The sequence below is a fragment of the Equus przewalskii genome, chromosome 7, assembly GCF_037783145.1.
Source record: "Equus przewalskii isolate Varuska chromosome 7, EquPr2, whole genome shotgun sequence".
Lineage (NCBI taxonomy): Eukaryota > Metazoa > Chordata > Mammalia > Perissodactyla > Equidae > Equus > Equus przewalskii.
The window spans coordinates 29,494,395-29,782,752 of record NC_091837.1 but is presented as its reverse complement, the minus strand read 5'-3'; the positions used below and the strand labels follow the sequence as shown (position 1 = coordinate 29,782,752).

Below are 288,358 nucleotides of genomic sequence, written 5' to 3'. Positions count from 1 at the left end.
AGAGCCTCCTGGATTACCCAGGTGAGTGAATCTAATCACATGAGTCCTTAAAATAGGGTAACTTTTCCCAGCTGGGTTAGAGAGCGAAACAGAAGGAGGAAGAGGAGAGATGTGAAACATGAGAGGGTCTCAACCACCATTGCTGGCTCTGAAGATGGAGCAAGGAGCTGTGAGCCATGGCAGACACGTGGCCCCTAGAAGGTGGGAAGGCCCTCAGCTCCCAGCCAGAAGGAAGCAGGGATCTCAGTCCTACAGCCGCCAGGAGCTGAATTCTGCCCAGAGCCCACATGAGCGAGGAAGCAGACCCTCCTCTGGAGCCCCCAGAGAGAGACGCAGCCTGCAGACACCCCGAATTTAGCCCAAGGAGCCCCATGTCCGACTTCTGGCCTGCAGAGCTGTGAGATGAGGAGTCTGTGTTGTCTAAGCCACTGAGTTCATGGTAATTTTAGACCAGCAGTAGGTTTCGAACACAGACGGCTATGTTTCTGGAAGTAAGAAGCAGCTGACCTCCAGCTTGCACAGACCGGAAGGCTGCTCCCCGAGGCCAGGCGTGTGCTTGAGGTGTTGGGCTGGGACTGACTTGGTTGGTGAATAGAAATAAGACGTGTGAGAGGGTGAGGGCAGCTGCCCAGCAGAGAGCGTGGGCAGCGCTCACCAGTGTCCTGAGAGTTGGGACAGGGGGAGTCGGCCCCAGGCCATCCCCACTGCAAACCAGAATCTCGAGAATTAATCAGCTGCCATCAGAGCCCAATGCTGCCCTTTGCTTAGCAAACTTGTAGAAGAATCAGCAGATCAACCTCCTTGAAATGGTGAGGGAGGGAAATAGGTTTGGAAACTGTGTGATGTGCTGGAGTCCTTTTATTCCTAAAGGGTTGTCATGTTTGTGCTTTTTATGTCCTGTGAAAATGATACCTCTGAAGATTTGTTTCGTTAAGAAACCTAGCCTTTATGTTCTGTGCTTTGCTCACACTGTCTAATGGCTCTCAGAGAGGGGTCATTTTTTCTTTCGCTGGCAAGTCTGAACCACACACCATTACTTATCTTGTAGTCAGGGAATTTCTCTCAGCTTCCGTGTCATCACCAGCTGCACCAGCTCTGCCATTGATCCCAGAACGTCCTCTGTGACTGTGGCAATGACGGCTTCCTCTAAAGACCCACAGTGAATTCTCGGGATGAGGCTAAGCACTCTCCTGTGGGCCGGAGGAGATGGACCTTCCTGAGAGAGCCGTGGTCTGAGAGTGCAGGGGGGCTGGATGATGGGAGGTGAGAGGGTAAGTGTGAGGTGCACCCAGAGACTGCTGAGGGAGACGCCCTGCTGTGAGGTTGCTGGAGGATTCCTGGAGGGATGTGCCATCACATTTGGGGGCAGTCAAGTTTGCCTTGTGTGAGAGAGTGTGATAAAGAGATGACACTGGCTGACACAGGAGGCCAAGTGAACACTGGGACAGGCTGAGCAATTTCAATGCTCCCTCAGGTATAACTTAAAACTCATCTCAAGTGTGTTGACTGTAAACTCAGACTCTCTCCTTCTGGAGGAGAAAGAAAGGACAGACGAAGAAATGAAAGGGATGCTCTGACTAAGTGTTAGTAAGCCACAGGCTTGTGTGAAAGGCAAGATTGTAGGGAATCAGAACATGAGTTTTAATCTGAAAGAAAAAATAAAACAAGGGTAGTTCAGTTCCTGATATCCTCCTGAAGTCGAGGCTGAAGCAGTAGGACCGAGGTGATATGAAATGTGGGTTGAGGCAGCCAGGAGAGGAACAGAACTGCATTTAACGTGAACAAATATTTGAGCCCAGGGTCCTAGTTATGAGAAAGATGAGAAAGTATTTGATAAAAGTGTTAAATCTAGTACCTCATTCACAAATGTCCTGAAACATTTGGCATGACAAATTTCAAAATTATGGCTTCACCCTTTACTGCAAAGTCTGTCTTGTGAATGTGAAGTTAACCACCCCAGCATTTACTGAGCACCTGCTGAGTGACAGGCCCTGTGCAAGGGCCTTGGGTGGATGCTCTCATTCAGTCCTCTCTCAGTGAGGTAGGTCCTGTGACCATCCACACTAATCAGTGAAGAAACTGAGGCACAGAGAGGTGAGAGGTGGCAAAATGCTACATATCCAGCAAGGGGTGGAGTCAAGGTTCCCACTCAACTGTGTTCAGCTCTGAGCTGGGACCTTAGCATCCAGGACGGTGTGGTTCTGCACCATACATAGGGGCCATGAAAATAATAGTAAATTGAGTTCCTTAAAAATCACTTAAATTGCCCATTATTGAAAGAGATCACTGTTTTTGTTTTTCTGTTGAGCATCAGACAAAGTAGACACCTTGTTTACAAGACCGTGTTGAATGAAAAGCAGTTTCAAATGCAGGGATCACCTCACAATGGTGAACTGTTGACCCCTGGGAAAGACAAATCCCCAGCGGATCCCTATGTCCCATTCCCTCGGCATTTGACGCCTGGAGTCCTTGACTAGAATGACCCACGTGGTTTGGAAATTGCCCTCCCTCTCTCTCCACACACCTCCTCTCCCCCGCCTCGTTGGTGAGTGTACACATTTAGAATTAGTAATTGAATCAGGGTGTGTGGGAATCCCACTGTTGTACCTTATCACTAGTAGAAGGTTCTTCGATCAACATAGTGAATTCCCCACATTGACTTCCCACTCCTGCACCCACTGACTGGAGCCTGACCACGTGCCAGCTCAGCCCTTCTCAGGTTCCTGGCCACCTCTGCTCCCATCTAGGGCGGTGCTGGCTGACCAGGAGTCATGGGTCTGGTCCCAAACCTGCGTACTCCTGTTGCGTTAGTGCATTTAGGTACTTGAATAAACCCTCAGAAGACAATGAGGTAAGAGTGCGAAGGTAGCCTTGTAATTTTTGTGAAACCTAATGGAAGCCTCAGAGTCCCTTAACAAAGAGAAGGAGAGCCTGGCTTTAGAGGCTGAGATTTCTCCTTTATGCTTTGATGAGCAGCTCCCTCAGTCAACACTGGGTTACCTCTGACTTCTGCCTCATCCCCACAGCTCTGCCCTCAGCTTCTCCCGTTCCTGATCCCTGGCTTCCATCCTTCTGCTCCCACCTGATTCCAGACTCACCTTCCATTCACCTGGGTGAGCTGTGGCCTCTGCTCTGCCCTCCCACCTCTCCCCCTCCCCACCTGTTTCATCCTCCATGCCCTGAGACATGGCCATCACGTTTAGTGTCCCCAGTGAGAGAGCAAGTGGCGGAGTGGACAAATGCAGGGAGCACTTGGAGCCCCTGGGATGGGCACTGCCCCAGGCGTTCACAGGGGCACCTTTTCGTCTCTCTCTAGCTCTCCACACCAGTCCCCTTATCCCACATGAGGGAGGGAGGGAGCTGCCTCCACGCCCACTGCAAATGTCCTGCCAGAGTCCCAGTATCCTTCCTGGGGACAAACCAGCTCAGGCATCCCCAGTGCACCCAGCAGACTCCAGAGGATGGCTCTCCCGTCCCCGAGAGAGGCCAGGTGCTGGCCTCCACTCTGCCCAGCCCTGATCCCCTCGGGCTCCTCATCTGACCAACGGGCTGCAGCAGGGGGACTGCACCGGGCTGGGCTGTGCCTTCCTTCCCTAAGAGCGGGCGGGTCCTGGAACATGGGGAACTGAGTCGTGGGAAAACAGAACAGCCTTTCCCTCACCCTCCTGTGGGCCTCCCCGGGGTTCATCCAGAAAACGGCCCATCTTCTCAACTTCTGACCTGAGGGAGACACATCCCCATCCTGGGGCGTCCTCCCCACTCTCGGCACCTGCCTCGCCTCCAGCGTCCGTGTTGGCCCAGGGTCGGGCCCTTTAATTTAAAGATGCCATTCGTGTGAGAGTTGAGCGTTGTGCCCTCGACAGCGATGCCTTTTACAAGCTGGGTCACGGAGAACTGTGAGCGGCTAGCAGAAAGCACTGGAGCTAGACCTTGTGAGGAACCCGCGCACACAGGCGCTCACACCACAAACAGCCTCACCAGCCGGATCAGCTTCATCCCAGAACGTTCCTTCCGGGGGAGCCCTGGGTCTACTCTGAAGATGCCCTGGAGTGTCTGGCCGGATGGGCCGGGTCACGCGGTCTGGGTGAGTGAAGAGTTGTCTGCCAACGCTGAAGACATTTCATAACCGTGTGCGGAAAGCGGGAGGCAGTGGTGAGCCGTCCCCGCGGTGGTGTCAGTGATCCTGGTCCTGGGTTTGGGCGAGACCTTCTGGAATGACTGGGGTGGGAGGGGCCGTCTTAGGGGGTGGTCAGCGAACGCCCCTCTGAGGAGGTGGCGTTTGGGCCCAGGCCTGGCTGGAGATTGGCAGAGAATGTTCCAGAGCCCGAGTTGGGGCTGAGCCTGGTGTGTGAGAGGATAGAAGGCCCCAGTGGGGCTGGGGCAGGGAAGGGACTGTGTGGGAGGAGGTGCGGGGGGGGGCGGCGCCAGCACAGATTGGGGGGTGTGCATGCAGGCATGCTTGCACACACACACGGTCACATGTACAACCAGAAGCTTTGTGTAGACACAGAGAACACAGAACTGCAGACACTCAGAGGTGGGTGACTTCCAAGCTTCTCTGGGTGTCCCTAGAACTACAGGAAGGAGCCACACCTGCTGGACTTTGGCTTCTCCCCTCCTCTGACTCGACAACTGAAGCTGAGCTTCCTCAATGGGGGCCCCCTTCCATGGGGGCCAGGGTGGGGAGAAGGGATCCTATAATGAGCAATCTCAGCTCCAGGCCAGAGGAAACGCCTGTTCCTCCTCTGTCTGGGGAGTTGCTTGGCTCAGCTCCACACGGCTGCAAATCAATATGGATCAAATGCTGGTGGCTTTTGAGCTGGGGCCGGTGGGGACCCGCATGAACCCTGGGCAGGGTGCTGGCGGGGCACGCCTTTGCCCTGCACATGCTGTGACCCCAGGTTGGTGACGCGGCTGTGCCATTTGTGCATCAGCAGGGGGCTCGGACATAGAGAGGATGGGTACATCAGCTTCTGCCCACGATCAGCCGTAAACACCATTTAGACCCAGGCAAGTCTGTCCTACTAATCGATTACAGGGGAGAAAATCAGGTTTGAGAGAGAGTCATTGTGCAGTATATTGTACTTCCATGTATAATTCTATGAAGTCTCATTAAGTCTAGACTGAAAGAGATTGAATTTTGATTATTTAACTGCATTTGCTGCTCTCTCAGGAGGCTGGCTGTGTTTCTAAAGGCCCTCTGCCTCCTGCATTGAGAGTGGTGTTTTCAGAGCAGCACCATCAGGGCTTCCAGGAGTCTCAGGGTTTGCCCTGGAGGGTCATTCTGGAAGGATGCTCTGCCCACCCTGGGCCTCTTTGCCCTCAGACCCTTTCCTTCCCCCTCGTGTCCTCTGTTCCCCAGGCTGACCCCATGCACTGCGTTTCCCAGGCCCTGCCGCAGCTGGGCTCCGCCTCGGTCAGCCCCTGGGAGGCAGTGGTGGAGGGTGGGCAAACGGAGAGCCCACAGTACCCCCTGCCTGGATCCACCTCTGCAGTGGCTGCATCTCCCCCATGGCTCCAGCTCCCCCAGTGCCCAAGCTCAGGGAGCCCTACCTCTCTCTCAGTCACTCTGACCCCTGGGGTGGTGGCAGGTGTCTGTGCTGGCTGATCTTTGCCTCAGAAGCCCCTGTTGCCTTCTCAGCTTTTCCACACTGACCCCTGCATTAACCCTTCCTGGGTTTGTGCACTTGCCCTGACTCCTGTTTCCCTGGTTGGACCGTGGTGTAGACATGCTCCTCACCAGGACTCAGGCCTCGACCTCCTCCCGCTTTATCCCCCCATCCCCACACACCCACAGGCTCCCTGCCATCCTCCACACAGGCCCCAGGGCATTTGCTCATGCTGTTGGCTGGCCTGGAGTCCTCACTGCAAACCCAGCCCTTCTGTGAAGTCCCAGCTCTACATGTCACCAGTCCTGCAGTGACGAGATCTGCTAGGTCCTCCCAGAGCCCTTGTCTGTCTCCTCTTGGGTGCTCAGCAAGAGTACATCATGGGATTGTCACATATGTTCACTTTCATTCATTCTTTTATTCCTCAATTATCCACCAAGTGTTCATTGGTGCCGACTGGGTGTCAATCACCTGCCATGATACAGCTGGACAGTCAGGACTTTCTCAGTTGTAAGTGGCAGAAATCCAAACTCAAACTGGCTTAAGAAGGAAAGTTTGTTGACTCACATAAGATAATGGTCCTCATATATGTTGGCTTCAGGCATAGCTTGATCTAGGAAATCAACTCATCAGAATGCTGTTTCTTTCCTCCCCTTGGCTTTACTGTCCTCCATGCAAGTGCTGGAGATACAACAGTGTAATGAGAATTTATTTTCAATTATAAGTGACAGAAACCCTAAACTTGCTTAAACACAGAAATGTTTGTTGATGCAAATAACTTGGATGGTTAATTAAAATAATGGATGGTTAATCTATGGGTAATTAGCTTCAGGCATGGCTGGATCTAGGAGGTCTTCAGGATTCTCTCTCTTCACATAGTACTCTGCTTTTCTCTGTATTAGCTGCATTCTCAGACAGACATTCCTCACTGTGGTGTCACCGTAGCCTCTCAGGAACCCCAGTGGAAGTGTTTGGCTCTTCCACTAGTTCCTACAGAAGTTTCAAAATTGAGGTTCCTTGTCGCCCAGTGGGCTGGCTTCAGTCACATGTCCATCTGTGAAGCAATGCTTATTACAGGGGTGTGCAACATTCTGGTTGTGCCTGAGACAGGCCCGAAGAGACAAGGCACGTATTTGAGGCAACGAAGCTTCTCTCTCTCTGTCTGGTGAGAGTTTGATTTTGAGATGCCTGTAGAGTTGTGAGCTGCTGTAATAGAGAGGGCTCCTGTGCGCCTGTGACCCGGCTTTCCCCAGTGGTGACATCTGGCAAGACTGCAGCACAAGGTCACAGCCAGGGAGGTGACTTTGAGGCCTCGTCAGGGGGAAGAAGTGGTGGTGGTCCTGGATCAAAACGTCCAGCAGGTTGACCTCAGTTGTGTATTTCACGTGCCGTGTGTGTCTGTGGGTGCGTCTGTGTGTGTTTGTGAGCACAGCACAGATCAGCAAAGCCCTCCCTCCAGGTGCAGGTGATGGGTCACGAGAGTTGACAGGGAGATTGTCAAAGCTGTGTTAGTTAGGCATTAGATTCACAAGGAGAAGGTGCTTACACGCAGCTGTGTAACTAAAAAGTAACATATCGATTCCCACTGGAGCTTCCCGGAGGTGGTAGACAAGGAATGTGTTCATGTATCACTTGTGCTATTAAGTTAATTTTTAAGGGGCTGGCCTGGTGGCATAGTGGTTAAGTTTGCACGCTTTGCTTTGGTGGCCCAGGATTCGTGGGTTCATTTCCCAGGTGTGGACCTACACACTGCTCATCATCCATGCTGTGCCGGCATCCCATGTATAAAATAGAGGAATATTGGCATGAATGTTAGCTCAGGGCTAATCTTCCTCACCAAAAAATAAAATAAATAAATAAATAAAATTAATTTTTAACATGGAAACAAAGCAAGATAATCAACACTTGTCTGAAGGCAGAATGTCTCTTATCTACTGCGATGTTTGTTACAAGAGTGGCAGAGAGTGAGGGAGCTGGCCGGTGGCGTAGTGGTTAAGTTAGCGCACTCTGCTTTGGCAGCCTGGGGTTCACAGGTTCAAATCACAGGTGTAGACCTAGCACTGCTCATCAAGGCATGCTATGGTGCTGTCCCACATAGAATAGAGGAAGATGGGCACAGACGTTAGCACACTGACAATGTTCCTCACAAAAAAACCCAGACTGACAGACAGTGTACGATCTTCTCTCACCTCCTCACTCCATCCCTGGAAATAATATTCCAACTCATACAACATGACATCCTACCGATCCACCAGCCCACAAACGGAATGCGTGTCCACCAAGGGTCTGGATGTGGGTGTCTCTGTGTCGTGTTGTCCCCACATGTGGAGGGGCAGTGTCCGCACAGGGACCTAGTGAATATCTATTGACTGACAGGTGCCAGTTAACTGTTCACGTCGCTCCTGTTTGGTCTCTGGGTGCTTCCTTTCTCCTGTGACGTCTCCCTCGCTGCTTGCCCTCCTGGCTCCAGCCTGAAGCGCCCGGTGAGGCTCCAGCAGCTGGTCGGGAGCTGGCGAGGAGGAGCCCCAGCTCGGCCTGCTGAGCCATGGAGAGGAGTCTCGTTTCCATCAGTTCTTCTCGGGCCTCTGAGCTTGGAGTGAGATGAGATCTGCCCTGGATCCAGTAGCCAGGGCCCTTGCCTCACACGGACACAGGAAGGAAACAAATGCCCACGACCAGCTTTCATGTTTTTTCTCTACTCTTCTGGAAAAGATAGGGTCCTGGCTTCCAGAACGTTCCCTGAAGCCAGGAAGGGCCAGGGCTCCAGTTTCGCCTTTGTCAGCTGCAGACCCGTTTGCAGTTCCATCAGAAGGAGGCATCGCCCCCAGAACACCCCTCCTCACTCCCACAGGACGTGGTCCCTGTGAAGGAAGGACTGTGTTGTCAGAGCTGCTGCCACTCAGCCTGTAAAGCACCTCCCGACTCGGCGTGGCCTGTTTCCATCTACCTGCTCTACGGTGCCTTCGATTCTGGAAACCAGTTCAGTAAATACGTCCGTACCTGTGCTATACATACATATATCGATATATATGAATAAACGCTCATTGGACTATCGTTTACGACAGGTTAAGACCAGCAACCACAGAGTGTGCCTGGACAGGGGCAGGTAAATGCTGTGTGTTAATCTGATCACGGGGACCTCACTGGCTGTTTGTAGAAATGAGGCTCCTCCACGCCTTGTCCCCCGGGGTTGGGAAGATGCTCTGGGCTTGGCCAACCGGGTCTTGCTGTGGGATTTAGGAGCTCAAGTGAGAGAGACAGAGCTGGAGGTGTCACGTGGCAGTCAGTGTGGTGCATGGGGAGGGCTGCCTGGGTGTGACCTCTGTGGGGTCCCTGCTGCTGGCCTCCTGGGAGTGACCTGGTTCCTAGGTTCCCAGCAGGTCTGTGAACCCTGAGAGCTGCGGATAGTTTCCTTTGTCCTTAAGACGGTGTCGGTGTCTGTGGTGGCCCCGAGGGCCCTGGGCACTGGATCTGCTCCGGCCCACATTACTCTGAACTGCAAGGTCACACGTGTGGGTCCCTGGCTCTGCAGCCAGACCACAGGCTCTCAGATGGCAGGGCCACTTCTCACATGTCCTTTATCCCCATGTCACCTCCTACAGGATGTGGGAGCCCCACAAACACCAAGAACCAGCTGCAGGGCTGATGGCATGGATCACCTCCCTCTGTCCACATTGTTGGTCTCACGTGGCAGATGGCAGGAATGACCATGACAGCAGGGACACACATTGCTGGAGCCCTGCCTTTGCCCAGAGCTCGCACTGAGAACAACCCTTGCAAAGAGCAGAATGGGTTTGACCTGGCCGACGTGGTGGTCACTCATTAACACGGACAGAAGGGACCTGACGGTAGACGTGGGGGACGGGGAGCCCTCCTCCTGCTCAGAGCCGGTCCCGCTCCAGTACACCTGCCTGTGTCCAGATCTGGGCAGTGGTGGGGTGATGCACGAGAAGTGCAAATGGGGGCATCTTGGGGAGCTGCTGCTGACAAGGATGGTTCCTGCAGAGAGGAGCCTTTGGGAGGTGATGGCAGCTGAATTACTCTGGGTTTGACTCTCTGTCTATTTAAAATTGACTAAACCGTGAATCATGCCTGCCACATCCCGTGCATGTTGGTTTCAGTGGATTTGCTGTTAATTTCTGCCTTAGGAAGAGCTGGGCCTCAGGAGAAACTCGATAAGCAAAAGTGAGCAGGTGCATCTTCTGAGAACCGACTGGAGTCATCTTCACCATGTGTTCAGGTGTCTGCTAATTTTGTAAAAACAATTTGTCCCTTGACAGTCCATGAGTGGAGGAAGGAGTGAGTTCAGGTGGGAGGAGGATGAAATAATGTACAAACAAGACGACTTTATGATGACAGTTCCCGCCCGAGGCCTCCTGACATTTCACAGGTGTGACAGGAGGTCCAGCATGCCCACGCTCCTCAAGTCCCAAAGAGACGCTCTCCTGTGCTCAGGCCACGCGGTGACAAAGCTCGGCACGGCCTCCTTTCCATCTAAGCCCTGGCCAGCTTCCTCCCTAAACCCATCTTGGTGTGTCTGCGCCACCTTCTGGGTCTCCATCCTGTCAAAGCCCAGAGCCTCTGGGGGCTGTTCCAAAGATGTAAAAATATTCCAAATATTTACAAACTGGTACAGAAGGAGCTCCAGCTGGAAACAGCGAGAGGCCCACGCAGCCGGTGCTGGCCCTGCACCCTGCCACCTCCCCCGTCAGATGTGCCTCCCTTGCCCCTGGCTTCGTCCAGCACCTTAAACACACTCGAGCAGTTCCCATCCTAAAGGAAAGTCTTGCCTAAACCTGTTTTCTCTCCTTCTCCTCTAATTGTCAGCTAAACTTTGGACTATTTTAGAATTTTGATGTTAAATTTGTTTTTACTAGGAAGACTTGTGCTATGAGTTGAAATGAATGTGACTCTTCCTCTGACAGCTGCCACTCGCGTGTGGATTTCCCAGTTCTCCTCCCCATAGGCAAGTCTGCTTTTTAAGAAGCTTCCAGCGGCATTTTAAACATATCCAGGAAGATGTGTGTGTGTGTGTGCTTTTCACAAAATTGTCGCACCTTACATTCTTGTCTCCTGGAGAATCTTCAGTCGTGTTCCTCCTCTCCTCGTGTGTGGGATGTGCATTCTGTGTGTCTCCTTTTACTCGTCACCCACACTTTTAACCTGTGTGTTTTCTTTATTAAACTAAATCAATTAATATCTCCACCTCCTTTCTAAATTGTTAATTATTAATTCCACTCCTTGCCCTCTGGCTCCTTGGCTCTTCATGTACAGCCCTTGGTGCTGGTTCGTTTGTGTTTCCTCCTCGGGTATCACTATCATTACACAGTCATTATCCAGCGTCACATCTAGTGTTCATTTCCGTTACTCACCATACTTGCAGTATTTCAAACTCTGCCTCTCCACCCAGGACCCTTCTTCTGTGTGTACTTCCCTTAGAAATTCCAGCAGGGAAAAGCTCCCGGTGTTAATTTCTCTTTTTTTTTTTCTTTCTCTCTAAAAATCTGTGGAAGCTCCCATTCTGCCCCTTGAGCATCACCTGCCCTCATTTTCTCTGTTTCCCGTCTGGCCCTTTACAGGAAAGTGTGGCTGGTGCTGGGTCAGATAATGTTGGTAAGGGAGGAAGACTTATCCTCTCCCACCTCAGGTCCTTCTGGCCGGGCTACAAATTAAATTGACATGAGACAGAACAGCAGGAGAGAATCAAACAAGGCTTTATAACATGTATGCATGGGAGAGACCCAGGAAAACTGAGCAACTCGCCAAAATGACAGAGGCTCTCATCTTGAATACCATCCTCAGCTAAAGACAGAGGAGGATGTCGGGGTGCTGGTTTGGGGCTTCAAAGGGAAGGAGGCAGTCCACACAGAGATGGAAAAGCAACTGTTTGGTAGACCAGAGTGGGCTTAGCAAGGACCCTCCCAGTCTACCGTGCCCAGAGTTACCTATGCTGATGGCCTGTCCTGGGGACGGGCCTTTATCTTAAATTTCTTTTATGCAGTTAGTGGGGGAGGTCAAAGTTTCTTTCAGAGTCTTCTGTTCTTAAAATTAATCAAGCCAAAGAGATACATTTTGGAGCGGCCAATTCTGATCCCCAACGTGGTCCTCCAAGAGGTTTGCTAGAGTCATCCCTACTGGTGCCCCTACCTCCCACTGCGCCCCAGGGCAGGCCCTGCACCTTCCCCAACAGGGACGCCGCCCCTCTGTGAGGCCTGGGGGGCCCCGAGCTCAGGCAGTGCTTCACCTCTCCTGCCGGAGTCCCTGCCCTTTGGCCTTCCCTTTGGGTTGGAGCCTGGGACTGGCTCTGGCCAGGAGAAAGGGGAGGGAGTGGTGGGCCACCAGATCTTCCTGTGTCTCTGTTGCCAGCTCCTCCCATTCTGGACGTCGGAATCCTGACAGTGGTCAAGGGAGCCTGGTCTCTGTTGGGTTCTCTGAAGACTCCAAGCTGCTGTGAGCTGAAGCACTTTACACACTTGACAGGTGATGTACAACTCATTACACGCACAGGATTACTACTTACGGGTGTTTTATGGCTGCAAGATGAGGAAATCTATCTTTGGTCAGAGGATTCTAACAGAAAAATTGTCCCTCCACACACCCCTCCTGAACAGTGACGCTCAAAGCGTTCACTCAGAACGAGTGATCAGATCGCGATCAGCTTTCGTGTGGGACACAGGGCGCGTCTGGAGGACCGTCCTCAGCGGGATGGTCTGACGGAGCTGGTGAAGCATGGGCCGGGTGGGAAGTCGTCGCGTTCCCGGAGAAGAGGTTTCTGATCGTCAAAAGCAGCCTGGGCTCCGAGGTCTGGGGCCCCGAGGTGGCAGAGACTGCGGCGTGTTGAGAGGAACCGACAACAATGCTTTGTGCTCTTTGTTCATCGTGGGAGGGCAGAGACGAGACGGGGTGGGTCAGGAATCGCCACGTCTGCCCCTGGATGGGGCGGGGGGAGCCGTGACACGGCGTCCAGCGAGGACAAAGGCGATTCGACGACTTTTCAGAAGTGTTCTTTCCTTCCCGTGCCTGTACTGGTTTACCCTTGAACCTTGGGCTTGGTCATCTAAGGTGCTTTGGCCAATGAATATTAGTGGACAGAGGCCACCGCAGGCTTGGGAGAGCTGGCACAATCAGCTCTCTGCCTCTGCTGTCACCATGAGAAGAACTCACTGGTCCAGGAGGACGGGTGACGCGTGGGGCAGAGCTGACCACACACCTGCAGGCTGAGGCGCAGCTGCCCCGCTGAGCCTCCTGGACGTGAGCAAACAGCAGCAGCCCTCAGGTCCCTGAGCGGGCCCCGCTGGGCTGAGCTGAGCTGAGCTGAGCGTCCCGGCCGCCTGCAGACCCGTGAGAAATCAGTCCTGATTGTTTGCTGCCGCTCAGATTGTGGCTGGTACGCAGTGTGAGCTGGCTGCTACAGCTTCCTGCTGCTCATTCTGCTCCCTGCACTGGGGTGGCCTCTTTCTCTCCGGGGGCCACGTGGCACCATCAACAGCCAAAAGCCTATCACTGTTTTTGTTCATTGTTTTGTATTTAATAAGTTTAGAGAAGAAAACTTGCTGTGCGTTCAACACAGCCCTTCTCGTCACGATGACCCGATGATCTTTGGTCGTTTTGGCTGATATCCAGAAGACATGCTCCAAACTTCACCGGGGCCTTGAGGTCTCCACTTCAGTGGGTTCTGCTAGGCCTTGAGGGCATGCTTTAGCCCACTGCCTGGGGGCTCTGCAAATCAAATCAAAGTCATGAAAAAAGTCTCAATAACAAGGCTACTTAAACACACCCTTTTCCCTGGGCTTTGGTATCCAAGAAGTCCTTTTGTGTTTGTTTTTTTTTGGTTAGAGAAACAAGAGCATAACTAGGGGTACCTCTGGATCCCCTCCCTCCAAGTCTCAGCAGGATGGGGCAGAGCCATGGTGCCCACCAGATGCTCCATCTGTCCCCACATGTCCCGCCTCTTTGCCAACGGGCTGGGCCACATGACTAGTCCTGGCCAACAGGGTAAGGCAGGAGGGACATGGTGACGCCCGGGGCTGAGGTAGAGAAGAGCCAGCACGTGCCTCTCCCCCCGCATCTGCCTTGCTGCCACCACCTGGGAGGCCACGTGCTCCTGCGAGTGCAGCTGTGAGGGGCAAGCCTGTCAGCCTGGACCTGAGCGACAGCCCGGAGATGATGTCCACGTGCCTGCCCTGTGGATGTGAGTGAGAAACTAACTCAGGCCACGTGACGCTCTGAGAGTTTGGAGATGTTTGCTACTGCCACAGACGCTGACGGTCACAGGGCCACAGACCTGGGCTCCTCCAGCTCAGTGTGCCTCGTACACTCTCTGTGTCATATTATCCTCTTCTCTAAAGTGAGAGTGACGGTGACGGTGATGACGATCCCTGCCTCACTGGCTTGTTGTGAAGGTCAAATGAGTTAACATACGTGAAGTTTTAAGAACAGTGTGTGTCAAACGCAGTCACTGTGTCAGTGTTGGCTGTTATGATGGGAGTCAAACTTTTGAAGGCTGCATTTTGCAGACCTGCTTTTTTCACCATGTCTTCTGCAAACACTCATTCTGCAGGATATCAATACTTGTTGCATGAAATCAGTATTCTGTGATTTTTCTTTTTGAGAAACACTAGATTTAACAAAGTGAATGCAGAACTTGTCAGTGCCTTTAATATTAGGGGTGGGCTCTCCAGGAGGGGCTGGGTGACAGGGATTTAACACTCATTTTCGTCAAAGTATTCATCTGGGCAAATACTTTGGGAGAAGGGGGGATGCACTTGGCAGACCCTGCTCTAGTCTCTGTCTGCCCCCGATCTTAGGAACTCCCACTCCCCCATTAGCAGCCATTCTGCTGACCCCACACAGCCCTGGAGGTTTTCTCCTGTGTTGGTGTCTGCATTCTTCAGGAGCTATATGAGGGACAGGCACATCACACCCTAGGACAGGCTCCTAACTGGACGCCATGATGATGAGTGTCGTTCAACAAAATAATACAGAGAAGTTGGAAACGTCAGCCATCTGAAGGACCCCCACCATCTCCCCACAGCGGGAAGGAGGAAGCAGAGGGAAGTGTCCCCACGATGAGACATGCGCCACCCCTGACCCTGGTCCCAGGGCGGGGCCGCGGGAGCCCTCCCAGGACGGTGGGTGCGTGTGTCCACTCCTCAGGGTGGCCGCGCAGATGGGTCGTGGAGCTGCTGGGCCAGCTGCACCGCTGTGTGACTCCAGGACAGACTCGCGGGCGGACACCGCAGAGGCCACTGTGCACTGTCTGCGACCTGGGGAAGAGCAGCCTTCCTGGCCTCGAGCGAGCCCCTGGCTGAGCAACTTCCACAGCCCAGGGAGCCCTGGCAGAGGAGAGGGTTTTCTGAGCAGAGGATGTTCCCGAGGACCCGGGGCTCAGCTCACAGGCATCCCTCGAGGGAACGACTCAGATGTGTGTTCGTTCATTCATTCCTTCCATCAGTCAGTCAGTCAGCCAGTCAGCCAGTCATTTAATTCCTTATTCATCCATGTGTTTATTTCCAGCTGAAGCCACAGATAGGCACCATGAAGCGGGATCTCGGAGGGAACCGCACATGAGTAGGGACGGGTCAGAGCAGGACCCTGAGGCCAAACCTCATGGTCTGAGCCCTGCTCACCACTCAGCTGTGTTACCTGGGACAGGTCGCTTGCCTTCTCCGTATCCGGGTCTGTCAGCCGAGGACAGTGATAAGCCCGCCCCGTGGGGTGTGAGCTGATGAGTCTGTGTGGACGGTGCCCAGGACAAGGCCTGGCCCCCGCGACCCAGGGCCCTGGGCTCTCTCCACAGAACTGCCGGGTCAGGGGACAATTTCCATCTCCTGTGGGGACGTGACCTGTGCACCCGCCGGGCAGAGGGTGCGACAGTGTTGGGTGGGGCCTGCTCTCTGCGAACGACTTGCATTCTCCCCATACCCACGTTTAATTCATAAGGATTCAAATACATGCATTTTGCCAGAAAAAATGAGAAAGCTAATTCAAATTAAACTGTAAAATTAAATTTAACACGTACTATTTATTGTATGCTGTTCATTTCAGTGTGTATTTTATGTCTCAATATATTTGCATCTGTTGTGCCTGCATTTGGCAAAGCCACTGGCTATTGTGGTTTACGGGTGATTTAAGAGACTTTTGCTTGTGAAGGCAATTTTGACCAAGCACCCTTCTGTGCCGCGTTAGGACACAGCACACATGTGATGTGTGAATTCACCACACAAATGAGGATCCCCTGGTGTCTCAGTGTGAACACGAAGATGTGAATCAGTCTCGGGCAGCGCTCCCTCACCTGTGTGGCGGGATCCCCACCAGCTCTTGATTCCCCCTGCGTGACTGACTCTTGGTTTCTTCCTAGGCGAGTGCGCGTATCTGAATTCGTAGCTTAAACGTGGGTGTGTGACCATCTCGCACGGCAACAGCAAGGCCCCTGCAGTCGTCCAGGGAACCTGGGGAGATCAGGCTGGTGTGGATCAGACCTCACTGATGGGATGGGGGGGGACGATCCCTCCGGGCCCATCATTGTGCCCTCCCAGCCAGGAGTGATGGAATGTACCCGATGGATAGCCCCCTTCCATCCTCTGTCCTCTGGGGACCAGACGTTTCCCGCCACCAGCTCCTGTCCCCCTACTTCCCTGGCAGCCCCAGGCTCGTTAGCAAGAGAAGCGTCCACCTTCCCACTGGCCAGGATGGAGTCCCCCGTGGCCACGAGTGCTGTGCGGGATTGCTCACAGTTGGGACACCTCTGGCCTGGAGCTCTAGCCGGGGCTCCTGTGGCGTCTTGGATCCTGAGCAGAACCCGCCCCCTCTGGCTGTTCCTTTCTTAGGAATATGCTCTTCTCTGCGCAACCAGGGCTGGCTTGCTGCAGGAAACCTCCCGGATGGATGGTCCAGTCGGACGCAGACCCCTCTGCCAGGCTGGGAGGCCACTTCCAGCTCCAAGGTCCCATTGGTCCACCACCCATTCACCCCAAAAGTATTTAATGAGCACCTACTGTATACGAGGCAGTGGGATGAGTGGTCCCAGGGCCCCCAACTACCTGTGTCTCGAGGGGAGAATATTAACCAGACATTGCCTTGTCAGCTGGGCTGAGTGGGAGGAAGGAGGGGACAGCCCAGGGGAGGTGGCCTGGGGGACACCAGGTGAGGAGTACTTCCCTGGGGAGGAGGCTGGAGCTGAGACAGGGGCATGAGTAGGAGCCGACCAGTGGGGAGCTTTATGGGCAGAGGGGCAGGAGGTCGGGGCCTGGGCGGGGGCATGGTGTCCTGGGGACTAACAAGGTCCAGTGAGGCCCAACCGCAGCCAGCCCTGGGGAAGTGGGGGAGATGCGTCCCAGGGTGGAGGACAGACCCCCAGGACCCTGTTGGAGTGTCCCTCCAGCTCCCTCAGCTTCTTTGCAGAGCCCTGTTCTCGGGGGTCCAGCCCTGGGTGGATGCCCTTCCCCCACAGCCCAAGCCCCCCAGAGGGTCCTTCTATGGTGGGCGGTGATCCAGCCCAGCCCAGTGCCCAGTGTGCTTCTGGGCTCTGCTCACCCTCATGGCTGCCAGCGACCCGGGAGGGGCTGCAGCTGCTCCTCTCTGCCCATCAGCCTCCTGTTTGCTCCTCCGGACCCCTGTCGTCCCTTCTGTCCCTCTGTCCCTCCAGCTATGCCACCATCGGCGTGACCACGTCTCCACCCTTCTGTGTAGACGCTGCCCTCACCACATTTGAGGCTGGGTGCAGCGGAAGCACAGAAGGGATTTTAAGTGAGGAAATGACTTTATTCAATTCAGAGTTTTAAAGCCAACTCAGGCAGGAGCAGAGAATGAGGTGGGGGTGGGGCAGAGGCAGGAACAGACACTGCAGCTCTTCCTTCGTCACCCGACAAGGATGACGGTGGCTTGGGGAGGGGCAGATGGACAAAAGCAGACACACTCAGGGGAGGTTAGGACGTGACACCCAGAGCCCTGGGAGGGGAGTTCCATGAGGCCCCTCACACAGAAGGAGAGACCGAGGCCAGAGGACGCTCACCCCCTCAGCATCAGGCCCTGGTACTGGGGAGGTGGACCTGCCTCCAGTCCAGCCTGCACCTGCCGACCCCAAGCCTTCTCTCAAGGCCACCTCCACAGACGGTGCCTCCTTATCTTGACTCTTCTGTTTGAGACAAAATGAAACAAAAATGAGAACTGCAGAAAGAAATTGCTGACCCCACTGGCCTGGCTCCGTCATTTTTACTATTTCCACAGAATTGTCTTTGTGCACAGGATGCCGATGTCCTGATGTTCAGGAAAGCTTCCCTGTGTGAAGTCCTGGGCAGGGCTGGGGGGCGATGGAGAGGGAACCCTGGGGACCCCCATCCCTGCAGGCTGCTCCCCAGGGAGGGGACAGGAGGACTCTGCTCTTCTGCAGGTTCCACACAGGTGGACAGGAGGCAGGACAGCCTGGGGAGGTGGAAATAGGGAGCAAATGCCGGGGTCCCGGAGCTGCCTACCCACCCACCTCCAGAGGGTCTGGGTTTGCATCAGTGAAGGGGCTTCAGACCCCCGGCCCAGGCCTGTGCAGACCCTGTGGAAGCTCTGGACTGCACCCCAACAGACAGAAGGGCATCACACCCATTGCCAGGCTATTTGTGCTCACTACAGGTGTGCTGTGTGGTAAGGTGGGAGCCTGGGGGCGGGGCCAGGATGGAGGGGTGGGGCTAAATCCAAGAGGAAAGAGCAAGTTGGAGGGGCGGGTCCAGGCCAGAGAGGTGGAGTCAGGCCAGGGGGGCGGGGCCACACCCAAGGGGCAGGGCCCACATTGTCCTTTAGTAGGAGTGGGACAGACAACGTGATGTCCACTTTGGATGGGTGTCCGTGGGTCTCAGCCCCTCTTTCACTGCTTCCATCTCCACCATCTTCTTTATTGGCCTCAAGAGAAATGGGGTGAATTCATCAAATGCACAGTGCATGACACCTTGTGTATATCGTTTGTCTGCACGTGAATTCCATCTGCTTTTTTTTGTTCCCCTTTAATCCCATTCCTCATCCCATTCCCCTCCTGCTCTTAGGAAATCATAAAGCTGTGTATAATAGTGTCTGTTTTATTTTTATTGAATTTTCATCTCATTTATTTGAGTGTTTATTGAGACTCTTTCCTAAGATTTCATTCTTAGGAAATCTTTGAACTGTGTTTAATGACTGTCTTTTTATTTGAATGTGTTCTTGCAAAATGTCCATTGCTGTCTTGTGGGCATATAATGTAAATATGCATCGATGGCACTGTGTTATATGTTTCATTCTGTTTATGACAGTTTTTATTTTTACAGATGATTGTGTGTTGTGCATACAATCAGCTCATGTTGCTGAGAACACGGTAGCTCCGTTGTGTCTCATGGCTGCATCATGCTCCGAGGCTGCATCCTCCACATTTTTCCTCTCCAGCCTCCCAGGATGGTCCCCACACCCACGCTCAGAGAGCAGCCTCTTCTGTGTCCCTTATGGACCCGTGAGAGTATCTCCCGGGGCATGTGCTCAGGGTGGGACCCCTGGTCAGACACATGTGTGTCCTTGATTGGACTAAACGGTGCCAGGTTCCCCCCCAGGATGGCGACTCTATCTGCCCTCCCACCTGCCGGGCACGAAGTCCCTGTGTCCCCGTCTCCCTGGCAACGCTGGCAGCAGCCGGCTCCCTAATCGCTGCCCGACCGTTAGGTGTAAACGGCTCTCACTGTGTTGTTTCATTTGCGTGCCTCATTTCCAACAGTTTTGAGCATCTGGGCTCACGTGTGCTCATATTGTGAGGTTTCCTTCCCTGAAGACTGTCTGTTAATATTCCTTTGCCCATTGTTGGGAATTCTGTCTCTTTCTTGTTGATAACAGAGTTACACTGTATATTCTAGGTGTTGATTGTTGGCCAGCTTTAAGCATTACAAACGTATTCTCCCATCTGTCAGCTGTCTGTTAACTTTGCCCGTGATCTCCTTCATTAACAGACATCCTTGGTTCTGATGACATAAAGTTAATCATTTTTATGGTCTGGTTTATATTTTTAAATTTGTTTAAAAAATAACTCCCAGCCACAAGTTCACAAATATCCTACATATTCTCCTATTTTATTTCCTTTCCAATTTGGTTTTTAACCATCTGGATCCCACCTTCTTTGTGGTCTCGGTGGGGATTCAGTGTCACTCGCCCGCGGATTCAGCCGTTTGGCCCAACCCCACCTTCCACACGGCCCCTCCTCTGCCTGCTGTCTGTGGCCCGATTTCATCATAGTCTTGACGCCATCGTGTGAACAGTTACTTAGTTTGTTGGTTCTACTGAAATGTTCTGTTTTTGTTGACTGTCTCCTCTAGGGGAAACAAACCCAAACCCCGCAGAATGATGGAAACACGTTATCACCGCAGCCCTGATGCTCCTGCTTTCACTCGGGCTGTGCTGGGCTGGGGCAGGCTTTGGGAGTCCAGCAGGCCTGCTGCGTAGACCTGGTCACAGAGGGGACGGTCAGGAGGCTCTCCGGAAACTGGGGAGGGCCCGGGAGCCAGGGCCTGAGGGGATCCAGCCTGGCAGAGTGGTCTCCCCGTGGTCCTCCGTCACAGCCTTGGTGCGACTGTGTGGAGCGTGGAGGGCCATCACATCTCTGTTGTCCTGAGGCAGGCTGGGGACCTGGGGCCAGACCCCACACCTGTCCTGGGTTATGGGGCGCCGGGTGGGGGGTCAGGGTCCTGCTGCGGAGCGTTTAATGCTGGCTCTGGGGGAGTTCATGGTGTGTGCCGGTGTCTGCGGTGGAGATATTTTCACTGTGACTCATGTGAGCTACCACCTGGCTCCTAGAATTCCTGAAAATTCACCACGTAGAAATCAGCTCTGACAGCGGGTAGGGGTGGCTCCAGGGCCCCGGGCCAAGCACCCCCAGCTCCCAGGATGCAGGCAGAGTGCAGGGGCTGGTGAGGAAGGGGAGCCCAGAGGAGGAGGGCCCGGGACCACAGGGGACCCAGGGCTCTGAGCGCCAGCTCCTCCTCCCCGGGCCAGCGTTCACTGGAGAGCGGGTGGTTCCACATCTGCAGGTCCTCACCGCAGTTCCCTCTTCCTGAGCGTCAGTTTCCCCTTCTGTCCAGGGGAAAGAGGACTGGACCCCGCCCAGGGGACCGAGGGGAATTAAATGGGGTCACACCACAAGCTCCCAGCTCAGTACCAGCGAACTGCCTGTAAGTGAGTGTTCATCCGTGATGACCCCATCCTGCCTGGTGCTCAGATGTCCCAGCACAGCCCGCGGCCTGGGGAGAGTGGAGAGACAGTCCACGTCCACAGGGACCATCAGGGCCGAGCAGGATTCAAACCCAGCCCTCTCTGGGTCTGAAGCAGCCACGCATCTCGCTGCCTTCGGGGTCCAGGCTGCTGAGGCCCAGGGTGAGATGGGTGGTGTCCCCGCAGAGCCTGCTCCCTCTGCACAGGGGGACGTGGGGAGGCCACTCGTGCCCTGCAGAAAGGGTGGCTGCTCCTCACCCCGAGGTAAAGGGCCCCTCTTCCTGGAGCCATAGTAAGGGCGCAGGGCAAGAGCAGGATGGAAACAGGCCACGGGCTCTGCCTCACCTTCAGGGATCCAGCCGTGCTCCAGCCCGGGCCCCCACCCGCCACCTGCTCCCCACAGACCCCAGGGTCCCACACACCTGCCAGCAGAGACCCCCGGCTGTGAAGAGGCCCCACCCCCGGCAGCCAGGGAGGGATAGTGCAGCCTCACCTTTAAAGGGGAAACCCCCCCACACACGCAGGTCTGGTCCAGAGTCACATCTAAACAGGCAGCTGACACTGCGGAGGACAGGAAGGGACAGCTCAGGTCGCTCCAGGTAGAGTTACCAGTAAATAAAGATACAGGATGCCAGTTCAGTTTTAATTCCAGGTAAATAACAAATCATGTTTAGCCTCTATAGGCCCCATGCTGGTGTGTCCTAAACACTTGGGGGCCTGTGAGGAGGGAGATGGCCCAGGGGCCGCCCCTTGTGATGCTCCCTGAGCCCTGAACGCAGACCACCTGGGTGGGGTGGGGGTGACCCAGTGCCAGGAGACCCTGGGAAGGAAAAGCACTTAGCTGACGCGTTAAAACATGCCGGTGCTGCACTCCCCTCCCTGGAAGCTGCTCTGCGGGTGGAGAACAAAGAGGAGCTTGCAGTGAAGGGGTGAGTGAGGCAGAGAAATCCTGTCTTTCAGCTGGAAGTGCCTGGGGCAGGTGTCCCTGCTGAGAAGAGGGAGAGAGGAGTAGGGGGAGGGGAGGGGAAGCGCAGGTCTCTGCAGGGCAGGAGTCGGGGGAGGAAGGGAAGGAAGCACATTGAGCAGTCAGTCCACAGTCTCTCATGGGAAAACCTGTCACTTCATCGGGTGCACAATAAGCCGCAGGCATTAGACAGAGCCAACAGCTGAGCTGCCTAAATTCCCTGAAAATGAGTTTTCTTGGCTTCCTTTTCTTGGGAATGAGTGAATCAAACTCTGTGTTTTTCAGAATGTCTCAAGTCTCCGGTCCACCCAGCTGAGATCCAGACAAGTGAAGGAGAGAGGGAGACGCGGGCTGGAGATTCGAGAAGGTTAATTAAAGTCTCAGATTCAAGGTCAGGGTGACCCGTCGCCTGAGGTCCTGGCTGCCCAAACTTCCAGGGGTAACAGCCCCCAGTCCCGTGGACCAGAACCATCCCTCAGAACAGGAATCTACATTTGACAGCCTTCGCTCATCTGATGGATTCTTCTCCCGAATTCTCCTCTTAGAAATGAAATGGATTTCCATGGCAACGTGGGCCTTGATGGTGCAGGACACTGTTTTCAGTGGTGCCAAAGCAGTGTGGCCGGTGCATAGACACCCAGGCTGAGCTCATCCATGAGGTTCCACACTCAGGAACCTCAGCACCCGTGGCAGTCAAGGGGCCGGCAGGACCGTGGTGCTGTTATGCTCCGCAGACGAGCAGGAAAGTGTGTGAAACCTGCCGGGAGCACCCGAGAAACATGGGAGGTTGTTTTTGCTGAGGCGACTTGACAGGAGGAAGTGGAAGAGGATTGGAGCTACTCTTCCCAGGTGAGCACCATGCTGCACTCCCAGGAGACAAGGAAGGTCAGTCACTGCAGGGGCCCATGTGTCTTCTCCAGGGCATCAGCCACACTTGGTCCCAGCCCAGTGCGACTGCCCACACACTGCATTCTGTCGCCCTCAGGTTCCTGACTCGGCCCAGACAGTGTCCTTGCTGCCTGCAGGGCCCTGGAGTGGTCACAGGCCCAGCCTCAGGCTGCGTGAGCTCCCAAGGCACTGCCACGCTAGGAGGCAGAGGCAGGCTGAGGCTGGGGGACTTCTGTGGTCGCCTGCCCTCCCTTTGTTGGGTCTCAGCATGGGGTTCTGCTTGGAGCCCACACCTTCCTCATTAGATGCAGTTTTTTTTAAAAAGTTCACTAAATTTTGCCACAGCAATAGTTATATTGTTTTTGCTCATTTTTCTTCCAAAAGGAACATCTTTTTGTTGTTGAGTTATGCTTTTTGGCGAGGAAGATTTGCCCTGAGCTAACAGCTGTTGCCAATCTTCCTCTTTTCTTTTTTCCCCTCCCCAAAGCGCGAGTACGTGGTCGTATATCCTACTTGTATGTCATTCTAGTTCTTCTATGTGGGATCCTGCCACAACATGGCTTGATGAGTGGTGTGCAGGTCTGTGCCCAGGATCCAAACCAGCCAACCCCAGGTTGCTGAAGCAGTGCACGCAAACTTAACCGCTATGCCACCGGGCCAGCCCCTAGATGCAGTTTTGATGAAGCCGCTCCTGCGTGTCTAGCCCTTCCTGACCAAGGGGCAGGCAGGTGACAAGCTGCCCAGTCAGTGCTCTCTCACTTGACTTTGACACTGGTAGTGTGGTAGAGTCTCCAGAGGTGGCCACCCAAACTCCCTGTCCCCCTGTGTACACATGCCACCCCTCCCCCTATCCAGAGGTGGAGTCTGTCTCCTTCCCGTGGGTTGACCTGGTGACTTTCTGTGGCCAACAGAATGCAGAGGAAGAGATATACAGGGACGTTCATGCCCGGAACTTAGGGCAACGGGAGCCTCCCCTTTCCGCCTCCTGGAAGCTCGCTGCCATGTCACAGGGCAACGGTGAGACCTCCGTGCCTGAGGAGCCCAAGGAGTGCGTGAAGAAGCCACATGGAGAGGCAGGCGGAGGGGGCACACGGGAGCCTTCCTGAACCTCCCAGCTCAGCCCGCCAGCAGCTGGCTGCTGCTGAGGGAGTGACCCCAGCCAAGGCCATGGGGAGCTGAGGAGCCCCAGCTGGGCCCTGCCTGAAATACCACCCCAGGACTGCGGGAAATAATGAATCCCTGGTGTTTTCAGCCACGGCACTTTTGGATGGGTTGTTGTGCAACAAGAGATAACTGAGTCAGGGAGAGTGGCACGGACTGGAGAGGCTGCAGTCTGACCAGCCAGGAGAGCCCCCGACACGGCTGTCCACGGTCCCTGGACCCGGATCCCTGCCCCTGCAGTTCTAAGTCACAGGTCCTGTTATTTAGTGCAGCCCGACCCCGTGCACCCGCCTCCTCTGCGTTAGGCTCCTGATCCCCTCTGGCAGGTCACTCTTTGATTCCTATTCAGCTTTCATGAGTCCCTCTAACCATGCTGGTGACAAGTACAGATTAATTTCTCGGCCTGACTTGGATGGTTTTCGTCTTCGATTCCTCCGTATCCCCAGGGCAGCTCCAGGCATGTTGGTGTCTTAATTCATCATCTGTGATTTTACAAAGTGATCGCCCAGCGTGGGGACACTTCCACGTCACACATCTCACTGCACAGGCCACACCCAGGCCAGGCAGGACCAGAGTTCAGAGCTGCTTTCTAGGGGCCATCGTCACGGACACCAAGGGGCAGGCCCATGTCTCCTCACAGACGTGCAGTCGGTCTGTCTGCAGTCAAATGGAAGTGGCTGCACTCACTGTGGGCACAGGGGCCTGTAGGTGCACATCTTCTGTGTTGACTGTGTCTCATTCCCTCTGCTTCCAAACCAAAAGGCCGATTTTGCTTTGGGAAACCACATCTTCCCCCCTTTAGTTCTCACAAACCTCAGGAATTGGTTCCTCCGTGACCCAGGCATTTTACAAAGGGCTGAGCCAGTCAGATCTTCATACTCCCCTGGAGAAAGGCAGAGGGAGTGACGTGCAGGGTGAGAGCATTTCCAAAGTCAGAGCAACTGCAGCCAGCGAAACACAGCCCTGAGTCACTGTGCTGGGCCATCTGGGGGCAGATAAAATACACCCAGTGTATGTGACTTTCCCAAATTCAGATAACCCCCACGTGACCTGGGTTGGGGAAGCCCGTCCCTCCCAGGCTGACTCTCCTCTCAGCTAGAAGCCGGGCGCAGGTGTGCTCCGGAACCTCCATTTCCCGGCTCAGAGCGCTGGCCTCCTGGCTGGGGGCCCCTTCTCACCTGGGCTGAGTGCTCTCAGCTGTTCCTGAGCATCTCTCTGGCTCGGCAGCCTGAGGCCTCAGAAAATGTCCCCAGAGAGGATGGATGGAACTTTCCACGGAGTGCTGAGTTAAACCCACCCTGGTGCAGACTTCCTTGTGTTCACAGGGGCTGCCGACTCTCTGGGAGAGACCAGGGGAAAGAGCGCAAGTGGACGGAGCCTGTGTAAGGGACTAACTTGGGAACTAATTCATCCTGTGAGCACACTCCGTCTCGCCTGCTCATCCTGCATCCTGCTCTTCTCCCATCTCTCTCACACCAGCCTCCCCTCTGGTCTCCTTGGTGAGAGCCACCAGGAGGGTCCCCCCCAGTACTGGTGGGATGCCCCGCTGTCTGTACCCACACAATCTGTGCCTGGACAGGGGTGGGGTTGGGTGTGAGACACACTGGAGGGAGCACCGTGGGGTGGGGGCTCTCCGAGGTGGAGGAATCCCAGGCAAACACCCGCATCGTCCTCCACAGGGTCTGATGATTCTCCGCCCACACGGTCAGGAACGCAGGCACGTATCAACCTCCAGGTGATGTTCCCTGTTATCCCTCAGCACTGATGAGGGAGGAATGACTTCGTCCGTTCGTTATTCAAGCGCTGTAAAAGTTTGACCCCGCACCGGAAGAGCAGCAACAAGACACCAGCAGCAAAGACGGTCACGTGGAAGGGTTTGTATCACGCCTCATGCACTATTCTGCCCAACAGAACAACAGATTCACACCCCCCACCCCCAGCTCAGCTCTGAGCACTGGGGGTGGGACGCAGGACCCTGGATGTGTCCCCATGCCCACACACTGAGGGGGAGGCTGGCTTCCTCAGTGAGTCATTCTTGCCCAGCATGTCAAGCGCAGCAGGACAGCTGAGAGACCAACCAGGGACTTGACAAAAAGCAAGGCCACTTCAGCCCCACCTCCCTGTTCTTCTCAGGCTTCCTCCGGGCTCCGAATCCCAGGCCTCGTGTACAAGTAATCAGCCTCAGGTTAGTCACTGAGTTTAAATCATGACATTTTGAGGATTCAGACCACAGCAGCATTCGCTCACTGCCCGTGTGTATAATCCTAACCCTACGGCAAGGCCAACCTCACTAAGCTAGTTTCTTGAGAAATGCCAAAACGCAACCTCTCCTTCAATTTACTTCTTAACTTTTTTTATTGTTTTGTTTTTTGCTTGTTTTATACAGGCTTTCTCCCTCAAGGGGGGTTGACATAGAAAGACATGTCACCACTCAGGTGTTATCATTGTTAAAATCGGAGGACATTTTTTCTCTTCTATTCCAGCTCATCACGGGTCCATGTTCTCTGTGCACATCCACCTCAGCCTCCCTGGATTCGCCTTTTAAACAACTGTGGACTCCCCTGGGAGGGATCATCACGTTGTGGAGAGCTGTGCAGGGCCTGGAGTCAGACAGCCGGGGTGGAGCCCTGTCCACACCCTCACATCTGTGTGGCCTTATAAAGTCACTTCATCTCTCTTAGCTTCAGTCTCCTCATCTCTGAACTTGGAACCGTGAAAGCACACACCACCCAGAGCAGATGAGATGAGTCAGTAGATGTACGGAGTCAGCACTGAGCCTAGAAGACAGGAAGCACTCAGTACGTTACCTCTCATTATTGTCACTTTTATAATTGCCAAACCTTTTAGCTTTATATGTTTCTTTGCTCCTTCAGGCGACATTGTTCCCCAAGACGACGGCTGTGGTGGCTCCTGATTATTTACAAAGATCTAACATGACTGATGTTTAGTCAGACCTGAAAGAAAGGGGGACAGACGGGGCAATTCCTGCTGAGCAATGATAGTCTCCACATCTCAGGAACCTCCTGTGCGCCAAGCTCTGTGTTAGCTGCAGTTGTGATCGGTCACTTAATCCTCGCAGTAGCCCACTAGACATGGACTACGATCGTCCCCATTTTACAGAGGATGGAAACGAGGCTCAGAAGGCGTAAAGCTCTTGCCCAAGGCCGTGGCTGGGAAGTGGCGGAGCCAGTATTGGCATCAAGGACAGGAGGAATCTGAAGTCCTCGCTCTTCTTCTCCATGCCATGTTTTCTCTGTTTCATTCATAATTAAAGAGAAAAAGTCAATCCTCAACTCTCTGTAGCACAGTACAAACAGCACAGCAGGAAGCTTTTCCCTTTAACCCAGAGTTTGCTGAACTAGGCTGGGTCAAAGCTACTTTTTAGTTCCTTTTTCCCTTTGTTTTCCAGTTTAATGTCTATTGACCTACTCGTAATTACTTATTCTGTTCTTAGCTGTGTGTCAGGTTTACAGATGAATCTGTGACAAGTTTCTGCATCTGTTACTATGATTCGTTTTCTTTTACATTAGCATTACAGTTCCCATCTTTCTGTTGAAATTTGTTATTTGTTCATGCATATTCTCCAGATTTTCCATTAGAGGCTTTAGCATATTAGAGTTTTTTTTTTTTTTTTGAGGAAGATTAGCCCTGAGCTAACATCTGCTGCCAATCCTCCTCTTTTTGCTGAGGAAGACTGGCCCTGAGCTAACATTCGTGCCCATCTTCCTCTACGTTATATGTGGGACGCCTACCACAGCATGGCTTGCCAAGTGGTGCCATGTCCACACCTGGGATCCCAACTGGCAAACCCCAGGCTGATGAAGCAGAACGTGTGAACTTAATCACTGCGCCACCAGGCCAGCCCCTAGTCAGAGTTGTTTTAATTTCAGTGGCTGGTAGTTCTGTTTGTTGTCTGTTGTCATATCTGAGTCTCATTGTGTTGTTTGTCTTGTCTCTTGAATTTTTTCCCTTGTATTTTCTTGTGTCTTGTACTTTTTGGTTGAAAGTTGGACGTGGGAATGGACAATAGAAGTTGAGATAGGGGCCGGCCCCGTGGCCAAGTGGTTAGGGTTGCGTGCTCTGCTTCAGTGGCCCAGGGTTTCACCAGTTCCGATCCTGGGCACAGACATGGCACCACTCATCAGGCCATGCTGAGGTGGCATCCCACATGCCACAACTAGAAGGACCCACAGCTAAAATATACCACTATGTATGTACTGGGGGTATTTGGGGGGAAAAAGCAGAAAAAAAAAAAAGAAGATTAGCAACAGTTGTTAGCTCAGAAGCCAATCTTTTAAAAAAAAAAGTTGAGATAATAGTACTTATATCTGGAAATGTGTATGCCTCTTGTCTTACGACGCCTTGATTTAGAAGAAATGCTCTTGCCCACATTTATGGAAGCCCTGGGTTGCTCTCACTCTGACCCAGATAAGCCAGCATTCCATCTCCATCTCTCCCTGAAGGCTCCTGTCTCCCTTAGATTTCAGGTTAGTTGGTTTCCTGCAACCTCACCCCTCTAATGTGCTCAAGGAAAGTTATGATTTTGTAGATCCTCTGGTCTTTTCTTGTCACTAGGGTGTGGATGACGTTCTTTACAGCATTCTACAACCTAAGCAGCAACCAAACAGGACCCTTCTCTTTAAAGGTGTATTACTTTTCCTCAGAGCCTATTGGTCAGCAGTTGGTCACATGGCACACAGCTGGAGAGGATACTGGAAAATGTGGTTTGGATTCTAGATGGCAATGTATCCAGATAAATACTTTATGACCATGGAGGATGTGGAGAATGGTTATTGGGGGCGACTAGCAGGCTCTGCCACACCCTATCATCTTCCCAGTCTTCACGTGACTTCCTCCATTTTGGAAGCAGGAATACTGAAGTTCAGTGAAGTGATGTCCTTTGTTCTAGTCACGTGGTTCCAGATCACCCGTGCTCAGGCATGGACTCTGCATTCTGGGTACAAACCCAGTCAGTGGGAACACTGGTGAGGACAGGCACCGGGGTGCACTGCAGCTCCTCCCAGGCCCCTGCCAGGCCCACCAAGCCCAGGTCTCCCGTCTGAGCTGCCGTCTGGTCTGCATTTCTCCACCAGGCTCCACTGGTATCCAGAGGACCTTGTCAACTTCCTGCAAGCCCCCAGGTCACGCAGAGACCTGGAAGTGCCCCAACACAGTGGATGGGCACCTTGAGAGGGCAGCCGGTCCCAGAGAGGAAGGCCATTCTCCAGAGAAAGACCACTGAGGCAGGAGGATGGGGGATGCACCAGAAGATGGTAGAAGACAGCTTCTGGAGAAGACCGTGGGGTCTGGGTCTGACGGAGGCCAACTTCTCAATTGCCTTCCCCCGCCTTGAGGAGGGGTCCAAACTCTTCACCATGACCTGTGAAGCTGAACCTGACCTGGCCCCACCGCCCTCTCCAAGCTGACCTCATGGGGACGTGCCATCACTCACACCCTTCAGTCCAGCTGCACTCAGATCCTTCAGTTTGTCAAATGCTCCCAACTTTGTCCCATCTTATGGAACTTTGCATTTGCTCTTCCCTCTGCCTAGAATGTTCTTCCTGAGACATATGTATGGCTGGCTCCTTCTCTCCTTCCATTCTCAGCAGAAAAGTCACTTTGCAGAGAACGCCTCCAACTCTGTGGAAGTGGCCTCCCTGTGAATCTCCTCTCATCGCTGAGTTACTTCTGTTGTAGCAAACATCACTGTCTACAGTCGTCCTGCTCTGCTACTCATTTTATCGTGTGTTGTCTGTTTCCTAAGAGGGCAGGGAGCACGTCAGCCTTGACCCCCAGTGACCAGCAGTGTCAGGAACGTGGGACGTGACTGATTCAATCTCTGGAGTGAAGGAAGGAACAGTGAATCAGAAAACCTTTGAGTCTGGGGAAGGAGCCCTGCTGGGTTTCCTCCTCCCGTCCGTTGCCGCCCTCCCCTCCCCAGACCTTGGGCGCCGCTGCTGCCCAGTCCCGCCGCTGAGGAGAGGGCCAGCGCCTCCCCTGCAGTTCCCGGCCCAGCACCCTTCCCCCAGCCCGGCTCTGCCTCTCTTCCTCCTTTCTCTCTTCCTCCTCATTCCCCAATCTGTCCTCTGCTTCTCCCATCTCCTCCCAGCTCAGCGACTCCCAGACCTTGGGTGAGGAGCCCCTTTGCCAACTTGAAGTCACTGAATGCCCCCTGAACCCACCCTCCAGACTCAAGATGCTGTCAGACCCAGACCAGCCTCCTCAGCCCTGGGGAAGCCCTACTTTCCGGTGAAGAAAAAAAGGTCTTTGTTCCTCCTGGGCCCTGAAGCAAGCTGGACATTTGTTACGCTGCAGGAAACCATGTCCCCCACTGCACGCTCCTAAGTGGAGAGGCACAGATTTCCAGGCCGTCAACTCAAGTGTGTAAAATAACTGGATTCTTTTATAACTAAATATAGTCTGTCTCTAGAGCCCTCACTCTGCCTAATGGCAGAACAAAATAGACTCAATTCCAGGTGAACGGCGCCAATTCAGGGAGGGAGATGCTTTTTCTAGACAATTGAGGATCTTCCCCTCCCCTGTTAGGTGCCTGTGTGTTGTGGGTTCACACGGGGCAGGTGGGACCCTCAGCCGCCCCTCCTGTGCTGACATCTGCTGACCAGGCACAGCAGGGTCTGGTCCTGTAACCCTCAGTGTGCCTGGTGTCACGCCCCCTGACCCAGCACAGCTCTCTCTCCTGGCGCCTGGCCCTCCCTCCACTGTAGGACTTTGTCCTTTGTGGGACCCGGGGCACACCGCACTCTCCCCCAGTATACGGATGTGAGAACCCAAAGGTCTCTCCTGGGTCCTCTCTGCCCTGAGGCCCCACCAGCCTTCTCCTCTCTCCCTGCCCTCACTCTGGCTGTGTGGGTCCCCTGTGGGGTCACTGCTTCCAGAATCCCAGGTGGGAAGCAAACCCAAGTCCCCTCTGCTTTCGGAGCCCTAACTCATCAGGGGCGGCTGTCGCTCTCCCTCGGGTTCAGAGCTGACGCGGGGGAGGGTGTGGGGCGCAAGGCCCCTCCTCACAGACCCTCCTCCAGTCTCTCCTCCTCCTTTTGGGTTCCTTCTCTTGCCCGACCCTGACCTCCCTGGGGGCGGGAAACAAGCGACTGTGAAGCTGTGCTCCCAGGTCTCTGCCTTACAGCAGGAGGCGTCCGAGACGTCACCCCGCGGAACGGCCACGCGGCTCCTGTCCCTCTGTTCCGGCGGCCGGACTTCCCACCGTGTCACCCGCCGCGGTATCGGTGACCCAGCCCAGAGGAACGCCCACCGCGGAGGGAAGCTGCTCGGCCGACCCATCGCCGACCGGGGGCTGAGCTGTCCCTCTAGGGCCGCTTGTCCCTCATGCCCGGCTCAGGGGGCACCTGACGTGCACAGACGAGGAGCTGCCCGAGCGCCGGACGTCATCCTGAGCCGCGTCACAGCTTAAACAACCAGGGGCTCCGTGTGACCAACTCCAGGCGTGGCCGTAGGGGGTCACCCCTATGGACCCCACCGGGCCCAGGGGGACCCTCCGCCCTCCTCGTCACCCAAGATGGTGCTAGCCATCCACTTCCGTCCACGTCTGGAGGGGAAGGGACCGCGGGCTTTAGCAGCATAGCCAGAAGTAGTACGCATCATTTCCTCCCGCATCCCATTGGCCAGCCCTTGGTCATGTGACCACTCCTTGCTGCAAGGGAGGCTGGGAATTGCAGTCCTTATTCTGGAAGAGCAGATGTCCGGCTGTGCACCGTGGGCTCTGTTGCTACAGCAGGAGGAAGACGAATGGACTTTGGGGGCAGAGTCACTGCCCAAGGCTGGTCCAGGGCTTGTTTCCAAGCCTTGAGGCCACTTCCATTTATAGCTAAATAATTCAAGATGAATGAAGGGAATATGAGAGAGTGACTTGAGCTGGTTCAGGTGATCACGGACCAAGTTAGGAAGGGAAACAGTTGGTTTCAGACAAGCTGGAATTTTAGGTCCATGAGATCCACACCTAACCTAGTCGGATGATACACATTTAAAATTTGAAAACAAAAAGACAAGCCAGTTCCAACTAGAAGGGAGATGGAAATTGCTTGTCAAAACATGTATGCCACGGCAGCCAGGAGAGCCCACCAGGAATGCCTGATGACATTTTAAGTAGCTTTTGTGCTGCTGCACTCTCTCTAACTGTCACGGCTTTTATTATCTGTCGCTATGACAGCCACTTAATGCATTTCATGATGGCCATGTGTCAACTGTCCTCCCTTGGCAATGTCACTCCAAACACATTGTTCTTCAAACAACCCTGCCCTTCCGTGCTCTCTGATACCGCCTGGGGAAGCCCACCATGGGGCAGACTGGCCACTCTGTGCATCTATCCCTGGAGATGTAATCGGCCAGACGCCCCATCTCAACGTGCACACAGACCCAGACTCCACGAGGACAAGTGCCCTCTGGAGGGAGACTTGGAATGCATAGCTAGTCTGACTCGTCCTGCTGAGACATTCAAAAATGAGCCTTCGCCATGTCTGCACACACAGAAGTCAGTGCTGACTACTGTGGGAGGACCAAGCTTTCTCTCTCTATTTATGAGCGATTTTTCTGCACAACAGCCTCAAACTTGCCTTTCACTTCTAGGAGCAATTGTTCACTGAGTCTCAGATAAAGACAGAATTGTCTCAAAGATACAGTCTGGGGATACAGTAACGTGTTTCCAGCACTCAGACATCTGCTTCTTCTTTCTGAAAGAGGATCAGCATTTGTGCAGCCAGACACCTAAGTCTGTCCTGGAGAGGCAGCCCCTGAAAGGGCCCCAGGAGGCACAGACACACACAGAGCCCTGGGCCCACATCTGGGGTGACGATCAGAAGGTAAATGCCCAGGTCAGTTTCCAATGATATTTCTGGAATGTTGCCCACCTAGTACATCACTCTTTGATTTGAAATGAGGAGATAAATTGCAGAGAGAGAGTCAGCAACACCTGATCTTTTCTCCAGAAAGGTGAGAGGACATCAGAGAAGCAGTGGTGACAAGCCAACTGACACGTGGACCCTGACGAGTGCTCAGTGATCTCTATATGCTTCCTCATCAGACTCTCCTTCAAGGTGAAGGTTCCTAAGCAGAGACTGTCAACCAAATGTTGACATGAATGCTGTGACCAGAGGAATCCTTTGTCTCTCCATAGGGGATGCTAGAGCTTGCAGTACCGTCTCCACGAAGGCATGCCTGTAGACCCGAACCTTATGAAGGGAATGCAGGAGCACATTCAGGAAGGGTCACTCCCCAGCTGATGGCCGTGTGAGGAACCTGCTCTCCAGGGGTCAGCTGCTCTCCTGGACTGCGTGCCCTGGTGCTCCAGCCCAGCATAGCACAGTTGCCCATGTCCTGTTTAAAGAACTCTGGGGCTCTGCAAGGACAGCCAGGTCTCCATCATGTGGCCTTCTGCAGGTCAGTCAGTCAGGCATGGGAACTGCAGAGTCCACTCCCTCCCGCTGTCCAGGCCAGGCCCTCAGGTGTCCCAAACAGGAGTGCCCACATCCCATCCTGGGAACCTTCCCTTCCCAGGGAGAGGCTCCAGCTTGACTGGGAGGCACCTTCAGAAAGTCCTGGGGGATATGGAGAAGCAGCAGCCATCTGATCCCAAGGCCTTGTCCATGGAATCCAGGGAGGCTGGAGTGGGGGATGCTCAGCACAACCTCAGCCCATTGCCATCATCTTCTTGTCCATGCCCAAGTGAGTTTCCCAAGGTCTTAATCATAATAAGTGTCAGATCAGACCCTGGGCTCATGCCCAGGCAGGCAGGCGTCCATGCTGTTAGGCTCAGTGCTGTGAGGATGCTGCCCTGACCTTGTCTGGGGGATTGTCCCCAAGTCCCATCACTATCCCCTTGGAAACAAGGCCAGTGCTCCATTTCCCCTCTAGGGTCCATCCCCAGACCCTGGCATTGACAGAGCCCACTGACAGGTCAACGTCTCCCCTCTTCTCTCCTTACAAGAGAAAGCCCTCACTCATCAGTGCATTTTACATGTGGCTTCTTCATCCTTGTGAGCTTTATTTTCTATCTTTGCCACAAAATCCCTTCATTTTTCAGCAAAGCTTAACTCCCTCCATTTTTCTCTGGCTCTACACTCCTTCTCTTCTCTCCCCTTCCTCACCAAATCCCTTAGGCAGCCTGGCTAACCCCTACTTATCTTTCAGACTCAATTCAGGCATCATCTACTGAGTGGAGCCTCTGCCCAGCTGGGTTAGAAGCCCTTTCTCTGTCACCACGTGCTTCTCCTCATCATTCATTCAGTAAACATGTACTGGGCCCTCCCTGTGCCGGGCACAGAGGATACAAAGGTGACTGTGGTGTGGTCCTTTGTGAGGAGTTCCTTGTCATGCACTTTGCCACATTCATGAGCATCTCACAGTGGACACATGAGCCCACCCTCATGGCCACCATTCATTTATCCATAAAAGTGGTCACCTGACCAAGGCTGAGCCAATCATAGTCCTTCTCTGAGACCTTCCAAATTGGAACTAATATGGCGTATCTTTCTCCAATGGCCGAGGCTCCATGACATGAGGCTCAGGGGCTGTGAACCTCCATGTTTCCTGCCACCTGGAGAAGCTGGTCCACCGTGGGAGAGAATAGAGTCAGTGCAGGGAGTGACGAGGACACGATGCTGCTCCTGAAGCTCACACCCATCTGCCTCTGGCAGTGTGTGGGCACACCTGAGTCAGGTGGGGTCCTGATGTGACCAGATGGCACGCCCAATGTGGATAACTGAAGATAGCTTTTCTATTTATCCTTAGAGGTGTAGGCAGGTGCAGAGGACCCACAGCAATGCTGAAGCACCCCAGGGACTAGCAAGAATGAGGAGTCTTATCCCTGGGCCCGTATAGCTCCCAGCTTTCCCTTGGGAGTCTCATGACACAGTGGCACCTCACTTTGTGATCCCACCCCATCATGAAGCAAACTCAATCTCTAGATGTGAGCCAACTTCAGGCCCTAGACATCAGTTACCTATTTGGATACTGGACAAACCTACCCCTTTGAACACAAGCCCAGCCTGGCCATGTTGCTCCTAAAGCTGTAGAGCTTGGCGCCTGTGCTTGCTGGAGAAGCGCTGCTGGGGGGCTGGAAAAAGAGTGACAAATCAAAGCAGTTTCAGGGTAAAAGCTGGGAGACATTCCAAGAGGCCATGAACAGGGGGCCCTGATTCGGGGGAAGTTTACAACTCTGTCATGGAGGGAGTATTCATCATTCTCAGATTGAGTCTCAGCCCATCAAGGTGTCTGGAGATCCTGGCCCGGTCCTCCCAGACTGTTCCTCTGATAGAGTGGTTGTGTTTGCTATGGGAAATTCTCCGAGCCTGGACAGTCTCACACCCACTGAGCGGGGACACCAATGCACCTGACCCGGTTCCCTCCAGCCCTGCTCTGTGTCAGGAAGGTCGCTTCTCCTGCAGAGGAAGAAACATGGTTTATTCAGTCCCAGCGTATTTCAGTGGGAACTTGCATGGGACGCTCTACCTTTTGTGTGTTAAGCAAGATGGTTTGAGCTCATCACAGAACCTAAAGCTGAGCTCGGCTCAGGACTGACTCCACGAGCTGCTGAACGCTGGGCGTCCCTTTGAGGACAGGTGGTCAACCTGGCAATGCTCCTAAAGCCCCAAATCCTGGGACAGCTCTCCCACCACGCTTTCCTCTAGACTGTGAGCTGGCCCAGGGTGGCCTCAGGGTGCCTGGTTCAGGGATGGGCACAGGAGGAAGTGTGCCCCACAGAGCTCCATCCTGAGTTGGTTTTGTGACTGTGAGGAGACAAGCTGCTCTTACAGGGTGAGAACGAGAGAGACAGAGACAGAGAAATGAATACAGAGCTTGCGGACCAGCCAAGCCTCTACTTCTCAGATGCGGTGGCACATAAATCACTTCTCATCCTGACTACAGTCCCCTGTGCTCTGTCCCTTGGGATGCATCCCACTGTGCCCTCTCAGAGAGCCAGTGCCCTGGGTTCTGGTCTGGGTTCCACCTCTGCCAGAGTGGTTTTAGGGAACCACATCTCCCACCAGCCTCATTTTTCTCATGTGTCCCCGAGGGGCTTGGGAGTGATTCTCTCAGGGTCAGAGTCCTGCCCCTCACCCTCTGTCCCGAGCAGCCCAAGAAAGGTGATACTGGAGCCCCGTCAGCCCAGACACAGGATGAGGTGCTTCTTCACTGGAGTCCTCTTCTGTCGGGGCTCCGTCTGGGGAGTGAAGCACGGGTTCCTTTGCCTGGTTCCCATGAACACACCTTCAGGCCCCATTTCCCTGTTCAGCTAATCCCAGGGTGGAGAGGATGTGGGGCCCCAGCTACATCTCAGCACACCTGGATCTCAGCTCTGTGCCATCCCTCGGATGCTCCCGCTCCGTCCTCCAGCCTGGGGAACCTGGGCTGAGGGAGGCGAGCACGGGCAGAACATCCTGCTCGTCTACACTGTTGATCCTTTCTCTTGCCCTCAGACACTGAGTTCTGATGCTCAGTCATAGTGAAGCAGAAGGAAGGAGCTGACTGTGTGGGGATGGCTGGGGCAGGAACACAGCCTCAGTGGTCGAGATGCAGAAGTGCTGCCCTGTCTCAGCTAGAAGAGCCATAGCTTTAATATCCAGCGCTCAGGGATCAGGGTGAAGCCCAGCTCTGAGCCTGGGGGCCAGTGCAGTGATGGGGCTCATGTGGATGATAACAGGCTGAGAACCCAGGGGTGGGTGTGAGTTCTGCATGGGAAGCAACATCTTGGTAGAAAACTCCCTCCAGGGCACAAGGGGTGCAGGGCACCGGGACAAAGGGGACCATCCCAGGACACCAGCCCAGCCCACCTCTTTCCACAGGCCATGGCCATTCTGTTCTGATCACAAGGATGGAGCACCCACTCCCAGGACGACATCATCGTGACAAGACTAAGGTTAAGTGATCGCTTACAAGGTGCCAGGACAGGTCTGTGAGCCTTACGCGCACTGACTCCTGTAACCCTCGCGGCTCCTTCACGGGGCAGCTCCTGCGCTGACTGTTCTCAGTTACAGGTGGGGAAGTCAGAGGTGCCCAGGCTTCAGTGTGCGGCCTGCCCCCCACCAAGTCCCCGGGGCCAGCACTGCGCCGTCCCTGGGTGGAGCGCGATGATGGCAGGGGCCTCTGTAAAAGGGACCCTTGTTCCCTGAGGAGGGGTCACTCAGTAACTTGTACCAATGGCCAGGCGCAGGTCTGCATCACAGATGCAGGAATGAGCAGGGCTCCAGAGACAGGGTCAGTTGGGGAAGCTTTGGAGGGAGAATCTGGAAGTCCTGGAATCCTGGACGTGGCTGGGGAGCAAGGCTGGCCCTGGGCGAGTAGAGCCCTGCCTGTTGGGGCATTTGGGAAGGAGAGGATGCACCAGGCAGAGGCCACTGGAGATGCACATGACAGGAAAAGTACTGGCAGTGCACATGGCAGGGTGGGCCCAGAGAGGCTTAACTTGGCCCAATCCATTCACTGTTGGTCTCTGGGCTGGGGACCCTCCGCACCAGCCCAGTGTGGCCTCCACAGCATGCTGGGAGGTAACTGAGCCTCTGCCTGCATGGTGGTCCAAAGATGTCTGAGCCTCCAGGCCCAACCCCACACTTGCTGTAGCAGTGACAGCCAACCCAGTTCCCAGGGGAGGCCGGCTTGGCTGTAAAGTTGCTCTGACTCAGGTCTCCTGGGCCTTGGATGCAAGAGTAATGCCAGAGTGATGGTGCTGGGATGAGCAGGTGTCCCTAAGCCTGTGTGGACATGAGGAACAGTACCTGAGGATGCATTTAATAGAGCCCCACCTCGTCCGGATGGAACGAGAGCTCACCCTGCAGCTGCACCTGACCCACGTCCATTCTCACGGACACTCGGGGGCAGGGACTGGCTGCTGTGGCCAAGCCTGCATCCTGGCCTTCCTGGACCACAGCCAGACCACACGCCCCAGGTCCCAGCTGTTATGTGAGGCCGTGTGACAAGAGCGAGGTCCGGGAAGGTAGGCAGGAAAGATGCTTGTCCTGCTGGGGTGACCCTTAAAACCTCCCATGAACCTTGGTGCTCTTGACCTTCCACCAGCTTGACACAGATGACCACAGAACTTGGAGACCAAACACTGGAATGGTGGAACCACATGAAGGAAGTGAGTCCTGAGAATTCCCTTGGAGGGGACCCACCTTCAAGCAGAGGCTCATATTTTGGACTTTGTGTGCGTGATACATAACTAGTTTCCTGTTGACCGTTATACATGTCGCGGTTGATTAGTGGCTTGATTGCCTCAGCTCATTCATCCCCCCCGCCTCTGTGACCCACACAGCAGGATGGCTTTGTGGGTGTCGGGGCATTACCATGTCCACTCCAGGTAAGACCCGGAGCCAGCGACCTGGCCTGTGTCCTGTCCCATAAGGGAGTGAGTGTCCAAAATCGTGTCACAGTAGAGTATCTTAAGCAGGTCTGAGCAGGAGGTCGCAGGGAGCTTACATTTTACAGGGAAAAGGGTTTCCCTGCAAAAATGGGTTTGCCAGTGGCCCCAAGGGTCTTAAAATGTCTCTGGACTCCACCTCTCTGAGCATGGGTGGTCCAGCCAGGTTCTGAGTGTGGGTCCTCTCTTCCCAGTCCCTGCCTGTTGTTCTCTGATGGAGACACAGCACCTGCTGGATCACAGGACGAGGTGCCACCTGTGGGCTGTAGACGAAGACCACCCACTGCAGTAGGACCTGGGACGTGCGGATCCAGGAGGTGACATGACACGTGCGGATCCAGGGGGTGACGAGACACATGCGGATCCAGGGGGTGACATGACATGTGTGGATCCAGGAGATGTGAGACACGTGCGGATCCAGGGGGTGACGAGACACGTGCAGATCCAGGAGATGTGAGACACGTGCGGATCCAGGGGGTGACGAGACACATGCGGATCCAGGAGACAAAGTGAGACGTGCAGATCTGACAGTCAGTGTGGGCTGCGCTGATCCAGGATATGGAGTGAGACATGCAGATCTGACAGTCAAAAAGGGCTGCGCTGATCCAGGGTATGGAGTGAGACATGCAGATCTGACAGTCAGTGTGGGCTGCGCTGATCCAGGGTATGGAGTGAGACGTGCAGATCTGACAGATGACAGGATGTGAGGCTCTGACAGACAACCTCGGACGCGTGTCCAGGAGGTGACTTGGGGTGGGGAGCTCAAGAGATAACGTGTGGCCTCCAGTCTGGACAACCTCTCGGTCTTGCCCTCTTGGGACAGAGCGGGGAGGGTCTGCGTCACTGGCACTCCAGAGTGCCCCCAGAAAGAGTCATTTATCACCCAGGTTGTTATGAGGAGGTAGTATCCTTTGGAATCAATAATAGCACTTAAGGACAAGGCAAAATTGTTGTCCAAATAACTTCACATCTCAGTGGCCACGGTTCATTTCTCCGTCCTGTCCTTGAAAGCATTGAAATCAATTTCTAGGCCCAATTTCTAGGCTCCCACCTGGTGTGCCACGTCAGCAAACCCAACTTTCCTGTTCTGTCAAAGCTCCACTTGATCAGAAATGCAGTATATCAGTCAGCCCATCCCCGGGCGCCAGGCCAGCCCTGGGCTCTCTGCTCACTTCCTTTTCCTTGACCTTTCTAAACCAGGTCAGACACGCACCCCAGCCACCCAGGCCCTGCTCCCACAGTGCCCCTTTTGACGCTCTATAAAACCTGCTTTCGCCCCAAATCCCCCACGAGGCTGCTCTGCTGTGATGAGGCTCTGTACTCCCCAACACATGGAGAGTCTGCCCTTGAATAAAGGACGTCCAACTTGTCACTAAGTTGTTTCAGTTTCATAATTTGACAAAAGGGATGTCCTGGTTGTCATCCAACCTCAAGCAAATTCCATAGAATTTTGAAAACTTCCATCACACATGTGCACACGGTTCACACCCCTGTGTGCTGAGCGTCTGGTGGCGCCAGCGTCTCACGGCGGAATTGATAGGTGGCAGAGCAGCCACAAGCACAGTGATTGTCCTCACACTGTCCTATTAGCCTGGAGCGTTAAACAGCCTGTCACAGGCACTGCTCTCAGTGGGAAGGACGGTCCCTGACTGCAGAAGGCTTCAGAGTCACAGCACAACAGGGTCCGCTGGTGAAGGAGCCCGTGCGTCCCCTCTGTTATAAATGACCAGGCCTGACAGGGAGCCGAGTTTGGGATTATTAACCCAGAGGTGCCAACAAGGAGACTGTCGCACACTCTTGAGAGGAGTTCCTGTAACCCCGAGGGGAAGAGAAGGTCACCCAGGAACCTGGCACAGAAACCAGTGTCCAGACGCCAGAGGAGGGAGAGGGGAGGCGAGCACCCGCCCGGGGCGCCCAGAGTGGGAAAGTCGGATCCCCACTGCCTGTGCCCCGTGGTCCCCGCCCTCAGGACCAGGGCAAGATCCTGCAGGACCCCCATCCCACCAGAGCTGTGGGAAGGTTCCGGAGCCCATGCCCAGCGCTCCCACAGGACCGGGCACCCGCCCGCAGCCTGCTGGCAGGTGTGATCTGTTCCCCATGACCATCCTCGGGCAAGTGTCCCGCTCACCACAGCGAAATGCCAAATACAGCCACACCGGCTCCCCTGAACGTTCCACCTGCGTTCTCCTTCCAGGCCCCTGGTCGTGGAGATAGTCGCAAAGGCAGATCTCCAGGTCTGTCCAGGACCCTTCTCCTACCGGGGAGCCCATTTCAGACCAAGTCTCATCCATCAGTGAGGACAGCAGCACAGACCCCCAAATAGGTCGCCTGGGCACGTTCATCACCTGGAGCTGAAGGCACTTGACATGCAGCAAACGCGGGAGAGGCTTTCTCTGAGCTCCCTCTTCTGCCTGCAGACAGACCCTCCTGAGGGAGCTCATTGTCAGCCGTCCCCCTGGAAGTTTCCTCAGCCAGGAAGGTCCGTGCCTGTCCCAGGGGAGGAGACTGGAAGTGGACCCCACACCCAGTCAAGACTCATCACAAACACCCCTCCCACCTGTTCCTCCCAGGGCCCGGCCATCTGTCCTCAAGATCATTCCTCTGCCTGAGCCCACGCCCCCTCCCCTCTCCTAGAGGATGGTATTTAGTCTGAGATTCTCATCTTCCTGGTGTCTCCCGTGTGTACTTGAGGGAGACATGTTAATAAACATCTGTGTGTTTCTCTCTTGTTAATCTGTCTCTCACGGCAGGTGTCTCACCAAGAACTCAGCAGGGAGAGGGGAGAGGATTTGTCCCCCCACATCAGCAGCATAATGAGCTGCCCCTGCTCCCACATCAAGCCCTTCAGATGACATTGACTCTGCCGTTCAGCCTGTGGAGGGAGCGCAAGGCTGCCTGGGCCTGGAACACGGCCGGTGGGGGCACTGAGCTGAGGGAGGAGACCGAGCTCTTCTTCTAGGACCTGGAGAATGACCCCCTTTCTCCATGAAGGAACCTCAGAGCCCACGTCCAGGTAAACCCTGGAGACCGGCCTGGATTGAAGAGGAGTGAGTGGGACCAAGGGTCACAGAGAAAGGCCTGCCCGAGTCTCAGACACCCCGCCCTGCATCTCAGGCCACAGCCAGGAGGGGTTCAGGCACCTCCCACAGTCAAGGCCTCTGAGGCCCCCAGGTGAGGCCCCCCATGAGCTGCCCAAGGGGGTCAGAGCCCAAGGACTTGGCGCGGGGGCAGGCCTGGGCCGTGGGGCCAGCTGGCAGGGAGGCTGCAGTGTCCCCTGCTCTCCCTTCAGCCTGCTCTCTGCCTGTGGGAGGGGGCTGCACCTGCTCCTGCACCAGCAGTCAGAACCTGTCCTCTGTCCCCTGGGGAACTCAGGGCTGATGTGGGGTGGGGAGCACGCTCCGTCCACGGTTCACACTGCACAACTCACCAGGGGAGCGGCTTTGCAGTAAGTGCACCTGAGTGTGGCAGAGCCGCCCAGGGCCGCCCACACCTGCTGTGTGTCACCTGCAGCTCAGCCCCAGGAGGAAGGAGGGTGGGTTTGCTCTGCTCTGTGGCTGTAACTTCAGGTCTGAGCTACAGAAAGAGGAGAGTGGACATCACACCTGCTGCTGCCCAGGGCTGCCCCAAGAGCCTCTGCCTGGGTGGCGAGCTGCACCTGCTGTTTGTGGACAGGACCCCAGGGGGCTGCTCTGGCCTGACTAGGAGCCAGGACTCAGCCCCAAACAGTCCTCCTGGCACTTCAGTAAGCTCCGGGTGCTCCAAGGGCAGACATCCTCAGAGACCCCGGCTGGGCCCACGTGGAGTCCCCGTGGACCCTCCAGTTGGGAAAGCCGCTGTGACTTATGTCAGAACTTTGCTGAATCATCCCAAAGTTGCTCAAAAATATGATCTTCCCAGAGTTTGCTGAATTTCAGCAAAACAGGAAGATCGTGGGTTTTGCATAAAAATTTAATATGAATAAAAAGGTTGCTAGAATTGTTAAAATTAAGAATATTTAGAATACTAACAACTGAGCAATCTTAATTTAAATGATTCAGTAGGAAGGTGGAAATCAAGCTGGAGATGTTCTGCTTGAGGACAACACATTTAAAGGCCCATGGATTATTTATTCCCTTAATTTCCCCTCGAATGCAACCCTCAGTCTGTATTATTAGATTTTTAATGAATATTAATTTCTAACATGAAATACCTGGGTTTCCGAGTTTTCACTGAAAGGCCAGGGGCCGGAGGGAGGCCGCACTCCTCCGGCACTAAAGGCCAGATTCTCCCAGAGCCCCCTGCGCAGGAGGACCTGCTCCCTCATTGTCGGCAGGCCTTCCGTCCCCTCACCCAGGAGGAGCAGGAGGCAGGACCCGGCGGGGCTGAGGCTGACAGATGGCCCCACTGGGCGCGGGCTCCACGGGGCTGGGCTGCGCAGGACGAGCGGGCGGAGGGTCCAACCCTTCCGCGTGGGACTGAGCTTCCTTCCCTTTGGCTCCCATGTCCCCCTGCGCTGTGCTGAGAAGCTGACCTCCACGGACAGGGTCCGCCACCCTCCTCCTCTGGCTGCTGTCCGGTTTGGACATTGGGGCGCCAGCAGGACATCAGAGGGAGTGAGGAGAGGGAGGTGGGCGTTTATTCCGGCCCTCCCTGCTCAGGGCTCTGGGCTCAGGCAGGCCCCCTCCACCGGCCCCGCTGTCCCCACAGGGCCAGGCTCTGCTGATGTGAAGTCCTAGGACCTGGGGACCCAGAAGTGAGACGGGCTCAGTAGAGACTGCAGGGGGAGGGGTGACGGGAAGGGAGGGGCCACTTTAGACCCAGGAGGGGGGTCAAGAGGCCGTGTTACTTCAGCTCAAACCAGTAACGGGGAGGCTGGGAGAGGCCCCTCCGCCCACAGCCACGTCCTGGAGAAGAAAGCGGTGGTGCGGAGCCTCAGGGTCAGCGTTTCCTCTGGGCTGCCAGGTGGTGATTTGTGGAGGCGGGACCACGGGGTCCCCATGCTGGGGAGGCTGCTTCAGTCCCCGATTAAAGAGCAGTCCCAGCTGGGGGCTGGCTTGATTGAGGGCTCGCTCTGACATTTGCTGATCCTCCTTTAAACAAGGAGAGAGGGGTCTGAGCCTCAGCCCTTGGCCAGTGTTTGACCAGCATTTGATAAAGTGGAGGTATTTCCATGCATTTAGCTAAGTGAAAAAATGTCATTATTTTAAAATACTTTGTGCTTTTAGAGCAGTTTTAGGTCCACAGCAAAACTGAGGGGGAAGGTAGAGAGATTTCCCCTGTACCCCCTGCCCCAGCACATGCACAGCCTCCCCCATCATTGGCCTCCCCACCAGATGGGGCATTTGATACGACTGATGAACCGGCAGGGACTGTCATCATCACCCAGAGTCCACAGCCGACATCAGGGTTTGCTCTCATGTTGGACGTGCTGTGAGCTTGGACAAATGCGTAATGACGTGTATGCATCGTTATGGGATCACACAGAGTAGGTTCACTGCCCTAAAAATCCTCAGTGCTCCTGCCATCCCTCCTTCCCCACCCCCTGGCAGCCACTGATCTTACTGTCTCCATAGTTGTGCTTTTCTGGAATGTCACAGATTTGAGATCGTATAGTATGCAGCCTTTTCAGATTTGGGTTGGCTTCTTTCACGTGGTGATATGCATTTAAGCTTCCTCCATGTTTTCATGGTGTGGTAACTCGTTTCTTATTTTTCCAGCTTTATTGAGATATAATTGACATAACATTGTGCAGGTTTAAGGTGTAAACGTGTTGATTTGAAACACATTTGCAAAAGCTATCACCTCCACCACATCACATCGTTACCATTTTTTTTCCTGGTGAGAACATTTACGATCCACTCCCTTCGTAATCTTCGAGTATGCAATACAGTACCGTTAACTATGGTCACCCTGCTGTATGTTAGACCCCAGAACTTATTTGTTTCATAACTGGAAGTCTGTGTCCTTTGACAACATCTCCCCATTTCCCTCGCTCCCCCGCAGCCTCTGCTAACCGCCATTCTACTCTCTGGTCCTATGAGTTTGTTATTTTCGTATTCCGTGTATAAGTGAGATCATACAGTACTTGTCTTTCTCTCTCTGATTTATCTCACTTGGCATGATGCCCTCGAGGTCCATCCATGTTGTCACAAATGACAGGACTTCCTTCTTTCTCATGGCTGAATACTGTTCCGTTGTACATACATACCACTTCTTCATCCATTCATCTGTTGATGGACACTTAGGTTGTTTCCATATCTTGGCTATTGTGAACAGTGCTGCAAGGTACCTGGGAGTGCCGACATCTCTTTGAGAACTTGTCTTCATTTCTTTTGGATCTATACCCGTAAGTGGGCTTGCTGGATCATACGGTAGTTCTAATCTTAATTCTTTGAGGAGCTGCCATACTGTTTTCCATAGCAGCTGCACCAATTTACATTCCTGCCAACAGTGCACAAGCGTTCCCTTTTCTCCACGTCCTCGCCAACACTTATCTCTTGTCTTTTTTCTGACAGCTGTTCAAACAGGTGTGAGGTGATATCTTGTGGTTTTCATTTGTATTTCCCTGATGATTAGTGATGTCGAGCATCTTTTCATGTGCCTGTTGACCATTTGAATGTTGTCTTTGGAAAAATGTCTGTTCAGTTCCTCTGCCCATTTTTTAGTCAGATTGCTTTGTTGTTGTTGTTATCGAGTTGTATGTTCTGATGTATTTTGGATATTAACCCCTTATGAGATAGATGATTTGCAAATATCTCCCATTCTATAGGTTGCCTTGTCATTTGTTGGTTGTTTCCTTTGCTGTGCAGAAATGTTTTAGTTTGATGTAGTTCCACTTGTTGATTTTGCTTTTGTTACTTGTGTTTTTGGTGTCATGCAAAATCATTGCCAAGATCTATGTCAGGGAGCTTTTTCCCTATGTTTTCTTCTAGGAATCTTATGGTTTTAGGTCTTATGTTGAAGTCTTTAGTCCATTTCAAGTTAATTTTTGTGAGTGGTATAAGGTAGGGTCGAATTCCAGAAACTGGTGTTGTCAGTGTTCTGGATTTTGGCCATTCTAATGTGTGTGTAGTAGTATCTAATTGTTGTTTTAATTCCCTGATGACACATATCGTGGAACATCTTTTCTTATGCTTATTTGCACAGTGAGTATGTCTGATTAATCCCTCTGAAACATAATTTGCACTCTGTTGCCTCAAAAAGCAGAAAGTGGCATCAAGAATGGAGCAGTAATGCCAGCCCTGTGGCTGAATGGTTAAGTTCACGCACTCCACTTTGGTGGCCCAGGGTTATAGGGTTTGGATCCTGGGCACGGAGCTAGCACCGCTCATAAGGCCACGCTGTGGTGGCGTCCCACATGGCAGAACTTAGAATGACTTACAACTAGGATATACAACCACGCACTGTGACTTTGGGGAGAAAAAAAAGAGGAAGATTGGCAACAGATGTTAGCTCAGGGCCAATCTACCTCAAAATATATACATATATATATACAATCATTAAGAGAAATAGAAAGAGAATGGGGCCATACTCAGCAGACTGTGTGAGAGCAGGGGAGCTCATGTGGGGTCCTGCAGGAGGGCAGTCCTGGGCTCCCAGCTCAGTGAGGGCAGCACAGGTCAGCCTAGGGGAAGGAGCTAGTTACACTGGTGCCTGTGATCGTGAGAGAGTCAGACGATGGGTCCATCACAGGAAAGCTTTGGGGACTCAGTCGCAAAGTGTGAGCATGTCATGCTGGCCTGATAAAGTGAAGTGTACCGGAGGGAGTAACCCTCCTACAGCGCAGGGACTGGAATTTCTGGGGCCAGCCGCGTAAATTAACGGCGCACCTCGGGGCACTGCAGTGGTGAGCGGACTTCTCAACTGCAGCAGACTTCCAAAAATAAAAGGCACCCCTGGCAAAGTTGGAGGGGGTGGCCATTGGAAAGGGTGTCTCTGAGGACCTGGGGATGCAGACACTCAGGGGTGGACCTGCTGCCACATGCCCACAGTCCGACCCCACCCTGCAGGGCACAGCTGAATCCATCTTCAGGGACACCCGATGCAGCCAGCCCAGCCAGCCCCGAGCATCTGGCCTTGCAGTCCAGAGATTCCCGTCTGGGGCTGAGCCCATCTCTTAGATGGGGACGGTGTCACATCATGGGGGCTGGGGGTTTCTTCTGCTTTGCGGAGGGAGGTGCAAAGAGAGCCGGTCGTTGTCGCCAGAAGGAAGCCAACTCCTGCCACAGAGTAGAGGCGAGCGGCCCTTCTTACTGAAACCTCCTGTTTCTTGACTTTTCTATCGTTAGGCTTTCCTGGTTTTCCTCCCATCCCCTGGACACTCCTTCTGGACCCTTTGCCAGCCCCTCCTCCTCCTCTGAGTGACATCTAAATGCTGGAGTCCCTCAGGTCTTAGACCCGCTCCTCTTCTCACCTCTGTGTACTGTCTTGCTTGGTATTATAATCCAGCTGTTGGTGAGCTTTGTTCTGTGAAGGGCTAGATAGTAGCTATTTGAGGCCTGTAGGTAATACAGTCTCTGCTGCGCTCATTCCACTTCACCGTGTGAAATGAAAGTGGCCGCAGACAGTACGTAAGTGAACAGGTGTGACTGTGCCAATAAAACCTCATTCAAAAAATCGGGCAACCAGCCAGATTTACTCAGTGGGACATAGCTTGCCGACCCCTGATCCACGTCCATGGCGTAAATATCATGTGGGTCATAAACATCCATCTCTACTGTGGAGCCCCATGGCCGTATGTCCAGTGGCCTCCTTGGCATCCCCCCCAGGATGTCTCACATAATCATGATGACATTACTGAGCACTTACTGGGTCCTAAGCACACTGCAGAAGTGATCTCATTTAGTTTTCTGATACACAGACTCTACACCTTTATCCACTATTCTACACCGCCTCAAATTGATCCAGACTGAAACCTTCTCTACCGCTGGCTCCTCCAAAGCATTCCTGGGTCATTCAGTGGTGCCAAGTCTCTCATGCCTGCGATCTGAGGGTCGCCCTGATTCCTCCTCTCACTCTCACCCCTAATGCAGCATCAGGTGCCATCGGATCTGCTTCTGGGACATTTCTTACCTCTTTGCACCTTTCCATCTCACTGCCATCCGTGACCCGAGCCACCAGACCTCTCCCGGAGACGGCCTGGCCGCCTCCCGATACTTCTCTCCAGCCCCTTGTTCATCTAACAGCCCACATGTGGGTCTCCCAGTGCCAAGCGGGGGTGATTAGCAAGACTGATAGATTGTTGAGAGAGTAGCGGGACCCAGCCATCCACAGTGAAACTGAAGGACTGGCATTGTTTTTGCTTTGGCAATGAATATCACAATTTTATGTAACAACTCTATTTCTAGTTATTTACTAGAAAACTCCTCACAGGTAATAAAAACCATAGTTAATACTTATCATGCATTTACTATGAGACAGGCATTGTTTTAAAATGCTTGATGTACATTATTAATTTAATCTCATAATACCCCCACTATGTAAGTACTATTACTAATCGTCCCCATTGTGTCTCTCTGAGACACAGAGAAGTTAAGTCATTTGTCCACGGTTACACAGCTATTAAGTATTTGAGTCGGGATCTGAACCCATGCATCTAATTCTCAAGCCTGCTCTCAACCAATACAGACAGTGTCTCTCTTATAACTACACAAATGTGTGTTTTTAGGATTATTCATGGCAAAATTATAAGAGAAACAAAGTGAAACAAATATATAAGAACATCAATTTTACCAACAGGGAACCTGTTAAATGACAGCACAGTGTTACCATGAATGCTGAGTACTGGTTACTGCTGTGTGCACTGAACGACTGTGTGTGCGTGTACATGTATCTGATGCACGTGCATGCAGACACAGCACACACGCAGACCCACCTTCATATGATTCTGTCTGATGTGAATATAGAGTAACTCTGAAAAACTAGGCACTGATCTCATTTTTTCCAATTTTTTAAATCGTAAAATACATGCAACATAAAAATTCCTCTCTCAATCATTTTTGAGAGTATAGTTCAGCGGTATAAAGTACATTCATATTGTTTTGCAACCATCACCACCATCCATGTGCAAATTGAAAGTGTCCCCGCTAAACAGTGACTCCCCATGGCCCCACCCCCAGCCCCTGCTAACCACCCTTCCATGTCACTACTCGTGCGTCTTCTTTCTTTAGTCCCACGTGTAAGTGAGATCACGCGGTGTCTGACTGTGTCCAGCTTATTTCACTTAGCACATATCTCGACTATTGAAAATAATGTTGCAGTAAACATGAGAGTGAAGATGTCTCTTCAAGATACTGATTTCATTTCCTTTCAATATATACCCAGGAAGGGATTACTGGATCACATGGTAGTTCTATTTTTTATTTTTTTAGGACCCTCCATGCTATTTTCCAGAGCGGCTGCACCAGTTTCCAGTCCCGCCAACCGTGCACAGGGCTCCCTTTCCTCCACCTCCTCCGACACTTGTCATCTTTGGACTTTTTGATGGTAGCCCGGTGTTTTCATTGGGATGCTAATTTCAAGAATGGAGACAAGGGTTAATGATGGCTGCTCAGCAGATCTTGTGAATGTGATTTCGGAAAGAATGTCGCTCATTTCGAGCAGTCAGTTGTGTCTCGGCTCCCAGCCAGCCGTTCTTGTTATCCCTAGCAACTGAGCTCCTGTGCAGAACCGGAAGGGAGTCTGCAGGACTCGGAGCTTGCACACCGCTCCAGGGTGCACCAGCAGCAAACGACACGCAGGAGGAAGGCTGGCACCCTGACCCGGCCTCTGCGTCTGTGCAGCCCCCTCTCCCGGACCTGCTGCAGTATCCGTTAGCGCGGCTCGGGAAGTGGATTGTGAAGGACGCGTGTCTGCTCTTGCTTTGATTGAAGAGTTCCAGCACCATCTAGGGGGCTGTCTTCTAAAGCAGCTTCCCAGAATTTCTGCACAGTAAGAATCGGGACGTGTGATTTAGGCCACCCCAGACCTCCTCAATCACTGTCTCCAGGGGTGGAGGCTCAGGGGCTGTGTGTTTAAGGTTGAACTCGGCTGTAAAGCAGTCTGAGATGTCAGTGGAACCGTCCCCTGGGGCTTGTTCAAATACAGATCCCAGGGCCCTGCACCTGGAGTCTGATTCAGGGGAGGCGCTGCCCTGGGGATCTACATTTTTAAAGCATCGGAGCGATCCTGAGTGGGGTCAGAGGTCACCAGAATGCTTTGAGAAGGGCTGTTCAAAGCACAGGGCAAGTCTGCCTGACTTCCTATTCAGAGCTGGCGGAGATGCACGGGTGTGTGGGTCCTTTGATTTTTGCCCTCAGACCCCTTCCCTGACTTTCTTCGCTGTCCTTTGTCCCCCAGGAACTTTTCTCTGGCTGCCTTGTCCTGCGCTTCCAGGCAGCTTTGTCCAACGGGAAGCATTCTCAGGACATGGGAAGGAGGGAAAGAGAGCAGCCAGACCCGCCCCCTCGCCCCAATTTTGCACGTCGGGCCGGCTTCCCTGCTGGTGTCTTTATCTTTCCTGAGGTTCCAGCTTTGCCTGCATCTTTCTCCCTCCAACCCTAGATGGTCACAAGCGTAACGGCTTCCTCTATTGCCACACTCTGGCTTCCTCCCCTGTTTGGTTTCTAGGTTCTTCCACCACCAACTTCCTGGATGACGCTTCCTCTCCGTGAAATATCTTGAGGCAGGTCCCTTACCCTGACTGGAGCATGACGGTGCAGCGTTTGTCTTATTCAGCCAGGAGGTCCAAACATGACAGAAGGCCTGTGCTACACACCTGTGGGGCGCTGGTGCTCACAGGTGGGATGCCAGACTAGGGTCCCCAACAGCCTTCTCCAGATACAGTGGAATACTCCACAAGCGGCTCTTTGCCCCCTTCAGCTTGGCTACCCTTCCCACCTTAAGGATTTAGCAGCTGAGGTCCCTGGGAGATGCCATGCTCCCCGGATCCTGACACTGAAGCTGTGGTCGCTGACTACAGGTCATTGCCTGTCACTTAGGGTCTCCTACATTCCTCCAGGGAGCCCCGTCTTCTCTCCCACCCTCAGCACCCCTTTAAATTCTGTGCTCCAGCTCTGTCTGAATCATGGGGTTATGGCCCCATGAGGTACAATCCTGGGAAAACTGGGAGCAGATTTAGAGGGAGAAACACACTGAAGAGTTGTGTCGCACGGACATGTGACTTACAAATGCTTGGCCAGATAAATACAACCTGGATAGCACGGGTTCTTCTCACTGCCATTCTTTGCAAGGAGGGCATGCCCTGGAGTGAGGGGGAGATGCAGAAATGAGCCTGCTCACCCTGCTCCGTCTCTGGTCCTCGTAGTGCGGGTGGCTCACAGAGTGGATACTGCACTCTGCTGAGCGTGCTGGTAGCATGGAGCCTCGCCAAGGAGACTGCTTCCTAAGCAAAGTGACCTCCACTGAGACTCTGAGACTCCAGTACCTGCCCTCTCTGAATCCGTGGGGGGAGGAGATTCTACTTAGGTCGGCCAAGGTGACCACCTGGTTTGGTCAGCAGTTGTGTTTCACACTGTAAGTTAGCAATTGGGGCCCTGCTCCGACAGGCAGGACGTGTAGTGGTCAAGGGCACGGATCCTGGAGGCCCTTGTCTTTCATACAACACGGCCCCTAAGTGCAGCTGCCTCCCTCGTCTGCTGCTCAGCTGGAGAAACAGGGATCTGGTCCATCGCTGCAGGACAAACCGCCCATGGGGGTGGGGGGGGGGGGTGCACCAAGAATGCCACGTCCTTACGCTGCAACTCAGGGGCCAGGAAAGGTCTGCCATCAAGGGCGATTTTGGCTATTCATAATTTCATCCTAGGTACTGACTGTAGAACTTCGCTTCGGAAGAAGATGTGACTGACCTGTTGCGTTAAAAGAGTGTGAAGTGTTTTTCAGGGACCCACTGCCTGAGGGAACCCTCCGTAGTTCTGGGGTCGCGCGTGGAAGCTCACGCCAAGGGGTTAGGCATAGGAAGAGCTTCTCGGCAGAAATGATGCATTTGTGAAGGAGACGTCTGTGAGCTCCGTGTTCAAGGATGGAAACGTGATAATAACACGGGGCACACACTGTGCCAGCACTGTTTGCACTGAGTCCACACAAACGCCCGCTCTGCAGGTGAGGAAGTCGAGACCCAGAGTCAGCAGCTTCCCCACTGCCCACGGACGTAGACCACAGAGCGGGGGTAGGACCCAGCTGCTGCCTCCAGGATCCGTTCCCTTGACCACTACACGTCCTGCCTGTCGGAGCAGAGCCCCCGATTGCTAACTTACAGTGTGAAACACAACTGCCGACCAAACCAGGTGGTCACCTTGGCCGACCTGAGTAGAATCTCCTCCCCCCACGGATTCAGAGAGGGCGGGTACTGGAGTCTCAGAGTCTCAGCAGAGGTCACTTTGCTTAGGAAGCAGTCTCCTGGGCGAGGCTCCGTCTTCCCACATCTACTTCTGGGACCCTGGGTGGCTGAGGGCCCACTCAGGCGCCCCTGGAGGTACAGAGATTTCACTCACAGCACTGTTTCTGTTGGGTGAGGTGCACCCTTCAGAGCCACACTGGACCCTGGCGCCCACGTCTGCCTCCATCTGCGCATCCCCAGGCCTCTCGTTCTTACAGTGAAGGAGGCATCTGAGCCCAGGATGGTTCCCTACCTAATTCCCTCGGCGTGTCTACACTGACGGAGGGTGTCTCCTTCTATCTCCAGGTTTGTTTCCTTTTACCTGGATTGCCTCCTTAAGAACCCAGGTGTATCCCCCAACCTGGAATGTCTCTCTAATTTCCCAGATGTGTCCTTCTTCACCTGTAATCTCGTCTTCATTCCCAAGTATGTATATCTTGACCTTATATGTCTCCCTAAATTCCCAGGTGTACTTTTCTGATGTGGGATGACTCCCTAACTCCCAGTTGTGTCAACACTGACCTAGGATGTCTCTCAAAAATACCCTGGCGTGTCTACACTGACCAGGGATACCTCAGTTATTCCCCCGGTATGTCTAAACTGGCATTTTCCCCTAATTCCCCCTGTGTGTCTTCTCTAACCTTAGCAGCCTCCCTGGATCCCCAGATGTGTGGACTCTGACCTGGGATGTTTTACTAAAGCTCCAGGTGTGTCAGTATTAACTTGTGATGTCTCCCTCTCTCCCATGTGTCTACTCTGACTTTGGATGTTGCCCTGTTTCCCCAGGTGTGTCTATATTGATATGGGGTGTTTCCTCGATTCCCTTTGTGTCTACCCTGACTGGCATGTCTTCTTAATTCCCAAGGTGTATCTTCCCTGACGTGGGATGTCTTCCTTCTCCCCGGGCATGTCTACTCAGACCTGGGAAACGTCTCTAATTCCAAGGTATGTCTGCCCTGCCTTTGCACGTCTCTCTAGTTCTCCAGTTGTGTCTAACCTGACCTGGGACATCCCCTAGCTACCCCGCTGTGTTTCCACTGAAGGGAGCATCTCCCTACTCCCCTAGATGTCTCTGCTATGATCTTGGATGGCTAACCTGGGATGGCTCCCTGTATCCCCAGATGTGTGTATTCCGACATGAGATGCTACACTAGTTCTCCAGGTGTGTCTGCACTGATGTTGGATGTTCCTAATTCCCCTTGTGTGTCTACACTGACCTCGGTTCTTTCCATAATTACCCAGGTGTGTCTATCTTAGCCTCGTATATCTGCCTAATTCTGTACATGTGTTTACACTGACCTGGGATGTCTCAATTCCCCAGGTGTGTCTACTCATACCCGGGCTAACTTCCTAGTTCCCTTGTATTATTCCCTAACCAGTGATGGCTCTCTAATCCACAGGTGTGTACTCTGACATGGAATGGCTACCTCATTCACCCAGTGTTTCTACACTGATCTAGGCTGTATATCTAATTCCCCAGGTGTATCTACCCTGACCTAGGATGTCGCCTTAATCCCCAAAGTACATATATGCTAGCATGGGATGTTTCCCTCATTTCTGAGTTGTGTCTACCCTGACATGAGATGTCCCCCTAATTCCTCAGGCGTGTCCACACTAATCTTGGATGTCTCCCCATTTCCGCAAGGATACTTATCCTGACCTGTGATGTAGCTCTAATTCCCCAGGTGTATCTACTCTGGCCTTGAATGTCTTCCTCATTCCTGGGGGTGTCTAACCTGATACAGGATGCCCGCTAATTCCCCAGGTGTGTCTACTCTTCCCTGGGCTGTCACTAATTCCAATTGTGTCTACCCTGACCTCGGATGCATTCCTAGTATCCCAAGTTTGTCTACTCTGATCTAGGCTCTCCTTCCTCCCCAAGAGGATATGGAGTGAGATAGTGATCTGCTTTCATTCCTTTGCATGTGGCTGTCCAGTTTTCCCAGCACTACTTATTGAAGAGACTTTCCTTTTTCTGTTGCATGCTGTTGGCTCCTTTGTCAAAGATTAGGTGTTCATAGATGTTCGGTTTTATTTCTGGGCCTTCAGTTCTGTTCCATTGACCTTGTGTCTGTTTTTCTGCCAGCACCATGCTGTTTTAATTGCAATAGCTTTGTAGTATAATTTGAATTCAGGGAGTGTGATACCTCCAAATTTGTTCTTTTTTCTCAGGATTCTTTTGGCTATTCTGGGCCTTTTGTTGTTCCGTATGAATTTTAGGATTCTTTGTTCTGTTTCCATGAAGAATGTCATTGGGGTTCTAACTGGGATTGCACTGAATCTGTAGATTGCTTAGGTAATATGGACATTTTAACTATGTTTATTCTTCCTATCCATGAGCATGGAATGTCTTTCCATTCCTTTATGTCTTCTTTGATTTCTTTCAATAATGTCTTAAAGTTTTTACTCTGTAGGTCTTTCATCTCCTCGGTTAAATTTATTCCTAGGTATTTTTGTGATTGTAAGTAGGATTATATTCTTCACTTCACTTTCTGCTAGTTCATTTTTAGTGTATAGAAATGCAACTGATTTTTGTATATTGATTTTGTGTCCTGAAACTTTACTGTATTTGTTGATTATTTCTTTCTTTCTTTTTTTCTTAAAGATTGGCACCTGGGCTAACAACTGTTGCCAATATTTTTTTTTCTGCTTTATCTCCCCAACCCACCCCCCCCCCCCCGTACATAGCCGTATATCTTAGTTGCAGGTCCTTCTAGTTGTGGGATGTGGGACACCACCTCAACGTGGCCTGACGAGCAGTGCCATGTCCACACCCGGGATCCAAACCCTGGGCCGCCACAGTGGAGTGCGCGAACTTAACCACTCGGCCAGTAGTTAAGTTGATTCACGGAGCCAGCCCCTGTTGATTATTTCTGGTAGATTTTTGGTAGATTCTTTAGAGTTTTCTATATATAGAATCATGTCATATACAAATAGTGAGAATTTCACTTCTTCATTTCCAATTTGGATCCTTTTTATTTCTTTCTCTTGCCTAATTGCTTTGTCTAAAACTTCCAGTACTACGTTGAATAAGAGTGTCAAGAGTGGGCATCATTATCTTGTTCCTGTTCTCAGAAGAATGGCTTTCAGTTTTTTTCTGTTGAATATGATGTTGAATGTGGGTTTGTCATATATGGCCTTTGTTATGTTGAAGTACTTTCTTTCTATACCCATTTTTTGAGCATTTTAATCATAAATGGATGTTGGATTTTGTCAAATGCTTTCTATGCATCTATTAAGATGATCATATGATTTTTATTCATTTTGTTAATGTGGTGTTGAACCATCCCTGCATCCCTGGAATAAATCTCACTTGATCCTGGTGTATGATCCTTTTAGTATATTGTTGTGTTCAATTTGCTAATTTCTTTTAGTATTTTTGTGTCTATGTTCATCAGTGATATTGGACCATAATTTTCCTTTTTTGTGTTGTCCTGGTCTGGTTTTCATATCAGGGTAATATTGGCGTCATAGAATGAGTTAGGAAGCTTCCCTTCCTCTTCAATTTTTTGGAAGGGTTTGAAAAACATAGATATTAAGTCTTCTTTGAATGTTTGGTAGAATTCACCAGGGAAGCCGTCTGGTCCTGGACTTTTGTTTTTTGAGAGGTTTTTGATTACAGTTTCAATCTCTTTCCTTGTGATTGGTCTAGTCAGATTCTCTATTTCTTCTTGATTCCATTTTGGGAGGCTGTATGATTCTAGGAATTTATCCATTTCTTCTAGGTTATCCAGTTTGTTGGCATATCGCTTTTCATGTTCTCTTATAATCCTTTGTATTTCTTTAGTTTCTGTTGTAATTTCTCCTCTCTCATTTCTGATTTTATTTATTTGAGTTTTCTCTCTTTTTTTCTTAGTGAGTCTGACTAAGAGTTTGTCAATTATATCTTCTCAAAGAAACAGCTCTTAGTTTCATTGACCCATTTTATTGTTTTTTTGTCTCTATTTCATTTATTTCTGCTCTGACTTTTATTATTTCCTTCCTTTTACTGACTTTGGGCTTTGTGTGTTATGCTTTTTCTACTTCTTTTAGGTATAAGATAAGATGTTTATTTGAGATTTTTCTTGTTTGTTGAGATAGGCCTGTATTGCTATAAATTTCCCTCTTAGTATCACTTTTGCTGCATCCCATAATTTTTGGTACATTGTGTTTTCATTTTCATTTGTCCCTAGATAGTTTTTGATTTCTCCTTTTATTTCTTCATTGATATAACAGTTGTTCAATATGTTGTTTAGTTTCCATGTATTTGTGACTTTCCCAGCTTTTTTCTTATACTGATTTCTAGTTTCATAGCAATGTGGTCAGAAAAGATGCTTGATATGATTTCAATTTCTTAAATTTATTTAGGCTTGCTTTGTTTCTCAGCATATGGTCTCTTTTTGAAAATGTTCCATGGGCACTTGAGAAGAATGTGTATTCTGCTGGTTTTGGATGGAATGTTCTATATGTATTTATTAAGTCCTTTGGTCTAGTGTTTCATTTAAGGCCATTGTTTCCTTGTGGACATTTCATCTGGCTGATCTATCCACTGATGTAAGTCAGGTGTTAAGGTCCCCTACTATTATTGTGATGCTGTCATTTTCTCCCTTTAGGTTGGTTAATAGTTGCTTTGTATACTTTGGTGCTCCTGTGTTAGGTGCATATATATTAAGAAGTGTTCTATCTTCTTAGTGGAATGTCCCTTTTATCATTGTATACTGCCCATCTTTGTCTCTTATTATCTTTTTTATCTTGAAGTCTGCTTTGTCTGATATGAGTATGGCAACACTTGCTTTCTTTTGTTTGCCATTTGTTTGGAGTATCATCTTCCATCCCTTCACTCTGAGCCTATGTTTGTCTTTAGAGCTGAGATGTGTTTGCTGGAAGCAGCATATTGTTGGGTCTTGTTTTTTAATCCATCCAGCTACTTTATGTCTTTTGATTGAATTCAATCCATTTACATTTAGAGTGATTATTGATATATGAGGGTTTAGTACTGCCATTTTATCACTTGTTTTCTGGTTCTATATTTCCATTGTTTCTTTTCCCTTGTATTTTTTCTTTTTTCTTTTTTTTTTTTAAGAAGAGGACTCTTGTGCTTCTTTCTGGTTTTTTTTAGATTTTTTTTTTCCCTTTTGGTCCCCAAAGCCCCCCAGTACATAGTAGTATATTCTTAGTTGTGGGTGCTTCTAGTTGTGGCATGTGGGACGCCACCTCAGCATGGCTTGATGAGTGGTGCCATGTCCGCCCCCAGGATTTGAACTGACGAAACACTGGGCTGCCTGCAGCGGAGCGCATGCATTTAACCACTGGGCCACGGGGCTGGCCCCTCCCTTATATTTCTGTCTACCATTTCCATTTGGTGGTTTTCTGCAATGGTTTTCTCTTTATTTATGATTTGCGACTCTGCTCTGATGTTTTGTTTAGTGGTTACAATGAGGTTTGTATAAAAGATCTCATAGATGAGATAGCCCGTTTTCTGATAGCCTCTTATCTCCACTAGCCTAAGCAGATTCCATTCCTTTCCTCTTCCTCTTCTATGTTTTGGTTGTCACAAATTATTCTTCTTTGTGTTGTGAGTTTGTGACCAAATTGAAGTGTTTGTAGTTATTTTTTAAGCTTTATTTCCCTTTATCTTTTATGTTATAATTAAGTGTTTGCTAACCTATTCTGATATGGAGCTGCAATTTTCTGATTTTGTCTGTTCATCTCCTTGCTCAAAGCTTTGTAAATATTTGCCTTTTTGTTTCAGGTAGAAAGGCTCCCTTCATCATTTCTTCTAAGGCAGGTCTAGTGGCAATGAACTTCCTCAGTTTTTGTTTGCCTGGGAAAGATTTTATTTCTCATATCTGAAGGATAATTTCACTGGATAGAGTATTCATGGCTGATTAGTTTTTGTCTTTCAATATTTTGAATATATTATTCCACTCTCTCCTAGCCTATAAACTTTCTGCTGAGAAATCTATTGAAAACCTGATGGGGGTTCCTTTGTAGGTTATTTTCTTCTCTCTTGCTGCCCTTAATATTTTATCTTTGACATTGACTTTAACAGATTTAATATTATATGCCTTGGAGAACATCTTTTTTCATTGATATAAATAGGAATTCTATGGACTTCATGTACTTGCATGTCCCGTGCTTTCCCCAGGTTGAGAAAGTCCTCAGATATTATTTCTTTGAATAAACTCTACTCCTTTCTCCCTCTCTTCTTTCTCTGGGATACCTAAAACCCTTATGTTACTTTTCCTAATTGAGTTGGATATTTCTCAGAGAATTTCTTCATCTTTTGAAAAATCTTAATTCTCCCTCCTCCTCCTCCACCTGAAGCATTTCTAGGTTTCTATCTTTGAGGTCACTAATTCTTCTATAATGTCTGCTCTATTTTTTATGCTTTCTACAATATTTTTTATCTCATTAATTGTGTTCTTCATATCCAGAATTTCTGTTTTTTTTTTTTTATAGAGTTTCAGTCTCTTTGGTGAAGTATTCCTTCTGTTCATTAATTTTATTCCTCAGCTCTTTGAACTGTCTTTCTGGGTTTTCTTGTAGCTTGTTGAGTTTCTCTATGACAGCTATTTTGAATTCTCTGTCAGTGAGATTGTAATCTTTTGTGACTTCAGCTTTGGTTTCTGGAGAGTTGTCATTTTCCTTCTGTTCTTCCATGTTACTGTAGTTCTTTGTGGTGCCTGATGAATTGATCCTTTGCTAGTGCATTTGTGGTAGTAATAACTTTTCTTATTTGGGTATGGCTTTGTTTCTTTGGCTCTGCTCACCTGGGTCTCGCGTTCCTCTACTGGCTCTCTGTAGGCTCAGATGCTGCTTTCCCATGTACCACCTGTGCTGCTGTTCAAAGGTTGTGTTGCAGTTCTGCCAGTGGTGCTGGGTTCATGGGTGTTGCTGACGGGGCCCGGGGGCCTGGGGCCCTGTGCACTTGTATGCAGCTCCTGCTGCTGGTGGAGCTGGTGTCAGGGTTGCTGCCACTGGGGGCTGGGTCACCAGTTCTGCTGTGGTTCCTAATGCTTCTGGTCACAGATTCCACCTGCCTCCTGGGGGGGAGGGGCTGTTTTTTCTGTCCCTGCCTGTCTACTCATAGCTGTGCCAGTCAGGCTGCTCCTCATTCATGCGGGTGGGGCCACCACCCCTCAATAGGTACATTTGCACAGGCCGGCCTGCTGCTGCTTGGTGGAGCAGAATCCACCATCGTTTGGCAGAGTGTGTTCACCTGGGCTGGGCTGCCACCACTTTGCAGGATGCATTTGCACAGGCAGGGCCACTGCCACTCAGGTGCTTTCGTGGGCTGGGCTGCCTCCACTCTATGGGCATTTGCACATGGGCTGGGCTTCCCCCACCTCCACTCACAGTTGCACTGGCTGCTGCATGAGTATCCATGTCCTGGATTGCTGCCACCAGGGAGGGGGAGGGAGCTGCACACCTAGTTCCACTGCTTCCTTGGGGTCCAGTCCACCCACCTTCCAAGGTGCAGCTGCATGGATCTCTCAGGTATCCTGCTGTGCTGTGTAGGGAATCCTTTGTTGGTCAATAAATGTCCATTTGGTTGTCACTTAGGAGGGAGAGACAAAGGGAACAACTCACTCCACCATGAGGCTGATGTCAGTCCTCTCAGGTGTGTCTACTCTTACTAGAGATGTCTTGTCAGTTCTCCATGTGTACCTTGACTGGGGATCTCCATAGTTTCTCAGTTGTGTCTACTTTGAACTGTTCTGTCTCCCTAAAGCCACAGCAGTGTCTGCTCTACCAGGAATGCCTCCCTAATTCCCAGCTGCATCTACCCTGAGCCTCCATGTCTCTCTAGTTCCCCATGTGTGTCTATTCTGACAGGAGGTGTCCGCCTATCTCCATGTGCCACTATTCTTCCCTGGGATGTCTGTCTCATTCCTCAGATGTGTCTACCCTGACTTGGGAGACCTCCCAAATTCCCCGAAATGTGTTTACTCCTTCCTAGCAAGTCATCCAGATTTCCCAGGCATGTATTTTGACCTGGGATGTCTTTCTTGTTTCCCCAGTAAATCTACTCCTACCTGAGATGTTGCCTCAATTCTTCTGTGGTATCTACACAGACTGGGGTATTTTCTCTAATTACCTAGGTCTGTCTAGACTTACTAAGGATGTCTCTCTAATTCCCTAGGTGTGTCTACCTTGACCTAGGATATCTCCTTAATTACCCAGATTTGTCTGCATTTACCTGGAGTGTGTTCTTTATTCCTCACGTCTGTCTACACTACCTGGAATGTCTCCTTAATTCCCCAGTTGTGTTTACACTGGCATAGGATGACTCCCAATCACCCAGTTGTGTCCACTGTGACCTGAGAAGTCGTTCTAATTTCCCAGGTGTGTCTAATCTGACCTGGAATTTCTCCCTAGTCCCCCAGTTGTGTCAACATGAACCTGGTATGTTTGTCTAACACCCCAGGGCTGTATATACTAACCTGTGGTGTTTCCCTAATTTCCCAGATGTGTACACCCTCATTTGTGATGTGTCTCTAGCTCCTCAGGTGTATCTACTATGAACTGGGATGTCTTCTTAGTTCTTCAGATATGTCTACCGCTGATGTCTCTCAAATTCCCTAGGTGTGTATACGCTGGCCTCAGATTTCTCTGTAATTCCACAGTTGTGTCTACACTGACCTAGGATGTCTAATTCCTCATTCGTTTCTACTGTATCCTGGGATGTATCTCTCCCTCCCCAGGTGTCTACCTTCACCTTGGGTATCTCCCTGTTACTGCAGATGTGTCTACATTGACCTGGGATGTATTTGGTTACTACCCCAAGTATATTAACCAAAAACTATTATGTCTGTCTAATGCCCCGGGTACACTTACATAGAATTAGGAGGTCTCTCTAAATTACCAGCTTATATCTACAGTGCCCTTGGGATGTCTCCGTAATTCCCCAGGTGTGTGCTCTGATCTGTTGTGTCCCTACTTCTTCCTGTGTCTACTCTGATGGGGGTTGTCTCCCTAATTTCTCATGTGTGTCTACAGTGATGTGGGTTACCTCCCTAAGTCCTCAGGTGTGTCTGCACAACCTGGGACCCTCCCTAATTCCCAGTTGTGTCAACACTGCCCTTGGATATCTCAATATTTCTCTAAATGTCTCTGCTATGACTTGGAATGTATCACTAATTCCCAAGGTATATCTACGTGGATTTGAGATGTGTCCCTAACAACCCAGGTATGTCCACACTGACTGATAATGTCTGCCTAACTCCCCAGGTGTGTCTATTATTACCTATGATGTCTACCTTATACCACAGGTGAGTCCTCACTGACCCAGGATGTCTCCCTAATTCCCCTGGACATGTCAACTCTGACTTAGACTGTCTCCCTAACTGCTTGATAAAGTAAATTTGGAAGTGTTTCCTCCTCTACAATTTTTGGAAGATTTTGAGGAGAATTGGCATTGATTCCTCTTTAAATGTTTGATAGAATTCAGCAGCGAAGCCACCTGGTCCTGGAGTTTTCTATGATGGGAGGTTTGTGATTACTGATTCAATCTCCTTACTCGTTATTTGCCTGTTCAGATTTCCTACTTCTCCCTGACCCAGAATTGGTAGGTTGTATGTTTCTAGGAATTTATCCATTTCTTCTAGGTTATCCAAGTTGTTTGCATATAATTGTTCATAGTAGTCTCTTATCCCATGTATTTCTCTAGTATCAGTTATAATGTCTCCTCTTTCTTTTCTGATTTTATTTAGTTGTCCTCTCTCTTCTTCTTAGTCTAGCTAAAGTTTTGTCAATTTTGTTTATCTTTTCAAAAAACCAGCTAATATTGTTGATCTTTTCAATTGATTTTCTGGTCTCTATTTCATTTATTTCTTCTCTGATCTTTGTTATTTCCTTCCTTTTGCTAACTTTGGGCTTAGTTTGTTGTTTTTGTAGTTCCTCGAGGTGTAAAGTTAGATTATTTATTTGAGGCCATTTTATTTTCTTAATATTTGCATTTATTGCTATAAACAACTCTCTCAGAACTGCTTTTACAGCGACCCCTAGGTTTTGGTGTGTTGTGTTTCCATTGTTATCTGTTTTGAGATAGTTTCTCCATGCTTGTAGACTTTTCCAGCTTTCCTCTTATTGTTGATTTCCAGTTTCATACCATTTCAGTGATAAAAGATATTTGGTATGACTTCAGTCTTCTTAAATTTGTTAAGACTTGTTTTGTAGGCTATTGTATGATATATCTTGAAGAAAGTTCCATATGCACTTGAGAAAAATGTGTATTCTGCTGCTGTGGATGGAATGTTCCATAAGTGTCTGTTAGGTCCACTTGGTCTTATTTATGGTTCAAGTCCAGTGTTTCCTTCTTGACTTTCTGTCTGATCTATCTATTGCTGAAAGTGGGAGATTGAAGTCTCCTACTATTATTGTTTGTTGTGTATTTCTTCCTTCAAATCTGTTAGTGTTTGTTTAATATATTTAGATGTCTCAGTGTTGGGTGCATATATATTTATGATTGTTATATTCTTGATGAACTGACCCCTTTATCATTATGTAATGACCTTCTTTGTCACTTGTTATTGTTTTTGGCTTAAAGCCCATTTTGTCTGATGTCAGTATAGCTACCCCTGCTCTCTTTTGGTTTTCACTTGCATAGAATATCTTTTCCCATCCCTTCACTCTGAGCCTGTGTGTAACTTTAAAGCTGAACTGAGTCTCTCGTAGGCAGCATATAGTTGGGTCTTTTTTATTTAATCCGTTCAACCACTCTATGTGTTTTGATTGGAGAATTTAGTCAATTTATACTTAATGTGAACACTGATAGTTAAGGGCTTACTATTGCCATTGTGTTGTTTTCTGATTGCCTTGTATTTCCATTCTTTCTTTTTCCCTCTGTTTCTGCCTACCTTTGTAAATTGGTGATTTTCCATGGTGATATGCTCTGTTGCCCCTTTTTTTATCTTTTGTGCACCCATCTAGGTTTTTGTTTTGTGGTTACCATGAGGCTTACAACAGACATCTCATAGATAAGCTGACAGCAACTTAACTTTGATCACCCACAAAATCTTTACCCCTTTTTATATTTTTGATGTCACCCTTTACCTCTTTTTATATTGTATATTCTCTAATAAATTATAATAGCTATAACTATTTTTAATACTCTTTCCCCTTAACCTTTATACTATGGTTAAATGGTTAACACACCACCCTATTGCAGAACTAGAGTTTCCTTAGTCTGACTGTATTTACCAGCATGTTGTATACTTTTAAATGTTTTTATGTCACTTATTAGCATCTCTTCATTTCAGCTTGAATAACTCCTTTCAGCATTTCTTGCAAGGAAGGTCGAGTGGTGGTGAACTCCCTTAGCTTTTGTCTGGGAAAGTCTTTATTTCTCACTCATATCTGAAGGATAACTTTGCCAGATAAGAGTATCCTTGGCTGGCAATTTCTTTCTTTCAACATTTTCAATATGTCATTCCACTCTGTCCTGGCCTGTAGAGTTTCTGCTGAGAAATCCACTGATAGCCCAGTGAGGGTGGGTTTTAGGTTACAATCTTTTTTTCTCTGGCAGCTTTTAGGATTTTTTCTTTAAAATGAAACTCTCAAAGATAATGTGTCTTGGAGAAGGTCCTTTGTCATTGAGATAATAGGGTGGTCTATTAGCTTCTTGAACTTGGATGTCCAAGTCTCTCTGCAGGTTTGGGAAGTTTCAGCTACTGTTTCTGTAAGTAAACTTTCTGCCCCTTCTTCTCTTCTCTTTCTGGAACTGCAGCTTTCCTAATATTTGCACTTTTGATGGAATCCCATAGATCATGTAGCCTTTCTTCACTGTTTTCCATTCTTTTTTTCTCCTCTGATTGTGTTATCTCAAATTCCTATCCTCTAGCTCATTGGGTCCATCTTCCATTTTATCTACTCTGCCATAGATGCTCTCTCCTGCATCTTTCATTTCATTCATTGAATTCTTCACTTCCAGAATTTATTTTTTTAAATGATTCCAACTCTGTTAAATTTCTCATTTTGTTCATGTATGTTTTCCTGATTTTTGTTGAATTGTCTTTGTATGTTTTCTTGTAGCTCATTGAGAGTCTCAAGACAGCTATTTTAGATTCTTTATCAGCTAGATCACAAATTCCATGCCTTTGTGTTTTGTTATCAGAGGATGATTATCATTTGGTGACAACACATTTCCTGAATTCCTATGTTCCCTGTAATTTGGTGTTGCTCCTCTCACATGTGGAGGAGAAGACAGTTCTTCAAATCTTTGCCAGTTGCCCACAGGTGGAAGATACTGTCCATTGGCTGTGTTATATCTGGGGTTCTCTCTTCCCTGTATGGATACATCTGTGCCACACTTCTTTCTCCCTCTTGTGGCAGAATTCTTAAGCTTTTATGTCTTCTCAGGTCCGTACAACCCCCTAGGCTGGCTGTTGGAAACCTATCTTTTGTTTTCCAGAAATTGGTGCTACCGCTCACGTTTGTGGCTTCTCCCTTGCCTGCAGACCCTGATCTATTTTTTTGAGAGCACTCCATTTACTGGCGTGCTCACAGGAGCCAGCTGCACAGTGTGTGTGTGGAGGGGTGTCCTCAGGTGAGGTTCTTCCAGAGGCTCATGGGTGGGCTTCTCGCTGAAGTCCTGAGTGCAGTCAGCAGGGACTGCATCCTGATAATGCCCTTTGATATTCCTATTGGCCTCTTTCCTTATCTCCTCCCTCCCCCCAGTCATGGAGTTCCCTCCTCAGTACTCTGGGCACTATGGAGAGAAAACTGTTCCTCTCCAGCAGCATCCTGCACAGCTGAGGAAGTTGACCACTCACTCACTGTTCTCCCTTCCCCCGTAGGAGAGCTTGCCTCCAGCTAGCCCACTCAGTGTCACCTTGGGGAGGGTGGTGCTGGCCAAGTTCCTCTTACCCTTTCCATTCTGTGGATTGTCTTTTAACTCCCTTGATGCCCAAAAGTTTTTAATTTTGTTGAAGTCCAATTTATCCATTTTTTCTTTAGTTGCCTCTGCTTTTGGTGTTATATCCAATAAGTCATCGACAGATGCAATGGCATGAATCTTTTCTCCTATGTTTTCCTCTAAGAGTCTTATAGTCTAGCTCTTACATTTAGGAATTTGATCCAATTTTAGTTCATTTTTGTGTGTGGTGTGAGGTAGGGGTCCAACTTCCTTCTTTTGTATGTGGACATCAGTTTTCCCAGCACCATTTCTTGAAAAGACTATCTCTTCCTCATTGAATGGTCTTGGCTCCCTTGTTGAAGATCACTTGACCACATACGTGAGGGTTATTTCTGGGCTCTCCCTTCCATCCCATTGGTCTGTACCTTTGTTTTTATGCCAGTGCAACATGATTTTGGTTACTGTATCTTTGCAGTAAATTTTGAAATAAAAAAGTTTGAGTCCTCCAACTTTCTTCTTCTTTTTCAAGATTGCTTCAGATATTCTGGGTCCCTTGAAATTCTGTATGAAATTTTGGATGTGTTTCTCTATTTCTACAAAAAAAATGTCTTTGGGATTTTGAGAGTCATCACACTGAATCTGCAGATCACCTTGGGTAGTACTGACATCTTAGAAATATAAGGTCGTCCGATCCACGAACACAGGATGTCTTTCCACGTACTGACACCTTCTTTATTTCCTATCAGCAACATTTCGTAGTTTTCAGCATACAAGACTTTTGCCCCCTTGGTTAAGTTTATTCCAAAATGTTCTATTCTTTTTGATGCCATTGTAAATGGAATTATTTTCTTCATCTCCTTGTTGGATTGCTTATTGTTAGCACATGGAAACGTATTTTTGTACGTTGATTTTGTATCCCGCCACTTTCCTGAGTTCATTAGCTCTAACAGTTGTTTTTTGTTTTCAGAGTCCTTAGTTTTCTACATAGAAGATCATGTCTGTGAACAGAAGTAACATTACTTGCTCCTTTCCAGTTTCTACACCTATTATTTCGTTCTCTTCTCTGCTGGCTCTGGCTGGAACTCGCACATTGTGTTGAATAGAAGCAGCTAGAGCAGGCGTCTTGTCTTGCTCCTGATCTTAGAGGAAAGCTTTCTCTTTTCACCACTGAGTGTGATGTTGGTTGTGGGTCTTTGATATACGACCTTTATTATATTGAGAAGTTTCCTTCCATTCCAAGTTTCTTAAGTGTTTTTATCATGAAACAGTGTTGCATTTTGTCAAAGGCTTTTCTGCACCAGTTGAGATTATCATGGTTTTCTTTTTCCTTCATTCCATTAATGTAATGTATTACACTGATTTTTGTATGTTGAAGCATCCTTGAATTCTCTTTACCGACTCCTCCTCTTTGGGGAGTGCTCCCGACACAAGGCCTCTGATAAAGGCTAGAGCGGAGTCCTGTCCCCAGGGCTGACCTACATCTCTTAGTTAACCCCCTTAGATGTGCCATTGGCTCCCTCCGGATAGTGGGAAGGGTCCTGGTGAATGTCCTGTTACACACCCTTCTGAGGATAAAATATCAGACAGCATGTTTGAGTTTTGTAGTTTCCAAAGAAGTGACAGTCATGTTTAATGCAGTGGGGCTAGGACGGCAATCCACACCGTCTAACCCTGAGCCTCCCGTCTCTGTCCCTTTACAGGAGCAATGACACATGTGAAGCGATTTCTCCAGGTCTCCATTCCTTCTCTGAGGCTCTTAGGATCCAGGCCCTGGGTCTGGTGCTAATGTGCTCGCTGGCTGAGCTGTGCTCACCTGTCCAGCTGCCACTGAGTTCAAGGTCAGATGTAGTGAAGATGAAAAAGGGGCCCCACGAAGTCATTCTATGGACAGATGGAAGGAGTGTGCACAGCACCTAATATTTCTGTTCTTACCGTGTGCCCAGGCAGCTTCTCTGGGCCTGACTTCAGGACAGTGCTTCTCCCCTCCCCTCCTCCCTTTGCCAGAACCCAAAGCTGAAAACTCGGGTGGGAGGGTGGATGGGATGATCTGCCCCCGCCCCACCTTCAATCACGGGCTCCAAACGCGAATATAAACTTTGACGGAACCTTCGCACAGATGCCTAAACAACTCACCAGCCCCTAGAATGTTCCCATGGATAACCCTGATTTCCTGTCACTTGCTCAGCTGTTCATTAAACGTCCAGATGTCTTCAGGGCCAAGGAATCGGTCAGGAGGAAGGCAAATTGCCCATTTTCCAGGCCCTGCCTCCCTTTGACCATCAGTTTGTCTACTGGATGCCGGGCAGCAAACCAACAGGCCATCAAACAGCAGTGTCCATCATAGCAGTACCCATCACCCCTGTGCCCACCACAGCAGTGCCCACCACAGCAGTGCCCACTACAGCAGTGCCCACTACAGCAGTGCCCACCATACCAGTGCCCACTACAGCGGGGCTCGATTGTCACTGGTCATGGAAACTGAATTAATGAGGATAAGTTAGGGACTAACCTCCTGATCTGTGTGAGACGACATGACATGGCAGAGGAGAGAGAGGGCAGGGACCCCAGGGAGACAGGAGAGAGCAGCGTTGGGAACCATCCTGGGCTCAGATGCCTCCTTCACTGTAAGAACGAGAGGCCTGGGGATGCGCAGATGGAGGCAGACGTGGGCGCCAGGGTCCAGTGTGGCTCTGAAGGGTGCACCTCACCCAACAGAAACAGTGCTGTGAGTGAAATCTCTGTACCTCCAGGGGCGCCTGAGTGGGCCCTCAGCCACCCAGGGTCCCAGAAGTAGATGTGGGAAGACGGAGCCTCGCCCAGGAGACTGCTTCCTAAGCAAAGTGACCTCTGCTGAGACTCTGAGACTCCAGTACCCGCCCTCTCTGAATCCGTGGGGGGAGGAGATTCTACTCAGGTCGGCCAAGGTGACCACCTGGTTTGGTCGGCAGTTGTGTTTCACACTGTAAGTTAGCAATCGGGGGCTCTGCTCCGACAGGCAGGACGTGTAGTGGTCAAGGGAACGGATCCTGGAGGCAGCAGCTGGGTCCTACCCCCGCTCTGTGGTCTACGTCCGTGGGCAGTGGGGAAGCTGCTGACTCTGGGTCTCGACTTCCTCACCTGCAGAGCGGGCGTTTGTGTGGACTCAGTGCAAACAGTGCTGGCACAGTGTGTGCCCCGTGTTATTATCACGTTTCCATCCTTGAACACGGAGCTCACAGACGTCTCCTTCACAAATGCGTCATTTCTGCCGAGAAGCTCTTCCTATGCCTAACCCCTTGGCGTGAGCTTCCACGCACGACCCCAGAACTACGGAGGGTTCCCTCAGGCAGTGGGACCCTGAAAAACACTTCACACTCTTTTAACGGAACAGGGCAGTCACATCTTCTTCCGAAGCGAAGTTCTACAGTCAGTACCTAGGATGAAATTATGAATAGCCAAAATCGCCCTTGACGGCAGACCTTTCCTGGCCCCTGAGTTACAGCGTAAGGACGTGGCATTCTCGGTGCACCCCCCCCCCACCCCCATGGGCGGTTTGTCCTGCAGCGATGGACCAGATCCCTGCTTCTCCAGCTGAGCAGCAGACGAGGGAGGCAGCTGCACTCAGGGGCCGCGTTGTATGAAAGACACAGATCTCCATGCCACCAGCACGCTCAGCAGAGCGCAGTATCCACACTGTGAGCCACCCGCACTGCGAGGACCAGAGACGGAGCAGGGTGAGCAGGCTCATTTCTGCATCTCACACACTTTGCTGCCGAGTCTCCCAGCGCTTCCCTGTGATGGACCGATCGTCTGGCTCTCTCATGATCACCAGCGTAATCACCTCCCTTCCCGCGTGACCTGTGCTGCCCTCACTGAGCTGGGGGCCCGGGACTGCCCTCCCGCAGGACCCCACACGAGCTCCCGTCCTCACACAGTCTGCTGAGCACGGCCACGGGCCTGATACCACTTTCCACTTTTTGAGGCAACAGAGTGCAATTTGTGTTCCAGAGGTTTTCCTTAGACGTACTCACTGTGCTCAAAAATGGACTGTGGTTTGCATTTTTCTTTCCAGGCTTTCTGGTCGCAAACTGTCCGAGCTCACCACTGTCCACTGGAATTCAGGGCTTTCCTTGCGGATTGAGTGTGAACTGGGACAGACCCTGAATTCCCTGAGGAGGCCACTGAAACGTCTGTTCGTATTCTCTGCAAAGATGCAAAACGATGCACCCGCAGGAATCTGGGACACACTGTCCTGTCCCCACAGAGATTCAGCGCACGAGTCATGAGGCAACACTTCGGTTTACCTCCCACGAAACACGCCTTAGACGACGCGCCCGAGACCATGCAAGTCCTGCACCAGGACAAACCCCCCGAAGGGGGACCTGATGGAGCGGAAGCACCCAGCGCTGGGACAAAAGGACAGCAACCGAGGAGGGGGCTGCATTTAGCATAAGTGCTGCGTGTTTCCACGGAAACAACACAAAATCTGACCCAGGAAATGGATGCTGAATGTAAAGTGTTTGTTTAATTTTAATGTGAGCAGACGTTAAGCTGTTTATTCCCAACGCTATTGAAATGTAACAGTAAATGCCTTTAATCTCTTTTAGTTTTTAATTGGTTTTTCTGGTGGGCTGATTCCTTGTGAATAAAGGGGAGACATGAAGCAACGGAGACAAAGCCCAAATCACAAAGAATGAAGGGCCGATGGAGACAGGGCTCCAGTGGGTTTGTAATTAGCACCAACCGCCTCAGGCGCGGACTCACAGATGCCCTGCAACAGGTCGAAGCTGTCACTTTCCGTTGTATGTGTCCGATTGACCAGTAGTTTCTCCAGTTAACCTGCCATCAGCTGGATGTCAGAGAGAGGAGCGAGGGCAGGAGGGTCCTCTGCTCCCCTGGCCAGGCCGTCTCCTGGTTGAGCGCACGTTACCCGGGTGTGTTCACCTCGTGAAATCTGCTGGGCTGTGCACCCGCAATTTGTAAATTAAACTTAAGAAAAGGAAAAAATAGGGTGTCCCTTGAGGTCATCAGGGACACTCTCCTTTAAGAAAGGGACTGTGCTGGGTCCCACTGTCTTCAGTAGCTTCTCATCCCTGGGAGAGGACCACGCATTCCCCACCCGCCCAACCCAGGAGTGCTCAAGGGCAAGTGAACTGGCTTTGGCCAAATAAGTGTGGGAGGGAGTTCTGTGTGTCACTTCTGACCAGAGCTTTAGGGGCCCTCTCTCCCTCCATTTCTCTCCCTCCTCACTCCCTCCCTGTCTCTTCCTCCTCCTCTGGCTGGTCCTTTGGTTGGTGGTGTCTTTGACCTGTGCCACTGGATGGCATCCCATGGGGAAGGGGCAAAGGGGAGAGACAACAGCAACGGGGTGTGTTAGAGAGGGCCCGGACCAACAGGGCGGGGGGAGGAGGAGGGGGAGGGAGGAGGGGGAGGGAGGAGGGGGAGGAGGGGAGAAGGACAAGGAGGAGGAGGAGGAGGGAGATGGGAGAAGTAGGGGTGAAGGGGGGAGGAGGAGGGGGGAGGAGGAGGGGAGAACGACAAGGAGGAGGAGGAGGGAAGAGGAGGGAGATGGGAGAAGTAGGGGTGAAGAGGGAGGAGGGAGGCAGGAGGAGAAGGGAGGAGGAGGGGGAGGAGGGAAGAGGAGGAGGGAAGTGGGAAGAGGGAGGGAGGCAGAGCCACACAGTGAGGAGCTGGGGCTCCTGCTGGGAGGGAGAGCCTGGGAGTGAGGGAGTCGGGAGAAGGCGGGTCAGTGAGGTGATGGACTAGTTAGGGATGTGCTCACCACATGGATGTGTCCAGAGCACTCGACAGGTGGCTGGGGTGGGATGCGACGATCACACATCTGCATCCTCCTCAAAGTCAGACCAGCCTCCCCCTTGCATACCATCCCTCATGACTGCCTTTGCTAATACTTTCTTTTCACTTTTCATAGAAATGACTCACTTTTAACAAGTGGAATTTGAAACACAATATCATTTACATTAGCAACCAAAAAGTGGAATATTTGGGTATAAATCTAACAAAATATGTACAACATATATATGAAGAAAACTATAAAACTCTGACGAATGAAATCAAAGAAGAACTAAATAAATGGAGAGATGTTCCATGTTCATGAACAGGGAGACTCAACATGGTCAAGATGTCAGTTCTTCCCAGACTGATCTATAGATTCAGTGCAATCCCAGTGAAAACCCCAGAAAGTTACTTCGTGGATATTTACAAACTGACTCTAGAGTTTGTATGGAGAGGCAAAATAGCCAACACAATGTTGAAGGAGAAGAACAGAGTTGAAGGACTGATGCTATCTAACCTCAAGACTTACTATAAAGCTACCGCATTAAGACAGTGTGACCTTGGTGAAAGAACAGACGAGTAGGTCAGTGGAACAGAGCAGAGAGCCCAGACACAGGTCCACATAAATACAGTCAACTGACCTTCGACACAGGAGCAAAGGTGATACAATGGAGCAAAGATGGTCTGTTCAGCAAATGGTGCTGGAACAACTGGCCATCCACATGAAAAAAACTGAATCTAACACAGACCTTACACATTTCGCAAAGATTAACTCAAAAAGGATCATAGGCCTAAATATAAAATGAAAAACTCTAAAACTCCTAGAATACAACTTAGGAGAAAACCTAGATGAACTTGGGTATGGCAATGACTTTTTAGATATGACACCAAAGTCATGATCCATGAAGGAAATAATAGATGTGCTGAACTTGATTAAATTTTAAACTTCTGTTCTGTGAAAGACACTGTCAAGTGATTAAAAAGACAAGCCACATCTGATACAGGACTGTTATCCAAAATATACAAAGAACTCTTAAAACTCAACAACAATAACAATTAAAAAATTGGCCAGAGACCTTAAAAGACATCTCATCAAAGAAGATATACAGATGGCAAACAAGCATATGAAGAGATGCTCCCCATCATGTGTCTTCAGAGATGTGCAGATTAAAACAATGAAATACCACTACACACCTGTTAGCATAGCCGAAGTCCAGAACACTGACAACACCAGTTTCTGGAGAGAATGTGGAGCAACGTAAACTCTCGTCCATTGCTGGTGGGAATTTTAGAAGACAGTTTGTTCATTTCTTAGAAAACTAAATATACTCTCACCATAAGATCCAGTAATCAAGCTCCTTAGTATTTACCCAAAGGAATTGAAAACTTATGTCCACACAAAAACCTGCACAAGGTGTTAATAGCAGCTGTATTAGTAATTGCCAAGACTTGGAAGTGATCAAGATGTCCTTCAGTAAGTGAATGGATAAGTGGACTGTGGTACATCTAGAAATATTTTTCAGAGCTAAAGAGAAATGAGCTGGAGGGTGATATCAGCATTGTGGTGGCCTAAGATGTCCCCCATTTTTGTCCCCCTCCAACACTAAAAATTAACAGAGATAAACAAAAATCACAAATCTTTAGTTAGACTAAGAAAAAAGAGAGAAGAGTCAAATAAATAAAATCAGAAATGAAAGAGGAGACATTACCACAGATATACAAAAGATCATAAGAGACTACTCTGAATAATTGTAAGCCAATGAATTGGATACCCTAGAAGAAATGGATAAATTCCTAGAAACATACAAACTACAAAGAGTGAATCAGGAATAAACAGAAAATCTGAACAGACTAGTAATGAGTAAAGAGTTTGAATCCGTAATCACAAACCTCCCAACACAGGAAAGCCCTGGCCCTGAGGCTTCACTGATGAATTTCACCAAACATCTAAAGAAGAAATAACGCAAGTCTTTCTCAAACTCGTCCAAAAGGTTGAAGAGGAGGCAACACTTCCAAACTCATTTGACAAGGTCAGCAGTACTCTGATACCAAAGCCAGATCATCTCTGGGATGCAAGGATGGTTCAGCATCGCAAATCAATCAATGTGACACCACATCAATAGAATGAAAGACAAAAATGAGATGATCTTCTCAACAGATGCAGAAAATGCACTTGGTAAGATACAGCATCCTTTCGTGATAAAAACTCTCAACAAATTAGACATAGAACAGACCTCAACATCATAAAGGCAATAAACGACAAGCCCACAGCTAACATCATACTCAGTGGTAAAAGGTTGAAAGCTTTTCCTCTAAGATCAGGAACAAGACAAGGGTGCCCGCTCTCACCACTCTTATTCAACGCAGTCCTGGAGGTTCTATCCAGAGCAATCAGTCAAGAAAAGGAAATAAAAGGCATTCAAATTGGAAAAAGGATGGACCACAGACCCCGTTGACCAGGTCAGGTTTTCTCCCCTGTAATTATCCCATCAGGGGGGAGCCTGGGGGTCAGGTTCCTTCTGAGGTGAGATTCCCAGAACCCTCGGTGCCTGACTGAACCCCAGGCAGGCGATGACCTTGACCCCTCAGGTGCACTTGAGCTGGGCGTCCCAGGAGCTGACTCTCCCAGGGGTGACAGCCACCCCACCTGCTGCTGCCCTGGGAGCCTCTGCCTGGGAGCGGGGCTGGGGCTGTACCTGTAGTTTAAGCTAATTTTAAATAAGGAGAGAGGGCCTGAGTCTTAGAGCCCTTGGTGGGCTGACGTATTTACTTAGCTTTTAATAGCAGGGCTCCTTGGGGGGCATGTCCATATACTTATCGAAGGAAAAAATATATCATTATTTTGAAATACTTAATCTTTTTAGAGCAGTTTTAGGTCCACAGCAAAACTGAGGGGAAGGTACAGAGATTTCCCATATACCCTCTCCCCTACACATCTGGAGGGCTCGATACAGGAGCAGGGGTGGCTCCTTATATTGCTGATGTGGGGGGACAAATCCTCTCCCCTCTCCCCACTGAGTTCTTGGTGAGACACCTGCCGTGAAGACAGATTAACAAGAGAGAAACACACAGATGTTTATTAACATGTCTCCCTCAAGTACACACGGGAGACACCAGGAAGATGAGAATCTCAGACTAAATACCATCCTCTAGGAGAGGGGAGGGGGCGTGGGCTCAGGCAGAGGAATGATCTTGAGGACAGATGGCCGGGCCCTGGGAGGAACAGGTGGGAGGGGTGTTTGCGACCAGTCTTGACTGGCTGTGGGGTCCACTTCCAGTCTCCTCCCCTGGGACAGGCACGGACCTTCCTGGCTGAGGAAACTTCCAGGGGGACGGCTGACAATGAGCTCCCTCAGGAGGGTCTGTCTGCAGGCAGAAGAGGGAGCTCAGAGAAAGCCTCTCCCGCGTTTGCTGCATGTCAAGTGCCTTCAGCTCCAGGTGATGAACGTGCCCAGGCGACCTATTTGGGGGTCTGTGCTGCTGTCCTCACTGATGGATGAGACTTGGTCTGAAATGGGCTCCCCGGTAGGAGAAGGGTCCTGGACAGACCTGGAGATCTGCCTTTGCGACTATCTCCACGACCAGGGGCCTGGAAGGAGAACGCAGGTGGAACGTTCAGGGGAGCCGGTGTGGCTGTATTTGGCATTTCGCTGTGGTGAGCGGGACACTTGCCCGAGGATGGTCATGGGGAACAGATCACACCTGCCAGCAGGCTGCGGGCGGGTGCCCGGTCCTGTGGGAGCGCTGGGCATGGGCTCCGGAACCTTCCCACAGCTCTGGTGGGATGGGGGTCCTGCAGGATCTTGCCCTGGTCCTGAGGGCGGGGACCACGGGGCACAGGCAGTGGGGATCCGACTTTCCCACTCTGGGCGCCCCGGGCGGGTGCTCGCCTCCCCTCTCCCTCCTCTGGCGTCTGGACACTGGTTTCTGTGCCAGGTTCCTGGGTGACCTTCTCTTCCCCTCGGGGTTACAGGAACTCCTCTCAAGCGTGTGCGACAGTCTCCTTGCTGGCACCTCTGGGTTAATAATCCCAAACTCGGCTCCCTGTCAGGCCTGGTCATTTATAACAGAGGGGACGCACGGGCTCCTTCACCAGCGGACCCTGTTGTGCTGTGACTCTGAAGCCTTCTGCAGTCAGGGACCGTCCTTCCCACTGAGGGCAGTGCCTGTGACAGGCTGTTTAACGCTCCAGGCTAATAGGACAGTGTGAGGACAATCACTGTGCTTGTGGCTGCTCTGCCACCTATCAATTCCGCCGTGAGATGCTGGCGCCACCAGACGCTCAGCACACAGGGGTGTGAACCGTGTGCACATGTGTGATGGAAGTTTTCAAAATTCTATGGAATTTGCTTGAGGTTGGATGACAACCAGGACATCCCTTTTGTCAAATTATGAAACTGAAACAACTTAGTGACAAGTTGGACGTCCTTTATTCAAGGGCAGACTCTCCATGTGTTGGGGAGTACAGAGCCTCATCACAGCAGAGCCACCTCGTGGGGGTTTTGGGGCCAAAGTGGGTTTTATAGTTTTATAGCTTTATAATTTTCTTTTCCAAGACCATTTCAAGGAGTTTGATGTGCTGATTCTTCTACAAGTTTGCTAAGCAAAGGGCAGCATTGGGCTCTGATGGTGGCTGATTAATTCTTGAGATTCTGGTTTGCAGTGGGGATGGCCTGGGGCCGACTCCCCCTGTCCCACCTCTCAGGACACTGGTGAGTGCTGCCCACGCTCTCCACTGGGCAGCTGCCCTCACCCTCTCACACATCTTATTTCTATTCACCAACCAAGTCAGTCCCAGCCCAACACCTCAAGCACATGCCTGGCCTCAGGGAGCAGCCTTCCGGTCTGTGCAAGCTGGAGGTCAGCTGCTTCTTACTTCCAGAAACATAGCCGTCTGTGTTCGAAACCTACTGCTGGTCTAAAATTACCATGAACTCAGTGGCTTAGACAACACAGACTCCTCATCTCACAGCTCTGCAGGCCAGAAGTCGGACATGGGGCTCCTTGGGCTAAATTCGGGGTGTCTGCAGGCTGCGTCTCTCTCTCTGGAGGCTCCAGAGGAGGGTCTGCTTCCTGGATCACGTGGGCTCTGGGCAGAATTCAGCTCCTGGCAGCTGTAGGACTGAGATCCCTGCTTCCTTCTGGCTGGGAGCTGAGGGCCTTCCCACCTTCTAGGGGCCACGTGTCTGCCATGGCTCACAGCTCCTTGCTCCATCTTCAGAGCCAGCAATGGTGGTCGAGACCCTCTCATGTTTCACATCTCTCCTCTTCCTTCTTCTGTTTCTCTCTCTGACCCAGCTGGGAAGGGTTATCCTATTTTAAGGAGCCATGTGATTAGATTGACTCACCTGGGTAATCCAGGATGCTCTCCCCATCTCAAGGTCCATAATTTAATCACATCTGCAAAGCCCCTTTTCCATGTAGGGTAACACAGTCACAGGTTCTGGGATTAGCGGGTGGAGATCTTTGGGGCCATTATTCTGCCAGCCACACTGTCATAGACTTGAATCCAGGTTCTCCCACTCCGTGTCCCTGACCGGATGTTGTGCTGTGATTTGCTGAACTGCTTGTCTGTCCACCTCGTCTGACTTGAGGGTCAAACCTTCTCAAGGTCAAGAATGGTCTCCAATTTCCAAAGGTCCATTCAGTGAACATGACTTGATGCCAAGTCCAATCTTCAGGACACCCCTGGGCAGGTGGTTACAGGACACAATGGACCAGGAGAAGGGGCACTAGCGAGACGTGCCCCCGTGAGGGGTGTCCACTGCTCCACACAGTCATGGCTGCCATGGGGGATGGGGCCCAGGGCTGCCTGAGAGCTGACTGCTCAAGAACGTCCAAGAATTTCAGGCAAAACTTTTCCATTTTTAAAGAATTTTAAAGCCCATGAATCCAAATGCTTTTAAGCACTGACCAGGTTAAGCAGACAACTTAGGCCTTCCCAGCAGGCGGCCCTCCAGTTTACAATCTCTGCCCCGGGAAATTGCTTGTTTAGCAAACCAGCCCAGAACCCCGTCACTGGGGCCACATTTCGAAGGTCAGATGTGTTCTGGCCACTCATTTCAGTGGTAAGCGTGGAGTGGCTCTGGGTAAAGTCTGAATGTGATTCTGAATGTTTGCTTTATTTAATCTCTCCTAAATTTATCTCTGCAGTGTTGTCCTTAAACATGTGTGTCATCTCTTAAATGCATTCAGTGCCAACAACTGCTAAAGATGTACATGTTTCTGAGCATTTACTGAATCAAGCAGCCGTGTGCCCCCCGCCCAGTCTACTGACCTGAGCTCAGGTCTACCGTGTTGAGCAGCACACTCTCTGAGCCTCAGATCCCCTGTTTAGAGATGGTGAACTCTCCACTCAGAGGTGAGAACACTCTGCAGAAATGCTCTAGACTACGTTCATTAGTTTTGGAAAACCACAGAAGAAATGCCCCTGAGAGCCCAGGGGAGAGAGAAATGGACGACGAAGCTAGAATGAAATTCCACGTCTCTCAGATGAAGAGAAGACACTGAAGCACAAATAAATATATAAATAAGCGTTATGATCACTAAGATTGGAAATGATGTGAAGAGTAAACACATCAGGACCATTAAAGAGATGTGCCAGATGAAAATAAGAAAGAAGCCCCAACCTTGGCAGAAGAGGAAGTTCGAGGAAACGTGGGCTCCGGCTCTGAGCCCGGGAACGCAGGATCACGGGGCGGCAGCTGAACCTGTGCAGGAGGCGAGCTCAGCGCGGTCGTGAAGGCACCTTCGCCTGCTGTCCCGACTCCTGTCCTATGACAAGAGCTGCTCTGACTAACGCACACACAGGCCTGCAGCCGTCACACACCACCCCGCGTCTCAGTGGCTTAAAACCACTGTGCGTTTCTCACCCGCGCCTCACGTCCCTCCTGGACTGACAGCGGTGCTCCGCTCAGCACGGGCTCCAGGACGCAGGCTGCTGCGGCCAGTCACCACGCCACTGGGAGGGGGTGCGGAGGAGCTCGACGAGGAAGTCAGAAGTGCCTTGGGCCGCCTCGAGTCAGCAACCCCATCGTCCCAGGCGGTGAGACCAACTCCAAGACCCGGGCTCGCCCTGCACTGTGAGGCCCAGAGGAGGGGGCCTCAGGGGCAGACAGGGTCTGGGAGGGCTCCCCAGGGGTCTCAGGGGTGGACCGCCTTGCAGGTGAAGGGGAGCTGGGGGAAGGCCCAGCCTCCGACGTTTCTGGAGGTGCGGAGGTCTCAGTGCCCCGCAGGGCTCAGCCTGTGCCTTGGGTTCCTGCTTCTCCGCTGCTGGTGTGGATTCTCCCCAGCAGCACCGAGGGGGGAACCGCAGGGTCGTGGGGTCGAGGGGGTGACAGGACGGACCTGTCACCACGGGAGTGCGCTCGCCTCCTCTGGACCCAGGACCGTGGGGTGGTTGTGAGCCCATCTCAGGCCTTCCTTCTGGAAGACGTCCTGCCAGTCTCTCATCTCCCAGTGTCGGCTAAGCTGCGGGCAGACGGGCCCAGACTTGCCCTGACATGCGGTGTTCACTGGTCCCTTCGGTCTGGAGTGTGGGTGACAGTACAGATCAGCACATGACAAATGGTGGCTACCTGTGACCAGTTTCCAGAATTCATCCACGTCGATGTTTGCAAAAATACATCCTCAAATATTTGATGTCCTTATAATGGCAATTATCCCCATATATACTCATAACGGCAAAAATCTCCCAAGTTCCTGACAACCTGGACTTGATTAAATAGGAACTTGGGCGTCCTGGGCACCGTCTGCTCCCTGTGCGGCTAAGCAAGAGGACACCCTCGTGCATGCGTCAGCCTGGCTCAGTCAGCCTCCTGGGTGCACCTGGGGACCACGGCCCCTCCTCAGGCCCCTCAGGGGACTCCTTCAGCCAGTGGACCACTCACGCTAGAGGTGAATGACTGACATCACTCAAATACAGTTACACTCAATTGGTACATTGTGCTGTTAAGAAAAAAACCACAAGAACAACAAAGTGAGTGTAGTATGAACCCATTTTCATGAAGACAGAACTCGAGCCCACGTAGGTGTGAACACACACCTCTCACACACAGGGAGGGGCCACGAAACGTTCCCCACACTTCTCCCAGGGCCACAAAGATGGGTGATTCTTTTCCTTCCTTTGACTCATAAATAATTAACACATTTTCTACAATAATTATGTATTTTTATAATAAAAAAGGGTAACATATTAAAAAATGCTTCTAATCTTCCAAGCACAGTTGTGGGCACTCGAACACTTGGGGATGGATATACGAGATGATGGTGATAAATAATAGTAATAAATATCACAAAGGAGAAAATTGCAGACCCCAAAGAGCAATTTTAACCCTGAAGTTGATGAGAGTTGGAAATTAATTTAAATAAATTTGTATACCTGGAGTCTAATATTCACTGGCTAATTTTTTCCCCTGTAAAGTTGCTAAAGAAATTGCTGTTTAAAAATTAATAAATGTACACTTAAATAAATAGATGAGCTCCCTAAAACTTGATTCACTGTTAAAAAAAAATGCCGTGTGACATTCCACTCACGAAGCAGAAGAAACCTTTGAGCCAGGAAGACGGCACAGGCAAGGCCGAGGGTCTGAGGAGTCACCACACGGCCAAGTGGCCCCAGGTGGCTCCGTGCAGGGCAGCGGGGTGACAAGGACTGAGGACTGCAGACCCCCGGAGAGAGGCTGCGGTGACAGCTCCTCCAGTCCAGCCCCCTGAGCCAGGACCTGCACCGCCCCTGTCAGCATTGACAGTGAGTGTCTGCGTGGGACGCAGAGGGAGGATGGGAGGGGGTAGAGGGGAGGGACCCTCTGATGTCGCTCAGCCTGCTCCGTGAAGGGGGCTCACGTCCTCAGGACAAGTGGTCAGTTGGGCTCCCGGGCTGCAGCTGCCAGTTTCTGATCAGTCTTTGGACGAGAGAAGGGATCTGAAAACCCAGCAGATGGCTGATAAAACCTACCTCACAGGCTAACAAAGCATGAATGGAAACTTTACTCGTCCTCTGGATCCTTCCTGAGCCTCTGATAGCACAAAGATGCCCTGATTTCCTGCTGTGGAATGAAGCTTGCAGGGCAGCCAGGTGAAGAGTAGCCCAGCGGCCCCCAGGCCCCTTGAGCATTAAGAGCCCTCACTTCCCACCTGGCCCATCCTCCTTCAGGCCTCTCTGCTGACGGCTTCTCTCCAGGGGCTCCTCTTGTGGGCAGGAGCGGAGGAGGAACTGCCCTGGGGGGACCCCAGCAGGCAGGTGAGTTCTAAGCTCCTGCTACCCCAGCTGTGGTCGGGGGACCTGCAGCCTGGCATCCCCTGGGAGCCTGTTGGAAATGCAGAATCCCAGGTCCCAGCCAGGCCTAGGAATCAGCATCTGCCATGTAACCAGCCCCAGGAGACTCATGAGCACGGTGCACTCTGAGGCACTCAGGGCTCAGCCACAGCCAGCGGGCAGCTGTCTCTCCAGTCAGCACAGCACAGAGGGGGAGAAATGCCCCTGTTGTGACTGCATTGAATAGGGTGAGAGTCAGCTGTGAGCAACTGGAAACCACAATCCACAGGAACTTGGAGAAGACAGAGGTTTACTTCTCTCTCAAAAACAGAGCACAGAGAAGTGTAGTGCAGGGCTGGCTTGATGGTTCAGTCATAAGGGAAGGAGGCTCCTCTATCTTGTTTCTAGGACGTCCTCAATATCTGATCCTTCCTTATGTTCCAAAATGGCCGCTTGAGCTCCAGCCCTCACATCTACATTCCAGCTGCACAGGGCAGGCAAGCCACCATCCTTACCCAACTCTACTCTCCTGACCTTCTCCAGTCACCTCCAAGCTTGGGGACCAGCTTCGCACAAAGCCATGGCAGCTTCGCCTGCATCCCGGGATGAGCCCTGGGGAAGTCAAAGTAATCCTCCCAGCAGGGCCAGGGATGAGCATTCTGGCTGCCCTGCGCTCCTCACCCGCCCCCCCATGGAAAGAGCCTGTCCAGCATCCATCTATAGGACCCACCAGGGAGAGGAGAGAGAAAGTCGGTACTCTTAGGAAAAAAAATCTCTCAAAACCCAGGAGATCTGTCAAACCAGGAATCAAACAGAGGGACAGATCTGTTTGCAATCTGACTGACAAGCTCAGCTTGTTCACCTGATAGAAGGTGAGCAGATGCCAAGATATGCGAACGTCAGAAAAAGAAGAGAGAGACTGGGCCAGAAGGAACATTGAAATAATATTGGCTGAGAACTTTCCGAGATTAATGACAAACACCAAACCACAGATTCAGGAAGCTCAGAGGGTAAAAACAAAAAAGAAAGATAACCAAGAAATATCACATTAAAGTTGCACAAACCAGAGACAAAAAGAAAAGGTTGAAATTAGCCAGAGAAAAAACCACCTCGCCTAAGAAGCAAGAGCAAGAATTACAGCAGACTTCTCATCCCAACCACACAGCGGAGTCAAACATTCAAATTGTTGAAAGAAAAATCTCATCAACCTAAAGTTTATATAATATCCTTTACAGGTGAAGGAGAATAAAGACACATCAGAGAAACAAAGCTGAGGGATGTCATGACCAACAGATCTGCCGCAAGAACCGTTAAAGAAATTCTTCAGAGAGGAAGAAAGCGACACGGGCATAACCCTGCATATACCTGAAGAATGGAAGAGGCTCAGAGAAGAAATAGTGAAGGTGGAATAAAATCTTTTCTTTTTTTGTTCTTAGTTGTTCTAAAAAAATGGCTGTTTAATTCCAGCAACAATGCATGAGATGACTCTACCATATGGACGAGTGCAATGAATGACAACGAGGCCGTAACGACGGAACTAGGATTCAAGGTCATGGGCGCCTGCAGAGCCCGTGCTATGCCCTATGTGAAGGTGCATTGCGATTAAACTCTATATTGCAAACTCTAGGGCAATCACTTAAAAAAAATCAGTTAACACAACACATATTGAAATCTGAAAGCCAATCAGTCTGAATTCTACCAACCATTTAAAGAAGAAATTACACCTGTTCTAAAGATCTAAATAAATGGATAGATACTCCATATTCATGAGTTGAAAGATTCAATATTGTTAAGAAATCAACTGTTCTAGATTGATCTATAGATTCATCGCAAATATCAATCAATATCCCAGCAAACTATTTGTAGATATTGACAAGTTGATTCTAAAATTTATATGGAAAGGCAAAATATCTAGAATAGTCTACACAACACTGAAGGAGAAGAGCAAAGTCTGGGGACTCCCACGTCCCAATTTCAAGACTTACTATAAAGCCATAGGAGTCAAGATAGTGTGGTGTTGGAAGAAAAAAACAGACATGTAGATCACTGGAACAGGACAGATCCCAGAATGAGAACCTGCAAATACAGTCAACTGAACTTTGACGAAGGAGCCACCACAATTCAACAGTGAAAGGATAGCCCCTCAATAAATGTGGCTGAGGCAATGGGGACATCCATAAGAACAGCCACAGGCAAAAAGAATGAGTCTTGACTTAAACCTGAAACATTATACAAAATTTAATTTTAAAAGGATCATATATTTAAATTTAAAGCTAAAACTATAACATCTTTAGAAGAAAATATATGGGGAAATCTTTTCAATGTAGAATTCATTGCAGATTTCTTAGACATGACACCAACAGTATGACTGACAACAGAAGAAATACACTGAATTTCCCGAAAGTGAGACATTTGCTCTGGAGTGACATCATCATCATGGCTGACTGAGGTTTCTACCGTCTTCCCTCCAAAGACACCAATGTAGACAATGAGCTCTGGATGAGAGGGCCTGTGCAGGAGTCCAGCAGAGAAGCTCCAACACACCGTGGGAGCAAAACAACCTGAAGTTGGGTGCACTGAGAAGGGTGAGAGGCCAGTCTCACCTTCCCCAGAGAGGCACAGCTCAGGGCCAGGAGAGACCTTCCCGGCCTGAGGTTCCTCCCATGGGGCAAAGTGAGAGCATGTGAGGCTCGCCTGGCTTCCCCAGTGGGGTGGATGCTGCCAGAGACTGAGATCTTTCTCGTCCCATCCAGGATACTGAGGGTGCTGCATGACCAGTGCGGGAGCAGCTGGGAGAATAGCAGCCAGGGCTCTCTGAGGACAACACAAGGTCACAGATCCTACTAACTGGGGTGCAGACTCCATCAGGAAGCTGGACCATGATCTTGCAAACTGGCCCACAGGAGCCCCCAAGACTCTGTGCATCTCACCCACACACACACAGCCTCCCCTCCCCGTGGCCAGTCCCCTGTGTGTGCTCCTGAGGGCAGTGGGAGCGAGCCTTGAAAGATGACCAGTGAGCATATGCACAAAGCTGGCCGACTCCAGGCGTAGGAGAAACCACATACATCCGAGCGATAGGCACCACCTTGGGAAAGCTGGGGGAGGCTGTCTGTACTCGGTCCACTGCTTTGCAGGATCCAGGGAAGGTGGATGAGCTTAAGGATTCTGCCACAACACGGAAGAGGAAGTGTGGAGCAGGTGCACCCATAGAAAGGCCTGAGGAAGCCTCGGAATCCTGAGCAGGCCTGAGAGAAGGCATTCACACACAAAGATAAAGGAGTCAAGGAAATAATCAGAAATGAAAGAGGAGACACTACCACTGACACCACGGAAAGACTAGAATCTTAAGAGAGTATGTCATATAATTACATGACATTCCAACAAATTGGAAAACCTGGAGGAAATGCATACATTCCTAGAAACATACAACCTGCCAAGACTGAATCATGAAGGGACAGAAAATCTGAAGAGACCAACAGAGAGTAATGGGACCAAATCAGGATCACATGGCTCACTGGTGAGTTTTATCAAACATAAAAAAAAACTGACACCAATCCTTCAAACTCTTCTAACACACTGAAAAGGAGGGAACCCTCCCAAACTCACCTTACAAACTAGCATTACCCCGACACCAGAGCCAGACAAGGACACCACAGGAAAAGAAAACTACAGGCCAATACGCCTGATGAACACAGATGCAAAAATCCTCAACAAAATACTAGCAAACCGCCTCCAACAACACATTAAAAGGATCATACACCACGATGAAGTGGGATTCATTCCTGGGATGCACGGATGGTTCAACATCTGCAAATCAGTCAATGTGATGCACCACGTTAACAGAATGAAAGACAAAACCATATGATCGTCTCAGTAGATGCAGAAAAAACATTTCACAAAATTCAATATCCTCTCGTGATTTAAAAAAAAACCTCTCAATATAATAAAGGTCATATATGACAAGCCCACAGCTAACATCATACTCAATGGAGGAAAACTGAAAGCTTTTCCTCCAAGATCAAGAACAAGACAAGGATGCCCACTCTCACCACTCCTATTCAACATGGTACTGGAAGTCCTAGCAAGAACAATCAGGCAAGAAAAGGCATTCAAATCAGAAAGGAAGAAGTGAAATTATCTCTATTTGCAGATGCCATGATCTTGTATGGAGAAAACCCTAAAGATTCCACCAAAAAACTGTTAGAACTAATAAAGGAATTCAGCAAAGTTGCAGGATACAAAATCTGCATTGGTGAATGAATGGATGAAGAAAAGGTGGTAAATACACACAGCAGATACATGTACACTCTACAATGGGATATTATTTAGCCGTGAGAAAGAAGGAAAGCCCGCCATTTCAGACAATATGGATGAACCTCGAGGGAATTATGCTACGTGAAATAAGTCAGGCAGAGAAAGACAAATACTGTATGATCTCACTTGTATGAAGAATCTAAAAAGGCCAAACTCAGGAACAGACAGCAGAGTGGCGGTCGCCAGAGGCGGGGCTGGGGTGGGGGGGGGGTGAAAAGGGTGAAGGGGGTGAAAAGGTACCAACTCCCAGTTATAAAATAAGTAAGTATCACAAGAAAATAAATTCTGTAACTATATGTGGCGATGGATGTTAACCAGACATTTGGGTGACCACTTGGCAATATATACAAATATCGGATCACTATGTTGTACACCTAAAACTACTATAATGCTGTGAGTCAATTATACCTTAATAAAAATAAATAAATAAAATTTTAAAAAAAGAAAGTAGAGAACTGGCCAACGACATGAACTGAACACCAGCTCTATCTCCCCTCAGCCCAGCGCTCACACCCAAACTCCCTGAACATGGTGAGAAATATTTAAGAGGCCTAATCAAGCCCAGAAAAAGAATGACCTCCACGTGTGGACCCCAAGTTCTGAGGACTCTCTGCAGGAAAGAAGGCACTAGAAGACTCCCTGACAGGTGGGGCTGCAGCTGGGGCTCTGACAGGAGGCAGCGGGGACCAGGCAGGCATCTGGGGATCCACCGTGGAGTGGCCTGTCAGTGGCCCCCAGGTCCTGGCCCCACAACCAGGCTCAGGCCTCGTAGATGACGGAAGAGGGACAGCCCTGCACCCCACCTCCTCTGACATCGCAGGAGTGAGCAGGATCCAGGGCCCAGGGGCTGACCGAGCTCTCCAAGTCACACCGGACACCTGGGAGTGACCGAGGCTTTTCCACAGAGCAACCGCAGCAGTGATGACGCGCAGGCTGTGCTAGCGGTCTGTGGGAAGGGGGTCCCGGCCCGTCACTGCGGGCTCGGGAGGACAGCCTCCTGACTCACCGAAGTCCGTTCCTCATCAACCGAGGGGAACGTGCGTGAGACGAACTCAAAGCGCAGGAAGTGAGAAAACGCCGTAAATAAATGCTTCCCCTATCTATTCAGAATTTTCAGCCCCCTTCTGAGAGAAAGAAGAGAAAAAGTAAAGATGCGTATGAAAAACCGCTCAATCTCAGTACCGATCAAAGAAGTGCAAATTATGACAGTTTCACATATATTAAATAGGTAATAAAAATACTAATAACACTCTTTGCTGGTAAAATTTTTGAAAAGCAAGACTATCAGTGAGTTCTCACTGGCAGTGGGAATGGACCCAGTAGCCATTTTGGCAGCAATTTGGCAAAATGTTTCAACAGTCATGGAATTATTTACACTTTCTAGATGCAGAAACCCAGTTTTCAAATTTTAACTGGGAAAATAATCAATGCAAGCAAAAAAGCCAAAAGCAGGAAGACAAAAAAGACATCAATACCTATTGATTGATCATCCCATATTGGATAGAGCCCAGATTAGATAGATAGATAGACAGACAGACAGATAGACAGATAGGTGATTGATAGAGATGAAAATAAGAATAAGAAGTTTTCACATATTGAGGTATATGGGGAAGCGATTCTGGTTTAAATCTGATTCGGCCTGGAACTTGTTTTTCCCGCAGCAGCCTGACTTATGGCCCCCAGACCGTGCATCGTACATGTGCTTCAAACGTTCTCCCAGAGCACGGAGTGCACGCTTTAAAGATAAGGATGAATAGCTTCCTTTCTCTGACGCGGATACCAGTGCCTCTTTGAAGATTAGCTTTTCTTCCCAGAGAACCAAGGTCAAGCTGACCTGCTGTGCATGTGCTAAACTGCTGCAAAGCCTCTCCCTCGACTTTGGGAAACAGGTGCATTCCCGTCACGCTTGCTCTATGTTCTCTGCTCTGAAATGGTGTATAACCGTACTGTTGACCACACTTCTCCAGACCGCTTTCTTCCCTGGGGGAGGGCGCGCTTCCAGGCTAGTCCTCAAATTAGCTCATTAAATATCTTTCTTATCTGTAGATTGTTGTTATTTGTGTTGACAATAGTATAGATATAAAATATTAAAATATGTATACAGTATGTATATCAATAAAATATATATTATATATGCTGTATATAACACAGAAGCATAGAAATCATCTAATTGCAAAATTGTGGAAGGTTTCAGTAAAATACACGTAACTGCATGTTTTACGTATACACATTATAGTTACAATTATGAGCAATAGATGCAACACGGAAATGGCTTAGGCGCGTGCACTAGGTTTCCCAGCAGACGGCTGCACAGCAGGGATGGGGTAGGAGCACGTCAGTCACGGCCGCCCGTGTACAGGATGCAGGAGCAAATGAACGAATACAGCTGGGGCAGGGCGTGTGAGTGAACCTCCTGTCACCTCCTGGGAACAAGCTTCAGTGTAGACAGATGTAGACAAATCCTCTTCCTGTCCCTTCTCCACATGCCTGCGGGCCCAGGCCCCCACCCCCAGCCCCAAGAGGGAGGCTCCTGCCAGGGTGGGGCTCGTCCACCAGGTGTCCCCAGGCGAGACCGTGCTGGGAGCAGAGCAGGCACCAGTAAATGTGTGTGGAGGAATCCAGGCTGGGATTCCTTCAGGAATTCTTTAGGTTTGATCAGGAGACTCGTGGTCCTGCTTGCCTCCCACTAGCAGAAGACTTTAAAGACTACACTTTATTTTAAGGACATTAAGATTTTATTTCATAAAAATCACAACAATTTTCACTACTTAGTGGCATTCATCATCTCTCCTGGGCCAGAAACTCCTTTAAACACACAATCCTTTCCAATTTCTCATCTTTGGGCAATTTTGTGTCAATAATCAAGTACTGCAGAAGCCAAAATACACAGCCCATAAATAAAGTGCGCGACGGGCATTCACAAGAAATACAGAGTTCGTCCCTCACTTCCTGTGATGTATCAGCTATTACCGTGAGTATGCTGAGAGTTAAAGAGGAAGAATTCCGTCTAAACTAAAGATAGTTCCTTCCTCGATTTGCTTCACCAGAAACTAAATAAGAAAAACATCCAAGTGTAACTGTTAGGGATACAGTGTTCTCACTTCTACCAGCTCGTGGGCAGGACAAGGGTCTGGGCTGTGTGACGAGTGGTCTGATTTCTGGGATCACAAGGACAAGCCTGGGCAGGCTGGGCACACACGCACTGTCCACTACGCAGGGTCTGTGCAGTGGTCTCCGCTCACATCAGCCAGTTTACCCCACAGCACGTCCGGGGGCCGCACGGCAGGCAAACGGCCTCGTCACCCGTGCTGAGTCGCCCGGTGCACTTGGGACCTCGCCTCGGTGGAGGAACAAGGTGATCCCCTGGGCATGCTGCTCGGTCGGACCCCTCCCCACAGTGGGGGTCGCCTGTGGTGACCATTACACTCATTGCCATCGGGGGTGGGTTGCATTAAGCAGGTACCCGATGAAGAAGCAAAAGGCCCACAGAGCTAGGCAAACAACTCTCTGAAACAGCAGGTGCGTGGAGGGGGCGGGGGTGCTTAATGCTACGTGGTCACAGTGTTAAAGGAGGATTTTCCAGTATCAAAAACAGGTTTGAGTTGACCCACACATCTCACATCACACCATCACAGTACGATCTCTCTCGGCCTGTTTCCCAAATTTCCACGGCGTTCAGCTCACATCCACGATCACAAACCTTGTGTTCCACAGGATCCTGCCAGACGTGGAGCCGAAACAGTGAATCCATTTCCTAAGGGCTGAGTCCGAGTCCATAAATTAGCTCAGAAGACACAGCCATTGCCAGGCTTCCCCGTCAGGCAGGACGTGAGTCCCATCCCTCCCTCAGGGCTGTTGGCCACACGGGACGCAGGCAGCCTCCGTTCAGTGTGGTCAGAGGCCGGGCCCTCTGCGGCGACATGAGCTGCCGTGCTGGCGCCCATCCCTGTGATCCGCTTGTCAGAAACCCAGCAGAGGCTGCAGGTGACGAGGAAAGGACTCTGGGGGAAGTCAGGCCTCGGGCACTGAGACGTCTGGGCAGGGAAACCCAGCTGCGGGCGGCAGTCAGCTCCGGGGCTGCTGGGAACACAGGAGGAGGCTCAGGTGCCAGAAAAGGGGGTATCTGAAGGCCAACTGAGTCTGAGGAGTCAAGACTTGAGGACCGGCCACGAGGCCCCCCCAGGCAGTGGCACCGTCAGGTGGCCTCCAGGCCCAGCTGCTGCATGTGGCCCCACCACCTCTCCTCCTGGGCGAGGCATCCGCCACCACAGGGCCAGAGCAGCCAGTGTCTGCAGCCCAGCATCACGGAGGCACCACAGAGACCACAGAACCAGACCGCGGGGTTGGCCACGTGGCCTCACCCTGTGCAGAGACCCGCACAGCAGCTGGCGCCTGGTTGCCGGGGACTTGTTGTTCGGTGAAGTCAGCAGGTTGAAAACATGCCCCAGCTCTTCCCCACGCGCCCCCATCTGCCTCTGCTGACCCTGCAGGGTGCAGAGGACCGTGACCTCCCCTGCAGGGCCCGCCTCTTTGGTCCTGAGGCCCCAGTGTGGTGCAGAGGCTGAGCTGCAGCCCCGGGGCCCGTGAGCTCAGGTGTCGTGAGTCTGAGGCTCTGCAAGTGCAGGATGAAGGGAGGCTCAAGTGCACATCACAGGGGCCACTGAGCATTCAGGGTGCCTGGAGGGCAGGCACTCAGCCCACAGGAGGACTCAAGCCAGGAGGTCTGCCCATCGCTGTGTGTCAGGCTGCAGGCTGAGCAGTGGGCACTGTCACACAGGGAGGGTCACAGGCGAGGACGCTGGCGGGGGGTCGGGACACCCATGTCCAGACAGCCATGAGGAGAGGGTCCCACTGGGGAAGGCAGATTGCTCCTTGTGTTTTGTTTGTGGGGTGGGGGTGTTCCGAGGGCAGGCGGGTCAGCGGCTCTCTGCTCACACGGCGGACAGGTCCACACGGTGGGTGGACTGGCTGCTCTTGTCCCAGGGGCTGAGCTTGGTGGAGGCCGTGCCTGGCCGGGTCCCGTTCATCTGCAACCACAGAGCAGTGAGGACCCCGCCCCGAGATCAGAGTCCCAAACCCTACATGGGTGCGGAAAGCATGGGGCCAGAAAGCTGTGTGGGGACACTCCCCTGAGAAACGAGGATCCTGGACCCGAGCAGGCACTGCCCTCCCCTGCTCTGCGCTGAGCCCCCTCCACCGTCTCTTCCAGGCTCTGGGCACTCACTCATTCATCCATCTATCCTTCTATTCATCCATCCACTCACTCGTTCACCTGTCACTCTGCACATTCCCACATTCCCTCCACGCCTGTCACTGAGCACACTGTGCACTGGGTACTGGTCACGCAGGCTCATGCAGTGAACAAAGCCAACAGCTCCTTGGCCCCAGGGCCCTCTTGTCCCTGTGATGGAAACAGTGTTTCCATCCCAGGGGGACGGCAGACAGTGGTCACTGCAGAGAGTGGCAGGAGCATGACTCTGAAGTGGCAGGGTCCAGGGGGACACGGAGAACTGCTGTCCAGGAAGGACTTCCTGAGGATGCAACATCTGCGTGAGGACCTAAATGATGGGAGGAGGCAGCGGTGCGGGGAGAGCACAGGCACCGTCTGCGCCAGGCTGCTGGGGGCCTGCTTGGGGGTCTGAGGGACAGACTGATGACCACGCCCCACAGGAGGAAGGTGAATCAAGTCGGGCACTAAGACGACAGGCCTGTTTAGACCCCAAGCACGGAGCGTGGAGACCCGATTTCTCAGGTGCCCATAGAAGGAGACCCGGCATGGAGGACAAGTTGGAGGCAGGGCTGGGCCTGGTGACTGTGCCTCCATGGGACCCATCAGCAGGTCCAGCGTCTGCCTCGCTGTCAACTGATCTGTATGTCCTTCCGTCTCCCTAAGTCAACAAAGAAGTGTTGCCCCTGGAAACGGGGCAGGAGAGAGGGCTGTGGATTTTATCAGGACAGAGGACCCTGCTGAGCAGACAGCCTGTAGCCTCCATCAGGCATGAAAGGGCTGGACAGGAAGCCAGCATGCAGCCTCGCCTTCCCCACCCAAGCTGGGCAGCTGCCTGCACGACACTGAGCTGCAGGGGCTGCAGCTTGGGGAGGAAGGGGGGGCCAAGGCTCGGGGTTCAGAGACCGGGCCCCAGCACCGCGGGCACCACGTCCTTGCTGAGGCAGAGGCTGCGGGCCGCTCAGCAAGGCCGGAAGGCAACTCCACGGCCATGGGCTGACGAGGGCTGGCTCTCCAGGTAACAACTGACAACAGAGACCCCGAGCGCTCGAGCGCTCGGGCCAAGGATGCAAGGCATTCAGAACAGGATCAGCCGGCGCAGACAGGGGAACCTAGACAGCACACCACACTCACGATGTCAGAGCTGAAGGGCTTCACGTTGGCGCTGCGGGAGGAGCTGCTCGTGAGGGACCAGACCTTGGTTTTGTGCTTGAAGGCAGCTCTCACCTTCGGAGGCAGAACAGAGGGCTCATTAGAAGCAATTTCAGAGGTTGAAATGTTAACAATCAGAGGTCATTCTAAAAGGTGTCTAGGAATCTGTGCTGATAGAAGGCCCCAGAACACTGGGCGCAGGGCAAGGACAAGATTTGGACACATCAGATTCAAACAGGGTCATGATTCATTTGGCAGACAGACTGCGTCCCCGCCACCGTCCCGGCCCCGGCTGGGGAGAGAGAGGGATCTGGAGGATGGGCTTTGTTGGCTTCCCCACAGTTCTGGATGGGAGACGGGACACAGTCGGCAGTGAAGGGTGCAGAGGGAGAGTGTGTGACAGCGGCGGGGCCAATATGGAGGAGTAAACCAACTAACGCACAGGTGGGGCAGGCCACGCGCGGGCTGAGGCCCATCCCCTCTCCACCGTGGACATCAGGCTCGGGCCCTGCCTGGGCTGCTCCGGGGTCTTTGCCATCATGTGACCCCTCCTCCCCTGGCCACCCCACCTCCTTCCTCCCTGCCTACCTCTCCTTGTGCAAAGGGACGGCTCTAATCAAAAGCTCCTGCCTGTTCCCATCTCTACTGTGGAGGCATTTCCCCTCAACCGCAGCCTGGCAGGGCTCAAACGTCAACCCCCAACTCCAGGGAGCACTTCCTCCCACAGGACGGCAGGTGCTGAGGGGCAGGGCTGTGTCCAGAGCAGCCTCCACCCTCCCCATGGTCAAGCACATGGCAGGTACATCGCCCCAGGCTGCACGGAGGGGAACAAGCCGGCCCCAGCTGCCCCAGTGCCCCGGAGGGCCAAGTTACAATAGTCCCCTCTGCAACCCCTGCAGCAGGAGATCTTTCTTATAGTGCAAGATGGATTCCCTAAGCCCTCTGGGGGGACCGCTGGGAGCACACCCACATCTTACTCTCCCTAACATGCCAGACACCAGAAAGGTCCTGCTCTCCATCTCTCCTTGTCCTCTGCGCAGACAGCAGTGCCCACAAGACATCAGAGAGGGAAGATGCTTGGAGGTTGCCTAGCAACCAGGAAGAGTGAGAAAGGGCTGCAGGGGAGCATCCCCCCCGGGCGCAGCTTGTCCCCAGTACCAAGGCTTATCTGGGGCCACGCTCCTGACACCAGCCTGACAGGGCAGCACCGCTCCTGTTTCTGCCCTTTCAGAAATGGAAAACCAGCTTCGTGTGGTCAGGAAGGAGAGCAGCCGTACCTCAGAATTCAGGAGACAATGGAAGAGGAAGATGAAAAATCCCTGGGAAGGAAGGGGAGGAAAACACAGAATTAGAGCCACTTGCATTTCGTGACACAAACTTTCTAAGGGTCCTCTCCAACGCCACACATGGGCTCTGAGAGTGGACGGTGTGGTGCACTGCCAGGGAGCTTGCGAGTGAGCTGAGGATGAGGACGGAGAGGTGTCCGGCAACCCCCCCTCTAGTCCGACTACATGCAGGCAGCCACTGCTGCCAGGGTGCGGAGGTGGCGGGGCTGCGGGAAAACATACAAAGACAAGTGGGCTCCCAGCCGGCTAACCCAGGAGAGGAGCAAAGTGCTGGGGATGGACAGAGGGGAGGACACTAGCCTGTCACCTAATTTGAGCCGTGGTGTCCTCATCTGCAGACTGAGAATGAGGACAACAATAAGAGACACGAGAATGAGGATGTCGCCAAACATGCGCCAGGCACTAGGCAAACTTCGCATGAGTTATCTCATTTAGTGCTAAAAGTAGCCCCGTGAAGTGGGGCCTGTGACTGCTCCCACGTTATGGACGAGGAAACTGGGACACAGAACAAACGAGGAGCCCCAGGGTCTGCAGCGTGTGAGGGCTGCAGCCAGGACAACTACCACACCTCACGATAAACCACCAGAGGGAAACTGTGCAGAAGCTTTTGACAAACCAGAAGCCTGGCCCACCCCGTAAGACCCGGTCCCCCGTCACGAAGACCCACAGGCAGCAAGGACAGCACGGCAGGGCTGGGGTGGGCTGTGGTGACATTTGCCAGGATTCAGCCTTAGGCTTGGCTATGTGGGCTGTCTACAGTGATGGGTACCCACCTCTGCCCTCCCTTTGGGGGGCTTGTGGGTCTGGGGACCCAGACTCTGGGCACCTCACATCTCCGGTTTCCAGGCTGGCAACCCTTCTGGGCCCCTCCCCACAGAGGGCATACACCAGCTCAGAACCTCAGGCACCCCCATCACCACCTCTCCACACCCGGCACCCTCAGGAGCTGCCCACATACTGACCACCTTCCCTCTCAGGCCTGGACGTGCCTCCTGCAGACACAGGCCAGGAGGACGAGGCAGCCCTGCTGTGAACGGGGTCACCATCCCGAGGCCCTGTCTGCCCAGAGACCTGGTGTGGCTGGATCCATGGATCCATGCCTCTGTCCTCGGGCCTTGGCGACACCCCCATGCTATGGGCTCACCAGGTGTGTGCTGGTAACAGAGAGGGGGGTCTCCCTCCAGCCCTTGTGTGTCAATCTGCTCCTTGCACATCCACTCACAAGCTCACAGCCCACCTCACAACTCGCCCACGTGCCAGCGCCATGGCTCTCACCTGGAAGGAGTTGAGAATGGCAAACACGTACTGGAAGGCCACGGCCTGCTGGTTGACAGCAAGCACGCCAAAGACCCACGAGGTCCCCAGGATGGGCAGCAGCACGGCCACAGCTTTTGCTGTCAACCTGAAAGAGACATGCGGATGGCCACTCTGGGTGGAGGGAGGACAAGGGTGGGTCCAGAGACCCGGGCTCTGGATGCGAGGCTTCTGATGGGAGCAGACATAGGCCCTGCTGGGAGCGAGTCAGGGCTCCCCACTGCAGGTGACCTCGGGTGAGAAGTTAACACCTGGGATGTATGAGACAGGGTCGCCACCGGGCTGGCTCTGGGACAAGTCAATGGTGCTGCTTCTGCTCTGCTGTGGCCGGCACAGGGCACCCAGGAGCCAGCAAGCCCTCTGCACACACTCAGGCTCACCACCCCACCCAGCCGGTAGTGATGCTGGATGGACACGCCAATCCCAAGTGCCCAGAGAGGAGAGCAGAGCTGAGGAGCCCAGTGGGGTGGGAGAGTCACCCAGCACAGGGACAGCTGCACTAGCCTCGTGGGCTCACCCTGAACCCCAAGCTGCTGAGCCCCCAAAGAACGATTAGACTGAAACCAAGAGATGAGGAGAAAAAGGAGCCACAGAAGTTTTCCGAGGACGCTGTAATGCTGTCCTCCTCCCTGGCTCCCGGAGCTCCTGGGTCGGCAGCACCAGCCCAGGCAGGCGAGGGTTACACAAATGACACCAAGAGGAGAGCGAGGAGTGTCCTGGGGGTCAGGCTCGGCCACTTAAAGAGCAGGAGCTGCAGGGTAGGGGTTGCTGGGTTCTGTGACGGAGTCAGGGTGTCTGTCCAGAGAGATGCGGCCTGAACTCCCCCAGGAAGGTCACTCCCTGCTGTCACGTGCAGCACCCGGGAGGGCACCGTGGGCAGTGCCACCAGCTGTGGTTCTGCAGAGACTCGGAAATGCGCTCCCAATGCATGGTCCCTACCTCCCCCCTGTCAGCCTTTCCCTCAGAAGATGAGAGACAAGGTGGTGGAGGAAGGCTGCTTCCTGGGGGCTGAGGAATGAGGAGAGCACAGGGGTGGGGTGAGCACCCGGATGTTTGGGGACCAGAGAGCAGTGGTCTCGCTGGTGCCAGGCTGCAGGGGAGTAGAGAAGGGCTGGAGACAGACTGGCGGCCCTGAGCCCAGGGGGGCCTTGGGGAGCTGAGGGTGGAGGGAGGGATGACGGAGACGGGCCAGCCTCACAGGACAGCACTGCCTGTTCCCACTGATGGAAGAGGAAAGGAAGTGATCCCTGACCCTGAGCATCTCTTCTCCCCCAGGGCACAGCCCTCCACGGTTTCCAGAGCCCCAAAGAGCCCAGGAGGGCCGGAACCTCTTGTCAGTTTAATTTACAGTGTTTGGAATTCATTACAGAATAACTGTCTTATCGATCAGCTGCTGGCATATTTACTGTTTTCCCTTTCAGATCAGAAATGATATAGTGTAACTAAAGTAACTTACAGAATCCCCACTCCCCAGAGTCCATGGCCTGTTTTACATAACCGAGCGAAATTCCCTGTGAGGAGCCGGCTCCCACTCACTTCCTGGCCCTGTGGTTTTGGGGTGCTGACTGCACCCCACAGGCAGAGTGGACCGTGTGACTCAGGTCCAGGTTAACTGGTGACTTCCATTCCTCTGTGACTGGTTCAGGGTGGCCCAGCCTGTGTCTCAGCCCTGGACTCAGGACCTCTGTCTGAACACGTTGGGTAGAGGTTCGTCCCCGTGTCACCAGGAGACAGCATCAGCTTGAAGCCGACACAGAGGATGCGGAGCTGAGAGATGCAAAGAGGAATTGGGTCCTGGTGATTTTATTGTCAAATAGGGTCTGAACTTTTCAGTGACCCGTGTCAGTAAGTCCCCCTTTGCTTTAGCCAGTTTGTGTTGGGTTTCCTGTCCCTTGCGCTCAGCAGAGCCCTAACTGATATGGGGTCAGGAAACCCCAGAGGACAGCCGCTGTGTGGGAGGAGTCCCTGCCCAGAAACACCTGCTCCTCCTGTGGATGGACCAGCCCCAGAGCCACCGGGATGTTCTCCAATGACAGCCCTGTGGGCCAGTCCTGCTCTCAGCCCCACATCACAGATGAGGAAAACAAGGAATTGAGGGGTTAAATAACCTGCAAGGCCCTAGCAGATGGCAGGGGCCGAGGCAGGACTGACCCCGGCAGGGCAGTCGGGCTCTAGAATCTTCCTCTTCACTCTGCTTCATGTTGCCTCCCACCCTGGGGGTCAGCAGTCCCCAGATGACATCTATTAAACCCCCTCTTACACAATCAAGGGCGTTGAGGCTGAGAAAGGACAGGTCCTGGTCATAGGGAGTGAATACAGAGCCAAGTGAGGATGCGAGCCCAGGGCTCCCCCTGGGAGATGGTTGGGACACCAAAAGAGGTGGGGTACATGATGACAGCCCCTCCTGCTCCCTGAGCAGCCCTCTGTGGGCAGGGGCCCTGCTCACAGCCCCTGTGCCACCTTACTTGAAGGCGCTGGGATCTCCATGGACCTTGTAGTTGTCGGCGCTGATCTGTGAAATGACCCTGGTCACCGCGACAAGGATGACAACGTTGACCTGCACGAGGAGAAACAATGGAGGGAAGATGAGAGGCCTGGAGCTGCACTTCCAGGAAGTCTGAGTCCACCTGGCAGCCACCCACTCCCCACATGCCACCCACAAGACTGCCCCCCAGGAGCTCACACAGAGCTATGGGGTCTGGTCCCCAGCACATCAAAGAAAGCCCATGGGTCAGACCTCATCTCAGCTTTTTCTCACTGTGTGTGACCCTGGTAACTCACTTCAGTCTCTGAACCTCAGTTTCCTCATTTGACGAGAAAGAGCAATATCCACCGTGCAAAGTGATCAATGACAGGATAAGAAATCCTATCGGAAGCCCTGGCACACGTCCAGGCTCTCACTTCCCACCCTCACCCCAGGCCGATGGCTGTGCGATCCGTGGAGGCCACCGCAGAGGGTTCTTCATCCTCTGTCCAACCCTCCCTCCTTGCTAGGAACCTATTGGAAGGCTTCCCTTGGGGTCTGTGGGGCTGGGCAGGGGCACGAGGGGTCTCTGGCAGAGGCTCCAGCACAACCTGTCCCCCACTGTGAGCAGCTCTCCAGGGTCCTGAACAGGAACCTGACAAGGTCCCCCAGTTGGTTTCCTTCTGCTACAGGGTCCACAGCTGGATTCAGGGGCTATGCTGTGGCCAGTGACATTTCCCTTGGTTTTTTTTCCTTTGGTGAGGAAGACTGGCCCTGAGCTGACATCTGTTGCCAATCTTCCTCTATTTCTTCTATGTGGGATGCCGCCACAGTGTGACTTGATGAGTGGTGTGTAGGTCCATGCCCAGGATCTGAGCCTGCAAACCCCAGGCAGCGGAAGTGGAGCTCGCAAACGTAATCACTACACCACTGGACTGGCCCCCCTCTTCCCTCATTTTTGAGAAACTCTGAGGTCATTTAGAGAGTTGGTGAGGAGTCCAGCTCCAGGCCCAAATCCTATGTGTGGACTTTCAGGCTCGACTCCAGGCAATGACACAGGCTTTACCTGAGGCCTCCCCACACCAGAGATCACCGCAGGCTCTGAAGAGACTACAGGCAGGGACCCAGGACCCTCCCAGCACTCCCATCGGGCTGGACATGCCACGCACACAGCTGCATTCCCAGCCTAGGCACCTGCCTTCCGAGGCCTCCTTATGGGGACCCCAGGCTGAGGCCTTCCCAAAGCCGCTCTGCCGACACCACTGACCCGGGGCCTCCACCTCAGTGCTCAGAGCTCTCCACACTCAGCCCTTCTCCCTCCTTCTCTCCCTGGGAAGTCAGCAGGAGCCATCTGTCCAGGGCCGGTCCCGGGATGGAGCCCTGGGGGAGGCGGGACCTCGTCCTGTGAGCCTTATGCTGTTGTAATAAGGGGATACAGGCTCGACTGCTGCTTCCAGGTCAGCTTCTTGTCTTAACTGATCACCTGGCAGCACAGCTCCTGGCAGGCAGACCCGCCTTACTTGCCCTCATTCTCTCACCTGTAAACTCAGGGCAACAATGGACGTCTCCCAAGGTCAGGAAGATGGAAAAAGGCAACAGCATGAATGTTCAGTCACACAAGTGACTCCCCCCTCCCCCCAGCTCACTGACAAACTGGGTGACAGCCACGAGAACCCGATCAGATCAAGAGAGAGCCGGGCCAGTGCAGATGATGGGTTATCGGTCTTAGAATGCAGTGACATTCCATTCAATCTGGACAGTGACAGGAGGGAAATGTAAGTGCAGTTACTGCTTCAGGGGTGGAATGTCAACCCCAGACAGTCGAGGTCATGGAAGTCTGGGAAGAGCGACTTCCCTGAAGTCAGGCTGGCATCGCACACTCGCCTGGAGCCGTTCCTGCCTCCAGCGGCGCATCCGCGTCCCAGAGCCAGGGGCGGGGGCAGGGAGAAGCCCAGCAGAGTGCCACTGACCCTGCCACCCTTACGGAGATTCACTAGTTTTTCTTGAATAAATGCTTTCAGTTTTTATACCTTTGGGTCACTTCTCAAGTTCTGAGATGCTGTGTTTCTCACCCACAGGACTGCAGGATTCTTCCCGCGGTCCCCTGCAGTGGGGAGAAGCTTTCCTGAGGCCCTCTGTCTGCCATGCTGCCAGTCCCACCTCCTCCACTCTGGGAATTTATGTGCTGGCAAAAGCTGAGGCCTTGTTTGCAACAAGAGATTGGAAACCACCTGAAAATCCACCGACAGGCAGTGGTCTGGGGGCTACAGTGGCCCCCACTCCATGGATGTAGCATGGACCCAGGCAGGTCTCAGGTGCTGACAAAGCTAGAGGTGCCATGTAGGCTGAGTGGAAAAGGCATGGGGTGAATATACGCCTATAGTTCCCTGTATCTGCATAAAGCCCCAGGACACACAAGAAACAAGCACCAGGGGTTGCCTGTTTCGGGGGAAATCACGGAATTGAGAGAGAGATGTGGGAAGAGACTCTTCATATATATTCGTTTTTTTTTTTTTTAAAGATTGGCACCTGGGCTAACAACTGTGCAACTGTGGCCATTTTTTTTTTCTGCCTTATCTCCACAAATCCCCCCTGGTACACAGTTGTATATCTTAGTTGCAGGTCCTTCTAGTTGTGGCATATGGGACGGCACCTCAACGTGGGCTGATGAGTGGTGCCATGTCTGCGCTCAGGATCTGAACCAGCGAAACCCTGGGCCACCGCAGCCGAGCGCACAAGTGCAAACTTAACCACTCGGCCACGGGGCCAGCCCCTTCATGTATATTCTTAAGTGTTTCTTTCAAATGTTTAACCACGTGTGTTAAAATTCTAAAATTAAATTAATTAACTAAATTTCAGTTTACAAGAATTATCAATTAAAAGGGAAATAACGTAATTCCCTTTTCCTGTGAATGTCTCAGCAGTGTCCTTGGGGTCAGGAAGAAAAGAGACATAACCGTGCAGTGTTCTAGTGGTCCAGGGAAGGAGACGCAGAGACCATGGAGCCTGCCACCTGGGAGAGGGATCCAGGGAGCCTCAGGGGAGGAGCTCAAACAGCCCATGTGAGCCCAGGAGACTCAAGGAACACCCTGCATGAGCCCAGAGGACCCATCATGACCAACAGCCCGCGTGAGCCCGGGGACTCATCATGGCCAACAGCCCGGGTCAGCCCAGGGGACTCTTCATAACCACCCCCCTTCGCTGCTGGGAGGCTGAAAAGTGCTTTTCCACATCAGCCCGCTCAGCGGGGAAGCTGAGAGGCACACAGACTGCTGTCCACAGACGTCCATGACAGGGCCACCGAATGGAAGACGGAATTACTGCAAAGTGCTTCACAGACACAAAAACGCTACGAGTGATTGATTTGATTTCAGATCCTTGGTTCTCCTAGCCTCTGTACTTAGAACCCAGAAGGAAGTGTCTCAATACGGTTAAGCTCCTCACATTACTGGCTGTTACGATTCATCATCATTCCCATTTCTCCAGGGATTTTGCTGGGATTACTTACTTCTCCCTCGCTCCCCTTCAGCCTGGGCCTGTCTGGTGGCATCTGGTGCTCATACTCCCTCCACCCCAGTAGGACAATGGCGTTTGCTGCGGCATGATGGGTGGAGGTGCAGCTGACCTCCGACCCCGCAGCAGTGGGCAATTAGTGGGGAGACAGCAGCCACGAGTGAAACACATGCAGCATCTCCTGAAAATACAAAACAGAAGCAGGCCTGCCCCTCACTCTGGCCCCTTGTCCTCTTTTATGTCTGGCTGCAGCCTGGGCAAGGCCCTGGCCAAGGCACATGTCACATGGACACCAGGTACTTCACCACCCAGACACCTCCGCTCAGAACAGCCGAGAAGCTACTTAGGACACTTGTCACAGGGATGTCTCAGGGGCCAAATTTCTGCAAAAAACAGGGGGGATACACACTGAAGATCACGGCGACCTCTGGCAGGAGGGGGAGTGACTGTACGGGGCTTCCGGGGTTTGGCCATTTCTTGACCTGGTCAGGGCCATACAGGTGTTTGTTTGTGAAAACTCACTGTGACTACACCACTATTTTACAGTGAGAGGGTTACACATGCACACACACGTATGTGTGCAGTGACACTGTAGTGTGCCTCTGCGGCCATCTCTACATCTGTGTCCTCCCTGTATCTCTCTGTATCGATGGAGCAGTGTCTGTATCTGTGTCTGTGACTCTGGGCCTGTGTCTACATACCTGTGTCCTCTCTGTGTCTGCATCTCTCTGTATCTATGGAGCGGTGTCTGTAACTGTAACTGCATCTGTGCCTCTGTCTGTGACTCTGGGTCTGTATCTACGTACCTGTGTCCATGTACCTGTATCTATATCGACACAGCCGCAGTGAGAGAAGGATTTAAATCTCTTAGAGACTCTTTCTCTTCCCCAACCTGGAGGCCCTCTCCCCAGTGGGGCCATCATAGAACAAGTCCCTTTGGGGGGCTCAGGCTAAGGTGACACTGCCACCCACAGGGTCCCCACTCTTGGGGATCCAGACTCTGTGGCTTCTGTACCATCCGCTGGTCCCATAGCGTGTCTGCATTTAGCCCACCTGGAGTCACCTGGAGAATGGCGTCCTCTTCCCCTCACAATCGGAGAGAACCATTTGTGAGGGGACAGTCGGCGGGGGTGCATTTGGTGGTGAGGTGACAGGGTGGGTATGACTGGAAAGGGCTTGGATCGACCCTCTTCTCCCCAGCACTGGGCCCCACAGGCCCCACAGTGACCCTTCACTGTCCCCAGATTCCTGCACCTGCAGGACAAACCTCACCAGGATACACAGAAACCACACGTCCCGACACAAACATGCACCTTTCTAATGCATCTTACTGTAAAATTTGCAAGCGACACTGGGCGTTCTCAAAGCCGCACCCTGCTGAAGCAGATACGCGCCAGGCCCAGCCCTCTCTGGGGAACCACCATTCCGCCGGCACTGTCTAGGCATTTCTTTCCCATGTACGAGACCGTACTGAGCTCTCGACACTTTACACAAACGTGTCAGGCCGTGCTTGTTACTCTGAAACTTGCTTTCTCCAGCTGCAAACTGGGCAGAGGTCCTCTGGGAGGACAGGGGCATGACTTGATGGCAGAACCATGGGTTCCCAGAGGAGATAAAAGGCCCAAGGCCCCCTGCCCGACCAGGCCAGAGTGAGGCCTGACAAGGTCAGAGAGGCATGGGGCCAGTAGGACCCCACTGCTGAGTTCCCTGGCCCTGCGCCCCATGCTTTTCTCTGTCAAGGGCTAAGCCATAAATATCTTTGGCTTTGTGGGCATATAGTCTGTACTGCAACGATTCAACTCGGCTGCCGTAGATGAAAGCCACCACAGCTGACACACAATAAATGGCTGTGGCCATGCACCAATGACACTCGATGCACAAAAGTGGGCGGTGGGCCACGTCGGGCCACAGTTAGCTGTCCCTGCACTTGACTGTGAAACCACTGAACCCTTCAGCTCACACCTCCCTCCCCACCACCCCTGTGTTCTCAACGCCCCCTGAGAGCACCGAGGACCTCAAGCCAGCTCCACGCTGCAGTCACCTCAGAGCTCTGAGAGGCCCTGGACGGAGCCCAGGTCCAATAAACCAAAACGTCCAGAGGTGGGACTCGGGCAGGATGTGCCCCCAAGCTCCCTGGTCATTCCATCAAGTGACAAGCTCCAGAACTGCTGTCCTCGAGGGCTGATGGCTAATCTCGAGGAGCGGGGCTGGGGGTGGGGCTGGATGTGGTGCCCCCTCAGGAATGAAGCCTGCAGGACATGGGGATGCTGGGGTCCTGCTGCTGAGCCCTCCACCCTGTGGTGGGTGGTAGAGAAGGGTCCAGGCAGGGCAGCCTCCAGGTCCCCAGCTGTCACCGACCAAAGCCAGACGGAAAACTCAGCTCACCCGGAAACGTCCAGGACGGGCCCATCCTGCCCGGGCCCTCGGATCTGGAAGTTCAGTCAGTACAGAGAGAGGACGGGGACATGGTGCCTACAAATTCAGGCACTCCCTTGGGTCACCCTGTCATCAACTCTCCCTTCAAGCCCCTCCCAATGTCCGTGCTCTGACCAGGAGAGTTTAATTACTGATGGGCCCGCAGTCTGTGCTGAGCCTGCTTCTGCATTTGGGTTGACCAGGCGAACTGTCCTCCCAGACCCCAGAGACAGGAAGGGGGAGCCCGCGGGTCTCTTACTGAAGCCTCTGTGATCCCGTAAAAGGCCGGGGGGTAAAGTGATTGCACACGAGCCTCACACAGCCCTGGGGACAGGGGACAGTCTACATTTGAAAGCTCAGTGACACGCCACCATGAGGCATATCTCCCGCAGCTGAAAGCGATGAGCTGAAGCACGCTGCCTGCACTCAGGGCTCTCTGTCAACGCCAAAGATGGCGGCTCCAGGGCCACCTTCCTGTCCCACTCCTGACCTCACTGCCCCTCCTGGAAGGAGATTCCCTACAAAACAAGTGTGCGATCGCCCTGGACCTGCATGACCCCCGACCACCGCTTCGTTCTTGGCCCCTTCCAACTCATCTGAAGCTCCTCTCTCCCGAGGGAGCTGTCCTGTCCATGGTCCATGCCCAGATGGTGGCTCAGCCTCCAAAGGCTGCAGCCAGGCCATGGGAGTCAAAGATCAGCCGCGAGAGGGCTCAGGAATGTCTTCCCACGTGACCCCCCTGACTCCATACCCCCTTCACCTGTCCTACTCAGGATGTGCCCCCAAGCCCACTCTTGTCCCTTTCCGGGAAAGGCCATCCTGGACCCAGGAGATTCTAGGAAGGCAGCAGCTGGGATGCACCTCCAGCACCTTGGTTCCTAGGCCGCTCTGCTCAGGAGAGGGCAGGCAGGGCCTGGAGGGCAGGGTCTTAGGGACAGGCACCCTCGGAGGACCAGAGACTGCTGGCCGGGGACACCTGCCCCAGCAGCACCTGCTGCCCCTTGTGGACAGGGAGGCTCGGAGGGGCTGCTGGGAGTGGAGGGGACGGAGGTGCAGATCACAGTGCCCCTCCAAGTGCAGCGGTGACAGCAATATGATTCTGACCATGGTGGACGAAGAAAGAAAACATCCAGGTGCCACATGGGAGCCAGAAACCAGAGAGCTGCACAGGGCTCTCAAGGTGCCTGGGACGTGGGCTCCCATGAGACAGGAGGAGCTGAGGGCAGAGGGCAGCAGCGTCGGGGATGGGAGCTCTGGGGCCTGTGAGGACGGAGCAGCTCCTGCACCACAGCCACACGAGGAGCCGGGGTGAGCACCTGGCATCGCCTCCTCCTGCCCTCTGGTCTCCTGCTGGTGCCTCCAGGGCCAAACCTCCCGAGGCCAGGGTGCAAGGAGCCTGGTCCCTGTCCATCCAGACCAGCCCCTCCCACTCCCCGGGCACAGCAAGGGCAGGAGGGGGACGGCATCCACACAGCCTTCTCCCTGTCGTCCACCCTCCCCCCGCCACAGGGACCCTGCAGAGAGCCTGGTGGCCACAGAGCCCCACAGAGCTTGGAGCAGCACCAGCCTCCAACGCCCCCTGTCTTGAAGCAGCCCGGGCTGGGCCACGGAGGACCCGGGAGGCTCAGAGGGCCACCGTGTGCTTGTCCCTGTGGACGCCCCAGAGCACCTGTCACCGGCAGGAGATGGGCGTAGAGAGGAGTCAAGTCGATGCAGCTGGATGACGGGGATCATGTGCGGGGCTGGCACCCGCCCCCCCTCCCATCCCAGACAGACAACGACGACACCACGACATGTCCCCTCACGTTCTGTCCTCTGGAAACCCTTTACCAAGGAGCGCTGCAGCACCTCTGTGTGGCACGAGGAGGGGCTGAGTAGAGTGTTAATTAAGACGGAGGAAGCAAGTCTTTCAGCATCTTCCCTGGGACTCATTTTGATCAACCACCAGGGCCCACGGCCTTGATCGGCGCCATTGAATTTGGAAGAAAGTTAGACGAGCTTTCAAATTAGCCACTGGGGGCAGGAGCAGGGAGTAAGAAGGAAGGGCTGGCTGCATGCTAAGCATGAGCTATCCCTGTGGATGGAGGAGCGGGGCTGGATGTCAACGCCCACCACGGACCCTCCCAGCAAGTCCGTGCTGACTGCCATCACTGGTGACATGGAAAGTGCGACTTGTCATCAGACTTAGAAGGACAGTTCACGATGCTGTCACGGCAGGCTGGGACACTCAATGGGGCAGGCAATGAATGAGGACACTAAGGAACAAGTCCCCTGCCTGAGGGAGGACTCAACACCCAACACCCTTCAAAGGCAGCAGCTCAGAGACAGTGACACCTGGAGTCCCTGCCCACGGCTACGTGCACAGTGTGTCCTGCTGTCCCGGCAGGGTGTGGAGAGCTCATGCTGGGGTCCCACCCAGGCCCGTGGAGAGCATGTTCTGCAGATTCACACAGGGTGGGCAGGAGGGATGTGAGGGGGTCCTTCCGTGGACCATCCCTCCCTGGTGTCACCTCACACCTGTGGGGAGGGATGGCTGGATGGGGTGGCACAGAAACGCCCCGCCCCTGACCAGGCCCCAGGCCAGGCTCAGCACCCAAGTACTGACCAGGGTGTGAGGGTGCTGGTACCCCCTTCTCTCACAGCCTCCCCACCCAGGGATTCTCCAGACCCCTTACCCTGCCCCCAGCCCTGGGATTCAAGGGGCTGGCCTAACAAGCCTCACGATGGGCAGTCACGTGATGCAGGTCTGCCAGTCATCCACCTCCACCTCATCCTTGGTGATGGGACAGACACGTGACCCACAGTGACTAATTAGAAGCTGACCAGGAACAGTGCCTCCCTCTCCACCTGGGACTATAGAGCTGGAGGACATGTGGGGGCACTAGCTCCACTGTGTCCCCCCTTGGGAGATGGGGCCTGAGATAAAGCCAGCATGGAGTCAATGGGGCCATGGGGTAAGCAGGAGACGTCTGCTGACATCACTGAGCACCTGGAACCAGCTATGCCTGACTCCCCTGTACTTCCCAGGACTGAGCCTTTTCTAGGTAAGGGAGTTCAAGCTTGTTTGTTATCACCTGTGAGCGAGGGGGAGGAGAGACAACAGAGAAGGAGGAGGAGGAGGCGGGAGGGATAGGTGGAGGATGAACACAACTAAACCAACACAGCTGCCATGACAGACCAGGATTTTGTCATTCTCCCTGACCTCTGTACCTTGACTGCCTCTCTATAAAATAGAAAGCTTCATCTCTTCAAGTAGCTATTTTAGGGGGAAGTAAGAGACATACTTAATGTAAGAATACCTCCACATCTTAAAAAAAAGATGCTCTATAAATTTGAGGCTTTGTTGTAAAGCTAAATAACTTCATGGGAAACCAAGAGTAAGGACACTCTAGAAATTTCCTTCGAATAACAACAGGGAATTGGCCAAAAATGCCCTGGTCAGTGTGATCTCAGTAACGCTCAGCGTCTCCAGGACTCAGCACTGTCTGCCTTTCCTAAGCACTTGGGGTGGAACCTGAGCCCAGATCCAGATGACAGGATGCACCGGGAACGGCTGGGGACAGACTCGGGACTGATCCCACGAAAGGGCATGACCTGCCATCCCTGACCTCAAAGAGACACCCCGCATCCTCCTGCCAAGTGCGTCCCCTCCTCCGGTAACAGCATCCTGATTTTCTCCCGGAGCTTCCCCGTTCTCTGAGTCCACGGGGTTGGGGGTGGGGGGGTGGTGACTGCCCACTCTAGCCCAGAGTTAGAGCTGTGACCCAAGCCTGGCCAATTAGAGCATTCCACTCCTCACGTCAATCAGAGCATTCCGCTCCTCTGGCCAATCAGGACATTCACTCTTCTGCCCTCAGGGAGGTCTGGCCAATCAGAGCATTCCGCTGCTCTGCCTCAGAGGGGTCCCTGATGGGCAGAGTTCCAAGCCAGGCCCATCGCGAATGAGGACAGTCAGTCCCAGGACTTCTGTGGGGAATGTGGGTGGAACAGTAGTAATGACGACAGAGGAGCTTCTCCCAGGACAGCTGTTAGCATTTGTGTGGTCCTAATTTTTCAGCAGCACAGGGGCCACCTGCCTGAGGATGCAGCCGCCGTAGGAAACGCTAGGGGCAGAGCCCCGAACCCGGGCAGACGGCCTTGTCAGCTGAGCCTGGACCCAGCAGCACCCAAGTGCTCCTACGACCAGCCTAGTAATCCCAAAGAGTTCCAGCTCCTTGAGTCGAGCTGTCTGCCCCTTGTAACCACAGGAAGTCTGACTGTCAGGTGTGGTTCCCAGGAGCTTTCAGGCACACTCCCGAATCCTGGAGCTCCTCGACCACCGAGACAGAGCCGGCAGGAGAAAATCAGGGAAAAGAGCAGCTACGTGCGCAGCCCCTTGTGCGTCTGCACCTGCGCTTCGGGCCGTCAGCAGGTCTGCATCCAACCTGAAAGCACGCCCCGTCCTCCCGAGGATCGTTCGGGAATGAGGCCGGTAGACGCCCCGAGAGGGGCCGTGGCAGGACGGACGCCACACCAGCTCGGACAGGATCCCACGGGCCCGAGCCCTGTCCACACCGCCCGGCTCCGGCTCCCTCTCCCCCTCCTCCCGGCCCGCTCGGTGCCCACGCAGGCAGGAAACGTACCACAATGACGAACAGGGCAGGGGCCACGAAGGCCCAGATGGTGCCACTCTCGAGCAACAGCCAGCAACTGGGGGGGAAGCAGAATGGTTACGTCAACACCTCCTTCCTCCCGCCTGGCGCCCAGCGTCTTTATCAGCTATGGAGTCAACCCGGGGCCCAGTCATAATAACATCGTTACTCCCAGCATTTATGCTTGTTTCTATCCATGATGGTCTCATGTCTCTCATTCTCGGAAGGGATTTTCGAGGTTTGCAGACCAGCTCAGGGAAAAGAAGGCTTCACAGGCCCCAGTTAGTGTAAAAATTCACCACCTCTGGAGAAGTTAGGCAAAATCCTAGGCAGGTTTTAATTTTATTATGAAAAATAAATAAATAGAGCTTTGCCAGGGGCTGGCTTTCTTCCAGAGCATTTCAAATACTAACTGGTGGCTTCTGTCACGGATTAGCGGATCAATGAGTCACCATGTGACACCATTCATCTGCTCCTCAGCTGTGGGTCCATCACACCTCCCAGCCTCGCCCCACAAGCAAAAGAAAAGGTTCCAGTCGCTCTGACTTCCCGAGAAGCCTCATCTAGGAAGCGGGGTCCAGCTTGAGGATGCGAAATTCCACGTGGCTTCCAAGATGTGACTCCAAGAACTCAGGCAAGAAAACCCGCTCCTCTCCTATTTCCTTTCTCTCCGGAGCATCAGAACTGCTGAGAGCCTGGTCCTGAGGGCGCCGTAAGAGGAATGCAGCTCCACCAGCTCAGGACGTGATCTCGGGAGACTGGCCCATCTCCACGGAGCCCTGGAGATCATCTCCCTGGATCTGGGACAGCCCCAGGGGCCTGGGCACGTTGGCCGGGATGTGGCCAGGAGTGTGGGGCAGTCCTGACACACAACCCGGATGACTCCGAGGGACCCCAGCACCCCACAATCTCACAGCGCCCCCTGAGGCAGGCGCTCTCATGACACCCACCCTGCAGATGAGGAAACTGAGGACCTAAGAGGTCAGGTGACCGGAGGCCACTCACCAGGTGTCCACCCTCCTGCCCCCATTCCTGCCCCGAGACCTCCTGGACCAGGAGACACTGGATGCCCTGAAACAGGTCCCACCTGCGCACCCAGAGCAGGGAGGGAAGACAGCGCCCCTCCCTTGGAGACGCAGTGCTTAAATGCACACGTGGCAAGTGTGAGTGGCGCCTCTGCAAAGGTCGCCTCACGCCCGGGCTCCTGCGACAGCAGACGGTTCTGCAAACAGAAAGCGCTCGCGTTCTGACACTGTCAGGCAGACTTTCAGTCCACGAGGGTCTCCTGATGTCCTGTCCTCTCCAGAGACTCCACCGCCTCCTGAGCCCTTGCTGGGCCACCTGCTGCCAGGCCGTGGGTGGAGAGGGGCTGCCACCAGACACCAACCCTGCTGGACACGTGCCAGGGGGCCCGTCTGCACGCTCCAGTCGGGATGAAGCGGAACAGACGCCCCAAGACTGTCTGAGAAGGAGCCGCTGCTTTAATTAGTGCCTCAGCTTCCACAACCATCCCCACTGGAAGGAAGGAGCCGGAACGACTGCTGCTGGATCCTCCTTGTTTCACTATGCACTCAGACAACGCTCTCTTCAAACGCTTCATTTTCAGTGAATTGTCGCACTAAAGTCGAAAAGGCTACATTCCTCCCCATTTAGCAACTCAGCCAGAACATTATCTCATCCTGAAGTGATGAGAATGCTTAACTTCTCTTCTTAAGCTCTCTCGGTGACGCTTCCTTTCGTGTTTTCACTCTGTGGGTCCTCAGCTTGGCTGAGGAGAGGGAGGAACATCCTAAAAACATTTGCGGTAAAACCTTTTGTCTTGTAAGGGGAGGAATCACGTTTCTGGAACTTGAACGTCGGACCTGCCCCCACAGCCCCATCCCAACCCCTTCCTGATTCAGCCATGGGCCCTTCAGCTGCGGTTTCAAAATGGGGGCATGAGGCCTCCAACAGCATGGCCGTTCTTACTGCCAGCCTCCTGCAGCCCCCTCCCCAGGAGAACCTGGGAGACCCCTCATGCACTCATGTCCCATGGGAGTCCTGCCACACGAGGGATGCGTCCCTGTCACTTACTTGTTACTCATTCCGTAACTGTCCGTGGCCGACGATACTGAAATGACACAGATCAGGAGAGGGGAACCTGTGGAAAGTGAGAGCACAGGATCCGTCAGTTTGCCCCTGCCACCTTTTATTCATCAGTCACTTCTTCGATTTGTACCCGATATGTACAAAGAACTGTGTGCTACGTGCTGGACACAGAGCAGCCTGTGTCCTCCAAGAACGTACAGTGTAAACACAGAGATAACTCACACTCACATGAATGTTAAGACAGGTCTGTTATAAATCTGATTCTAAATTTGAAAGCAACCCACTTGTGGTGGCTGGGAAAGCGGGGCATCCTCAGGGCCTGTGTCTGATGCAGCGCCCTGGGCCCGCAGCCTCTCCCTCTGCTCCCCCTGCAGTGAAGGGTGGGGGCGAGGAGCAGACACAGCCAAGGACCCACCCTGATTCCACCCACCGAACCTCCTGGAGGAGGGCTTCAGAGAAATGGCTCCTGCCAGGGACACTGCGTTTTGCGTATCCCTAGACTGGAAGGGCGGGTGGGAAGGGGGACAATACATTGAACACGCAGCTCTTTGTGCCGCCCTCCGTGGCTGAGTGTGCAGGGCCCCCGGGAGACCTCTGCTCAGAGGAGGAGAGGGCAGCTTGTCCTGGCTCCAGGACTAGCCGCCTCAACGTGGCAGCTCTCCCACGACCTCTAGCGCAGTCAGCTCCAGGCCCGCCCTTCTGAGGTCAGTTGTAAATAATCTCCTGGAAAAGGCGTTTCCTGGAGAGCGGTCTCATCTCTGAAAAACTTTGTTCTGATGTCAACATAGTTTAAATGCCTCACAGAACATCTGGACAAAAAAGCTGCCTGGCTCACAAAGGAGACCAGGTGGCCCCTGGGGAGAGGCAGACAGATGGGGTGACATGCCTGTCACGGTGGCCCCTTGACCACATTTGAGCTTTCTGTATGCGAGCACAACCTAACAGAGGGTGAAGCTTTGCTCTGGTGTCTGGATGCCTCCGGCTGCGCGCTCCTGCCTGGACGGGCCCAGAGCCACGCAAGACGAGGATGCACTGGGATCCGGTTCAGGCCCTGCTGCCCACTCACTGGGGGCCTTGGTTTCCTCAGACGGCATGGAGAATCCTCACTGCCTGGCTCATGTGGGGTGGGGAGATCCCAGGGGACCTGAGATGTAAGGGCCTTGGGGACATCAAGCCCCAGACACTGTCAGTCACCACCAGAGGCCCCAGTCCCGACTGAGGAAGCCCACGCCGCAGCGGGCAGGAGGCGCTGACACCGTGGGGCTATCGTCCCTTGCCAGGAGCACCGGGTCCACAGGATGGCCACCACAGGCCACACAGGGGCCCCTTTTGGAAGGTACGGCAAGGCCTAGGGGGCCCCCAGGATGAGTTTTCCTACTCGGTGGTGGAGGCCTTCGCTTTGAGCCGATGCTTGCGCCCCCCTTGCCCTGACCCTGGTCGTGATGAAGACCCGAGTCAACGGCTGGCATCTCTTTGCTGCTGAAAGTTAAACGGAGGAGTCGAAGATTCTTTTTCTGTACTCACAACTGACAGGTTTCTCGTACGACCCCAAAGCAGCACCAGAAGCTCCTGTGCCATTTCTCCTCTGTGTCCTCACCTGTGACCAGCAGAGGCCAGGCCACGAGGTGTGACCGGAGGGCGTGCCTGAGCAGAGGGCGCCCACTCTCTGCTTTCTCTGAAACAAGCTGCAGGAGCCACAGGGACTGGGCGAGGCTGTGTGTTCTTAAGAAGAAAAAGCTCCCAGGTTGAATGAGGAGCGTGGGAGCAGGCTGGAGAAAGAAGCGAGAGGGGAAAGCCTGGGCTTTGGAGCCAACAGACACCTGGTTCTATTCCCAGGGCCACTGGGGACCCGCTGTGCAGCCTCAGGGGACCAGCTGGACCTCTGTGTGGCCACATTCTCACTATGGAGATGAGATGACGGCACCCTCCTTATCAGGCTGCTGTGGGGCTCACACAGCTGCGGCCGTGTGTGACTGGTGAGGAGGTCGGTGTAGGAGGCTGATAGGTACAATACTCTCCACCATCAGAAACCAACGCAGACCCGTCCACTCTTCCTGTCACCTGAAACTTAGGTCCCAGTAACCCATCAGACACGTCACAGGCTCCTGCAGACAATGGGGGTCCCTCCAGTCCTGTCACATGGACACTTAGGGAGTTAAGGGGTGCTCTCTGTGGCATGCAGTGGGCTTCCAGAGGGACCAACCGGTGCTTGCACAGCTTCTGCTTCTAAGACCCAGCGAGGAGGATGTAAGGTCGACTGTGAGGAGCGCGTGCCAGGAAACACTAACCAGGACAGACAAAGACTTGAGAGGATGGACAAAATGACCCTGATGGGGGGGCAGGCGTCTCCACAGAGCAGGGCAGAGAGACGACGACCCCAGAGACAAAGGGCCACCCTCCTGTGACGTCACCGGTACTGCCTGCCACACAGTTCCAGGTGCCTCGCTCTGGGCGCAGGGGAGGCTGCCCTCCGGCACCTGGGCTGCTGGGCTGTAAGGCTCATCTGGGCCATGAGTTGTGAATGGAAGCGACACACACGTCCATTGGCTGAGCATTTAATTTCTAGTGCGAGGTCCTCTCGTGTCCTCTTATCTGCAGCAACCAGCGATGGCGCCAGGCGGTGACTTCTCCATGACCCCGGGCTCCTGAGCCATGGCCACGAGCAGAGCCCCTCCCAGCACCACCGGCCCCCGTGGACAGACGGTGCAAACAGGAAATGAACATTTATCACAGCATCGCCTAACCTAGCCTGCCCGGACAGACATGCCGCCCAAGCTCACGCCACGTCAGCCCCCTGGAACACAACTGCACCTTCAGAGAACGGAGGGGTCCGGAATTAACTGTGGGTAAGTTTTCACCCCCAGATGAGTGGGAGCTCACGAAAGAAATTAAATTGTAATAGAGGAAAATAAAGCGAGTTACGCGTCTTTCACTTCTGAGTTTGTGACCAGAGCTTTGTATCCGCTGCCCCGCCGCATGACCCTCAAACGTTCCTCACTTCTGTCCCCTCGTGGCTCCCACACGGACAGAGGTTAAGTTCCACTCACCCGCGAGTCCTAGCCTAGAGCCTGACATCCAGCCAGACCTCAAGGTATGCTGTTGATCTGATACCTGCAACCCCCGACTCGCTTCAGAACAGTTCCCAGGTTTCAAAAACTGGTTCTGTTCCAGTGTCGGAGTAAGACAAGGGTGCCAGTCTCCAGGAGCACCCTCCCTCTGAGGGGCTGTCCATGCAGCGTGACCTCACTGCGCCCTGGGGCAGCCTCCAGCCCCTCCTGATTAGCAGCTCAAGGCTGAGAGCCCAGCTGCCTGCAGACTGTCTTTACTCAGGCCCAAAGCCAGCGCTAACCCAGTCGGAAGGAAGGATGCGGCTCAGCAGCCCTGATGAAATCAATTAAGAGAAAGCTGACTGAGACAGACGTGGCAGGCCTGCGGGAAGGCGGCCCAGCGCTCTGTCTGCAGAGCCCACGGCAGGCGCTGCAGGCTCAGATCTACAGGGACTCTGCTGGTGTCAGACACCACACAGTCCCAGCCAATGCTGTCAAGTAAGAAGATAAACTCAGGGTTCCCAGATCTCCTCATTTTTCAAAAGAACTCTGTAAGCTTATGTAAAATCTCTCAATTTTAAAATACTGGCAAATAATTCAGTTTTTATCTCCACACTGTGCAGACAAGATAAGACATCCTTCAGGGCTGGATTGGACTGGATTATGACACACACCCCCCATCTTAGGCCGACAGTGACAAGGCCACTCACCGGTTCCTCTCACTGTTCAGACAAATGCCACAAACATGTTTAATTCATTGCAAGCGTCTTTGCTGTGCCTTATGGTGTGTGTGTTAGCGTGTGTGCACGCACACATCTCTAACCCATGTGCCTGTACCTATAGAGAAACAAGTGACTGGCAGTTGGACACACATCGTCCTGGCAATCCTTACTGTCAGTGAAGTCGGAAGTGACAAGCAGAGCAGCCTTCCTCTCGGGGGGAGTCATGGAAGGGTTCAAGGAGCAGGTCCCCCTTGAATCTCGCTCTCCAGGGCAGAGTGGAGAGCACTTGCCTTCTGAGGGCCCAGGGCGGGCAGAGGCCTCGGAGTGGAAAAGCCCATCACCAACAGCGAGCCGGCGCACACGGCTCAGGGGGACCCGTGGGGGCTCCCTGCATGGCCACAGCAGGTGCAGCTGCCGAGTCTCCTCTCCCCAGGGAAGCAGGAGGGGTGCACAGTCTACCTCCACCGCTCCCCAAACGAACGACCTCAGCCAGCTCGAAGCACAAAACAAATGTGTGCATCTGCTCCTTACACAAGGAGGACTGTGAAAGGAAATCTAGTGAAGAAAACCAGAAACAAGGGGCAGGTCCCTAATGTCGGACTGATGCTATATAGCAAAGGCAAGAGCGCCAGATGTCACCACACAGCCCACGACTCCTGCGGGAAGCAGGCCTCCTATGCTGGCGGGGACTCCTCCAAGGGGCAAGAAAGAAGTTAAACAACAAGCCAAGTCAGTGAGGAGGTGACTTCCAGAATGATGGCATGATTGCTCCACAGACCCACTCCCCAGTGAGACAACCATAATTGGGGAAAATCAGCTTAAAGAAAAACCACCACCATTTAAAGTCCCAGTAAATTTTCCTAAAGGCATACAGCAAAGTAAGAAAAATTTATTCAAGGAAACCTACTAAGACTTGGTAAGACAGAGTCTGTGACCCTTGAACCAGCCCCTGCTCCAGTCCAGGCAAGTGTGGCTCAGAAGACCCGGCTCCCTCCCGCAGGGCCTAATCACAGCTGCGCATCTCCTGGGCAGGCCACCTGCATTTCCCATTCTCTGCAGCTCCTAGGTAAGAGCCACTGAGAGACCAGAGCTCCCGGCCTCCGTCCAACCGCGGCCACGGTGTGCGGGGTCTGTCCCAGGTGTGACTGGCAGGGAGTCCGGGCCTGGACTGCCCTCACCTCCGGGCACTCAAGGAGCAGAGGCTCCCCCAAAGGCAAACTGAGGCTGGAGGCTGCCTCCCCTGCGTGAGAGCCGGGGTGTCAAGCCGGAGGAGTGGGCCACCGCCCCTGCCCCCAACTCCAGGGATTTCCCCAGATAGGGGAAGCAGGCCATCAGAACAGAGAACGCCAAAGCACTCCCCATGGAAGCGACGTTTTCTGAAACAGCGTGCGGGGAAGTTCAAGCCTGAGGGTACCTGGCCTCTCCTGGGTGTGTCATGTGAGGATGAAATCACACCCGCCTACCCCACCCGCCCCATCTTATCCCGCCCCACCTGCCCCCCTCCCCACCTACCCCAGCCCATCCCATAGTAGTAGAGGTGCTTGCTGTCCTCCGAGCCGAAGACCTTGATCACCATGCTGTAGAGATGCAGCCCCTCCACCAGCATCCACGCGAAGGCGCTCAGGAAGAAGTAGTGCAGGAGCACGGCCAGCACCCGGCACGGGGTCTAGGAGCAGAGCAGAGGGGACACCTCTCTGGGCGTGCGCAGCGGGCTCCGCCGGTACCCCAGCCTACCCGCATCCATTTCCGGGGCATCTTCGGGTCACGGGGGCCTCACCCCCTTCTGGGGACCCACTCCCCTTTCTGGTGCTGGGGAGTTGGGTGCAGCACATGTCTGACTGCCCTGTGGCCCCTCCCAGGCACAGTGATTGGCTCAGGAGAGGGCTGGAATCAGGCCTGGCCAATCCACATAAACATCCCCACCCTTGCAGCAGGATTGGCTAAAGGGCTGGCACGTGACCCGCCTGGTCCAATGGGGTGGATTCTGGGGTGGGCGGAGCCACCAGGGGGCAGGTTTCCCTCCTTCCTCTGGACAGGAGGACAGGAGCCTGGGGTTTGGGCAGCGGTCTTGGACCCAAACGTGAGGCCTGTGCAGAGCCGGGCCCCTGAGAGAAAGGGAGTTGAAGACAGAGAGGGCAGCTTGTGACATGGCTTAAACCCCTAGGTTCTGGACTTTTCAGTGACACTGGACTTCCCTAGAATCGTCCCAACAAGGGTAATGAACAGAGATGCGCAAACTATCCTAATGTCCTTATTTCTGGGTGCTGGATGCTGGCATCCAGGCCCCCCTGCCTTCTCTCGGATGAGGCCCAGAGGTCAGGGCCTGCCCAGCACACAGGCTCAGTCTCCAAGGGTCTTCTCTCCCTTCCGCTGCTGTTAGTCTCCTGGCCCCACCTAGAGGCTCAACCTGTGGCCTCTGATGCCTCTGGGAGCCTGGATCAGAGATGCCCTGTGCTCTGTGAGTCCACAGCCGCCGTCCCTAAGCTGGGACAAAAGGTCCAGGGGACCGGGAGCCCAGGGAAGAAAAGAAACATGAAAGCCAGGAGCGACCATCTCTGCTGGGGGCTCCAAAGTCCTGTCCTCCTGCGGCCCCCACATCAGTTAATTTTTGGAGAAAAAACGTACGAGCTGCTGCACTGTTGTGTTTCTTGTCATCAGGAGCTGTTAAATTTAGATACAAACTTGGGACACTCCTATTGCTTGTGTGGTCCCAGCACCACGTGGCCCTGCATCTTCTAGGACCCGCTGCCCCTTTCCTGTGGGGAACAGCCCCTCCCCACACAGAGGCTCTAGTGAGATTGGCCACCACAGTCACCTCTCCTGCTGGCCACAGAGGTCATCCAATGGGCCATCACTCAAGCAGGACCACTCAGAGCTTGCCGTGGGATTCGTCACACAAAGGCTCTGGGAGGGAGAAGCCCTCCCAGCAACCCCAGGTGGCCCCCAGGTGTCACCATCTGGGGTAATGGGTGTCTGGAGCTGCCACCACGCCGTGGGACCTCACTCCTCACAGTGTGGCCTGGACAGGTAGCATCAGCATCCCCTGAATGCTTGATGGAAATACAGAATTCTAGGCCCTGCCCAGAGCTCTGAACCCAAACCCGAATTTTAAGAAAAGCCCCATGTGATGATTCACGTTGGAGCTTCAGAGAAGTGCCCATAGGAGAGAGTGAGGCCGGTGCACACCTCGTTTGTCCACAGCACGTCCAGAGCTTCTCAGATACCCCCTGAAACCCTAAACCTGCAGGGAGGCACCTGGAACAGAGGAGGGTGGATGGCTCCTTAGGCAGCAGCCCCAGGACTGGGATGTGGGGGCCACGGACCCTGCTGGCAGCGAGGACAGGAGGATGTGCTGACCCTCACTCGTGCCAGATGAAGTTCACCTCACGTTAGCCAGTCCTGACGCATCCTAAGACCACCGACTTACAGCTTCTCCTGAACTGTCATTTCCTTCCCTCCGGCGAGAAGCAGTGTCAGCTTCTCCTTTCCACCAACTGGGTTGTAACCCACATCTCCCAAGCCTGGGTCATTTCCGTCTCAGCTCTGAACCTCCTGGGAGGTCTAAGACTTCCTACTCCTTGGAGAACCCCACCCCACATGAAGTAGGGGTGGGGGAGAAGGTAGGAGTGGGTCTTCACAGCCCCTTTGTTGAGAGCGCCCCCCCCCTCCCCCAGCAGGCAGAGGGAGTGCGGCTGTTTGCTGTCAGCGCAGGGATGGCCGGCAGAGTCTGCAGCAAGATGGCACGAGGTCAGACCCTGGTTGGCCGCTAACCAGGGTCATCACCTTGGGCGAGTGGCTGTACCCTTCATGCCTCAGTGTCCGTCTCTGTAAGCAGGAGGTTAGCACCTCCTTGAGAGCTTGTTCTAAGGATTAACCTTGCTGATCCATGCAAGCTCTCAGCACAGCGCCCAGCGCGCAGTCGGGGCTCATCAGTGTGAGCTGACATCTCATCAGCAGCATCTTCATTACTGAGATGGATGCTGCGCGGAGGCCGGCACGTGCGTGTCATCTTCTCTGTCTCTCCTGGAGGAAGCCTGGCTATTGGGGGCTATTGGTCTGAATTCTGAGTTGAAGAAACTAGCAGGGGAAGGAGCCAGCCCTGTGACATCAGAGAGAGGAGAGGAGGAGAGAGGACAGCAGCAGGACCGAGGGGCCTACTCACGGTGCCCGGCTCCAGGCGGAAGCTGATGAGCAGCAGGACCTGGGCCACCAGGACCGCGAAGGACAGGTTGGCGTGGATGTGGTAGCGCTGGTTCCGGATGGTGCTGACCGAGCTGAGGGCAGAGAGGCAGGGGTGAGGCCCAGGCCCAGTGCCGGCTCAGGCGTGGCTGTTCCATACCACTCCACCAAGAGCCACCAAACAGGTCTTTATAAAGCCTGCCCAGATGCTGTCACTCCCGGCTGTGAACCCTCAATGACTCCCTATTGCTCTGAGAAACAACCTACTCCTTCAGGCCCTGCACGGCCTGGCCCCTGCCTGCTGCTCTGAGCCCTTTCCTGGTCACGATGCCGCTTTCTGTTCTCAGACACCCTGAGTGTGCTCCAGCCTCGGGGCCTTTGCACCAGCCGTTCCTCTGCAGTAAACTCTCTTCCCAGGTCTCCACATAGCGGCTCAAACGTCTCCCCTCAGAGAGAACTTCCTGGCATGAAGGAGCTCCGTCTCCTCACTCTAAACCGCTATCTCATGGTGCTGAGGGCCGTGAACTGTGTGCTTGTGCCTTTGTGTCCTTGCTCATTGTCCGGCCCCTTCTGGACATGTTATCTGTATTGGGCACAGCTGTGTCCCGGAGCTGACTACGCATGGGCACAGGGGGCTTGCTGAGGAGTAGCTGAGGAGCAAGGGAACCCAAGAATAAATGTCCTGAGCACAGTGCCAGGGTCCCTCTAAGCCTGCACCTGGCTCCCATCCTCACGTGTCCCGTGCACACCCCGTTCCTGCCACTCAAAGCTCCTGGGTTCCCAGATGACAGTGGGAAGTCAGGGGAGGGAAGCCACCAGCCTCTCCCTGCGGATCTTGTTGCAGCCCCCGACCACCCAAGCCCGGGACCCCCCATCCACAGAACTACCCAGATGACGGGTGTCCTCAGGGCACCAGAGCAGGTGAGGAGGGCGCTGGACTCCAGGACGAACCCCCAGGAGTGTCATCTCCCAGCAGAGGAAGGAGGGAGGGGGCCACAAAATCCCAAGCGACCCGAGAGAGTGAGGCCCCCCAGGGGAGTGTGAACGCGAGCCGTCTCCACAGCTGGCTGCCCAGACGCACATCTCTCATGTGATCTCTCTGTCCCCGGTCAGAAAGGGCCACAGAGGAACTTGGGTCCCGCCCTCCACTCGGAGGAGCTGCAGAGGTCCCTTGGGCTCTGACCAGATGACACAGCTTCAACGGGATGGTGGGGCAGCCCTGCTGGGAACATGCCCTCCTGCCCGTCCAGTGCTCTCTCTCCAGGGACCTCCCACGCCCTGTCCCACAAGGAGCTGGCCGCTTTGATATCACTGCAAGGGTGTGGGGGGGTCCTCAGTCCTGCTCTCACCTGGCCAGTCAAAGGGCCAGAAAGCTGGGGGCTTTCTGTGGGCTGGGGACCTTTCCAGAACTTTACAGCTTAGCTAAAGCTGGGTGCCCTCCAATTCCACAGACCTCCTCTCTCCTCTCTCTTTTCCAGCACCCACGGTCCCCTCCCTGCACCCCAGATCTCAAAATGAAAAGCAGTTGAGGGACAGCCGTCCAGCTGTAACAATGATGTGCAGAACTAAATAGGGGCAGCATGTCACCTCACAGGGGAAATCGAGGAGGGGCAGGGGTGACATTATCGTTTCCATGAGGCCACCAGCCCCCACCCCCCGGGGAGAGCAGAGGATGACTCACGAGAGCACGGCGAAGGTGACCAGTGTGACAGCCAGACAGAGCACGGACAGGGAGCAGCCGATGTAACTGATGGACGAGAGCGCCACCTGGTGACCGCGCGTGAGCTGCGGGGAATCAGAGCAGAGGGGTCAGCTGGCCGTCAGGTCCTGGAGGGGCACCGGCCCTGCAGTTGGTGTGGCCCAGGCCTGATGGGCACCTCAAGCTGGACAGGGTCCAGGGCTAATGCACAGCTGACTATGAGGCTACCACTGTCCCATTGTGGATGTGGTAGTGACCACTAAGCTCTGTGTCCACCCCAAAGGCCCTGCGGTCAGCACCGATGGAGGTTCAGTCCTTGGAACTAGCCCTTGCATTTGCACATTTCAAACACTCCAAATGGCACCAAAGTCACTCAGATCCCTCCTCCATCCACTTCTACACTGCTACTGCCTAACCCCTCCCCTCCCAACCGGGACACCCCCTGCTGTCTACCTGCTGGCCAGGCCACGGGCCCCGTGTCTAGACTGCACATCCACAGGTGCAGAGTTTGCTTAAGAGGACGGACCCAGGACCCATACACCCGGGTTCAAGTCCCAGCACGACCACGTGCCAGCTGATGACCTGGGACCGTGACTCAGTGACGCTATGTGAGGGTCCAATGAATTGACATCTGTGAAGTGCTTGGAGCAGGGCCAGGGAGACAAGACGCGCTGCAGGAGAGTCTGTGTAAGAGTTCACTGTTATCCATGTCGTCCTCCAGCAGAGCATAAACAAGTGTGGTGAACTGAGCGCCTGCAAAGCCACAAAGGGCCGTAACAGAAGCCACAGCTCACCCAACAGCACAACCTAAAATGGCGGCTCCCTCGGCTCCACTAGCTGGCATCTCGAGGTCGGACACATTTGACCCTGGGCTCTAGGAAGCTCCCTGCTCCCTAAGCCACATGCCTCAAAGACCAGCTTCCTAAAGCTTGTTCCTACAGAAGGTGCCACTGGGTGCTTCCTGCTATGGTTTACGGCCAGGTCTACAGCAAAGGCCCAGCCTGGAGCTCACTCCGCATCACTGCCCTCCACGTTCTGCACCAGACACCAGACATCAAGGTCCCTCCAGCTTGCCCAGTACACCCTGGGACCTTTGCCTTGGCTAAATTGCCTTCTCCCCGCTTCACTGGGACATAATCACAGCAAAAGTAGGCAACTCTAATGTCTGTAACAGTGCTGTTGGCAAGGACAGTGGAAATGCTCCAGACCCAGGAGGCCCCAATTCTGGAGCCCAGGAAATGTCAGTGGATCCAGGGAGCAATTTGGGAGCCAGCAGGACCGTGCCTGAGGATGGATAACTCAATGGATTTTACTACTTTCAGATGTGTGAGTCACTGCCAGTAACTCATTCCCGGGGCTACGAACACTTTAGTCCCAACTGAGTGGGGGGAGGGGAAGGAGAAACCTGGACCCAGCAGCCTAGATGCGGGAGGGGTGGGCCCTCATTAGTCACCTCCTGTGTCTAACCATCTAACTGTTTACCAAAACAAGTTCCCTAGACAGGTGGGGCCAGCAATGTGTTCCTACAGCAACCTTCTTGGAGATATCCCAAGATCTGGACCCCAAACTTCTCCACCTGCAGATAGACGGCCCAAGAGGTGTTCTGATTCAACAAGTACCCTGGGTGGGCAAATGGAAATACGTTCCTGGAGCCACATTCCCATACTTTCTTCCTTGACACTCTAGCTCCTACAAGATGTAGTTAGCGGGTCTTCCGTGAAACGATGTTTCTGGTTTTAGATAAGTTCAGAGAAAGCTGAGTTCTCTATCCCCCTTTAAAGACTTTTGATCAATATAAGAAATTTAAGAGTTCTGAGGAATCCTGCAGGTAACAAATATTTAGCTATGTTAAACTTGGCGTTTCTCAAACTCTTTGGGGAAGGAAAGGAAGAGAACACCTCTAGACACGTAGTTTGGAGGTGCTGTTATAGAGCAAGTGACATCTTCCAGAAAATGGACTAAAATCAAAGACAGAAAACACTAATATTATACCAAAAATGTAATCTTTCTTTGCTGTCTCATAAGACAATTGAAAAGTCTCATTGTCACCATTACGGTGATCTCTGCCTAGAGAGGTAGGGAGTATCGGTTACAAAAGTTAATGGGCATCAGCACACTATCAACTGTTCTTGGAAGTGAAGGTCCTTCTCTGCAGCACTCATGAAATTGAGCCAATGGAGATGTCAGCAAATGAACGATTACAACAGTGCCTGTGTCCCAGAGCCAGCCTGGCTCCAAGGACACCTTCACCCCAGTGCCACCGGGAAGCCCTCTCCCTAGTCTGGCCCTGAGCCCACGTGCTCCACATGAGTCCTCCTCCTCCCTGTCCATCTCTATACTGCCTTAGTCATCTCACATCCCACCAGCGGGGTGCGTTCCACTCTCTGATACCACTGTTCTGTCTCATGGGGGGGGTCTTCTTTCTCCCAGAGAGATGGGCTCTTTGAGGATGGAGATCACTTTAAGGAAACTGTGGGTGTCTCATCACCCACAGCCCTGAGGACAGCAGGGTACTACTGAGAACGATGGTTCTCCAGAGGTATTTGCTGAAATATACCCCAGCAGGGTAAAAAGAGCCCTCAAGTCTACTCCCTGACTCCATTACTGATTCACCATTAAAAGTTTACTTAACCAACATCACTGTTCATATACCTCTTACAGAGAGAATAAAACTTCACCTCCTCCATTCACAGATGTGTAGCGAGCTTCCAGCGGGCTAATGTTAGAGTTCACTGCACAGTGCAGAAGCTTCCTGGGTGTGAGGGTAGAAACTGGTCAGCCATACTCACTGAAATCTTTTGACCCCTGTTTTCTGCATACCTACTCTGCCTGGAGCTTCTGATAAATGAGATTTCAACCCTAGCCTCAGACCCACACCTACCCAACCCTGTGCCATGCACCCTACAACCCTACTGTCAACCAACCAACCTTACAACCTTACTTACAATCAACCAACCTTACTACTAGAGTCAACCAAATCTACCATCAACCAACCCCACCACAAACCAATTCTGCCATCAACACACCCTGTCATCAATCTACCTTAATATCAACCAACCCCATCATCAACTAACCTTATCATCAACCAACTCTACCATCAACTAACTACCATCAACCAACCCCACAATCAGCCAACTCTAGCATTAACCAACCCTACAATCAACCAACTCTTTATCACAACTTTTACCAAGCCCACCCAAAGCTAGCCTCATGCCAGGCACAATGGAGAACACTAAAATGAATGAGATATGGCCCCTCCTTGAACATAGCTAACAGCCTGGCCAGGCAGCCTCGAAACGGTTATACAGGACATAAGGCAAACTGTATTGGAGGGTCATATTTTACATGGCACTTGAATTATAAAATGAGCCCATTAGGTGAAAATGGTAGGTGATCTAAAGGAACTTGAAAACCCCTGAGACCCCCTAAAACTGGAGTGTCTATAGTTTGCGCATGTAACCTCATTCATGGCCCCTTTGCACAGGTGTCTTGACTAACACTCAGGAAGACCACAGAAGGGGCCAAGAGGAACCTGCATGCAGCAGTCAGGGTCTTCAGAGCTTTCCAGTTTAAGACGGCTGTCAGACCTCCAGGGCAGAGCAGGGTGGGAGGTGACGCTTGGAGAGACCCCGCTTGCCGGCAGGGTTCACCCCCTTCTCTTTTATATAAGGGCTTTATCACTTGAACACATGTCCAGCCATTGGTTTGTCAGTGTGAGTATTAAGTGAATGTGTGTCCCATGTTAGCTGCAGCTCCACTGTGACCTGCAGACAGCCTGGCCCTAAGAGCCTGGAAGCGAGGGAGGGAGGAACATAGCGAGGAGGGCGGGGCGTTCACACAGCTCAACAGGTGGGCAGGAAGCCGACAGAGAGGAGAGGAGAGGGCCTCTTAGACTGGAAGCAACGTGAGCTCTGGATAGCGAACTCCCCGAAGACAAGGGTGGTTGGTCTGACGGAGGATCTGGCAAGCTAGGTGTTCAATGAAGGAACAAGGATCAGAACACAACGCCAGTCAGAGGTAGCGGGGCAATCACAAGAGCGGAGAGCTAGGACAGGAAGAAGGTAACTGCCTTTACTGGGCACCTGCTGCATGCAGGCTTTGAATCCTCAGAGCAGCCCTGTGAATGGGCATTGTGGTTCTCATCTGCAGAGGAGGAAATTGCTTCGGGAAGCGACTGCCCAACACTACACAGCCAGGAGGGGCAGTGCCGGGACACCCCAGACAGCCTGTCCTTCATCTGCAACAAGCACGTGTGGAGCACCCACCGGGTGCCAAGTGTGAAACTTACACTGCAGTGAGGGTAATAGATGAGGAACGAAGACACAAGCAGATAAACACACAAACGAATAAATGAGGCCGCTGGCTCCGTGCTTTGACGACGCCACGCGGGAAACAGACAGGGGCCCTGGCAGACGTGACCTGCAGAGGAGGGTGAGGAGCACCTGACAGCGTTCACACAGCCACAGACCTGAGAGTGGTTCTAGGTCCTTCGCTCTCCCCTCGGAGCCCACCCATCACCGAGTCCTGCTGGTTCCTCTGCCAACACGTATCCATACATCCCTCTCTCTCTCCCCAATTTCCAGAGCCTTTGCCTTAATCTCCTCCACCCCTCGGACCTCCTCCCTTCTCCCTACTGCACCCCGGGCCACCTTCAGTCGTCTCCACTCAGCAGACAGCACTCGCAGACCGCCCCGCACCGCCCCCCCCCCCCACCGCGGGCGCCCTTGCATCTGGAAGGAAATTCATCTTCCTCCACCGCCCTGCCTGCATCTCTGCCTCCTCACCACCTTAGTCACTCTCAGGAGGGTCCAGACAAGAAAGCAAGACCCTCCCCGTAATTCAGGAGGGGGAACTTAACGAGGGAAGCTGGTTACAGGGGTGTGGGAGACCCTGGAAGAGCGGAGGGCAGAACACCAGAGAACAGCCCAGCAAGAGCCTCTGCCCTTGCAGATCGAGAAGGACAACAGGAGGAGGTGACGTGAGCGGAGCGAGCAGGGCCCCACAGAGCTGGAATCAGTCGGGACAGGCCCGCCCAGGTGAGCTGGGGTCAGGGAAGGAGGGACGGCACAGTGAGCAGGGACTGCAGAGGGGCCACGGCCAATGTCAGCAAGCACCTCAGCAGAGGTGGATCACTCCAGTGCCCCCCTCTCATTGGCTGGAGTTGGCAGGAAGCCAGTTGTCAAGGGAGCCTAAGGCAGAGCAGGGCAAAGGACAAGGGGGGACACATCTGAGAGCAAACTGGAACATGCAGCCGCTCCCTGGGTCAGCCTCTGGCCCTGAGCACTCAGCCCCTCGCTGCTCCTGGACCCTGCACGCTCCGCTCCTCTGTCTCTACCGCCCGCCCCAGGCTCTTTGCAAGGCTGGCTTCTTCCCGCCTTCTGGCCTCCCAGCTGCTGGAATCCAGGCTCTGGGGGAGCCTGCCCTCCCTTGGGGCTTCTCTCTGACTCTCGCTGAGCCATGCACCTTCCTTCAGCCCCTGGCCAGCAGGAGCATGCAGCTCCCTGGGCAGCCCGGGTTTGGTGACAGCCCCTGGTCTTAACCAGCTGTAGCTTTTGTCAGCAGCAGCAGCCAGCCTCCCCTGTGCCGAGTCCAGGCTGCAGGTGCGTGTTGTGTTCCACTGAGGGAAGCGCATCACCAGCTGAGGGCCTGCGGAAACGAGCTCCTTGGCTGCTTGCTGGCTGCTGTCGGGGGCCAGGACTGGCACCCACGGGCCGCAGCATCCAGCGGGTGGGATTTCTTCCCACTGGATGCACAAAGACTTGACTCCCATGGCTTCAAAAAGACGTCAGCGACTTGCTTTCCTCGGGCTACTGTTACCTCATTGAAGGAGTCAGCTGGGGGCCGAGGACTGAGCCATTTCACCCCCTGGTTACCCAGGCCAGGCCCCCGGGCATGTCTCACCATCTCCCCTCAGCCACACAGCTTGTGTATCAGTCTGAAGCCAGCTGGGAAAATAGAAACCACTCTAGCCTTTCAAAGAGTGGAAATTTAATTCAGGGAAGCATTTACAATGGGGAGAAGAGAGCTGAGATGCCACAGGGATGATGAAGCCAGCGACCCTGGCCCTAATCGCAACAGGAATCCACCTCCCCCGGCGGGAGGACCAGAGCCCAGGGCTCATGGTCACCTGAGGAAGGCCACAGTCATGGGCTTGATGAGCGGCCCAGCAGGAGCACCATGAGAGAAGACGGGGCACCCAGCCTTGCCTCCATTCCTCCTCTGTTGGGGGAGGCACTGGACAAGAGGAAGACGTGGACCCAACCTGCAAGCCACCCCGACACCCACTGGCATGGCAGTGGGGCTGGAGCAGACCCCCGACAAGTGGAGCTGTAAGCTCTGCGAACAATTAAAACCGCACAGTGCTTGACCCAGCCGTCCCACTGTAGGATTTATCCTACATACTCGCAAGCGAAGGCAAGGATGTCTGCACAGATATCTACTATTTGCAGTGGCCAAAGACTGTCGTCACCTAATTCCATCCACAGAGGCTCAGAGAAGTCGTGGGGAGACCCTGCAGGGGTTAGAACAGAGGTGGATCCGTGCAGACTGAGGTGGAACAGTCCCCAGGACCCAGCGATAGGTGTTCAAAAAGTGCAGGACAGTCTTTCCTCTGCACGGCCTTTGTCTCAAGAGCAGAGGGCTGCACAGGCAGACTGTCTCTGAAGGGACAGAACCAGCCGCTGCTTCCCGCGGGGCGACAGGGAGACAGCCCTCGGCGGTGCTGCACCTTCCCACGTGCACACATCATCTTTAGAGAGAACGTAACTTAGAGAGTCCACAGGTTTCCTGTCACGTCACTTCCCGATGCCCTGGCTTCATCTCAGTCCTGGAAAGAACCCTCAGGCCCCCAAGGCCTGACACGGCGGGTTGGCAGCTTCTCAGAGATGGTCCGGCTTTTCCCCCTCTGGCTTCCACCACAATGCAGAGACCTATGATGCTTATGACAAAAAATGTGGACTTTACCACATAACTGGACCATAACACACTTCAATCCCTCAGCCTCCCAGCCCAGAGCTGACTGCCCTGAGCCGACACGGACCCCTTGGCCTCCCTGTCCCACAGAGGCTGGGTTGTGCATCAGTGCTGTGGGGCCTCTGGGGTGGAGACACCCCCTGCTCCAAGCTGGCTCATCGCCTTGCGTCCCCCACTCCCAGCCACCACCCTCACTGCAGACCCTGGAATGAGGTCTCGATTCTGAGGGCAGCCCTGAGACAGGAGCCCACAGGATCCCCCCGTCAGCTTCCCTCTGCAGAGTAGCTCAAGCCCCCACACAGCCCCAGAGCAGACGCTTCTTCTGGAAGATTCCAGAACAAATGAAGCAATGGCTGCTTTTCCTCTAAAAGTAGCAGCTGGGTCTGGTTGGAGGAGAGGGGATAAGTAAATTAGCAGGAGCGGATCCTGACCCCACGGTGAGGAAACTCTCTCACTGTCTCTAGGATGGGGCCGGGCCAATGGAATCTGAGCTCTCGACAGCACCTGGCCGCTGCCTCTTGCACCCTCATGTCCCATCCCACCTCCTGGGCCTGTGACACACATCCCGGGTGGGCCCAGAGGCTGCCCTGCGAGCCTGGGGTTCTGAAGGGACAGAGAGGGCAGCAGGAGTGGCCCTGCCCCAGAGCTCAGCAGACATACTGATATGCGGGCCCCATGGAGCTGACAAGGCCCAGTGCAGGGGAGAGCCCGGGAGCCCAGGGGAGACCTGAGGAAGAGAGGTGGGAGGGGGCAGCGCAGGGAGGGAGGCAGGAGGCACCATCTCCCCCTCCCAGGGCAGGGCTGGGAGCACCCAGCTCTCAGGCCATCTCAGGCTCTTAGGCCCCAGGGAGGGAGGTGGGTAAGAAGAGAAAGTGCCAAGTCCACGGCCTGGAAGGGCTCTGCTGGTGAATCAGTACAGTATGGAAGAGCGAGTGTGGAAGTCAGAGCCCAGAGGACATCCGGGATGCAGCAGGACCTTGTCTGCGACCCTTTTCCTAAATAGCTGCACAGACCCAGGAAGTCAGAAGCAACGTGGGGGGTTTCTGGGTCTGTAAGAGGAAGGCATTTAGGACAAGCCCCTCCGGGGATCACACACAGTGAGCCGTTACATTCTCGGGACAAGAAAAGGGCAGAACAACCGACTTTTCCGCAGGTGGAGTTCGCCTCTGCCCCAGACCGGAGGAGAGTGGTGGAGGTAGGGGCTCCCCTGAACCTCCATAGGACCCACATCAAAAGGGAGATGGGTCACCCCGCCTCTATACCCAGCAGCCAGAGGACTCTGACGTCCTTCAAAAGAATGAACAGAAAGGGGGATGCCTGGCCACAAACTGACACGCAGTGCTGGGAGGTCTGCGGGCCCCAGACTCAGGCCCCCAGGTGGAGGGGCCAGCCCCACTCCACCCCAGCCCACTCCCTGCTCCTCTCTCATGTGGCTCCTCAGCTGTCCCGACACCTCCAGGGGCCTCATGCTAGTGCTGACATCACTGCGACCTCAGTCAGGCTGGGTCCTCAGAGCTCAGTACTTGGGGCTGGGTGTTCGGGGCAGGGAGGCATCTGACGCCCAACACAGCTCCACGAGGAGAGGGTCCCCACTTACATCCCGGACAGGAAGCTGAGGCTCAGAGCGGGCACTTGCCCCAGGCCATGCAGTGTGACAGGGGAGGGACCCTGAGTACATGGTTGACTGAAGCAGGAACAGAGCCACGCAGCAGGTGCTCATCAGATGCCTGAGTAAGTGACAAGCGCATGAGGAGCCCCGGGCAAGAAGCCTGTCTCCCTACGGTGCACCGTGCCCTCTGCCAGCACCATCTACATGTTGGCCTGGCCTGTTTGTGACACACCCACGGGGACCACAAATACAGCTCAGAGAGTGGGTGTTTCACCAGCCCCCAGTGCCACCTTGTAATCAGGCTCCCACGCCCGCCTGGCCCCCCTCCCTGGCAGCCAGAGCCGGCTGAGTGGCCTCAGGCGGCCGCACCTGGCCTAGCCAGGGAACTGCTGAGTGCGGGTCCTACAACCATCGGCCCAGAGTAGACGCAGCCCCAAGGGATGGGGAGGGGTGCTGAGACGGCAGGCCCCACTGCAGCTCCAGCCTGGGAAGGCGTGTGGGCCCCGACAGTGCCCTGCTCTCCCGCCCGTGGCTGGATTTAGAAATGCCAAGAAAAGCCTAGAGTTTGCTTCAGGACATGGATTCCTCTGAGTCACAGACCACAAACTCCAATGCCTCCAGAGACACATTTTCTATAAATTCACAAGGCCAGCTGTGAGCCTGCGTACATAATAAACAACAGGGACTATTCTTCCAGAAAGATCTTTTCCATTATTTTTTAACAAAAGTCCCTCTTAGTAGAAACATCATTTTCCTACCCTAGGAAAGAGCAAGAAGCATTTTCCTGTCCTCCCAAAAGGAGAACAATGATGTGAATATGATGCTGAGTGGCCACTGGCCCAGAGCGTGAGGAAGGCAATAGGGAGTGCTGGGGACTGTGGTGAGCTGAAGCCCACACTGCTGCCTGCAGGGGGCAGTGGCTGCTCATCAGGAGTGGAAGCTGCGTGTGGCCGTATCTTTTTTTTTTTAAGAAAACCAGAAATCCAAAATTTTAAGTAATATATATGGGTTTCGAAACATTGTCAACTTTTTTTTTTTAAATTTAAACCTCTGTGGGCTAAATGGAACACGTCCACTGGCCAAAGTCAGCCTCCAGACCACAATGCGAGACTGTCTTATTGACCTGCTCATCCCCTGTGACTGCCAGGCCCCTCCCCTGGGCTCCTGATGGGAAGGCGACAGGTCCCTGGGTACTCGCTTTCCCAGGCCGCACCTATCCTGGCAGAGAGCTCCTGCTGCCCCCTCCCCAGGACAGGTGCCTGTGCCCAGGCCACTCCCAAGGAGGCCAGGAGGAGCTGAGGACGGACCAGGGGGCCTGTGTGGGGCAACGCAGGGGAGCGGCCACACGTGGAGGGTCAGCCACCTGGAGAAAGTACAGCGGCACTGCGTGGGCCTCTGGTGCTTCTGCCAGCTAAGGGACCGCACCCACCACTCCCTTACCTTGGGTGTCGCCCTCCCCACCGGGGCAGCCTTGCTGGGAGTGTCCGTCACTGCGTGGAGCTTTCCCACGTTAGACAGCCAGACTGTCCCCTGGAATGCAAACCTTGGGGGAGGGCCCCAGAAGCAGGAGGGACTGCACCACCCCTGAGGCGGCCCTAGTGTCAGCCCCTCGGCCAGAGCCTTCCTGTCCTCACCCCCGGACCCCTCCAAACCCTGACTGTCCTGATGTCCCTTCGTATACGTCCTGTTATGTCGGCCCCCGTGGTTACTGTTGCTTCCACAGCAAATCCAGGGTGACCACGCCTGCCCGCCTCCTGGGACCCTGGCAGGGCAGCCCACCACTGCAGCCACCGCTGAGGGACCCTCGCTCCCTGGCGCCCCCCGCTGGTCGGTCCTGAGGATGACAGAAATTCAAGCACCACCTACCCGCCCTGGAGCAGCCCACAGTCCGCATGCCTGCCCAGTGGTGTCAGCGAGTCCGGTTTACAGACTAAACGGCTTGCACGAGGCATTCTGGGCTCCAGGGAGAACGCTTCCTTATTTCCCCAAGCTCCTCTCCCCTGTGGAACTGACTCATTCATCCACGCGCTCTTTCAGGCCACAAACACTTATGCAGCACCTGCTGCATGCCAGGCTCTAAGCCACTGGGGGTTGGGAAGGAGCCGTGAAGGAGATGCGCTCTCAAAACCGCCACACCTAGGAGCAGACCTTGGAAACCGCCTCTCCAAGCTGCTGATTTTATTATCCAGTCATTTTATGTAATTCCACACAAATGCATAAACGGGAGGGTATCACGCAGGCCGGAGTTTCAGTCTAGTCTCCCCGGACCCTTACAGGGCTCGCCCCCCACCTCCTGCCCCTGCTGGACGCACGTGGCCCCTCTGACACTGCTAGCAACCTAGAATGCAGCTTCTATACCTTCCACATCATCATACAATCATATAACAACAGGTAAATTCACATACACGAACACACGCACACACAGGGATCCAACACCATTTCATAAAAATGGGATATTTATGCACTCTGTTCTGTGTCTTGCCCTTTTCACATAACAATACCTTGGAAATCCCTCCAAATCCATTGGCATAATTACAATTCATTCTCTAGTAGCCACATTTTATTTCTTGATTAATCGTTCCCCCTGCTGACATGGAGGTGCGTCCCGTTCCTTGGCATAGACATGTCAGGATTTACGCACTCATCTGTGTAATCTTCACTGATGCTTCTGCTATTTCCGCTACAAATAAGGCTGTAAAAGTTATTTTATTTTATTTATTTTTTTTTTTAAAAAAACTACTTTTTTTTTTAAAAGATTTTACTTTTTCCTTTTTCTCCCCAAAGCCCCCAGTACATAGTTGTATATTCTTCGTTGTGGGTCCTTCTAGTTGTAGCATGTGGGACGCTGCCTCAGCATGGTTTGATGAGCAGTGCCATGTCCGTGCCCAGGATTCGAACCAACGAAACACTGGGCCGCCTGCAGCGGAGCGCACAGACTTAACCACTCAGCCATGGGGCCAGCCCCCAAAAGTTATTTTATTTTATCCTTTTGCGTATTATCTTGCTTTCTGATCGTTTTCACTCTTTGATGTAGATTCTCGGGGGCGTGTTGATAAGTGACAGGGTCTGTTCTGGATTCTCTGCTGTTCCGATGGCTGCCTCCCTGTGCTGACGGCAGCCCCATGCTGTGTGGTCACAGGAGCTTCCCGGTGTATTCTGGTCCCTGTCGCAGCAACTCTCTCCTCCAGCTCTTTCACTTAATATCCTTGGCTACTCTTGGAACTTCCCGTTCCAAATTAACTTGAAGATAATTTTATCCAATAGAAATAAGTTAATTTCTTGGGAGCCAGACTGGATTTGAGCGCGGTAATTTTAAAGATGGAGAATGTGCGTCTAGGGAGGTGCCAGCTGGCACTACCAGTGACAGACCCAGATCTACCAGCATCAGTGCCCAGGTTCGTTCCCCTGGTCTGAAATGCACTTATGGCGGGAGGCTGAAGCCCCAAGATGGAGCTGGGTTTTTGTGATTCACATTTAAAATAAAGGTACCCATTCTCATCCACTGTTGGAGGAGGTATAAGTTGGCACAGCATCCCCAGAGAGCAACGTGGCAATGTCCTTGAACACTTGAGTGCCCATGCCCTTTGCCCACAGATTCCCCTGCCAGGAATTTAGGCCAGAGAAGTGTGTACAAGCCCGTGCACTGAACCGGCAGAACAGCCAAAGCCTGGGGCCGCCGTGGTGCTGACGGCAGGTGAGCGGACACCGCCTCAGAGCAGAGGCTCCTCGTCTCGCAGTGACGGGCGGCGTGACGAGAAGGAGGCGGAGGCATGGGCACAAACCACGAGGGTGTCGGAGCCGCGGAGCAGGCAGGGAGCCTTGTTTGCGGCGGGACAGTCCGTGTGTGAGGGCACGCACTCCTGTTTGGAACCGAGAACGGTTCTGGGAGGAGACGCAAACCGCCGGTGACAGGACTGTCTTCGCGGGAGTGGAGTTAGGACGCCAGGAGACCGTGGAGAAAGTTATTTTTCACTCAATACTCTTTTTCCTCCTTGATTTTCTTAAACATATGTATGTATTAGCTACTATACTAACTAAAACTATTTCCAATAAAAGAAGAATATCAGGACGATTAACTAAAAACGGTCACTGTCGGGGTGACCAGATGCTCTGGATCAAGGGGGCCCTACTGGTACCACGGTCTCCTGGATGGTGACTCTCCGACCAGCCTTCAACGGGAGGTGGTCCAGGCCTGTTTCCCGCTCACCTTGGCAGGAGCACAAAGGCTGGTGCAGTCTTACCTGCTTAGGGAAGGCCCACCCTCCAACGCCCCCCTCCTGGGGTCTTTTGGTCAGATGACCCCTCACTGCTGGTGAGCAGAGCCGTGGCCAGGTTGGAGTCCATGGCACGCTCTCACCAGGAAGAGACAAGCAGAGTGAGGCTAGAAACAGCCAGGTGGTCCCGGCCCCGGGAGCCTGGACTGTCCCTTGAGCCCAACCCACTGTCTGAGTCACCATGGAGGGGAAGCGCCAGCGGACGGATTCTAGAGAATCCCTTGGGTATGCTGGCCTGCCATGCCCCTGACAGCTGAGAGGCTCCGCTCACTCGGGGGGAAAGGGGCCCCTGACAGCAGCCCACCGAGGGCAAGCTGGGTGGTTGAGGAGCCAGGAGAAAAGGGATGCGTGGACACGAGCTCCGAGGAGAGAGCCTGGAGGCAGAGCCGAGAAGACCCGGGTTCAGGTCACGGAAGTGGCTGCCCAGCTGTTTTCATTAATCCTCTAAAAGTGCCACGGCTTGGGTTTCTACTGGTAATAACTGCCTTAATTCTTCTCACATTCGTTTTTAGCATGGATAATTTTAAATCATTTTCAAATCAACCTTTCCTGGCAACGAGTAGATATGATTTGCTTCCATGAAGACACCCACAGACAATCTAAATCTGGTGTCACCTACACTGAGTGGTGACAGATTTGTCATCTTACGTGCTCTGTGACCCCGGTGTTTTCAGCTTGCTGGACCGTGCTGCCTCCCTTCCTGCCTCTCCGCCAGCTCTCACGACACAGCTCGTGGTGCTTCAGCCCCCTCTGCCCTGCCCTGCCCAGAAGAGCCTCCCAGGTCACAGAGGGAGACGGACGGGATTAGTCCTCAGCGTGTAAAGGACCCAGAGGAGGGAGCCCTGCCCACAGGCCATCCCGGGCCCGGGCCCGGGCCTATGCCTGAGCTCTGGGATTCCGAGGGCTCTGCTCCCTGGGTGACGGTGGGGAAGCCCGAACCCTCATGTGTAACCTCGAGGATGACAGCCCCTCACTCACACGGAAGGAGGGAACACACGCTGTGCGAGCACCTGACACAGTGCCTGAGCTGTCCTCGCTGTCACTGGCAGGTGGTCTGCACTGTGACCGCCAGGATTACAGCTGCCCTCACTGACCGCGGTGCCTGCCTTCCAGGGCCACCTTGTGGGCTGAGCTCCTCGTAAACCATTCTTTGTTTCCCGGGCCTCTGGAACACCTCTCCTAAAAGGCGGCCCGCAGGTTTCCCACTGCAGCTGGTCTCCAGGAGGATGACGTGTCTGAGGCCCTCCCTCCAGTCCCCCAGCCAAAGTCAGGTGTCTACAGGCTTCTGATGCACATTCGGGACCAGACGCTCCTAACTCACCCTTCAGATCTGTAATAGTCAGCCCGGCTGTCTCCACAGGACAAGAACAGAAACCCGATCTGACTTGTGCAAACCAGTGCCTACGTCCAGGTCTATTCAGAGAGCGGCCCGGGGCCAGCAGTGCCTGGGCATCCCCTGAGCCTTGTTAGAAATGAGGACCCTGGCCCACCCGGACCTGCTGAATCAGAGCCTGCATTTTCAAAGGCCTGGCTGGTTCTGAGCAAGTGGAGGGAGGGCAGCTGGTCTGGGGACATCGGACTGGGCCAGCTCATGGACATACCTCTCACACATGGCCTGGAAATAAAGATGACACATCTAAAGCTCAGGAGATTTCATAGCGAACCAGATCTCTAGCTTTTCTCCTCAGGAGATGGCGCAGCACTGGGTCTCATCTGCAGTGGCCGCCCCATTGGCAGAGAGTACTCTCATTCACCACCACCCCACCCTCCACGACGGTCCCCCACTTCCATCACTCTGTCACCTCTCTGTCCCCTGACATCTGAGTCTGAAGCTCCTGCCTCTGAGCCCCTTAGACTTTCCTGGGAGCCACAGCAGCCTCAGGCCTTTGCACCTGCTCCTTCCTCTGCCTGGAGTCCCTTCTGTCCATGGGGCTCCACTCCCACCTCTCTGAGGTCTCTAACCCATTGCCACAGCTGTCCTCTTTAAAACAGCACCACCGTCACCCAGGTCATGTTCTCTCGCCTTACAATATTCTCCTCATCACCCTCACTGCCACACACATAGCATGCTTCCATGGCTGAGTGTCTGCATCCCCCCCAAGACCGTGAGCACTGTGATTTTTCCACTGCTATCTTCCAAAGTCCAGACTAATGCCCAAAAGCCTGGGGTCTTCACCTAGAACTCAGCAATTGGTTGTTGAATGAATGAAGGACCACAGGCAAAACCATCCCTGTCTCTGGGCCTCATTTTCTCCACTCGTAAATGAAGGGACTTGGCCACAGCATCACTCAGACCCTCCCAGTTTTACTGACATATTGTTTTCTGCGTGGCAGCAGCTCAGTACCTTTTCCTCTGGAATGGCGAGGTGAGTCACTGGACTCTCACTGACACCAGAGGGATGCGTGAATGAGCCGTGTGGGCTGAGGCCTGGAGGAGCGAGGAGAGGAGGACGTGCAGCAGAGGAGACAGATGGAGGCACGAGCCTCACGGAGGCCAGGCTGCTCACCTCCTGGGGTCCGACCTTGGTGAGAAATATTTGTGATATCATGACCCACAGAACACGATAGGAAAGGATGACGGAGAAAGAAATGGAATGGATGGGATGGGACAGAATGGAAGAGAAGGGAGAGGATGGAATGGATGGGATGGGACAGGATGGAATGGATGGGATGGGATAGGACAGAATGGATGGGATGGAAGAATGGATGGGATGGATTTCAGGGGCATCTCCTGCAGTCAAGGTCATTGACACCCAGGCTCACAGCACAGACTTCCCCTTTCCACTTCAGTGCACTCTGGTATATTGCACTTTATTCTATTTCATTTTCCCTTAAATTGCTAGCAATGGCCCTCCCTAGCTACTAATGGTTCACAGCCTCCTGTGCACAGCCCTGATTTAGGAGCAGTGGAGGAGGATAAAAGAGCTGAGGGATAATGAGAAAGGGGTTTTGACAGAGTGCGTGGGAGGAATGGAGAGGAAAAGGGAAGGCGACCAGGTGCAGTCGCCTGATGGGCAGCTGCTCCCTAGACGTCACACCCACTGGGGTTGTCTGGGGGTCACACCTGCCTGAACATTTACCTCTAAGGGTGCTCTAAGGGCAAACAAGTGGGCGCACACCCCACAGGCCCTATGATAGAACCACCCTTTGGAAACTCAAAGCGCACAGCGTGAAGGATGCCTGGCCTGTAAGTGCCTCGGCTTCATTTCATGCCCGGTCAGGGTTCCCAGACATAACCCACGCTTCCTTGGCAACTCCGATTGATGGGATTGCCGAGGAGTCTGCACACTCCACTCTCTCACTTGAAGTTTCATCACAAGCAGGGCAAAGGGGGCCATTTGTCCAGGCTCCCACACATGGCCAATGTTGGGTGTGTCTGCGCATGGGGGGTGCGTGGGGGTCGGGGGTGTGGTGCCGACCCCATGTCCTCTTAGGGCTAGCGTGGAACTCCCCTCTGGATTCTCCACAAGCAGGTCATGTTCTCGATGCAAAATCCATGCTGCATTTCTCAAACAGAAAGAGCCACGGCACGCTCAGCGCCCTCCATCCCTGACTCCGGCCCATGTCTGCCTCCTGCCCTCTGCGCTCGCTGCTCCTTAACCTGGAACAGTCTTCTCCCAGGCCTTCAAGAGACTAGCTTCTTCGGCCATTCAAATGTCCCTTCCACGGAGACACCTCTCCGGACCACACCGTCAGAAGGCCATCTCCTTCCCCCGCCACTTTCTCCATCGCTCTCTTCAGTGCTCTTCCTACAATTATTGCTATTTGAAATTACCCATTTGTTTGCTAATCTGTTTATTTTCTGTCTTTCCCACTAGAATATAAGCTCCTCAAAAGCAGAAACTCAGTATTTTTCTGGTTTGCCACTGAACCTCCAGAGCCTGCCCCATCGTAGGTGCTGACAAGTACGTGTTGAATGATGATGGATGAGGTCCTTACGGGGCGACCAGTTGCAATCTTGGTGTTGCTACAGGAATCACACATTCCAGACAGAACTGATCCAATTAAGCACTCCTCAAATATTTGCTGACGCCCGATCTACGCAGTCCCTGGCCTCCAGAATCCCAGAGAATGGAGCCTGTTCCTAAACAGACAGACCCCGGTGGAGTGGATGTGCCCAGGGAGGGCGGGCCACCCCCGTAACAGGAAGGGGGTTTGCCGGAGCGCCTGCCAGAGCAGGTGAGGACAGCAAAGGTCACTTTCAGCAGGTGCAGACATCCCAGCCCCCAGCTCATTTCCCAGGCTCGCCCGCCTCCCTCCACTCAGGCACAAGGAGCAGGAGCTCGAGCACCCGCCCAGAGGAGGGGAGGGGCTGCTGAGCCAAGCTGGGTGGAGAGCACAGCTCTGCTGAAGCAGGGAGGCTCTGCTCAGCTCCAGCCTCCCTGTTCTGAGTAAGAACTCGGGCGCAGCATCGCCAAACCCTCTGAATCTTCAAGAGGAGCCAGAATTTCAGAGTCGTAAATAAAATTTTTCAATTTCCAAAACACAGTTTGGGATGAAACAAAATTTGTCTATAGGTGCCTGGCTTTGGTGGACCTTAGGAGATCCTTAGGAGGAACAGCCCCACCTCCTCCTGCCTCTCCTCCCCCACCGTAGAAATTCACGGCCCTTTGGGAGCCTGGAAGCCCATGAAGTCATTCATTCACACACAGGTGTCAGAGACTGAAAACAGGTCCAAGGAGCCCACCCAGGGGCATCTGCATTTTTAAAGAGCACTTTTTTCTCTCTTACAAGCTATGCTTGCCTTGAACCAAAGAAATGAATCTCTAGCCCTTAGGGCTGACCATGAAGCCCAGTAGGAAATAAAGATAAAATATTTTGAACCAACCAGGAGGCCCGCTCCATCCTTAACCTGAGGCTCCAGGGAAGATGTCATGGTCCCATTTAGAGAGAAGGAGACCAGAAGGTTGTTGAAAATCACTTCGCCCACCACAGGGCTTGCTAACTCTGGAGCTAGAAGTCAGGTCTCTCAGAAACAGGCCCAGTGCCCTGTCCAGCCCAGTGTCTCCTGTCTCACAGCAGCAATGCTCAGAGGATGTGGCGTAGGCACACTGTAGACATAGGCACCTGTGTCTCACACTGGGTGACTCCTTCGCTGGACACTCACACACACAGGTTACAGCCCAGGACCTCACTCAGCTGAACTGGACACAGCCATGACACCCCGCAGCACAGGGAGGATGTCACAGCCCAGTGACAGAAGGCAGAAAGTGCTGGCGTGACCACCTTCCAGTCTGCACACAAATCTTCGGGAGGGAGCAGGGTCTGCACAGGTGCGGCCTGAGGACACCTGAGGCAAAGATTTCTTCTGCCAAAAAAAGTAGAGCCTCGCAAATGTCCCTAATCACAGAGCCTCCCTGACCAGCCCCCCCGGACAGTGACGGGTAACACAGGCCACCCTGCCCCTGCCTGCAGCCCAAGGTAGGCAGGGCACCTCCTCGAAGCCTGGGACCCCTCGACGCCCAGCTCTTACCTCCAGCGGGACCACCTGCATCAGGATGGCGAAGTTGGTGAGGTGCGTGCAGTGGCAGATGGAGTAGCTGAGGTTCCCCTCCACGAGCGCACAGCCCTGGTTCGACCAGATCCCGTCCCCGGAGCTGAGGACAGGACATGGGAGAAATGGTCAGCAGGAAGCACCAGACCACCCTTGGCCAGTGGACTCAGAAAGGCTTCTCATGCATCAGGCTGACAAGAGCAGAGCGCGGCTGGTGTTGATCAGGCCACAAGGAAACAGGCCTCCTTCTGGGAGAGGAAAGTGGTGGGGTCACTTTGGCACAATGGCTTTGAAAGCACCTGGACCAATAGCCACCAAAAAATGAGATGTATAAGTCCTACCACCCAGCAATCCTACTTCTAGAGGATTCTGAGGTATATGCACAGGGGACACGTCAGGGTATTTACTAAGTGATGGGTGACACTAGAGAACATTAAAGTAATCTAATGTCCACCTTGGGGAACTGGATAAACTATAATATATACCAATATGACAAAATACTACACGTCAGTCAAAAAGGTGTATCGATATGGATAAAACCCAAAAACGTAATGTATAATGTTTCATGTGTCACAATGCTGCCAGGGGCACGACACACAACGAGATCCTATTCTTCACATTTTCCGTGCACACGAACATCAACTGTGTATAAACTATTGAGACAACTCCCCAGCGGTTACCTCCAGAGAGGGGAGGAGCTCAGGATAAGATGTAAAAGTCAAAGAGACGTCTGCTTCTTTATAACGTTTTCCTTTTTTAAAGAATAATGCATCAACACAGTACTTGTATCATTTCTTAAAGTATAAACCTAGACAGAAATGACTCAAAGGTTAACCGTGGTTCATTCTTCTGGTGAGAATCTCGGCGATTATAATTCTCTTCTCCGTCTCTCTCTATACTTTCAAATTCCCAAAGAGATGTTTAAACGGTTCTTCCCGGATATTGTAACTTTGAGTTATCAGCAAAGACAGATCTTTGGCAGGGGCCTTGGCAGAAAGCTTTCACAAAGCTGAAGAAATTAAAAGGCTCTAGTTTCTCTTTGCTTCATCTTCAGTTTGACTGTAATGTCAGCAGCGAACGTAGCAGATGAGAAATGTGCCTTTGGGGGCGGGAGTGACTGATAAAGACTCAGTCGTGCCCCTGCCCCACCCCCGCCCCGAGAGTGTGCCACGAAGCAAGCACAGCTGGCAGCATTTTTATTTCCATCCCTGAGGCAGAGGGTGTCCCCGTGAGGATGCGATGCGGTATGACTGGAACTCTGTGCTCACGGGCGACACAGAACCTGAGGGCCGGGTGGGAAGGGTCATTTGGAGACAGCTCAGGCGGGCATTGAGCCTGATGGCCGAGACTCGGTCAGCAGCCTCAGAGGCACTTTTCACGATGCAGGGTCTGCCCTCCTCGGGAGGTGGGGGGCATTCAGCAGAGACCAGAGGGCACAGCCAGCAAAACCCCACTTCAGAAGAAAAGGGATGGAAAGATTGGGTCATATCCTCCTCCCTCTACCACTGGTTCTGGTCTAATGTCTCCAGGACCTTGAGGAGAGTCAGTGACATGGGCTGTCTGGTTACGTACAGCACCTCTGTCTGTCCACTGAATGTATGAAAGCCACCTTCAGTCAGAGTGTGGCCCGAAAACTAGCAGGCACTGAATTAGGTGAACATGGCCAAGGGGACAAAAACTGTGCTTCGTGGGGCCGGCCCCGTGGCCGAGCGGTTCAGTTCACACACTCCGCTGCAGCGGCCCAGGGTTTCGCTGGTTCGAATCCTGGATGTGGACATGGCATCGCTCGTCAGGCCATGCTGGGGCGGCGTCCCACATGCCACAACTAGAAGGACCCATAACTAAAAATACACAACTATGTACCGGGGGGCTTTGGGAGAAAAAGGAAAATAAAATCTTTAAAAAAAAACCCAAAAACAAAAAACTGTGCTTCTGCTAACACAGAGGGCGACTGGGAATTAAAACCAGGAAAATCACTTTCCCAAATGGAGCCGTGAAGGTGTGACAATGGCCTAATACGCCAGGGGAACTGAGCCCTAGTGGGCAGCACCTCCTCCCGGGTGTGAAGATCCCTTCCCAGAGTGCCAGGGAACACAAGGCGGGCGGGCTCCCGGCTTCCGCACAGACAGTCTGCCCTGCAGGCCAGGCTGGGCGATGTCAGACATCAGCAAAACGTGCACAACCCTGTGACCCAGGAAGTCTGCGTGCAAGAGAAAAACGTGCACTCACACGCATAAATAAAATGTGGTGCATGTATAAATAGGAAAAAAATACTACACATCGTTAAAAGAGATGAGCACAGAGCACAATATGGGCAGAGCACAAAACAAAGTGTCATGAAATGATGTGAGAAACGTGAAACTAAGCAATACCACTTATTTCCTTTCAACAGAAGTATAAATCATACATAAATGATTGAGAAAACACCCACAAAGATCTCCCTGCTGTGGCTCCTGCTAGAGAGAGGCGAGCAGATCAGGATAAGATATAATTGTATGTAAAGGGTCGTCTGCTTTTATACAATGTTTTACATTTTAAAAGAACAATGTATTGACATATTGCTTACGTCTTTTTTAAAGTGAAAGTCTAGAAAAAATGACCCAGAATTCTAAGCCCAGTGAGAATATCTTTCAGAAATAAAAGAGAATGCTTTCTCAAACAAAAAACGAATTTATTGCCAGGAGACTCACACACTACAGGAAAAGTTAAAAGCATATGATGCCAGATGGAAACTTTGATCTACACAAAGAAATAAAATAGCTGAAAATGGAAAAAGATGAAGGGAAGTATGCAATTATAATTTTCTTATTTATAATTGCTCTAGAAGATAACTAATTGTCTAAAGCAAAAATACTATCACCATATTGTGCATTTGGGGCATCTGTAAAGGTAAAATGTATGACAAGCAAGCACAAGGGATGGGAGGGGGAACTGTGAAAAGATTAATGTCTTAGGACACACGTGCAGTGACAGACGGTTATCTGAAGGTGGACACAGACGACCGAAAGGCATACACTAGTAAGCCTAAGGGCAACCGCTGCAAAAAATTAAAAAGAGAGTATAAACTAAAATCAAGAGTGGAGATGAAATAACATCATACACTAGCCCCCAAAATCCAAATGAAGTGAGAAAAAGAAAACATAAGAAACAACGAAAAGATAGAAAAAATAGCAAACAGCTAGCAACATGGCAGGTTTAATCCAACTACATCAATAATCACATTGAATATAAATTATCTAACATGCCAATTAAAAACAGAAATGTTCCGATTGGATAGAAAAGCAGAACCCAGTCACATGCAGTCTATAAGAAACTTGATTTAACTATAAAGATATGAATAGGTTAAAGTAAAAGGATAGGAAAAGATACAGCGTGCAAACACTAACTATGAAAGCCAGAATAGCTAAATCAAAGTTAGACAAAGTAGACTTCAGAGCCACAAATATTTCCCAGGATGGACAGGGACTTTGGATAATGACAAAGGGGTCAATTTCCAAGAAGACATAAGAATCCTAACTGTATACGCACTGAGAAAGAGCTTCAAAATACATTTTTCTAAAAAACTGATAAAACCGAATATAGAATTCACACTCCTCTCTTATTAATCGATAGAATAAGTTGACAGAAAGGTAATAAAGTTACAGAAGATCTGAACACTATCAATCAATGTGACTTAATTGACATTTATAGAACACTCCATTAAGAATACATTTTCTTGGGGGCTGGCCCCATGGCGCAGTGGTTAAAGTTCCTCCTGCTCTGCTTTGGCAGCCCGGGTTCATGGGTTTGGATCCCAGGCACGGACCTCCTCCACTCATCAGCCATGCTGTGGAGACGTCCCACACACAAAGTAGAGGAAGACTGGCATGGATGTTAGCTCAGGGCCAATCTTCCTCCAGCAAAGAAAAGAGGAAGACTGGCAACAGATGTTAGCTGAGGGCAAAGCTTCCTCACCAAGAAAAAATAAAAAGAAAAGAATACATTTTTTCTAAGTACATATGGGACATTCACCAAGAGTAAACATATTCTGGGTCATAAAACAACTTTTTTACAAATTAAAAAGAATTGAAGTTACATAAAAAATGTTTTCAGATCAACAAAAATTTTAATTAGAAATCAATAGCAAAAAGATCTCTGGAAAGTCTCAAATATTTGGAATAAACAATACACTTTAAAACAGTATATGGGTTGAAAAGGAAGTCATAAGGATAGTTAGAAAATATTTTTAATTTAATGAAAATGAAACAACATTTCAACATTCATGAGATGCAGCTAAATCAGTGCTTACAGGAAAACTTATAACATTAAATGTTTATATTAGAAAATAATAAAGTTCTCATATCAATAATCCAAACCTCCACTTTAAGAAATTAAAAAATGAAGAGCAGATTAAACCCAAAGCAAGCAGAAAGAAATAAACTAAAGACAACGAGATGGGGATAAATCAATGAAATTGACAATAAAAACACAATAGAGAAATAAAAAGTTGTTTCTTTGAAAAAATCAATAAAATTGATAAACCTCTAGTAAGAGTGACCAAGAAAAAAGAGAGAAGACACAAATTACAGATATCAAAAATGAAATAGGGACATCACCACAGACCCTACAGACATGGAAAAAAGCTAATTAGGGAATACTACAAAAATCTCCGTGCCCAAAAGTTAAACATAATTTGGACAGATTCTTCAAAAAACACAAACGGCCAAAACTCACTTACAAAGAAGTAAATGACCTAAATAGTTCTGTATCCATTACAGAAATTGAATGTGCATGTGAAAACCTACCAACAACAAAAACTAAGGTTCAGATGGCTTCACTGGTGAATTCTAACAAATATTTATGGAAGAAATAATATCAGTTCTATACAAACTATTCCAAAATGCATTCTAAAATATACCTTTTACAAAGATACCATTACCTTGCCACATAAACCAAAGACATTACAAAAAGAGAAAACTATAAACAAATATCCTTCATGAACATAGATACCAAAATCCTCAACAATTCTAGCAAAACAAATTCAACAATATATAAAAAGATAATATATCATGACCAAGTGTGGTTTATCCCAGGAATGCAAAGCTGGTTCAACCTTCAGCTTTATTCATAATCCCTCAAAAGTGGAAACAACCCAAATGTTCCCCCACTGGAGAACAGACAACAAACGATATGGGACAGCCATGCAATGGAATACCACACAGCAACAGAAAACAAAAATGAACTGTTGACACATGCAACAACGTCAATGTTATTATGCTAAATGAAAGGAGCCAGACTTAAAAGGGCACCCACGCTATGATCCATTTATATGATTGAATATATATGGCATTCTTGCACAGGCAAAACTCCAGGGATAGAAGACGAATCAGTGGTTGCAAGAGCCGGGATCAGAGCGGGGGATGACGGCAAATGGCCAGGAAGGAATCTCTGAGCGTGATGAATTGCTCTACATCTTGATGACGGCAGTTACACAACTGCATTCATTTGTCAAAACTCACAGAACTGAATAACAAAAATGTATTCATTTTTCTGAATGCAAATTGTATGCTAATAAATAATAATTGGGAACACGGACAGGCAGGTTACATACACTGTATTCACATAGTAGCTGCCTCTGGGAATTGAGGGGAAAGAACAGGAGGAGACAGCGTTCTTTAGCATCATCTATGATGTTTTTGTTGATTTATTCTTAAAAATAGAAACATGTTAGTAATTGAAAATTTAGGGCAATGGGTACCTGGATTTGTTATAATATTCTTTGCACTTTGCTCTTAAAATTTCTTCAAAAATAAAAACCAACATTTCATTTGGTTCTTACTAAACTCCATCTCTCCTTTCCTTCCATAAATTTTTTTTCTACTGGCAGTGCCCCCAAGATCGGGGTGACTTTTTCTAGGAGATTGTGCTTCTGAATTTTCACAATTTACAAAGATATGAATAGAGGGATGCAACTGGCTGAACTTGGCCAAGGCAAAACCACTCAACTTCCAGAGCCGTCAATCCATTTTTCAGATGGCACGTGGGTGCACTGCTGAAGGCCACAGCCAGAGAAAAGCACCCCCACGAGATTATATATATATATATATATATTTGCTGAGCATTACGGGGACCTGCTGCATTTTCCTCACTGTTCATGGAGCGGAGATAAACTGGGATCAAGCCAACCCACCACAGCCCGACCCCAACCCAGCTCAGCATCTTGAGTCTCCTGGTCCTCTGAAGGCAGGGAAGCAGACTGGCTTTCTCTGATGAGTGAGGCTGCACCAGGGAAGGCAGCAAGGCCCTGGGAGGATGCTGGGCTGGAGGGACCTGGGGGCGTGGGTCCAGGTACAGGGAAGATGCTCAGGTGTGGGGAGCCCTGACAATATGAAAGGTGAGCAGCCATCAGGTTGGGTGTGAACCGGAGGCCCCAGATGTGTTCTTTTTACCTCTATGGTGTTTCAAATTTCACGTAAAAATCCAACCTCGGACAATCAGAAGATCTGAAAACATGGGGCCTGGAGCCCATGGGGAACACGCCACGGGGGCCCGAGCTGAGCAGCTGAGAGGGTCTGTGACCCTAGCGCCATGCCCCTACCCCATCCACTCCCAACTGTCTCTTATGCTCACTGATGGCACCTCCCTGGCCCTGTGGGGATCTGTTTTCAATCCCTGTTTTGACCATGGGGGCCGTTTGTGGTGGGCTCACGTCCAGAGGAGCATCGCGATGAGAACGACATCAGGAGAAGGCCCCCCCAGCCTGTGGGCAGGTGAGCCCAAGGAGGTGAGTTGGGATGGTGTCCAGGAGGGAGGGTAAGAGTGAACCTCAGAGGTGTGCACAGGAGATGCTGAAGAAGGATACCCCTGAGTCCAGGGCTGAGCGGCAGAGGCCGAGGACTCACAGAGCTGAGGTTCAGCTCACCCAGTGTGGTCATCAAGGTCTTAAAATCCTAAGATGCTGACATGTCAGCCAGGAAAGAGCTGCTTCCTGAGCCCTCCTCCTGACCCCAAGACCCCCAGTCCAGCACCTAACTCTGACACAGCCAGGGGCGCCAGGACCCTGTCCACCCAAACAGCGTCATCCATCCTGAGGTCCTGGTGACTCAGCTGAACTGGGTAAGTGTCTGAAGACCACCCTGGGCTCTAAGAGACGGTGTCTTGATAAACCTGGCTGTGTCCAGAGAGGAGCCTCTCCCAGCTCGTCCTCCAGGTCCTGCCCCTGTCCTGAGTCCTCTCCAGCCCCCGGAAGGTGATGCGACTGTGCTGCCTCCGGAAACGGGACCCTGGAAGTTTACCCGGGCTGGCATGTGATGGAGCATGGGCCTGGACACCCATGTGGCACCAGCCCCTTCCCCCACCCTCCCCCCACTCTCCCGCCCTGTCCTTGCCCGGGGACCTCAAGCAGCAGTACCTGAAGTCCAAGAAGGCGCAGTACAGGAAGACTCGGTTGCTCTCATTGGTGGCCTCGCTGTACTGCCTGCGAGTCTGAAATGAGAGAGAATGGATACATGTCAGGACGCAGCTGGAGAACCAAGTCCCCAGCACTGAAGTCAGAGCAGCACCCTCACGGCCCAGGGGGCCTTGGGTGGTGATGTGCAAAGTCATTGACTTTCCATCCGGATCCCAGTTGTGGTCAGACAGGGCCAGGTCACCCGGCCTGCCTCACTCTCTCTTTGCCCATACCAGCCCTCAAGCCTGGTCTCCCACCTCAGGGCCTTCACACTTGCTGTGTCCACCCTTTAGAATGCTGTTCCCCCAAGACAACCACCTGACTCCCTCCCTCACTTCTTTCTGGTCTCTGCTACATGTTAGCTCCTCAGAGAGACCTTCCCTGCCTATTCAAAACAAGACTGCCCCCCAGCCCGCCAGCCCCTTCCTTCCTCTTATTTATTTTTTCACAGCGTTGACCACCACGCAGCAGGTTCCATATTCCCTTATTTATGCGTTTACTGTCTTCCCCTCTAGAAGGTGCACATGATGAGCAGTGCCTGTGTGGTCTTCTGCTGGTGCTTACTAAACATTTGTTGAATGAATGGATAAAAGAATGAAGGCAAGTAGATCAGTCAACGACCCTGTTCCTAGGACTCTCGTTCCCTCCCGAGAGAGAAAAAGTCTAGCGTCTGGGCTTCCTGGATGCCACCTTGGGGCATGTGGCAGCAGCTGCTCTGCCCTAAACGAGGTGCCGGGACTCCTCCAGGAACTGTCACTGGGAAGCTCAGGACGCCAGCAGCTCCCTCAGGAAACTGGGGCTGCTCAGGTTGGGCTCCCAGGACAAACGGCATCTTGCTGATTCCCCATCAGCAAGTCCCGCGCCTCTCACTGATGCACGGCGCTCACTCCATTCCCTCCTCTGCCAACGCTGCCATTCGTGAGCCTCTGCGGCTGGAGTGAGACCCCTCCCTCATCTTGGGGCTGCATCAGCTACCGATCGATTGAGGCCCCCTTTCTGCAGGAGAGACAGCAATGGTGACGCCTCCCTCCGCTAGCGCCATTCTAACGCCTTACACACAGCTCCTCTTTCCCCGGCGGGCGGTAAGCGCCTGCAGCTACACTGATGGGCACCCCTCTGACAGGCCCCCTCAACCCACTGCAAAAACCAAAGGGCTCATCCATCATTTCCTGCATTCTAGAATTTTCTCTGATGGTCTCTGTGGGCACAGTACAATTATATTAATGCTGTTTATTACTGATCTTTTGGCAAAAGGGAATGTTTACTCCTTTTGCTCTCTTCCCCAAGCATCTTAGGGTTATTTTAACATACGATGGCGTCCCTAAAGCCAACTGTGCCTGGAAATGCTGCAGGCCTGTGGCCAGAGCATTCTCCTCCAGGCTATGCCTGTTTCCTCTAATTGTTCATCTTCTCATCTTGGAGGGGCCTTCCCTGGCCTCCCCATCACTATCTCCTTCTACCAGTTTTATTTTTTCCACAGCACTCAACACTGTCCAAAACATTCAGCGTCTGTGCCCCCATGGGAATAAAGCTCACAGGGCAGGGACCCTCTGTCTTCACGCCTGCTGTGCCCGCACACGTGGAACCTTCAGAGGAGTCGCACGCACGAGTTACCGTGGAAGTGCGAGCTCACCGGCAGGCGGGTGTCATCTCCGATTTCTGAGAGGAGCTCCTGAGGGGCCACCCACCCAGACAGCATGGGCCACCACACTGAGCTGCAGGAGAAGCTGCAGGTCAGAACCCACAGGGCTGTCCTCCATCTGCACACGCGGGTTCCGGAGAGGACCCAGGACTCAGGGAAATGAGTTTAACTGAACCCCAAAACCTATAAAGAAACTCGGGAAGCCCAAGCAACACAACATCAGGCTCAAGAAAGTCAAAGGGGAAAAAACCCTAAAAATCTCAAGCATTCTTTTTCTCACCCTGTTTTTCTAGGCTGTGTCCAAGATGCCTGACCTTGTCCTCAATGGCACTGGGGACACCCTGGCTGGCACCCCTTCTCGTGTTCACAGAGGAGAGTGATTTTCACGGTGTGGTCCCACCAGCAGCCTCAGCATCACCCGGGAACCTGGAATGGCCCAGCCTAGGGCCCCAATGCAGAATCAGGAACTGGGAGTGGGGCGGCCCCTGGGACTTCTCAAGCCCTTCAGAAACACTGAATGCTACAGATGCTTCCTCCTCCGTCCCCTTGTAACATCTCTGCCTGCTGTGAACTTTGTGCTCAGACAGAGGGCCCTGCGTCTGCAGCCACTTAGGACCACAGAGGTCATCAGTGAGGGGGACCTTCGACACACAAAACCCACAAAATCGAGAATACAAATAGGAAGCTGGTGTGATCACCGCCCAGCATCGGCGAGCTTTCCTCGGGCCCGGGCTGCCCTGGGCCCACACCCTACAGGATAGCACTGTGTCATTTCCAAGCATGGAGGTGCATTTGTGTGTTACCTGTGTAAGGTAAAAGAAATAGTAAAGGCGGCCAGGACTGGAGGAAGCCAGCAAGCAGGCTCGCATGCCTCGCCCGAGGCTCCTCCTGGAGGAAGCAGTGGTCCCTGCCCTTGTGGCCTCTAACGTGGGGCCAGCGTGCTGCAGCACCTCCACCGGGCAGCGCAGAGGCCGGAGTGGCCTCTACAAGGCCTGACCCCCTGACTCCATGTCTAAATCACTCTTCAAGCGGAATTTGAAAACCAGCCACAGCGGCAACAAGCCAAGCGCGTGGGTGGCCCGGAGGGTGGAGGGGCAGACAGCAATCACGCCCGGGAAACTCCTGCCTCCCTCCGCCCGCCATCTGAGTTTCCTCCCAGCTCTGCTCCTGCAATGGGAAGAGCAAATTGCCTCCTCCTGTGTTTGGAGTCTGCAACCCAACTGGAACAAAGGCTCCCAGCAAGTCTCCAGGAAAGGAGGCCCCAAGAGTTCCCAGGAGCGTGATTTGGAGCGGGCGTGGCGCTCACATATGGGCTGGGGAGCTGCCAGAGAGAGGAAGGTGAGTCATCTGTGTGAGGCCCACTTTCCTGGAGAACTGCGGGCGGTGTCAACTAGCCGTCAGCCTCCCAAGCGCCTGGGAGAGATGGAAACCACTCCAGTTAGTCACCTGGTGGCCAGGGACCGGGAAAGGGGTCCTCGTCAGGATGGAGGGAAACAACGTACACCTTGAAGGCCCCCCAAGCCCTGAAGCCGAGGGGCCCGGCCGAGCTCCGCCGTCCAGAGGGAAGGCCTTCGCCAGAGAGCCGGCCCTGCCTCAGGGAGCCTGGCCCCACCAGACCCACTTCGCTTCAGGACAACTGCTCAGGAGAGCATCTCCTCCTGGATCGGAGACGTCCTCAGACAACACAGGGGTTTGCCATTTGGGGATAAATCAAGTATGCATTGCCTACTGTGCATAATCAAGGTACAGGAGGGTGTCTCCTTCTGGGAGATGCACGTCAAGAGAGGGATCATCTCTAACAGCCTGTTAATGCTCCGGGCTTAGAAATTTGCTTGCTTTTCATTCAAGTGTATACTTCTGCCTACAAATAAGTTGGGGAGACACTTGCCTATCACTGCTCCACCAAACACAAAGATGGTACCCTGGCCCTTAATTCTGACCCCTCATAAAGCAATGGAAGGGGTCAAGACGCCCGCTCCCAGAGCGCAGGCAGACGCACGTGGATGTCAGGGGAGGTCTGGAGCAGCCCCCTCTGCTGTCCACCGTCCTCTCCAACCCGCTCCTCTCACAGCAAGCCAGGGGCCAGGACTCCGAATGGTTTAAATGTCCCACCTTTGGGGGAAGCAAGAATAAGAGGAAAGGTGGTCCGTGTCTGGGACACTGAGGGTGTGCAAGGCCCTGCACTCACACCCCCACAACGTCCCATTCACCCCAGGCTGCAGCTTGAACCTCAGGCACCCTTCTTCCAATGTGTCAATCAAGTCATCTGAGGACATCCCAAAGGCCCTGACACATGGCCACCCACACCCTCCTCCCCTGTCCAGATGATGCCTGCCTCTCCACCTCCCCTTGCCCTTCCAGGCCCACGAGCCAATCGAGGCCCCTTTGGGCTTGATGGGGCTTGAGTCAGGGCTGTCCCATCAGCGGACATGTCCTGACCACGCGATGCAGACACCGTGTGCGTGACAGGCTCCTCCTTACCTCCAGGTGACAGCCAGGCCCCAGTCCTAGATCAAGCCCCAACCTCCCCACCTGCCTCCCTCCACATGCACTGAGCGCGGAGGAGACAAGCGGGAGGGGTCTTCTGCAGAACAGCGGCACAGCCATGGCCACTGGGGACCAGGGTCGGAGATGCCCTCAGAAGGCCTCAGGACTGTGGTGTTCACACAACTCCAGGGACCTGGAGTTTCTCTGTCTTCACTGTCAGTGTGGGATTCGGGGACCCAGCGGTGGGTCTGGTGACAGAAGGGAATTCAGTCTAAGTTGTGATCCTCTGTGGTTTCCCAAACCCTCTCTCATCTCCTAAACCCCATGAGTCCCATTTGAGAGACGGCCGAGCCTGCAGACTCTTGATTACCATGCTCATGGCTTGTATTCAGCCTGGAAACCCGCCAGACAGGTGAGGCAGACACGCAGAGGAAATTGCTTTGATGTTTCAGGCCAAAAACAAGGAAAAACAACTGAAGTTACATGGGGATCTGGAATTAGAACAGCCTGCCTCAAAATTGAACAGAAGGTGTTTTCAGATCGTCCCCTGGCCAGGTAACACCTAGTCACCAAGTTCTCAGTGGAAAATGTGCTATCACAGGCTGGCCTGGGACCCATGACTGTTCCTGCATTTGGCTTTTCCAGCTGCAGCTCTCAGAGAACAGAGAGATGGGGACAGAGGGAAGGTGAGCATGGAGCAGAACAGGGAGATGCAGAGAGGAGGCAGGAACAGGCGAGGCGAGGGCCACTAGGAGTTCGTTCCCGCAGCGTTAGAGGTTGGGGGTTATTTCCAGAAGTATCCATCCCCATTCCACATGAATGAGCTGCAAAGATTCTTGTTTGAAAAAAAGAAAAATCTTGTGTTGAGCCACAAACTTAGGACGATTGGACGCCAGACGTTTTATTTATTTACTGGCTTTTCATGAGTCTGGGCTTGTCACGCAGCTTTGCTTCCAGTTTGGTTCAAATAGAATCAAGCCACCTGTCCTGGCCTCAGATTCCCAACATTTAACTCCGCCTGACCCCCCTCCCCCTCCCCCGCAAGTTAACCACAGAGACATCAGGTGTCCCCAGAAACTCCCCAGGGAAGAGGCCCCAGCCCAGGCCAGCAGGACCTGAGACGGGAATCTCAAAACCGGAGAACTGACTCTCATCGCCTCTCCTGCCCAACCCGAGAGGCGAGGGTGGAAACCACATTAGCGTTTGTCTGAATTAAGACAAAGTCACTCGAGTAGCAAAAATGTCTTTTCCATGGAAAACCTGGGATCCTCAACTCTGTGGAATGATCTCCTCCCATCCGAAAATACGCTCCTCAAAAAGACAAGTGCCATGACTTCTGTGACGGTGCTTCATAAAACACATTCTGCGCGTGCTCACGAGGCCCACAAGATTGCCCTGATACACAGGGCGAATTTTTAGAAAGAGAATGAGTTATAAAAACACATCCTGACAGTCTGCAAATAGACCAACGGAACCCAGACACAGCCCCACACAAGCGCGGTTAGCCAACTTCTGACAAAGGAGCAAAGGTCGTCCAGTGAAGGAAAGAGAGCTCTTTGACGACAGTGTCAGACAATTGGACACCCACAGGTAGACGGACAGCTCAATACCTCAACCTAAACCTCACACCTCACACAAAAGTTAACCGCACGAGGATCCTAGACTGAATGTTAAACATAAAACTATAACACTTTTAGAAGAAAACATAGGAGAAAATCTTTAGGTCCTAGAGCTCAATGGAGAGTATTAGCTACGACACCAAAAATACAACCCTTAAGATTAAAAAAATCAATAAATTGGACTTCATAAAAATTAAAAGTGTCAGCTCTGTGAAAGACCCTGTTAACAGGATAAAAAGACACGCTACAGACTGGGAGAAAATATTTACACACCACATATACGACACTAGTCATGTCTAGAATACATAAAGAATTCTCAAAACCATAAAAAACAATTATTCCAGACAGAAAATGGGCAAAGGACATGAAGAGACGCTTCACTGAAGCGGATGTACAGATGTCAAGTAAGCACAAGAAAAGATTTTCAACATCACTAACCATCAGGGAAATTCAGACCACAATGAAAACAATCAAAACAGAAAATAGTGCCTATACCAAATGCTGATGAGGACGCAGAGAAACCAAATTGCTCATCTGTTGGCGGTGGGAATGTGAAACGGTACAGCCCCTCTGGGAAAGTTTGGAAGTTTTTAAAAATATTAAAAATACTTACCCTAGGCCCCTGTAAATGGACTCCTGGGCATTTATCCTAGAGAAATAGAGACTATTTCCACACAAAAACCTGTACACGATTGCACACAGCAGCTTTACTTGCAACAACCGAAAACTGGGAACAAGCAAACATCCTTCAGTGGGTGACAGTTCAACACACCATGGTTTGTCCACAGAACACTCCCAACAACAGGAAGGTATAAACTGCGGACACACGCAACACCTTGGATAGCTCTCATCACGTTGAGTGATAGAACCAATCTCCAAAGGTGACACGCTGTATGATTCCATTTGTGTATCATTCTTAGAAGGACAAAACGATCAAGATGGAAAGCAGATCGGCGGCTGCCAGGAGTTAGGTATGGGGGGGTGGGGGGAGGATGCGCAACAAAAAGGAGATGTTCTTGGTGGTAGAATCCTAACCTCAGCAGTGGTTCCAGCAACCCTGCCTGTGTTAAAATGACGCAGGACTATACACACATGTACTGTGCCGATGTTGGCTTCCTACTTTTGATACTCACTCTAGTTCCATCACCTGTAACCTCTGGGGGAAACTGGGTCCAGGGGACACAGACCTCTTTCTACCATCTTTGTAACTTCCTGTAAATCTATCATTACTCCAAAATGCAAATGAAAAAATGAAAATGAAAAAAGAGTGAAATCAGCAGCAGATCAATTATAAACAAGCAAAGTTTTCTACCTGGAGGAAACACACACTTGGGCAGTAGACAAAAGGACCCTACCATTAAGCCAGGGATTTTAATATTTAAGTCTCATTTTGATCAGCTGAATCCTGCACAGGAACAGGGAATTAGTCAGTAAGCCAGCTAAGGGGGCCACAGGTAATGGATTGTTACTCTCATCGTTGCAGACTACACTACCATAACTAGTGATTATCCTTCCCTCAGCCCCAGCATCTCGAATCTCAAGTATTTGTCCACTGTCACCTTGTGAGAGTCCCAGACAATCCCAGCACACTGTGATCCACAACAGTCCCATAGGACACTGGTGCCCCTACTTCTTCCCAGGAGTCTCCTTCTACTTCCGGGGCTGTGCTTGTTCCATGAGCATCCCCATGTGTATCCTGAGGTGTGAGCATCCCCATCTGCATCCTGAGGTATGAGCATCCCCATCTGCATCCTGAGGTGTGAGCATCCCCATCTGCACCCTGAGGTGTGGGCATCCCCAACTGCATCCTGAGGTGTGGGCATCCCCATCTGCATCCTGAGGTGTGGGCACCCCCATCTGCATCCTGAGGTGTGGGCACCCCCATTTGGATCCTGAGGTGTGGGCATCCCCATCTGCACCCTGAGGTGTGGGCATCCCCATCTGCATCCTGAGGTGTGGGCATCCCCATCTGCATCCTCAGGTGTGGGCATCCCCATCTGCACCCTGAGGTGTGGGCATCCCCATCAGCATCCTGAGGTGTGGGCATCCCCATCAGCATCCTGAGGTGTGGGCATCCCCATCTGCATCCTGAGGTGTGGGCACCCCCAACTGCATCCTGAGGTGTGGGCATCCCCATCTGCATCCTGAGGTGTGAGCATCCCCATCTGCATCCTGAGGTGTGGGCACCCCCAACTGCATCCTGAGGTGTGGGCATCCCCATCTGCACCCTGAGGTGTGGGCATCCCCATCTGCATCCTGAGGTGTGGGCATCCCCATCTGCATCCTGAGGTGTGGGCATCCCCATCTGCATCCTGAGGTGTGAGCATCCCCATCTGCATCCTGAGGTGTGGGCATCCCCATCTGCATCCTGAGGTGTGGGCATCCCCATCTGCATCCTGAGGTGTGGGCACCCCCATCTGCATCCTGAGGTGTGGGCATCCCCATCTGCATCCTGAGGTGTGGGCATCCCCATCTGCATCCTGAGGTGTGGGCATCCCCATCTGCATCCTGAGGTGTGGGCATCCCCATCTGCATCCTGAGGTGTGGGCATCCCCATCAGCATCCTGAGGTGTGGGCATCCCCATCTGCATCCTGAGGTGTGGGCACCCCCATCTGCATCCTGAGGTGTGTTTTGGTCTCACTCTGAAGTGCACAGGTCTCTTGTGCGGTCTGGGGCCAGAATCAAGGGATGCATTCATCCCATGGAGGGTCCATGCACAGCCTTCTGCCCCTCATCAGACTCTATCCTCCACCTCCCACAGGGGCAGCTTTTGCCTCTAGGTCCCTTTCTGGATTATTTCTCTTCCAAGAAGCCTCTTGCTCATGGAAAATTTGTGTCATAAATTATTTTTCCCTGGACACTTGATGTGAATTTTTCAAACATGTTCCACAAACTTCATTTTAATGTTATCTGTACTGTGATATAAGAAGAAAAAAATAAGAAGCTAATCTTAAAATACGGCTTCCACGATGATCCATTTGGTCCTCCCCAGATGAATCCTCCTCCCCTCCTGTCCCTGAACCCTGTGGCAGAGCCAGGACTCCAGTGTGGCTGGGCCTGAGCTTTCTGAGGACGTTCTTTAGGGAGGTAAAAGGAGAGGGCAGTGGTCCCTTAATCAATCATCATAATTGCTTCTTGTTTCCATATGCTGGGATTTTTTCCTATTGCCAGAAAACCTTTCTGGATTATAACCTCTAATGTACATCTGAAAAAAGAGTTTATAACCAGAACACATAAATGCTGCCTCTAGGTACATCAGTGTCCTCAATTGGGAGGAAAAAAAGATTGTTTTCATAGCACAAAGTACAAAACAGAACTCTCAAGATAAACTTTTAGGCTGGAGGATTTGCAGATAATTAGGAAATTTCAATTATAGGTGTTCCCTTGGGGGCCATATCAGAATGTCCCAGGGAGAGTAATGCTTGTATTTCTATGCAGATGATGGTATGGGTTTGAAAGTTTATAAAATTCTGATCTATTTTACAGCCTGGTTCTGTGGCTGTTAATAATAACAAAGCATGTTTGTGGTCTCAAACCCCCTTTAAATCACATTAAAAATGATTTTATTTTCCATGAAAGATGAGCAATTTTACTTATAAAAGAAAGCAGGAATTTAGAAGCCCACAATTTGCATTCTAGAACTTTCTACAGAGAAACATGCTAAGTGGGCCCGTGACTCTCACTGGCGTGTGCTGTGACACAGCCGACTCTCACCCTTGCCTGCTGTGACACACATTTCTGTTAATCTCTGTTTCTCATTTTCCTCTGTTCGCCACTCTATTTTATAAGTTTCTAAGTAAAATAGGTCGATTCAAATTTCGCTAGGCCTGGGCCGGCCCGTTGGCGCAGCGGTTAAGTGCACACGTTCCACTTCTCGGTGGCCCAGGGTTCACCAGTTCTGACCCCAGGTGCAGACACTGCACCACTTGGCACACCATTCTGTGGTAGGCATCCCACATATAAAGTAGAGGAAGATGGGTATGGATGTTAGCTCAGGGCCAGTCTTCCTCAGCAAAAAAGAGGAGGACTGGCAGTAGTTAGCTCAGGGCTAATTTTCCTCAAAAAAAATGGAAAAAAAAAATTTCCCTAGGCCTTAAACATACACATGCAAATTTTTAAAAATCTTTTTCTTAAGACAATAGAGAATATTAAAGACTTTCCCTTGAAATTCTCTTCCCACATATTAAAAGACAACTTTTAAAAAAGGTAAAATTGTGACTCTCAAGCAGATATAAAATGAACACATATTAAAGAAACTATTTTGCTCATTAATGAATGAGGCAACCTCTAAGATGTGACTCACTTCAAAGGTAAATTCGAAGACCCATACAGATAGGAGGGCATCAGGGATGCTGAAATCAATCTGCTTAATAGACAGAAAACTGGTCCATATCCACAGACCCTCCATCTCTGCCAGACAAATTTACATGTCAACGGACAGAAGTAAAGACCTGATTTTGAACAGTAGAAGTAAACAAGCAATAGGAGAGGATGTTGGAGAATGTCTCCCGACCTTGGGGATGAGCTGGATCCTGAATGACACACGAGGCGATCACTTCTGAAATGAACCCCTGCCGCTCTGGGGGCACAACCAGCACCCCAGACCTTCCCAGCCCGCTGTGTTTCCTTGTCTGAGAAAGGTTTAGCTCAAAGACACAGCTTTCCTGACCTGGCAGCGCACTTGAGCAGAATTAAGCCGCCTTGAACAAAGACGGGTTTCCAAGAAAAAGTAAATAAAACTTGTACTACATGTAGTGGCACAAACATGAAGAAAAGGAAGGTGCAAATGAGAGAGCACAGAAGGCGAAGCAGAAAGGAGCAGACAGAAAGCATAGAGAGCGCAGGGTCGGTCAGCGAGCATCCTGGGCTCTGTCAGGATGCTGGCCTGTGCTGGCTCCATAAAGGCTGACAGAGGAAGCAGTTACAAGAGAGACATGACAGGAGACCACGTGGGAGGTCTCCGGGCCTGGACCTGAGGCAACAGCCCTTGGCTTTGTGCAAGTGAGGGGACTGTTTGGCCCTGTGCACGGGTACAGTCGCGTCATGATTTCTGGGGCCAGTAGAGTCCCCAGATGTGTTCTGTGCCATAAACAAGGGCCGAGTGCCTTGGAATCCAGCTCCTGAACACGCTCGGCAGACAGCCGCCTGCCCACTGCAGGATCGACTGGACCACCAGCAGGTCTAGTTGCTGATGCTTGCCCTGTCCCTCCCCTGGGTCCTCAGACCTTCAGAGCCACCTATGGCTCTGACAGAGCTCGTGAAACCACACACATCTCCCCTGAGTCTGTTCCAGAAAGCCACCAGGAAAGATGGGGTCCTAGACTTTATTGTTTTGGCTGCTCAGAATCCGTCCATACTTCTCTCAGTTTTACCCTAATTTCACTCTGATGGATTTCACTCTCTTTTTCTCTCTCTCTCTGGGGACCACTCTAGATTAGCTAGGTCTAAGTAATCAGGACAGATTCATCTCCTGACAACTCCTTGGAAAGAGCAGCCTGTCACACCTCTGGAGGAGGAAGCAGGAGTCACCAGGCAACATCATGTCACCTTACCTTAACCACGAGGACAGCCCTGGAAAGCGTGCTTTGATTCCCTGCCTGATGACTGTGAATAGGAGCAGTAACTCTGTCCTCGGGAGACCAGCACTCCTGCCCCAAATGGAAGGTGTACTGGTGACAGAAGAGCTCCCTTTGGGGCCGAGGTCAGGAGCAGACAAGAAGCCACAGAGACGTGAATGTGGAGTGACCTATGGCTGGTCCGTGGACTGGCAGGAGCCCACCCGGGACGGCTCAGGACCCTGGCCTCTGCCCTGGGTCTCGGAGCCCTCCTGCTGCCACAGCCCACTCCACCCTCCTCCTGCGTCAGAGCCAGCCTCGCCCCTGAGCCAACGGCTGTGACGGAGGGTCACGCTGCCCTAGATGGAGAGGGAGCTCCTGGCCCACAGCGGCCACACCCAGAGAGCAGCCCTGGTGGGCAGAGCTTTTCTGGTCTGTGGTGTGGGCAGCAGCCCCCTCAGCTCTGCTCCTGTGAGCCCCTCCCTCCTGATCACTTCTCTTTCCTGGTCTAATACAGGCGTCTCCCCTGTAGACAGACCCCAGAGGAGTCTGGAAGTTCTCAGATCAGAGCTCACTGCACAGGGCTGTGAAAGATGTGGTTTCTGTAGTGTGACGAGGAGGAGACCTCAACACAAGCCATTTGATTTAAGAAGGAGCAGGAAGGTATGAGTTTGGAGACGTCCTTTGACACAAGCTTGAGCCCCTCCATGGGTAAGTCTCCATTCACTGTCTCAGCCACCCTGGAAAAGAGAACGCCTTCTCTTCCTTTAAATGGTTACTATTGGTCGGGAAAGGTTAAGAAAGCTTTAGGAAGGCAGATATCCACTGCTGTCCCAAAGATCTCGTACTCCAGAAAACTGCATGTTGTTACAAGATTTCCCAATTTGTTTAAACAGAGGACTTTCGATGGAAATTTAGCATTTAAATACAAACACCTGAGTTTGTTTCAAATCAACTAATAGAAAAGAAAATGCAATGAAGTAGCCTTGGCTTTTGTTGATGTCAATCAAAGGAAATAGGGCATTCTCGCTGTTTCTTGGGGCATATCAGCATAATCCTACACCTTGTAGAGGTACAAACATCAGCAAGAGGACCGTATCATCTTCATCCCAAGCTGAACACAGATGCTAAGCATTTGAAGTCGTTCCACAATCAGACTGGCTCATGATCTCTGGAAATTCGGACTAGAAAAATACAAGCCAAATTTTGACCAGAACACCTGGCCCACCAACTAACAGCACTTCCTCCTGAAAATGTGTCCAGGATGTCCGAGCGAGAACCGTACTGGTGACGATGACCATTCTCACTGAAAAGACAGGGACCCTGTTATGTAAGGGCCACCAGCAGGCGGCGAGAACAGTGCTGTCCCAGCCAGGACGCGCTGGATCCCAGCCTCCGGCACAAAGTCCTGGGACCCGGTGCATCCAACACACTCTCCAAACCCTTTGCAAATGAAGTGTCTCCACCAGGTTCACAGGGTCAAGACCGAGACCAAGCAGAGGGAAGACAGCTTCCTAGACCACCCAGGGCGACATCTGCGAGCCACAAACAATCGCCTTACTGTTCCAGCTTCGAGCTCTGGTTCAGCTCTCCTGCTGCACCTCCCACGCTCCTACCTCACCAGAGACCTCCGCTCCGGGAGTGCTTTCTCTCCCACCACCAGCCCCGCGAGAGGCGCGGCCAGTCCTGTGGGGCAGCGGCTCACGCTCTCTCCCATCCGACAACACCTGTGCTGGACACCAGGCTCACCTTCGCTTACATGACAGCCCAGGCCACTGCCCCCAGCTATCACCAGCCCATGTGGCGCACATTTAGAGGTTCACGGTGATGTGAAGGTCAGTCAGAAAGGCAACCTATCCCGCAACCAGCACCCTCCAGACCATGGCTCACTCGACCACTCCTGGTGTCCAAGGTCATTTTGGGTGGGACAAGGCTGAACACTTTATTTTAGCTATGTTTGCATCTAATGCAGATTAGCAAATGCTATGATGAACATTTCATTCCCAGAATTTCTGGCTATGATTACTCAGAGTGAGAGAAAAGTGGGCATTTAGGTGGGAAAGAAGTTTATCAATATAAAGGCAGAAAGTGCATGGGATCTGAATACGCAAAAACCACGAAGGTGGAACAGAAATGAGGGAAGTTGAGGGGCAGCTGACTGGGCCTACGCTGTGGCGTGTGCCTTACAGCTGTTGGCTTCCACAGCGCTCACGCCTGTCTGCAGACAGCATCATAGGCCTGAGACCAGAGACCTCCAGGGACTAGCCCCCGGCCACAGCTCACACGTGACGGGGCTGGGACTTGACTCCAGGGGGTTAGCTCCTGAGCTTGCTCTCTGCGCCGTACAAAGTAGTGTCCACTTTCTGTGCTTATGTTTTATTTCCTTCCTCTTACGTTGGCCCTGCCCCTCCCATCCCCTAACACCAGCTCTTCCCCAACTCCCTCTGTCTTCTTTCTTATCCTCCTCCTCTCATCCTCTCATCCTCGCATCCAGGAAAGCCGTGGCCTGGCTTAGCCTCAGGGAGGACCCAAGGCCGACAAGCAGCCCCATCTCTGCGACACCTCTGAGTGCCGAGAACCGCACGGCAGCATGAAGTGCAGGAGAGAGACTTGTGCAGAGAAGGCCCGGGTGCTCCTCCCGACCTGGGGAGGGGACGGCAGGCCGGCTGCCAGCCCAGCACAGTGGACCCGGTTCCAGACGCCGGGCTCCTCGAAGGCGGGTTTGTCCTGCGTGTACAGGAGGGCCACGCCGACATCTGAAAATGATCCCGTCCCGCCCACAAATGAGGACCGGGGTCCTCAGAGGACAAGAGTCTTTCATGTGAACTATAAAAAGTTACTGGATCAGCAACCTCTCATCATCACGGAATGAATTACTGATGTGCACGTCAGCTGGACGGCGCCTGCTTTGGCCCTCGGCCCTCAACTCCAGGAGCCCCGAATCACCAGACACTCCCTCTAGGGCCACGCCCCAAATGCCACCCGTCTCAACTCTGCCCAGAGGCAGCGGCTTCAAAGCCAGGAAAGCCAGGCGCGCCCCTCTGCACATCTGGGTCACATCACAGTGGTAGCAGCTGAGAGTGCTGTGAGCCCGGGGGACAGTGGCTGATCCTGGCGCTCCGTGACCCTAGTGCATCCAGGTCAGCTGCAGGGTGGGCTAAAAGGAAAACACTCTCCCTGGGGAGGGGGAACCAGAGACGACCCGGGGCTCCCCACCCACGCACCGTCCACTGCCCCATTCACGCTTTCAGAAAGGCTGTTGGCCCCAGACGGATCCTGTGTCTGCAGCCTCTCATTCAGCTAACAGGATGTGCTGGCTGTGTGTGCCCCGGTGCGGGGCAGGACAGGGGTCTGTGACAGACTTACATCTGTTGTCTGTGGTTCAGAGTAAAAGGCCCTCTGACTGACCACCAACGGAGCCCACGTTTCCCGCCCTTGAAGCTGGGTGTTGCCACGTGACTAGATGCTGACGGGCGGGATGTTAGTGGACACACTGTGTGGAGGCTCCTGGAGGCTCCTTCAGAGGAGCTGACGGAGGCCCTGCAGCTCCACTCCCCACTGTGACTTATGACATGGAGGTGACAAGTGGAGAGTCATCCTTGGCCTGAGGACAGGGTCCACATCCTGGAAGGGGCTGGGACCCAGGGGCCTCAGCCTGCAAGGCTTGGATTATTCACCTCCAGGCCACTGAGCTCAGGTCACCATCATCTGGGGGCAGTGGTTACTGATGATGATGGTGTTTCACGTGAAACCAAAATTCCTCCCACTGATTCATCGCCTTCCACGAAGCATGAAGGAGGGGCATTCATGGCATCCCCACGGCCCCAAGCACCCAGCACGAGGCGGGACTCCCCTCCTGCTGACACAGACTGACTTCTCTCTGGAAAGGCTGCAGCTACAGAGGAGAACTCCCGTCCCAAACCCGCAGGAGGAAGTGGGTCTTGAGCTAGCAAGAGTGGTGTCGGCCATCTCCCATCTCCCAGGGAAAGCCATCTGCTCTGCCACTCCTCCTTCAGGGCCACTGACCTGATCCCCTCCCCTGAGCCTCCATCCCAAATGGCCGGGTGGGGTACGCAGAGAGGGCTCCCGGACCCGGCTGCGTCCAGTCTCCAGGGTGCGGGGTGTGCTGGGCTGGGCAGTGGAGGAGTCACCTGAACCATAAGCATCTCCTGCAGTGGGGCACTTGCCTTCATCCCTCACGGACACATGAGAATAGCTGGCTCACGGGGGGCTGCATTCATTCAAACAAGCCAATCAGATCCTCCCATGGAACCGGGCATCACCCCGTACTGTTGTTACTACAGCCGGCCTCCACGGCTCCCGGTCTCCACTCTGCTCCCGAGCACAGCCCTGTGCAGCCCTGTGTGGTGTGCAACGTCACCTTCCCAGGCTAATAAACCACCGTCGATCTCACCCGTCCAGTGTCATGCATCTAGCCATCCCATAACCCTACCACATGGACCCCGTCCTCACCGACAGGGTGGACAGGAGGCAGGCAAGGCACCTCCTTGCACCCTTGGCTGCAGAAGGCGAAAAGCTGACCACCAAGGTTTCCGTGGCACAGGTCGCCCTGCGTCTACACGCTCCACAGCTGTGTTACGGTTGCAGGGTGGCAGCACGACCAAAAACCAAGCACAGGGGTCCCTGTAGACTCCTCGCAGTGGGTCCAGAGACTCAGCTTCCCCCATCCCACCCGTTCTCAGACATCGGGTCTGACCCACTGATCTCAGCAAACCCAAGACCCACTGCCACGGTGTCAGAGGCCTCCCGTCTCCCTCCTGGAGCTGGCGGAGGGACGTGCTTGAGAACAGGTGGGAGACGCTCCTGTAAACGCAAAGGGCCACTGCCTGGATGCGGGCCTCACGGCAGCATCTGCACCCTGACCAAACGCGTCCCCCAGATGACCTACCCCCACCCTCCCCCAACTTTGCCCTTCCTTGGCCTTGAGTTGACTCACACGAGAACAGGAATAACAAACCCACCTTCCCACCGGGACCAGGCAGGGCCGGCTGAGGGGATGCACAGGGTGGGCCAGTGGGAGGAGAGCCACACCCGTCTATGGAGCTGCAGACGATCGTTACCGCCAAGGAATGCAGCCGCCTGGCCTCCAAGTTTCCCCTAACAGGCCCTAGTCTGGATTGGGGGGAATTTAACCAGTTTGCAGCTGTTTCCAGCTAAGTCAAACTACCAGCCTGGCCAAAGCCATCAGCGCCAAACCCTGGTGTGACTGCCGCTCCAAAAGCCTCGAAGAAACGCCATCCCCGAGAGCGCATCCGCAGGGCCTTGCCAGCGCTCGGGACACCGCAGCGCCCGCTCTGCATGCCCATGGCCCCTCTTCCTGGCTCACCCGCCCCTGCCGCAGACACAGAGAGCCACCCCCCAGGGCACGTTGGAACACCCACCACCACTCTGATCCGCAGCGGGGGCCCACCTTTAAAAACAAAACGTCTTCAGTTTGGAAAGCGGTTAATCATGTCTCTTTCAAATGGAGAACATATAAAGTCATGAACTCTGTTGGAATTCTACTTTACCCACACAGCATTTCTTATGTTTATTTCATTCATTCATTCATTCATTCAGCAAACATTTACTGAGTGTCTACCATGAGCCAGGAATACAGCAGTGAGCAAAACAGACGTTTCCTGCCTCCGTGGAGCTGATTTTCTAGCGCAGGGAGACGGACAACAAGCAAGACAAGTGCACAAAATACATAACAGACTGTGATGTGTGTTATGAAGAAAAATAAAACAGGACCTGGAATCGGAGGGCGGGAGGGGGAGGGTCGCCGCCCACATTTTGAACTAAGGCCGTTCCACGCGGCCCTCGGGTGGCGCAGCCTCGTTAGACAGAATCGTGGCCTTGGAAGCCCTGGGCCTGGCCTGGCCAGACAGCAGCCGCGTAGAGCCATCACGGGTGCTCTGTTGAGACGGCCCGTGTCCTCCAGGCCACCTCCCCATGGCCTCCCCACATAAATGCTGTCACTTGTCACCGTGCGCCTGCTCACTCCACTGTGTCCTGGCCTCCAGCCTTGGGAGACATGGGGTCCTGGTCGCTGACACAGACCTGCAAGCGGGTCATCTGTGCCTTCCCTGTGCTCGTGCACTCCCATCTCCCACCTGGTGGGCTTCCTCGGGCCCTCTACGAACAGAAAGGAGCTGGCCACCCTCACAGATCCCCCACTGTCACCTGCCCTGGACCCCCTCGTCCACATCCCCTCCAGGGTCCAAGCCCGCTGGCCATTTGGGGCTGCAAGTCATGCCTGAGCACCTTGCCCCAAACCGTGGGATGCTGTGTCTCCATCCCATTCCAGGGCAGCCTCTCTGGGCACAACCTGAAGGAACCGCCATCGTGTAGCCGGCCCACCGAACCTCGCCCCTTGGTATATTTTGTGTGGCCTGAACGGTGTTCAAAACTTTTTTTAAATTTCATATTAAAAAAGGATTCTTGGTTCTCTTGAAAACCTGGAAGATTTGTCAAGCCTAGTTTAGAAAATACGTGTGCCACATTTATTAACAATTAACCACAATCCCCACTCTGAGATGCCAAACAAAAGACACTGAGCAACGAGAAGGCGGGAGGGGCTCCAGACCAGGTGGTGAGACTGTGCTGCGGAGGCCCTGTCATCGGGAAGATTCTGGTCTACACAGGAAGGGTGGGTGAAGGTGCCAGGTCATCCAGGCCATTGGCAAGGCCTTGGTGACTCGTTTCCCCAAGTTTTAAAAGTTGGAATGAAAACGGCAGCAGGAATGGGTCACCCGCCAGCAGACAGAGTTGATGGAGCCTCAGCTGCTGTGAGAACGGGCCAGCGGCGAGCGATCGCAAACACACCGCGGACTTAGGACACGGGGGCAGGGACACTAGCCGACGCCGGTTTCTTTTAAAGCCCCAATAAGCTTTTTTTTTTTAAGCAGATAAACAAGGAGAATAAGAGGCCTTAATGGTGATGTAATTTTCCCCTGTACTGGTTTTGTTGTGAACAAATCTGCAGGCTGTCATCTTGCCTTTTACAGATACGTTGAAAATAATTAACTGGGAGAAGAAAAGCTTCATCTACATTATAATTCCTGCTACATAAAATGTAAGTATGTGTACAGCCTTAGCGGGTCTGTATCTAGACAAATGCGTGAGTTTTTCTCCTTTTATTTTGACTTCCATTAAGATTGTTATAACATGGTTTCTCCAAAAAATAATAATAACCGTATCACTCTATTTAAGTGATTGAGTCTTGCAGTGTTTCTATTTTCAAATCTTAAAACAATCAACCAGATATCATGGTTAGGGGCCAGCTATTAACATCACGTCGTCAACTAACTGTGGGAAAGTAAGTCTTGGTGCAGCGTAGTTTGCTCGTTGAGGTGTAACACAGAATAAGGCTGAGGACGCGGACTGAGGTGTGATGCGAGCCACAGAGAGGACAGTCTGTGTTTTCGCACGGAGCTTCGGGGTCTCGCAGGCCTGGCTTCAATGCCTGTAGCCATCACTCCCCAGCTGTGTAATTTGGAGGTCATTTCACTTTTCCAAGCTCAGATTCCTCATTGTCAAAAGGTCTTACTGTGCACCATGTGCCGCACACAGCATGACAAGCAAAAATGTGCATAGTGTGCAGTTTAGCAGAAAAGATGGACATTAACCAACTGACCACAGGATGAGTGTTAGTGCCAGCAAGGAAATGGACACAGCAGTCACCCCCACCTGCTCCAGGAGGGTCAGGAAGGCCCCTTCAGCGAGTGGCAATAGAGCTAAGACATGAGATGACCAGGAGTCACCAGTAAGGAGAGGAGGGAGTGCTCCAGGCAGCTGGAGTAGTGAGTGCAAAGGCCCTGTGGCTGAGGCAGAGATGACAAGGAGAGTGGTAGAGAAAAGGCTGAGATGACCACACCAGGCTCTGGGTCATGGGGAAGGGTCCTCTTCACCCAAGTCACAGGAGCTGGAGAGGGTTCCCAGCAGAGAGGGAGGTGACCAGATGCACTTATTGAAAAGGTCGTTCTATCTGCTATGGGGAGAGATGGGAGCAACAGCAGAAAGAGGGAGAATGGTTAGTTCTGTCATCAGACAAGATTAGAGGGGAGGCCGTGGAGAGGGGAAGAGGGATGGGTTCCAGGACGCTCTGGAGGTAACATAACCAGGCTAGTGAAGCAGAGAACCTTAAAGTGGAGCCATGGTCTCCAGAACCCTCGGAGGCGCTCCGAGCCTGCCCTTGGCCAGCTAGTGGCTGTGGGTATGTCTCAGGCTCACCAAGTTTCATTTTAGTTATTCATTTATTCATTCAACAAACATTTTTCTGAGACCCTGCCATATGCCAGGTTCTTTTCTAGACTCTGAGGATCTATCGATAAACGAGACTCTCTCCCTCACACAGTTTCCTTTCTAGTGGAGGAGACAGACAAGAGAGAACAAACAAACACATAAATAAGATAGAACCGACTTCCGTGAAGGAAATAAAACCAGTTGATGTGATCGAGAGCCTGCTGAGAGATGGGGCTGGCCCATGTCGACGGCCAGATCTGCAGTGGTGAACAGGGGAGGTGTGAGCCTCGCAAGGCCCTGGGGGGAGCGTTCCATTTGGAAGGACAGTGCATGCCAAGCCCTGAAGAAGAACGTGCTGACACATCCGAGGAAAAGAAGGAGGGCCCGTGACTGGAGGGCGCGAGGGTGGCGGGCGGCTCAGAACCAGGCAGAGGGAAGAGACGGGCTTCGTAGACGTGGGTCCTACTCGAAATGCAGAGAAGGCACTGGAGGGCCTTAGGCACAAGACTGACACATTTGACAGACTTTCGAACACTACTCTGGACACCGTGTGCAGGAGGTGCCAGCCTGCAAGTGGAGAGAGGTCAGAAAACTGTCCCTTTATTCAGAGGGGCGATCACGGTGCTCAGGCGAGGGCAGCAAGGATGGTGACATGAATGGGTTTGGGATGCAAGCTGGAAGTCCAGCCAGCAGGCCCCTCTTACTTTCTCATTGCTCAGCGTCACCCTGCAGGGGGCCAGCAGAGGGTGGGCTCCCTCCTGCCCAGAGGGCAGCGCCGATGCTTGGGTACTAATGCCCCAGATCATCAACACACCGGAACTTTCTCTGCGTCACGGTGACATCACGTACTTCTCAGCTGTGTTCCCCCAGCAGAGGCAGCAGCCGCGGGGACACCCGCGGGCAGTAACGCAGCTGTGCTGACCCCAGCTAGGACGGCACCCACCCCACAGGCTGCTCGCCCCATGCAGGCCCCCAGCCTGTGCAGAGGCAGTGACTCCTCCATAACCCAACTCCCGTCAGCTAAGGCAAGAGGGCGCAACCCCCGTTAATCAAGGAGGTGCCCGTCTAGACGCCCCCGTCACCGCACCCCGAGCCCAGCCCAGCCGAGGACGGGAATTCCACGAACCCAGGCCAACGCAGAGCAGGAAAGACATAAATAACCCAGCACCGCAGGCCTGCTCTCCCAGCGGGAGAGAGAATGCCATATGCGGACAAATCTGTCTGCTCATCTCTGTGTCCCCAGAGCCCACGACAATGCTCAGCACAGATGGGAGCTAAGTCAACATTTGTCGGACGCATGAATGAACATCTGCATCCACACTGTGCAGACTCCCAATCAATGTGACACCATCAAGGGCACGTGGGCTCCAGAGACTTTGCTCCTGGACCCCCTGCCCCAGCCTCTGCCCCTGCCCCTGCCACACCAAACCGGAAACAGCTCCATCTGGACGTGGCTACCAGGGACCCACCCAATGGCCTCACCCACACAAGACAGAAAACATCAGTGCTGTCTACAGGGCTGAGAGTGATAAACACAGGCCAGTCTCATCACAGAGCTCTGCGTGAACCACCAGCTCGTCCTGAGCTTCAGGAACCAGTGTCAACGACGTTTTCCTTTAATTGGGGAGCAGAGCCCCTAGACAAATGAACCACTAGTGAGCGGAGGAGCGGACACGCGGAGGAGCTGGTTCTGCACCAGAGGCTTCAACCCCAAGGCTGTCGGGAGGGTGGGCAGGGCTGGAAAGACACACAAACCAGCCTGCAACATCGATCTCAGCAGTTTTCTCCAAGGAAGACTGCAGAGCTCGGAGCTAAAACAGCCCGGTGTGGGCAGCCCAAGGGCTTGTCCACTAGCACCCAGCATCCAGCATGGAGTTGTAGGCCGGGGGTCCCAGCTTTGCCCCGCCGTCGTCCCCAGGGCCTCTATGTGGCGCTTTCAATAACACTGAAGGAGAAGCGGTCTGCCCTCTGTGTGTGACAAGAGGCATCTGGCACTGACGGCCACCCCAGAACCACTGTCGACCGAGCAGGCCCCGTCTTCACTCACACACAATAGACGTACCTAAAGCGATGGGCTTTTAGATGAGTGTTAAATTACTGGTCTCTTCTGTTTCTTTTCAGTTTAACCGTGACACGCTGCAGGTGCTACACGCTGAATTACAGCACACCCACATTGTGGCCGCACAAGCCAGGGAGCGTGCTCTTGCTGCGCAGGGGCAGTGGGCAGGTTGACACACGCAGTTGACCAGGCGCCACATGGGACCCTGTCCTCTGCGGGAGGAGGACTCATGTGCAACAGGCCTGTGGACCTCTCCATTCCATCACTTCAATCAGAGCAAAAAGATCCGGGTACAGAAAATCTCGTTAGCTGAAGCAGGGATAACTCAGGAGGAAAAGTCTGCCCACCCTGCCAGGCTGGCTGCCGAGATGCAACGCCAGAAGAAGGGGCCAGAGAGGTCTGTGCTACTGTGCTGCTGGCCCTGAGGACGGGAGAGAGAGACGAGCTAGGAAGAAGACAAACGAGGGAGACGAGCGAGGGCACAGACTCTCTTCTGGAGCCTCCGGGAGGAGCAGACCTCCTGCATCTTGACTTTAGCCCTGGGAGACTGAGTCTATAGGCTGTAAGAGAATAAAGCTGTGTTGCTTTAAGCCACTCAGTCTGCTATAATGCGTTACAGGAGCAATAGGAAACACACACCTTCTTCTGGAGAAATGGTGGATATATCTGACAGTATAAAAATGTTTAACTTGCACCTGCCCAAAGAGTAAAATGGAAAAGGAGGGTGGTTGATTGCAACAAGAGGCAAGGAGCTCAGGCTGTAGTATGAGGGGGCCTCAGAAGTCAATAAGGAAACAGACACATCATCAGGAGAATCAGGAAAGAAAAGAGCATTCACCATGAAAAATTAAAATGCAAATGGCCAGTTCACATAGGAACAGATGTTTAGCCTCATAATAATCAAAGAAATGCAAATAAAATAACAACAATACCGGGGCCATGGGACTGTCTGCCTACCAGAGTTTGCAACGCGGGAAAACCAGTGCCTGCCGTCAGGCCCCTCTGGCGACAATATAAATTGCTGCAGCCTTTCTGAAGGACAGTTTCACAACGTGTATCGAATGTTAAGATGTGTATCTCACCGGAAATAGCCAGGGCAGCCTGGAAGAGCAAGCGGGGACCTGAGCAGATCTCAGGGCCTGTTAGGAAGCTGCGGCAGTTATGATAATGAGGTGTTGGCATCAGAATAAACAACTAGGATAAAGGAACAGCGTCCAGAAACAGAGCCACATGGAAACCACCACGTGATCTATGACAAAGGTGGCACTCCACTGTAGGGGGGGGGGGGGCTTAGCTTTTCAACACACAGAGTGAGGAAAATTAGATGCCCATACGGGAAAAATAAGTAAACCTTGACCCCTACTTCACGGCACACACACAAACACGGGAGAAGGACTGCTGATCCAAACGTGAAAGAGGAAACAGCAGCTTTGAGGAAGCATAGGAGGCGATCTCCAGGACCCGGGGTCAGGGAGACTCCTCAGTGAGGACGCAAAAACCGCTGAGCACAAAAGAAGAGCTCAGTGGGGCCAGTCCAGTGACATAGTGGGTAAGTTTGCACGCTCCACTTTGGCAGCCTGGAGTTTGTGGATTCAGATCTCAGGCACAGACCCACACACTGCTCATCAAGCCATGCTGTGGTGGTGTCACACACACACAAAATAGAGGAAGATGACCACAGAGGGTAGTTCAGGAACAATCCTCCTCAAGCAAAAAAGAGAAGATTGGCAACAGATGTTAGCTCAGGGATAATCTTCCTCACCACGAAAAAGAAAAGAAGAAGAGCTTGATGAATTGGGCTGCATTACAATTTAAAACTGCAATTCATCAGGAGACTCCCTAAGAGTAAAAAGGCAAGGGCCAGTCAAAAAAGATATTTGCAATTCATATACCCAACACACGGCTCATACCCAAAACATACAAGGAACGCCCAGAAATCCATAAGAAAAAACATCAGATAACCCAGTAGCAAAGAGGGCAAAAGACTTGAACAGGTTAGACAAAAAAGCATATCAGAATGTTCAAAATACCTATAAAAAGGTGATTAACTGCCTTAGTCATTAAGGAAAAGCAAATAAAAATCAAAATGAGATACCGTTAGCCAGCAGAAAGGCCAAACTGAAAACAACAGACAATAGCGAGTGCTGGCAGCTGGAATTCTCGCACACTAATGATGGAGTGTGGACTGGTACCCATTACGGGAGAATCGTGTGGCCCCACCTTTCAGGGTGAACATGCGCACACCCTCTGACCCAGCAATTCCACTTCCAAGCTTATGCTCAACAGAAATGCATACAGATGGTCACCCAGTGGCATGTGCATGCTCAGGCAGCTCTCCGTGACGCCCCGAACTGACGGGGGGGGCAGTGTCCACAGGGCTTCAGGTCATGCTCTGCTTCTTGATTGGGGCTGATTTCATGAGTGTGTTCACTTTGTGAAGGATTGTCGCACTCCGCACTTACGTGTGTGCTTTCCCGTAAGTATGTTAGACTTCAATTACATGTCTTCTTTTGAAACTGGGGAAAATGGGAATTTGGTCTCAATAATGTGAACTCCTAGCTCTCACGTCCTGATTCGGTGATTGCACTTGCTCACTTGGTAAGGAAATGCAGATCTGGCTTAGACATCCAGAATAAATCTTAAATGAAAAGAATAATGTGTAGACTTTAGCTGAGGAATTCTGCTTCTAAGAAGTTACCCTAAAGGGAGAACTGAACGGAACACAGAAGCCTCCTCACAGTGCTGTTTATAATAACGAAAATGTGAAACTAATGAAATGTGTACCAGCAAAAGGATGAAAAATAGACTATTATGCAGCCACGAAAATGATCATATAGTTCATCATTATTGGCATGGAAATATAGACAAGTTAGATGAAAAGCGGAACCAGCCTAACAGTACAGATAGCGTCACCCCGCTTAGACGAAAGTGCGTGCAGCACACACGTGTGCACCTCCAGGACCCTGCAGGAGGCTCATCTGGATGCTAACACTGGGCATCTCTGGGCGGTGGGGTTTCAAATGATGCTGAGCTACGTGGGTATGTGTGTGTGGGTACACGTGTGTTTTTTAAATAGCCCTGTGTGGGCACGACGGTCTGCACAGTAGGAGTATCCTAGGCCCCTAGTGCACCAAAGAATGACCATAGGAAGGAAATAAAACTTCTTTTCACTCAAAATGAAACTTTTTTCTCCTTCACAACAAACCCCAGAGAAATAACAGCTGCACGTCCCAACCCTTGCCAGGAGGGGTCACGCCCTAGGGTGAACTCAATCCACTTGCTTGCATCTCTCTTCAATCTGGCTCTGAATAGTACAATTTAAGAAGCATAGAAAAGTGACTACTTTTAATAGTCCAAAACTGGAAACAACCAAATTATGGCTAAATAAACTGTGGTATGTTCACACGTCAGTTATTACACAGCAATGAGAACGATCCAGCCGCTGCTCCTGCAGTAACACACAGTGACGCTCAGCTGGGAGGCCACAGGAACCCCTGGCTCCGTCTGGACAAGTATTTGGTTGTCACAGCTGGGGAGGGAGGTGCCCCTGGCACTGAGTGGGCAGAGGCCAGGGCTGCTGCTCCACACCCCAGATGCACAGGACAGCCCCACAACAATAGGGCCATGGTTGAGAAGACCCATCACAGATGAATCGCATCCACGTAACGCTGAGCAAAGAAGCCAGAGCCGTTCAGTAGGGAATCGAGCGCCCGGAGGACAAACAAATGTCACAGGTCACAGTTCGGACTCCATGACATGCTTGAGCCATCATTCTGTTCGGTGCAGACATGACGTCAAGGGCTGAGGGTCACTCAGGAGCCACCCTGGAGTCCAGCCCCGACATTATCTATACAGATGCCCTGCCTGACCAGACACTGTGTGCTGACTTCCAGTGACCACAGCGCCCCTGAGACATGAAAATAGGCCCGTAGGGAGCAGAAGGAATTCGTTGGGGTCAGAGGGGAAAGCTTAATAAAACCAGCCAGCCCTCTGGAGATTACTGGGAAGGCTGAGGTGGTGACTGGGCCCCAAGAGAAGGCACCCACAGCCTCACCAGGCCTCTCCCCCGTCTACTCACAGGGCGTGTTCCAGAACCCGGGTCGGAACCCAGACTGGACTCACGGAAGTCTCATTCCAGTTCACCCGCAGTCTGACCCTCGGATTAACTGATAGCACTCGATGCGCTTGGAAGTGAACTGAACAACGTGGTCACGTGTCCTAGAAAAATGGGCCGGTGCCTCTGGTGGGCTTCCCTCGGTGCAGGGCTGGGCCAGGCCTGCTCCCACCATCCCTCGGAGACCCCGTGGAGCCCACGCCCAGCTCTGTGCCTCAAGGCCTTGGCCCCGTTGTCAGAATGAAACAGCTGCAGCATCTGCAAACTAGGGAGACCATCTGGGTGCCCCCCACGTTTTTCTGGGCTCCTGCTGCCCCCCGCCACAGCCCACCATGAGCCTCCAGGAAAAATGTTTCCCATCGGACGAACCCTTTTAACTCAGAAAATCATGCCTCAAAAAACGTCCTCAGAAATGTAGAAAGCAACTTTCAAAAGAAAAACCCCAAACCCTGGAGAATGCTTGGCCGCCACAAGCCTCAATTATCATCCTCCGCTGGTATGACACGAATTCCTCTCTGCCTCGCTACAAGACGAGAGTCTTGACTCCAAAACTTTCTTTTTTAAAAATAACTGCAGTAACCGACCATTAAGACAGGGACTGCACTCTAATCCACTCTTTCTTTTTCTCTGGTTTCTAAACTGGCAGCTTCTTGACTTCACAGAGGACAAAATGCAGATTTCTATAAAACGTCCAGCGATCGCACCAGGGCCAGCAGAGCCCGGAATGCAAGCGGCAGGAGGGAAGCTGGAAGGAGTGTTTCTGGAAGACCGGCCTCCCCCAGCGCTCACAGCGTCCTCTGGACCCGTCAGGATGCTCCTGCGACAAGAAAGTGTCAACCACTAGAGAAAGACAATGTCACAGGGAGCCTCTGCCCAGCACCTTCTTGAATAAAGAGAGGCCCCTCTGGACACTCTCTCCTTAGCTTCTCCTGTCTGCAAGGTTAATCGAGTCCTCAAGGAGAAAAAAAAACATGTTTCCCAAAAGCACAGCAACACTCTGATTTCATCTTATGCTGCTTTGCCACGCGCCGGAGGCCCAGTGGCTTTCAACACCACTCGAAGCCGCACCCACCTCCCTCCAGCCAGGACCCAGTCACAGAGAACACAGGCTTGCCCCGCCCGGAAGAGCTGTCTGCACCTGTTTCCTGCACCCACTCCTTCGCCGGGCCTCCCTGCGGTGGGGCAGGAGTGCGCCACATTTGGGGGCAGCTAATTCTAGGCTTTGCTGCTCCCCAAACCGCCATTCTTCTGGGATAACCGTAGGGAGACATTCAGTCTGTAACACCCGTTCTATGGTATCTGTGGCTGACGGCTCACGATGCTGCACCTTCAGGAATGAATTAAAACACACACGGGTGGCAGGAGAGGTTGAGGGGAAGGCAGCTGGCCAGAAGCCTCATTCCCAGAGTGGGCTCATTTGTAGAGACTGACGCTCTTCTCGTTCTCTCTGCTATCGTCACTCCACTGCCCCTGAGCACTGCCAGAGGCCAAGACAAGGGAGGGAGGTCGCAGGCCCAGGGGAGGGCTCCACTGCGAGTAGACACAAACTTTCTGGATTGGAAGCAACTCAAACGCCATATGCAGGAGAGCAGCTGAACCAACCCCATGACGGCTGAGTGAGTCCCCGCAGTGGAGTACTATGCAGCTGTAAAGAAATGTGGACGATCTCTACGAACTGGTTTAGAGTGACCTCCAGGATACATGTGACATGAAAGACTGCAACGTGCAGGAGAGTTTCCACAGCACACTGCCCTTCATGGAAGAAGCAGGGAGATGGGAGAAAATGTACACGGACCTAGTCACTTGGTACAAAAGACACAGAAAGGAAACACCAGGAACTAAGCACTGCTTATCTAGAGGGGATGGGTGGGGACGGGGTGGAGAGAACCAGGTATGCAAGCTGACCGGGGGCCGCCACTCTTCTGGGCACCTGTTTGTGTAGATCTGATCCTCAGGACCATGGTAACACTTCACATACCCCCCAAATAAATTGATAACTAAAAGCGACCAGGATAGGAGTGCACCCAGAGTGGGATGCACCCAACCACAGGTGAATCTAACTGTATCATACATGATTAATAAAACCTTCTGAAGGGAATGGGGAAGAAAGGAACCAACCTCGGTAACTCTGGAGAACAGAATTTCAACAGCATGGTGTCAGGTGAAGATGAAGAGAAGGAAGAAATGCTGCCCTCCAGGGAGCACCTTTGCTCCCACAGGGTGTGGGTGGGCAACTCTGGAACTGTTCTCTGTGTGCACCGGGCTTAAGCAATACATATCGAGAATACTGAGGGCCAGGTTTCTAACTTTTAGAGAAAGAAAGACATAAGGAAATGCTCGAATGAATCCTGTGGTCTCAGATTGGAAACAGCTATCAGAATGAACTCACATCTTTTAACACACACACAGACACACACACACACACACACACACACACACACGTATGGATGGATCGATACAGATAAACACGTAGATGTGTGTGCTTGCTTGTGTGAGTACATACATATATTCCCAGCTCCATTTGCTCAGAGGATTGAGAAGCAGTGACACCCCAGTAGCAATGAGCACCCCAGCACCCAGATCTTGGTTTCTAAACACCACTCTGCAACAAAATGAACCAGGGCTCCTCAGAGAAATGGTTGATTCTATGAGCCCAGACTATCTTTAAAGTAAGGAAGGACTCAAAAAATGAGAAAGATACATCAAAGGGACACAGGAGACAACTAGGGATGGCTCCTGACAGTCAAAGCTGGGACAATTTGAGCAACAAAATAAATAACGATAGTCTTAGATTATAACCTGTGGAATAAAGTAAATGCCCAAGAGTCATGTTGATATAAACAAATAATTGAATACATAAATAGCAATTTGTCCTTGTCCTAGAATTCCAACTAATAAGTGTGGAAAGAATAATGGAAACACAAAATCACCCTTAGGCAAACAATACAGTAATAATTTTGCAGGCAGTAGCCATCAGTAGAAGCTAAAATTCATGGAGAAACTATTGTGAGCTAAAGGACAGCGTACTGTCTCATGGTATCTCCCCACAAGATACTTATAATTTGCAAAGGGAAAAACAATAACTTCTTTTAGTAGGTAAACCTGTGACACCACCTCAGCCAAGGGATCAAAGTGGTCACCACCAGTGACAATAAACAACATGCTGTACCACCTGTGTTATGGACGGAATTATGTTCCCCCAAATGCATATATTGGAGCCCTAACCCCCAGGACCTCAGGATGGGACTGTGTTTGGAGATGGGGTCCTTTAACTCACCTTAAAGAGGTGACTAAGAGAAATGAGGCCATATGGGTGGGCCCTAACCCCATCTGACTGGTGTTCTTATAAGAAGAGGAGAGCAGGACACAGACAGGCACAGAGGGACGACCACATGAGGACACGGGGAGGAGACAGCCATCTACACGCCAAGGAGAGAGGCCTCAGGAGGAACCAGCCCCCGACACCTGGATCTCAGACTTCCAGCCTCCAGGACTATGGGGATTAAATGCCCCATCTGTGTGACTTTGTTACGGCAGCCCCAGGAAACTAGGAGGCCTGATGATGCAGTGAGAGAGGCACCACTAGCTTCTGCGGTGTTCCTGTCAAAGACGCAGCTGCTCCCCTGATCCTGGGAAACCCTCAGACAGCCCCAAGCAGAGGCATGTTCTGCAAAACAGCTGCCTGGACTCTTCAAAGAGTGGAGGTCGTGAAAGACAAATGCCGAAGAACATCAGGGACAGGAGGAGCCGGGGAGAACGAGGCTGGAACGCTGTGACAGCCCGACGGGACCCGGACAGGAGAGGCCCTAAACGGGAAAACTGCCCAATTCAAACCACAGCTCTAGACGAGGGAATATCTGCTAACTCCCTCGTTTCAACAACTGGACCTTAAAATAGTAACACGAGGACAAGATGAGTGAATGACACATGGGAAGTCTGTCCTATTTTGCAATTTTTTCTTTAAGTTTAAAATAATTTCATATAAAAAGCCCAAAAAGAAATACAGGTTGTACACTGGTGACCTACTGGCCGAATTCAACCCAAACAAATATTTTGGTTGACAACGTTAAAAGCAAATTTTAATTAGCTGCCAACAATCCAAATCCAGAGACCTAATTTTAAATCCAGATTTATGGCTTCCTTTCAAAAATCAGAAGTTGGTTTCTGTTCCTGCAGCAAAGACCACGAAGTGAACAAGAGCCGACTAACCCATGGCGGGTGTTACGGCCCCATCTTCTCAGCCACCACATGGAAGCAGAGAGGCCGAGCGCTTCCTGAGATCACACGGCTGCTGAGTGTTGAATTAATGAATGACTGAATGTATGAGCCAACGAGTAAGCCTCTCAGGGGGCAATCATACCCTTGTGTTCGCCTGTTGTACCTTTGTGATGTAGATACTTTTTTACTAACACGTACATTACTCTTATTCTGAAAGGACTTCGGGTGGGCAATTCCAGTCCCTTCCACACCAGCTTCCCACAGTGAACGGCAATGGCAGCCACTCTGCCCGGAGCCTCTGACCAGTCACCGATGGCCCCGGTCCTGCCTGGCTTCCTCCTGCCTGGCAGTGGCAGCAGCTCCCGCTGACTCGCTGCTGAGGGTGCAGGGCAGCCGTGAGCCAGAGCCGCCCGCCATGCGTCTCTGCAGACAGCACAGCCTGTGCTCTGACCTCGTCCCATCGTCCTCGGGGGGATGATGTCAGCATGTGCACGAGGGGCGACCTTCTGTTTGGGACAGTTCCCGGAGTCCTGCTGCTGGAACATCACCCAGGACCGTTGCTGGACTCAGTCCCTCCCAAACTCTGTGACAGTCCTAACTGATGGCCTGTCTTTGGGAGTGACAGTCGCATGGAGCAAAAGCCCATTTGAGGAATGAATTCTAGACAACAGCAACCAGAGCTGACAGCACTTAGCTCCTGGAGAGACTTATTTTTGGTTTTCCACTTCTCAAAGTTTCCCAAGAGTCTGCTTCTCTCTGGGCTCGCCTCCTTCTGAGGGAAGTAGAGGCCTCATTTTCATTGACCGGGGAAAGGGGACAGTTCAATCCTGATTCTGATTAAACGCTGTGAGCAATTTTCACTGCCCAGAACACCGCAATTTCTGATCCGTCTGTGAGTCAGAAGACTCTGGCACCTGCTACAGGGAGAGCCAAGCCCAGCAGGGAGCTGCTTGTGGACTCGGGCTGGGGCCCATGGTGACATCTCTGGGGGGCTGTGTGTCTGCTCTCTGTTTCCATCCCCTCAACTGGGCGATCTACAGAAACGGCCTCTAACCAGCCACCTGCCACTCGGCTGCGTGGTCCGAGCTGGGAAAGGCCACTGCTCAGGGTGCTCCCCAGAGCAGGACAGGACGCTCAGAGGAGGAGCAGGAGCGGGTCAGCCGAGGCCGACGCCTGCAAATTGGCGCAACTGGGGCTGGCCAGAGGACAGGGGTCAAGATCTGGATTACGGACGGTTTGGGGAGCAAAGCATATAAAAATAGCAACATACTGCGATGGCGTCTGAATCCCGGGCTCTGAGATGCACGCTCGGTGCCAGGAGATTCTGAACAAGACGCTTACCGAGCAGGAGCCCACCACCCTGGCCGTCACGGTCTGTCTGACCCAGTCCCGGTCGCAGGCCCAAGGAACCCTGACAAGAACTGGGGTCTCCAGGCGAAGCCCCTCGATACCAGGCGAGTGGGCTCTGGTTTGTGTGCTTTTGGACCAGTAACTGACCTGAGTTGGTTTCCTAAGAAAATAATGAGATTACTTTATTAATGTAGGGATCCTTGTGGCATGAAAAAAATCGATGGCAGAACATCACAGAAGAAACTGGCTAAGTAGGAAGACCAGCAGGCAGGCCCGCCGATCGTGGCACCATGTCAGCTTGTGTCTCCATGCCTGAAAAGTCTCCTTGGGAAAGCTCTAGAATGAGCCGCCCTCTCAAGCACAGTTGGGATCGGGTGGCGGCGCCAGGGAGGTGCTCTGCGGCAGGGGCGTAGGGGTGCACCGGCAGAGCCCCCCAGACGTGCAGGCAGCCCCCGAAACATGAACGTCAGGACCAGGATCTGAGGATGAGCGCTGACGCGGTCTACCGTCTCCTGGGAGCCGGCGGGGTCAGAAGGAGGGACAGCCCCGCTTTGAAGGAGGGGAAAGGCGGAGGGCCAGCGGCCTGGGGGAAAGTGCCCTGGAGACGGCCCCTCAGTGGGGGCGGGAGGAGGGAGGGAACTGAAACAAAGAAAACAAAACCACTTTCCAGTCTTCAGACTCCAGGCTCACAGCAACCTGGTCTGACAAGGATGGAGTGTGTGTACTGAGCGTGTGTCTGCCTGTGTGCCGGGTCTGGGTGTGTGTGGGTATTTGTGTGTGTGTACACAGGGGCACGTGTGTGCACGTGTGAACTCACTGGGTATCTGGACACCACAAAGCCCAGCATTTGAGCCACTCGTCTTCCACCCTTGGCACCTCCCCGAGCTGTTGCTCCCTCCCCTTCCCGCGCAGTCTCCTGCCTCAGCCCCAGGACCTGGTCCCCAGCGCCCTCAGCCCTAGCCACAGCCCAGCCCCTGACACCTGCTGACCCACAGGCCCCCCTTCACTAGGGTGACTTCCACCTCAAACACACACCGGTTCCCGAGTCTTTCAGTACAAGCCTTCTCTACCTGTGTGTCTCTGGATTACAGACTTGCAACATCCAAGTGCCACATGATAATATCCTCACGGCAGAAGCAAGAAAATCGCCTCCACTTCATGCTAGGACCAAATTTCCAACACAGCTGAGCCGGCGGAGCTCATCCTTCTGTGCTGGTGGCATTCTCACGATGGCAGCAGGGGCATAGCCTCTGCGTCAGCGGCGAGCGATCCCTCCACAGAACGAGAAGTTATGTAAATATACACAAACAACAACACAGCTCCAGGACAAGGCTGCTTACATGGCGTGGCTGATTCTCAGCTCACCATCCACTCCACAAATATTTACTGAGCCTTTGCTCTGTGCCAGAGCTCAGCGCAAGGCATCAGGAGGAAAGAATAGATGATTCCAAAGTGGGTCCAGGGCAGCTTCTCAAGAAACGCACAGGCTGGCTTAAGAGATTCTTGATTTGCACAAATAATCATGACATCCCACCTTCGGACGTGGTACTGACAGAGTGCAAGGATAGCGTGGAGGGAGGGGCTGCTCTTGTCTGAGAAGACGAGTGAGGGCTCTGTGGAGGCCATGGGATGGACCCCAGAGTTGTAGGGGAATGGCCTTCTAGACTAGGATAGAGGCTCACGTGAAGATGGAGAGGCCAGTGGGCCTGGGACTTCAAAGGGGAGCGAGATTTCCTTGCGCTGGAGGGAGGCTCGTGTGGAAAGTGGGATTGGGAGGGTCCCCTAGCGATCTGGCCCAGAGTTTAAATTTTTCTTTCGGGAAACCTGAGTCACTGAGTGAGACCACCCCGTCTGCGTTCCTGGAACTCAGGCTTGGGAACCTGACGGGATGAAGCAGGAAGAACCGGCAGGAAGCTTCCAGCCTAGGCAGAGCCACAGAAGCAAGAAGGCTCTGCAGCAGGGGAGGGAGAAGGGGGAGCAGGTGTGAGGGACCCTCTGAAAATAAGGCCACAGCTGGTCCTGCAAAGAGAACAAAGACCAGCAACCTGGGAAGGCGCCAACGCTCCAGACTCGACGGAGAGCAGGGCAGTGTCGCGGGAGGAAGATGGGCACAGAGGACGTGCAGGTGTGGGCCTCTGAAGCCTGGAGATGGGAGCGCAGGGTCGAGGGCAAGAGGAGGATGTGGGCCGTGGGTCCTCAATGACCTCTGAAAGGAGGTGATGGCTGAGATCACGGCATTTCCATGACTTCACAGGAGTAAACGTCGATGCGGAGGAGCCGAAGCCAACCTGCGCTTAGGGAGTCCAAGGAGGTCCTGCAGCCAGACGGGGCCCTGTGGGGGGTGTGGGCATCGACAGGGTCCCACACTGTCCACACATCAGAGACGATGGAAGGTGAAAAGGGCCCTGGACTGGGTGAGGGAGGTCTCTGGAGACTTGAGAAGTTTTGCAGTTTGAAAATCGACGTTCAGTAGTTCAGAGAACAGAGGCACAGTGTCGCACAGCAGATCCCTCGGACTTGGGAGCCCGCAACACCACTCGTGGATACACACCCAGAAGGACTGAAATCAGGGTCCTGAAGGGATTGTGCACACCCGTGTCCACGGCAGCATTACTCACAACAGCCAAAAGGCAGGAGCACCCAGTGTCCACCGTGGAGGTAAGGATAAACAAAATGTGGCATGTACATAAAGTGTATGTTTTATGTATATGAAAACGGCGTATTATTCAGCCTTAAAAAGAAGGAAATTCTGACACACGCTACAATGTAGATGAGCCTTGAGGATGTTACGCTGGGTGAAATAAGCCAGTCACAGAAGGGCAAATACCGTATGATTCTACTTCTATGAGGTCCCCAGAGGAGCCAAAGTCATAGAGACAGGAAGTAGAAGGGTGGGGGCCGGGGCTGGGGGAGGGGGATGGGGCGTTCATGTTTAATGGGGACAGAGTTTCAGTTTGGGAGGATGAAAAAGTTTTGGAGCTGGACAGTGGTGACGGCTGCACAACAATGCGAATGCCCTTAATGCCACTGAACTGTGCACTTAAAAATGGTTAAGATGGTATATTTTATGTTAAGTGTATTTTACCACACTTAATTTTTTTTTTATGTTTTGTCATTTTCAAAAAGAGAGGGAGAGAGAGGGTGATGGAGGCATTCTCAGGTGGGGACCGTTCGCAGGCGGATGAAGGATCCTGGAGAGGGAGGGACGGACCCGCAGAGGGGTCAGGGCCGGAGGGGGGCAGAGGGGAAGAAAGGTTCTTGAAGAAAGGTTAGCTCTGAAAAAGAGGAGGAAAACGTCTTTCCCTGAGAAAGGAGGGAATGACGAGAGGGTCGATGAGAAACCAGTGAGCTACAAGGACGAAAGAGGGAAGCAGAGCTGCCTGGTGGCGCTGATAATACGGACACGGCCAAAAGTGTGGACGGCCAGGCGCAGCTGGGTTCTCAGGGAACCAAGGAGGGGCTGGAAGGTGGGGGACATGGGGAGGCGCAGGGCAGGTGGGCCGGGGCTGCAGCGGGAGTAAGGACGACCTGACGCACCTCCACATGGCTCAGCACCCGCGGGCGTCTGCTCTGAGGAGGGGACGAGGAGATCATTACACGGGGACGGACAAGAGCGGCTCTGAACACAGGGCCAGCACATAGTAGGTCTTCAGTTAATGTTGGTGGAGCGAGATGGAGCAGGAAGGAATGAATGAAAAAGAAACTCCTGGAGGGAAGCGTCTTTAGTATGGCTTCAAACAACCAAAAATATCTCCAGCTCTTTAAAGATTCCTTGAAAAATCACACCCCTCAGGCGTGAACAACACGGTGCCTCAGGAGTGGCCCCGGCACAAGAGGAGCTGTGGTTCTCCACGGGCCCTAGCGCATCTGTGTCCCCACACCCTCGTCACTCCTTCCCTGACAAAGGCGCGTGAGCGCGGAGGGAGTCACAGCTACGCCGCGCAAGAGACCGTCCTCACTCCGACCGAAAGCGAAAGAATGGTCTGTTCTGGCCTCCGGTGTGTTTCTCAGAGCGAACAGAGTTCTTCATCTTGCTAACGGCTATCGTGGAGATAAGCAGAACCGGCCGATCTACCCCGCTCCAAAAAGGACATTATCGCAAATCGGAGCTACCCACAGCCGCAGCCCACGCACAGACGGGAGCCACCTCGGGTCTCCGAGGCTTTTCCACCAACGTCCACACCGTGCCACCAACCCCGAGTGCCGTCCGGGTACTTCCCACTGCAGCTCGGAAATAATCCCCAGAAAAGGAACTCTCGGGAGAGAAAAGCCAGTTCTGGCCAGCACCAAGGCCACCTCAGACCCTCACGCCACCCTGCAGACGGCCAGAAACTCCTGAGCGGAGCCACCAGAGGCCAGCGGCGTGGCCGACACTCACCAGCCTGTGCCGCAGCTGCACGGTGATGAGCGGGGAGCCGGACAGGTTCCGGGCCAGCGCGGGCGGTGGGGACACCTCCAGGGAGAGCAGGGGGCTGGTGGCCGACAGCAGGCAGGTGTGGTAATTCGCCGCCTCAGCAATCCTTGGAAACAAAGGAAAAATCATCACAAAGTGGAACAAGGCGGGCACGCCACTAGAACCCACTGTAGAATTTAACGGAGGCCTGAGATTTCTGAGACCGAACTCCTTTTTGGATGGAACTGTGCTTTCTGTCCCTCGGTCCCAGCTGCTCTCTAAGGCTTGACGCAGGCCTGCAGATGAGTGAGGTCTCCCACGCCGTGTTCCCACTCTGCCGCTTGAATTCTATCGTTCAGCACCTGCTCTTTTTAAGGTCTGATGCCAGTACCACGGGGCAGACTGAGCCCTTGACCTCACAGAGTTTATGATGCAGTAGAAGAAGGGGGAGACGGCCCAGGGAGTGTGAAGGACAGAAAGGTCAAAACAACAGTTTGTATCTCAGCAATTTCACTTACTCTGCTGTGTGACCTCAGGCAAGTGACTCACCCTGTCTGAACTCACCTCCCTAATTATAAAATGGTGTGATAAACAGTAGTGTGGTGGACACCTGCTGTCCTGCTCCCCAGTATCTCTTCACTCCTCTCCCAATAAAGGCCCCTCAGTTTCCCTCCAGGTGACCACTACCTTCCCCACTCGCAGCCCATGTGCTTTGTTGTTGACTCCATCCTCAGCTCAAGAGTAAACCCCGATATCCAGGCCTGAATCGATCATGCACAGCATTCCCAGGCCACAGTGATGGTTCAGAGGGCAGCACAGGATCCAGTGAAATCCAAGGAGATGCAACAAGATTCAGATGGGAAACGCTGGATCATAGATTCTCACTCACTTCTCTGCTACGTCAGCCCTGAAGGATGAGGTCCTGGCAGTGCTTTACAACCATGAGGGGAGAGACAGACTGAGAAGGGAGCCCACCCCAAGGAAGACCCGAGATGGAGCCAAGTGACTGCAACTGGATGCTGGATCAAGCTGCTCCTGAAGTCAGTATGCCCATGTACCTCTCAGCATATGCAATCCAATAAACTCCCCTCTAGCTTAAAGCTTAAGCTGGGTTTTCTATCACTTATAACCCAATCAAAAGAATCTTAATATGTACACTACTCATCTCCTGGAGTTATGAGGTTGAAATGATATTCAGGGCCAGGACTCGGGTGAGCAAGCTTCGGAGTGACCCGAAGCTGGGGTGTAGGATTTAAGGAAGTGCTCAGGTTCATGGTCTGGCGCGTGTGGCAACTGAACGACTCCTGGAATGAGCACCTCTCTGAATTGTCCCCCAGGTGTCTGCTGGCCTCATCCCAGCCCTGGCCCTGCTGGAGGGGAGTAGGTCACCCACAAGTGTGTGGTGCGTGCATCTGAACTTTGGAAGCGGCACTAACGCCAAGACATGAGTTGCTTGGTCCCACTCAGGTCACCCGGTTCATCTGCTTGTTTCTTGCCTAATCTTTGCATGCCTCCTGTTTGCTCTCCAACGCCTGACCGAGGATTCTGTGACCTACCTGTATTGGTGCCCAGAGAACTCCTTCGTAACACGTAACAGGGCGCTGGGAGCTGGCGCGCCCTCTCCTTCCTCCCTCGGCAAACTTTACCCGATCGCTAGACTCAGACACCGTAGCAGTGACGCTGTCCTGGCACCGAGCCAGTGGGCCCAGGCGGCCCGTCCCCCGCCTCCACACGAAGCCCCCTCACACGCGTCCCTGAACAGAGCAGGCCTCCACAGGCACGTGGAAATATTCCCGGAATGGCCGGTACCAGATGCTCACAAACACGACCATAAAGAATTAGTACCCTCGCCGTCCCTCATCGGAGCGAGAGGGTGTTTTCTACAGAACATCACCGAGTACCCGGGGCTGCAGCAAGACAGAGTCACCCACTTCTCGGGCCTGTGAGTGTCATCCAGGTCGAAATTCCGAGGAGCTGCTGGCAACTCAGACAGGCTCCTTCAACTCCGTCAAGTCTGATTACTCCTCTAAACGAAAAGGTCACTGATCCAACCATAAGCTAGACACACAAATTAAATTGTGGAATGAGACACACAAATCAAAAAAAAAAAATCTGAAAAGAAAGTGTCCTCTAGCTCAGTGTTTCTCAAGCACCTTTTCATGACATCCCCCTAAGGAGTCTTTCTAGACATTTTTATCCCAACGAACGCCCCCCCTAGGAAAGTTCAGTCCCACAGAGACACAGTGTCTCTGCCTGTGTCCTGTGCCCCTTTGCAGAGCCACAAACCAATGTACCACCTCAGACTCTTTGTCCCCAAAACCAACCTTCACCCCATGGGGTGATATCTCCCCACTGAGAAGGCGTGGGGTTTGGCCACGCAATAGAGTTAACATCAGCTCAATGTCACCAGGGACCAAATCAGGCCCAAGACAGAGAAGCCTGGTCCCCAGCAGCAGGGCCCCCCCCCCACCCCACCCAGCAGAACGATTCCAGAGATCCCAGACTGAGGACGTTCCTTAGCTCAGTGCCATGTCCGCTGAGACCCACCCTCACCCTCGTCAGGTATCCCAATACCGCAGTCACAGGTCCCTTTGCAGAGCAACACCGTCAAACAAGCTAGAAATAATTTTTCTAGCAAAAATCAGGACTATCACCTTATCCAACAACAAAATCAGATCCCTGAGCATAAGACCCTAACATCAGCGTCATTTGTCTCTCCTCCTTTCCCTCTGACAGTGGACCCATTGGCCATTGTCTCCCACTGGGACTTAAGCCTCCTCGGGCCCAGATTCCCCAGCTCCCAGAACCATGCCTGACACATGGGCAGGGCTCCATAAATGTGTGTTAGATGAATGAATGAATGAATGAATCTACTCACAGGCAGACAATGGTGACTTAGATCAAAGTCTTAAGAAAACATACGGGAAAAAACTAAAGGAGAACCTTCTATCCACAGACTAATGCAAGTCCCGGGTGGATTCCTGGATTCCACTCCAGGCACCCGTGGATTCGAGCAGACGCGGTTCAGTGATCACTGCTTTCCAGGGTGGGAACTGACCCCAGACTCACCAAATCGAGATGAGACCGAGGGGCTACCCGCCTCCTTAGGAGCATCCTAACTCTGGAAAAGAGCGATTTCCCAAATACAGGCAGGTTTCCCCGGACAGCCTCCAGTGACTCAGACTTGTCGGGTGCAGACGGTGAGGCCCCGACTTCTGGTCGGGTTTGCCCAGCAGAGAGGGCGCCTGGGGCGAGGCCAGGTCTCCCCATCCGGGAGGGGTCCATGACCTCAGCACAACCCACCCACGTCGACAATGACAAGTTATCAGATGGACTAAGGAATCACTGTTTATTTTTTAGGTCTGATAATGGCATGTAGTCACTCTGTATTTTTTAAGAGTCTTTATCTTTTAAAAATAGAGACTAAATATTTACAGAGATTTACCTCAAAATAATTTATGGGGCCAGGCCAAGGGAGCAGGGCACACAGACAAAGCACAGATGGCCGTTGCTTGGCAACTGTTGTAACTCGGTGATGACCATCTCCTCGTTTTTACAGAGCTTTGAAATTTTTTGAAATTTTTCGTAATAAAAAGTGTTGTTTTTGTTTTTGGGGGGGTTGTGTATGTGTGAGGAAGATTGGCCCTGAGCTAACGTCTGTTGCTAACCTTCCTCTTTTTGCATGAGAAAGATTGCTGCTGAGCTAACATCTGTGCCCATCTTCCTCTATTTCATGTGGGGTGCTGCCACAGCATGGCTTGACGAGCAGTGTCTATGCCCGTGCCCGGGATCCAAACCTGTGAACCCTGGGCCGCCGAAGTGGAGCACGTGAACCCAACCACTATGCCACTGAGCCAGCCCAAAAAGGGTTTTTCTTTAATGACTTCATTCAATCTCTCTGGTACCTAAATGTTAATAAAAATTTCACTTTGTTTTCATAAATCTGATCTGGATTTGATTTTTAAAAATCCGTTATCGCTGGAGCAGCAGCACTTGGAGACTGGACCATCTACCGCTTTGGGATTGACTGTTCCCACACCCTGACCACACCTTTGCCAACAGCCCCTCTGTTAATTAAACTTCCCCCAGATGACCCACCTGGCCCCTAGGGACCTGACCAGTACGGGCTGAATTGAAGCTCGGAGACCACGTATTTCAGCACATTTGAGCCAAGACCGCCCTGCTGGTCATCCCTGCCTTCAGTGCAACACAGAGAGGACCTAAGATGACAGGACTCCAGGGGTAGACGTGGGAGCCCTGAAATCTGCAAGGGAAACTCTAAGAGTTCCCAGCACGTCGGAGACCAGCGCTGGCTGTCCGGCACCAGAAGTTACTGCACGCGGTCTGAGACGGGGGCCTCGTTAGGAGAACTTTCAGAGGATAATGAAGTCCCCACAGCTCACGGAGCTGTGTAGGGAAGTAAAAAAATCAAAGAAGAAAATATTCCCCAGTGAATGAGCTACTTCTATAACTAGTTCCCACTTGAACCCGGCTTCCTGCTGAACTCTGGGGTCCATGCTCAGCCGTCCACCGGAGAGCTGTGTGCACGGTGACCATCGGGCGAGGGCCAAGGGTATCCTGGAAACGCCACGCAAAGGAAACCCTGAATCTCGTGAAAGACGCTCTGCATCACGACATCCATGAGAGTGACGTGGGAGCGACTCAGGAGAATTCTCGAGCAAGACGCGAAGCCGCTGGTGGATTTAGACAACCAAAGGGGAGCGCTCACCAGGATGACGTCGGCGACTTCCGCGGTGTCTCCCGCTGCTCAGAGAGCTGAGTCCTCTCCATCAAGAAGTCCTGCAGCAGGTCCTCCAGGGGAAGCACAGGCGCCAGCCTTGCTGCCTAGGCCGGGAGCCCCGCCTCCCACGTTGCCTCGTCAAACACTCCAGCCCAAGGGAAAGCTGCCACGCACACTCGGTGAGCACACCTGCACTCTTCCCCTGGCTCCCAGCTCCTTCCATGTTGCCACATTCGCTTTATCAGGCAAGCTCACACTCTTCACACACACACACACACACACACGCGCTCTCTTTTTGCTAAACAGTTAGGAAGTGCGGCCTGACAATCCTCCCCTAACGACTTCCACAGGGACCTTCTAAAGATAAACACTGCCGCCTGCATGAGCATCCTGCCGTCCTCGCGCTCAGGACCTTGACTCTGCTTCCACAGTACGATGCGACACCGGCCCAAGTCAATGTCCACTGCCCCCACAGTGTCCTTCAGGAAAGATCCCACCACATCTCCTTGGTCTCCTCTTGTCTGGAACATTCCCTGCTCCTTTTTCTTTCCTGGCGTGGACATCCAGCAGTCCAAACCAAAGTCTTCCAGAATGTTCCTTTTCTTAGATCTATGTGGCTGTTTCTTCACAAGGAACTTTGGGCCATGATTTGGGGCAGGATGACTCCACAGGCCGTGTTAACTCTTCCCACTGCCTCACATCGGGGACACAGGACATCGATGAGTCCCATGGCTGACAATGTTGAGAGTGACCAGTGGTTGACATGGCACCTGACAGCTGTCTCTGTACTTGGTACCCTTCTCATGTTGTAATTAACAAATGCCCTTGGGGCAACGTTCCCTGACTACCCTTCACATGGTGGTGTTAACGTCCCCTGATGATTTCTGCCCAAATCAATGACCACACTGAGGGCAGCAGACATGACTTTCTGATCTGTCCTTCCTTCTGCCTTGGTTGGTTGGCATTACTCCATAAAGAAGGACAAGTGCAGACATTTAAGCCAAGTCAAAACCTCCTGGAACTTATCCTTCTGAAGCACAAGAGAGTCCGCCAACAAGACGCTGAAACCCAGAGAATCGAGTCACAGTCCTGCCCCTGCCAGCCGCTGGCCCTGCAGTCCCGCCCCCTCATCTATGGAGGAGGAGCGGGAGCTGGTAACTCTAGACTCCCCGCCCACTCGGAGTCCTGGCCCCATTGTAAGGAAACAGCCGTCCCTGCTGCCCTCCTGGCACAGCGGGAGCACAGGTAAGAACAGTCTCCGTCCTCGAGGGGCCTGGGAAGGGCAAGACTTGAAGGCAGCATGTCCGGGCAGCCGAGCAGGGACCAGCTAAGCCCCAGGCCCTGTGGACCGTCAGAGGTGGCCCCAGGCAGTCGTCACTTGGGGCCCCTGGAGCAGTCTACCCGGGGCTTGGCGTGGAGGTGGAGAGCTTGCCCAGCCCTGACCCCTGTCTTTGTGCTGCTCCACCCCCAGGAGGCTGTAGAGGACACTGTGATTCCCCCGCGTCCTTTCATTCTCACAAAGAAGGACGGAAGCGTGAGGACCACAGTGTGTAACATTCAGTGGAAGGAATTCAGCTGTGCAGGCGAGCGGGAGCCCCGCCCATGTGATTCTACTCATCTACTGCTAATCACGGAGGAACTGGATCATTATCTTACAGGCAGAGCAAAGAGAACATCCCCCCAGCTTATGAAGGGGTAAAGCAAGCGCTCACATGCCACGTTCAAGGGCCCCAAGCTTGATTTAACAATTAACTCACTCAGTGCTCGCAGCAACCCTCAGAAATCAGGACTGCCATCATCCCTCTTCTGGAAAGGAGAACACAGGCACAGAGACGGCCAGGCATTTGCAGGTTCACACAGCAATAAGGGTACCCACTGGGAGAAGGGAGCCAGGAGTCCAGCACCCAAATCTGTGCAGCTAACCAAAGCACTGTTGGCACAGCCCAGTCTGGGCCCTGCTCTAAGCTAGTCTACACTGCAGGAGAGGACACGACAAACACAGGGCTGCCTGGGCCTGATGAGCTGGGGGGTGATTCTTCTCAAGGTTAAAGTCAACAACAAGACACCGTCGCAGTAAGTGCTGACTCCAGAACTTCGCTTGAGCTGAAAGTTCAACACATGAAAAATACGTCCTCGTCATTGCAAAATAATTCTATTTTGACTTCAGGAAGACAGTTGAGCACTTACGTCTGCTGCTGACAGAGTTCATAGGTCACTGGGTGCTAATGCGAAGGGGGACTGCTGCCCGTGCGGGTCTCAGAGCCCCCCATCTGCAGGAGAAGGGGGAGTTGACCAGGGTGAGTGGGGTCCTGCATCCTCTCTGTGGACACCTGGGGCAGTAAGGATGGCGGAGGGGAAGGGAAAGGCTGAAGCTCTGGGGACAGAGGGACCAGCACCCCATCTGCCAACCTTCCAGCATGGCCTGGGACTCCCCAAAGCAGGCCACACGCAGCCTCTCTGACACAGGGCCGGAGAGCAGGGCTCTGCAAACTAGAGGCCTGGCCCGGCCACCTGGTTTTGTAAATAAAGTTTTATTGGCACACAGCCACTCCCATTCCTTTACATACTGTCCGGGGCTGCTTCCACGCTTCCAGAGCAAACTGGAAGTGGCTCTGACAGAGACATTATGGACTGTTAAGCTGAAAATATTTACTATCTGGCCCTTTATGAAAAAGCTTGCCAATACCTGGCTTGAGTGATAATTCAACTTGGTGACAGTAACTTATCCCCTGAAATGTGTGCATGCACTGATCCTATAACCAGTAATTCTGCCTTTTCTTTTTCCAGGGGAAGGGGAGTTGCAGACAGTGTTACGAATCCCGTTCTCCTGCTTGGTCTGACCCTTGGCCCACAGAAGGGCTCACTAGGCCTCATGAATACACATTTCAAGTATTTCACTGAAAAATCCATTTCAGTCTGAACCTTCAGCAGTGAGAGCTGTAAATAAACACAGAGGGGCCAAGGACGGGTTCATTTTTCATTCATAATCTCAGGTTTGGAGAAAGTTTCCCCAAAGAGCTGAGAAGGCATCTTTCAGAGGAAAAGAGACTACATTTTCCTTTGACGATTTTCATGAAGAATTCCGGAACTCGCACACAGAGAGCGACAAGTCCCCTTTCTGTAGTTACAGGGAACTTGTCAAAGCGCAGGCTTCCCCGGGGCACGCAGACCCAGAAGAAGGCTCTTGCTCCTAATCATGACTGCGTTCTTCCTGGCCCCACCCTCTCCCCAACAGTTACAGACGATGAGCTCTTCCCTCACATCCAGGAGAGGAGCCCTGTCCGAGAGACACATGACATCAGGGCTCAGGTATTTGCGCTGTTAGAAGGTATTTATCATTTATCTGTAGGCGGTAAAAATCGCTGCCTGCTTTTCATCACGGGTGAATCTAAACCCCCAGCTGCAGGGCCGGCATCTGGAACTCACCCCCGCAGTTCCTGCAAACTTGCAGGAACGCCCTTCCTCAGCCCCTCAGCTTTCCCAGGCTCAGTGCCCGCAGGGGAGGGAAGCGGGTGGAGGGCTGTGTGGCTCCTTCTGACATGCATCGCTCTCTCCAGGCACCTTTTCTGAGCCCCCACTCTGGGCCAGGTGCTGTGCCAGACGCTGGGAACAGACGGACAAGAGCCGCCTGCTGCCCTCCGCAGAGCCCGTCTAGGGGCAGGTGTGCTGCCATCAGAAGCAGCTTCCCTCCAAACGCTGACTGCAGAGACACATCCTCGGGCTCACACCTGCTGGCTCTTCTTCTGCACGGGCCCTGGCTCCGCCTTGCTGCCCTCTCCCAGGGACGCCAGGAAAGGCAGGAGTGGAGCCCTGCCGTGATATTTCTGCCTCCTCCAATCTCTCCTTGGGGGAACCAGCCCCTCTCTGTCGTCTGAGTAGGGCTGACCCACCCCCAAGTAGGAGGGGATCCTGTGAGCAGACCTGGCCAGTGAGAGAGCAGGATCCTTTGGCCACCATGATTGGGTACCTAGGATGGGCACATGACCCAAAGAAGCCAATCACAGCCTTCCTCGGTTTTCCAAAGGGGGTCATGTGAGTAGACTTGGCCAATGAGAGAGCAGGATCATCTGGCCACTATGATTGGGGGCCTAGGATGGGCACATGACCCAAGCATGCCAATCACAGCCCTCCCTGAGTTTTCATGGGTGCATTCAGGAAAGAGGATGGCTCTTCTGAGATCTCAGGACCCAGAACCACATGGGCCTGAAGCTACCAGAGCCAGCCATGCCTCCATGGAGGGGCCTGCCTGGAAATGAGCCAACACAGAGGAGGGCAGGGGCAGGAGACAGAGAGACCAGGTCCAGAGAGCATCCTCTGGGTCCCTGGGTCCAGCCACACTTGAAGCCAACAGACTCCTGCCCTTCTTAGTCCCATGAGTCCTCAGTTCCCTGGCCTTCCGCTTAAGCTGATGTATCCATCACAGTCCTGACTGATGTAGGCATGTGCTGCTGGCTTCCCATTCTACAGAAGTGGAAACTGAGGCTCAGAGCGGTCAAGTCACTTGTCCCAGGTCACACAGCTAGTTTCAGGTGGGGGTGAGATGGGCACCCAGCCTGGGCTCCTGACCACTGTACTATCAGCCTGTGCCCACCCCGGGGCTTGCTGAGCCCCAGTGCAGGAGTTCCTGTGTCTCTTCAAAGGGCTGTGGCATCTCCTTGCTCTAACAGCAAAACATCAGATGTTGGCATCGCAAGTTCCCCGACACGATGTTGGGTATGCCTGTGACGGCAGGGAGGCGGGGGGGGGGGGGTCTCAGGGGCCAGACACCCGGCAGCCAAGCACGCACATGCCCACTCCCGCTCTTGCTGCGTGACCCCAGAGACTCACTTGGTGTGGGCTGGCGGGATGTTGTTCAAGTAATCGTGCACTCTGTGGTAGAGAAGGCCCACGATGACGGTCCAGCCTGGGGAAAGCAGAGGGTCAGAGACGCCTGTCAACAGGCCAGGTGACAAGCAGGAGAGACCCAAAGCCCCCAGCCAAACCGCCTCGCCCAGCAGGGCGCAGCGCAGACCCTCACACCCAAGCACCAGGGGCAGCTCCTCGGGGGAGAAGAAAGTGAGGGACACTCAGACTCTTCAACTATGAATTCAGCTGTGACAATGACTCCCTGCTCCTCCCCTAAGCCAACTCCAGACACGCAGATGCTCAGCTCCAGGGAGAGCAAGACGTGCCAGGAACACTACGGAGCTTCTGGAGGCAGAAGGCCCCCTCGGGCCGCCAACGGCAGCGCCAGCCTGTGGCTCTGCAGCAGGGAGCATGTCTCGTCCTTCCTGCCCTAGGCAGGGTCCCACCTCTCTGTTATATTCCAGCTTTGAGGCAGGGATCATATGCTCACTTATTTCCCTCCACCAGCTGAACAGAGGGTGTTTGAGGAACGAGCCATTGGCTGACTTCCTGAGTTCTTCGGTAGATCTCTTGAGAATGTTAACATTTCAGGAATGTATCCAGCAAGCCATATCACACTTTCCCCGTGCCAGGTACTGATCTAAGGGCTTGGCTCATTTAATTCTCACAACAACATTATGAGGCAGGGACTAATACTCTCCCCCATCTGCCAGATGAGGAAACTGAGGCACGGACAGGTTCAGTAACTTGCCCAAAGCTGCACGACCAGTAAGTGGCTGAACTAGGATTTGAGCCCAGGAATTCTAGCCACTGAGCAGGCGCTCGTGACCAGCAAGCTCTGCTGCAAGTGTGAGAGTCCCCGAAGGTGGAGACCAGGAGGCTGCCGCCCTGCCGAGGCTGACACACTGAGAGTTTCTAACAGATCGAGCAGCCAGGTGGAGTGAGATGGGAACAGAGCACGTGTGCAGTTGGTGGACCATGGACACCCCTCCATTACTGAAGTTCACGCCCAGTGTGGGGGACAGTCCTCTGGGAGCAGGACACAGCTGACATCCCCGGGCCCCTTTCACACAGGCAGACAGGACGGTGCAGGGAGCAGACGTGGGCTCCTGAGGGCTGGCGAGTGAGGATTCCTTGCTGGGAGGGCGACACCATGCTCCTACACCACCAGGCTGGCCTTGGTCCCCAATCTCTAAGGCAGAACCCTAGGAATTGCGTGCCCTCTGGCCAGATTGTCAGGAGCTGAGAATCCATGACTGCCCTGGCTGCCCGAGGACCCCTGGAACAGAGGGACATGGCTGCAAAGACACATCCACTTTTCAAGGGACCAGGGGCACAGTCACTGCAGCAAAAACAGCCAGAGCCACCTTGATGGTACTCCTGGGGTCGGAGAGAGTAACTGGGGTCCCCTCGGCTGCTTGTTCATTATGACGCTTAACTTCAACCTGCATAGGAGGACCCGGGGCTCCTCAGCCGACAGACCCCCTGACCTACTCTGAGGACACCCTGGGGGGAGGGGAGAGGGCCGCATCTATTCATATTCAGCTAACAAGGAGCTGTGCAGATTCAGGGGACGCACAATGTCCTTCACAGTGGGCCAGAGTCACCCGAAAGGCCTGCCTAAAATGCTGCTCCCCAGCCCCTCCACCTCAATCCAGTCAGGAGGCTGGAGTGGGCTTGGGATCAGCATTACGAGTGAACCTCCCAGGAGCTTCCAAAGATGCACTGTGTTCCCGAGGACAGAAACCTGGCCCAGAGCTGCTCCTGCAGGAACAGGTGCAGAGGCCGGGGGGAGGCCCTCAGCTGGGCAGCCACTCTGCAAGGCCCGAGGTCTCCGGGGAGAGCCAGGGCAGCCCGTCCTAGGGAGGGCCCTGGGCTGTCGGCAGCACTCACCTTGGTTGCGGAAAGCCTCATGGGGAATCTCGATGTAGCTCTGCCCCTGGGCCGGGAAGCGGTAGTGGGAGGAATTCATGGTCTTGGGTAGGAGTTTGGCCACTGAGAACTCTGAGAGCAAGCCAGAGAGAGGAAGCTCGTCAGTAAACGGCAGGGCGCAGGAAGTCGGGCTGTAAAACCCCATCTGCTTTGCCTTTTTTTTTATCAGAACGAGCTCCCCTGGGGACTATAATTACCTTCAAAAATGAGGAGCTGAAAAAATAAGAGTCCAGGGAAGGACCTGCGACCACGCAGCTCTCATGTCCATCCAGCCACACAATGCGGGGCACTCTCGGCCCGAGGTGACACTCCTTCCCTGGCAGCAGCCCTCAGCTCGCAACGCCTCAGTTACCACGTGCGTTCAATCGTGCAGTGACCCCATGTGCCCAGGGGGGCTCCTCCTCCGAGCCCTGGGGGACCCCATGAGACACAGGGAAATGAAACACCTGAGACTGGTCTTCTAGACATCAGGCGAATGCGCCATCGCAGGGAGGCAGCTGTCCTGGCTGATAAACCCCCACCAAAACTAACCAGGTGGCTCAGTTCAAGCTGATTTTTCAGAGTCTGGCTCTTGTGGTAAAGCAGGGGTGGTACAACGCTCCTAGATCAAGACTTCTCAAAAAACGAAGGGCTGTGACGTCTGCTTGTCCGAGGCAACATGACAATCATCTCAGGAGCCATGTGGGCCAAGGCTACAGCTAACTCCAAGGAACCTGGTTTTGCACCTTTGAGCCCGCAGACACTTGAAGAAGCTGCTGCTTCTCGATAGCTGTTCTGAACTGAGACAACCATTGCACGAAATGAACTGGACCCCAAGTCACCGTCAAATGGTTATGCAGTCCTCCGTGCACATCACGGCTGAACACATCTGCCCTGATCCTAACTCTGCCTTCCTCCAAAATGTAATTTTGCATAAGGCAACAAACATGGTTTAGGAAAATGGAGAGTTTTATCTGAGCTGATGGTGTGTGAGGCACCGCGTATTTACGTCTCGCGGGAGAACGCAGGGCTGAAGTAGAGCAAAATTCAACGAGAAGCTGTGCTCCCCACGTCCCCACCGCCACCCCCCGCACGGCTGGTGCACACACCCCGAGTGACGCTGCCCAGCTACCTGCCATGGAAGAAGAGCCTATGATGGTGATCTGGGGCTCGCCGGAGGGCAGGTTGGAAGATATGTGGCCCATGACAGCGTCGACGGTTTCAATCAAGCCCAGCACCACAGCGCTGTCCTGAAAACAACACGACACGAAGGAGCCGTGAAAAGCAAGCTTGCTCAGCCATCACTGGAGACGGATGCTTCAAACGCACAAAAGTGAGCTTTACGTTCCCTCTGTCAGCCTCCCTCCAAAGGCAGGACACCCAGCCTCCGCCAAGAGTCATCACAGGCCAGGCTCTGTCTGCGCATCCACCAGATGAGAAGCAGCAGGAGAGGGAGTCACACCACCGCCCCATTTCACAGATGCAGAGGTGACCACTGAGTGCCCAGCGAGCTCTCGGAATGTAGACTCCAGCCGAGTTGACCCACTGGACTTCACGTGAGTGAGAAGTAAATTTCTGCCGTGCCAAGCCCCTGAGATGCAGGGTCTGCTTGTTACTGCAGCCTAGCCCAGCTGAGGCTGACCAATACAGCCCTGCAGAAGAGCACGCAGCTCCACCGGAAAAGGCTCTCCACGTGATTGAGGAAAAACAGGTTAAGTCAGATATGCGTATATTTGTAGACTAGATATGCACATGAGTGAACTGAAAACTACATTGTAAGGAACATATATGAGTGTTAAGAGTCATTATCTCTCAGTCTTAGGATTTCAGGTGATTTTTATTTTACATATTTTTTATGATCTATATTTTCTAACTTGAAAACACATTTACTTGTTTTATTTTTTAAATAAGTAAAATCAATGAAGTCATTTTTAAAAAGAAAAATTATTCCACTCTCTTTTCTAATTATTTGGAGTTCAGAGAAAAAGAGAAGCTTTTCTGTTTTTACACTTAGAATCGTGAAGTACAAATTGTCACGTGTTCTACTTTTTTCACTTATTTAGTGATCTTTAAACTTTAGACATGATTTTTATTACCATTTAAGAACAATGTGATGGAAAAAATATATTATAAAACTGATAAATAAGGGCCAACCAGGTGTACATTCCTCACGAAGAAATCCACCCGTCTCCCCGCACAGCACAGAGGACAGTGACGCATGACTGACGCTCACGTAACTCTTGGACCATGCAGAAGACAGGCATTTCAGATCAGTCGTGCACCCAGTCAAAATGAGCTCCAGCATTCCAGATGACAGGACCGGACACACATCCCTTCTCTGACAGACGTGAGCTGAGCCACACTTACGCCACTTCCAGAAGACAAAATGGTTCCCAAGGTACAGACACTTTGAAGATCAAAATGTTTTTTCTTACCTCTGACACACTAGTCCAACTGGGCAGCTGAAGAACCTCTCCAACGGATTTTAAGAACGTCTAAAGGCAGACAAAATGACACAGCTTAGCACGTACCCCTAAGCCTCATTTCTTAAGATTTTCAATTTTCCCCATCTCTATCAAGCACTGGGTTTTGCGTACAGCAGTAAACAGAAACAGCTCGCATTAGTGTATCGGGTTATATTTTACAAAGCCCTATCAATGTTATCTTATTTGCTCCCCGTGACAACCCTTTAGTTAGGGGCAAGCATTTAGATGTCAAAATGAACACAGCTTAGTTATGGCAGAAGCCCTACACACAGAATGAACAAGTGAACGAATGAAGAATTCACGGCCTGCTGAGTGTGATTCTTTTGGGACGAGAAGCCAAACTGACATAAAACACTTGTGTTCATTGGAAATTACCTCTCTATAAAGCGGAAGTTGCTTGGGGTTCCTTGGTCAAACCTTAAAGCCATGTTTGGTTTGGCTCACTATTGTTCTAAAAAAAATGAAATTAGCTTCTAACATTTTCAAATTGGGAGATTTAAATGAAAATATGTAAATTTCCTGCTTCTTTTTAAAAAGGCGAAAGCTCAGACAACCCCTAGCCCATATTCCCACATGGCCATCATTGATCAAAGCTGAACAGCAGCTGCCCCTAGGCAGGTATGTGTTTCCCAGCTCACCCTGGTCCTCACCATTCCCTATTGCCTTACGCCAAGTCTGTTTCACTCACGTACATCACTCTTACAGGCTTTTAACTGTTTGTCTCCTCCTATAGACACCAGAATTAAACTTAGAGCCTGATCTAAACCTCCCATATTTCCCCCCAAAACTGCCATCTCCAGAAAGATCACATTCTTCCTCACCCTTTTAGACACTAAATATTTAGAGAATACATCATCAAAACTCCTCACTCTTTAGTTTATCTTTATTTGATAAATACTCATTGAGACCCTAAAGTGCAAGGCCTTCAGAATGGAGGATGAACACAACAGTCCCCCTCCTGCCTCATGGGGCTCGAGGGCTCCAGGGCAGAGGTTACAATCTAGAGCGGGGCCAGCACCTTCTTTTCAAGGGTCCCCTAGTAAAGAGCTTAGCCTTTACGAGCCACACAGTTCTGCCACAAGCACTCAACTCTGCTACCGTAGTGCAAAAGCAGCCAGAGACAGCACAGAAGTGACCCAGAGAGCAGGTGTCAATAAAACTTTATTCACAAAAGCAGGCGGAGGGCCAGACGAGGGCTGGGGGCTGCGGTTTGCTGACTCCTGATCTAGTGCAGTTCAGTTGAGCTGAAATATAATGCAACTCACATTTGTCATTTTAAATCTTCTAGTGGCCATATTTTAAAAAGTAAAATAAGTGAAATTAATTTTAATAGTATATTTTACTTAGCCCAATGTATCTGAAATATTATTTCAACATGTAATTGACCTAAAAATTTTTAATTCGATAGTTTACATTCTTCTCCTTGTACTCGGCTTGTGTTTTCCACTCACAGCACATCTTGGTTTGGACTAGCCGCAGGCCGAGTGCTCCCGTCTCATAGGGCTAATGGCCACCTTACTACCCAGCCCAGGAAGGGACTCTTGGCATTTTCCCATCCAACTGCCAGTGGCGAGAAGCCAGGGCATCATGGAAAATAGGATAAGGGATGCCAAGGATTTGTGTTTCTCATTAAATGAGAGACATCAGTGGGATTTGGGGTAAACCTGCATGAGCCTTCTCCAGGACACCCAGAGTCAGGTGCCTCCACACAGCTCCACTCCAGAGGTGTAGTGGTTGGGGTCACACCGTGTGACCCAACTCCACCTTGGCCCTGTTGCCAAGGGAGGCAGCAGAGTGTAGACCAGGAGTCACAAACCCAAATGCCTACAGGGGCCAGGCAGATGTAGAGACGGGCCAGGCTGGTGGGTGTTGGGAAAATGAGCTGAAGAGCTGAGTCTGCAGGAGGCCCCACTAAGCCGTCGAGAGCCGGCTGGAGTGGCCACGCCATCTCGTTGTTCATGAGAAACCTGACATCCGGCCTTTATCTAAAAGTTCCTCATTTTCTTAAAACTCTGTGTAGGTCAAACAAAACACCTGTGGGCCATGAGCTGGCAGGTGGCCTCCCCCGACCCCTGATCCACCAGGCACAGAAATCAAATAGCTTTACCTCGGTGAGATTCAGCGCTGTTTCCCCTGAGAGGGATTTGTTGGGTAAGCTGAGGGACACGTTTTGAAGATAATTCAGTACAATTCCAGGACTCTGGAAGTTTTTTCTCTCCTCTGTCAAGTTGGTTATGATGGGATGGTAGGCGTCAGTGGGCATCTAAAAGAAATCAGCAACGTGAGTTCCTACTGAGCATGGAAGCCGAGATATTCTACAGAGTTCCGTGTCCTCTGGGTCTCCTTAGACGGTAATAACACGTAACGATGATAGCACCTACTGGGCACCAGGCACTTTCGTGACTACTTTACATCTATTGACATCCCATCCTGCCAACAGCCTCATGAAATAAATACGTGCCCATTTGGTCGATGGAACTAAGCACAGTGAGGCTGACACAGAAATAAGCGGTAGGACTGGGACGGGAAGCCAAGCAGAGGGTTCAGAGCCTGTGCCTCACCATGCTGTTAATGTTCTCATGGGGGAAAGTGGTTTGATTACAAACACTAATTCCATTTAGCATTTTCTGTAGGAATTGCTCCTTTCCTCGAACATGGGAAGACAGGGCATAAAGAGCAGCGGAGCGTCGAGGCCAGCTCCTGCTTGCTCTCTGCTCACTGTGCCGAATGCCCCAGGAAGCAGTCCCAGCATCCCTGTGTCCCTAAGCAGCCTTGTTTACTCCTTTTAGGTGCCTGAGTTACAGGCTACATGACGCAGAGGATTTTTTCTTCAGCCACTCTTAGCATCAAGAATTAGCACCAAAATTAGCTTCTCCTCCATTTATGATTTCTTCCCAGACATCATATGCCAATAGGAGGGAGCCAGACTGTCTGATGGAGTTTCGCCTCTCCTGGCACACAGTCCGAGTAAAAAGACATCGACAAGAGGGGGCAACAGAGAAAGGCGCCTGCTCACCATGGGGCTCGCCGTGGGCGTCGTGAGGAAGCCCGCTGGGGTTGAAGACAGCAGAACATGCTTTCCTGGAAGAAATCAGAAATGCTTAATTAAGGACCGGAACAGGGGCACGTCTCTCGCCCTCAGGAAGGCCGGTCCCTGTTCAAGACTCTGCCGGCCGCAGAAGCAGCTCGGAGAGCCTCACAATGTTTTGAGTGGGAACGTTGCTGGAACAGTAAAGGGCTAATAAATCAGCTTAATGGAGAGATTGGAGGGATTTTCCCAGGTCAAATTATCTTTCCATTTATATCCTAAATTGCTTTTGATCACCCTTCATGCAAGTCACCATATAAACAGACGATTTTATACAGCTTTGACCAATTTCAAATAAGGAAAGAACCCAAAGAAAGAGGCTTCAAACGCCTCTGAACTAGTCAGAGAAACACAGAGCTCTGTTCGTCATGGGGCGAGGACAAGCAGGAGACCAGGGGACTTCCCTTCCAGAGAGATGACGTGAGGCGGGACCCCAGGGAAGTGGGGGGCTATGCTCCTGAGCCCCTTCCACCCTGAGGATTCTAGTTATTCTTTCTATTCAAGACTCCATCTGGTTAATTACGAATAATGAAGATGAAATGAGGAAAATTAAGACATGATTTGCTATTCTCAGCCTGTTTGCCACGAGCTATCTCTGATCTTAGCATTTACTCCCTGATGAGCACACAGACTTAAGTAGACACTACATCCCTCAAGGTGGCTTTGGGGTGACGTGAGGAAGGACCTCCTCACCCCCAGTTAGCTCCAGGAGGAACTGACCCGTTGGTTGGGGTGAGGATGATAGCTGGTGGATGCAGAAAGTGTGACACGACCAGGAGAACCGGGGCCCCAGACACTCCATTATGCACGTCAGGGCCACATTCCTTCCTCGAGTGCCAACGAGTTACAGAGGAGTCATGTCAAATTCACGCTTATCTCAGGCGAGTCCACAAAACAAAGGGAAGGATGGTAAAAGTCAGCCTGGCGACTCCGCCCACCCTCACAGCTGATGCTCACGCAAGACTGAGATGAGAAATGAGGACCTGCCGTGTCCTGAGTCAGTCTCGTTCCCCAGCGACTCTTGTAAAGTGCACATCTGGCCATGCTGAGTGTGTTTCTCGTGTTCAAAGACAAACGCTTTCCAATCACGTGATGGAGCACGGCCTCCTCCTTGCTCTTGTTCTCGGCAGAAGGCGGGCCATCCGTTGAGGCTGAGGCAAAACCCGGCCAGGGTGATAGATAGATGATCTGCCTTTGTATGAACGAGAAAGGGCCCCGCATCTGAACACATCGGCCAGAAAATGGGCCTGCTCTAGCTAAAGGGTTAGAAGAGGGCACCACCCTGGACAGTCACCCAGAGAAACACCCCCTTGGAGCCCAGCAGCCGCAGCACACAGCTTCACATGCAGATAGATCTTATGCCCAGAACAGGTCCTCCCTCCCCCCGGGGACACAGCCCACCAGGGCCCCGGCCAGGCCTGAGAGCAGGCTGGACTGCAGCACCATTTGTCTGTGTGAGCACAGCGGCCCTGAACCCGTGGAGCCGGACTAACGAAGCGACGGGACGTGGAGCCCCACGCAGGGCCTTCCAGGGGACTTCCCAGGTCATCTGTTCTACACGTGCTTTACGTCATGCACCCGTCTTCAGAACCAAATCCCCAAGCGACGTGGGACTCTGACGGCTCCCGTTCTGCTTCAGCAAAAGCGCAGGGCGTGAGCTCTCAGGATGCCGAAGTGTTAACAGAACACCTCTCCCGAATCCCCAAAGACTCGGGCATCCCTTCCCAGAGCACGGAGGGCGAGGCGGACTGCACGCACGCGACTCAGCCGCCGAGCGTTCCTGAAACGCTGCACCGGGCAGGCAGGCGACACGCCCCATCCCTGAGCCCAGAGTTGTCCTAGTGACAAGGGTTTGCTGTGACAGCTACAAGAACCAGAGATGCCTCTTTCCAGCGTTCCTAAGACAGCGAGCCAGCAGAGACGCAGGGCCTGCGTGAGGCTCTCAGCAACACACACGGACAGCATCCTGGTCTCAGAGACAACGCTCTGACTCCCAGGCAATAAAATGCAGGAGACTGATACCCTTCCTCCTTCCGCAGGACACCATATTTTGCCCTCATGGCCCTTCAGTGAAAGGGAGTGAATTCCACTCTCTCAGTGAAGGCTGGAAATGTCAAGGCTGCGATGCACGTGGGCTGTTTCTGCGTGCACAGCGGCTCCACCCGCTTCTGAGCCCAGCATCCCTGATCGTCCTTTGGGGCATCCCTCTCCACATACTCTGGACAAGGCTGACCCCACTGCCATTTCAGGGGTGGACTGTGACCCAGGCTTAGGCCCATCAGCATATTCTATAACCCAGCCACCGCAAGCCACTCATGGGAAACACATGGGTCAGTCTAGGCCAGTAAGAGTCGTGGGCAGCCCTGTTGAAGGAGCTGAGGGTGCTGGAGGATGAGGATGCAACCCCGGAGGGAAGGGCAGCCGCCCTGGCACCACAAGAAGGCTAACTCGAAGGAGGGCAGGGTCAAAAACAGATTCCTAGTGGCATCATTTGAGCACCTGAATCAAACCAGTCCTGAAGCAGATTCTCCCCTATTGTTTCCATTGTGTGAGATAAAAAAAATTCCCTTGTTGGCTTAAGTCATTTTGAGCTGAGTTTTCTGTCACACAATCACTAGGGTCCTCACAGCTGAGGGACTCCGTGTCAGAGCCTGAGCCAGTGCCAGCCGGGATCCCGAACGTAGGCCTTCCACCTCCTGGTCCTGAACTCCCCCTCCCCCTGGGGCCCTGGTGTCAGTGCAGCCACCAACCAGGAAGCGTTCACCAGGTGCCAACAGGGTGAGTCTTGCCATTCCGCAGATTATTTCATGTCAATCAAAGAAACAGTACTTTCACTTGTGGGGAGAATGAAAATGGAATTGTGGGGGAAACATTAATATTAATCTTAAAACAATGAAAATGTATTGAAAACTTGCCATGTGCGGGCCTTGTGCTAACGGCCTCAGCCTCTCACATTAATCTTCACAGCACCCCCAGGACGGGGCAGTGTGAGTCTCATCCATTTTACAGAGGAGAAAACTGTGACTTGGAGAGATTAAGACACAAAGGCTCTCAGTATTATCGGATTCCATTTATATGGACCATCCAGACAGGTCAATCCAGGAAAACAAAAAGTAAATCATGGGGGGCTGGCGAGGCAGGGATGGGGGTGACTGCTCGTGGGCGCTGCGTCCTTTTGGGGTAATGAGAATGCTTTGAAACTGGAGGCGATGGTTGCCCAGCACTATGGACACACTAAGTACCACTGAAGTGTACACCTTAAAATGGTTAAGTTTATGTTGTACAAATTTTACCTCAATAAAAAAAACTGACTTCCCCAGTCCCACGGCTCATCGTGGCTGAGTGAAGATTTGAACCCAGGTTCCACAGGTCCCTGATCTGAACAACTGCTCTGTGCTGAGCAGGAAGGGGCATCCTCGGGGCACGTGGTAAACACTTGTTGATGAAATGCACTAATGGATCTGGGATATTTGCTTCTCAAATGATCACCCGTCACACCCACGTCGAAAACTCCCTGAGGACCAGCGGGAGAATATTAATCACTGTCTCTGCTGAGCTGTCGATCCCTCCATCTTAGGGAACAGGCGTTCGAGGAAATGCATTTCTAAGGTTCACGAGATCAGATCTCAGGCTGCAGCGCTGACTGCTGTCTCAGGGGAGTGGGGAGAAGAGGAGAGCTGGGAAGGGGAGGTGGATACGAAAGTGCCTCCTAGAAGCAGGCGCCACACCCGGCCCACAGCCCTCACCCTCTCACTGACCGATGGCCGCCGTGAAGTACATCGCGATCTCCTCCGGAGTCAGGGCCCGTTCCCAGATGATGAACTCGTCGAAAGCTCCGTTCTCGTAGCGCTTGGTCCGGTCCTGCTCGGACCCTATCACGAGGTTGACGTTGGGCTCCCCGTAGGCGTGAGACACTTTGCCCCTTGGGTCCGAGGTGCTCAGGGTCCCATTGACATAGACTTTCAGACCCTCCTTGGACTTCCACGTGAACAGGACATGAGTCCAGTAGGGGCCTGGGAAAGAGCAAAGGTCACCAATCTGAGTGCTGTGTGAATGAGCTCCTCATGCATTTTTTCCAGTTTTTAAGCACATCCCTCTTTCTTAAGATGACTGGTCACCGTTAACTTTGGTGGGTCCTAATACAGGTCATCGTATAGATCTGACTTTCTTCTGTCCTCTGGAGCACAGGAGAGAAATTACCTGCATCCCCAAAATTCCAGAAGCAGCTCAAGGAGACCCTTGGTTATTTTAAATTAGACTCTTTGCTGTGTTCAATTAAAATAAAATAATAACAAATGGTCATAACTTGTTCCAAAGTGTTTTTTTTAAGTCCTGCCTAGGCCATCACAGTGAAGGTCAGTAAAACCTCTCTGAGGGCCTGACTCAGCCCACAGGACACCGGCATCAACCTATGCTCTGACGCAGCGCCTGTGGCATTAACCAACATGGCGGCACTAGGGAGGCAAGACGGCTCTCCTGCCTCGTTCGGGAGCCTCCATCAATGAGCTCTGGCAGTCACTCGTCTCTCCGGCATAAGAACTGTGTCTGCCAACGAGAAGAATGTTCATCCGACTTTCATGGCAGCTTGTCCCACAAAGGACCCCACTTTTTTTTCAAGTGTCTTGTTAAGACATCCTGATGGCCTTGCTGCAGGAAGGAACTGGCAGCCCTTCTGGACACATATCACCTCGAGCTGGGCAGTCATCTGAGATCACCAGCAATTACATCAGGCTTCTCGCTCAGGGTTGTGCAACTCTCTAATTTTGAGTCTCTGGAGACCACTCAGATCCCAAATAGGTCCCTTGAGTTTAAAGCATGAATAACAGACCCCTTCAATGAACAAATAAAGAGCACATTGCCAGGCAGAAATGTCTAGAATGCTCCCCATTTCCCTGGGTAGAAAAACAGGCCAAGTTCAGCTGACTTGAACTTCAAACATGTTCAGGAAACCTGCAAGGTGCCTGAGGTTGTGTTGGCCCAAGGAGCATGGAGAGAAGACTCGCACATAAGAAAGAGAGCAGGCAGGGGCTGTCCCCGTGGCCGAGTGGTTAAGTTCACGTGCTCTGCTGCAGGCGGCCCAGTGTTTCGTTGGTTCGAATCCTGGGTGTGGACACAGCACCGCTCATCAAACCACGCTGAGGCAGCGTCCCACATGCTACAACTAGAAGGACCCACAACGAAGAATATACAAGTATGTACCGGAGGACTTTGGGGAGAAAAAGGAAAAAAATAAAATCTTTAAAAAAAAAATAGAGAGCAGGCAGAACACGAGAAGACCATGAACAAGGTACGGCAGTTCAGCGGACGGGGGGAGCAGAGATTAGTTCCGGCCTCGGGGACCAGAGAAGGCAAATATGCAGGACTCCCTCAAACTGTAAACTCACTGAATTTCCCACGTTTACTGAGGTGGAGGTGCAAGCTTGGTCTGTGTACACAGTGCCCAGAGACGAAGGCAAAGACATTCAGTATTCCCCGTGCACCACATTCCAGCCTCTTCGTGTGTATTAACTCACTTACCTCTCATGGTCACCCTATCACGTAATACCGTGACCATCTTCACCTCATGACTGAGGAAACTGAGGCACAGAGCAGGCAAGGCGCCGGGGTTCCCACTGTGAGCATGGTACAGAGGCGGGATCTGGACCAGGCTGTTGGCTCCAGAGTCCACGTTTTTTAACTGAGACATGCAGCCACCAGAAAACGAATTTTCCTTAAATACGTCAAAGACGTCATTTCCTACTGTTGGAAAGCATTGTGGGCCTTTGTCCTGCCCCCAACACCTCTGTGCTTCCCTTCTTAGTCTCCCACCCTGACTGGGGCCCCCTCAGTGCTGCCCCAAGATGCTCTGAGTCCCAGGCACCGCTCCGCCTCCTCCTGTGTCCCCTGCAGACCTCCGCCAGTGCCCCGGCTTCCTGCCCCACACCTCTGACCTCACCCCAGTGAACGATCGGCCCCACTACGCCCGGGAGAAAGTAGGAACATCAAACAGAACCACGCTGGCCTCTCAGCTCCCACCTGCTAAGGCAGCCACAGTCGCAGGCACCGTCCTCTCCCCACCTGCCCAGAGCCCCCTCCTGTGCCCAGGGCTCCACACGCCCCCCCCAGCCCCACCTTCTTCTCCACAATCTCCAGCCTCTCTTTTCCGAAAGCCTTTTCATATCATATGTTAAACATTTTCAAGTCTATACCACTAAAAAGAAGGAGGAGAAGAAAGATGAGGGGGAGGAGAGGGGGACAATGACGACAAGGGGGAGGGAGAAGGGGGGACAGCCAGCACCGTCCACTTCACTTCCCCAAACTGTGAGGGGAGTGCCAATGACGCCGCCACCGCGCGGATGCAGACCCGCAGCCTCCGCACACAGAGGACTCTGACACAGTCCATTTGTGGTCAGTCGGGACCCAGGCGCCTGGTTGCACCACCTGGGCTCTTAACCCCGTGTTGAGCCATCTCATTCTCACCCTTTCCAGGCTCTTCCCAAGCTGCCCCTTCCAGAAGGGCGCTCGGTGCCAGGACACTATCAGCTTCCCGTCATCAGGAGGGCCTCACCTCCCCCAACGGACACTCGGGCTGGAGGCCCCCTTACCTGGGGGGCTGAAGGTGGCCTCCCACGTCTTGGAATTGTCCCGCGTGTACAGCTCCACAGAGCCCTTGCCACCGCTGGAGCAGATTTTGAACCCGTCGGAAATGACCTGTCCGCCATAAGCAGAAGGGATTGGTCTGGAGTGTTCTCCTTGTGTCTTCCAGAAAAAGGAAAATGTGACACCTGAGGAAAAGGAAGGTGCTGGGTCATTATTAATGACAAGCAGAAGGGATTTCACCTCTCAGAAGCAGGCTGTTCTCTCTGCTCTTTATTTTTTATTTAAAAAGCAATTTCTTTTTCTCATTCTAGAGACAATGTATGTTCAACTCAGAAAATACAGACAATAATAATAAGTAATACTTATTAAGAGCTCACTAAGTACCAGGCACTTTTCCAGGCGTTTCAAATGAATTATCTCCTCTTAAATAGTATGAAAACCCTGTTACCATCCCCATCATGCAGATGAAGAAACTGAGGCCACTTTGCCCAAGGTCATTAAATGAGTGACTGATGAAGATTAGATTCAAACTCCAGAGTCAGATTAGATTCAAACTCCAGAGTCGGACCCCAGAGCCGCGAACGTCAATAACCCACACCGTTCTGTTTCTATTCCTCCTACTGAGGCATCCTCAGGGCAGCTCCCGCCAGAACCTCTTCTATTAGCATATTTTACAAAGAAAGGAACTAACTCAGGCTTACTGGTTTACAAACCACATTTTTTAAAAACTTACTATATCATAAACTTCCTCCGATGGCCATAAATACACTTTTCTGCTGTCATGTTTTATATCTGCACAGCATCGCATTCTAAACAGGTACCACAATCATTTTTAAACAAGTCCTTGCTGCTGGGTCTTAAGGTTTCCTTCAACTTTTTATTTTCCAACAGAACTAGAAGCAGTTCACATGCCTTGAGGATGAATCCCAGTGGGGATTTCTAGGCAAAGGGGAAGCCCACTTGGGAGGGTTTGGATGTCTACAACTGTACGTTTCCGACAGGAACAGAGTGGGGCGCACAGAGGCCCTGGCAGCTAAAGTTTCTTTCAAGACGCCCGGCTTCCAGGTTCTTAGTGAGTCCCTAGCTCGGCCCCACACTGGGGCGAGGGTCCTGCTCCACGCGGACAACACGGTCTGGCTCAAAGGTCAGGATGATGGAGTTGGCCTGCTGCTTGATGTGTCTCCGTCACTGGAAGCAGACGGAGGGTGAGAACAAGGCCAGCTCTGGAGGGTGAGGCCCCCACCCCACAATCACCCTGTGGGCCTGGGGCCAGCTCCTCTGTGACGGACAAGGGCCAGACCTGGCTGGAGCCTCGGCTGGATTTTAGGCTGCCCCTCATCGCCTTTGGAGCTGATTGCCTCCTTTCTGCCTCTCTGACTCCAGTCACTCTCACCCTTTCTTTGCACGTGAGTAAACTGTGCGTGTGCGCATGAGAATGTGTGCACACACGTGTGTGTGCGCTAAGCCAGCAACCTGCCTGGACTCTGAGTGTGAAAGCTGGAAATAAATCCAGCTGCCTTGACCCTCCCACCCCGGCCCGGGCTCCGTGGAGAGAGAGCTTTGCTGATGCTGGGAGAGGACGGTGCCCAGAGCGGATCCCGACAGGCCGGCGATGGGGGCGGAGAGAAGAGGTGGAGGGCCATTTGCCATGGCCTTATTTACTTAAATGGCCCCAAATTGAGCCTTCAGACCTTATCTTCAAATGAGATTATGGACATGGTCTTAGAGAGTCACTGAATTAGAAGAGGACATTTGTCATCAAGTATAAACTTGTGTCCCATTACAATCATCCTATTGTAATGCCTTATGAATCAACATATTTGTTACACATTGTTCAAATGTCTTGTGACAATTACATTACATTATACTTTTGTGGGTTCAAAGCCCTAATAGGATTAACATTAGTCTGTAAAACATAGTATAATTTTATAACCCTGGTTTGGAATTTCTCCATTTTTCTTTTTAACATAACAGAAACCTCAAAAAAATGGTAGGGGCCTGGACCTTTCCTGAGCTCTGTGAGGCTCCAGGGGAGAACACCAGGTCACAAGGGGTATGTCCTTAGGGCCACTGAGGAAAGCAAGGTCCTCAAAAGTGGCCTGTGACGTGGGTCCCACAACAAAAGGACGCCCAGAGTGCGGCTGTGCTGTCCCAGGACACAGCCTGCTCCCTGCCCAGGCGGCCGGTGGAGGCCTCACCGCCCGGAGCATGGCCACCACCTCTGTCTGCCGTCACCGTGGCGGTGCGGTCTGGATACACCCCACGGCCTCCTGCCGTGCTCTCCCCTCTCCGAAACAACCAGTTTCGCTGGGAAACCAATACAGAGCGTTGTGAAACTTCTGTTATGAAACGAATTCCCTGTGGGATTCATGGAAGTCAAATTTTTCCAAACACTTTTGTGTTTAAAAATTCCTTCCACTCAATCCTGCCTTGGCCAAATGTCTTTCTGTTCAGGAAGAAAAATAAAAATAAAACCTTCAATTTGGTGTTAGGTAAGCGTAGATCGAAGGCAAACAGTGGTGCCTATAAGCCAAGCTTTTCATTTTTGTTAATTCGACCTGCAAAATAATTGCTTCCATCTGGGGAATAGTTTATATTTAAATGTCAGCTGACATTTTCATAGAGTCTTAAACGACTCGCAACGAGCCTTCTAATATTAGCATTTGCAGGAACTTTGTTTCATGCTCTTGGGGTCATTCATACAAAGAAGAAAAAATCTGAAGGAAAAAAATAATCACAATATTGACAAATTGATTTGACAGTTTTTCTCCTTATGAGCATTAAATCCTAGTTCATCCAAAAAATAAAGTGAGGAAAAGTTTTTCTCAACAAGACAAAAAAAGAAAAGAAAGATATCCAGATGTCACAGGAAAAGATGGATAAATTTGAGTGCATAAATATTATAAAATTCTGCAAGGCAGAAAATTTACCATAACAAAGTGAAAAGACAAATGACAATCCAGGAGAAAAATATTTATAAGACATTTAACAGTTAAGAAATTAATTTCCTTACTATATAAAGAACACTGTATAAAAAACAAAAGCATGATTCCTAGCATTTAGTGAGAACTTACGATGAGCAAGATTGACTAGTCTAAGACTTTTACGTGTATTAACTCTTTTAATCCTCCCAACAACCCTATGAGGTAGGTGTCATTATTTTCCCCATTTTACAGGTGAGAAAACGGAAGCACAGAGAGGTAAAGTAACTTGTCCAAGGCCACACAGCTGGTGACAGAGTCAGGATTTGACCCAGGCAGCCTGGCTCTGGAGCCTGCACCTGGAATCCCTGTGCTATTCTGCCCTTTCCTTGAGACAGTGTTGTTTGGGAGAGGGCTCATCACTGAACTAGACCAAGAAAGATCAGCAGGGATTCCAGGGAGGAAAAAAGTGCACTGTAAAGACCTGGGCCCAGCGAGGAAGCCTTGTTGATGCACGGTCCTCCCTGTCTCTGTGGTGGGTGGGAAGGCAGCTGGAGGGGTGGGTGGGAACCTTTCCAGCAGACCACCAGCTCTTCCAGGCCACAGACTCAGCACCACATCCTGTCTGTTTGTGATTCAAAGTGGACCAGAGCAGGAGCAAGTCAGAGGAGGCGACCTGCAGGTGTTGTCACTGCCCAGCCACCCATCCTCCCTCACCCGGGAGCAGCAGCCCCAGGTTCCTTGGGAGAACCATCCACCCCGCTCTCATTCCCTCGAGTTTAGGTGGGGCCGACCACTCACCCCAGGCTAACGCAGGCTGGCCCGACCAGAATCACAGTGACGGTCCAGGGGTGGCCAGGCTCAGCTGATAAAATGGCAACCCGCAGCTTCTGGACCACCGTTGCGCTCACACCTGGAAAGCCTTCTTGAGAATGGAGGCAGAGCAACGGAGACATACAAAGTTCCGATGACAGCGTCTGAGCACCTGGGCCCAGCTTGTGGCAGACCGTATTTTCCAAAGAAGTCACAGCACCTCCCGTCCTGTCTACTTTCACGCCGTGACCTAGCCCATCTTCATCAAGACCCAGGGCCCACTCCTCCAGCTGCCCTCTGCCTGACCTGACCAAGAGGACAGAGCAGAAGCGACACCGGCCGAGTTGCAGGAGCAGTCACTTACTGCCCAGTCGCCCCTGCTGTCTGCCCCTTGGAGCTCCAGGCCAACGTGGACGAAGGCCAGGCTATGCCGCTGGAGAGAGGAACCAGCCAGAGGAGCAAGCGGTGCCTGAAGGTGCTCGGGCACCCTGCGCAGGTGAGCCTTCAGACGCCTCCAGGCTCGGCAGCTGGTACTGCAGCTGCCCGAGAGCCCCAGCAGGAACTGCCCAGCCAGCCCAGCCAGCCCAGAGAGCTGTGAAAGATCATACTAACTGCGCGGTGCGTTGCTGAGTTTGGGACGTGTTTGTAGCACGGCAGTAGATAACCAGACACAATCTTACCTGAAGCCATTCAGGCCCACCAGCCAGGAGTTCCCCTTTTTGCTTAAGCCCAGTTGAGTTTCTGTTGCTTACAACTCTCCAGCTGTCATTGGGCGATCACCAGAGGATGAGTTCCCTTCCTGATCCTGAGTCCCCACAAAGGCCGCCACAAGGAGGTGCACATGGCTCCCTCCCTCCTGCCTGCCTGCTCTGGGTAGAGGGTTCTGGGAGGCTATGTGCATCCAGGAGGGAGAACAAGCAGACCCTCCAGCCTCTTCTGCTTACAAACCTGCCTGGTTCCAGCCAGGCGTAGCCCTAGGCCTCTGTGGGACAGGTGTCCACCCGCAACGTGATGACAACAGGAGACGAGCCTGTCCACAACTTTCCACCACGACAGCCAGCTGAAAGCAAGTTCCCATGAGAATCACCCAGAGTCAAAAGAGCAGGCTCAAGAAGGTTCTAGAATGGGAAACTGAGGGCATCAAAACCAGCGCCATCAGTTTCAGTTCAGGGCTAAGTTTTGGGCTTGGTTAACACCCATCCCGGTCAGCTCAGGCTGCTGTAATGGAACAAGCAGCCTGGTGGCCCGAACAACGACCCTTATTTCTCACAGTTCTCAGCCTGGAAGTCTGTGGTCAGGGCACCGGCCTGCTCGGGCTCTCGGTGAGAACCCCCCTCCTGGTTATGTCCTCACATGGCCTTCCTTGGTATGTGCACACACAGAGAGAGAGCCCCTGTCCCTTCCTCTTACGAGGACGTCGCTCCCATCACAGGGCCCCACCCTCATGACCTCATCTAATCCTCGCCACCTCCCAAAGGCCCCACATAAACTCATCACATCAGAGAGAGGGTTTCAAAATAGGAGTCTGGGGGGACACCACATTCAGTCCATAGCAACACCCTCATTCATTCATTCATTCGTTCAACAAACGTTTACTTAGTGGCTAGCACGCATCAAAGTCCATAAGCGAGGGTCTGGAGACAGAAAGGTGAAGAGACCCAAGGTCCCTGGGCTACTGGGACTATCAGGCAGGGCAGCGGTCACACAGGAGTCCTGCAGCGACACTGTGATAAGAAGGAGACCGTTAGTGAGCGACAGGGCGCCGTCTGCCCTGGAGGTCAGGAGAGGCTTCCCGGGGCCAGTCACTTTGGAACTGAGATGGGAAGGAGATGGGGTGATGCTCAGATTCAAGGAACTGACTCGACGTCAGTTTTGTGGCAAGATATGGTGAGGCCGGAGAAAGAGAAGCAGAAAAGTCGGCACGTGTGGTGGGCGTGGGCCGGGCGCGGTGGCCGCTGGCTCGGTCGAGGTTCAAGGGGAGGCCCGGCCTGCCCCTCAGCGTTGGCTTCCCCTGGCAGCCGTGACGAGTCCCCACCCGGATGGACGGCGGTGCCCCCACACAAACTCCTCTCCCACGGTTCTGAAGGGAGCAGGCACCGGCTCCCTCGAGGTGTGGCGGCCGCACCCCCCAGGAGGCTCTGGGGAGAATCTGCTCCTTCCCTTTTCCGGCTTCTAGAAGCTCTGTGCTCTTTGGCTCGCAGCCCTTCCTCCGTGTGCAACTGACTCTGCCCTTCTACCCCCCTGCCAAGGACCCCCGTGATGACACTGGCCCCACACAGATGATCCAGCTTTCTCCCCGCTCGAGATCCTTGACTCAGTCACATCTGCAAACTGGGTAAAGGGTACGTGGGATCTCTGCGTCTTATTTTTCACAACTGCACGCTAATCTACAATTATCTCTAAGTAAAAAGGCTTTTAGAAAGAAAAGAAGAGACTCAGCTAGGTCGGGCAGGCCTCTAATCTGAACTGGCTGCTTCAACTGCCAATTGCACAGGATGTCTCGGTCAGGGAAGTCAGGCGTTCTCCCAGCTTTGGCTAAGAGAGGCTTCCCAGAATTGGGGCCTTGGTTTCTTTATTTGTAAAATGAGTAGAGGATGTCAAGGGAATCTCCCAACTGTAGGATTCTGAGGGGGTTTTCCACGCAGTAGGGCGCTGGGCAGGAGAAGAGAAGCGAGCATGCAGGCTCTGAGCTGAGCCTCCTCGATGCGGGACAGCCACCTGGCAAGCGACCTCAGAAGAACTCAGTGGGGAGCGAAGCGAGGGTGGGAGACGCAGGCGTTCTGGCTACAGAGAAAGGTGCCAGATGCCTAGTGGCAGCCAGCCAGCAAGGTTGCTGCCTCAGGTCCCAAACTCTGACTTTGTCAGATACTATAATGTAACCTCTACTCCTGCGTGTCAGCCTAGTACTGGCTGATAGGTCAGTTTCTACCCACAAATTTTTGAGTCGATAACTCATCCTGTGGTCTTGGACACTTTTACAGGAGAATTTTAGCACACGGACGTGCCTTTTTCTAACACAACTCATATATGAGAAGCTTCTTCCGTTCTCAATTGTCTCAGTTCTTCTGACGGTGACAGCAGAAAGTCCATTTATACATAGCTGCAGCTGCTCATCCCCATTTTAACAAAAAAATGCCACATCTCAAATTTAGCCTTTGGGGGACAATGATCCCCAGGGAGAATTCGATAACACAGGTGTCTCCTACTTATGGGAATTATTATTGGTCTTTGATTCATGGGAGTGACAGAAAGTTTCCCTTTCGATTAAATCTAAGTGGGTAAAATTTAAAGAAAAATACTGAGTATTATAATAGTTCAAGTGGTAAAGGTATATGGTAAAAAATTATAAAAGGGGTTTAAAAATAAGTAAAATTTAAGAATCGCTAGTCTTAAAAAACATCCTACCATTATTGGAAATTTAGATAATTGCATCACTCAACCTGAACCAATTAAAGTAAATAACCCACCCTTGGACTTATTCCTTGGCATAAACACCATCCTGCACTGCTGTCTGATAGTCTGTGTTGCGTAAGTTGAGTTAAGGGGCTGACACGCGATTTTAATGTCCTCACATTAGGAAAGTGAGGACAGAATTATGTCTGGCTATACAAGCTTCCTTGGTACAATTTCCAAGCGATCTACTATCATCTGTTGTCAAATTGTGCAGAGCCAGGAGCTGAAAAACACGAGGAGAACGGCTCAAAAGACTTTCTTATTCATCCTAAAAATCACGTAACAATTGAGGAGCACAAAGTTGGGCTATGTAGGGCCGACTGTCAATAAAGTAGACCTTACTCTTAAAGTAGAAAAGTTAAAAGGTATCAACTCCATGGCCCAGAGCCAACTGCCTTCTCTAACAGCATCTGGTTTCGACTTGACAAAGACGAGCTGTGGAGATGGTGAAGCTTCAACATTAACATCCAGCTCCATGATTAGAAGATGAGGAAGTGACAATCACATTAGGTGGGAGAAACGATACAGCAAAGAGCGAAATCTGGAGGGAAGAAGAACCGAAAGTCACAGTGATGGAGAATCTGGGTAACAGAAAAGACCCTGGTGGGCGATGAGGATTTCCGTCTTCAGCCATATCTGTGGGAAATGGTAGGAGACACGTGATGTATGAAACGCATGGGAGAGACACACGGGGTAGTGTATCTAGACTTCAGTGTGACCACAGAGGCAGTGCACTCAGAGCGCATCCAGCCAGGAAGACCGCGTCCTGAGTGACACAGCCACGCGGCTTCATGAAGGCAGGGAACGTGCACACACACACCCTCTCGCAGATCAAGCCTTTTGTATATCAAATACTCATTTCCACCCACCCCCAAAAAGGCTCTCTCCTACCTCCTCCTGAAATACTGGGCAGCAGGACTGTCTGTCATTGCCCCATCTGATAGAAGACATGCGGATAAGAAATGGCTCCCGCTTCTCTTCTCACTGCTCTTTAAGAGAGGACAATGCAAGCCATCATGGTGACTGGCAACTGGCCTTCAGTCTCTGCAGGCGAGGCACTAGAGAGTGGTGGAGACTGCAGAAAGGCGACTATCAGACCTTTCCAAAGGGAAGTCACCCCTCGGCTCTAACCAACAGCTGCCTGTGGGCAGGCAATATTGCTGGGTTCCCTTTTTATTAAGAAAAGTCAGAAGTGTAGATTTTGGGGGATGATATTTTCTCATATGAATTGGATATTAACTTTGAAAAAGACCCTTTAAATACTATAAGAGGCTCTGTTTCTGGAAACGTAGTGAGCTAGGATGTTTGGATCCACTCATCCCACTGAAACAAGTTAGAAAGCTGGTGAAAGGACAAAAACTGAGAGAACCAACGTAACGCCCCCAAACAAAACCCATTTGTGGGACAGAGTCAGCCCTGGCCAGTTTGGAGATGCGGTCCGTGAAGACCACCTGGAAGGCCTTGCCAAAAAAACAGATTCCCAGCCTCGCCCGTGGAGATCTGGAGTCAGTAGGTCCTGGGGTGGAGCCCGTGAACTTCTGTTTTCAGTGATCTCTGTAGCTGACTCTGCTGCCCACGGTGCGTAAATGATCCTCTGGGACACACTGCAGTAAGTCACTGTGTATCTCTAGACATGTCTTGCTCTCCTCTGGGCCTCAGTTTCCCCATCTGTAAAATGAGTGTGCTGAATGAATACTTCTCTGAGGCCATCTGCTCCACCATGCTTTCCAATGTCCCCGTAACCCCAGATCGGAAGAACACAGCAGCTGGATCCATGCCCAGCCTGTATCTGCCAGACCCCTCTGGAAATTTCTATCCTGAAACTCAATCCTGCAAATATGTTAGCATTTTGTTGACAGCTTTTTGAATTTAGTAACCTAATGCAAAGGGTAAAAAAGTCGTATCAAAGCTGAGAGGAAGAGAACGTGAACAGTGAGATTTTCCAGCTGCTGTTGCAGAGCCTTCTCGGAGTCTATAGGCAGTGGAAGTTCCAACGCACGAGAGGAACAACGAAGCGCATTTACCGAGGGAGGAAAGGTAAAGGCGGGAGTGACACAGGAAGCCTATCTTCCCAAGACGAGCCGAAGCAGAATGAGAAGTAATGGGTGGGAGTTACTCACAATAGAATTTAGTCCAATATCAGAAATAACTTTCTAAACGTCAAAGGAGTGCAAAAATGGAATGGGCCCCTTTAGCAATGGTGAGTGCCTCATCAAACTCTTGATGGAGAAGAAGTCAAAGGGATTTAAGCTTCAGAAAGATAGTTTGATAGACGGATCGGTTCAATAGATACGTATTGAGCATCTATAGTGCTGATTTTCATCCCAGAAACGACAGCAATGACCAGGACAGACGTGGTCCCTGTCCTCGCGAAGCTACAGGCTGAGTAAGGAAGACGGGCAATGCCCGCAGGCCTTTCACTGATGCTGCCGGTGCAGAGAGGAGTGAGCAGGGAGCTTCGAGAGCAGACAGAGGAACTCCCCTGGTCTGCAGCTCGTCCTTGCAAACGTAACACTGGAGCTGAGCCCTCACGGTCTACAAGGTGAGTGAAGAAGGTGCTAGAACTTTCCAGGGAGGGGTCCTTCCTACTTTGAGTTTCCCCGCTTTGTGCTCACTGGTCGTGGGAGCTGAGAGACAGACATCTTGGTATTTAAGGCACACTGATTGTGTTAATGTTCAAGAATGGCCAGACATCCAAACAGCCTTTTTCGCTCAAAAGCTTCCTGCAGTTGCACCCAGTGTGCATGAGAACGCTTCCCCAGAAGGAACCATTTGCCAAAAGGCAAGAACCACAGTCAGCTCACGGAAATGAAGGAAGGTGGAAAAGCAGGTGGAGAAAAGCTCTGGGCAAGGAAAGACGGCAGCGGAAGAGCTGGGAGTGGGTGGTCTGGCAGAGAAAGAAGATTCCATTTTCTATCTGAGAACTGAGAGGGAGACAGCTATTGCTCAGATGTTTTATTCCTTTTTGAAAAGCTCAAAGTCCAACTTTGTCTCCTAAAACATTTCTTTCTTTAAAAAATCAGCTGAGGGGCCGGTCCCGTGGCCGAGTGGTTAAGTTCACACGCTCCACCTTCAGCGGCCCAGGGTTTCACTGGTTTGGATCCTGGGCGTGGACACGGCACCGCTCATCAGACCACGCTGAGGCAGCGTCCCACATGCCACAACTAGGAAGACCCACAACTAAAATATACCACTATGTGCTGAGGGGATTGGGGGAGAAAAAGCAGGGGGGAAAAAAATAAGATTGGCAACAGTTAGCTCAGGTGCCAATCTTTAAAAAAAAAATCAGCTGAAAATATGAACAGAGACCACAAGAGAATTTGGAGCTAAGAAATACGAAAACAGTTGATCTTTTGGACTGGGGGTGGGGAGCATCTCTCTCTTTATTCAAATGTTGGTTTTATTTTTTTAATAATGGGTTATAAGTTTGTGTCCACCATCACCACTAAAAAAAAAATGTAGAGGAGATCAATGTGTCTAAGAAGGATAATTCAACGTTTCCTGCATTTTAATGCCTCACAATTTTCATCATATATAAATACCACCTATATTATTATTACGAAACACTGTCTTTAAGTCAACCCATTTTTAAAGCTTACCACTTACTGAAGTCCTGTCCTAAATAATATCTATGAAAACACATTTGTGATGAGCTATTTGTGTTAAAATAAAAACAGAACCATTAATTTTTTAATTGTTCCACATGCCCCTGAAATCATCTCGCACCCTTCCTGTGTGACATGGATGTTAATTTGGAAAATGCTGGACAGACCTTCCCATGAAGCCAAAGTTCACAGCTCTTTCCACCGCCCTAAGCTGCTGTCGGTCTTGTTTTTTCTGAGAACGATGTGAGTTAATCCACGTAATGGGATTAGATAGCAACTGTCATCTAGTAAGCCCTTAACAATCGAGGGTCATTATCACGATTAGTCCAACCAGGTCAGCCCCTGTCAGAGGGTCAGTCTCAAAGCGGGCAAACTGGTATTCTCCTTAGGACAATATCCCAGTGAGAGAAGAGAAGTGTGGAGACACACACAGGGGTTATCAACCCACGTGGCCTCTCAATAGCTGGGCCAACCCGTGCCAGGAATACATTAGTTCTTTTAGTCTTCACAACAACTGCACGAGGAAGGCACTTTTATTGACCCATGTTACAGATAAGGAACGTGGACTCAGAGCTTAAGCGGTGGCCAAGGTCACCATAGAAAGGACTGGAATGCTGGCCGTCTGACCCGGGATCCCAAGCTGTTAAAGTGCCTTGTGTCCCACTGGCTCTAGATTGAAAGGGTGGAGAAGGCCATGCTGACCCGAAGGGTCAATGTCCATTATGATGGGGTCACCACTGTTGTTCCGCCCAATGTGGGGGCCGGATTTCTTGAGAGAATCCAGAAATCCTTACTTATATGGGAAACGTTTCTATTTTTCTATGTTGGTAGCTAATTGAAAATTTTTAACTCGATGCCTGCCAAACCAAGCACAGCAGCAGGCCCAGGCAGCACAGAGGCTCCAGGCTGTGATCTCTGAGTTCAGGCAGAACTTTCTGATAGCTCTGATTTCCAATAGCCATGCTTCCCCACTGGGCTCATCACTGTCACCCCCAAAGGCTGGTGATCCGGGACAGTCCCCAATCCTCGGCATCTCTGAGACCTTCACCATTCGTATCCCAATATACTCCAGTCCGTAGCCGAACTGTGGAGACACCTTTCCTCGGAAGAGAAGCAATCCCCGGAGTCTCAAGCGAAACTCACACTGAGACTCCCGTGCCTCCCTGAGCCGAGGCGGGAAGGGCGAGGCCCGGGCCCCACTGCCCCCGGGTTCCCTCGGTCCCTGCCGCTGAGGCGGGCTTGTTTTTAATTTAGAGGAGTAAACAAGTCTGGTGTGTTTACAGGACTGCTTGAACTCGGGAACAGCTCAAACGACGGATTTATAAACCTGGCCGTGGTTTTGGACCTCAAAACCATTTCTTAAAATTCTGGGTTCCGCAAAGTCCAAAACGTACCCTCCCACATGTTTTCGGCTTGCAAAACTTTTGTTTATTTTTTTGGGATTTAGTCCCTGAGTCCCAGAGTCGTGTACAATGAATTCATCACCATGATGTTTTGAAGGATGTCCAAAACCCCTTTGAGCTTTCAGAAAGGCTTACATTAAACTTCTTTATTTTTCCTAGAAATAAAATTTTTAATTTTGCTTACAATAATGGAACTGGAAGGCTTGAGGCCGATTTGGACAGCAGAGTACAATTTCCCAGAAAGTTTTGAAATGTGGCTCAGATGTCCACGGTTTGAAGTTCAGATACTAGAGCGCAAGTTACTTTCCACAGCAAAAAAAAAAAAAGGAATAGATTCCTAACTCGTCTCTTGCATGTATTTGTTGCATCCATGGTTTTATTCCAAGCACAGGAGGAAAGCACTTGCCAGTGCAGCTCTCTCCACCGACCCCCAGGCTCAAGGGCCGCGAAGGAAGCAAAGCCGTGGCGCCAGCCTTAAAAGGCCTGCCCTGCCCAGACCCGTCGTCCACACCCCGCGGCCAGAAATAACAGCGCAGGAGCCACACCATCAATTCACTTCCCACACACGCCACAGCCCCGGCCACGTCCCATGTGACAGCGCTGTGTCTGTTTTTTAGGGAGGTTTTTTTTTTTACTTTGCTTTACGAGATTAAATATTTTGATCTCAAAGACAGTGTTTTAATTCTTAGTCTCCAGAGCAAGTCTCCTGTTAGGGTGCTGGGTGCCTGCATCCCATCTCTTGCCTGCCCTCAGACCCATGGGTGGCATTTACAAGCATTCTGCACCTGAGCAGAACTTCACATTCACGTCCGCCAGGGCCGGAGGAGCAGGTGCCAGCCGACAACGAAACGCATTGGAAAGAACCCCAGCGGGCGCGCACTCACCCTCAGGGCCGCACTGGGCGGGGTTGCTGAGGCAGGAGGCGTTGTACCGGCTGTAATACAGCAGTGTGACTCCTTTCTCTTCTTTGAAGTAAATGCCCTTGTTGACCTTTCCTTCTACGATATCTGAGGACGAAGAATGACAGCATCGTGTGTTAATAATCTTATGAGATTAAAAGTCTAAAGACATGTCAGACTTACAAACAACTTATATATAAATACACTGTATTATTGATATTTACAATACATTTATATTTGATATTTAATTATTAACTAAATTATAAGCAATGTATAAGTTGTGAATGTTAAATATTAAATTAATATTTTATCATATTAATATTTTATCATTAATTAGTATTATATTACTGTATAATATGAAGAATACTATAATGATAACATAATTATTATATTTACCAACAGTTGAGTTACCAGCAGCAATGTGATTATAATCCCTTACTGTCCTAAGCTTTAATTCCGTCTCCGTGCTCCATGAGGCCTCCCCACTGCCATCTTCACACTGAACTTTCCAGCAAAACAGCTGGATACAAGTTTGAATGTAAACTACAGCTGAACTCCCTCTCCTTTTGAGTCCTAATTGAAAGCCCCGAATCCTAGACATGGGGACCCATGAATTTTTTTTTTTTTTTTTTGAGGAAGATTAGCCCTGAGCTGACTATTGCCAATCCTCCTCTTTTTTGCTGAGGAAGCCTGGCCCTGAGCTAACATTCGTGCCCATCTTCCTCTACTTTATATGTGGGATGCCTACCACAGCATGGCATGCCAAGCGGTGCCATGTCCGCACCCAGGATCCCAACAGGCAAACCCCGGGCCGCTGAGAAGCGGAACATGCGAACTTAACCGCTGTGCCACCGGGCTGGCCCCTCACGATTTTAAAAGAATCTATTTTCAGACTCTAGGAGGAAAATGCAGAGTTACGTTTCAGATCGTCCCAGAGGAGCCTGCCAGCAATAAGACTGAGGGCGGCAAGTCCTGGCTGGGACACACTCTGTCATCATTTTGTTTTGTTCTATTCCTATAGCAGATGTACCTGATGGTGTGAGTGTGAGGTAAATGGTTTACAGAATTGATAAGTGGAGACTATAAAAACCAAAAGTGATTAGGAATTTATTGTTAACTGGGGTCAAAGTCGCCTAGATACCTTCTCTGCCGTGTGGGCACGTGCCTGGGGCTTCCACCAGCTGAAGGTGTGCAGAAGAGCTGGTGGGGTCCTCCGACCTGACCACTACGCCAGCTCGGGTTGTCCAGCAACCACAGCCATGTGGAGAACCGGCTCGAAGGTTCCAGTGTGCCTCCTCACTGTTTGCAAACTCCATACTTTTTTTCTATCTCATTTATTGCTGGGGGAATCCATATATTACAAAATTAAATGGACAACTAGCAGTTGCATAATTGAGTTAGGCTGTATAAACCCCTAAACCAGATTGCTTGATTGGAAAAATTAATTTTGGAAGCCAAACATTTCACAGTTGAAGCAATCAGGTTCTGTGTTGAAAGAATATCAAGGAATGTCACCTAAGTGATCTGAAATGACTCTCTATGCTGCTCTGATAGCAGCCACAATCGCTACCGTCCCTTTTGCTTTGAGCCACGTAGGGAAAACAGGAACCATATGGGCTCTGGGGGTTATTAAATAAGATAATAATTTAACCATGACTCTTGAGAGTGTGTGTTTTATAAAACAGCTTCTAATGATTACCAAAAAATTCCAGCTACAGAAGAAACGCTGATTTTAATATTTGTAAGAGATCAAATTTTTGATGAGGTATTTTTAAATCAACTTTAACTTTCCATTCAAAGGGCATGCTTTTCCTCTCCTGAAGAATATAATCCATTTAAAAATCCAAACAATTTCTATTTTTAGAAAGTGTCTCATCTTCTGTGTGTTTTGTTCTGGAAAGAAGCAGCTGGTTTGGAAGATCCTGGTGGCGTGAAAGCTCATTTGCACCCCCTAACATACTGGCCTCAGTGACACTTCCTCAGACCTAACTCGAAGTAGTTATTTCAATACCCTGGATCTTCGCGGTTTTCTTGCACATCTGCTCATTTTCTAGCCAAGATGAGTGAATTTATGGAGGAACAAAGTGAACTGGCCTTTAAATTCATTGTAGATCCCAACTCGACAGAACACAGAACAGAAACACACAAGTGCTCACCTACAGTCGCAGAGAAATTTGAGTAGGCAGAGTCATTGGTATATACAAAGGTAGAATTATGGGAAGGAAGCACAGTGAGGTTGTGGGTTCGCAACGCTGGGTGGAACGACAAAAGAAAAAGCACAACAAATGAGTGACACAAAACAAATGGAACCAACATATCTCTCAACTCAACATGCAGCAAGAAGCGTTCCTCTCATCCAATGAGCATCTCGGATTTTCTCTTCTGACCTCACCTCCCTCCGACCTCCACCCCCTCAGTCAACCTCATGGTCAACTCCAGTGGCCCCGTTCAGTCTCCAAGCTAGGGCGTGATTTGAATTCGGCCACACACGTCAGTTCCAATTTGCTGGCTCCAGCTCCCCTCCAGATACTTAGTTGAGAGATATGAAATTGAACTTGGCCATAAAATAGCCTTAACAAAAGGATTAATGGTTGTGATGTCACGAGAACTGATGACACAGAAACACAGCGTGAAAACAACTCCATGATATGATAACAAATGGACGAAACAACAGAGAATTCAGCAACAAATAACACAGCTGCACATCCACAAAACAACTCCCAGAGCTGCTCCACTGTCTCCAGCAGCAGCATGTGCTCATGGAGTCGATCCTCTTTTTTTTCTTAAGAAGCCTGTAATCGAATTGAAATAGACCAGCATAGCATTATACCATAAAGAGTGGATCCAACAGAAAAGAGCAGTGAAGCCTCTACTGTTCGGGTGTTTGGGACAAAAGTTAATATAGTTAGAGTTTTCTGGGAAATGAGTACATTGGGAGAACAAAATTCGACCACAATGTAATTGTATCTGAGGAATTATATCATCTTATAAGAAGAATTTTTCATCAGTAAAGATCCTCAACCAGCATGTCACTGGTTTAATCACAACCATGAGTTGAGTTGAGGGCGTGAGGAGAGAAATCCAGTGATGGTTATTCATCCTCTCGTTTAAAAGAACTCCTAAAATGCTAGTGTCTGCGCCCTAAACAACGAACTATTTTGAAATGTATTTCCACTTGGTGGAATGATCCCCTTTCCAAGGCTTTAAAATAAAGGCCCTGAGAAAAGAAAGCTAGATTATAACCAGGAGAGGCAGTGCACTGTAACCCGAGCTGGGCCTATAATCAGCTTCCACAGGGATGTTGTTCCTCCCTGCAGGGCTGACTGTTTGGAGAAAATGTGGAGCTTTAAGACGGTTTTCAATTGTGGTCACCGTCACCACCAGCTATGCAGGCGAGCAGGAGGTGACGCTGACAGAGGGAGAACGGCATTGCACACCAGACAGCACCCCCGGGGAAGCCCCTCTAAGGCCCCCAGCAGCACAGACCAGCTGTAATGCTTCTCATTTTGCAGATTTTAAGGGAAACGTTCTAGAATCTGAAGTGGCAATTTACGGCCGCACATGAAGTCACAAGAATAAGGAAAATGCCAGGGTGCTGGTGTGGGAAGCAGAGTGATCAGCAACATGCAGGGTTTCTAAAGGACTTCGTCCCACAGAACCGCTACAGACACGGTTTGAGCGTGTGCTGGGACGGCTGTGCGGGAAACCCCTCACTGTATACATCAGCCGCTTGACATAACTCAGAGCAAAAAGGAAATAAAATGTTAAAGCATCGCCATCACTCAAAATTAATACTTTTAAGAAGGTTCTTATTAGAATGGAAAAGAAGTGTTCGGGGAAAGCTGAGGGTTAAACTCCTTCTGGCAAATGTCAGAACTGAGTCAGTTAGGGACTCTAGTTTCATGGAATTGGGGACCATGGGAAGCATCTGAGGTGATGTTTGGTCTTTTCAAAGGGGCGCTGCCGTGATGAGCAGGGAAGCTGACTGGCAGCTGGGGTACCATTCCTGAGTGACGTGCGACCCCTGAACATGTGGGTTAGTCTCAGTTGCCACAACCTTTGGCACTGGCTTCAAAAGGGCCCTGTTTGGACAGGCATGTAGATTATGTCAGTTTTGCCTAATTAGAAAACATACATCTGGACTCGTACGCAGATAGATCCATCACCTACAGTTTAAGCTTAAAACAGCTGCTTCGGTTTTAAGGTTGCTGGGCAAAATGTGCATTTTAATAATATTTTGAATTCTAAATTCTGTCCTTCAATCATAGAAATATATAAAAGTTCTTGTAAAATACTTCACAACAACAATGACTGGGGGGCAGCTACACAAATGTTTGTTAGTCCCCATCGTCCTGGCTTCAGAGCAGATGCTGTTCACATCTGTCTCTCCTGGTGGCCCCTGATGCCCCAGAGCCACCCACTCCTCTGCCTCAGTCATCGTCACCACACATGTCTACCTCCAGTTGTATCCTGAAGCTCATGGATCCCCTCCACATTTTCCAACGGCCAGTAATGGGAAGCAGAAGCCAAGACCTCAAACCCTTGGGGGGAAAAAAGAATAAAAATGTTAAATCAGCCTCAGGAAGGAAAGAGGTAAAGACAAAGAACTACTTACCATCTACATTGTGATCTGGGGGAGAGTGAAGATCACAGCGACCACAGAGGGTATTAAAAGGCATATGAATAAATTCAATCCCCACTCCTGGTTAAGAAAAAACTCTTAACAAACTAAAAATTTAGAAATATTGCCTTAACAGGATAAAATATGATAAATAGGACTCGAGAGATACTTTTTAACCAAGGAAAACAAAAGCCACCCTGCCTTGTGGTGCCCCACTAGAAGCAGGCCCATTATTGTCAGGAAAAGACAAGCACCCCCATTATCCACCATTACTGAATATTGTGCTAGAAGAGATACCAATGCAATCAGACAAGAGAAAGAAATCAGGTAGGAACAACTTTTTTTTTTTTTGAGGAAGATTAGCACTGAGCTAACTACTGCCAATCCTCCTTTTCTGTTGAGGAAGCCTGGCCCTGAGCTAACATCCGTGCCCATCTTCCTCTAGTTTATGCATGGGATGCCTACCACAGCATGGCTTGCCAAGTGGTGCCATGTCCACACCCGGGATCTGAACCCGAGAACCCTGGGCCACTGAGAAGTGGAAGGTGCGAACTTAACCACTGCGCCCCTGGGCAGGCCCCTAGGTAGAAACAACTTAAAAAGAGGAGGAAACCAATCCCAATATTGTGCCAGACACTGTGTGAGTGCCTTTACCAACCCTTCCTCATTTCATTCTAACGATAATCTACAAGACAACTGTGGCCTATTTGTAAAGACAAGGACTAAGATGCTTCCTCGGAAACCACCCAGCCAGCCGGTTTCAGACGCGATGCTCATATATAAGAATTTCTAGGTTTGGTCCCGATCTTTCCATTGTCTCTGCTGCCTCCATACTAAAAATTAATCTTTTCAGAACTTCCTTTCTGATCCTTGTTCTTTGAGCAGACATAATTTTGTGCAGATATATTATTTTCTATTCTGCTCTTCCCACTTCAGGCCATATGAATTGCTTCATTTATTTACTGCCCTCTCGCCTTCCTAATGGAGCTTGGGGAGCAGGCCCTGGAGGGGCTGCCCCACCACAGACTCAGCCGTTCTCCTAACGAAGCTTCCCTGGGCTTCGTTCTCCACCATTAGTTCCCAGAAGTGGAAATAACAGTCCAGATGACTCAATAATCATCAACGGCCCCAGATGTCTGCCAGATCACAGAAAAGTCAAACTTAATAAAGTAATCTTTGTGTTATTCATAGTAACAAAAATTTTTAAAGAGGAGATAATGTGATCATTATTTTCAAATGATGTATGCCTGATAATCAAAATGAACAACTATTACCAACAAGAAAAGAATTTGCTAAACGAAAAACTGTGACAAACAACGAAAGAATCTAGTAAAGAGGCTGACACAGATTTAACATGCAAATGTCAGTCGCTTCCCTGTATTTAAACCGCAATGCTAAAAAGTAACAGGAGAAAAGTTCTCATTTATAAATGTGGCCAAGATAGAGAAGACATTAAAGAAGAAAAGAGTAAGAACTGTACCCAATTCTCAACAAGAAAACAATGAAATAATACTGAGGCATGGAATAGGATCCTTGAATAAATGAAGGGCTTAACCTATTCCTGGAAAAGAAAATGCAAAATCATAAAAATATCAACTATCTTTTAGGTAATATACAACTATCGGGAAATTTGTCATAAGAATGCTGAGAGTTTTATGTGTGAGAGAAAGCTGATTATGGAGCTTGCATAGAAAAATAAATAATCAAGAATAACCAACAAAATCTGGGGAGGAAACAGCAAGGACAGTGAGGGGAGTAGCAAGAGCAGCTATTAGGATGCGTCTCAGAGCCGGGAACAGAGACAACCTGGTCCCACATGTGAACAGACAGGTCAGCGGGCAAAACCCATGAACCTTCCCAAGCACAAGGGAAATCTGAGTTTCTGATCAAGGTGGTATTTTAAATTAGAGGAGAAACGGTGTTCAACAGAAGGTATTAGAGCCCATTAACCGTCTACGAAGAATCAAGCTCCCCATCTCACTCTTTATACCACAGCAATTTCCAGATGGATCAAAGTTTACACGTAACAAAATAAAATATAAAAACTTCTGAGGAAATCAGGTTATAAATTTGACTATATAAGTTTCTTAAATTTCTGTACAGAAAAATAAATCAAGCTAAATCAAACCAGGGAATGATATGTATAATGCATAGGGCAGAAATATGCTGATTTCTTTTTAAAGAAATGTAACAAATTTATGATATTAATAAAACTCCTATTATTAAGAAAATTTAAACCAACAGAGTACTGGGGCAAAGGACATAAAAAGAGAGTTCAAAGAAAAATAAATGCAAATTATTTTTAAATATATGCAAAGACGTACAACCTTGCTCATAATTTTTAAAAGCCTGTTAAAACTACAATGAGCTAGCCTATCACAGCTCACAGCTCAGACTGGCAAGTAAAAGTAGACACACTAAGTCGGCAAGCTCTACCCTTTTTCGGTGGGATTCAGATCAGCATAGCCTTTCTGGAGGGCGATGTGGCAGGACCCACCCAAATTTTAGGTGCACTTTCCCTTAGATCTCATGATTCCACTCGGAGGAATTTATTCCAGGATACACTCGCATGTGTGATCAAAGACCTGTGCACACAGTATTTCTTGCTGATTTTTTTAATAGTATGAAAAGCCTGCAAACCACCTAAACCCTCACCCACAGAGGGTTGGCTAAACCAATACAGAACAGCTATGTGCGGGACTGGCCTGGACCGGGGCAAATGGTGAGGCTACAATATAGGATGTTCTCTAAGTTATGCTGTTAAGTTAAAAAAACCAAGGTGAGAAAAAAAGGTGTGTACTATGAACTATTTGTGTAAAATACAGTTGTTCAGCGGGCAGGGAGGGAGAGAAGCAGAGAAATGGAGAGGGAGAGGTGTTTGCACGGATACCCTGGAAACTGATAATGGTATTTTTGGGGTGAGGAAATTGAGGAACTCGGTATGAGGAGGAAGAAGAAGATTATCGTTTCATTATCTTTCTGTTCTGTTTGAATGTTTGGACCAGTAATCCTTTAAAAAGCATGTTAGGACTTTTCTTTCACAATTGAAATGACCATAGGTGATGTCCATACTAAACTTTCAGATGAAAATGGAAGCATTCCATCTCATATCTGAACTTCCGTCTACAGGGTGCAAACATCTAGACATGTCCAGATCACTGGCTCCATTCTTCAGTTTGCAGCTGTGGGGCCATCTTTTCAAAAGTGTTAAGTACATGAGTCCACATGTAAGCCCAGTACAATGCTGTTCTCTAACCTGGCCTAAGGACAGGTAGGGCTCCAGCCACCTGACCGTGCACAGCGCAGAGACACGACTCCCGCGCATGCCCCGTGGGAATGGTCCACTCTAGTAATACAACACTGAGAATCTGAAAGGTAAACATCCAAAATACTCGTTTTCATTTCCACCATGCTTTTTTTCCCTAAAATCTAGGATATTCATTTTGAAGAGGGGAAAATACCATTGACTTATTCAATTCATCTGAGGAAAAAAATTGGAAGAGGAAATAACATCTGTTGTACAAAGAACAGATGTTGTATCTTCAGAATCCTCATCTTCATAAAATAAGCCCTGTGGATAATAAATCCTTTCTTATCCTCTCCATTTACAAATGGCTACAGTTCATCTTGGGCAGAAACGCTCAAGATGAGTAAAGAGATGCCGTCTCGTTCACATGGAAAGATGCACCCCGCAAGCTAGCCAGAGTCCGCAGCGTCAGTGATGAGAAGAGCAGCTTGGGATCCGAGGGGAGCCTGCTAGTCCATGTCACTCACTGCAGACACAGTAAAACACCCACTCAGTTGCCCCAGATGGCTGGTAACTAGCAACACTGAGTTAATCCTACAGACTGGAAATAAGGAATGGAGGGGTTGCAAACTGAAATATCCACAGGGGCCAGAGGCCATGAGGAGTTCTCTGGATAGAGCTCCGGATGATGTTCATGATGGTTACCAGCCTGGAAGGCAGAGGCTAAGCAAAACAGATGCTGGAAACAAACAACTCGTGTCACCCCAAGTTGTACTCTGCGGAGCGGAGCTGTGGCCAGTTGGAAAGTGTGTGTCCTGCCTAAAGAAAGAAGCTGCTCTCCAGGGCAAATCGCTGTGGCTCTGTAGGAAGATCCACCCAGTGCTGTCAGGGCCGCCATTTTTATAGCAAAGTCAGAAATCCAGATGTTTTAAATTTGAAATCTCCCCAAATTTTAATGTTAGCAATTAAGTTTCTTTAATTAAAACACTGTGATGCCAGCAAGACATGCCAAAGAACTAAAGTCAACACACAGATCCCCTTTTACAACCTAAGTAGTAAACAATCCGTAGCTCTATAATGTCAATGGAACAAGGAAATCTCCTTTGGGGAATAAGACGCTCTAGCTATTTCTCCAAAAATAAGGTGGCCTGCGATCTCCTAGTTATATGGTCATCCTGGTTTTCACCAGATAAACTCTCATAAGGACTAAACATCTGCTCAGACAAGACAGCAAGCCAAGCGATAACACGGCGCATTCCGGGACTTCAAAACATCTCCCAGCCGTAAAAAATAAAACAAGAGAGAGGGCGTTTTGCTACATCACCGCAATTATAAATCAGCTCTTCAGGAATAATTTCTCATCCATATTTAATGTTTCATTGGCTCAGTTTGGTGAGAGAGAGGGAGGGAGACAGGAGGACCAGCACTCAAAAAGATAGTCAATAAAACCTTTCATGTCTCCTCTTCAGCTTTCCTGCCAGACTCCCCTCTGCTGCCCCTTCCCTATCCCTTATTCGTTGTGTCAGTAAAGGCAAACCCTTCTCCTCGAGCTTGTGTAGGAAAATACCTCCCCGGTGTCCCACTGACCGGACGTCGCACAGAGAGAGGTGGTCCCCTCCAGTCATCAAACTGGTCCATCTGTCTCTGTCTCTGACACCGAGCTTACTTCCGCTGCAGGTCTTGCCTGCGGTCCCCACTGCCGGAAATGCTCTCCTCGCCTGCTGCATAACCCACTCTGTCACTCCAGCCTCAGCCCAACGACAGCCCTCTCCTCCGAGAGGCCTTTCCTGATGGCCCCTGGTCACCACCACGCGCTCCTTCTCCCGACTGCTTTGATTGCTCACGGCACTCACTCTTAGTTGAACCTTCCTGCTGGTCAGTGTATTTGCTTGTCATCTGTCTCCGGATCTGACTCTTTGCGCCTGGAGTATAGAGACTTTGTCTGCTCTGTCTGCACCGTATTCCCGTGTCTAAAACAGGGCCTGGTGTGCGTGTGTGCCAGAGATCCAGATGTTTGCATTTGAACTCCCCCCAAAATTTTAATGTTAGCAATTAATTTTAAAAAACTATATAGGTGGAATGAATGATGAAATGCAAGAGTGAATAAATGAATGAATGAACTTAGAAAGACTATACATATATATATAATTCTGGTACCCCCACCCCCGAAAAAAAATCTCTATTTGCCAAATTTCCATTTGTTCAATAGGGTCTAAACATTATTTTTTAAAACTTCATCATGAGCACATTTTTCGCACTAGGAAGTTGAAGAATGAAGTTTCTGCCACGACCTAGTGGTTCTGACAGCTGTGTATAAACTAGGTAACACTATGTTGGTGACGGACGTTAACCAGACTGACGGTGGGGATCATTTCGCAATATATACAAACATCAAATCATTATGTTGTACACTTGAAAATAATATAATGTTGTACATCAATTATATCTCAATTAAAAAATAAAAATAAAGGGAACAAACTATTGATTTACACAGAAAAAACCACTATGTAAATATGGGGAACTATCATTACTCTAATCAGCTGCTGTGGCCTCCGGGACCCCTAACTAGGGTGGTGAGGAGAACTGCCTGATCTCCTGGAAATGGATTGCAACCAGCTGCTCCACGACCCTGGAACCTTCTGGAAACTTATGGAAAATGACATGTTTTTTTAAAGTCCCCTTTGCCTCATTACAAAAGTTATCTGTAAAGGGCACATTTTTAAAAATGACCTGCAATTTCTTGGCCAGTGCCATTTAGATTTATCAACCATTACAGCTTCCTCACATTGTCCTCAGGGAACAGGCAAGAAATGGGGCAGCCTGGAGCAGAGAAAAGGTGTCAGATGTGGAGTGAGGCTCCCACTCTCCCCTCTCCGGGCCTCACCGTCATCACCCATCGAATGGGGAGGTGGGCCAGCCAGCCTCTGCGGCTCCCTTGAACTACAGCGTGCTATGATGTCTGCAGATGACTATCCACAGCCACACGTAATGCAAAGGCTCAAAACGACTGGACACTGGTTTTCAATCATTTCTAATACCAAACACCTGGCAAGTACCTAGTTACCTGGGCTGGTGTAGACAGACTGACCAGATAACCAAGCCGGAACCTCTCCCTGGGAGCTGAAACGATGCAGACTGGCTATCACTACTGGTTCAGCTCCCCAGATGACCAGGAAATCTTGGACTGACGGCACAGAGTCCAGTCAACAGGTTCACTGAGCATCTACCAAGGGGAAGGCGCTGTGCCAGGCGTCACAGTGAGGAGACAGGAAAAGCTTACTAGTCCTATTAGAACCTGAGAAAGAAAGTTTGCTGTGGTCCTGGTGGCCAATAGGCTGGCCTTCAAAGACTGGGGTTCAGCCTATATTGGGGACCCCTGCTTTAGGTTCACCTAACATCCTGTCATACCTCCCTCACTGTACTGACCACTCTGACCACTCTGTGCTGTTTTCAGTAATCTCTTTATGTGTCTGTCTCCCCAGCTCCCTCCAAAGCGTGAGGTCCTTAGGTTACCACCGCGTCGCACAGGCACGGACTCTGGGCGATCGCTGACTCCCTCCGACAGACACGCTTCTGCTCTGCGGTGGGAGAGCCACTGCTGTTTGGAAGGGTTGTTGAGAGGATCACACAGAATCTACATAAAATGCCCGAGACGCTGCCGTGTCGGCACTCACAATTGCCGCTTAGTGCTCCTCGGGATAAAACGCTACAGTCTGTAAAGTTATTCCCACACCGATGGGTATTCAGGTTGTTTCCAAATTTCTCCCCATTAGGAACAGGCTCTCTGCATGGTCACTGTGCCCACGGGCGGACGCTCTTGAGAAGAAGTGCCGGGATCCAGGCTTTCTGCACGGGGGCCCCTCCTCGGACACTGCAGGCCTGATCGGCCAGAAGCCGAATGAGGGAGCCCTCCTAGGTGCTGATGCTACATGGACGACTCGGGGCCAGGTGTTTCCATAGGAAAGGGGGCTGAGAGGAGTCCAAGATGCAAGAAGAGAAGAAAAAAGAAAAGGACTGGAGGAGGAGGATGGAGACGGAGAGGAAGCGTGACAGGAAGAAAACGGGAGAGAAAGAGGAGGGAAGGAAGGAAGGAGGGACGGAGGGAGGAAGGGAGAATGGGAAGAAAGAAGGGAAAAAGGGAGAGAGGGAGGAAGGCAGGAGGGAGGGAAGAGAAAAGCAGAGGAAGTAATAGGGTTTCATCCACATGGGAAAAAATCACCTAAGTGTTCAATAAACGTTAGTCTTCATCTTATTCTAAAAAGGAAAGAAGGAGAGAAGAGAAGGAAAGAAAAGGTTGAAAGAAAGTGGGGTGCGGGAGGATGAGAAGAAAGAGAGCCTGCTGGAGACTGGGCACGCAGACAAGGAGGAACGCAGCGGCCGCGGAACGTCGGTGGAAAGATGTCTTAGAGCCGAGGAACCCAAACGCCCTTTGCCTTAGTTTTCTGCACAGGTATCCATGTTTATTGCTTCTTTTTGTAATATTTCTATTATATCAGGATTATTATTTCTCTAAGGTAGTTAGTTGATCAAGCAACTTTTTTTCCACCCTAAATTAGGACATGGAGAGAGAAAAGCTTCTATGTGGAACAACGACTGAATTCAAACCCTCCTTGAAGCTGAGGGTCAAGAATGCATGTGGACGCATGTGGGTGCGTGTGGATGCGTGTGGATGCATGTGGACGTGTGTGGATGTGTATGGCGAAGGCCCAACCTGGCAACACCTCACAGCTTCCTGTCTAACCCTCAGCGCGGCCGGGGTTCCGGGGGCCGCTGTGTCCGCTCTGCCTGACAGTCCTGGGGTACCACACCTTCCCTCTCCCCGAGTCCCCCTCTACTGCAGAACCAGCATGAGCTACAGGCCCGGCATTAGCGAGAAGGGGACGGTCTCACACACACACTCTCTCTTTAAAGCCATGCTGGACGATTTCCTTCTTTCAAGCCACAGAAACCCTTTTTCTTTCTTTCAGAATTTTGGCTGAGGAAAGGGGAGCACGCGGAAATTCACACTTTTTTCGACAGAAGATTTAATTTGAACGTGTGGATGCAAGAGAAATGGCAACACCTCAACCACTGAAATTGGTAGGTTGAGGCAGCAATGACGGTGGGAATGTCCTAGCTCTGTGCTGCGTCACCAGAAAGGGGACAGAAAGGAGACAAAATCCACCCCCACGTGTAACTACACCCAGCGAGGTTCTGGCGCTTCCATCAGACCAGGGCGTTCTCCTAGGACCTGGCTCACCCGGGATGGGGCCCAGGAACGCCGGCTGTGCCCTCAATTTCCAGTTGATCCTTAAAGGCTACTCCCTGTGAAGGTGGAAGGACTGCTCGTGGTCACAATTGGGCACGTCCACCCAGACTCCCTGCGGCTCTGAGTCGGAGGCTGCCCACCCACAGGTCAGGGTTTGTTCTCGTGGCTCCCAGGCAAGGGTGTGGGGACATTTGTATGGGGCCGCCAAGGAGCAAACGGGAGACAAGCATCAGCCAGGTGAGGCCCCACTGCTCCCTGCCCATGTCAACCACCTGTGAGAGTGACGGCCTCGTGACTCCTCTGTCCTCCCGAGGAAACCTCAGCATAATGCTTCTAGACTGAGGACTCGAGATGGCAAGGCAAGCAGGCGCAGCCGGGGGCCGAGAGGTTTTCTCCTGCTGCGACCTCAGTCGAGGCTGCAGGAGCCAAGGTCCCAAACTCAGGATGGTGACAGAATGGATGCGACGGAGCCGTGAGGCTGACCGGCTGAAACTCTGTCAGCTCAAGGGAATGTGCACTGAAGACACAGGATGCGAGCCAGAGAGACAGGCAGAAGTTGTTCAACCCTGAGAACATCATATTTCCTTAATCACAAGGTTTCAAATGACCAAGAGCCAGAGGCTGCTGGGCGCAGAGACCTGCTCCTCCAGCCACAGCTCAGAGACACTGAAGCCGGACGTCGGGAACGAGCAGAGCGGCCAGGAGGGCAAGCACCGCAGGGCAGCAGGCTGGGGCCAGGGGAGCCCAAAGCCAGGCCACTGGGAGAAAACCCATAACCTGCTTCTAGATCCCCACGCCGGGCAAGAAGGGTAGGTGGTGCACGGGACGAGAAGCAAGCTCCCTTACCTGGGTGGGCCTGTGACCTGGAGTAGGCTCCGTGCACCTGCACACAAAACACCACATGGTGAGATACACTCAGGAACACGCCCAGAAGCGTCTAGTCCACCTGAGCACCGCCACCCGGGGACGTTACCTGAAAGTCGCAGTAAAGGAACAGCAGCCAGGAGTGCCAGCAGCAGAGAGGCGGCAGCTGCCGCATGGTCTGTGCCGAGGTTAAGACGCGATCGCAGCGAAATTCCTGAGGGTCCGTGACAAAGTGTGCCCTCTAACTTCCACCTCCTTGGGAAAGGGACATTTTCACAGGTTCTGGAAAGAAAAAGTCTGTTTCTCTAAAGTTGGTGGAACTCAGCCGTCCTGGAGAGTTAACGGGCACTTCTCGCTTGTCTCCAAGCTTGGGAGTCTTCAGGGATCAATAACCACATTGCCATTGCGAGGACCAGACCAGCCGTGGGAGGCAGGGAGGAGAAACCCAAATCCCAGTGGCCGTCCTGCAGGGCAACGCAGATCCGTGCCTGTGCGCGGAGGCAACGCGGGCGCCCGGCCGCCCGTCACTGTTTGCCTTTTATTTCGTGAGTTTTCATTTGTCTCCATCCAGGTTTGGCACTGGCTGTCTCTCGGTTTCCCTGAAGTGGGAGAGAGCAACAAGGCTTTAAGGGAATGCCGTCCTGGAGCTCCCGCCCGCTCCCGGGCTGGAGGGCTCGCTGGCCAACCCCTTCTGGTCTGACTCAAGCTTACACCTCACCCGCCCTCCCACCGGCCCTCTGGGTGGAGAGCAGTGATGTCAGGCTCTTCCTCAAACTTTGTTCTGTTCTGCTTCTCTATTTATATCCGTCGCTGCTGGGTCCTTCCTGGGTCCTAACACCAGTCTGTTAAGAACAATCAGGAATATCTTCAGGATCGTAGGTTCAGAAGCAGACCCAACAGACGTGGGGTGTGTATATAGATTAGGTGCTTTCCAGTCAGCACCCTCAACGTCAGCACAAATACTAATAAACACAAAATGTACAACAAACCATAAACTCCGTTTAGAGCTGAGTTTTGTTTGCCCAAAGAATGAAAGAAGGTGATAAATGGATGGAAAAAGAAAATAAACCACTCTCGCGTGCCCTGCGCTGAAGTGCTGAGCACGATTTTCTCTTTAACCCTTTCAGAGTGAATGAAAGCTCCAAGATTCCTTACAAGGTGCCTGTGTAATTACACCGAACCCAGCTCACTGGCAGCTTCCAGGACAGCGTCCTCAACGTGATAACAGAGTCAAACCCTAGCCAGACCGTGCCTCAGTTTACTCAAGACCAAACGTTTATCCAATCCACTCTAAATACATGTCCACACACATACACGATGATAGTCACGGCTGTGTGACAGACAGACGCACCTCTCCAACACTTACTAGCTGTGCGCCCTTAGGCGAGTTACTGAATCTCTCCGTATTTCAAATTCCTCTTCTGTAAAGTGGGGGTAATAGTTCCTACTCCATCAGGTTGTCAGGAGAAATTAGATAATACATATAAAGCTCTTATAAGAAGCAGGGCTTGCAAAATACGTAGCACTCCATAAATGTTAGCTATGATTATTATTGTAAAGCAGAAAATAACACCCATTAAACGTTAACTGATATTACTACCTCCTTTGTCCTGGCTTTAAATGGGAATAGAGCCCAGAATCCAAGTACCTCCTAAGGAGGATGAGAGAACGACTTCCAGTCTCCACGGGGGAGAAAAAAAATTGATGCCAAAACCTGGTGATGATTTTTAACTCGTGCCTGCAGCCCACAACCTCCCCGATGGTCTCATAGCCTGAACCTCCTAGCATGGTCGCAGCAGGGTTCCAGATAATTCTGTGAACTCTTTCCTATCTCGTGGTGCTTGAAAACCGTGAACTCCAGATGCACGGTGCTGTTTGCAACACGACCTTTACCCCATCGCTAGGAGTGATCCACCCCAGAGAAAACTGCTTTACAGCCTTTCCTCAGATTCCCAGTCCCCGCTGCTGCCTCCCCCTGGAGCAAAGTGGAAGATGCGTGAGGAGCAGCAGCAGGTGCAGGTTCTTCTCAAGGTGGGTTAAACAGATCGCTAAATACATGTGCACCATTTCCAAGTCTGAACAAAGCCATTAGGTTTCTTTTTCAATCATGAAAATTATCATCAGATAAAGGGAGGCGCCCCAATTCAGTGGCAGTAATAAAAACTGGATATAAAGCAAATTAAGCAGAATCTGCCCTTCGGGTGTCTACACTCCCGGATGGACTCACTTTTGATCTCAGTCCCAGACCATGAGTCTGCGCTAACTCACACCCCTCACCTCTCCTTGTTCAGAGGCAGAACCGAGCCCGCCTTCACCGAAAGCAGCATTTCCCAGAGTGTGGAGACTTTGGAAATGCGCTAGGGGCCGCAGGGCCAGGACGCCAGCATCTCTTTATGCGCCTCGCCTCCTTGCCTCCTTCAGGTCATGCCCAGACGGCAGCTTGACATTGAGGCGTCCCCTCCCCAAGGCTCCTGCCTGTTCTGTTTCTCTCCATGTCACTTTTCGCTATCTGACATCCTTTAGACCTTAAACGTTGGTTTCATTTATCGTCAATCTCTCCTCACCAAGATGTAAGCCCCGCATGAGCAGGGACACTTTTCTGTCTTGTCCACCCCGTATCCTCACACCTAGAACGGCGCTAAGTATTTGACAGGTATTGAAGAGTCAACATTCAAACGATACTTTTTGGAATGAGTAAGTGTGTGGTTTACCTTAAGGGGTGGAAAAAATTGTTATGCTTTGGTAGAAGTTTATCAGGTTTGTACTGAGAGAGACGTTAATTAAATATTAAAAACGGGACCTTAATGTCACTTTTACCTAAAAAACAAAGTCGCACTCGTAGAAACAGTAGAATGGGGCTTGGGCCGGGGGTTGGGGAGACGGAGAGGCTGGTCAAAGGGACAAACTCTCAGCTGTAAGATGAATAGTCTGAGGCTCTAACGTGAGGCGTGGGGACGGCAGTCGGTGACACGCATGGTGTAATGGAAATTTGCTAAGAGAGCAGCACTTGTGTTCTCATAAAAAAAAAAGATAAATATGTGAGGTGAGGTGACAGATGTGGTAATGAACTCGATTGCAGGAATCCTTTCACACATCGATCACATCATCACACTGCACACTTTAAATATACTATAATTTTGTCAATTACACCTCAATAAAGCTGAAAGAAAGAAAAGAAAAGGGGCCTTAAATTCCAATTAGGCTCTATTCAATAATTTTTTACAGAGATGAAGCACAGTGTGAAGCCAGCTGAAAATAAGGACCTAACTGGATTATTCACGCAGCTGAATCTGGCCTGTGCCCAGAGGAGGAGAGGCGGGACCCCGCGAAGAACGCTGTGGAGTCTCCCAGATGCTGAGGAGTTGGATGAGCTGAGAGGACGATGAGTTCCCACTGCCTAATGCTTGGGACGGCCCCGTGGCCGAGTGGTTAAGTTCACGCACTCCGCTTCAGCGGCCCAGGGATTTGCTGGTTCAGATCCTGGGCACGGACATGGCACCGCTCGTCAGGCCACGCTGAGGTGGTGTCCCACATGCCACAACTAGAAGGACCCACAACTAAAATATACAACTATGTACTGGGGGGCTTTGGAGAGAAGAAAAAAAAAAAGAGGAAGATTGGCAACAGATGTTAGCTCAGGGCCAATCTTAAAAAAAAACAAAAACCAAGAGAAAGTCCCTTTAGAAGTGAAAAAAAATCAATGTCTAATTCTCAACCTCCTAACTGCACTCCCCCACCACGTGGCCTTCAGTAAACAGTCACCTTTGTGAGAAGCTGCAGAGGGCACATGTCCACACGTGCCCCCACTGACTTTCCAGGTGGATGGACCCAGGGAGAGCAGTGCTTCTCGAGCCATGAGTGAAGCGGCACACACAACACACAGGCACTACGGAAACTAATGGAGTCAGAGAGTTTGGGAGACAAAGTCACTGAGGATGTGACATGAAGGAGTTGGGGAATTCTTTCTCTGAAGGGAAGAACATTCCGGAAAGAAGCTGTGGAATGGGCTGCAGCCCCAGATGCGGCATGGTGTGTGCCATGGGCATATGCTGCTTCTGCCGGCCCGGACTCCCTTTTCCCCTCTGCTGATAGCACATGACTCTCTTTGGAGAACGCTTCCTTCACCCACCTAGGTGCCTAAATCAGGACTGCAATATCACGGTGGGCACGGGGCCAGTGGGGACATTCATGGCGCCTCCACGCCACAGGCCCTGTGATTGTCCAGAGGTGTGCAAGTGACCTGCTTGGTACTAGTCAGTGTCTTCCCTGAGATTAGTACATTGACCTTGGCAGAGAGAAAGCTCCCCTCCCTGCTGGAGCTGCTAACTCAGACTGATCTCAAATTAAGGCGGGGGATGCCCATTTTTCTCACTACAAAGACAAGAATTACCTACAGTAGGAAAAAAATGGGAAAACAGCAGTAAGAGATTTGATGATGGCTGTTGAGGCCCTGGATCCTGCTATACCTAAAGCCAGTTTCACTGATAGGCACCAATAAATTCACGTTTTGGCTCAAGCAGCTTTGAGCTTGGTTTCCATCCCTCGCAATTAAGAGTCCTGGTCAACACAACATGTTGGAGGAGCCACAAGTAATCTGGCATTCAATGAAGCATAGGCATGAGAGGGGAAAGTGGCAGGCGCGGAGGGAGGCTGGAGAGCCAGGCGACGCTCCAGTTTGCTGGCCTGCATCCTGGACACCTTCCGTTCATCACTGTCAGTGCTCTCAGCCCGACTTCTCATTGCAGCTGCGTTAGGATGATCGTCTCCACAGGCTTCTGCCAGCTTCTCTCCTGACAGCAATTCTCCTGCAGGTCAGAGTGCGCCTCTGTCTGGGGCCTCTCGCACTCAGCAGATGGGATAAGAGCCCGCTCTGCCTCCGGCACATGCGCTCAGAAGTGAGGGGGCTTAATGAGTCAGAGCAGCCTGCCCAGCGAGGTACAGGCCCAGCAGATACACACTGTCCCTCTTTCTCTCCCGCTCCAGGGAAGCAGCTGAGTAACACCTCCCGGACTGACTTCCCCGCTGGCCTGTGTCACTCTCCCTGGAAACACCATTGCCTCTGGAATCACACCCCCAAGAAGACCCTTCACACGGAGTCTGGGCCTCGGGCTCTGCCTCCCAGGAACAGAGGATAAGACTGACCACCCAGCAGGTCGGTCCCATGGGTCTCGAACTTTCAAGGAGTCAGTGAAGGCCCTGAAATCGCAGGCACAACTTTGCTTGAAGGCATGAGAACTTTTGGGGCACAGGGTCCGTGGCTTTCCTCTAATTTCTGAAGAGGTGAGGATGGGCACAAGCTTAACTGTCCGGTGCGTGAGGAGGGTTTAAGCAAGAACCTGCACGGCACACGTGGCTGATTTCCTCCCAAACTCTGCTCTTGCCTTCCTTCTTCCTGCGCAGAATCCCAGGGACATTCGGGCGCCCCTGAGCTCAGTAAAAACGATGGCTTCCCTTTCTGCTGGGGTGGCCCTGTGACCACACACGAGAGAGGTGGGAGTCTCCGCACAGGCTCCTGAGAAAGCGCTTCTTGTCTTTGCTCTTCCCGAAGGCTTCCGACCCTGACCTTTATTCCACTGGAACGTGGAGGTGACAGTGGAGGGGGAGCAGCTCTCCTGCCGTCACGGGAATAGAAACCAGAAGCTTTTCCTCCAGGACATCGAAGCTGGAAAGAGCATCACCTCTCCTAACAGAAGCAGCCAGCTAATCTACAAAACTGTGACTTCTCTCGAAGCACAGAGGTTCAGGGAAACCACCTGGACCGAAATCTAAGAAGACAGACACCTCTCAGGAGAGAGGGGACATGAGGCTGGCTCATACGTGGCAGCACATGGAAGGAAAATGGCTCAAACAAGTAAGAAGAATCCAGTGAAAGAATTGCAATGACTTTGGGAGGGCTGCTGTGGGGGTGTCGGAGCACAGGACCTCCTCCCAGGCCCTCCCCCAACACCCCAGGGGTGCTCAGAGGAACATGGAGGCAGGCGGGGACTTGACAGATGCCCTCCACACGCCACACGTGGCGAGGTGAGTGGCCACCACTGCCCGAAGGCATGACGCCCACCTAGACCTCTCTCCCCAGGAACAGAGGCCTCCCGTCTCTGCAAGAAGGATGGGCAATGCTGCCCCCCAGGGCCCAGGGGAGAACCTCTGCAGTGGGAGAGGGAGAAGACACGAGCCTCTGTCCCCAGCGGAGGGGCAGAAAGATCTCCTTCCAGTGGGATAGGAGCAGAGTCACCAAGAAACCTGCCCAAGGCACAGGGATGCGGGGCTCCTGAGCCAGGGGCTACAGCAGGACAGAACTCCACTGTCTCCCATCCCCGGCTGGCGGGAGTCAGCATTCTGGTAACGGGAGAGGCGAGAGCACCAGGAGAGACGCTAGCTGAAGTCCCGGCACACGGGAAAGGCCCCAAACTGAAAGTGGAGCAGGAACCCTGAGAAACTCCCTCCGCCAAACCGAGCCCCACCCTTTGCATAAGATCGTGCCAGAGGAATGTAAGGCCAGCAGTGCACCAAGGTCCCACGGCAACAGAACCCAAAGCCAGCTCCCCGCCTGACCAGACTGACCTGCCATGCATGCACAGACCCACACGCATACATATGCACACATGCACGTGCACACACACAACACACATGCATGCATGCATGTCATGTACATACACACATGCACACACATACACACTCATGGCCTAGCAGGAAAGAGCTGGGCCTGTTTCCTGGCATGAATACTGTTTACCTCGGTCTCCACTCTTACATATGACACCCAGCATTCATTCTAAAATTATGACATACACAAGAAAAGGCAAGGAAAACCAACCTACTCTCAAGAGACAAAGCAATCAAAACTATGAGAGAGAATATTCTGCATAACTATGACTCATTCAATGCTTCAGTGGAAAAGGATGACATGGACGATTCATGGACAAATGGGAAAGCTCTGCCGAGAGATGGAGACTATGAAGCAATGCATCCTTCAAACGGAAGTGTTATCACTAAAAATAAAATAGGTAACAGATAAAACCGTCCTTCTCTGAGCCCCTCAGTAGACGCCACACAGGCGAGGAAAGCATCAGGGAGGCTTAAGACAGGTCAATTAAAATGATCTGAACCGAAACACAACGTGAAAAAGAAAAGAATAATTTTTTTAAAAACAGAGCACGAAGGAGCAGTGTCACAATATCAAATAATCTAACACATGTGTAATTGAAATTCCAGAAGTAGAATGAGAAAATGGGGCAGAAAAAAATGTTTGAAGATATAACGACCAAGAATGTTCAAAAATAACGAAATACATTCAACCGCAGATGCAAGAAGCTCAGACAATCGTAAGCAAGATAAACACCAAACACACGCACCCCACACACACCACCCACACCACACACACACCACACACACCACACACACACACACACACCCCCTAGACACACGATCATCAAACTGCTGAGAACCAGCTATAGAAGAGACATCGTGAAGGCAACAAGAGGAAAAATAACACGTTCCATGCAGAGGAGCAGAGACAAGGCTTCTTGTCAGAAACTAGCGAGCCAACAGGCAACACGGGGAAATATGGAAAGTGCGGGAGGGCCTGGGAGAGGCACCTGGAAACCAGCGCTCTCGGTCTAGTAACGACCTCTCTGAAAATGAAGCAGAGGGCTGGGGAGGGGGAGTGAGGAGTCGCTGCCCGGGGGTACAGAGTTTCTCTTGCAGGGTGATGAAAATGTTCTAAAATTAGCAGCGATGGTTGCACAACCTTGGGACTACACTAAAATTCACTGATTCTTACACTTTAAAAAAGTGAATTGTATGGTACGTGAATTATATCTCAATAGAAAATAAGAGAAATAAACAGTTTTTCAGACACACACAAACTGGAAGAATCCATCCTCAGCCGACCGGCACCACGAGAAGCGTAGCAGTTCTGCAGGCAGAACAACAGGACCCCAGAGAGAAGCCTGGATCTACACAACGCGATGAAGACATCCAGAAACGGCTACAATTGGGGTCAACAGGGAAGACATTTGCCTGTTACGTTTAATTACTATAGAAAGAAAATTGTCTAAAGAAAGAAGAGCAGAACGTTCTGTGGGTTGATAGTATATGGAAAAGTAAAACGTAAGAAAAATATCACAAAAGATGGAGGCAGAGAGTGGACGTGCACAGCGGTGAGGTGTTTGCACGATTCAGGAAGTGGTGTAATATGATTGGAAGGCAGTGTGGTCGGTAAAGAGATCCATCCTATGACAACTACCGGAAAGACACGCAGTAAATCTTAGGACAACTACAGGAAAAATGTCAGAGAAGTGTAAATAATAAGCTCATAATAAGACATAAAACGGAATCATAACAAATTCCAAATTAATCCAAAAGCAGTAGCAAAAGAGGGATAAATGGGGGACAAAGGACAGATGGGACAAACGGAGAGTAACTGACAGGAAAGGTAGGTTTTGTCCCAATCACACCAATCTTCACGTTGACTGTAGCGCTCTGAGCACACCGAACGAAACACAGCGATTCCCAGACGAGACGGAACGGAAAGGCCCCACCAAATACTATCTACAGAAACACATTCTCAATATAAACACATGGCCAGGAGGTTGAAAGAAAAGTAGAAAAAATGTATCTTGTACACACTAAACAAAAGAAACCAGAGTGGCTATCATCAGACAAAGACAACTTGAGAACTATCATCAGGGATAAAGAGGATCATTACATCAGGATAATGGGATGAATTCAGCAACCACACATAACAACCCTAAATATGTATGCGTCTGACAGAAGGACCACAAAACACACGATGCAAAACCTGCAGTAACTGAAAGGAGGAAGAGACAAACCCGCAGCTCTATCTGGAGGCTCCTGTCTCCGTAATCAATAAAATAAGCAGGCAAGTACCACTCAGGATATAGATGACCCGACCGACACTCTCAACCAACTTGGCTTAGTGACGTTCACAGAACACTCCACTCGGCCACAGAGAAATGATATCCTCTTTAAGTGAACACAAAACACTCACCCAAATAGACCACACTCTGACCCATAAAGAAACCTCAACAGATAGGAAATATCACAATCGCAGAAAGTATGTTCTCTAATCATAATGGCATTCAATTAGAAATCTAAATGAAAGAAAGATACCTGGATTTGAGGTGATGAACATGTTTAAAATTAGATTGCAGTGATGGTTACATGATGGTCAATACACTAAAGACATCGAATTGCAGCTTTAAATGGATGAACTTCACAGCAGATAAATTGCTAGAATTAACAAGGGAGCTTACCAAGGTCACAAGAAAGAACGTCAACATGAAAAAATGTATTGTATTTTGATATGCTAGCAATGAAATATTGAAAATTAAAATACAAAAAAATCCTTTATAATAGCACGACAAAATGAAATAGGTATAAATCTAACAAAATACGTGCAAAGAGCACCTAAAGAAATGGAGAGACGCACTGAGCGCTCGGATTGCATGATTGAATATTGTTAAGATGTCAGTTCTCCCTCAAATAACCCCACTCAAATGCCCATCACAGAACCTCAGTCAAAATCCCACCAGGAGTTTGGGTAGAAATCAACAAGCTGATTCTAAAATTTATAGGGAAAGGCAAAGAAACTAGAGTAGCCAAAACTACTTTGAAAAATATGGACAAAATTGGAGGACTTCAATACATGATTTCAAGAATTACTATAAAGCTACAGTCATCAACAGAGTGGGGAATTAGCAAAAAGTTATACACATATATGGATGAGACAGAAGAGAGAACGCAGAAATACACCCACGCTCCATTGTTCACTGATTTTCAACAGAAGTGCACAGGGGCCACAATGGAGAAAGGATGGTCTCTCAACATATGAGCTGGAACAATTGGACACCCACAGGCAAAAACAAGACTCTCGACCCATACCTCACCCCATAATGAAAACTAAATCAAATTGAATCTTGGTCCTAAACATAAAATCTAAAACCATAAAACTTCTGGAAGAAAACATGGGGGAAAATCTTTGTGACCTTGAGTAAGGTAAAGACTTATTAGAAAACACACAAAAAGTACAAACCATAAAAGAAAAAAATGAGAAGTTGAACTTCATTAAACTTTAAAACCTAAGTTCTTTGAAAGACAGCAGTAAGAACAAAACACCGAAAGAAAATATTTGCAAAACGTGTATCTTGATAAAAGACTCTCAAACCTCAATAAAACAAACAACCCAATAAAAAACGGGTAAAAGTATATCTTCTTCACCAAAGAAGATACACTGATGGAAAATTAGCACATGAAAAGATGCTCAACAGTTGTAACCATTATAGAAATGCAAATTAAAACCCCAAGGAGATATTATTACACCCCATTAGATTGGGGAAAAGCTCTGAGACCCAGTGCTGGTGAGGGGGTAAAACAACGGGACTCTTGTACACTTCTGTTAAGCACAGTTTAGCCACTTGAAATACAGTTTTGCAGTTTCATACAAACCTAAACACACACCTACCACATGACCCAGCAGTCCCACTCCTAGTACTTACCCAAGAGAAGTGAAACTTACGGTCACTCAAAAGCCTGTGTGCAGATGTTCATAGCAGCTTTACTCATTATCTTCAACTACTGGAAGCACCCCAGATGTCCCTCAAATAGTGAATGAATCAACAAACTATGGTATATGCATAAAATAAAGTACTACCCAGCTTTTCTAAAAAGGAGAAAATATCAACACACAGCAGCATAAATCTCAAATTCATTATCCCAAGCGAAAGAAGCCGAACTCAAAAGGCTGCATGGTGTATGTCACTTATATGGCATCCTTGGGAAGACGAAAGGGCAGACGCAGAAAGCAGATAGTGGTCGTCAGGGTTGGGGGTGAAAGGAGAGGTTCACTACAAAGGGGCCCGCGGAAAATTTGGGGGATTTTGAGCCTATTCTATATCTTGTTATGTGCTGGTTACATGACTCTATGTATTGGTCAAAACTCATAGAATTGTACTCTAAAAAGGATGATTTTCTTCTACATACAAATTATCTATAAAAAACCTGCCCAAAAAGTCCTATAGGCTAAGAATGGCAAACCCAAAGGTTAGGAGGAGCTTGAGTCCTTGGCGACATCATGGAACTGCCATATCTATCTTCTATTTGGCTAAGCCACTGGACTCTTGTTTCAGTTACTTGTTTTGGAAAATAATCTCCAACTTATACAGTATGATATGCTGATTTGGACTCATCCTGATCACTCCTCTTCGATGATTTCTCAGTCCAGAGTGAGTTTTCTATTTTGTCTCTGAACTCAGCCATTTAAACAATCACGGGGGCCTATCTACAAGAGCATTTTCCTTTCACCCACCTGCAACCGAGGAATAAACTACTATAAATATTAACCAATGGGTTCTTAAGAGAGAGTGAGGCTCTAAGTAATCATCATCTGTCATCATTGCCACCATCATCATATGAGCAATTAACATGTCATCCAGCAAACAATATGACTTGCCATTTAGAAGCGAAATCAGCTACAGAGAAAAAGACAATCACTTGCACCTTCTAGAAAATCATGCTGAACCACTGCAGCAAAACTAGCAATTAATTAACACTTTACCTGCTGTCTCAGTGAATAACAATGTCAAGCACCATAAAACTCTTCAAAGATAGAGCTGCATTTCAAGGGATTTATGCCTGGAAGAGCCTATACTAGCAAATATTCTAATGCTGAATCTCTTAAAGACCCTACAAATGGACTTAAACTAAAAATCAAAAAAAGAAAGATATTTGAACTTGAAATCCAATTGAATTTCACCAAAATGTTGTCATTGATTAGCCTATTACAACTATAACCAAAAAATTATCATAATACCCTTCCCCAAAACCTCCTCCTTTAAGACTGTGTCAATCAGAGTGCTTTCTGTTGCAAATGACAGAAAATCCAACTAAAAACAGGCTTAAATGAAAGGGAAAAAATGTTATGTATTTGCTCAAGTCATGAAAAGTTTGGAGGATAGTATGGCCATATTCAGGATCAGTCAAGGTCATCGGGAATTTAGTTTTTCTCTGTTTCTCAGTCTCTACTTACTTTCTTTTGGCTCCATTCTCTAGGAATAGAAAAAGAGCAACAGAAATAATACATAAATGGGTAGATATAATATACAATTCTTCCACCCCTGAAAGTTCTTTTAAACATGTTTGACAGTTGAAAGCAAAAAAAAAATAACATAGACTGCTGGAGTCCTTAATGTATGCAAATGTAATACGTAAGACAACTATACATAGAGGAGGTGAAGGGACCTATAGAGTGACAAGATTTCTACACTGAATTTGAAGAAGTAAAATATTGCTTGTAAATAGACTGAAAAGTGGAGAATGTATTTTGTAATCCCTGTGGTAACTACTAAAAAATTTTGCAAAGAGATATAGACAAAATCAAAATAATAAATAAAAAGAAATGCTAAAATATACTCCGATAAACCAAAATAAATTAAGAAAGAGGAAACAGAGGAACAGAAAATGAAACAAAACAGGAAAAAAATAATAAAATGGTAGACCTAAATCCAAATTTATCAATAATTAAGTAATATACAACACACCAAATATAAAACAAAAATTGTCAGATTAGATTTTATATGATGACCTAAATATATGCTATCTACAAGAAACTCACTTCAAACATAACGATGCAGGCAAGTTGAAAGTAAGAGAATGGAAAAAGATATACCATGCAAACACTAATCTAAAAATAAAGTTGGACTGGTGGGGGCTGGCCCCGTGGCCGAGTGGTTAAGTTCACGCGCTCCGCTGCAGGCGGCCCAGTGATTCGTTGGTTCGAATCCTGGGTGCGGACATGGCACTGCTCATCAAACCACGCTGAGGCAGCGTCCCACATGCCACAACTAGAAGGACCCACAACGAAGAATATACAACTATGTACTGGGGGGGCTTTGGGGAGAAAAAGGAAAAAATAAAATCTTTAAAAAAAAAAAAAGTTGGACTGGTTATATTAGTATCAGACAAGATAGACTTCACAACAAAGAAAATTACCAAATATAAAGAGGAATAATGCACACATAAAAGAGTCAATTCACAAAGAAGACATAATAATGCTCCATGTGTATGCACCTAACTACAGAGCTTCAAAACACATGAAGAAAAAAGGACAGAATTCAAAGAAGAAGTAGACAAATCCACAATTAGAACTGGAGACTTCAACACTCCTCTCTCAGTAACAGAGAGAACTAGGAGACAGAAAATAGCAATGGATTTAGAAGAAATGAACAACATGATCAACCATCTGGATCTAATTGGCATTTATGGAACACTCCACCCAACAACAGCAGAACACACAAGTGTACATGAAACATTCATCAAGACACACTGTCTTCTAGGCCATAAAACAAATGTTAACCAATTTAAATACGTGAACTCATACAAAGCATGCTTTCCGGACATAATAAAATTAAACCAGAAATCAATAACAGAAAAATAACAAGTAAATTTCCAATCACTTGGAAATTAAACAACATACTCCCAACCGATCCATAGGCAAAAGAGTAACACTTGAGGGAAATTAGAAAATATCTTAACCAAGTGAAAATGAAAATATGACATATTAAAATTTGGGGGGCACAGCTAAAGCAGTGCTTAGAGGGAAATTTATAGCATTGAACGCTTATAGTAAAAGATGAAAAGGTCCCAGATCAATAATCTAAGTTTCCATGTTAAGAAACTGGAAAAGAAACAGCACAATAAACCCAAATCAAGCAAAGGAAAGAAGTAAGTTTTGCTAAGTTATTATATGTCACCAAAGATTTCCGAGCAGGAAAATGGTTGCAGAAGTTAAGGCATCTGCTCAGAAATCTTCAGTGACATATAATTACTCACCAAAGAGAATGGTTACTAGTGTGCCCCTCCCCGTTATGGTCCAACATAACTGTCCACATTATCATTATCTTCTCCTTCCTGTTTTCCCAACCAAACTGAATATTTCAACTACTCCCCACCCTTCACCTTTGCCCCTCCTTGCTCCCTTTGTTCACATGACTCCACTTAGAATTTCCTTGCCCATCTTCATCTTAAATTCAAATTCACCTTAAATTGCCCATCTTCATCTTAAATTCAAGTGCTACCCAACTTTAGGCTAAAATGCCTCCATCCTCAGTCCTACATATTGAACACTTAATATTAAGATGCTGTTTAAGTGTCTTACAAGCTTTATTTTGTCTAATATTTCTGATAATTCTATGAGGTAAGTACTAATGGTTTCCATACTTTATAAGAAAGGAAATTGAGGCACAGGCCATTAAATAACTTGCCAAGGATCACACAGCTAATTAAAAGGGGACAGGAAACTGAACCCAGACAGCCCGGCTCCTGCTCCTAACTGCTGCATGGCCTGCCTCCCCACTAAACTCCCAGATATTGTGTCCATGCCTATCTGGTGGCACTTACTAAATTCTGCCTTGAATTTTGGGGTTTTGTGTCCTTGTCTTAACTCTCTTATTAGATTATTAGTTCCCAGAGCACAAAGGCCGGTCATATCAACTTTCCATTCAATCAAATTCAGGCCTAATACATATTTGTGGGATGGAGGGAGGGAGGGAAGGTATCTGAGTTAGGGTTCTCCAGAGAAACAGAATATCAGAATATACGTATATACAGTATATTATATAGAAGAGAACAGAGAGAGAGAGATTCACTAGGAGGAACTGGCTCACGTGATTATGGAAGCTGAGAAGTCATGAGATAGAGGCCAGTATCAGCCTTTTTTCTTGCAACCACTGCCTCCCTTCCCCCAACAAAACTGTTTTTTCCTGCATCCATACCCTCACAAAAGCTCCAGCTACAGCTAGGCCATGGTGGTCTGTGTCACCCGCCCAAGCGCCCACAAACACACCAAATTAGCAGACCCTGCACAAAATACCCATCCACTGCCGTCTCCCTGCCACTGTCTTTTCAGAGGACTTGTTTATTATTAAATATTTATTGAGCATCCACTGCATACCAGATACTCTTCCAAGCACTGGGGATGGAGCAGTGAGCAAGAAAAACAGGTGTCTGCCCTCAAGGAATTTATATTCCAGTGGAGGAGGAGAAGAAACACACGGCACACAAGTAAACAAAAGGTAAGAAGTTTGAAAATTACCATAAGTGCTGTAAATTAAAAAAAAAGCACTGGTGTCCACTCTGAGAGGAGGGGATGGAGGTGTTAGCGCAGCTGACGGCCTGGGAAGGGCCTCCTTGCTGAACAGGGGATACTGGAGCTGAGCCCTGAGTGACTTAGTGGAACCGGGCATGCAAAACCGTGAGGGAAGAGTACGCCAGAGGCAGAGAACATCAAATTCTCTAAGGCAAAATGAGCCTGGTGTTTACGAGGATTAGAGAAACTGGCGTGGCTAGCACACAGTAACAAAGGGAGTTGGAAGTGTGCAGGGGCTAGACCATGAACAGCTCTATGCGCGGGAAGGGAGTCCAGCTGGATTCAACGTGGGATGGGAAGCCACCGGAAGGTTTCAAAGAGGACAGACACGAGCTACTTTACATTTTTAAAAGATTGCTCTGGCTGCTGGGTAGATAACAGACTATTGGAGGGCAAGGCACCCCTGGAAGCAGAAAATCTAGTTTAGAAGCTTAGGGGGACATATCCAACCAAGAGGTCATGGTGGCTTGGACAGGGTGGTGGGAGTGGGAATGAAGAGATGTACGCCAATCCAAGGTACCCTTTTGGAAATAAAGCTGGTGCGACTTGACGATAAGTTGGATGAGGCCAAGGAGGGAATGTGAGAAGCCAACACTGACTCTTAGGTTTTTGGTTTGAGCAACCAGGTAGAGGATGGTGCCACTGAGTGAGAAGGAAGCAGCTGAAAAGCAGCAGGCTGGTGGCAGCAGGGGACTGGAGCCATGGGAAACGTAGTCCTGAACCCACCAGAAATCCAGAATTCAATAAATAACCAGATTCCAAGGTGATCCCTGCCCCCGCAGGACTCACGTGGGCCCTGGATGGTGACAGCTGTGAGCTGTGAGTCCTTTAGGGAAGATCAGAGCACATCTTAACCCCGCTGCCATGTCGGGGGCCCCTAAGGTGGCCTGGACACTGGGCAGACTCACTGGATACTGTGATAAGATCCGAAATTGTGGAAGCCCTCTGGGAACAGACGTACCACCTGAGACCCGAGAGCAGGTCTGCTATGAGGCAGAGGAAGGGACTCAGGGACCCCCGAGGACTCCTGGAGCCCTCCCATCTCAAGGTTGACCCCAGCTCCCTGGTCTGCTCCCCATCATGGCTGGTGAAGCTCTTGAGAATTCACACATCGCCCACAAGAACCACTTCAGAAACCGCCTGCATAACTAAAAATGTCCTTGTTTACTTTTTGGTTTATAATTTAAAGGGGGAGGAAATACCTACTTCTCGGTTCGCTTTCTAAAGTGTGTTTATCGACTCCAGTGGACTGGCCCCGCCGTGCCCTTCCCTGGGTCCCGGCGGCTGGAGCTGTTAACAAAAGACCCTTTCACAGCCCCGGGGCCATCGCCCTAGTATCCTTCTATGGGGCTCACCCATATTTATTTGTTTTCAATGTGGTGTTTTGCTAAGTGTCCATGGAATGCGCCTCTCTTGCCAATTGCTCTGGAACAGAACCGGGAAGGAGGCAGCTGACACTACAGTCAATTCCTTAAAAGTAACTTTTAAAAAAACAAGGAGGAAGCACCCTCTCTGTTTCTCTTGCTTCCTCAGCCATCACGAATCTTTCCAGAACAAAAGGTACCTTCCTTTTATCTTTTCTTCTGAGTCCCTAAAGCCCAATTAGACCCAATATCAGTCTCAGAGCCCAACCCAACTCTGCTCTTCAGTGGGATCACTCGGAATTTAACAGACTAGACGTTATTTTGGCCAGTAGATATGGCAAACGCAGCAGAGGACTGAGCTTACCAAATCTCCCTTTCCAACCGACAGAAATCTCACCAGGTAGGTTGTTTTGTTTTGTTTTGTTTTGTTTTTCAATCTCTCACTTTATCCCAAAGAAGATTATCCAGAATTACATTTTCAAAAAGGACTATTTTACTTGGAATTTAGTTGATAACATAGCTGAAATCCCTATGCATCGCTGGTCCTAAAATCTTTAGTAAATCCTGAGAGAAGAGAGTTTTAACAAACTCCCAGCGGTGAGATTTCATTTCTAGTCAGCCTCATTTCCCATAAAGACTTACAACCCACTAAAAATTCCAGAGAAGATGGGTTATCTCACGTTGTACTGTTTCTAAAATAAAGCGATGAATGCTATTGACTGTTTAGTGACTCTGACACTTCTCTCATTAAAACAGGAATAAAAAAGATGCTGCCACTGGGATGACTTTGCTGGTGAGCGTTTTGTGTCGGGGGGCATGGTTCAGAGGACCAAAGGCTCCCACAGCGCATATATAGATTCGGGGTATGGAAGAGATGGGGGTACTTTTGAAATAGTGCTTAAGGCTAGCCTTGCCTCAGGGGGAAAAGGACAGTAGATAACATGTGTTGAGTGATGACTAAGGCTGATATTTTCACACTGGCCTCAGAGGGGATGATCCAGGTCACAGAACTGAGATACCTGAATAGTTAATGTGTCTCTGTCTGAATCATTCTATTTCCTTGACGCTAAATTTTGGAGGTCTATAAACCTCACTTAAGAAATTGTCTAACTCAGAATGTGAAGAATTTTTGAAAATACAAAGTCTTTGTGCCCTGAACTCATCTGTCTGTCTCATACTCAACAATTGCAAGTTCTTCCACAACACTGAAGAAAAATAATGCCCCTTACGAAATCATTAAAGATCATACTTCCTGAATCCTGACATAATCTCTTACAGATTACTTTAAACTCTTAATTACTAGAACTGATGTTACTCTGCTGGTTGCACTGGTACCATTTACGTGCCTCATTCCTCTTCTGCCCCTTTATCAAATTATCCCTGTAAAGGCAGGAACTATCCTTTTTTTATTTTCCTTGTACGTGTGCTCAGAGATTATCAGACAGAGTATGCCAGGTAATAATATAAATGTAGAAAGTAATACCATTTCTAATCTATTTAAATTAATGATATTAAACTACTGAATAGCATTTCCTCCCGAGAGCATTTGGTTTAGGTTCTAAATCATATCCTGCAGTGTGGGACGGTGGACTGGGCAAGGTCCTTTGAGTACTGGAGTACGTTCTAGGGCAAAATGTTCCCAATCTATACACTGATGATTTCAGGAAAACCTTTCCAAAATCATTTGTAAAGTCAGAATAAAATGCTTCTAAGGAGTACATAGGATGTACGTACTCAGAAGGATATTGTACGGGAAAAGATAAACAATTGACTGTAAACAGACAAGGCAAACTGACATTTCCTGTACAGACTGTCGCACATCTTACTCAGACCTGTGGCAACAGCCATTAAATAAGTGGGAGAAAAAAAATCTTTGCATGTAGCCCTGCTCCAAAGTTATTACTGTATCTACAGCCAGCCTTGTTTTCCTTTGAGAAGGAAAATAACCTTGAAGCTGTGCAGCTACTGAACTGAATCTCCAGAGGACGCAGAATCCAAGACCTCCAAATGCCACAGAAGAGGTGGCAGAGTAATGAAGCTTTCGTTCATTGTGGAAAATGGGAAAACATAACAAAACCATGACCCTTTTGGGATTTTTAATAACAAGCATATTTTTTGGCTCTCAGTTTGCTTTTAGACTTTTGTCTCTGCAGTCATAATGAGGAACTCCTCAATCAGGTCAACGACCAGATAATGCAAAGTCTTGGTAGTAGATTAGATTGTTACCCCTTCTTTGTAGTCATCTTCATCATCATCATCATCATCATAGACTACGTCATCATCTTTTTCAACATCATCATCATAGACATCATTATCTTCTTCATCATTATAGACAACATCATCATTATCTCCATCATAGACAACATCATCTTCATCACTGTATCTTCATCATCCTCAAAACAGACACTTACAGAGCAGCAACCACGCGCAGACCTTGTTCTAAGCGCCTACCTACGGTAATTCATCGAATCCTTATGACAACCCTGATGAGACACATGCTATTTTCAATCCCTACTTTGCAGATGAGGAAACTGAAGCCCAGAGAGGTGAAGGTCCCTCCCCAAGGTCAAACTGTTTATGCGCAGGGGAATAGAAATTCAAACCCGGAAGTCTTACTCCAGCACGCACGTTGTTAACCGCTACACTGTACAGCCTCTCTATGTCCTAAATATTCCAAAAGAAAAATATCTGATGAAAAAGCAATGCTCACTTTTAAAGGTTACCATTACTTTGATATTATATTCTATTAGTGCACAAATACGTAGTTATCACTACCACACACACAACTCATGGTTGCCTTTATCTCCGTTCCTTCTCATACACACATCTCAGACACACACACAGGCTCAGGTGCACATTCACCACTGTAAGGATTATTTTTAAGTTTTTATAGTGATTTCATGGGCAACAATTCAAAGACGGTGGAAACCTTCCCAGTCTCATGGCATCTTCCTCTCAAGAGAATGCTCCTTTCTTTAACCTATAAAAACCCTTCATTTTCTATCCCTGCTTGAGCCTTTTAACAAAAGTCCCTTCTCACTTGCCACAATAATAAAGCATGGAAATAGCTGGCCAACATGCTCAGCAGTATTCTCGTTAAGAGAGAAATAGTACCACTCACTCCTTGCTTTGACTTAAATAAAGTCTGCGGCACCTTACCAAGAATTTCAGATTTGTGAGTCCATGTGGAACAAGAAAACAAAATCAATGTGCAGTGCAAGTGTTTATAAAAATTTACAGGCCACATGGTTTTCTTCTATTTGTGGGTAAAAATATGATGTAGAGGCCATTAGATGTAAACTTTTGGCAGGAACTCAAGAATGACAAACACAAGAAAACGTAAATGTAATGAGGAGGCAGCAAAGCTTCTCCATATGTTCCTTTCCCAGCACACTGGAGTTAAGATGACTATAAAACGTGTTGCCAAATAGATTATGCTAGAGCTGCAGAGAAAAGAATTTTTGGTAGATTTGGGGGAGTGGTTTTTGCCATCTTACCTAAGCCAAATACGAACTAAGGCACAAGTACACATAGTGACCATCACGCAGTCAAACAAGTAATGATTGCAGCTGTTACAGGCTGTTGACGTTTTCGGTCTTTTGCAAGGTTGAAATCAATAGTGGAGAGAGGCAGGGCGTCAAGGAGGAAGACAGAAGCCCGTGGAGGATGCCGAAACCAGAAAGAAACATACCAAGAGAGCACAAAATCCACCATGGAAGCTGTGTCAGTGAGCGCCAAATCTGTTGCCAGCCCATCTGATAGAAGCAAAAGGAAAATGTATTATTGGTCCACTGGAGGCAAAGGCCAGGGCTGGGTTCTGGCTGCAGGCACAGCTGAATCCAGGAGCTCAAATGATTCCCTGTCATGTAGCTTTGCCCTCCGCATGTCGGCCGTGTTCTCAGCCCCTCTCCCCATGGGAAGATGTGGGAAGAGGCTGGCATCTCCAGCTAACAGCCCAGGTTCCCTCTCTGACTCATTATGGTTATGTCTGTAGACCAGTTTCTGAGAAACATCACAGAGAAACCATGACCATTTAAATCTCAGTTATCAAGGAACTGGAGACAGATTGGTACCCAGTTAATTAGGCAAACGAATATATAGTAGAAAGAGGGAACCTCACTGGGAGAATGCTACCATGTTTCCAAAAAGGAACCCTCATTTGCTGCAGATATTTGAGGAAAAATCCTCAAAGTGATGGGGATTTTAGGAAGCTTAAAGAAATCTGAGGTTACTCATTCCCAGGTAATGGGAGCAGGCTGTCAAATATGAGTTTTAGAGGCTCCCAAATTCCCACAAATGCTTTAGAATTGGCGCAATAAACTGATGCACAGGGCCAGCTCAGTGGTGCAGCGGTTAAGTGTGCACATTCCGCTTCTCGGCAGCCCGGGGTTCACCAGTTCGGATCCCGGGTGCAGACATGGCACCACTTGGCAAAAGCCATGCTGTGGTAGGCGTCCCACATATAAAGTAGAGGAAGATGGGCATGGATGTTAGCTCAGGGCCAGCCTTCCTCAGCAAAAAGAGGAGGATTGGCAGTAGTTAGCTCAGGGCTAATCTTCCAAAAAAAAAAGAAACTGATATACACTCATATTTTGCAGTACTGTGTAGCTGCTAAAAGAATGAATGAGCTCTGTAGGTACTAACATGGGACAATCTCCAAGACATGTTGATGAAAAAACAAATGACAGAACCATTAGTATAAGTGACACCATTCATGTAAAACTCACATGCTGTAGTTTCTCTCTGGGTACACAGAAATCTATGTGAAGGCACAGCAAACGTTCTGGAAGGAAAGCGGAGAGAGGGGCCAGAAAGCAAAAAGGCCCTCTTGCCATATATGTAACATTTCACATTTTACAAGAAGGATGGCTCTAACACGTGACTTAATTAAATCCTGTTCCATAAAAGTTTAGAGAACATATTAGGGCTTCTCACCTTAAGAAACCAGCTTGTTGCGCTGTTCTTCATAATATATTCAATTCTTCACTCTTCCTTTTTTTCCCAAATATACGTAATCCAACCTTACGACATTCAAAAATCTGAGTGAGATCAATGGCAGAGAAACATTCTCTCCTCCAAACCACATAACCCAGCACAGCCCTTACTTTTGCTCAGAAGAAAAAACAGAGAATACTGTATTCTTTACCAATTTGAAGACTTTAAAATAGCAGATGAAAGAATGCCATATGTTCTTAAAGCTTCTGACCTCTACGTACTTCTATATTTAGCATGAGCTTCTTCAGATGAGTAACTGCTTATTTGGGAAACGTCAGCTGCCCGGTTGCAGCGTCTGCCTTCTTTAGTAAGAAACTAGTCTGTGTTTGGAAATCACAAGTCCCTACCTCGTGTTGCCTCGTTGGACTTGTTGGAATTCGCCATCAGTAGGGAACAAGTGTCAAGGATGGTGCATGGTTCCTTGTTCAGTGCTAGAAGGAACACAGATTAATACAACAGATGACTCCTGACTCAGAATTCACAGTCTTGCTGGAAAGATCAAATGGACCCACATGGAAGAAGAGGAAAGACCACAGAAGTGGTATGTGGTTAGCAGCCAGCTTGAGGGCAACCTCACTTCACCATAAAGTACCGTAGGAGGAAGAATGGTGGGACGGCAGTGGGGGTGGGCAAAGAGTTTTCCTACCTGCTTTATAGATTAGAGTTCAGTGGAGGATTTCATTTGATAAATGAGCCCCAACACTAGGTAGGATAACGGTTGAAGTGTTCATTTATACGTTATTCCTGCTACACCCCATCATCTCCCCCATCTAACTGTTCTCCGGTGCCACAAGATCTCCAACTCACTCTCTGCCCCCAGGCCAGACACAAAGGCTTGAGTCCCCTGAAGGAAAATCAAAATAAGGCTCAAACTCTTGATGTTGCCTTTTTCCCTGTGTTCTGTGTAAAAGGAGGCTGAGCTGCAGAGACGGCATCCCCAAGGGATCTCTCACCCTCTGGCTTCCGCTGGGTTCCCAAGGAGCTGGAGCCAGCCCTCTAAGGATTCGGGGCTGCCCAGCCAGGGCTGGTGTCCCTGAGAGGGGTTTTAGGAGGCTGGTTCCGGGAGTGCAGGAACTCAGGGTAGAGAGCCATTTCTGAGACAACAACACTCCAAAAAAGAAGAATTTCAAATGACCAATAAGCACATAAACAATTGCTCAACACCATTAGTCATTAGGAAAATGTAGTTAAAACCACAGTGATTTCCCACTATACACACCCAAAATGGCTAAAATTACAAAGACTGACCACCCCAAGTGTCGACAAGGACGTGGAAGAGTCTGAACTCTCACATCGCTGGGAACATGGGCTAAAGGATGCTGGTGAGAACTGACCATGTCTGCCACGGAGCAGTGGAGGAAGGGAGTGGTTGGCTCTGTTAGCCAAAAGGGATCAATATCTGCTCTGGAGGCTACGCATTTTTTGCGTGGGGATCTTAGGAGTATAGTCCTTTCTGCCAGGAAGAAATGAGGGCTCCATTTTGCAAGATCTTCCGATTTTTGTAAGGTTTTTGGAGAAGCTGAAAATTCTAAGTTTTGTGTAAAACCTTTTGATTTTTCAACATTGACAATGAATTCAAATATTCTGAAAAGATATGTGCAGGCCAAGTCAGGCAAAAGGCTACCAGTTTTCAATCTCCGTAAAGAGAACGGTATTGACCAATTCACAAAAGGGATTTGACAAAGAAAATGGTACCACCTGGGTCAAAGGTCATCACAGATGCGTAAGTGCCTGAAGCAAAGAGAAGCATGGCGACATCAGCCCTTCCCCGTGCCACGCTCTGAGGGAATCATTGCTACCGGCGCTGAGCGTTGCTGAGCATGCCTATAGGTCACAGAGCTGCCCAGACGCTTATTCTAAGACCTCCCAACCAGCAAATATTCCTGGAGCTTTATCATCGCTGCTCCCAGAATCTCACTAAGTGATACAAAATGGTGACCCGTGAACATTAAGACATTCTTTCTCGACTAGGAAAACAGAACTTTCAACCCAGAAAAAGCCTATTTCTATTTTTAGCTTTCTTGATAATTTTGCATTCCCTCGTGGTGTTAAGTGCTGCTTAGAGTCACAATAGAAAGCAATTAACGGACAAAGTCAGCATCCTCAGCTAATGTGGTTCCCTTCAAAACGCAATGTTTCTGAAGAAACAGATAAGAGCCGGGCGTGAGTGATGGCAGTTATGTGAGGCCATTCCATGGGTATCTTTTAAAAAGTGATTACAGACGAATCTGCTTTGCCAAAAAAGCCAACGCCTAGTACACTTGCACTCGATTTTCTTGGCATCCCTCAACCCCTTAATCTTTTTTGCAATTAGGGAAATATTTGGTGATGGTAACTGCTCACATGTGAACCATGCTATTCCCTCCTTTTCTTCCTCCCTCCCGGCCCCTCCAACCCTTCCAGCTCTTCCCCAAATTGCCTCTCCACGGGGAAATTCCACCTCCAACCCCTGCAGCTTACTTTTACTGCCTATGGGTTATCTTGATCCGACTTGCAGAGTTTCATTCCAAATCCTCCCGGTGAAAAGCAGAGGATATTTCAAGCCAACGCTGGAGGCCAGGGGTCCCTAAACTGGGTAGAAATGGCAAAGGAGCAGAGGCTTTGGAATAGACGAGACCTGGGTGTGAATCCCAGGGGTTACCTGCCAGCTGAATAAACCCCTCTGCAGCTTGTTAACTGAGTTTTCTCATCTGTAAAATGGAAAGAATAGTATTTACTCCACAGGGCCGTGCTAAGGAGTCAGTGAGGTTGTATTTGCAAAGTGCCTAACGCACAATAGTAGCTCAACAAATATCAGCGCCCACCCCTGCTCCTCAAAGCGTGAGAGATGACTTTGTTCCCAAGATCCCCACACGTGTGTCCAGCCCCGAGCCGACACCAACTGCTTCTTTATCTGTCCTGGAGCAAAGCATCCTCTATTCCTGTAAGCATCCTATGGCAGGGCCTGTCAGGTTCACCTGCATCTTTTCGCTCCTGTTTCCCGGCATCCTCTGCAGTTACGTTAGCCTTGTCTTTAATTATGTCATCCGCCCTCCTCTGCTGCATCCCGGCCAGGCTCTCAGACGCACTGAGGCATCTCCACTCTCTTTTCTGCTTGAAGCAGCGGCTCTGAGACCTGGTGGAGCCCCGAGTTGGAAGGGCCTGCCTCCCTGCATCATGCACGGAAGGGCATCGCCACAAGGAACACTAGCACTAGACTCTTACAGCAAAAAGAAATAAACTTTTATTTTAATTTTTATTCTTTTTTGGGAGGAATTTGCCATTGTACATGGGCACAGTAGGAGGCAACATTTATACCCACTCTGGAAGCTGAAGGGGACAAGATCCTCTGTCTTCCCACCTCGGCACAGTTGGAGGAAGCCCGCGACGCAGCTCTGCGCACACGGCCCTCCCCCGGCCCTCACATCCTTAGTGAGTGATGGACAGTCCGTACCCACATCCTGGCCTCTGCCATGATTCCTGCGGTCCAGCTTCCCGAGCCCCCTTGGTTGGTTCTATTTTCCAGGCCTGACCCTCCAGCCCCCAATGATTCCGTGAACTCTCAACATCCCTTCTAAAATCCCCTTTTTGCACAAGAGAGCCAGAGTCAGTCCACGGCACGCAGCCAAGGACCCTGACTAATATATTTGCTATCAGTGGGGAAAAAATGTTTACACATACTTGGCCTGTTCTCAGCCAAGTTGGCCACCCCTCCTCCCCACGACTAGAAGTGATGCGGCCGCCGAGCGGCACGCCCTTGGCAAGGTCTGCATGAGCACGTCTTGTGGATTTACGACAGCCCAAACAGCCAGGCCCTGTCATCATTTGGCCATAAAACACGCATTGGAAGAGAAGGATCGTGAAGGCGGTGCTGGATCCCGCGAGCAATCTTTGATTTCTGAGCATAAGTGAGAAAACCCAGTGCCACAGGAGGAGGGTCAGCCGAGCTTCCTCCAGATCCGCGAGGTTCTCCCCTCCACGCTGAAGACTCTCGGTGAGCCGTCGAGGGACAGTTCAGTTACCTCGCTTCAGCCCACGGTGGTGTTGCCAACGCTGCAGTCCACCAGCCAGTGTGGACGCCTCAGCCGTGTCAGTGTTGCTCTGTCCCTGAACCAGAGAGAAACCTCCCTCTGTGCTGGGGAGACAGTGCCATCTGCCACACCAAGCAGATCCCAAAACGGGTGACAGTCGCCCGTGACAGATGTTCACTGCTCGTCCACAGACACCCCAAATGGCAGGAGCTCCCCTCCGTGGGGTGACCAGGGCCCCAGTGCCCCCGTCTTGCTAAGCCACATCGAGCCAGTGGGAAGGACAAGGAAACTGCTGGTCATGTGGGGGAAAGTCTACAGGTCAGGACGGGAGGCCTCACGTGACTTCTCCTCACGTTCCATCCGCCACACCCACTGCCCGGCGGCCAGGATGCAAACCGTGTGCCCATGAAGAGAGCAGAGTAGGGCCAACAGCAACTCCCAGCCACATGGAGACCCCGGCCGGAGTGAGCAGGACGCCGCAAGCAGCCATCCCCCATGCGGCACCCGGTCAGGTGGGCACCGAAGAGCACCCTCTCTGAGAGCCATTGCGGTGGCCGCCTGTCCACCCCGGGAGCTGAGCCCAGACGACAGATGCGTGACTCCGACGGGCCGCTCAGTCTCAGCACGGGGACACACGTGAGCACTGGGTTTAGGTGCCAAGATGAGGGGCAGCAGGGACGTCAGTGTGGCGGTCTCCACACTGAACATGTCGCAGCCTCCTGGAAAGTGGCTGACCCTCAGGGCTCTGAGATGGTGGGGAAACCTCAGCCTGCTCATGTGTCCACCCAAGCGAACAAGCAGAAGGAAACATGAGAGAAACAGCCACACTAGCACCCTCGTTCAGACAGGCCCTCCACAGCTAACACCGCTTCCTGGGGGGCAGTCGTCACCCCTGCGGCTGCTTCCTTCTCCTTGGAGGTCTGTTTGCCCTCTGCTCCTGTCTCCGAGTGGAGAAAGGATGGGAGAGTCTCAAGGCAAAGAGCTGGCAGCCCACTGCCTCTCAGATAGGGTGAAACCAGAGCACATGTGGTGCTTGTCTGCCTGTCCGCAAACCACCCCCCACCCCTCAAATGGAAGGCTCCCATGCTCCCCACAGAGCCAGTTCAGGATTTCATCACTTTCACCACCCGGCACATCTTCTCTCTGCTGCCAGGACCCCTGCAACCCATCATGGTGGGAATTCGTGTCCCCAGGGTGCTGGGGGGCGCCCCATGCTCCTGCTGAGACACCGCCTCCCAGCGTATCGTCCTCACCTGGACACTAACTGGCTGAAGGAATGGAAAGAGGACAGCTGGAAGAAGGAGTGTGTGGGGGCTGTGGGGGTTTTCCAGCCTCTGTCAGGGCATCCAGACTATCAGTTTGAGGATTTTGTGGCCACACCTCTGGGGCAGTTTCGGTCCTCCAAGCGCAAGCCCTCTGGTCTGCTGCCCTCCAGTGGAGACTCCAGCAAGCATCCCGGCTTCCTGAGCTCACTCTGCCAGGCCCCGGTGGTCTGTGCGCACACTTGCCAGGGTTTGTCAGATGGAGATGCTACACTCACCGTAAAAGGAGAGGCACCCCCAGTCCTCACTTCCCCCTAGAGTGTCGTATCCTGACATCACCCAACTGGGCAGGATGAGCCGGGACTCCAGCAGGACCACCAACATCCCGCCAGGTCCCCGCCATCTTCTCCAGCCTCAGCTCCAGGCCTTTCCGCCCTCACTGTGTCCCACCCACATGGCTCCTCCGGTTCTTCACAGAGACCCACCTCCCTCCTCATCCCGTCACACCCTCTACCCCCCACCTCCGCCTAAGACTCCCTCAGCCAACCAACCTCTCTTCGTCCTGCAAACCTCAGCTCCGCGTCCTTTCCTGACTCCTGACCCTGGCTCACACCCCGTCACATGCGGCCGCAGCCCTCCGCCACCTCCATTGCTCATGGCATTAAAAGTTAGGAATTCCCAATCTCTGTGACTATTTGTCATCCAAATAAGACAGTAAGCCTCGATAGGGCAGGGACCAAGCTCAGTTTTACTCACCGTTTCTCTCCAGCCACTGTACCAGTCAGGCCTGCCCACTCGCGGTGGCCGCTCGCGGTTCTTGAACGAATGAAGGAGACGAATCCCGCAGTAGGAAGGGCGTGCGGCGGGCCAAGGCTCTTTGCAGACGTCGTCTCTCCGCGGTGAGTCCCTTGGTGGCCTTGGTACTAGAGTGCGGCCCGAGGACCCGCAGCACCAGAGCCAGCTGGGAGCTGGTCAGAGCAGACTCTCAGGCTGCAGCCGTCCTGCTCCCCGGGGGTCCCCGAGCTCACCCTCGAGTGAGGACACGCGTTCGTGCACCCGGAAAGGCACGTCACAGGGAACCGGCCGCCGCTTGTCCCAGAAGCCTGCTCCAAAGTCTCGCCGCTTTCCTCTTCCCGAGCATCACCACCTAGCATCCTCTAAGATCCTGGGGAGCCCCAGAGCAACAGCGGTTGTCAGAGCTGCGAGGTCCTTCAAACCACCTTGAAGCCTCAAAGGGTCTTTCCAGCTCACACTCCTCCCAGCGCTCCCTGCAGGTCACTGTACCGCGGACCGTGCAGGGAGCACGCCCTCGCGGCCGCCTAAGGCGCCTGCTTCACGGAGTTTTATTTTATATTTTCAGCTATTGGTCTGCCAGAGACACGACTTCCTTTGGGCTAGAACATGAAAGCATTTCAGGACACGGGTCCACACGTGCCTAATAGTCTCCCTAAAAACCTAGATACGAAGCGCGTAGACGCGACTCCGAGTGCCCGGGCGCAGCGTCCGCCTCCGCCTGCCGCGGGGCCTCCGGCGGCGCCGGTCTCTGGCCGCTCCACGCGCGTGTGCAGCCGGGGGGTCGCGCCCTCCCGAGCGTAAAGGCCACAAGCTCGAGTCCCCACGTGGAACGCGCTCCAGACGCCCATGCCTCTCCGCGGCGTTTCAGAGGACACGGGCGTCCCCCTGGGCGGCGGGGCTTTGAAGCGCGCGGGGATCCCGTCTGCGAGGAACGAACGGCCGCTCTGCGCACAGAGAGGCTTCTCACGTTCCAGCGGTGCCCAGCCGCGGCTCCTCTGCCCTAAGAGCGCACATTCCGCGCTGCCGTCATTAGTAGCAAGGCCCTCATCCTTGACCCCTTTCCGAGAAGGGAAACCGGAGGGTAATGGCCGTGGACTGTTTTCAGTGATTCCCGCTCCCTGAGCGTGTGGCCGCAAGCATGGAGCGCGAGTGCCCCCACGTGGCTCCGAGGGGAATTCGTCCGGTAAGTGTCAGCGACTCCCAGTCGAGGGGGTCGGGGTGGGCAGGGCGGGCAACCAGGTCCCTGCGCCCGCGAAGCGCGCATGCCAGCGCGACCGTCGATGTTTGTCATACGTGTGCGCTTGACAGACAGGTCCCCCGGGACGGGAACCTTCGCAACTGGAACAGAACCTGACGCAGGCACTCAACATGCACGAACTAAATGGGTAAATGAAAACAAACAGGAGGAGGAAGGCGGGGGAGACCGCGGTAGAAGGCTGCAGCATGCCCGGGGTGAGGGAGACACCACGCTGCCCAGGGTCACGGAGGCTCCCGCCGAGGACGCCTGGACAGAGACTGGGATCAGGAGGAGGAGCCAGCCGTGAGATGGAGGCCTGAGAGCTCCTCGGAGCGAGGAGGGCGCCTGCCGGGCAGCAGGAGGCCGGCACAAAGAGAATGTCAGCTGAACAGCGGTCCCCTAAAGACGCCCACGACCCACTCCCCAGGACCTGTGCGAGTGTGAGCTCACTGGGCAAACGGGCTCCGTGTCACTGAGTTAGGACCTCAGATGGGAGATGATCTTGGGTCATCCGAGGCCCAGTGTCATCACAGGGTCCTCACAAGAGGAGAAGGGTCAGAGTCACAGGGGACGTGAGGTCGGGAGCAGAGGTCGGAGGGCCTTGAGGGAGCAGCCAGGAACCTAGGAACTGCCAGCCTCTAGAAGCTGGAAAAGATGTGGAAACGAATTCTGCCCTGGAGCCTCCAGAAGGAGCCAGCCCTGCTGACAGCTTGGTTTTTCACTTCTGACCTCTGACAAATTTGTTTTATGCCACTAAAAAAAGAGAGAGAGAGAGAAAGAAATTGCAGGAAATGCAGACTAGGCCAAGAAAACAGAAAGAGCAAAGACTCTGGAGTGTCTGGGAGGTTGGTGCCTCTGAGGACCAGAAAGCAGGCCGGAGAGGGAGGGAGTTTGGAGGCACCAGCCACGTGGAGGAGTCCGTGTGTCCCTGTGATCGTGGGAAGGCTGGGTTTTATTGTGAGGGCTTTAAGTAGTGTACTTATATAAATGACTTAAACTTTAAAAAGATCACTTGTAAGGCTGTGTTTTTATTTAACAGAATTTTGTTTCTAGACCTAGGGAAACACAGTGGACCTGAACTCGGTTATGAAACAGAGGGAGCTATAGCCCCTGCACATTTTCACTATACAAGGACACCGTGGGGGGCCTGGTTTTGCACACAACCACTGGACCCAGGGGAGAATCCTCTGATGAAATCAGCGCTTAATCATATTGGACAGAAAAGGCTCATGTGAGCAATCTTCCAAACTTGAGTGATGATAGGGTAATCCTGGGGCAGCTTGCAAAGGTCACGGGGTCCCAGACCCATCCTCTGAAGATTCTGACTCACTAAGTAGGGTAGAGAGTCTAGGAATTTCTACAGTCAACTGCACCCTAGGTGACTGAGAAATAGAAAGTCTAAACAGACCAATAACAAGTAAGATCATTAACTGAATCAGTGATCAAATCCTCCCAACAAAGAAAAGCCAGACAAGATGGCTTCACTGGTGATTCCACCAAGGACATAAAGAAGAATCAACACCAGTCCTTCTCAGAGCCTTCCAAGAGTAGAAGAGGAGGGAACGCTTCCAAACTCACTTTATGAGGCCAGAATTACCCTGCTATCAAAGCCAAAGACACCACAAGAAAAGAAAAGTATAGGGCAATATCCCTGATGAACGTAAATGCAAAAATCCTCAACCAAATATTTGCAAACTGAATTCAACTGTATGTTCAAAGGATCATACACCGTGATCCAGTGGGATTCATTCCAGGGAGGCAAGGATGGTTCAACATCCACAAAGCAATGTGATGCACAACGTTAACAAAATGAAGGATAAAAATCATAAGATCAGCTCAACTCATACAGGAAGAGCATTTGACAAAATTCAACATCCTTTCATGATAAAAACTCTCAACAAAGTGGGTATAGAGGGAACATACCTCAACATAAGAAAGACCATTTCTGACAAGCCCAAGGAAGTTTCTTTCTAGTACTAGTTTGCTGACAGTTTCAATCAAGAATGGCCACTGGATTTTGTCAAATGCTATGATTCTATTGGGACGATCATATGAGGCTTCTAGACCATCTGGAACATATGAAATAGAGTTATAATAAGTGTTTTAATATCCTTTTCTGATAATTCTATTGTCCATGTCATTGTCTGGATTGGTTTTGGTTGATTCATATTTGTCCTCATTATGCTCACATTTTTCCTGTCTCTTTGAGTGTCTTGTAGTTTTTTATTGGTTGCAAAGCATCATAAATGTTACATTATTGATTGTTGGATATTTTTGCATTCTGTAAATATTCTTGAGCTTTGTTCTGGGATGTATTATTTGGAGACAATTTAATCCCTACAGGTCTTGATTTTAAGTTTTTAGGCAAGATTAGAGCAGCTTTTAGGTCTAAGTCTAATTTTGCACCATTTCTGAGGCAAAATCCTTGTGTGTACTTCACCTGATGCCCCTGAATTAGGAAGTTTTCATCCTGGCTGGTAGGAACGGGAGCTGTCCCCAGCCATGTGCGTGCTCTGAGATTTGTTCTCTCTAATCCTTCAGGGAGTTCTTTCCCCGGCTCAGATACTTTCCCCGCATGCCCATATCAGCATCCAGATGAGGACACAAAGCAGGACCCTCTGTGGGTCTGCGAGGTCCTCTGTCCGTGCAGCTCTCTCCAAGTCCTCCGCCCTGCACGCTCTGGTTGCTTCTGTTCCCATGACTATGTCCATCTCCTCAACTCTGGGACTGCTGGGCTCTGTGGGGCCACCCTCCCTGAGCCCTAAGCTGGAACATCTGAGGGGCTTTCCTCATTTGTTTTCCATCTCAGAGATCACTGGTTTTCATGGTTTGAAGTTCAGTGTCTTAGAAACCATTGTTTTATCTATGTTGTCCAATATTTTCCTTGTTTCAGTGGGTCTGGAGGGGTTGGGGTAGGGAATCCAGTCTCTATTACTCCCTTTTGGCTAGAAGCAGAAGTCTAGACTTCTCATTCCATATAAACAAGTATTCTTTGTATTTAAGCCACTTTGATTTAGATTTTCTGTCATGGGCAATAGAAAAAATACCCTGACAAATACAGCCACCCGCAAGGAATGGTTTCACTTCACTTTGTTAAAGTGTCTTAAGTTATGTCAATTGAAGATTCCCGTGGGTTACCAAGAATCTCCTTTAAATGCCAGTACTTTCAGTAGAAGGGAAGAGCCATCAACCCTTTCACACATTCGTGCAAATTGTTTCCGACTACTCTCCACCTAACAGCCTGCTGAGATTAGCCAGACTAAGAGTGGGATGCTTAGCTGCGGGAAAGGAAAGAAATTCTTGGTCAGAGGTTGGGAGAGAAAATCGAGCAAGCTTTGGTAGAATACTCCACCTGGCTGGGAAGAGGAAGGAGCTTTGTTCTGTGTGCGAATATTAGTGAGAAATAGTCAAAGAGCCAGGAAGATGCCAAATTGTCCGGCTCAATCACATAAAACTGCCATTTTGTAAGTCAAAATGTAAAATATCAGTAATTTCACATGGTTCCACAAAATGCTTTTTTCAACATTTACAATGAGCTGACTGGCCCACTGCATAACACCTCGCTCCCGGGATGGAGAACACTGGCTGGTGCAGGCTAGTCATCCTGTGAATTAGTTTATTTATTCACTCACGGTCTTGACACTAGGGATAAAGCCATCAAGAAGACAGAAGAACTCTCATGGAACATGTGGCAATACCTTAGATAGGGTAGTCAATAAGCTGAATTTTTGCAGAGACCTAAAATTAAGTAGGAGCCAGCCATTCAAAAACCTGGAGCAAAAACTTTTCAGGCAAATAGAATGGAAAATATAAAGGTCCTGTTGATGAAAATAATCCATAACCAATCTCTAAGTGAAAATTTGGGTGAGTTTATTCTGAGCTAAAATGTGAGGACCAAGACCCGGGGCCTTTCTTCCCAAAAGAAGAAAGGGCACCAAAGAAGTGAGACGTGCAGAGTGGTTATATACCCCCAAACAGGATGCTTTACATTTGATTGAAATGTCCCTCCCACAATAGTCACAAGATTGCCCTGTTGGCAGAGCACTTGATGGACACAGTAGATAGTGGGTCTGCTATCTCGGAGGGTGCAGGGTGCAGCAGGAAGCAAGTCTGTTGTCTTGAGCTGGGTGGTCACAGGTGAGCGCAGCAATCAGTTCCTAGCCTAAGGAAAGATGCTTAATCCTTAAGGAAATGCCAATGTTGGGAGGGGGAGGGAAGTTGCACCTTTATTTCAAGGGCCTTTGTTCTTGCCATAGGGAATATCTAAAGCAGATATACAATGCATGCTCAATGGCCTCGGTCAGGCCCTTTTGGAAAAACAAGGTCAGGCTGAATTAGGGTTACACCAAATGGCTTCCTCATATACTCCACTATATCCTATTGCTTGCCATTTCTATTTGTCAGTCCCAATAAGAGTATGAGCTTGGTGTCTTTGTGGAATAGACAGAATAATGATGTGGCTGGAGCAATGTGGACAGTCATTTAAGAAAGGAACAAAGTGGAGGCCGGCCCCATGGCCGAGTGGTTAAGTACACGTGCTCTGCTTTGGTGGCCCAGGGTATCACCAGTTTGGATCCTGGGCTTGGACATGGCACCACTCATCAAGCCATGCTAAGAAGGCGTCCCATATACCACAACTAGGAGGACCCACAATTAAAAATACACCACTGTGTACCAGGGGGCTTTGGGGATTAAGAAAAGAGCAAAGTGAAGAGTCAAGAGAAGAAGCTTATATTTTATTCTCAGGGACATCAGATGCCATCAGGAGTGAGGAAGTCACATGGTTGGGTCTGCCTTCTTCAAAAATGACTCCATCACCTGGTTAAATCAGACACAGAGGGACGAACCTGGGAACTTAACTCCTCACTTTCCACTTCCCTGTTTACATACAACCTTATATTTAAAGTTGTCTGAGCGTGAGATCTCATTTTAGAAACACAAATCTGCTCCTAAGTTGGAGAATAACTCTCTTAGTTTAAATGAAGAGGAGGGAGGGAAGCCACCGCCACCCTGGAATATATTGTATTTAGTGACCCATCGAAAGAAGTCCAATGGGACTATGAGCACGAGGATGTCGAAGGTTTCTGAGAGTCTCAGAGACAAAAGACAGTGCAGCTTTGCCGGGAGTATATAACACCTCGTGTTCCTTCTTCCCAGAGGGAACAGCATTATCGCGCCACCTTCCTCAGCGTTAGCTTCTGCTTTGAAAAGGTGAGACACCACAAAGACCAACCATTGATGAGTTTTCTTCTCCGAAAACACTTCAGTTCAGACCTTCCCTTCCCACCTCAGGGGTCGTCATCATTTCAAGACCACTTGATATAAGTATATCATGCCTCTGGAACAAGGCTGACATCAGGACACAAATTCCTTATATAATTTCAGACTATAAAAAACACAGAAAGATCCTCATTTCATTTTAGGAAGACAGCACAACTTTTTCTGACATTTAAGAGTGCACGATATGTCAACCGCTCTAAGTGCTTACATACATTAACTCACTTAATCCTCACAGCAGTCCTGGAAAGGAAGTGTTACCAGTATTCTCATTTTACAGATGAGGAACTGAAGGAAAGTGAGTGGTCCAGGGGCACGCTGCCAGTCAGTGGGGCAATGGCATTCAAACCCAGGCGTCTGGTCCCACAGCCTGGCACCAAAACCTGAAAATGGTCATTTACAACTAGAAAACTATCGATCAATGTCCCTTATGAATACAGACGCAAAAATTAACAAAGAGAATGCAGAAATGTGTCAAATAAATACGATGACAAGCAGGATTTATTCCAGAAATTCAAGAATGATCAATGCTACGAGATCTTCCAACATTAAAAAGTTACATCAAACAATTAAAAGAGGAAGAAACAAATTATGATGAGTAGATGCTGAAAAGGCAATTGATAAAATTTAGTAACTATTTCTAATAAAATCCCTATAAATAAAATTCTTAAATATGTCAAAAATTATTTGCCAAAGAGAAATAATAAAGATAATTTAAAACAGTAAATAGTAATGCTTTTTCCTCTAAAATCAGGAACAAGACATAACTGTCATTATTCTTCAAATTGATTAGTGTTTTATCTTCTCAAAATCATGAGAAGATAAAATAATCAATATATTAGGAACATCATCATACAGACTCTTTTTTGCTAAATGATTGAATACCCAGAAAAGGCAAAATATTTGTAAAATAAATTAAGTAAATAAATCCTGTTTAAGGCAGTTAAAGATAAATACGATTTTTAAAAATAAAAAAAAAATGTCTATACGTTAGCAATAACCAGCTAAAACTGAAAAACAGAGAAAAATATTCCATTTGTCTAAAGTGATACAAATTTAAAAATCAAGTTAAAATAAAAATACAAGATGAAGAGCCAGCCCTGATGGCCTAGTGGTTAAAGTTCAGTGCACTTTGGTGGTCCGGATTTGGTTCCTGGGTGTGGAACCTCACCACTTGTCTGTCAGTAGCCGTGCTGTGGTGGTGGCTCACACAGAAGAACTAGGACTTCCGACTAGAATATATAGCTATGTACTGGGACTTTGGGGAGTAAAAGAAAAAAAAAGAGAGAGGAAGATTGGCAATAAATGTTAGCTCAGGGAAAATCTTTCTCAGCAAAAAAAAAAAAAAAAAAAATGAAAAGAAAAACAAGATGAATTTTAAAATGTAGTACCTTATTGGAGGACATGAAACAACATCTACACAAATAGAAAAATATATTGTCAAACTCAGAAACAGAGAGTGGGTTGGTGGCTGCCTTGGGTTGGGGGTGGGGAAATGGGGAGATGTTGGTCAAATGGTACAAACTTCCGGTTCTAAGATGAATAAGTTCTGGCATTTAATGTACAGCATGGTGATTATAGTTAATAATACTGTATTGTATACTTGAAAGTTGCTAAGAGAGTAGATCTTAAATGTTCTCATCACAGGAACAACAACCAAAATTATTATAATTATGTAAAGTAAAGAGTGTGTTAACCAACCCTGTTGAGGTAATCATGTCACAATATATATATGTATCAAATCATCACACTGTACACCTTAAACTTACATAGTGTTGTATGTCAATTGTATCTCAATAAAGCTGGAAAAAATAAAATAAATAAAATACCACCATTTGGGAACTGTTTAAAACTCTCATAAATATTTAAAGTTAACACAAAGTAAATGTGCACAATGTATAGAAAATGACAACTTTCTAACATAAGAAGCAATGGAAACCAACTAAAGCATTCATTAAAAATATTTGTTCTAGGGAGTGACATCACCATCATGGCAGAGTGAGCTCTCCCCACGGACTATCCCCTCTAAGATACAATGAGAAGGCCATTCATACACAAACAGAGGACATTCACACAAAACAAAAGATGCCTGAGGGACCCACACAGCTGTACGTCTGAAGGTGGAGGTGCTGGACCCCCCTGAGGAAGTGGAAGGAGGTAAGGAGACTCTTCACTCCCTCTCCAATGGCAGGAATCTTGGGACTGGGTGCAGCTCTGAGAGGAAAGGGGGAAGGGGCGGCCCTCCACGGGAACACTGTCACTCTCTGAGTTCCATCACAGCCCTTGGGAAAGCCCCACACAGAGGTAACTGAGCTATCATGGGGTTTCTTCACCAAGCTCACACCCCAGGATAGCAGATAGTGAGGGCGCAGCCAGAATGCCCCCAGGATCATGCAGGACAAAGAAAGCGCCCCTCCCCCCACCTGGTGCTCCAGCTCAGCGGTCAGCCAGAGTGCACACAGATAGAAAAGCAGTCAGTGGCTGGGTAGTAGTGGGCTCCAAATACACAGCTCTGACCCTCACCCAGTAGTGGCAGGTGGAAGCTGAAACCAGAAACTATCACAATGCAGAGGCACAAATACACTCCCTCAAGAAGTATGAAAAAATATATTAAATCTCAAGACCAGAAGGAAAATGACAAGTACCCAGAAATCCATCCTGAAGGCACAGAAGTTTACAATCTAAATGACAGAGAATTCAAAATACTTATCATAAAAAGACTCAACCAGTTACAAGAAAATACAGAAAGACAGTTCAGTGAAGTCAGGAACTTCTTCACAAGAGATTGAAACTAGGGCCCCAGCCCAGTGGCATTTCAGTTATGTTCACATACTCCACTTCGGCAGCCTGGGGCTCGCCAGTTCTGATCCTGGGTGCTGACCTACACACTGCTTATCAAGCCATGCTATGGCAGGCATCCCACATATAAAATAGAGGCAGATGGACACATATGTTAGCTCAGGGCCAATTTTCCTCAGCAAGAAAAGAGGAGGACTGGTGGCAGATGTTGGCTCAGGGCTAATCTTCCTCAAAAAAAAAAAGAGAGAGACAGAGAGAGACTGAAACTATAAAGAAGAACCAATCAGAAATGTTGGAGATGAAAAACACAATGGATGAAATAAAGAAAAATCTGGACTCCCTAAACAATAGAGCCGATATTTGGAGGACCAAATTAGCCATTTAGAGGACAGAAATATAGAAATACTTCAGATCGAGGAGGAGAGAGAACTAAGATTTAAAAAGAAACAGATAAGTTCTCTGAGAAATATCTGACTTACTTAGGGAATGTAACATAAGGGTTATAGGTATTCCAGAGGGAGAAGGGGAAGCAGAAAGGGATATAATCAGCTTAGTCTAAGGAAATAAGAGGCTATCAGAAAATGGACTATCTCATCTATGAGATTTTTTTATACAAACCTAACGGTAATCACTAAACAAATAATTAGAACAGAGACACAAATGATAAATAAGAAGAAAACAATCATAGAAAACTACCTAACCAAATTGGTAATCTGACATACGTGAGACAAGAAACAAAGGAAATGCAGAAGAACCAGAAAACATGAAATAAGATGTCAGCATTAAGCCCTCATATATCAATAATCACTCTAAATATAAATAGGTTGAATTCTGCAATCAAAACACAAAGTGGTGGGATGGATTAAAAAACAAGACCTAACAATATGTTGCCTTGAGGAAACACATCTCAGCTCTAAAGACAAACACAGGCTCAGAGGAAAGGCATGGAGGACCATACTCCAAGCTAATGGCAAGCAAAAGAAAGCAGGTGTAGCCATACTTATATCAGACAAAGTAGACTTCAAGATAAAACAGGTAAAGAGAGACAAAGAGGGGCACTATATAGTGATAAAAGGGACACTCCACCAAGAAGACATAACACCTATAAATATTTATATACCCAACACAGGAGCACCAAAGTGCATAAAGCAACTATTAACAAACCTAAAAAGAGATATTAACAGCAACACAATAATAGTAGGGGACCTCAATGCCCTACTTACATCAGTGGATAGATCATCAGACAAAAAGTGAATGAGGAAGTAGTGGAATTAAATGAAAAACTAGACCAGATGGACTGTATAGATATATAGAGAACACTCCACCCAGAAACAGCAGAATATACACTCTTCTCAAGTGCGCATGGAACATTCTCAAGGGTGGACCAGATGTTGGGAAATGAAGCAAGCCTCAATAAACTTATGAAGATTGAAATCATATCAAACACCTTTTCTGACCATAATGCTGTGAAACTAGAAATAAACTACAAGAAAAAAGCTGGGAAAGGGACAAAGATTTGCAGACTAAACCACATGCTACTGAACAACCAGTGGATCATTGAAGAAATTAAAGGAGAAAACAAAAAATATCTGGAGACAAATGAAAATGAAAACACACCATACCAACTCATATGGGATGCAGCAAAAGCAATCCTAAGAGGGAAATTCATAGCAGTACAGGCCCATGTTAACAAACAAGAAAAATCTCAAATAAGCAATATTAAACTACACATGACAGATTTAGAAAAAGAACAACCAAAGCCCAAACTCAGCAGAAGGAGGGAAATAATAAAAATCAGAGCAGAAATAAATGAAATTGAAACAAAAAAGACAGTAGACAGGATCAATGAAACAAAGAGCTGGTTCTTTGAGAAGACAAACAACATTGACAAATCCTTAGCCAGACTCACTAAGAAAAAAAGAGAGAAGGCTCAAATAAATAAAATTAGAAATGAAAGAGGAGAAATTACAATTGATACCAAAGAAATACAAAAGAGAATACTATGAAAAACAACTTGGACAATCTAGAAGAAATGGATAAATTCTTAGACTCTCACAACTTCCGAAAACTGAATCAAGAAGAAATAGAGAATCTGAATAGACCAATCACAAGTACAGAGATTTGAAACAGCAACCAACAATATATATGCGTTGAATATATAAACCTCCAAAATATAAAAGTCCAGGACCAGATGGCTGCTCTGGAGAATTCTACCAAACATTCAAAGAAGATTTAGTACCTATCCTTCTCAAACTATTCCAAAAAATTGAGGAAGATGGAACACTTCCTAACACATTCTACTAGGCCAACATCACCCTGATACCAAAGCCAGACAAGGACAACACAAAGAATGAAAATTACAGGCCAATATCGATGATGAATATAGATGCAAAACTCTTCAACAAAATATTGGCAAACTGAACACAGCAATACATTAAAAAGATCATACACCACGATCAAGTGGGATTTAAACCAGGGACACAGGAATGGTTCAACATCCACAAATCAATAACTGTGATACACCACATTAACAAAATGAGGAATAAAAATCACATGATCATCTCAATAGATGCAGAGAAAGCATTCAACAAGGTCCAAAATCCATTTATGATAAAAAAAAAAAAAAACTCTCAATAAAATGGGTATAGAAGGAAAGTACCTCAACATGATAAAGGCCATATAGGACAAACCCACAACCAACATCATACTCAACGGGGAAAACTGAAAGCCGTCCCTCTGAGAACAGGAACAAGACAAGGGTGCCCACCCTCACCACTCCTATACAACATAGGACTGGAGGATTTGGCCAGAGCAGTTAGGCAGGAAAAAGACATAAAAGGAATCCAAATGGGCAATGAAGAAGTGAAATTCTCTCTGTTTGCAGACGACATGATCTTATATATAGAAAACCCTAAAGAATCCATTGGAAAACTGTTAGAAGTAATCAAGAACTACAGCAAAGTTGCAGGGTACAAAATAACCTCACAAAGTCAGTTGCATTTCTATACTGTAATAATGAACTAACAGAAAGAGAACTCATGAATCCTGGCTGTGGGAGAAACAGCAACACGTACTGGATGCTGATTTAGAGCATGTACAGCTTTCTGGAAAACCTTGTCCCAGCCCTGCACGGCATTGCCACCTAGCTGGCTCTGTAAGTCTGCCAGCTCCTTCTGGGTGGTGGGAACATGGTGACACCAGGGAATTCCGTTCCATGGGCCCATTGGTGAACTTCTTTTGCTGAGAAGTGAGTTCCTTGATGGGAAGCAATGCTGTGTGGAATGCCACGATGGTTGAGGAAGGCTGCAGAGGAAGCCCCCTCTTCTGAGAGAACTCCCAAGTGGTCACAAACAGGATGTTGGTAGAAATAGGGATGCTTAGGGCCATTCTGATGAGGTCTCAAACAGAAATAAGGAACATATTTTTCAAAACTGGAAGAAGTTGATCCTTGCTGTAGGGTGGCAAAGAGCTTGGCTGGAAGTCCTGGTGTTGTGTGGAAGGTAGGACTTGTGAGCACAGCAACAGGTATTTGGCTGAAGAAACTTGTAGGCCTAGGGCTGAAGGAGCCGTGTGATGTCTCTTGAATGTCAGCGGTAAAATGCGAGAAAAGAGAAACGACTTAAAGATGGAATGGTTGGTCAAAAGGGAAACAAAGCTTAAACATCTGGAAAATTCTCAGCCGCATTGAGAGATATAAGAAAATATGTTCAGAAGAGAACAAGGATGTGGCCAAAGGACCTTTTGAGATTTGCCAGCCGTCTAAACAGAAGCCAGGACCTATTGTCCAAGACAATGACCCCAAAGGCGTTTTGGAGGTCTCCCAGGCTGGCCCTCCCATCACAGGGTGCCAGGCCTGCAGGGCAGAACGATTTCCAAGGAGGGGCTGCCCCTGTTCACATGGGGGCTCCGCTCCCCAAATTCCTGCGCCACGCTCCCCCGCCACCCTGGTGTGGCCCTGGCAACCCAGGTGAGATGCGGGCCCAGGTGCAGTTCTTGAGGCCCAACTGCTTCCCCAGAGGGTCCAGAGGCAGGCGTCAGCCAACGGAGACTGCTCTCGAGTTTAAAATTTGGCAGTGTAGAGGCCGGCTCCGTGGCAGAGTGGTTAAGTTCACGCGCTCTGCTTCGGTGGCCCAGGGTTTCTCCAGTTCAGATCCTGAGGGTGGACATGGTACCACTCATCAAGCCAGGCTGAGGCAGCGTCCCACATGCCAGGACTAGAGGGACCCACAACTAAAAATATACAACTATGTACCAGGGGGCTTTGGGGAGAAAAAGGAAAAATAAAATCTTTAAAATTTTACAATATAAAATGGCCAGTTGACATAAAGGATTCAAGAGTGAGAGCTGCTGAGCTTTTTTCCAAGACGTTATTAAAGCTCCGCATAATTTGGGAATCATGAAGGCCGTTCATTCTTCTCTCATTACCACAGCAGTTCTTTTCAAAATAAAGTAATTTCTGACCGTTTTCCCTGAAACCTTAAAGACACACAATACTTTTGGTATCTTCAACAAGAATAAAATTTTTAAATGGATGATCAATAAATATATGTCAACTCTAGTCATTGTGGTAACTAAATAGGTATTAAAAATGTTCAAGGAAAGTCACTCTCATGTAGGAGATGATGAATTTTAGCATTTACTCTGTCAATCTGGCCACTCCTTCCCTTATAATAACCATAGCAACCTGACTAATGAATATTGAAGAAAGAAATCAATACTTATGGGGGAAAGAATTGGGGTTTATAAATTTCATGTGGTTTGAACCCATGTCTTTCTAGATCTAAAGTATTTTCTTTTTTTCTTCCTCCTCAAATCACTGTCTGCATGAAATGATTTACAGTAAACACCTGCAGAATCAGTAAGTAATACAAATTGGCAATGAGTGCTGCCAAAGTTGAGAATGCTCATTGTGTTACGACTTAAAACCAAGCAGACTGCCTGAGTCGAAACCCTGACTCTACTGCTGTGTAGCTTAGCCGAGTTGCTTAATAACTATCTTCCAAATATCCATGTTTTCATCTCTAAAAGAAGGAAAATTATAGTGTGGATTCCATTTAATCAATGAGATGTCAATAAGGCACTTAACTTTGTGCCTGGTTCTTTATATGTCTGAAAAGCTAGTTGTTGTTATTACATATATAAGTAATATATTTGTATTACCACTAATATATATCAATAAAGTATGCTTTTCATGAAGAAATTGAGTTAAATTTTAACTCAGATCAAAGCCTGTTTATTGCAGTTATCATCCTTTAGAAGGATATAGGAATTCTACCCAGTTGTACAAATCGCAGCATCAATTTTTAATTTGGTACAAATTGCACACCCTGGTCCTTTATGAAGTTTTTTTGTATTTGCTTGAGTTTGGCAAAAGAAGACACTAACAGTATGTGATCGCCATTTTAATCCTAAGAAGCAAAGAAAGAGAGCTCCTTGAAATCAAATTCCCATTTAACACTTTTCAAAGGTCTGCATATGTTAACATCGTTGATAGATCTAAAAATATCAGTCTTCCCAGAGTCCCTATCACAGCGCTAGGCCTGGTGGTGGGACGAAAGGCCCATGAGGTACCACCGTGTCCTGGGTGTGAGGCCTCGGCTGGTTTACCAGATTATTTTGAGAATCAAGTGAAGTCCAGACGGTTCTGATCATCCAATATTGCTAACTGAGGTTGCATTAGGGGGCAAAAGTCATCAAAACACTACATCATTCACTAAAGACTGTTTGTAAAATTGCTCCTACACGTCTCTGCCTGCTTAACGGCTGCATCTGTCATTGCCCAAGTCAGAGAGGCAGACACCCCTGTCTCGGTGATTAATGGAATTGCAGTAAAAATCAGTTAAAAGAGATCACAAGTCCTGCAAAAGGCGCAAGATTTGATAAAGTGGATAAAAGTCATGTTGACGAACTGCCCAAATTTCATGCAGAAGCATCAAGAAATAGGAATCTGGCAGAACTGGACCAGGTAAAATAGAGGAAGAGAAATCGACAAGGATGACCTCTGTTCCAAGGGAATAATCTGAACACTGAAAGACTAACAAAAGCCTCAGATAGTTTTACAAAAACATTTTTTTATTATGCTGTGAAAATCAAGCGTGAACAGAAGAATATACTATAATTCTATCATACAAATTGTGTTCCACCCAAATTAATGCAATTCATTTTTTGGTTTGTTCCAAGAATTAGCATATAATTTCAATTACAAGCTCAATGGCATTAAATATAAAACTTGTCATGATTTTTAGTTTCATCTTTCAAAATAAAGTCCTAATCATTTTTCACTCTTCACTCTTAAATTTTGATCCTTGTTTTAAATAGTTTTATTTCAAGTGCCTACTTTTAATACCAATTATCCTCAGATAACAAGGATATATACTAAAGAGCTTCATTAAACTAGAGTATTGTAACGATTTAATATTACTAAATATTTGGTGATTTAAACTTAAAAGGATCACTAAACAGGAAAATCTGCATCTTTCTCAACATCTCAGTGATAATACTGCTACCCAAAGCACCGTTCCCAGCCTGACCTCTTTAGACTCCTGTGACAATTCTCAGTTGTTCGACCTAAAAATCCAGACTCTTGGTTTGGATCTCAAGCTCAGGCCGGGGCCCCACACACACCTGCCCTCATCTGCGCAATACTTTTCCCTCGTGCGGGCTTATTAATAAAAGAGAAAAGCCCTAAAATAAAGGTGATAGTCCCACTATTTCAAACCCCACTCAATTTCTGTACAGTAAAAATAACTAAAAGAAAAAAACCTGGAGGAGGATCTACAAATCTAACAATAGATCAATTTCTGCATTGCATAAAGCAGCATAAACCGCGCTGGGCCCTCTCTGCACACACACTCCCACACATATATGATCAATTTCTACATTGCATAAAGCAGCATAAACCGCGCTGAGCCCTCTCTGCACACACACACACTCCCACACATATATGCACACACACTCATACATGTATACACCCTCACGCACTCACATTCACACACCCACACTCTCAAATGGAAGTACACTTAGAGCAGAAACATTTTCTGTCTCATTCACAGGTAATGAACATTTAAAACCATGAAATACAACTTAGAAAAAGAATTCACAAATTCAAATGGCTGCACACCAATGCCTGGGCCAGGTGTAAGCAAATATGCACACATCTGTCAGAAGTGGGAGCTGTGACAACCTGGAGAGCCCATCCCATCCATGTGGAAATGGGGTGTCCCCAGATCTTTTCACTTCTGGAGAAAAATGGAAAATGAAATTTTTATGTCAAATTTTTAAAGATATATAACTTTTTACAAATTACTGTGGCCAAAACAGAACAGATTGCTGGTGAGAATGAAAATCGATACAATGCCTAAAGGGAAGAATTTGGCCATATCTAGCAATATCGGCCATGCCTTTACCCTCTGACCCACGGTGCCGCTTCTGGTTATCTACTACAAAGATGCTCCAGCACAACTCTCCGAAACTTTCATTTCACAGGACTTTCATTCCACAAGACTGAAAAGAACCCTCATGCGCATCAAGATGGTGTGTTGAATGTAGCCCAGACTGTTACATAATCTATACCCATGCAGCTGTGAAATGAGTGCAAAAAGTCTTACATTGCTACACAGTGTGTCTGGGATTTATGATTTAAAGTTCAGAAGAGCACATACAGTATGAAAACTTTCGTGGAAGGGAGAATATAAATAAATATCACATACACTCAAATACAAGCACACATACACATGTGCTTACATTTTCAAAATATATAAAAATGTGCATTTTTATTTTCCAAGAGAAACTGTGGAAGGATAAACCGAAAACTAATAAACTCGTGACCTAGGAGGAGGGGAAGGAACAGAAATAAATCTTGACTTCTCTAATGTAACTCGTTTTCTGGTTTTGGCTTTAGAATATTTCTCCCCCTTTTTAAAAAAAGTAAATAAAAAAGAAAAAGGCCCTTTAAAAAAAAAACTGAAATAAATAAACCTAACTTTGTACCACGCTAATGATAGAACCAGAGAAGAATTATTTCAAGTGATCTGAAAACACTTCATTTTGACTGCACACCGTTAGTGGGAAAGAAAAAACACACGCATGCAGAGAAATCTCAAACTACATTCAGTGTTACTGTCATAGTGGTAACGTCGCTAGTGTTACTCTAGATCTACGATACGCAGTAGGATAAAGCAATTGAGTAATTATATTAACATTGTTAAAAACCAAGATTCCAGCATAAGATGTAAACACTGACCAAATAATCTCATTTCTATTTCTGAGGGAAAAAAACGTTCAAACCATATATTCAAAAATGTTCATTGCAGTTATGTAAAAACTGTGAATAAATTGGTTAACAATTACTTGAAAAATACATCATCATTTTTAACTGAGTGTGTGACAGTTAAATGATCACCCCCAAACCATCCCCACCCCATCCCTCCTCTTGTGCTGGTGGGCCCCCAGGTCTGTCAGGGGCAGCAGTGCACCCACTCACAGAGAGAAGCCGTGACGCGTCCAAAGTCAGGCCCGTCCATCTACAGCGACTCCCTCTGTCACTCCCGCAACGAGGGCCAAAGGGTCTGAGGAGACTGCCTCTGGGTTGCATCCACCCCGGCTTGAATCAGAAGTTGATCGTGAAGAACGCATTCACCATCCCGGCAGGGGTGGGGCGGTGACACCGCTTCTGAAGGGAGCCCTCAGCGGCAGAGGGGCTGGCCGTAAGCCCCCTGGGTTGGGGGGCAGCGATGACTGAGTTGGGAACCAGAGCTTTAAGGCATCATTCATTGATGGCTCTGTGTTATGACAAAGTTTACCTTCCTACACCGCCCCGTAACTGCAGGGACTCAAATAATGAATATCAGGTAACCAGACTCCCTATATTCACTCCTCACTCATCCTTCCTCCATCTGTTCTGGTGGCGCTTATAGAACAAAACTGCCAAAAGTTGTCTTAGAAAGGAAGAGGCAATGGTCGCTCCACCTCTTAGTACCTGGCAACTATTCTAGAGTAAGAGGTAAGAACGCGCCCTTATGGTACAATTGCTGGCCAGAGAAACTCCTTAGCTCTCTTAGGTTAACGTGTCTCTCGAGTATTTGGACCTTCGGGATCTGGGCCATTATGGGCTTTTTTTTGCAGCTGGTTTTCAGTCTCCTTTTCTTCCAGCAGCTTTCTTTGGTCAGCTCTACTCCCCTCCCAGATACCCTCCCTACAAATCCAACCCCAACATCACCAGTCGCTATTTCCTGAGCTCCACACTGGGGCATAACACAACATGAATCCTTGAAAAGGGAGTAAGTTTGTATATCTCTGAAAACACAAAATGTGAACTTACAGAATAAGTGGTAGCAAGGCTATTTAATAAAATACGTTTAATTCAGCACATACTAGTATCTTCGCATCTCGCACCACAGCAGGTGTTGGGGATAGAAAGTTGAAGATAACATGGCAAACACACACACAAAGAGAGATGCTTTTTAAATAATTTTCGTTTTCCATCTATTAGGATTTGGTAAAGCTGGGCACATCTTCCCAAGTTAAAATTTAAGAAGAACATGACAGTTTGAGTAGCATATGGAAGTGGAAGAACATGGAAGTTCTAAGCATTTGGAAATAGATTCCCCTTGAAGAGCTAAACCCACTCTGAAAGCTGCACAAAGAGGAGGACATAGAAACAACCAGACAAAATGAAAGAATATGTCAGACAACACAACGGCCCATCCACACAATGGATCACCAGGTAGTTGCCGAAAGCAGTGCAAAACCATCGAACAAAAGTAATAAAAAGTGAAAAATGGGTATGAAACAGAATTATAGTATAATCTCAGTTTTTGAAAAAACATTTGTAAAGATATACGACAAAATGTCAACAACGGTTTCCTCTAAACGGTAGGAAAATGAGGGGACTGTGTATGTTTTTTTTTAGATTGGCACCTGAGCTAACATCCCAGCCAATCTTCTTTTTTCCTTCTTCTTCTCAAAGCCCACCGGCACATAGTTGTATAATCTAATTGCACGTTCTTCTAGTTCTTCCGTGTGGGACGCCGCCTCAGGATGGCCTGACCGGCAGATTCGAACCGGCAAAACCCTGGGCCGCCGAAGCAGAGCAAGCGAACTTAACCACTCGGCCACGGGCTGGCCCCAGACTGAGTATGTTTTAACTGTTCAAATCCTGAAACTTTTAATATATAAAGTACATGACTTTTTTCACTTTTGGGAAAAAAAGCAAAAAGCCAACGTTAGCCAAAAATCGCTCATCAGTTCACTCTGCCGGGCTGCCTTCAGTGCCTGGAATGAACACCGTTCTTCCTAACGATTTGGGTTCCCATCTTTCACGCCTAGAGGATTATCGGCGCGACCCTCTCACCTGACCCCCAGTTCTCCCCGCTACTTGGGGAGCTCCTTAATCTTTTACTCCTCATCTAAGAAGCAAACTTATTTACAACAGCCAAGACATGGAATCAACCTCAGTGTGCATCAACAGACGAATGGATACGGAAAATATGGTATCTGTACACAATGGAATATTATCCAGCCTTTAAAAAGAAGGAACTCCTGTCATTTATGACAACACAGATGAACCTTGAGGACACCATGGTAAGTGAAATAAGCCAGACACAGACAGACAGTGTGTGGCAATAGTTACATGTGGATCCAAAAATGCTGAACTCATAGATACTGAGAGTCAAGTGGTGGGTGGCAGGGACGGGGGGTGGAGAACTGGGAAGCGGTGTGCAAGGTGTGAAAGAAAGCGTACAAAGTTTCCGTGATGCAGGATGAATGAGCTCTGGAGATTGATCTTAATGTGCAGCATGGTGACTATATTTAACAAGACTATACTTCAGATTTGCTGGGAGTAAATCAAATGCTTTTACTACACACAAAAATATAACTGTGTGGTGGTGGATATGTTGAATAGCTTGATTGTGGTAATCATTTCACTATGTATATCAGAACATCTTGTTGCACACAGTATATACCTTTCTTCCTGTCAATTAAACCTCAACGAAGATGGAGGAGACATGAGTTTGGTGGTTAAAAAAAGAGCTGGTGCCTGGCACTCATAGTGAACGCTCATTCGTGTTCTTGTTGAGATGTTTGTCAGATGAGTAGAGCTTTGTCACAACCGTGGTCTCACCCTCCCCTTTATGGCATATTGCAGTGTGGAGCATGGACTTGAGTGGGGCAAGAATAGATTGTCATCGGTCCCTGGGCACGCACTCCTGCTGCCAAAACACTCCTGAAAATGCCACTCTGACCCGGCAGTGGCTTCCCACTGTGCTCTGAGGATCAAACCTGTAAACAGGCTTTGAAAAGCCCCACCTGAGCGCCTCCACTTCCCGCTCTCCAGCCCTGTTCTCACCATGGTTGTGTGCTCCCCTTGCTCAGATTCTTCCTGCACACCTTGAGATCACTGCCATCCTCCCGGGCCTCTCAAGTAGATCTGCTCTGTCATGTGCTCAAAGCTGTCTGTGTGTCCATCTTAGCACTTACTAGGCATCACACTCATTTCTGCAGTTACCTGACTGCCCATCTCCCAAGACGAAAGGTTCCTGGGCAGAGCTAGTGCTCGTCATTATACCCCTGAGCACAGAGCTTAGAATTTATGGAATGAACCGTCCACATTCTAAAGACTACTTATCTGGAATGGTCTATATTGTGCTTCTTAAAGGCAGGGAACTGAAAACCAACTAAATTCAACGTTCCTCTTCCACTTGCAATGGCTGAACCTAAGGCAACACAGACCTCGTGTCTACTAACGTCATCTTAACTCAGTGAATCACAGCCAGCAAGCTGCCTGATTGTCCACACTCCTTTCCTACTCTCTAAAACACTCCAGAATATAGGTAAGATAGAGTAAATGGCAAACTCCAGGAGGAAAACACTGTGACTTCGAAACAAGCAGACTGTAATGCTGTAATATTCTCCCTGCCTCTCCCCATTTCATCCACCCCAACATACCCCAGGCACCCCCCACACCCCACCCCTATTTGTAATCCCCACTTGTCTTCCTCCGCAGGGTTCCCACAGGAAAATATAACACCAGGGACATGAACGAGCAAAAGGACATGATCCTTGCCCCCACACCAGTTAGACTAGTAAGGGAGACAATCACAAACGCAGACTTACCATGCTGACCAGGGCTATGAGGAAATTCAGTGATGGGCCACAGTAGGGACATCTGACCCAGTGTAAAAACCAGTTCCTGAGGTTTAAAGGAGCTCAAGCACTTTAGTAGGATTTCCTTCAACAAAGAAGGAAGGGAGCATTCTGAAAAGAAACATGTGAAGCTACACTGATGGGACACCCCACCTCTGGAAGTACAAAGCCCACACTTGTGAGGCCTCCTGAGCGATGGGGAGGGAGCAGGGAATACAAACCAGATCTGCTTTCTGAACAGGGCCCCAGGCCCTCAACCAGGGCGAGGTTTACCATGGTAGGCACACCTTTAACCTCCCAACTGAAAGTGCGGCAAGGATTGAGATCAACATCGCTGCCAGGACAGTGCCTGCCTGACCTGTTACTTTGCCAGGAGGGACACCCACAGCCCCAACACGGCCCAAGGTATTGTCAAAACACAAGGTCAGTTGGTCCCAGGAGCACAAGCAGCAAATCAGACCAATTCTAACCTCCATCCCATTCACTCAACACCTAAGACCTTCAGTGATGTTTTTACACAATAAACCCAAAACTTGTACTACTTTTGAGTTAGTTCAGCTACACATGATCAGCCAAGTAGGTCCTCTGGAACTTTAACGTAATTTTGGGAACCTCTGCCCTTTCCTAGACACTTCTGAGACAGGACCAAGAACCACTTCTGCAAGGTTTTTTGTAAACTGGCCACGGCACATCATAAAACTGCCCCTCACACTTACCCTTGCTAATCTTACCAGCGCTCCTCTTTATTACGAAATATTCCAGCTAACAAAATAGGACAAATACTCCCATCTACCATCAGGGTAAAGAAACCAATGCTCCATACTTGATCTACAAGGCTTTCTCTGATTTTGTTCTAATAAACTATTACTAGTTTGCAGTAACTGAACACGTAAGGCTTTTCAGTTGAAGGCTTTCCCCCACTAGATTTCAAAAAATTTCCCCATTTGTGTAAACTGGATAGAAATGGACCCCCCACATGATGATCTCTGCTAAATATTCCCTATTCCCACCGTGAATACTACAGATGATTCAGAAATTCAGGCAAAGTAGAAGCAATGTATTTGGCAGCAATTTTTCTTCCAATGAACGATTTGTAAATTCTCTCCCGCCCCTTATTAAACAGGTAAGTGAAGTAGCTTCCAAAAGCCATCTGTTAACATTTGATTATTTGTCATATTTGCATATTCTACATAAGGTTACAAACAACACATACCCCTTATGTTAAATTAAGCATCTGAATGAAAGGTTTCCTCCCAATTATGGGAAAAACTTCAGACTTAAAATCTGATTCTAAACACAGCACAGCACATACAGCAACTCAAATCTGTAAGTGAACCTACTGGTACCAGTTAATTCAGTATCTTAATAGACTTATTCAGTCCTACTGTTTCATTTCACCATATACTTAAATGATCCTTTCCTTTCTTTTTAGGTAGGAAAGTAATCATTTAAAGATAATGGGGCATCTAAATAACTTTGGTAAACTTTACTAATATTTTTACGAGCAAAATAAAATAGCTCTTATTTCTAAGATTCCTAATTTCTACACTACAGTGTCACCGGGATCAAACTCAGGTAACAAAGACCCAATTCATCTTTAAATGTGTGAACCACAGAAAGATAAGTGGTTAATCTAATAAATTTTGCAGTCTGTTTCACAATACCGAGAAGGCATTCTAAGCTCTACTTTTCTGTTTAGGTATTTCTGGTTATTTTGTCTGTACCCTTGCAAAACTCCTTCAGGAAAAAAATCAAGGTTGTGGTTTGTCCAATTTAAATCCTTAATCTTTTGACATCTTTAAAGCTTAGGAGTACTTAAAACCAGCAGGTAAACATGGAACATCTCCCTAGAATATCAACTTTACATTAAAATGTAATGTTAAAACAAAAGACAAATAAATGCATAATTCATATTCTTTTAACAGACGAGACTCCCCTCAAATTCCTACAATCATCTGTATTTTATCTGACTTTGCAAAGCTCTACACTAGAACAGTTACTTTTGCCATAAAGGCAACTCATTCTCATCTATTTGAAATGCCCAAAACATGTACCACATTTATTCTGACAGGTCACAAAACTTGGACAAGCTCTTCTCCAGGAGACACTAGCAAAGCCAGAAGGCAGGTGGGGTAGATATTTCAGCTTAACTGCAGTGACAATATTTACACCTCTTAACAACTTACCAAATACAATACTGTTGACCTGTTATATTATTTACGTGAAATGATCCAAATTTACGAAAAATAAAGACACAGAATTTAACCTAACAGACTTCAAAATAAGTGGTAATAGCAAAGGAAATTTAAATATTAACATAGCACAATTTGCCCTATTAGTGGTTTTAAAATGCTCATTAAACAAGGGATGAGTTCACTTGCTTAGATATTTGAAATACAACTTTATTCTGATTCTAAACGAAAAGGAATGGGAATGACAGTAACAAACAAGACTTCACCACTGAATATTGTGATGTGACTGCAGCAGTCTTATATTTGAAACTCAAGAAGGAAACAACTGCGTTCCAAACAGCTAAATATGCAGGTCCAAAAAAATGAAGGTATTTTTTTAACTGGCACATTCACTCCGAAGCCCATTCATCTCCTTCAGCATCCCAAAGATTAAGCACATGTTCTGCTCAGCTCTACAATAAAGTGGCAAACGCGCTGCACCACTGACATCACAGGACAGCTGCCTATAAAACTAGACTTCTGACGCTGGGCTCCAGCTTCCCCTGCTCACAGGTCATCGTCCTCGTCCGGGAGCGCAGTTGTTTGAGCAACCTAGACAGAGAGATGAAAACATTGTAACACTTTAAAGCCACTAGGATCATGCCAAACCCAACAGCACTCACTGAGACTGAAGCATCATACCTCTAGATCATGCTCATACTGTGCTGCCAAAGCTGGGTCCATGACAACCTCTGGTGGGGCAAGCGCAGGCATGGCGACAAACTCCAAGTTGGGGTCTCCAATGAGCTTTCTAGCAAGCCAGAGGAAGGGCTTTTCGAAGTTGTAGTTACTTTTGGCAGAAATGTCATAGTACTGTTTAAAGGAGATGTAAAATTAATTTTAAAACATCCATTACTCAAACAGTGATTATTCTGGGAGATGCTGCATGCTAAAAGATAAAATTCTTTCAATTCATATACCAAAGACATTTACGAACCACTTTAACAGACCTATATATATATACATATTTGATCTAAGGGTCATAATTCAGTAAATAGAAAGTTTTAAGAAACATACCTGAAGATTCTTCTTTCGGTGGAAGACAATAGATTTTGCCTTAACTTTTCTGTCCTTAATGTCCACTTTGTTGCCACACAACACGATGGGGATGTTTTCACACACTCGTACCAGATCTCTATGCCAGTTGGGCACATTCTTATAAGTAACTCTGGATGTTACATCAAACATTATAATGGCACACTGGGCTGAAGAAAAAATTTATAGGAATTAGTACACACCTAGCAACTACATGGATGAGAAACGCTAAGAACTATGGATTAGAACTCAGTCTCAGACCTAACTCTAGGTCCCATAGATCTCTCTAACCAATTTCAAGGTCGCTTCCAACTCTAAAAGTCTTCAATCACTGTAACATACAATACTGCTTAAAATTCCTTTTTATTTTGCAACAAAGTGTGAAAGACTAGTTTACCATATGAACTCTCTCTCCCTATAGTACTTCATCACTAACTCTGCCTCACCCCGAAAAAGTACCTAAATTAGATTTATGATAAATCAGCATTCCAAAAAACACAACTCCTCCCATATTGAGGATCTAGGAATCTGTGCTTTAAAAGGCCCTTAAACGACCAAATACACTAGAATATATTATGCCTCTACTTAAGAAAACTCAGGTAAGTTAACATATTGACCTGTAGGCACAACCATAAGGCTCATAAAGAACAGCCACAGAGTATGTACAGTATAACACAGTTCAGCTAAAGAACTTTCTGGGGAAAATCTTGTATTTCTACATACTCAAGGGAAAGCAAAAGGCATGGAAAGATTCCCAACAATCTTTCATCAAGAGTGATTCCAGGGGATGAGTATTTTCTTTATTCATCTTTTTGTTTGGAAAAACAATGAGCATTTATTTCCTTTGCAATTTTTAAATCAAGCATTTTGAAAAAAGAATTCCGCAAAACTTAGCACAATTAAAAAGAAAACAGCTAGTCTTTCACAACATTTGTAAGCTACAGAAGCGAGCTCCCCTGGTCCAGTATCTGGTCAAACTGTCCACTATCTTGTTAACGGAGCGGACAAGAAATGATCATCGATAACCACCAAAGTAAACACCCAGACGGACGTTTTCCCACGAGGAAGCTGCACCAACAGCTTGTATGTCGCTTCTTATTTTTAAATCACGAGCCTCAACATAAATCACACAGTCCCTTCAAGACAGCGCTCTCCTGACACAGCACGCCGTGCCCCGGCACAGGACGACTCTGCTGAGACGCCCCTCCAACGACGGTCCCTCCCTGGACGCAGTGCGTCTCCCCCAGCCCGAGCCGCGCGGGTCCCCGCAGGCAGCACGAGCACGTGTCCGCCGGGCCGGGCCGGGCCCGGAGCGCTCACCTTGGATGTAGTAGCCGTCCCGCAGCCCGCCGAACTTCTCCTGGCCGGCCGTGTCCCACACGTTGAACTTGATGGGCCCCCGGTTGGTGTGGAACACGAGGGGGTGGACCTCGACCCCCAGGGTGGCTGGAACGACAGCCCGGGTCAGCGCGCGCCCCGCCGGCCCCCCGGCCGCCCCGCCGGCTGCCCCCACGTACCTACGTACTTCTTCTCAAATTCACCCGTCAGGTGACGCTTCACGAACGTGGTCTTCCCGGTACCGCCATCGCCGACCAGCACGAGCTGCGGGACACCCGATTGTGAAACAGACCCGGGCGGGGGGCGCTTCGGGACCCCGGGGCGCGGAGGCCACAGGCTCCCCGCGACGCCGCTCCCGCGGCAGCGACCCAACTTGCAGCACCCGCCAGGTGCCCCGAACAAAGGACCCCGGCCGAGGGCCGCGCCGCCCCGTCAACGACTTCGGCGGGTGCCCTCTCGTCCCCGCGCCCCCGCCCGCCGCAGGCCGCCCCGCCCGCCGCCGCCGCCGCCGCGGGGCACGCGGTCAGAGGGGCCCGGCCCGGAAGCCGCCCGCCCCCCGCGCCCCGCCGGGGCACCTACTTTGAACTGGACCTGGGGCTCTCCTTGGGCGGCCATCGCGATGTTCCTGCGGAGAGAGGAGGCGGCCGCGGGGCTGGACACATGGCCGGCCGCCCCACGTGCCGGGCCCACAAAGGCGGGTCCCCCCACCCCGACCCCGGCGCGCGGGCCGGCGGGCGGGGCGCGGCGCTAATGGCGGCCGGCGGCAGCCTCCCCGCGCCCATTCACCGCGGCTGGCGGCGCGCCCGCCGAGCGAGGCCGGCGGGGGAGGCCGCGCCCCGAAGGCACCCGGCCCCGGCCGCGGCACCCGCGCCTCCCCGATCCCTCCGTCCGCCCGTCCGCTCCGGCCCCGGCCCCCGCCGTCCTCCCGCCGGCCCCCCGCGCTCGGGTCCGGCCCGGCCTGCGGCCTCCACGGGGGGAAGGGGAGCCCGCTGCCCCGGGCCCGGCCCTCCGCCTGCCAGCGGCCGCTGCCGTCCGGACGCCCCCGCCCCGGGGCCGGCCCCGCGGCCCCGGCCCCCGACCCGCCCCGGCCACCGCGCTGCTACCTTCCAGAAGCGTCTCCGGGCCCGTCTGACTGAGGGCTAGAAAGATGGCGGAAGCGCAATTCAAATGCCCGGAGACGCAGCCGACGCCGGCGCGCGCCGAGGGAGGGCGGGGCAACGGCGCGGCGCCGCTCCCACGTGGCCCGGCGCGCGCGCGCACGCACGCCGCGGCTCGGGCGGCCGCACCCGTCGGCCCGGCGCGCAGGCAGAGGCTCGCGGCGCGGCGGGCGCGGGAGGCAGAGCGGGCGCGCGCACGTACGCCGGCCCGCGGGGCCACGTGCGCCGGCCCGGAGGGCGGGTTCCCGCGCGCGCATGCGCCGACGGCGACGCGGCGCGCCCTGCGGCCGCCGGGGCAACAGAAGTGGGAGGGAGGATAGCGGCCTCTTGGGCGGGAAACTCGCAGGGAGCGGCCCACACAAAGCCCCTGGCTGTCCCTCGCGCCCTCCGGTACAAACGCGGGGACGGCGGTCTGCGGGGGTGCATGTTGGGGTGCGGGCCCGTCCCTAGCCCCCTCCCTGCGCCCCGGGCCTCCGTCGGGACCCTCGGAGGGGAAAGGAAGCAAAGACCGATGCTTTTTCCCCGCCCGGAGAAGCCAGCCCCCTCCCTCTCAAAGCATCTAATCGCTCAGCAGCCTCTGACCGTATTCTGCAAACAGGATGATGAAATGTGTTCTCAACCTTGGCAGCGCCTCTCATCCTGTTACAGACACGGGTGCAATCGATGAGTCTTTAGGTTCCGGACTCCGCAGGGGCATAAGGCTGTCGAGGCCTGACAAGCACTGAGTCACATGCTCCTGGGGATGCCAACCTCACAGGGCCATCTTGGGTAGAAAATGAGGAACCACAAGCTCAACGAGTATCGCTTATTGTCCATTCGCTTTTAGCAAAGATGTACGAATGGAGTCCTCCCGCCTCGTATCCTGAATCTGAGGCCGGTTTTTGGCGTTTGTACGGACAACCACAGGTTCTTTAAGATGTCTTGGTCCCCCCTCACCAAGCAAGCATCCACGCCTGGAAGCAAAAGCAGGCAGCCAGTGGCCCCTCAGAATGGTCAAGTTCCTCCCAAAAGATTCCACCACGGGGACTGTCCCCGGAGCTCAGAGAACCCAAACGACCAAGGAGTCCGCCACGTCGTTCTGAGCGCACTTGTGGGCAGGTCTGTTGGGAACCCAAGTGACGCAAATTGGGCACCACACATCTGGGAATCTGCCTGCTGGGAACTCCAGTCCAAGTGCCCCAGAGGACCCTCAGGAAAACACCAGCAGGTCTCCATGCTACCGGTGGGAGCTAAGGTTTGGCCTCTTAGGAGAGCAGAAACTAATAAAACATAAACGTCTATAGCGCGTGACCCTGTATTTCCATTTCTAGGGAAATACCCCAGAGTTAAATTCACGGGGAGACACGCTCACAATGCTCACTGCAACATTATTTATAATAGCAAAAAATGGAGCTTACATAAATGTCCACCAATAGGGAAATGTATAATGTTATATTTATACTATGGGTTACTGTACAGCATTTAAAAAGAACAAAGTTCATCTATATCAACAGGGTTAGGTAGATCTCAAAAGGATAAGATTGAGGAAAGAAGCAAGTTCAAGAAAAATGTGATAATACCTTTATATAGTCTACACTATATATAATTTTGTAGAGATTATATATATAGTATAACTCCATTTATGTAAATTTTTTACAAACACATAAAACCATATTAGTTGTTGGATGGATGGATATAAATTTTTAAAAATTGGCTACAAGGATACAGACTGAATTCTGATGGCTGTTGCTTCAAGAGACAGCAGAAAGGAGTGTGCTGGAACTGGGAAGAGAGGTTGAAGAAGGTTTTAACTTTATCTGCAATGTTCTATTTCTTTTTTGTGTCTGAGGAAGATTCACTCTGCGCTAACATCTGTTGCCAATCCTTCTCTCTCTTTTTTTTTTTTATACTTGAGGAAGATTAGCCCTGAGCTAACATCTGTGCCAGTCTTTCTCCACTTTGTACATGGGATGCCTCCACAACACGGCTGATGAGTGGAGTAGGTCTGCGCCCAAGATCCAAACCTGTGAACCCAGGCTGCTGAAGCAGAGTGCATGGAAATCTAACCACTTTGCCACAGGGCCCACCCCTATTTCTTTTTTTTTAAAGGTAATTGTATAATTCTGAGTGATGAAAACACCAGTGTTTAGACTTTTTGGCATTTAAAAAAAATTTCTTCCCACAAAAAAATCCAAGGCGAAGCATGTCAAACCAAGAGCACTAGTTGTCGTCACACCTGGTCTTCTTAAATGGAGCTCCTGGGTGCTCTGTTCTTAGCTGCTCATGTTAGTGGCTGGCCCAATCCAAGAACTTCGAAACATCATCTTACGGAGCAAAGTGAAAGAGGAAAATATACTCAAGCTGGCAGAAATAATGCTTTTCCCCAATAGAACTGTCCAGGCTCTTGCAATTGTCAATGGCTTTGCGGTTTACATAGGTACTTACTTGCAAACCCATGCGTAACCTGTAGCTTAAAAAATTGCAGCCATATATGCAAAGAAATAGGAGAATTACAAAAAAGTTGCAAAAATAGTACAAGGAATTTCAGCATCCGTGACTTCCGATTTCCTCAAATGTTAACATCAATCACTCATGTTTATCAATTTCTCCTCTCTCTCAAGATACATATCATGTATATATACTTTTTAAAATATATTCATATATATGTGATTTTTTTCCCTCTAAGATGTTTGAATAAGGAGCAAACAGGATGCCCCTCAGCCTTATTTCTTAAAACCAAGGGCCTTGTTACATAACCACTGTACACTTAGGAGAGGCAGGAAATGAACATTGTTGCAATCTGGTATCTCGTCTACAGACCTTAATTGCCACTTGTCTCGCTCCTGTCCTTTATCGGCTGCAGGATCCATCCAGGATTACATACTACACTTAGCTGTCCTGTCTCTTCACTCTCTTTCAGTGTGAAATACTACCTTCGTCTTTGGCCTTTATGACCTCGACACTTTTGCAGAGTATTTTGCAGGCCAGTTATGTGTAGAATGGCCCTCTATTTGGATTTGTTTGAGATTTCCTTAGGATTAGAGTCAGGTTATGCCCCTTGGGTTGGGATACCACAAAAATGATGTGATGTCCTTCTCAGTGCATCTTATCAGGAGGCACAGAGCCATCTTCAAACATATCAGACCATCCGTCTCCCCTCTTAACCCTGCAACGGTTTTCTATCTATCTCATTTAGATACATGAAATCCACAGCCAGCCAGGTCCTACGCCAGCTAGCTTGTGCCTATCTCTCCTGCCCCACCTTGGGCCTCTCTCCCTGTAACTCTTCTGTAGCCACACAAGCTTTTCTGAATCTTACCTTGGCCAAGTTTCTTCCTGCCTCAGGGCCTTTGCACTTACTATTCCCTCTACCAAAAATGCTCTTTCTCCACATCTTGGCCTGAGTGGCTCCTTTTTACTCTTCAGGTCACAGCTGAATGTCACCTCCTCAGGAAGGCCGACCCTGACCTTTCTAATGTGGTGTCCCCACTCCAGCCATTCCCGATCTCAGCAACCATGTCATTTTCTCCAAAGCACTTAACACTACCTGAAAATATCTTGCTTAGTTATTTACATGCTTGCTTTTTATATCTCTTACCCTCACTAGAATAAACGAAGCAGCTTGTTCGTCATGATATTCAAGGTGTTGAGCACAGCGCCTCACACATAATGGGAGCTCAGTAAATGTTTGTTGAATTGTTGAGTGGTTTGCTCTTAACCCCATCTGAATACAGAAGGAGTAATCAGAAACAGCAGTGTTATATTCTAATAAAAATAATAGTGACTTAAATATACAAGCTTACTAGAATTGTAATAATGCCGTTTCATATCAA

General features: G+C 50.6%; 2 protein-coding genes and 1 long non-coding RNA gene across 8 annotated transcripts; 1 reads left to right on the top strand and 2 right to left on the bottom strand.

Annotated features, from left to right (window-relative positions):
- Window positions 1-86,470: 86,470 nt before the first annotated feature.
- On the bottom strand, window positions 86,471-258,452 carry ADGRD1 (adhesion G protein-coupled receptor D1). Of its 6 annotated transcripts, none has more exons than XM_070627345.1 (26): window positions 257,290-258,452; window positions 229,852-230,341; window positions 229,725-229,761; window positions 220,220-220,303; window positions 215,748-215,870; window positions 202,674-202,853; window positions 199,848-200,102; window positions 196,018-196,082; window positions 195,109-195,264; window positions 192,951-193,010; window positions 191,648-191,765; window positions 190,498-190,608; window positions 188,587-188,662; window positions 179,004-179,145; window positions 143,295-143,368; window positions 135,884-136,007; window positions 117,538-117,641; window positions 115,840-115,951; window positions 113,190-113,343; window positions 107,894-107,960; window positions 105,812-105,878; window positions 95,263-95,354; window positions 92,759-92,885; window positions 91,415-91,456; window positions 90,120-90,212; window positions 86,471-88,785 (listed from the first exon to the last, which is right to left on the bottom strand). In XM_070627345.1, exons 2-26 carry the CDS (start codon window positions 229,915-229,917, stop codon window positions 88,690-88,692), a joined length of 2,625 nt encoding a protein of 874 aa, XP_070483446.1. In that variant the 5' UTR covers window positions 229,918-230,341; window positions 257,290-258,452; the 3' UTR covers window positions 86,471-88,689. The 6 variants fall into 6 exon arrangements, with proteins under 6 accessions (XP_070483446.1, XP_070483450.1, XP_070483445.1 ...); XM_070627349.1 differs by lacking the exon at window positions 257,290-258,452 and adding an exon at window positions 217,919-218,014 and having other exon boundaries at window positions 229,852-230,481; XM_070627344.1 differs by lacking the exon at window positions 257,290-258,452 and adding an exon at window positions 132,756-132,932 and having other exon boundaries at window positions 229,852-230,481.
- LOC139084486 (uncharacterized) lies at window positions 258,045-277,644 on the top strand. The gene is made up of 3 exons (XR_011541901.1): window positions 258,045-258,511; window positions 265,816-265,999; window positions 276,132-277,644. It is a non-coding gene; the product is annotated as an uncharacterized lncRNA (long non-coding RNA).
- Window positions 277,645-281,166: 3,522 nt separating this feature from the next.
- RAN (RAN, member RAS oncogene family) lies at window positions 281,167-284,768 on the bottom strand. The gene is made up of 7 exons (XM_070627350.1): window positions 284,493-284,768; window positions 283,969-284,014; window positions 283,569-283,653; window positions 283,372-283,497; window positions 282,034-282,221; window positions 281,659-281,829; window positions 281,167-281,568 (listed from the first exon to the last, which is right to left on the bottom strand). The coding sequence occupies exons 2-7, from the start codon at window positions 284,002-284,004 to the stop codon at window positions 281,524-281,526; spliced, it is 651 nt and encodes a 216-aa protein (XP_070483451.1). The 5' UTR covers window positions 284,005-284,014; window positions 284,493-284,768; the 3' UTR covers window positions 281,167-281,523.
- Window positions 284,769-288,358: the final 3,590 nt, after the last annotated feature.

Excerpts from the sequence above, each read along its gene's own strand:
- ADGRD1 (XM_070627344.1), bottom strand. The coding sequence starts at position 229,917 with ATGCGGCAGCTGCCGCCTCTCTGCTGCTGGCACTCCTGGCTGCTGTTC. Across the intron at positions 200,103-202,673 it reads GGCCACCTTCAGCCCCCCAG|GCCCCTACTGGACTCATGTC; the intron begins GTAAGGGGGCCT and ends GCTCTTTCCCAG. Across the intron at positions 95,355-105,811 it reads CTGCCCTGTTCGTCATTGTG|GTCAACGTTGTCATCCTTGT; the intron begins GTACGTTTCCTG and ends CTCCTCGTGCAG.
- RAN (XM_070627350.1), bottom strand. The coding sequence starts at position 284,004 with ATGGCCGCCCAAGGAGAGCCCCAGGTCCAGTTCAAA. Across the intron at positions 282,222-283,371 it reads GGACGGCTACTACATCCAAG|CCCAGTGTGCCATTATAATG; the intron begins GTGAGCGCTCCG and ends TTTTTTCTTCAG. Across the intron at positions 281,830-282,033 it reads ACCGAAAGAAGAATCTTCAG|TACTATGACATTTCTGCCAA; the intron begins GTATGTTTCTTA and ends TCCTTTAAACAG.